Here is a 238283-nt window from a genome sequence, read left to right on the forward strand (position 1 = left end):
CAACTGAACAATAAAAAGAAAAATAACCTGATTTTTAAAAGGGCAAAGGATTTGAATAGACATTTTTCCTAGAAGATATACAAATAGCCAATAAACACACGAAAAGATGCTCCGCATCATTAGCTCTTAGGGAAATGTAAATCAAAACCTCAATGAGATACCACTTCACACTAATTAAGAAAAAAAAAGAGGCAATAAGTGTTGACAAGGATGTGAGAAATCGGAGCCTTTGTATGTTGCTGACAGGAGTGTAAGGTGGGACACGGTCATTTTGGAAAATAGACTGACAGTTCCTCAAAATGTTAAACACAGAGTTAACATATGATCCAGAAATTCCACTCCCAGATTCCAAGAGACTTGAAACAGGTGTTAAAACAAAAATTTGAACATGATATTCATAGCAGCACTTTTCATGACAGTCAGAAAGTGAAAACAGCCCAATATTCCTTATAAATGGATAAACATAATATGGTATATCCATATAATGGAATATTATTCAGCAATAATAAATTAAGTGTTGATACATGCTACAACTTGGATCTAGAAAACATTAAGCTAAGTCTAAGAGGTCAGTCACAAAACGCAATTCCATTTATTTGAAATGTTCAGAATAGACAAATCTAGAAAGACAGAGAGCAGATTAATGGCTGCCTAGGGCTGAGGAGGGGTAATGTGTGGTAGAGAAAATGAACAATGACTGCTAATGGGTTTCTCTATAGGGTCATGAAATGTTCTAGAATTATATTGCGATGATGGTTGTACAACCCAGTAAATATACTAAAAGACATTGAATTGTGCACTTGAAATGGGTGAATTGTACAGTATGTGAACCCCAATAAAGCTTTTAAAAGTGTTACCAGTATCTATTTCTGGATGATGGGCTTATGTTGATTTGATCTTTTTGTTCATCTGTATCTTCTACAATGAACAAGTGTTTCTGGTTGTAGGAAAAGAGAAACAAAGTTATTGGCTACAGGGTTTATCTCAATAAGATGACTTCTTAGAATTAAGTATAGAGGTTCATGGGTTTAAGGCCATTCATTCTTTTTTTTTTTTTTTTAACGTTTATTTATTACGGAGAGATAGAGACAGAGCATGAGCATGGGAGGAGCAGAGAGAGAGGGAGACATAGAATCGAAAGCAGGCTCCAGGCTCTGAGCTGTCTGCACAGAGCCCAACACGGGGCTAGAACTCAGGAACCGCGAGATCATAAGCCGAAGTTGGACGCTTAACCGACTGAGCCACCCACGCGCCCCAAGGCCATTCATTCTTAAGTTAAATAATTGTCCTTGGAAGAAGGACATTCTCCCCCATCCATTTCCCTCATCTCTTTACTGTTCTCTACTGTAAAATAGAGGAAGTTTTTTTTCCCCCTTCAAATAATGGAATCTGTGGGTGTTCCTATTTTTCTCACTTTGTGTGGTGATTCATTTCAGGCTGGATGCCTTTCCATTTTTGACTTTTCATTGTTTGCTGCATTGCAAGAAACTTCTGTACTTTAAAATCTTAATTTGGATGGTAATACATTCAATGTGATTTTGCAAATCGAGTTTAATACTTTAAGCCACTTTAGCAGATTGCATTCTTGTTCTTCCCCTACCCCATGACCAGTTATCATTTGGTTTTTTAATCCCTTAACAGTGATAAATACAAATAACAATGAATATTGCACATTTAAAACAAATTTCAATTTGATAGTATAATGATATACTGTGGGAATTAACAGATGTGTTTAAACAGATTATAAATAGTCTGAGGGATTATATAAAAGTATTTTAAACAATTGGGGATTTTCTCTTTATTACATATAGCATATGTTAATAGGTTGATTAATCACTTGGCTGCAAGTGGGTGGATCAAGCAGTACCTGATGATAACTGGGCTTAAGGAAAATAACTGTCAATTCACACTTGCTAAGAAGAGATCTACTCAGTTGAAGGGCGATACTCCTTTAAGCAGAAAAATCCATGAATATGTTATAATTTCAAATTCTTCTCTGACGTAGACCATGAAATTAGAAATGACTACATTAAAATTGGAGGGGACACAGACCACAGAATCTGAGATAATTCATAGAAAAGCCCTTCCAAAAGTGAAAAGCATTATAAAATATAAGATATTATTATTAGTACTATTATTATTACACGAAGCAAGAAGATACATGCTCTTGAAAAGCATGAAAAGAAGCCCTCACAAAAATGTTCAAGTTTTAAGTCTTTGTTTATATTTTGGTTGTGTTGAATTCAATGTTCTAAAAATTAGCAGGAGTTCTACAGAGGCATCTGGAAATTGGGAATGGGGGGGAACAGACTTCATTTTTATACCAAGTGTTGATTTCATTTAAACACAGGGTCTGGGGGTGCCTGGGTGGCTCAGTGAATTAAGCATCTGACTTTGGCTCAGGTCGTGATCTCCTGGTTCATGAGTTGGAGCCCAGCATTGGGCTCTGTGCTGATAGCTCAGAACCTGGAGCCTGGATTCTGTGTCTTCCTCTCTCTCTGCCCCTCCCCCATTCACGTTCTCTGTCTCTGTCTCTGTCTCTCTCTCAAAAATAAATAAATTTTAAACACACGGTCTGGAGCTAAAGAAAGAAAAATAAAAAGATATTTTCGGGATGCTAATGCTGGTTTCAGTGACCACTTACATAAATAATCTTTTCATAATTAATTGATCACTTGTGACTTCCCCTGAATTCCAAGGAGGATACATGAAAGGCCTTTCTATGGCAGGCAGGCCCAGAACTGTGCTAGAAACTGCTGTCAGAGCATTAGCTCTAGAAGGGCTTAAGTGTGTCAAGAGCCAAGGATGTCATTGTGTTTGCATCTCTCGGAGACTATGCTTAAGCAAAAGATTAGTGGGGTGAGTGTCAGGGAAATGCTAATATAGTCGAATACAAGATACACCTTTCACTCAGGGTTATTATGTAATAATTATTTTGGAGGGGGAAAAATCACACTCAGGTTCTATCAGAGCCCTTTACAGAGATTGCTTGCCTGTTTCCTAACTGCTTCACCACTTTCCTGTAATTCCTTGAGGGCAGAGACCCTGGATTTCTACTTTGGATTTCACCTTTGCAGTACTTGGCATATCAAAAATATGTATTTGAATGACTTACAAGGATTTAGGAGCATCTGGGTGGCTCAGTTGGTTAAGCATCTGACTTCTCAGGTCATGATCTCACAGTTCATGGGGTTGAGCCCCATGTTTGGCTCTGTGCTGACAGCTCAGAGCCCGGAAGCCGCTTCCGATTCTGTGTCTCCCTCTCTCTCTGCCCCTCCCCCACTCACACTCTGTCTCTCTCTCTCTCTCTCTGTCTCTCTCAAAAATAAATAAACATTAAAAAAATTTGAATGACTTACAAGCATTTAATAATCTAGCAAGTTATCAGTTTAAATGATTGAAAGTTATTTTCCAGCTCAAGGTAACTGTGGCTCTCAGAGGAGTGAAAGCTGTTAGCAAGTGCCATTTGCAGATTTTTTGGGGGGTAAAGAGAGTTTTTGGCCCCTGAAATTTTCCATCTTAATTAGTTTTGTCCCTACACCTAAAGTACTTTTTATAAGGTTGAGTCATACAAAACCTTGCACTGCCAGGCTGAAGAGCCTGTTTCTCTGGAAGGTAAAAAGATTTAGGTAAGTAGCCCATTTGAATTACTCCAAATAATAACACCTCAAAAAAGCATTACAAATATTTCTGGTTTAGGATTCACATTTGAGAAATGTGAAGAGGCTACATTTCCTGAGTCAAATAAAATTTTACTGTGAATATGGCTGCTTCATCATGACCTCTCTTGGCTTTCTATAAGTAGGCAAGTATCAATTTGTATGTCTCTAATTTCTTTTTTAATTTTTCTTAATGTCTATTTTTGAGGGGGGGAGGGGCAGAGAGAGGAAGACACAAAATCCGAAACAGACTCAGAGCCTGCTCAGAGCCTGACACGAGGCTTGAACCCACGAACCTTGAGATCATGACCTGAGCCGAAGTCGGATGCTTAACCGACTGAGCCACCCAGGCACCCCTGTCTATAATTTCTTAATTTTAATTTTTCACCTTGTTACTAAAAAAACCAGAACAGAACAAAACAAAACAAAAACAGTATTTAGTTTACTTTTCAATTACTTAACAAAACAAACAAACCTATATGCTATGACCTGAATGTCTGTATTCTCCTAAAATTCATGTGTTGAAAACCTAACGCTCAGTGTGATAATATTAGGAGGTGAGGCCTATGCAAGATCCTTGGGGCGTGAAGGTGGAGTCCTCATGAGTGGGATTAACATTCTTATAAAAGAGACCCTAGAGAAAACTCCCTGCCCCTTTCAGCATGTGAGGACACAGCGATAGGGCATGACCTATGAACCAGGAAGTAGATCCTCACCAGACACTGAATCAGTTTGCATGATGATCATCTTAGACTTCTAGTCTCCAAAACTGTGAGAATAAATTTCTGTTGTCGATAGTCTACTCAGGCTGTGGTATTTTGTTTTAGGAGCTGGTGTGGACTGAAACACCATAGGGGCTTAAATGTGTAATACAGTTGGATATGGAATTGATTTCCTTTCATGATGTAAAAATTGAAAAAAGAGTGTATTAGCAATAATTTTACCTAGCCTTACTTATGTTCTACTTATAGGTAGATAGTGATATGGAGAACAAAGGCAGAAGAAAAAAAATTAACTTCCTTACAACTTATAGTCCAGTGTGACCTTCCTCAAGGAGCTTAGCTGCCTTAAAGTTAATAGTTTGCTAGAGGCAAAAGGCAACCTTAGCTTGACATTAGCCCGATTTCCAGGATCCTGTAAAAATCTCTTTGGAAACATCCTATATCTCTACTCCCCCCGCCCCCTACCAAGGTATGTCTTAGCAATCATCCTCCAAGCAAATGGCCCACTGATATACATCTTAAGGTCCTCATGACTAAGGTTTTACTAGACAGTAGTAAATGACTATTGCATCCACACGACTCCTGAAACAGAATGCTACGGGCACCAGTGACAGTCACAACAAAGTTTATTACAATGAGAGGCAAGGCCGACCGATCGGGACCAACACTCTTGATAAGAGTGCGGCCCTGAACAGCCGGGGTACAGAGTTTTTATAACCGATCACATCGTTTTATCATCACCTGGGAACAGAACAAAGAAACAGGTTCCAGATGAGTTAGAAACAGTTGCCTAATGAGGTGTTTACTTTAGACTTTCTGCCTCTAAGTTGCAACCAGTGGATCTCCTTGACCCTGCCTCTGATGCTCTCTTCTTTGAACTTTTGTTTCCTTAATTGGTGAAGCCTAATTTACAAGGGTATGAGGCTAGTTTACCAGAGCAAAGCAAGGCTGTTTTCTCTTAACCTTCAGAGTCAACACAAAGCTGTTATTTTTCATGCTAAGCATTAGCCCTACACTACAATTTAACCCTTACATGACCTTATCCTGACAGCAGCTAGCTCCTCAAGGTCCTGAAAACCTTGCTTCCAAATTCCTTAGAGATTTTCACTATCCCGAACCCCCTCCCAACTTGAAGGGATATGATCAGTCAGCCCTCGCAACCCCAGTGCAGCTGTTTCTGCCCACAGGTCCTGTCCCTGTGCTTTAATAAAGTCACCCTTTCTGCACCAAAGACATCTCAAGAATTCTTTCTTGACCATTCACTCCTGAACCCCAACATTTCATATCAGATAGAAAAAACATTTCATGATGATAGAAAAAAAAAAAAAGAAAAAACAAAAATAGAAACCCCAATGAGTCATCTTTGGAAGATGCCAGAGAACTGTGACATAATAAGACATATGTACTGGGTCTGTGCACTGGGTTCCTGGCACAGAGCTCGAAATCCCTGGAAATTTCCTGAGTGATAGGAGAAAGAGAAGCATCTTTTGTTCTTTAAAACAAGCCCTTTTCAATGACACCTAAATTGATGTTAATGATGTGGCTTTGAAAAACCCTTACCTATGGGATTTCGGAGGACTGGTTGTCTGGGGAACCAACCACCTGATTAGAGGGTCAGACTTTTAGCACCACCTCTGGCCTAGGGGGATGAGAGAGAGGCTGGAGATGGGCTTAATTAGCAATGGTCATTTAATCAATTACACCCGCAGAATGAAACCATGATTAAAAATCTAAACAACAGGATTCAGAGAGCTTCTGGGTTGGTGAACACACCAAAATGCTGGGAAAGTGGTGTGCCCAGAGACGACATGGAAGGCCTACACTCCTTCTCCACACCCGTTCCATTTAGCTGATACTCAGTTGTATCCTTTATAATAAAACAGTGATAGTCAGTGCTTCCCCGAGGTCAGTGAGCCACTATAGCAAACTATCAGACCTGAGGGGAGGGTTGTGAAAACCCTTGATTTGTAGCCATTTGGTCAGAAGCACAGGAACTGTAGCCAAATAGCATGAGTTTCCTCCCTGGTGAGTCACAGATAGAAACTACACTAGGTGAGTTATCCCACAAAGGAAACTATTTGCAGCAAATAAGGAGATCACTAGGAATAACTTCCAAAACTGCTGTGTTTCCCCAAACAGGGGTAAAGGGCTTCTTTGTATTTAGGGTTACAATGAATATCTATCTATCTATCTATCTATCTATCTATCTATTTATGCATGCTTGAGAGAGAGAGACAGAGAGAGAACACAGAGGTAGAGGGAGAGAGAGAGACAATCCCAAGCAGGCTTCATGCCTAGCATGGAGCTGGACACAGAGCTCGATCCCACAATTCTGAGATCATGACCTGCACTAAATCAAGTGTCAGCTGTCCAACCAACTGACCCACCCAGGCACCCCTAGGATGAGTATTTAGATAAGGGAGCCTTGTCATCATATGTAGAGGTGGGCTTAAGGTTGCACACGAGCCTTAAGGAAGCATGTCTATTACATACATTGTATGTTACGTAAATGAGGCTTGCGCTCTCCCTTGGGCAGAGATTTTAGTATTATGAGGAGCTAAAGGGAATTGTGGGTCATTCCAGAGGTCACTGCTTGGCCCATCTGTGCAGACACAGGTTGGAGGCTTAGCTCAAACTAGTCTGGGAGGTCTGGGCCCCCAGAGCTCTTCCTTCGGGCAGTCATTATTGCTTGAGGGGAAGTTTCAGTTTCCATCATGGGACGTTGTGCCCATAGGGTCTTTTGCCTGAGTTAAGAGATAAGTGGGACAGAAGAGCTTAAGGAAAAATGTGTGACAAAGGCTGGTGGGTACATGCAGGTGAGCATAGATGTTGAGTCTTAGAGTCTAGCTGGTAACAGTACCTGAAATTTGCATTTAGTAGCTGAAGTTAGGGGCAATCTTGTGGGACTGAGCCCCTAACCACTGTGTGCTAACTCTGGGTAGTTAGCGACAGAGTTCCCCCCCTTCTCTCCCCACATGTAGCCTTGTTGAGAGTAGAAAGAGCAGTATTTTTCTTTTAGGAACCAACTTATAATTCTAAAACCTTATAAATAATAAGAAGAAAATCAAACAATTGCCTGTCTTTCTTATACAAACCATACATGAGGGCAACCATTCGTTGATGAAATGAAGTTTCGTTCTAATAAATGAAGCAGGCATAATCTAATTAGAATATCACGGTGTGGGGACCTCTAATGAAATAATGGACGTAAGAAAAGATCATCAACAGCTCCTAAAAGCATTAGGTGAAAACATCACAGAGAACGTGATAGTGCATGATTCACTGGCTTTGCCTGAATCTGCTGATCAATCTTAGCACCACAGAGAGAGACAATCAAATACTTTGTTCTTCCTGAAGAAAGTACACAAACCGCTCACGAAATGTTCATGCCAACAAATCGAACCTAAATCTGATGGAGTCGCGAAATGTGTTACTTTACAGAAAATGTAAGAGACAGGAGTTCTTTAAACAACATTGGTAGGATGCAATTAGCAAAATTCAGAACTTAGGGGGGAAAAAGGAAAAATGACAAGGAAAAGAAAGGGAGAACAAGAGACACAGAGGAGGAACCCAGTCTAAAAGAGATGGGTAAACTAAAAGGATCATGCAACCCTTATTTGGTTCTTGATTTAAACAAACTGATTGTAAGAAACAAAATTGCCAAAATGGCTGTCCCTACTAAAGACAAAAACAAGATCACAAGCCCACCTACTCACGTTGACTTTTGCTGGTGTAAATCCTATCATCAAAAAAGGTGTACCTCTTGGTTAACCCTTCTTGTCCAGGGTAGAACACTCCCAAAAGTCAGCACTCCCAAAAGTTCTTAGGCTTAACTGAGTTTGTGAGCTCATTTTCCAAGGGCAGACATCAGTAAAGGACCTAAGTCTTAAAGATGATGATCTTTTGCTTAAAGTGCCCAGAAAAGGGGGGTCATACAAAGAAAGGGAAAACTCCAAAATGAAATAGCACCAGTTTCACAAATTTACTGTCATCCTTGGGCTTTAGACATTTGATTTTTCATACAGTCAATTCCAGATAATAGGCTAGTAGAGGTGGACTGCAGCACAGCTTGGATTGAGATGGTGACATTTGGTTTTTTGTTTTATCCTTGGGTTTTTTTTTTCCCCCTGAGTGTTTTAATATGAATAACTGAGAGATTAGAAGACCAAATATTTCAAACCAAACAAGGAAGCCATTTTGTGCAGTTTTAACTCCAAAGCAACAAGAGAGCCTCCTGGCCTCCCAGCTAGCCCCAGGGTCACTTTTCAAGTGGATATGAATCTTAAAATCCAAATTAGAGGTGGAAAGGCATAAGCCCCTTCGACAGCACCTCTCATAAGTAATCATCCATTCTATTTAAACACCTCCCAAAATAGGAAATCTCAGCCATATTCCATTTTGGTGAGGTTTGTTATGAAGTTTTATTGTTGCACAAGAACAAGTCTGCCCATCTCCCGAAACGGCACTTTAATTCTTGAAGACAGCTTTCTCATCCCCCGCCAAGGCAGCAACTCTTAACCTGGAGCCTAGCAAATGTGGAAGCAGGATGAGGAGAATGCCCTCCTTTCGGACAATATCAGCAACTTAGAGCAGAAAAGGCTAGTAGTTTTGAAAAGTGTTAATTACTGTGATGCCTCGTTGAAGTTAAAAAGTTATTTCAGTGGTTAAAAAGAGAACATGCGTGCTAAAATCTTTTAAAAATGGTTGTAAAGCCATTATCTTAAGTCTTCCCCTGATTAAACATTTCTTGCTCTTTGAAATGTTGGCAACCTGTATTAATATATATATTATAATATTTAATAAAGTATATTATTTAAAAATATATAATAAATAACATATTTTATATTATTAGCATAACTATATATGTAATAAATATATATTGATATAAAAGAGTAAACTAATCCACTTTCCCTTTTAGGATTTGACATGGAAATTGCATACATCCCTTCTACTTGCATCTTATTGGTTAGAACTTTGTGACATGGCTACACATACCAGTAAGGGAACTGGGAAATGTAGTGTTATTCTGGGTAGCCATGGGCCTGGATAAAAATTCCCTTAAGAATTTGGAAGAAGAGGGGGCGCCTGGGTGGCTTAGTTGGCTAAGCATCTGGCTTTGGCTCCAGTCATGATCTCATGGTCCGTGAGTTCGAGCCCCCTGTCAGGCTCTGAGCTCTCAGCACAGAGCCTGGAATCTGTGTCTCCCTCTGTCTCTGCTCCTCCCCTACTTGCACTCTGTCTCTGTCTCTCTCCCTCAAAAATTAATAAAACATAAAAAATTAAAAAAAAAGAATTTGGAAGAAGAGGAGAATGCATAGTAGGGAACTATTGACGGTCTTTGCTCCAGTAACTCTAAATAAAAGCCATATATCACACCATATATCACAATGATCATGTGTCCTAAACTAAAAGTTTTAGTGAAATACCCAAATACAGGTAATATATATGTGATGGACATTTGTTCTTGGCTGCCTAACAGCACTCACTCTACTTCCAGTAACAATTCTGGTTTTTAGTTGGGAATCCATTCTTCCTTTCAGTCCATGTAGTTCTGTGGACATGCTTCCATTCTTGAATCCAGGGGTGTCTTGTGAATTAACTAGCCTAGCTAGTTAGAATATCACATTCCTTAGACAACAATGACTGATTCAGGAATGGGCACATGATTTCATTTCAGCCACTGGAAAAGCAGACTCTCCTTTAATTCTGCAGCCATCTTGCTACATGGAGTATGATGGTCAAAACCATTTTTTTTTTTTTTAAGTCTAGGATCCAGCCATGTTTGGAGTCTGTTGTACACTGGGACTTCTAAGCTACAAGATCTAGCAAATCGTCTTTTCCATTTTTTTTCTTTTATTTCTATCCTTACACTAGTTTGTAGTGGGTTTTCTATAACTTGCAATAAAAACAATCTTAACTGATGCAGGTGGGACAATTTCTAAATCTCCAAAATGTCAAATTATACAATAAAGAGTTAAAATAATTTTTATTTATTTAAAAAAATGGTTTAATGTTTATTTATTTTTGAGAGAGAGACAGAGAGAGAGACAGAGTGTGAGCAGGGGAAGGGCAGAGAGAGAGGGAGACACAGAATCCAAAGCAGGCTTCAGGGTCTGAGCTGTCAGCACAGAGCCCGACATGGGGCTTGAACTCATGGACTATGAGATCATGATCTGAGCTGAAATCGGATGTCTAACCAACTGAGCCGCCCAGGTGCCCCTAAAATAATTTTTAAAAATCAAGTAAGGGGCACCTGGGTGGCGCAGTCGGTTAAGCGTCCGACTTCAGCCAGGTCACGATCTCGCGGTCCGTGAGTTCGAGCCCCACGTCAGGCTCTGGGCTGATGGCTCAGAGCCTGGAGCCTGTTTCTGATTCTGTGTCTCCCTCTCTCTCTGCCCCTCCCCCGTTCATGCTCTGTCTCTCTCTGTCCCAAAAATAAATAAACGTTGAAAAAAAAATTAAAAAAAAAAAAAATCAAGTAAGATATCTGACCAGTTCATGTATTTCAATGAGTGAGCTATTATCACATAGCAAAGATGTCACAAAGCATTATTGTTCCACACCGTACTTGCAGAATTTGAAGCACTAGTTTGATTACAGGCTTCAAGAATTCTTTCTCATACGTTACCAACCAACTCATATTCCTGCAGATTCAAGAGCTTAAAAAATTTGGTGATTATCAAGAATCATCCTTAAATCCTTCTGGAATGAGGTGGGAGTATAAATAAGTTTTCAGAGGTATCAAGCAATTTCTTTCTCTTTCTAGTAGCTTCTTTTCTAGGCAACCAACTCTCTTTTTATACAGACTCCACAGTCTCATTCTGTGGTTCTTAAGAAGCACCAATAATACTTCATCTTACCACTTAAAGTGAATAAATAATTCAGAATAAGATAGTACCAAATGTAACATAGGACTAATCGCATTTCTTCCACATCCCTTGAGAAATGCCTTCAAAGGAAAATACTGAAGGACGATTTTATGTACTCCTGTATTGTTTCCAATAATGTCAAAATAATAAGAAGCACTCACACTTCTTTCTGTCTGTTTGGAGAAGTCCCATGTGATGAATGGGGTGGTGCTATAGTTCAGTAATGCGGTCTCAGCCTAGACGGCTCCTGCAGTGTGCCAGACCAAAGAATACAGGCTGAAAGGTCTTCTAGGACATCTCCTCTAAGGTCTGATTGCATCAGAATTACCCTAGAAATAAGGGATTTTTTTTTTCTCATTTTAAAGATTGGCAGAGAAAGGACTTTCATTCTTTTTCAGTAACCCATGTCAGTACATAACAAGCTTCACAAGAAATTAATCAACTATATTTTATCCAAATCCTTTGAGCTGAAATTCTTCTGTTCTGGAAATAAGAAGCTGCTGATGGCTGTCATCAGCGTGAGAGCCCTTCATATATTTGGACACTATAATTAAAAGCCCTCCTTTTAATTATTTTTTTTATTTTTAGAGAGACTGCATGAGCTGGGGAGAAGGGGAGAGGGGGAGAGAGAGAGAGAGAATCTCGAGACCCTGGGTTCATGACCCAAGCTGAAATCAAGAGTTGGACGCTCAACTGTCCGAGCCACCCAGGCACCCCTAAAAGCCCTTCTTTATGCTGACTATTTTAACTCCTTCAACCCAGTCATTCTCAACTGAGAGTGATTTTACCCCCAGGGGACATTTGGCAATGTCTGCAGATTTCTTTGGTTGTCACAACTGGAGGGAAAATGCTACTGGCATCTAATGGGTAGAGGCCAGGCATGCTGCTAAATATCCTGCAATGCACAGGAGGGTTCTACACACACGCGCATACACATGTACACACACACGCATACACACACACACGCACACACGCACGCACACTCAGAAATACACTACACCCCAAAGAATGATCGCAAAATGCTAACAGTATCAAGATTGATAAACTCTACCTTTTCTAACATAGTCTTCTTTTCCAGACCTTTATAATAATCATTAAAATTTTCTTTCAACCTCTGCTCAAACTTACATCATCCCACTTAGACTTGGAGCTGTTAATTACGTGTGACTATTACTGAAAAGTAAAAACAAATTCCTTCATAATTCCTTCAGTCTGTGATATATGTTGAGGAATAACCTGAAGTGACACGTCCTGTGTGACGATTATAAACACAGAACTTCGCTGGAGATGTAAAATGACCCGCCTCAAATGTCTGTAGACACTTTTATGGACTACAAGGGCCCATGAAAAGTTCTACTTAAATAAGATAATTGGAATATCTCAGCCTGATAGAAAAGGAAAGGAGCTGAGAGTGTGGGCAAGAAGAGGATGATCTTCCTGAGCTGTGGCCAAAGCAATAACGCAGAGTGATAGAAAATGGAAGAAGGAGGTCCGTGAGGCCTGCTCTTACAACTCTCAATGTAAGCAACCAAAGAGAGAGGCTAAGCAAGGCCTCCTAGCCACATATACGTTTTACTGTGACCTAGGGACATGTATTTAAGATATCTTTCGGTAAATTCTTAAACTTCTGTAACTTTACCAGTATCTGTTTATTTGTAATCCCCTGTTTCTCAATGTGTAGCAGTGAAAACCCTTAAAATGAAAAGACTAGTGTGTTTGCTTCAAAACTAGCTGGAGTACCCCCCTCTAACCTTGGCAAACCTTGGGAAAAAAAGATTTCTGGAAGAAAAACTAGACTGGTCATGGCTAAGAAGAGAAGCAATCTGGGGAAGTCCTGAGATCCACAAGAAGAAATTTGGGATGTATGCGGGACTAATGCTGGGGTTGGAAAAAGTTCTTCAGATTTTCAAAGATGGATGCTGAGTTCTGTTTTACATAGAGCCTCACTCACGTAATACATGGTTTTCTGATTTTGATTAGCATTTTGCTTCTAACTACTGCTCTTAAATTCAAATTATAGCTTTCCAGAGGATACGAAAAAGAAGAAGAGGAAGAAATGTGCTGAGGTTTGCACACAGATCAAATAACCATTCCATTCTAAAACCATAGATTCTGCCATTTGTCAAGATTTTCTGCCAGGTTTGACATTTCTCCTGCTTGATGTCTACATACAAATATTCACATTGGAAAGTCTAAACAAAAATCATTTGGTTGGCTTGAGTTCTCTGAGGGATATATAAAATGTTCCTTGAGGGGCGCCTGAGTGGCTCAGTTGGTTAAGCATCAAGCTCTTGGTTTCTGCTCAGGTCATGATCTCATGGTTCGTGAGTTCACTCACGGTTCATGAGTTCAAGCCCTGCATCAGGATTCACACTGAAAGTACAGAGCCTGCTTGGGATTCTCTCTGTTCCTCTCTCTCTCTGGCCCTCCTCTGCTCACTCGCCCTATATAAAAATAAATAAATAAACTTAAAAACTTTTTTTAATGTTCCTTGAAATTATAGTTCCAAGTATGTTTTTATGTTTAGATAACTCACAAAGACTTTCTTTCTTTCTTTCTTTCTTTCTTTCTTTTCACAAAGACTTTATTTTCACACTATCCGTTTAACATGAAAGATGATCTGGATGAGTATGAAAAGCTAATTAATTTCAAATTTATGCAAGGAAAAGATAAAGCCTAATGTCTCTGACCTTCCCTCTACTTCCAACTCTGCCTACATTCCAACTTCATCTGCCAGCCCACTTGGGAGGCCGGAGGGACCTGGGCAGTGGGAATCAGAGGCCTCAGGTGATGCTTTCTGGACTGTAGGCAGGAAAGAAGCTGGGGGGCAGAGTGGGGTAGTCCTGATGCAAAGACCTGAAGATAGTAGTCCAACTACCGAGGAGGGGTGGTTGGACTTCTTGATGGTGGTGTCATGATATAGCTGGCCTACCAGCAGGTTGATTTCTGCCCTGCTTAATTGTGCATGTTCTCCATGACCCCAAGCAGCTGGGGAGGAACCAAACTGAGGCCAGGAGAAGTTGAAGAGATCAGAGAGCAGGAGGGCTTCTTTCGTTCCTGAGGACATGTTTGCCACTATGCCATCATTCGATCATTGACCGCTTCCCTTCCACGTTCTCAGGGCCACTGATACTTTAGGTATTCTCAAGAAGCTAAATCCCAAAGAGAAAGCACAAATCACACAACCAAATTAAGTTCCCTTATGTTATAGAGAACTGCTGGAACAGACAGCAACTGCACAGCAAGAAAAAACTATTAAGAACCCTAAGGAGATCTAAGTGCAGCATAAAAGAGATGCTCGAAAGATAAATCAAACCATGATTGTCAGACTAAAAATTTAATAAAATGAAGGTCGTTGTTGATATTCAGTGGAAAATTCAGTGGAAGAAATATCTCAAATGACAGAGCAAAAGTACAAAGAGATGGAAGTCATAATAAATAAATAAACTAAAAAGATAAGAGGTTTGGAATATAGAGCCTAAAGGATTGCTTCCAGAAGGAGGAAAATAAGTAGTTGGGGGAGAGGTAATAATAGAAGAACACATTTTTGTGTTAAAGAAAGACCAGTGTCTGCAAATTCAAGAGGCTTACTAAGTTCCAGGCATGATCAATGAGAAAATATCCTGGCATATACTGGTAAAATTCTTGAACTTCAAGAGAAAGGGAAAATCTTGTATGTTTCCAGGGGAGAAAAAAGGTAAATTATAAAGAAGAATAATCATACAGGCGTGTGACTTATCTTCAACTTTGGAGGCTAAAAAACAGTGGAGTGAACTACAAAGTACAGAGAAAAATGTCCAGAAATTCAAGAGTTCTAGAGGCGCCTAACTGGCTTAGTCTGTTAACCGTCTGACTCCTGGTTTTGGCTCAGGTCACAATCTCCCAGTTATGGGGTGTGGAGCCTTCTTGGGATTCGCTCTCTCCCTCTCTCTGCCCCTCCCCCATATCAAAATAAATGAACTTACTTTTTTCACTGTTTATTTTTTTTTGAGAGAGAGAGAGTGTGTGTGCACGTACAAGCAGGGGAGGGACAGAGATGTCAACACAGAGACCGACCCAGGGTTTGAACTCACTAACTGAGAGATCATGACCTGAGCAGAAGTTGGCGCTTACCCGAGTGAGTCACACAGGTGCCCCTCGAAATAAATAAACTTAAAAAAAAAGGAATCCAAGAATTCTGGACCCAGGCAAGTTATCATTTACTTGTTAGTTTGGAAAGGTATTTGTAACTACACAAGCATTCAGAAAATGTATCATAGACATACCACCGGTTGAGGAAAAGACCTGAGAAAGCACACTAACAAATTAACCTGAGGAGAGCTTAGAAGCACAGTATTAGTTATCTATGACTGCATAACAGATTACCCCAAAACGTATGGCTTGAAACAACACTAAGCATTTATTATCTCTCACAGTTTTCATGGATCATGAGTGGCTTAGCTAGGGGGCTCTGGCTTAAAGTCCCTTAAACGTGAACTCATGATGTGGGCCAGGGATGCAGTCCTTTGAAGACTTAACTGGGGCTGCAGAATCTGCATGCAAACTGGGGGTCTCACATGGCCAGCAAATTGGTTGGCTATTGGTCGGATACCTCAGTTCCTATGCACATCAGTTCTTCTAGGACTGCTTGAGTAGCCTCATGATATTGACGCTGGCTTCCCCCAGAGCTACTTATCTTCGAGAGAGGCAGGTGGAGCCCCAGAAGTCACACAGCATTATTCTATTCATTAAAAACAAGTAACTAAATCCAGCCCACATTCAAAGATAGGGGACTTCGGAGAATCGAAAAATGCGTGAACCACCACATAGATAAAATAAAAGCTAATGGAAACACAAGGAAAACCTCATAAAAATTCAATTATGTTGAGATATTTTAACATATCCTTTTCAGAACGGAACAAAATAAACAAAAATAAGGAACTTAGAGGAAATGAATCAATATACTATATTTAAATTTTTTTTTAATGTTTATTTATTTTTGAGACAGAGAGAGACAGAGCATGAATGGGGGAGGGTCAGAGAGAGAGGGAGACACAGAATCGGAAGCAGGCTCCAGGCTCTGAGCCATCAGCCCAGAGCCTGACTCGGGGCTCGAACTCACAAACCGTGAGATCGTGACCTGAGCTGAGGTCGGACGCTCAACCGACTGAGCCACCCAGGCGCCCTCAATATACTATATTTAATATACATACATAGATCCTTACATTCCTCAAAAAAAAAAAAAAAGAGAGACATATATTTTTTTTTCCTAAATTTTTTTTTAACGTTTATTTACTTTTGAGACAGAGAGAGACAGAGCATGAATGGGGGAGGGTCAGAGAGAGAGGGAGACACAGAATCTGAAACAGGCTCCAGGCTCTGAGCTGTCAGCACAGAGCCCGACGTGGAGCTGGAACTCACGAACCGTGAGATCATGACCTGAGCCGGAGTCGGACGTTTAACCGACTGAGCCACCCAGGCGCCCCGAGACATATATCTTTAATGATGAAATAATTTTTTTAAAAAGTGACTCGGAGTAAAAATATCTAGCAATATATGTGCAGGCATTGTTTAAAAATTCATTATGTCGGGTACTGTTCCAAGTACTTCACATGTAATAATTCATTTCATTCTCATAATAATTAATGAAGTAGAATTATAAAACTACTTGGAAATGAACAAACACACCCCCACACCCCTAGATTATCTTTGGTCCGAAGAAGTAATAAAAACTGAAATTATAAATGGGAGTGGATATTCATTAATGTGCACTGATAACAGCTATATTGATGTTAATGGCTCGCATCCATCCTGATTGGTAAGTGCTCACAAATACTGGTTGTTCAATATTTTTAATATCACTCCCATCACAAACTACCTATTCTTTTTTTTTTTTTTTGAATATTTATTTATTTATGAGAGAGAGAGAGGGCAGAAAGAGAGGGAGACAGAGAATCCTAAGCAGGCTCCACTCTGCCAGTGCAGAGCCCGATGTGGGGCTCGAATCCATGAACCGTGACAGCCTGACCTGAGCTGCAATCACGAGTCAGATGCTTAACTGACTGAGCCACCCAGGTGCCCCGTATCACAAACTTATCTAAAACGCTTTGAAAAGAACACTTCAGAACAAAAGCTAAGAAATTCAGCAGAACCTGAACTCAGAGGCAAACTGAATGTCCTTACTATTAAAGAAGAGAAGCAAAACTGAAAGAACAAAATTAGAATTAAGAAATTCTAATTAATGAGTTAATTTAAAAATGAACTAAAAAATTAGAATAGCAATTGAATATACCAAAGTACAAAGATGGAGTTAATGTGAAGATATTATAACTATAAAAAATAATATAAAGCTGAACATAGTGATTGGAAAGAGGACCAAGCAGTTCATTCGGCATCAGTCAGACCAACACGTCAAAATTAGGTGCAACTGGAGGAAACCCAGAGGCACTGACAAGAGGGTGCACTGACAAGGGCCAGATCTTGAGGTCCAACATGGGTTATGGGAGCAGCAGGAAAACAAAGCACACGCTGTCCAGGGGCTTCTGCAAATCCCTAGCCCTCAACGTCAAGGAGCTTGAAGTGTTAGTAATGTGCAACAAATCTTACTGTGGAGATTGCTCACCACGTCTCTCTCCTCCAAGAACCGCAGAACCGTGGCGCAAAGACCAGCCACCCAGCCCATCAGAGTCAGTAATCCCAAAGCCAGGCTGTGCAGTGAAGAACATGAATAGACAGACAGCTTCAGTGCATGTCGTGTTTGTGTTAATAAAACCATAAAACTACAAAGAAAAAAACCCCCACAACTTCCTAGAACGCTTCAACAAAATCATAGGATGCACGATGACACTAAAACCAATCTTATTTCCACATGCTAGCAATGAACATGAAAATGAAATTTAGAACACAGTATCACTTGCAGTCTCTCCAAAGAAAATGAAATAGGTATGTATTTTATTTTATTTTATTTTTGAGAGAAAGAGAGAGGGAGCACAAGTGGGGGATGGGCAGAGACAGAGAGGGAGACAAGAATCTAAAGTAGGCTCCAGGATGCAAGCTGCCAGCACAGAACCTGTCGCGGGCTTTGAACCCACGAACCGTGAGATCATGACCTGAGCCAAAGCCGGACGCTTAACCAACTGCGCCACTCTGGCGCCCCATGAGGCATATGTTTTTTAAAAGTGTGAACAAGGGGCGCCTGGGTGGCGCAGTCGGTTAAGCGTCCGACTTCAGCCAGGCCACGATCTCGCGGTCCGTGAGTTCGAGCCCTGCGTCAGGCTCTGGGCTGAAGGCTCAGAGCCTGGAGCCTGTTTCCGATTCTGTGTCTCCTTCTCTCTCTGCCCCTCGCCCGTTCATGCTCTGTCTCTCTCTGTCCCAAAAATAAATAAACGTTGAAAAAAAAAAATTTTAAAGTGTGAACAAAAATAAATAAATAAATAAAAATAAAATTAAAAAAATAAAAAAATAAAAGTGTGAACATGATCTGTGTTCTGAAAATTATGAAAAGTGATAAAATTTTATAAATCAAAGAAGACCTAAATAAATGAAGTGGCATATGGTGTTCATGCACAGAGAGACTAAACACTGTAGAGATGTCGCTTCTCCCCAAATTGATCTATAACTTTAATGCAATGCCTATAAAAATCCCAGCAAGTTTTTTTGTTGATGTAGGCAGGCTTATTCTAATATTTCTATAGGAAGGAGCAGGTCCTGGAATTGCTAAAACAACCTCGACAAATTGTTTTGAATAAAATGGGAAGAATCACTCTACCTGATAGTAAGGCTTGCAAAATAGCTGTGGTAACTATGAGAGTGTGGTATGGATGGAGGGAAAGACACACAGTTTAGTGGTACAATATAAAGAACCGGAAATAGACACACAAATATGCGCAAGTGAGTTTTGACAAAGATGCAAAAGAAATTCACTGGACAAAGAATAGCCTTTTTTTTTTTTAATTTTTTTTTCAACTTTTATTTATTTTTGGGACAGAGAGATACAGAGCATGAACGGGGGAGGGTCAGAGAGAGAGGGAGACACAGAATCGGAAACAGGCTCCAGGCTCTGAGCCATCAGCCCAGAGCCTGACGCGGGGCTCGAACTCACGGACCGCGAGATCGTGACCTGGCTGAACTCGGACGCTTAACCGACTGCGCCACCCAGCCGCCCCTAGAATAGCCTTTTTAATAAATGGTGTTGGAACACACAGATCTGCAAAGGAAAAAAAAAATCTGGACTTAAATCTCGAAACATGAGACAAACGTTACTTCAAAATGGATTTCATGCTTGAATGTAAAAGGTAAAATTATAAAACTTTTTGAAAAAAAAAACAGGGAAAAATCTTTGGGACTTAGGGGTAGGTAGGGTTCTCCCAATTAACACCAAAAACATGAACCATAGAAGGAAAAATGAATGAAGTTGACCTCATCAAAATTTTAAAAAAATTTGCTCTCCCAAAGCCTGTGTGAAGAGGATGAAAAAGTCAACTACAGACTAGAGGGAAATGTTTCAAAACCACGTATCTAGTGAAGGATTCACATCTAGAATATATTAAGATCCCTTTGAACTCAGTAAGAAATCAAACAACCCAATTACAAAATGGGCAAAGATATGAATAAACATTTTACTAATGAGGCTCTATAAATATCAAATAAAGCACATGAAAAGATGTTCAACATCATTAAGCATCGGGAAAATAAAAATGAAATCTGCAATAAGGTTTCGCTACATGCATCTCAATATTGCAAAAGTAAAAATTACTGGGGCGCCTGGGTGGCGCAGTTGGTTAAGCGTCCGACTTCAGCCAGGTCACGATCTCGCGGTCCGGGAGTTCGAGCCCCGCATCAGGCTCTGGGCTAATGGCTCAGAGCCTGGAGCCTGTTTCCGATTCTGTGTCTCCCTCTCTCTCTGCCCCTCCCCCGTTCATGCTCTGTCTCTCTCTGTCCCAAAAATAAATAAACGTTGGAAAAAAAAAAAAATTTAAAAAAAAAAAAAAAAAGTAAAAATTACTGGTAACACCAAATGCTGACAAGGATGTGAAGAAACAGGAACCCTCATGCATTGCTGGTGGGAATGTAAAATGTTGCAGCCACTCTGGGAGACAGTTTGGTAGTTTCTTATGAAACTAAACATGCAATTCCCGTACAACCCAGCAACTGCACTCCTGGGCCTCTATCCCAGAGGAGTGAAGACTTATGTTCACACAAAAATTTGTATGTGAATGTTCAGAGCAGTTTTACTCCTGAGAGCCGAAACAACTGGAAGGAGCCCAGATGTCCTTCAGTAGGTGAACGGTTAAACACACTGTGGTACGTCTATACTATGGAATACTACTCAGCAATAAATAGGAATGAACTATTGGTCTGTGCAAAACCACTTGGGTGAAACTCCAGGGAATTATGCTGAGGGGGAAAAAAACCAGTTCCAAAAGATTACATATTATATAAGCCCATGTGTATTCCATTTTTGAAATGACAAAATTACAGAAATAGAGAACAGTTTAGTGGCTCCAGAGGCTAGGGAAAAGGAGGTAGCTGTGGTTATAGAAGAGGAATATGAAGGATCTTTGTGGTAATAGACTTATTCAGTAACTTTTTTTCCTTTTATTGAGTATCTTGACTATGATAGTGGCTGTAGGAACTCGCGTGTATAATAACATTGTATAGAACAAAATACACACACACACATAAATAAATAAAGGTAACACTGGGAAAATCTGAATACAATTGGTGGATTGTAGAATGTCAATACCCTGGTTTGAATACTGTGCTATATAGTTTTGTACTATGTTACCATGGGGGAAACTGGGTACAAGGCATGTAGGATGTCTCTGTATTATTACTTAATAATTATCTTAATTAAAATTTCAATATAAAATAACTTCAGATTTTATTCAGTATCTCAAAGGGCACAAAAAAATGAGAGAAATAAATGTGTAGTTTTTTTTTTCTCAAAACACAAAGGGTCTAAATGAAGAAAAGTAAAAATCTTACTGAAGGACTTAAAACAAGATCTGAACAAAAGGATAGATTTATCACATTCTTGGAATGGGAAGACATTTTTAAAATGGCAACTCTCTGAAAATTAAGATACAAATTCAGTGCAATTCCAATTAGAATTCTAACTGGATTTTTTTAAATGAGTGTGAGAGAATGTTGGGTCAAAATATCTTAGAGCTCATAATGAAGAATAAAGCTCTATACACACAAAGAATAGTGACAGAGAACTTGCCTCATGAAATGTCAGAATGCCATCAAATTTCTGTGGCATTGGTGTGGGACCAATCAGGTCAGTAGACCATCAGAATCCAGAAAAAGTCCCCCAGACATGGGTGAACTTAATACAAGACAAAGGTGGTATTTCTATTTGGAGGAAAAGAATAGTTTATTACCATATGGTGTTAGCATGACTGGTTATCCATCTGGAAAAAAATACAGACATATCCTGTGTCAGACCACATGAATTATAAAACAATAAAAATTATACAAAAATAGCCAGGCAACGACATATGAACTTAGAATAAAAGATCTTCTGAACTAGGATAGGAAATTCAGATTCCAGTTTTCTGGGTTTAAAAAAAATTTTTTTAATGTTTATTTTTGAGAGAGGGAGAGAGAGAGACAGAGACAGAGACAGAGCATGAGTGGGGGAGGGGCAGAGAGAGAGGGAGACACAGAATCAGAAGCAGGCTCCAGGCTCTGAGCTGTCAGCACAGAGCCTGACGTGAGGCTCGAACCCCCAAACCGTGAGATCATAACCTGAGCTGAAGTTGGATGCAGTGGCTCCAACTAAGCCACTCAGATGCCCCCAGATTCCTGTTTTCAAAGACATATTTGGAAATATAAAAATTAAAAACTTTTTGAACTAGAGCAAATACCAATTTAACAAATAAATGATGGAGTGGGCAAACATACATTGCTTATGACAAGAAAAGGGCCAATGTCTATAACGTACAAAGAACTATAACAAATTGATAAGGAAACCTTCCAACACACACACACACACACACACACACACACCTGCCCCAAGTGGGCAGACAATGTTCATAGAAAAGAAAATGCACAATGCCAAAAAAAACATATGCAAAGATTCTCAGACTCACTAAGGGTCAGGGAAATGCAAATGAAAATAGCCTAAATGCTCTCTTTATTAATTAGACTGTCAAAAGTTAAAAGGAGTGATAATACCTATTTTTGGCTGGGCCTGGGAGAAAGAATTACTCTCATACATTTATGGTGTGAATGTAAAGTCTTTTGGAAAGGAATCTGGCAATACTGATTAAAATTAAAACGACACACATCTTCAACCTGGCACTCCTTTTGGAAATCCATTTCTTAGAAATAAAAGTCCCCAGTCTATCTGCACAATGGGGTTTACTGTAGCATCATTCATAGTTAAAAATATTGAAACAAAGTGAGAGAGGAATGGATGGGTATATTACACGCATTCAGACTGTGAAATATTATGCAGCCACGAAGAAGAACACATTCACATTCTGCCAGGCCACATAAAGAGATTTTTTTAAAATGTTTATTTATTTTAGAGAGAGCGCACGCACTCAAGTCGGGTGGGGCAAAGAGAGACGGAGAGGGAACAGAGGATCCAAAGCATGTTCTGTGCTGTCAGCACAGCATGTGGGGCTCGAACTCACGAACCGAGAGATCATGACCTGAGCCAAAGTAAAACGCTTAAACGACTGAGCTACCCAGTTGCCCCAAGATAAAGAGATTTTGGTAAGGTTTTATTGCATGATAAAACTAAAGTAGGAAAGCAGAACATATAATATAATATCATTATTGCAAAGCAAAAAATGATTTTTAGATCTACATAACTATGTACAGTTATATGAGTCTGGAGAAAACATAGAAAAATATGCATCATATTGTTCATACAAGTTCCCTGCAGGAGAAAGTGGTGAGACAGAGGAAAGGGGAGTAGGGGAAGAGACAAGGAGAAAATGCAAATAAATAGATAAAATGGAAAGACTAAACAAAATTAACATACTTTAGTATATATGGAGTAAACTCTTCTATGTAAAATAATGTGTGTGTAGGAAGGAGAGGTTATGCATAAATCAGAAAATATTGTCATAGATATATATCTACTAACTTGCAGAGAAATCTACAGCTGTCAAATGAAAAAATAAGTTAGAACGCACAGACTGAGGGCACTTTAAAAAAATCAGGACACAGTGTTAAATCTTTGAAAATCTGGAACTGTATGGATTTTGTTTATATTTGTAAATCTATTTCTACATTTCTTTACAGGTAACGAAATCCCAGTGTATCTGGATATATATTTGTATATGTGTTAACAAAATATTAAAGTTGGTTACCCCAGGGGAGTGGCAGTGAATAAATGGTATTTGGGCAGAGGTGGAAACAGAGGGGATAATTAGCTTTACCTTTTTTTTTTTTTTTTAAGATTTTGTTTTTTTAAGTAATCTCTACACCCAACATGAGGCTCAAACTTACAACCCTGAGATCAAGGGTTGAATGGTCTACTGACTGAGCTAGCCAGTTCCCCAGCTTTATCTTTTATATATATGTTTGTTCCATGCTATTTCACTTGTTATTAGAACTATGGGCTACTACTGTATATTCAAAAAACCAAATAAAGCATTTAAAACAAAATGTAAACCCCAAGTTTTCCCACATGATACCTCAAACGTATGCAATGATCTGCTTGGAGAACACATAGCAGAAAGGAGTACACTAAATGTTCATTTTGGAGATAGTTGACAGGCATCATTGGCTTAAAATGGATTTACTTTAAGGAACATAAAACTCACAGGGTGAAAAGCCTTGCCAGAGGTGCCCTTGGAGTTGGAACAAGGAGAAAAGGCAGCAGTGAGAGCGTTCTGCTATTCTGGGGAAGGGGCATCCATTCTAGAGTAAGGATGTGCAATGTTTCCTATGGACCAAGTGGATACCATGCAAAGATATCCTTGAAAGAACTCCATCGAAGAGAACTGTCTGCCTGGGTTAGAAGAGGCTGTGGGTGACACACCAGAGGATGGAAATGATACAGGCCGGACAACAGTGCTGCGTCAGGACATCCAGTGGGAGTTCCAAAGACCTTACTAATGTGCTCTGTGCAAGAGCCAGCATTGGATGCCTGCCATGCATTAAGTAGCCAAAAAGAATTACAAACATCACCAGATGTGAGAAACAGCCTTTGCTTCTTTTCCTCTAATCCCTTCTGCACCACTGTCTCCAACCCTAAAGAAGTCAAGAGCGGTGGTGGGGAGGAGGTAGAACCAGAACAGACCAGACCTTCACCCGCTGGTGGTTCCCAAACTATGGGTCTGGCCTGAGCTGAGGGCAAGAGAGGAATTCTAAATTGAATGAGGGATTGGAATGTTTACTGAGATTTGGCAAAAGCCCTGAATTTGCCCTGAAAACTATGGACCCTGCTCAAAAAGTTACTTAAGGGGTGGAGAAGAGAAATCCTACTCTGAGTATGCTTTAAGGAAGTGCTGGTATGTAAAAATCGTTTCCTAATTGCACCCATCCAAGTTCAGCCCATTGGATAGCCGGGTTATGCCCGTGAAGTCCTATGTCCTTAGCCAGCATTCAAGACCCTCCATCACCTGTCCCTGACATATTTTCAAGTTTATATCTTAATTACTTATTCCCTCTATTCCAAACAACAATTACGTATAACTTCCCACATCCTTGTCATCTCTGCTTTTCTTGATATGCCTTCCTAACCTCCTTTCTGTTTGGTTATACTCCAGTGTTCTTTGAAAGCTTTCCCTTCAAGCCCCACTTCCTCCACAAAGTCTAACCAGCCCAGATTCTTAAGAGCCATTCCTTTCTCTGAGTTCCATATTGCTGATTGGCAATAAAATAAGTTCTTCTGCCCATAAGTACTCTTAGATCACACACCCCAGTTTTCTTTGGAAAATATGTTCACTGTACACCTAGCCTCACTGCTTTATATTGTCATTTATTTTCATGTTTAGGCCCCACCTCTCATTACAGTCTCCTCAAGGGCTGTGTTTCTGTCATGATTATTTGTTTGGTTTATTTTTGTCCCATTGCATCTCCAGACTTCGCAGGCGATAGATTCTTAGTGAGTGTTTGTTAGTGGTGTTTATGTTGCTGATGATTCAGTGGTTGCCCACCTCCTTTCTATGGTCCTTCCCCACTTCCTGGGGACCTCTCTCGAGTGTTTATTGCCCTTAAATATCTTCTGGACTTCCCAATACGAACCAGAAAACCGGATTAGTCACTTAACAACCACTTCCAAAATGCTAGAATGACTAGACCTTATATCCAATTAAAAAAAAAAAAAATTCCTAGGGGCGCCTGGGTGGCGCAGTCGGTTAAGCATCTGACTTCAGCCAGGTCACGATCTCGCGGTCTGTGAGTTCGAGCCCCGCGTCGGGCTCTGCGCTGATGGCTCAGAGCCTGGAGCCTGTTTCCGATTCTGTGTCTCCCTCTCTCTCTGCCCCTCCCCCGTTCATGCTCTGTCTCTCTCTGTCCCAAAAATAAATAAATGTTGAAAAAAAAATTAAAAAAAAAAAATTCCCAACTAAATGCAGCACAGAAAGAGAACCAGAAAATAGAAAACAAGGCATCAGGTCATTTCATGGGAAGCAGGGCAGAGATCTGTATAATTCAATGAACCATGAATCAAAACTGTGGACTCGTTTCCTATTTCACCAATGATCTATGGGCTAGGTTCCCAAAAGGGGCTTGTACCACTTTTTCCATTTTTGAAATGGGAACAACAATCTATTTTCCTCTACATAATCAATAAACATACTGAGGAGATGCCTGGTAGAGCACGCGACTCTTGACTTCAGGGTTGTAAGTTCAAGCCCCAGTTTGAGAACAGACATCACTTAAAAATAAAATCTTAAAAAAAAAAAATCAGTAAGCATACTAGTAGAACCAAATGAGATGATGCAACCTGCTTTGCCCTATATAGGTAATTATATATCATTAGCCCTTTGCAAGGTCATCTCTGGACAGATATAGAAATAATTGCTCTAAAAGCATACTGGTTTCTCAAAGGAAGACTTTTTATACTGTTGTCAATTTAGAAATCAAAATTTCAGTCTTTGAGGGAGCACCTGGGTGGCTCAGTCAGTAGAGCATGTGACTCTTGATCTTGGAGTTGAGAGTTGAAGCCCCACGTTGGGCATAGAGATTACTTAAAAATAAAATCTTAAGGGGTGCCTGGGCGGCTCCATTGGTTAAGCGTCAGACTTAGGCTCAGATCATGATCTCACAGTTCATGAGTTTGAGCCCGCTGTTGGGCTCTGTGCTGACAGCTCAGAGCCTGGAGCCTGCTTTGGATTCTATGCCTCTCTCTTTCTTTGCTCCTCCCTTGCTCACGCTCTGACTCTGTCTCTCTCAAAAAAATGAATAAAAAAATTTTTTAATGAAATAAAATAAAACAAAATCTTTAAAAAATTTCAGTTTTTCAGTAATAAAATAGCTGGACCATGAATCAATAATGATTCATTTCAAAGACTTAAACAATGTAAAGAAATCCTTAACTCAAGGTCTCCTTCAAACTTTAGGTTGAAAATCATATCCTAACTTCCATTTTCTGACTTTTTTTCTCCACAAAGAACCTTGTGTGCCCTACAACAGCAGAAGGCAGTTTAAGCACAAAATCAACATTTGCTTCCAAAAGAAGCAAGTGGCCATAGTTTATGTTGAGAAACTACTACTGTATGGAGAAAAAATGAAAGATGATGAGATCATCTAGATCATTCAAGAAGACAAGCCCAGAAACTGAATTGTCCGGATTATCTGTCATCATCTGAATCTGCATTGGCTTATTTCATGGATCAATCAGCCAACCCTTCATTTTTCCCCTTGGTTCTTTAAAACCAGTTTAGAGTGTCTAGAGCAATATATTTTTCACAGAAATAGAACACACAGTCTTAAAAATTTGTGGGGAACCCCAAAAGACTCTAACAAGACAAAGCAATCTTGAGAAAGAAGAACAAAGCCAGAGTCACCCTGCTCCCTGATTTCAAACTGTGGTAATCAAAACAGTATGGTATTGGCATAAAAGCAGACTCATTGATTAATGGAACAGAGTACGGAGCCCAGAAATAAACCTATGCATGTATGGTCAATTAATTTATGACAAAAGGGCCAAGAATTTACAATGGGGAAAGGCCAATCTCTCCAATAAATGGAGCTAGGAAAACTGGACAACCAGATCACCATTTATCTCACAATATTTAATCCCTTTAGATACTTTCCAGTCCTGATTTCACTTGAGCCCTTTGCAGTGCTGAATACCACTGACTGTGCTCGTTTAGAAATTTTCTCCTTGCTTAGCTTCTGGGGAGATAATACAGAGCTGTGGTTTAAAAGCACAGGCTCTGGAGCCAGACTACCTAATTGTGAATCTTGTCTACACCTTACCAGCTGTGCCACCTGTATCAAGATTATTGAAACGTTCTCTGCCTCCATTTCATTATCTTCACAATAGAGATAATAATAAGCGGCTCCCTCAAAGAGCCGCTGTGAGACGTCATGAGTAAATACGTGTAAAACACCTAAAATAACCCTGGCACATACTAAAGAGCGTGTGTTTGTTACGATTAGTCTATTCATATTTCTGGTTCATCTCTGAACCCCTCGTTGGGCCTCAGTTGTCCTTGAAGGTTCCGCCTTTTTCTCCCCAGTTCCCCAAGGTTTTTGTTTCCTATGATTCTCTGCTGTGCTTTTCCTCACTCTAGACACTCTCCCCAGGGCAATAGCATCCATGTCTCTAGATTAAGTGAGCATTTACATGGTGGAGGCTCCTTAGCTTCATTAACCATCCTGATCTCTCCTGGGAGCTCCAGAATTATATTTTGTAACTGATTACTGAACAGCTACATCTACGGGTACCACAGACACCTCAAACTCATGATATCGAAAAGTGAATTAATTCCCTTCTCGCCTCCAGCTTCCTAAGTCCTCACAAATTTCCATAGTCAATGGAGAAACCTAGCAATTAGGGTAAGCACTCTTCATTGTTAATAGCAAAGGGTATTGCAATGTTAACCCAGTCCGGAAAGAAGGGCCAGGTGCCATTTAAAGTGTTTCAGTGGTAGTCATCCCTCATAGACCATATGAAGGGTTTTGGAACAAAATGTGTGTGTCTTCAAGATAAATTTTGAGATACTTAGAGGAAAAGCATATGGCAGTCCAGGGCAGGGAAACTTCCTCTTTTGTCCTCCCACACTCATCTGAGCTAAGGCTCACTCCATCCCCTGTACCCAGCCGCAGAATACAGACAGAGGAGAGGAGGACTTGACCTGGAGTTTAGATCAAGGCTCTACAATTTAACAAACACATGAGAAGACTTGATTTTTTTAGGAAGAAGTGGCACATTCTAGAAAGTGGGAAGGAAGTAAAGACCATCAGGAGGGGAAAGAGACTAGAGGGGGCTGAGGTGGGGAGGGAGCAGGGTAACCTCAGAGAAAGTGGGAGTTCTCAACTGGGGACACTTCGAGGATCTGAACAGCAACGCCCCGTGCTCTTACTGCCTAAAAGGGGCTGAACAAAATGGGTCAGGGGCACAAAGCCTGTTTTTCAACCCACTCCAAACCCAATATGGTTTGGATTTATCACTAGTGGCTTTGTGTAAAGAACTATTTACAGGTTCTTCAGAGCTTAGTATTTGTTTATTTCAGGAAGCAATTTTCCAAAACAGAGTCTGGAATAACGGAAGGGACCACCTCCCTTTCGCCTGAGTCACCAGCAGCAGAGGTGTATTTACCATGAAGATAATGAAGCTTCAGCTGTGGGGACACCCTTGAGCCCTTTCCAAGGCCCTTGGAGAGGCAACATACGCACCTGGTCAAATGTTTTTGTAAAATTAAACAGGAACATATTTTTGTATTCTTTTTCCCCCTCCCAACTGCCTACTTCCTGTGTCTATAAAATTATAGAAGCTTCAAGCTTCAAGCAACGTAAAACCTGAGTTGTCTGACTCTCTCGCTGTCCAGCCCCCCCGCCCCCCTGCAACAGACTTTGAAAATGACTCCAATATGGACTATGGAACTGTAAGGAATTAACAACTCCCCTAGAGAAACAATAACATTAATCACTAAAAATATTTCCCTTCTGAGAGAATGACTTATAGACACATCTGTTTGGGGGAAAAATAAAAAGCAAAACACCTGTTTATCACATGGGCTTCACTGATATGGGTTAATGGCCCCACATTCCAACCAATCTCCCTTAAAGGCCCTCTTCCTCACCTCATATCTGTCCAATTGTTCGCTAGGTTTTATCCATGCTACCCTAGAAATTTGCTCCCCTCTCTCCACCTCCATCAGGCTAAGAACAGTCAGAACTAATATAAGAGCTCATCATTTTTCCCTATGCCACTACCTTGGTCTCCACATGTATCTTCTTGCTTTCAGAATCAATACCTTGATACTCCATTCTCTAATATCATCTCTATGTCTAATACAATCTTTCCAGAAGCAACACCTGATTATATGACTCACTTGCATAAATATATTCAGTGACTACCATTAACCACAGGTCAACCTCAATGGCCACTCTGCCAAACGGTGTTACGTTTCAGTGAATGCCAAGATTTCCCAAGTGCATGTAGAGGATGTTAGGTTATTTTAATTATTTATTACGTGGATGAATTATTTCATTTTAATAATCATTTTAATGTGTGCTAGGAAACTAAAACTAGCATATCAAAGCCATGATTTCGTGGATATCATTGCTTACAAGGGAGTTAAAGCAGTCATCGCAGTGGTAACCTGCCTGTTACAGAAATTATAGACCTGGCACTCAAGTGCCAAGGAATAAAGCTTTTACAGCAGAGGAAAATGAATGGATGTTCATTTTTTATATGTTTTATACTCATATATGTATTTACCAGAAGTCCCCCCACAAGATATGAGTGATGACCCAGGAGAAGTACATCGTGAAGCAGCTCAAGTTGCAACATTAGGATATAACGGCTGAGAACTTTCACTACCAAATAATGAAAGACATGAATCCTCAGATTTGGGCATCACAAGAAGTACTAAGAAGGTTAAATAAAAATGCATAGAAACACACAGCACACCCTACACATAGAAAAGATGTTCGGGGTGCCTGGGTGGTTCAGTTGGTTAAACATCCAGCTTCAGCTTAGGTCAGGATCTCACAGTCCGTGGGTTCAAGCCCCACGTTGGGCTCTGTGCTGACAGCTCAGAGCCTGCAGCCTGCGTCAAATTCTGTGTCTCCGTCTCTCTCTGCTGCTCCCCGCTCACGCTCTGTCTCTATCTCTCAAAAATAAACATGAAAAAAAGATATTTCAAAAAACATAAAGGAAGTGGAAGAATACATAGAAAAAGCAGAGTAAATAGGAGGCACAAAGTAAGATGGTAGAAATAAATCTAAACATAAATGGAGATAATCTGCTCAAATAGCAGACATCGATTGTCCAGTGAGACTTCAAAAATCAATTTGATACAGCGTATAAGTGTTGGGCAAAGTAACATGGACACAGGTGTTATAAACTGAATGCTGTGTCTCCCCCCCTCCCCCAACCCAAATCATACGTGGAAGTCCAACCTTTGGTGGAAAGAATAAGGTTAAATGAGGTCATAAAGGTGGGGCCCTGGTGTAATAGGATTAGTATCCTTAGAAGAAGAGATAGCAGAGAGCTTCCCATCTCTCTTTCCTTGTGTTTGTGTGTGTGGGCATGCACACACCAGGGAAAGGTTGTGTGAAGAGACAGCAAGAAAGCTGCTGGCTGCAAGCCAGGAACAGAGCGCTCACCAGAAACTGAGTCAGCAGGAGCCCTGATGATGGATTAAAAAAAAAAAAAAAACATAAAATAAAATAAAATAAAATAAAATAAATTTTTGTTGTTTAAGCCAGTCAGTCAAGTGTTTTGTTATGGCAGCCTGAGCAGACTAATTAGACCACTAGCTACACATGACGTAAAATTAAAGTATTGTTCATTGAGGAAACGTAGAGGCAGAGAGCAGCGGAGGGTACGTGATCTTCCTGTCTTTCATTATCCCGCAGAGACATGTGTGTAAGTGGGGGCATTGTAAATGTGTCGCTTAAAAAATCCAAAGACAGGGACTCCCTCTTTATCATTCATATCCTTTGTCCATTTTAGTTTTAAGTTGTCTTTATTCTACTTCGAATTTTCCTCTGTGGATTGTGTGTGAAGGGCATGGAATTTTATTTTATTTTTCACATGACTGATCAGTTTTCCACCACCAATCATTGAAAAGTTCATGCTGGGGTGCCTGGGTGGCTCAGTTGGTTGAGTGTCTGACTCTTGGTTTCAGGTCAGGTCATGATCTCATGGCTTTGTGGGTTTGAGCCTCACATCACTGCACTGGCAGCACAGAGCCTGCTTGGGATTCTCTCTCTCCCTCTCTCTCTCTCTCTGCTCCTCCCCGACTCTCACTGTCTCTGTCTCAAAATAAGCCTTAAAATTTTTTTTTAAAAATTAAAAAAAATCATTCTACATGTTTCCAGGGAAGCTGGAAGGAGAGACACGGAACATCTAGTTGACGATATAACAATGGGGGCTTTTTTTAATGAAAAAACACTTAAAAAAATTTTTTTTTAACATTTATTTATTTTTGAGACAGAGAGACAGAGAGAGAGCATGAACAGGGGAGGGTCAGAGAAAGAGGGAGACACAGAATCTGAAACAGGTTGCAGGCTCTGAGCTGTCAGCACAGAGCCCGACGCGGGGCTTGAACCCACGGACCGCGAGATCATGACCTGAGCCGAAGTCGGATGCTTAACCGACTGAGCCACCCAGGCGCCCCCCAAAAACACTTTTTTAAAAGTAATCTCTACACCCAATGTGGGGCTCAAACTCACAACCCCCAGATCAAGAGTCACAAGAGCCAGCCAGGTCCCCTGGGATCTTCTTCATTGGACAAATGAATAGATGAGGAAGAGAAGCTGGCATTACTGAGGAGCCGGCATCAGCCTGAGCTCTCACTGAGCTGTTTCGCTGAGCCGTCTTCACAGCAAGCTACCTCATGTAGGGAGGTAATGAGCCTCAAGGGTAGCCTCCTTGTCTCTTGTCAATAAGCAAGAAACTTAAAATATAAGGACACCAAGTTTGAAAAGGTAAGATGAGAAAAGATATGCCAGGTAAATGCTAACAAAAAGAAAGCTCCACAATCCAGCCAAAAAGCATTATTGGGCACAAGGAGGATAATTATCCAATGTTAAAAGGAAATAATTTTCCAGAAAGACATAATAACTCTAACCTTGTGTGCGCCTCACAACATAGTCTCAGATTATGCAAAGCAAAAAGTGGTCCAAACTACAGGGAGAAACTGAGAAGTCAACAAACACGGAGGAGAAATTTTAATATTCTTCGCTCAGTAATTGATATATAAAGCAGACAACAATTAGAAAAACTACAGATATTTGAAAAACCCACACAACAAACTTAATCAAATGGATATATGAAGAATTCGTCACCAGTTATTATGGGGCATCCCGACCGGGTGGAGGCCGGTGGCGTGGGTGGTGAAAGAATTCACTCGGGGCAGAACAAAAGAGAAGTTTATTGGATACAGTGGGGTGGGCAGGACAGCAGAGGAAAGACTGTCTGTGACAAGGTGGTGGTGAGGGGCCACAGTTATAGGGTGGCGTGAGGGAATATGGGAACATATAAATTTTCCCCTTTTTGGTAATCTTAGGAGCTGTGCCTGGTTGTACCTGGTCAGTTCAGGACTACAGTTATCTCCAGGTGGGTTGCTTAATGAGCCTGTTTGCATGCAGCTTGGTGGTCAGCTCAGGCCCTTCTGCCTCGATCAAGTTTCCATTGCTCAAGCCTGTTGCCTAAAAATGGCCTCTATGATAATTAGATAAATTTCATTCTTTCCAAGCATATGTGAAACGTATATAAAATACATCGCATAGGAGGCCACAAGAAAAATCTGAGCAAATATCAAACCATCAACATCATACATTGGATGTACTCTGAACACAAAGCAGTTAAGTACACATTGTTAATAAAACTAACAACACCACAAAAGTACAAATCTCATACATTTGGCAATTAATTAACGTTAAGATTTTATTCTTTTTTTAAGAAACTTTTTTAAGGTTTATTTTTGAGAGAGAGAGATAGAGTGCAGGACGGGGAGGGACAGAGAGAGAGGGAGACACAGAATCTCAAACAGGCTCCAGGCTCTGGGCTGTCAGTACAGAACCCGATGTGGGGCTTGAACTCAAGAACCGTGAGATCATGACCTGAGCCCTAGTCTGACGTGTAACCGACTAAGCCACCCAGGCGCCCTTTAAAGATTTTATTCTTAAGCAATCTCCACACCCAACATGGGGCTTGAACCTGCAACCCCGAGATCAAGAGTTACATGCTCCATGGACTGAGCCAGCCAGGCACCCTTACACTTGGAGATTTAAAAACACGTACCTATATGTTGGGCAAAATTTTGTCAGACTTTAGATGTCATTGTTCATTGTATGTTAAAAATGTTTCTTAATAAAAACACCCTTCTAAGTAATTCCAGGGTCAAAAAAGTAATAACATAAAAATACAATTCTCATAACTGAAAAATAATGAATATATTACACATTGGAATTTGTGGGCCAAAGACTAGGGAGTTCTTAGAAAAAAATTTATAACCTTAAATAGTCACATTAAAAAAGAAAAAAAATTAAAAGTGAATGAGTTGGATTCAATGAATAAAGAGAACAATAGTGTAAATCCAAAGAAAGTAGAAGGAAGGGAAAAAAAAAGAACAGAGATTAACAACACAGAAGACAAAGAGACAATAGATCAATAAAGACAGAAGTTGGTTCCTAAAAAGATTAATAAGATAGCTATGTTTCTGGCAAAATTGATTAGATAAATAAGAGAAAAAGCACAAAGAAGTGTTTTGGAAACAAGAAAAAAGACAAATACTGAGAAAGACTGAAATAATGAGAAAATGCTATGAGGAAGTCCATGCCAATAAATTTAGAAAACATACATGAAATGGAAAATTTTCCCAGAAAAACTTAACTGATCAAAACTGATTCCAGAGAAGTAGAAAGCCCGAGTAGACTTTCATCCTTTAAATAAATTGACTCGAAGGTTAAAATTCTTCCTGTAAAAACACTCAGTCATGGACAGTTTCACAGGAAAGTTTTACGAAATCTTCAACAAGAAGATAGTTCTATTTTACACAAACTATTTTGGTTACTAGGAAAAGACACATGCATATGAACACAATTTATAAAGCTGAGATCACCTTCATGTCACATTCAGACAAAGAAAGAACGAACATAAGGAAAATGTATATAATCTCAATCATGAATATAAATGCAAAAATATGTAAAAGTAGCCCTTATAAAAACTGAATGTTCAGTCATTCTTAATTAAAACAAATCTAAACTACAAGCTCTTGAAATAAAAAGGAACTTCCTTGATCCGATAAAGGTATCTAGCAAAATTCTATGCCAGCATGGTCCTTAGCTGTGCAGTTAGAAACATTACTTTTAAAGTCAAGAACAAACCAAAGATACGAGCTATTACAGCTTACAGTCACCATTGTACTAGAGGTTCAAACCACAGTAGTAAGGCATGAAGAAAGAGAAAGGTAAAAAATTTTTTAAAAAGAAACTAAACTATAAAAGACTGCACGTGATTAATTATCACAGTTATAGAAAGTTCAGAGCATCAGTAAGTTATGAGAACAAGAGAGTTTTAAAAAAGTGAACTTTATTTCTCTGTAACAACAAAAAAAAATAGTACCCAAATCCCTGAGATTCTTAGGAGTAAACCTTGCAAAACATGTTAGGGACCTTTTAAGAAAATAATCTGAAACTAATTGAAAGAAGTAAAAAAAGATATGTATAAATGTAGAGATATATTTTACTCATTAAAAGATTCAACATGGTAAAAAAAAAAAAGTGTTCATTCGTTTCCAATTAATCTCTGAACTCACTGTCATTCCAACCAAAATCTCTATTGTGTTTCGACAAGTAAATCCTAAAACTTACATGAAGAGATGTTTTGAGGCAAAAGAACAAAATAAAGTAAGTTTCCCTCCCATGTAAGAAAGTGTATTAAAAAGCTACGGTAAGAAAGATTGTGGCTATTAGAGTTAATGTTAGTTTAACGATAGGAAAATAGATAAATAGCAAGAAATAAAGACTTGCAAAATAGAACCATTCATAGATGAAAAAGGTATAGGGCATTACACATGAGTACATGAGTAAAGAAAGCACAAACTTTTTTTTAAAGTTTATTTATTTTGAGAAAGAGACAGTGCAAGTGGGGGGGGGGGCAGAGGGAGAAAGAGAGAGAGAGAGAGAGAGAGAGAGAGAGAGAGAGAAAATCTCAAACAGGCTCTGCGCTACCAATGCAGAGCCCGATGCTGGGCTCAAACCCATAAAACCGCAAGATGAAGACTTGAGCCGAAACCAAGAGTCCGATGCTCCACCCACTGAGACACCCAGGCGCTCCAGCGTGAACTTTTCAATAATTGGTGGAGGAAAAACTGATCAGTCATATAAAAAATAAAATAAAATCCCATGCCTGTCACACACAATCCACAGAGGAAAATTCCAAGTGGCATAAAGACAACTTAAAACTAAAATGGGCAAAGGATATGAATAGGGAAGTCAAAGGAGAAATTCAATTACGGTGAACCAAACACACAGAAAACTCACTTGTAATCAGAGAAATACAAATGGTACAAATGCAAATTATAACCAAGCTAGCATTTTCATGTATTAGGAAAAAAAAAAAAAAAAAAGTGAAACCCTGTGCTGGTATGGATGTGGAACAGGAGACACATACCCTGCCGGTGGGAGCCTGGATTCGCATACTTCTGAGAGCAATTTAGAAATGCATATTTAGGTTGAAGGGTGCACCTTCACAATCCTCAGCAACTCTCATACACATGCCTGAGAAAATAGGCAGAAGGATATTTATTCTAACACCTTTTGCAACAGTGAACAATTAGAAATCACCTAGATATCCACAAACAATAAAATGGATAAATAAATGGTGGTATATTCATACAAAAAAATGCCATACAACAATCAAAATGAATGAATGTGAGCTAAGCAAGTGAACATGGGCAACTCTCAGCATTGAAAGATGGCATGATATCATTTATATAAAATTAAAAAATGTATGTCAGTACTGTATTTTATTACATATTCATATGTAATAAAACTATAAAAAGACACAGAGGAAAAACAGTTGGTGTGTAACTGCATCCGTGGGAGGCAGAGGGTGAGGATGAAATGGGGATAGAATATATAGAAGGTTTTAACTGCATCTGTAACATTGTATTTTTAAAAAGTTGAATCATGACGTGACTGGCTGGCTCAGCCCAGGAAGCATGGGACTCTTGATCTCAGGATCCTGAGTTTGACCCCCATGTTGGGCATGGAGCCTACTTAAGAACAAAAGTTTTGGGGGGTGCCTGGGTGGCTCAGTCTATTAAGCGTTCAACTTCAGCTCAGGTCAGGATCTCACAGTTGGTGGGTTCAAGCCCCACATCGGGCTCTGTGCTGACAGCTTAGAGCCTGGAGCCTGCTTTGAGTTCTGTGTCTTCCTCTCTCTCTGCTCCGCCCCCACTTGTGCTCTCTGTCTCTCTGTCTCTGCCTCTCTGTCTCTCTCTCTGTCTGTCTCTCAGAAATAAACATTAAGAAAAAATTTTTTTAAAAATTTTAGGTTGAAGCAAATATGGCAACATATTCAAATTTGACAAACATCAGTGGTCAGCACTTTATGGTATTATTTTCTGTAACTTTCTGTTATATTCGCTGTAACATATTCCTTAAAATCCAGTAGAAAAATATTTGGAAATAAGGGATTTTTTTATATAGTAAAACCAATGTTGCCTGATTTATAACTTTGAATTGTTATGTTAGGTACTTAATATGATAACTACATATTGCATGATGTTAGAAATATTATTCTAACATTTTGAACTTGAGTAACGATGCCTCTTATACATTGATTTCATAAGTGTTTTCTACTTACAGCGAATGAAGAAATCCTTTAAAATCAAACAGTGCCTTCTGAAATTGCTTCACTAGGGTAAAAGAGTGAAGACAGCAGTATTTAATGAAAATGAGGGAATGATAAAGGAAATTCAAACAGGCTGGTGTAGAAAATGGGGTTAGAGAAAGAGGAATCTGCTAAGGAAACAGGAGAAGACACAAATAAGAGGAAAGAGGAAAAGAATTTAAAGACCAACAATAAAGGGAGTAAATTGAAAAGTAATGGAGTGGGTAATTCTTTATGTAATTATAGAAATTACTTGAACAGGCAGATTTAGATGCCAGATGTGATTTAATTTCACTGAGGCCACAGAATTTTACAGTTACTAATGTCTTTTTCAACACCCTTATTTCAAGATGGGGAGGGGTGCCTGGGTGGCTTAGTTGGTTAAGTTTCTGACTTCAGCTCAGGTCATGATCTTACGGTTTGTGGGTTCAAGCCCTGCGTTGGGCTCTGTGCTCACAGCTCAGAGCCTGGAGCCTGCTTCAGATTCTGTGTCTGCCTCTCTCTCTGTCCCTCCCACCCCCCACTCAAATATAAATAAAACATAAAAAAATAAAATAAAATGAGGCATGTTTCTTCTGCTTTAGGTATTTTAATAGATAAGTGACATGGGGAACATAAAAATGGAGAGCTGGGAACTATTGTATTAAACCATTCTTGTACTATTTCTATTTCTGCTTTTCCAGCAGAACATTCTCTGTAACACATTCCTTAAAATCAAGTAGAGAAAGTATCAGAGAAGAATCTTCTCTAATTAGGCCCTAAAATAAGCTTGCAACCCACAAAGGAGGAACTTGCCTACACACAGTTCCATTGCGATTACTGTGATTTTCTTTTTTTTTTTTTTTAATTTAAAGTGAATTATATCACAGTTAAACAGCAAACCGCGTCTTTTTTTTTTTTTTTTTTTTTAATGGTTGTCTAGTCAGGAGGTAGCTAAAGAAAACCAGCAAACAAAAGTCAGCTTGGTTGGGGGATACACTGAGCTTGAAGTTTCTTAGTTTTGCTGAACTGTAAATGCACATTATTACCTAACGAAATAAAAGTGCCGAAGTCATGTTGGAGTTTTCCAGATAAACTTCACTAACAGCTCCGGGAACCTTATGCTTAGCTGGTGACAGACTGGAACATTAAGTGGCTGACAAGACTCATGAATGCCTCTTTGTTTGCACAGAGTTGTGCCGTAGTGAGGACGCTGTCCTGCCCAACACTTGCCATTTAAACCTCCCTTTGCTGAGGTTTATAACTTGGCTGGAACGCTTTATTCATCATACAGCCTTCTGTCAAGGGATTAGGTTTTTTTCTTTAAATATTTTTAAACAAATTCTGAAAACAACACACACCAAGTAAAACAAACCACACATTTTATGTAGAAACTGATTTTCTTCCTTCACGAATTATGTTCTCACCTTTTATTCTAAGACTTTTGGGGAATGGATGCAATTGGAAAAGGAGATGCTTCAGGAAGATCTTTGATCAAAAACCAATCATACTCTTGGCAAGTATTTGTTACATAGTGTAGTTTTAGTTCTAGATTTGGAACCTAGGAAGAGCTAGGACATTCCCTTTGGGAAAAGTGTCGTGATTTGTTTCCTTTTAGAGAGTTTTCTCTAAGAAAAAGAATCTGGGATCCTAGAGAATCAGTTAAAAAAAAACACCTTGTAGTGAAAACTGCATAATGTTGTTCTGAAACTACAACTATTAATATATACGTTTTAAAAGATGATGACAAAGTAGTTTTTTAAAAGTTCCAGGAAATTGTGCATAATCACGGAAGTGTCACAGAACTCAAAGATTCGACAAGGCTTCTGAGGCCACTTGGCCCATCTTTCCTCCAGGCAGGACTGTTCCCTTCATTCTTTTACTCAGCACTTTCTCCAGTCCCTTTGGAATGTCTAAAGAAACAAAATACAGTCCTTTGAATTACCATTGTTATTTTAGCATTTCATCAACTGGGGCAGCTTTGAGTAGAAATGATTTTTCTAAATTGAATGTTGCTTCTAATCTTCATTAGATTTAAATTTAAAGCGGTGACACTCCTTTTAATGTTGGAATTCTGTCTGGGGATGCTTATTAGCCTGGAAGGCAATTTATAGACTAAGTATTAGTTCCAACATTTACTGTGATTAGTTACCATGTTTCAGAAGAGACAGTTCTGTAGAGTCATGCTATAATGAGGTAATCCTATTTTTGAGTTTTTATTGCTTTATCACATGCAATTATTCCACAAAATAATTTAATATCCACTTAGATGTTCAGCTGGAAGTGTCTGGTGAAAAAGAGTTTCTTTAAGGAAAGAAATCGAGGCACAAAACATGTTATAGCTGATGGATCCCCAAGAGTATTTGCCAAGAGAGCTATTTAAAAAAGTAAGAGGCACCATCACCTCAGATCAGCAGGCACTCAAACTGAGACTCTCCCTCTCAGATTCCAGCCCCTGTACTCAAATCTGTGCACAAAAGTGGGCATAATGATAACAGCAGAATGAAGCGACCCAAATGTCCATCAAGATGGTAACACTAACTCTGTGGAATATTATGCAGTGATAAAAGGAATGTGCGGGTCTGGGAACATTTCCAACAAGCATATAAAGAACAGTACATGCAGCATGATTCCAATTACTAAACGAAATGAACCTCCACCACCCCCCCCCAAAAGTAAGAGACAGTTAAAATGTTTTATTTGTGAGCAACAGGAGTAAATAAACAAACTGAAAATCTTATTATCACTTAAACTACAAACTACATCTTCTGTCTTTTATAACTATTGCTCTTGGAGAGAGAATCCTCCACGTGAATCCTGCTGCCATGTTGTGAGGACACTCAAGCAGCCTTGGAGAGGCCCACTTGGTGAACAACTGAGGCCAAGAGAGTTCTAAGTAGAATGGACAACCCTATAAGCAATTTTACCAAAATCTCAAAATGCAAACTTTCTGAAAAGTGGGACAAATAGGCTTTACTTCTGTGTTTTCAGCGATTCATCCTGTCTCTGTCAGCAAATTTTCTTCTTGGAAAAAGACATTTAGGGCTGTGGATCCATTCTTTTAGTTCTATTCATCAGTAAAAACCAAGTATCTAATTAGACTATCTAGAATCACTGTTTTTATATTGTAGTTGTTTTTATTATTGTTTTAATTAAAAAATTTTTTAGTGTTTATTTAGTTTTGAAAGAGAGAGAGAGAGAGAGAGAGAGAGAGAATGAGGGAGGGAGGGCTAGGAAGGAGGGAGACACAGAATCAGAAGCAGGCTCCAGGCTCTTAGCTGTCAGCACAGAGCCCGATGCTGGGCTTGAACTCACAAACCTTGAGATCATGACCTGAGCTGAAAAGTCAGACACTCAACCGACTGAGCCACCCAGGCGCCCCATATTGTAGTTGTTTTTAAATATTCCCTCAGCTATAAACAAAACAGACATTTCCTAAAGAGTTCATTTGAAATTCTGTGGTGCCCATCCACAATGGGCACAAAATGAATAAACATTCTAGGAGGATTGGGAGGAGGGAGGAGAAGGAGTATTGGTCTATCACATATAAATCTGTGTTTATATAAGTCATATAAACCATGGAAATGAATATTTCTTAGAGGGAGTAAAATGTAATCCTCAAAGCTTTTTTCTTCTTACCAAAGATCCAGAGTGGTTTATACAACCCTTCCTATTGCTATTTGATTGGGAAGATAAAAGGAGAGGGAGGGAGAGAATGTGGAGGGGAAGAAGGATAAGGATAGGAGGGTAGAGAGGTTGAAAGTATAAAGTGTGTAGAGGGGGTTGGAGAAGCAAAACAGAGAAGAACATTTGCTATAATGTCATTGGTGGAGAGCAAATCACTCCCCAGGTCCCATCTCCAGGAAGACTTTAGTGACCCCTCCCCCAATGCACTGTCATATCCTTTCACTATTGCTGCATAATTGATTAACCCAAAACTATCTCATACAGTTTCTCAGGGTCAGAAGTCTAAGGAAAGTCTAGGAGTCACTATGGCTCAGCCTCCCACAAGGCTGTTCACTTTCTCTGATGGCCTGCCAGGGACTGGTGGGTAAGCTTCTAAGATGGCTCACGCACATGACTGCTAGCAGGCAGCCTCAGCTGTTCAGCAAGTGGACCTCTTTATAAGCTGCTTGAGTATCCTTACAACATGGCAGCAGGATTTCCCCAGACCAAGAGATCCAAGAGAGAAGAAGCAGAAAGCTGCAATGCCTTTTATGACCTTGTCTCTCCAATGATTAGCTTATGGACACTGTCCTTTGTGCTTTTTTCTTATTCTTTAGAATTGAATCTCTTTTTTCCATCCCAAATTCAAGGGAAAGGGAATCAGGCTCTATCTTTTGAAGGGAAAGAATTTTGAACATATTTTAAGCCACCATGTCACTTACTCTCCTTGGGCTGGCAAAGGCGTTCTACTCTCTGTTCTCTTGTGTTGTATGGTAGGTATTACATTTACATCACTGTGACCCCATCATTCTTTTATTCAATTCATAATGAAAATTACTAGTAGAAATAATAACACACACACACACACACACACACATACACAGACTATGGCCTGGACTGCACACAGTCAAAGTTGTAATGGATAAAAAATTCCTTAGAGAATCACATCTTTTTAACAAAATTATAGGTATTAAAATGTGACTCAGGGAAATTGAACCTGTTAAAAATAATGGCCACAGAAGAAAACTTACAGTAGCAAGTTGCTGTTAGAATTTGATATAAACAAAAGAGTCATACAAAAAAAAATCTTGGTTGTAAATTTACATGGAAAAGAACTAATTCCGGTGAAAATAATCTCAGGAGAACATTAAAAAAAAATCAAAACAGGGGCGCCTGGGTGGTGCAGTCGGTTAAGCATCCGACTTTAGCCAGGTCACGATCTCGCGGTCCATGAGTTCGAGCCCCACGTCAGGCTCTGGGCTGATGGCTCAGAGCCTGGAGCCTGTTTCCGGTTCTGTGTCTCCCTCTCTCTCTGCCCCTCCCCCGTTCATGCTCTGTCTCTCTCTGTCCCAAAAATAAATAAACGTTGAAAAAAAAAATTTTTTTAAATAAAAAAAAAAATCAAAACAAAATTGGGAATGGTTTAACTACAGAGCAGAGACAGTTGACCAAAGAACGAAATTAGCCTAATGACACTCTCTCTGAAAACACTATCTTCACAATCAGCATTGTTGGTATAATTCTGATTAAAATGCTTGTGTTAGTACATAGAGTAAAAATGTTCTAGAGATCAAAACAGTGGAGGCTCAATATTTCTGCAGACCAAACACCTGTGACAGGGGAGCTTGGCCGGCTCAGTCAGTAGAACGTGCAACCCTTGATCTTGAGGTCGTGGATTTGAGCCCCACATTGGGTGTGCAAATTACTTGAAAACAACAAAATGCCTATGACAGTTTATCTACATTACATGTCCTTTCGGTGGGGTGGCAGTGGATGAATAGCTTTTTAAAGTTTAACATCTAAGGCAGAAACTGGAAATGAAAAGATTGACAGAATTCACTACAGAAAAACAAGTACATCCAAAAAAATGCAGTAATTAACATTGCATCAAAAGAGAAGTGATTACTTGGAAAGATGACTGTATTTGACAGAAAAAGAGTTAATATGTTTAATGTCTATCTCTCACAAATCAATATGAGAAGAAGACAAACACCCTAATAATAAATCTTTGGTACAATCTTTCTGAAGGGCAGTGTAGCATATATATCAAAAGACATACAAAAATGACTTGGCAATTCACATTTAAGAATTTATCCATACCTAAGAATAATCAGTGAAATAGGCAAAGGTATACTTTTGAGAGCATTCCTTGTGGCAGTATTCCTAAAGACAAAAAAATATAGAAATAACAAAAATATCCTATAATAGAGGCTTGGTTAAAACCTAAAAAGTAGAGGTGCCTGGATGGCTCAGTCCAAGTCATGATCTCATGCTTCCTGAGACTGAGTCTTGCATTGGGCTCTGCACTGACAGTGTGGAGCCTGCTTGGGATTCTCTCTCTCTCCTTCTCTCTCTGCCCCTCCCCCACGTGTCCTCATTCCCTCTCTCTCTCTCCCAAAACAAATAAAAAACCTAGAAAAAAATTTTTAAAAATTAAAAACAATACACCCATATGATGAAATTCTATTATGCATTAAGTTGATGTTTTAGATGAGTATTTATTAATATCCCTTGATATTAATATCAGGGTGCCTGGGTGGCTCAGTCAGACTCTTGATTTCAGTTCAGGTCATGATCTCGTGGTTCGTGAGTTCGAGCCGGCATCGTGCTCCAGGCTGGCAGTGGGGAACCTGCTTGGGATTCTCTGTCTCTCCCTCTCTCTCTCTCTCTGTCCCACCCTCCCCCTCTCTTTCTCTCTCTCTCTCTCTCTCTCAAAATAAATAAACTTCAAAAAATAATAATATTAACATCAAGGTCTATTAACTATAGTATTACATAAAAGAAACAAGTTATAAATGGGATGTACAATACAAGCTCGCTTTAGTAAAAAATGAATGAAAGGATAAACAAAGCCTGTCTCTGGGTGATGAAATTATAAGTGTTTATTTTTTCATTTGCTTTTTGTTTTCCTTTGTTTCGTTTCATGTTTTGAGAGAAAGAGTGCTCATGCACAGGAGAAAGAATATTAAGCCGGCTCCATACCCAATGCAGAGCGCACTGTAGGACTTGATCCCACGACTGTGAGCTGAGCTGAAATCAAGAGCCAGATGCTTAACCAACTGAGCTACCCAAATGCTCCAGCTTTTTTTGTACTTTTTGTATTGTTTTAATTAAATTTTTAAAAATGTTTATTCTCTGAGAGAGAGAGAGGAGAGAGAAAGAGAGAGAACACAAACAGGGGAGGGGCAGAGACACAGAATCTGAAGCAGGCTCCATCCAGGCTTTGAGCTGTCAGCACAGAGCCTGACGCAGGCTCGAACTCACAAACTCCAAAATCGTGACCTGAGCCTAAGTCGGACGCTTAACCAACTGAGCCACCCAGGCGCCCCCATATTTTTTTTTTTTTAAGAAATGACTGGATTCCTTTTATCATGAGAGAAAAACTGTGTTTTAGGCATAAAAAATGCACTCACTTGCAATTAGAAGGATGTTTTCTAATTTTTTTTTGTATTGAGCTAGTGTTCCTTAAGTTATTTATGGTATTTTCCTGCTTTTAATGAAAAGAAAAAAACATACTTAAAAAAAAAAAGTGCTGGCCAGGATTTGGGAACAGGCTGCGGTTACATCCACCTTCTTCTGATCCCGCCCCCACATTTCTGCTCCCATTTCCCACTCCCACCCCAACTCTAAAAAGTTAACCACACTAGCTAAAGTGGCCCATGGAAGATAAACAATAACATGTATTTCCAGTGAAATAAAAACTTAAATGGTGTAAGGGTATCCAACCCGCTTGAACCAACCGCTCTATGTGGATATTCACAAAAACATACAAGACTCAGTGGGGGAGATAATTGTTTCTGTTTGCGCACATCCAGGTGGTTCCTAGTACTTCCGATTCCAAACAAATAAAAATATTCCATTTTATTTACAAGTGGTCATTATTCTGAATTATGTCCACCAGTGTAATATAACAAACAATGTTTTAAAATACAGTAAGAAATAGGTTTAAGCAGATTTTAAGTGGATTAGCAAAAGCACGAGAGTATTGCTTCTATTTTTAAGGAAACCTCTTTTATTTTGGAATGGTGGACGACTTTCTCAGCACATTTGCTTTTCTTTCCTCTTCAATTCCAGCTTTCATTTTGAATCACCTAAAAGTGAAATGTTTAGGGCAAAAATAACGTTTTGACTTCTCTGGCTTCCATAAAGAATACCATTTTGCATGCCGCAAGCTTTTGCCTTTTCTAATTCCCAAGTCAAGCTGTAATTTTCCTCTTCTAGTTTTATCCAGAACCTTTAAATTAGCAACATAAGAAACTAAACAGGAAGTTACATTTCTCTGATCTGGAAAGTTAGGAGGAAGATGGGCAACAGATGAGAAAACTAAAGTAGGAGAAGGAAGCCACCATATCTTGTTCCCGTTAATCAAAATCATACATTCAGAATTCTCCTATTATCCTGACTGAAAAGACCGAACATCAGAAAGAAGTACAGTATATTTTTTCAGCTGTCTGTAGATCATCATGAAAGGAATGATCATTGCCTGTGTCTACCAATAGTTCTAAATCTATTTTGAAAGAGGTCCACAAAAGTTTAAGCATAGCTAACTAGTGCTTTAAAGGAAGATTTGATTTACATATTTAATGGCCAAAAAAACCCCCACAACAACTTAGCCTTTAGGCCATGACTTGTTCAAATACCAACATGTTTGAAAATACCAACATATTTGAAATTACAATAACTGTTTCCATAGCAAATATGATACACAAAAACAACAGATTTTGGCTTTGTTTTTCTGAATGCTGTTTGGAGCCAGTTTTATTTAAGAAGCTAATCTGGAAGTTCAGTTGACTAGAGCCGTGGCCTCCAGACTTTGGGGTTTCACAAAGCAGCCAAGTTTCCTAAATGAATGAATAAATAAATAAACTGGAGAGTAATGAACATAGGGTTATTAACCTTTTATTTTACCAATGAGGATACAATAAAACACCACCATAATCAGTGATCACCATTATTTCACAAGAGAAAGGACATTTTAACAGGAAAAAAAAAAGCAAGAAGGGACTAACCTCATAATGAAAAAAATAAAATCATCCTTAAGAGGAAAAAATTAGTTTTATGAAAAAATTATTACATTTTCTCAGTACATATTTTAATAAAACATAATAGACTAGTATTCAGGAACCCCTGAGAACCACTACAGTATTAAGGAGATCAACTTTCCGTTTTTTATTCCCATATAAGCTAGTTACGTTATATTGATCTGTTCCATGGGTCTAGAATGTGTCTTAATATGTATTTTTTTTTGTCTGTTAATTCACTGATTCTTTCAACTATTCAACAAATACTACGTGTGCTCTATTATATATTAGGCACTGAAGGAGATTATAAAGCAGAATAAGATTGTCTCTTCTCTTACGGTACACGGAAAAAGTTTTAATTCGAGCCCAAACATACCATAACAGAGCACAAATAGATCAGGGAAACCTAGGGACAGAGGGCAGGGAAAGCTACACGGCACAGGTGGCATTTAAGGTTTAATTGTAAGATGACATTTTGATGGCTTATGTTGGTCTGGTGGAGGGCATTACGGAGGAAGGTGAAAATTATCCAAACCAATAAGGCTTGGAAAGGATCAAATATGTTGAAGATCTTGAGAGTAATGTGGCTTGCTATGAATAGGAGAGTACTGGGGAAATACGGATAGGCTATTCTGCAGAGAATCTTTGAAGTCAAGGCAAAGGTTTAGACTACATCTAGTAAGCAAGGCATTGCCACCAAGCAGATGAATGGGGATGGAAAGACTACTGAACTTGAGATCAGGAGCTGTGTGACTTTCAGCGTTAGCTGTATTCTTCCCATGGAGGCTTGAGAAATTCTTTTAACTTCTCGGAGCCCCTATTTCCCATCTGTAAAATGAGATTAATCCCTATGTTACATGCTATTTTACATGCTAATGAAATTAAATATGATACAGTATTTGAAAGGTCTAGGACAGCACTGGACGTGCAGTCTGAAACCATTAAAGTGAATATTGTTGAATCATCAAAATTCAGGTTTAGGAAGATGATGGGTTTGAACGGGTGGGTTCAAAAAGAGAAACAACAGAACAAACTGATGGTTGCCAGAGGGGCGAGGGTGGGAGATGGGCAAAATGGGAGAAGGAGAGTGGGAGGTACAGGCCTCCAGTTATGGAATGAATAAGTCACAGGGATGAAAGTATAGCGTAGGGAATCTAGTCAAGGGTATTGTAGTAGTGACCAGTGGTGACATACGGTAGTTACACTTGTGGTGAGCACAGGGTAACATACAGACTTACTGAATCACTATGTGGTATACCTGACATAACGTAACATTGTGTGTCATCTATGCTTCCATAAAAACAGTAAAGAGAGAGAGAGACACTGAATGGGAGTGAAAGAGAGGGGATGAGAAATTTGGGGGAAGAGAAATGAGTAAATGGAAGTGAGAGCTATTTGGATGGCTTGCATGGATGGGATGCGAGAGGAGAGCTTCAGGATGATGACGTTGAAGCATGGAATGGTGCTCTTTGCAGAATTTGGGAGACTGTGGCCAGAAGCCCTGTGAGAGGGCAGTGTGGGGAGTTTGTTTTTGATTGTTCAATTTGAGGTCCTAGGGCTGTATCTGGGTGGAAATGGCCAGCAGGGTGAGGAAGTTAGGAGAGGAGTGAGAAGTTGAGACATAGATTAGGGAGTCACCTGCATAAGGATGAGTGAGAATTGAAGCCATAAAGACACCATTGCAATGGCAAGAGCGGAGTGTCGAGGAAAGTGGGGACCAAGGACTGAGTTTTGAGTAGCTCCTCTACTGGCTGGGTGAGCAAACAGAGAAGGTGCGAAAGGCAGCAGAGAGGCGAATAGGAAAGAAAGACCAGGGTGAGAAAGGCCAGGTGTTCCCAGGAAGGCCATGGGGCCCGAGGGAAGGTAGATTTAAGAACAAAGGAGCACTCATAAGTGCCACATGCCACAGAGGCCAAAGTCACAAGAGCAGAAGGATCAAAACAAGGAGCTCATCGAGGACTTTTGTGAGAGCAGTTCAGTAGTGTGGTAGGAGCAGAAGTTACACTGCAGGAACAAGTGAAGAAGTTAGCTAAAAATTTATGCTAATAATAATAATAAGTAATAATGCTTATGAATCAAAAGCTACCAAAGCATAAAAAGAGAAAACTAGGTCTCTTGACTACTCCTCAGTTTCTTGTCCATTCTTCTAGGAATATCCAGGGTAATTCCATGAATACATATGACTTTTATTTTTTTATTAAAATTTTTTTTAATTTTTTTTTTAATTTTTGAGAGAGAGAGAGAGAGAGAGAGAGAGAGAGAGAGAGAGAGGGAGAGAGAGAGATGTCTTGGAAATCTCTCCATTTGTTGCAATGGACCTTATGTGAAGGGTCGCTCCCTTCCTCTACTGATGGGCATTCAAATTTTTTCCATCAAGAAGTTGATAACCCAACCCCAAATCTTCCTGGTTGACTAGGTGATACTCTACAGCTCTAGATCTTGGTGACTTAAGTGGTAGGACTCCTGTATTTACTAACAAACAGCTACACCCATCCTCTTCTCTCATCCCAGTGTTGATTTGGTTCTTGCCTTCATGGAAGGATTCCATTTCCTGCTCTGTAACCCCTCCTAGCTTTTCCCAATAGTCTCATCATAAAGCTTTCTGGAAATAAAAAAGTCACCCCTGCTCAAAAGATTTCAATCCTGAATGCGAGGCATCTGATTGATTTAGCCTTTAGTTATGATCTCGTAAAGTATATCGATGCCAGCCTCCCACTGAAGACTGTTGGCCCGGGAAGTATCTTAGAAGTTGCCCAAACCCACCTCTTTGTTTTACAGCAGCGGGAACCAGAGAGCAGAGAAGTGACATATGTTCCCCCGAATCGTATGGCAGAACAGTAACGGAACCCAGGGTCTTTACTCCCAAACCAGCATTTGACCCTGAGCCAGACCTTGGTTTAAGTAGGGGATACATAAAGGAAAAATGTCTTTGGGATCTGGGAAAATATAATGCTGTGCCTGGGAACGTGAGAGCCAGCATTCACTTTCCAGTTTGGACTGATTCACAGTACTGATTTGGGGAAGTCATGAGTTTCAGTTGCTCAGTTACACATTTGGCCTCATACCACATGGGCCATGCAGAAACTGTTGTGAAGGTTGATGAGGTAATCCTTATAAAATTCTGTTAGCTATTCAGATGGAAGCCACAACTGTGTCCAGAAATGATAGAATGCTGGATATACAGCATAAACTTTTCAATCCCATATTGGTTTATCAGATGCTGCAAAACTTCAGCCAACCAAACATCTTATTGTCATCAGCTTAATCTTTTCTCCCCCTCTATTTGGTCATTCATATATATATGTTTATTTACTTATTTTGAGACAGAGATAGAGAAAGTGGGAGAGGGGCAGAGGGGCAGAGAGAGAGAGAGAGAGAGAGAGAGAGAGAGAGAGAGGGAGAACTCCAAGCAGGCTCTACACTGCCAGCTCAGAGCCCAATGCAGGGCTTGAACTCATGAACCATGAAATCATGACCTGAACCGAAGTCAGATGCTTAACCGACTGAGCCACCCAGGTGCCCCTCTTTGGTCATTAACCTGGTTGATTGCGCACCTGGGTGCTAAGAATGCAATATTGAATAAGACAGCCAAGGAAGCAAATTTTAAATGAGAAAATGTGGGGATCTCAGGGCCAAGCAGCCCAGCTCTCCTTCACTGTCCTGTCTCTATCTCTACAGGCTAGAAGCCCTGTTTCTTCACTTATAGAAATCTTCAGTGTGTCCCCTCAAAAACAAAGAAACAATGTACTACAAAGTTATTATTATTATTTTTTACTTATTCTAATTCCTTGAGTTTCAAAATCACACAAGGTCCTCACCATTTACTTAAATCCTCTGCACCTTGGTTTCTCCATTTGCCAAATGAAGATATGTAGATCGTGGTGAGGATTACACAAATGTAAAAGTGGGCCTGATACAAAGTACTCAGTAAGAGTTACCCTCTATCGCTGTAACCATTTGAAAGTGGGTGATAGTATATGTAAACATGCATTCAATTAAAAAATAACTTTGTACTGCTTAATGGTTTCTTTGTTTCTTTGTTTTTGAGGGGATACACTGAAGATTTCTTTTTCTTCAAAAAAATTTTTTTTACATTTATTTATTTTTGAGAGACCGAGAGACAGAGCACAAGTGGGGGAGGGGCAGAGGGAGAGGGAGAGAGAATCTGAAGCAGGTTCCAGGCTCTGAGCTGACAGCGCAGAGCCCAATACGGGGCTCGAACTCACAAACCGTGAGATCATGACCTGAGCCGAAGCCGGACGCTCAACCAACGGAGCCACCCAGGTGCCTCTGAAGGTTTCTGTAAGTGAAGAAACAAGGCTTCTAGCCTATAGAGATAGAGACAAGACAACGAAGGAGAGCTGGACTGCTTGGCCCTGAGATCCCCATGTTCTTTCATTAAAATTTTACTTCCTCGGCTGTCTTGTTCAACATTGCTTTCTCAGCACCCAGGTATGCAATCAATATTAGCTAATGAATGAATGAATACATTTATGAAATCTGTCCAAAGCCAGAGAAACGGAGGAGGCCACAAAGAAGAAAGTCTGGCTCACATCATAGATTTTTCCAGGAGAAAGGAAATAGAAAGAGAATTATCTATGTAGGAATAGCGTAGCTGTTGCCTAATGGATAAAGAGTCAATTCCTGGAGATAAAAAAAAAAATAAATAGCTGTGCAGTTGGACATGCTGGCCCAAAGAACCATTGGGTTTTGTTTTTGTTTTTAGTGAAGTCAGGTATCTTAAGAAGGTAGTGGAGAGCACTCTATTTTGACAGTGGTATTCTGCAGAGATTTCCAATTTTTAAAAGAGATCATTCTGCAGGTGTCACAAAGAACATCCTATTAGAGTGTCCGTCTCCCTGAAAATGAATCCTTCTTCTTTGTACTCAGGGTGTTTCTCTGTTAATAATAGCCTCCTACGATGACCCCAAGTTTCACAGCCTCCCTGAAAGTAAAAGCTGCTCTTTGTGTAGGTTGCCCCCCCCCCCCTTCCTAAACACACTCCTCCCCAATGGGGTCATGGTAATGCCATTGCTACTAAATGTATCACCACTGAATCAAAGGACAAGTCAGAGCAACTGTCTTTGTTTCCTTCTCTTCCTCATCATGTTTATTTAGGTTGAAATGGTTTTCAATAAAATTTGACAAGCATTTACCCAGCACCCATTGTGAACAAAGCACTGTGCTAGGTCACATATGCAACATAAAGTCAATTAGGCATGGTTTCTGGCCTTGAGAATCTTGTATTGACTTGCAGATTATTATGACTGGCAAAATGTTTCAGTATCTCTCTTCAACGTGTCCAGGCTATAGGTTTCTCTTAATTTGATTTGTTGCTCCAGAATTCAGTTGAAGGTGAATTTGAGTACATTGGATTTAACAGAAGTCTTGAAAAAAACCTTCTTGATCCCTCAGCTAGATGTTCTCTCTGCACTTTATAACTCTTATAGCACTTACCTCTTTTACATTGTATTATATTTATCTATGTACATGTCAGCCTTCATAATCTAGGGAGAGAACAGGAACCGGGAAAGGTGCCCAAGGAGTGGAGCCAGAAGACTGGTGCTTGTTTGGGAAGGCAGACCCAGATATGAATCAGCCATGAAATCTTAACCTCTGTGACCCTCATTCCTGCATCTAGAATTGCAAGATAATAATAATTCCTATTTCACAGAATGGATATGAAAATTAAGGTAGTTAATGGGAATGTGCTTTGTAAACTAGTATTCACATGTTAATTTTCTTATCCCCTATGGGACCTAGCAAAAGGCCTTGCCTAGGAGGAATATGTTTTTAATATTCATTAACTTATTACAAAATGACACCAACCACCTTACGGTGGATTCTCCTTTTTTTTTTTTTTTTTTTTAATCTTTTTTTTTTTTTTAATTTTTTTTTCAACGTTTATTTATTTTTGGGACAGAGAGAGACAGAGCATGAACGGGGAGGGGCAGAGAGAGAGGGAGACACAGAATCGGAAACAGGCTCCAGGCTCCGAGCCATCAGCCCAGAGCCTGACGCGGGGCTTGAACTCACAGGACCGTGAGATCGTGACCTGGCTGAAGTCAGACGCTTAACCGACTGCGCCACCCAGGCGCCCCATGGATTCTCCTTCTTACATGCATTTCCTAGCCCACATTATTAGCAAGACTTATCGGTAGTGCTCTAGTAGGTTTAGGGTGGGGTAATTGCAGGGATTAAATGGGATCAAAAGGGCCTGCTTGCTGGCAGAGCTACCCTTTTGGATTGTGGGGTCCAACGCCCTTCCCCTCATACTTAATATGTCTTGTTTCTATCTTAAGGGCAGGTAATGTCAGGGAGGCCCTAGTAGTTAAAACACGGGCTTTGCAGAAGGACAGTCCTGGGTTCAAATCTTGGATCTGCCGGTTTACTAGTTGTGCATTATTGGCTAATTTTTAAATTTTTCTGAGCTTTGGTTTTCTCACCTGAAAAATGAAGAACACAGGATTTTTCAGTAATTAAAATTAGATAATGTTTTAAATGCAAAATGAGGAGGAATTAGTGAGTCACATCACCTTAAGCGTTAACTGCAAAGACATCCATCCTTAGTCCCTACATGTTAATTGAGCAACTACTATGGGGGCTGAGCAATGTACAGGTGCTGGCGAAAACCCCTGTCACCAGTAGGAAAGACAGCCCATGACAACAGGGTGCTCTGGGAACAGTAGGGGAAACTATGTGACAGCCCTGACTGGGGGATGTGTCAGGAACTGTCTGGGAAGGCTTCTCGGAGGAAGTGATCACTGTGAAGAGGCTTGTCAAGTAGGAGTAAGCCAGGTGGACAGAGGGACCACAGCGAGGACGCGGAGACCTGAGAACACGTGCCCTTCTGGGAAAATGGAGAGCAGCTCTGACAAAATGAAGCCATACAGGTTTGTCGATGCCGGATCACGGTGGGTGGCAGTTTGCTGTGTGAAAGAATTTATGCTTTATTTGGAGGAAACAGAGAGGCATTGGCAGATGCGCTCCCTCACCTAGAGAGAACGCTTAAACGGAGAGCATGGAGTCAAGAAGACTATCCTGATGTAATGAAATTAACACAGGTGGGGAGCCTCGCAGGTTCTCAATCCCGGCGAAGCCCCGTCCGGGGGGGGGTGTGCCTGCATCAACGCAGCCAACGCCATTCATCTCTATAATTTCGTGGTCAACCAGCGAGGACACCTAACCCTGTAGGGTCACCTCGAGCTCTAAGCGGGCTTCACGCACCTCAGCTTCGCAGCAGGCTGTGTGACCCATAACAAGCATTTGAACAAACGTCAGCGCTCTTTGCCTCGCCACCGGGTCGCTAAAGCACGAGAGCTATTGCTAGGCCTTTCCCTCCCCTCCCTTCCTTCCCTTTCCTCTTTCAGCAGTGTAAGCAGCAGCCGCAGCAGCCAAACGCCAGGGACGAGGAGGATGTCCACTCAGGCGAGCGCTCCGACGCGATGATTAAAAAACAGCCGCACCGCAGCCGGGGCGCGGGCGGGAGCGAGGCTGGGCATGCTCAGAGGGCCGGGCTGGCGCGCGGCCGGGATCTCGGCGGCCGGAGGGAAGCGGGGCGGGGGCGCAGGCCGGAGCGGCGCCGGCGCGCATGCTCAGTGCCCGCATCTGCTCGCTCCAGCCAGTGCGGCAGCCGGAAAACCGCAGCGGCGGCGGCGGCGGCGGCTGACGGGGAGCGACCGAGCCGGGCGGCAGAAGGGGGGAAAAATACGAGGGGGCATAGCGGATAAGGCAGGACTGAGAGCCCGGGGTTCACGGCCTCTCGCGGGCCGCCGCCTTCGCCGTCCGCGGGGAGGAAGGCCCGGGAGGCGGCGGCGGCGGCAGAGACGGCGGCCGGAGAAGGAGGAGACGGCGACGGGAGGGGAGCGCGGAGGAGGGGCCGCGCCGCCGGCGGCCTGGGAGCCGCAGTGATTTTGACGTTTTCCTCCGCTCGGTCTCCGGCGGCCCCCGACCGGGCTGCGCTGCGGGGGGGGGGGGGGGTGGGGGGGCGCCCACCCCGTCCCGCGCGCCCGGCTCGTCCCTCCGCGCTCCGCGGGAAGGGAAGGGGGAGGCGGGGGCGTGCGGGCACCGCGATGGCGGGGACATTTTCCACAACGTGATTGTTAAAGCCTCCCCCCCCCTCCTTAAAATTCCGGGCCCTTCCAGCCTCCCCCCTCCCCCCCAGCCCGTGTGACTAGACGGAGACAAAGGGGAGGCGGCCTCGCTCACACGCGCGCTCGCGGGGCGGGTGGCTCGGCGGGGCGCCGGCGCGGGGCGGGCGGACGGACCGACGGACGGACGCTGCGCCGTCACATTCCTATGCCCGGGAGGAGCGGCGGCGGCTCCCGCGGGAGGCGGCAGGCTCGCGGCGCGGACAGCTGAGCTTCTCCTCCCCCGTCGCCGCCCGGGCGGGCCTCGCCCCGGCCCCGATGGTTTGAGCCCTTCCCTCGTCCGCTCCCGACCCCCGCGGCGGCGCGGCCACACCATGTGAAGGTCGGAGCCCGGACCTCCCGACGAGCCGCCGTGAAAGATGGGGGATGCTGCAGACCCCAGGGAGATGAGAAAGACGTTCATTGTTCCAGCCATCAAGCCCTTTGACCACTATGATTTCTCCAGGGCCAAAATCGCCTGCAATCTGGCCTGGCTGGTGGCCAAAGCCTTTGGGACAGGTAAGTGGCGTCTTCCCTCCCGCCTTTCTCCTTAGGATGTACACATCCCGGTTTTTTGGGTTTTTTTTTTTTTTGGTTTTTTGTTTCCGACCATCGGATGCCCCCTCGGTGCGTGTGTTCTCGCACAGGTTCAGGGAGATGATGGGGGACTGGGAAGACAAGAAAGAAAGGAGAAATCAGGCTGCTTTGGTCTTCAGCCAGGTGCTCCTGAATGGGCAGGTGGGATTTTACCCAGATTTCTTTTATTGGGTAGCAGAGGTGTTTTGTTGCGTTCAGTAAGCTGTTTTGTCTTGTTTTTACTTGGGGCGGTTTTGTGGTTATTTGCCTCGTCGTGCTGCGTCCATTTCCCCCTCGGTCATAATTGTGATCACACCGCCAAGAAATTTGAGCTGGTTTCTTTGATTATTGAAGGACGTGGACGGCACATAGTACTATATTGATTTTGACATTTGTAATGGTGGCTGCTGTTCAGGCTTCCTAGAATGTAAGGTGGCCTGTGTCGAAGTGCAGTGTTGATTTTTGTTGTCATTCTCGAAGCCTGTATCATCCTTCCCTACACATTCCAGGCTCTATTAAACCAGTTACTTAAAACCAATATTCAGCTTGCTGATTGTGGGATGCTATTTTCATTTCCTGTTATCAGTGAGATATATTCCTTTTACCAACGGTATCTTGGTTTCATAAATTAAGAGAAACAAACACTCCCTACTATGGGATTTTTTTTTTTTTTTTAATAGTCGAGTTTCTTTGAGGGCATGTGCTGTTGACACAGATTGTACAGTGGGGTAGCAATTAAACATTCTCTCCGTTACCCAGTCTTTGCAAAATAACAGGAAAAGGGCCTCCTGTTGTAATTCCTTAGCTGTTGCTTCAGGAGCCCATGTTGTAGAGCCCTGAAAAAATTAGAGAGCTTTTCACAGGAAGATGCTCGCGTAAGGAAATTTCCTCTGATAACTTCAGGAATCATTTTGTAAGGTTTCTCTGCCCTAGTTAATAAAGTTTGGATGTGTAAAATATTGGTTGGAAAGTTTCTCAGTTTTTGCAGATATTTCTCCAGATGTTAAGTAAATCTAAGTTTGGGTTTTTTTTTTTTTTTTTTAAATTTTTTGTGGGAGGAGAATGACTTATTTCCACTCTGAAGGCTGTGAAAATATGGGGGTTAATGCTTTCGTTCATTCTTCTTAAACATCATCATAGCTGGATGTTTTCAGAGCTGCACATTTTAGTTAACTAGCAAAGGAATCTCAGTGTTTGGGAAATTATTTTAATTCGTTTTGAAGGAAACTTTAATGTGATTTTATGTTTATGACAACTTTGTTTTATTTAAATTCTCATATTTTGATATTGAAGTAGAAAGATGTTAAGGTTTTAAAACTGGCATCAGGAGTAAATGTAATTGAAACTCATCTTGAAATAATTTACATTTTAAAGATTTATTTGGAACTAAATGTGTAGAGTAACACATAGGAAGGAAGAAGCACAAAGTGTCTGTGTATTTTTATTTTCTGGCACCATTGATATCAGCAATGAGAATAATAGATGTATTTTGGTTTTAACGTAAGCAGCATGCTGAAGCTGATATCCATTTGGAGGAGAAATGAAAGCTATTAAGTATTTTGGAAAGACAGAGGGAAATTTACGTGGCGACCTATGTGGAAAAGCAATGTGTATGAAATGGAAGGTAGGGGAATAACACGGATACTTTCTTTCCTTCTGAAACCGAGAGGATGCTTATAGTACAGATGTCAGAATGTTGCCCTCGATTCACAAAGACTACTAACCAGAAAATGGCCTACTTTCGGGATATATGTCAGGCAAGTTTGCCAGATTCTGGACCGCTTGAGGAACACATATTGAACACACTTAAAAAGAAGGGAAGTGAAAGGAATCTAATATCAATGGAATCTGTTGTGTGCCAGGCACTCTGCTAGATGCTTTGCATGAAATTATACATTAGGGATTCACAGCAAGTCTGGGATGTAGGAGTTTGTTCCCCATTTTTAAAAAATGAGGATGCCAGTGCACAGGGAGGTTAAACAACTTTCCTACTATCACACTTTTAGTAAGGGTGGAGATACGTTTTCATTTGACTGACTCCCAAGGGTATGGCATTGGTGGGGGCAGGGTATACCTGCTGTATGCCTAGTACTTTAAGTACATTGCTTCATTTACTCCTACAGCAACCCTCGAGGTAGATACTGTTCTCATTTTACAGATGAGGGAACAGGTTCAGAGCTTTTAATTTGTTTGAGATTAAACATCTGGCAGGTGGTGGATTTTGCATGCCAGCTCAGGTCTTTCTGACTCTGAAGTCTTTGCTCTTTATACCACTGTGCAGAGTGTGAAAAATGTGCACATAGTACATGTTAGAAGTCTTATTTATTTATTTTTTTTTATTTTCTTTAAAGAGCGGGCAACTCTTAACATACTCTCTGAAGGCTTAGATGAATATTATTGGTACTTGGTTACATTTGCCTTGGCAACAGTTGGAATGGATAAAAAGATCACACTCAAAATGGAATGAGAACCAAAGTTAGAAGACCTTAAGAGGGTGACTTAGTAACAGAATTTAATACGTTACTGAGAATGTTATGTTTGTACATTTTGTTTATTCTTTAATGAACAGACTTTCAAAGTGTACATTTATATGGAGTGAACAGAAGAAAAGTCACTTCATTTTTTTTATGTAATTTTTTTTCTTCATTTTCTGCAAACATTTAAGCGGCAAATGTTAACAGACAACGTATTTCAAAGGTATTACCTAAGGGTATTCAGTTAATCTTTCAAAAATATTAGCCCAACTTGAAGTTGTGATTTACCAAATTGCTTCTTTAACGATGATACAAGAATCTTCAGTTATTAATTTAGTTTTTTTCTATGAGAAACTTTCTAACTTTTGATATATTAAAAAGTAGTCAATTTTAGAATCATATGTGTTGGAAAAGTCATTTAAAATGATAGCTAGAAATCAATGATGGACATAGAATGAAGTTATTGAACCATACAAAATAAATAAAGCACTAGTATTGTAATACCTAGAAAGCAGTTGGAGTTTTTACTTCATTTGAAGTCTTATTTCTGAAGCTTTGAATTATATTCTTCTCATTACATTGAAAATAGTCCAAATAGCCCAAATCTTAATAGCTTATTTTGTAGAATAACACAGATACAGTTTTGATCAAATGAAGAATAAGTTTGTGTAGATGAATTTTATTAAACAGACGCTCATCACTTGAAGCAAATTCCAAAAGGGGAAGTTAGCTGTACTATCTCTGCTGTATTTGAACAGCTTAACCCATTTAAGCAATGATATTGCTGAGTTTGCTTTAAATGTTCTGCTCCTCTAAATCTTTTAGGGAAAATGGTGGGTACAAAACCTCTTTATGAAATTCTTGAATTTGAAATTCTTAACATGGAATTTAAGGCCCACTTCCTAGTGTTAATATATCATTTCAACTTTATCAACTATCATTCTCCCTTTTTAAAAAAATTTTTTTAATGTTTATTTGTTTTTGAGAGAGAGAGAGAGAGCGCGCGCGCGCGCGAGAGAGAGCACAAGCAGGGGAGGGGCAGAGAGAGAGGGAGACACAGAATCTGAAGCAGGCTGTAGGCTCTGAGCTGTCAGCACTGATCCGATGAGGGGCTTGAACTCAGGAACCGCGAGGTCATGACCTGAGCTGAAGTTGGACACTTAACCAACTGAGCCACCCAGGTGCCCCTTATTCTCTCTTTTTAAAAAAAATCATTCTCCTTTTCATACTGTTTAGTTTAATAGTATAAAATCATTTGTCCAAACACATCTTGCTGTCAAAATCCTATGTAAGCTCTAATTTATATACATGTGTAGGTTGTGATGACAACGGGTGGCATTGTGGTTAAGAAAGACTAATAGCAGAGAGGCCAGTTAGGGAAGTTATTGCAGGAGTTAAGGCAAGATATCAAGAAAGCTTATAGTAGAGTGGAAATGATAAAGCTGCTAATATTTATTAAGTACTTGCTGTGTATCAGGCACTTTGCATGTATTACATAATTTTAATTCTCATAACAGCTTTTAAGAGATGGAAACTATTAATCATTCCAATTTTACTGATGAGGAGAATGATGCTCAGAGGTTTAGGGAACTCATCCAGAGCCATTCGGTTTATAGAGCTGGGGAGGGACACAGAGAGAGACTGAGACAGAGAATCTCAACCAGGTTCCAGGCTGTCAGTGCAGAGCCCAACTTGGGGCTTGATCCCACGAACCATGAGATCATGACCTGAGCTGAAATCAAGAGTCTGGACAGACTGACTGAGTCACCCAGGCAGCCCCATGTTGCCCAAATATCTTATCTGAGAAATCCAATAAAGTAGGTAGCTAATAATGTAGATATGGAGTATGATTGGTAAGTTGAGGATAGAAATAATAATTTCAGGGTCTTCTGTGCATAAAATGTAACTGAAATTGTAGTAGATGTGAGGGTGATGGAATGTAGGGTAGTGAACACTTTACTTTGAGAGGGGGTGCTGAAGAAAAGGAGGCAGAATTAAAGCAATCAGAGAGTTAGAAAGAGAATTAAGAAAGTATAATAATACTGAGGCCCTGGAAGGAAAAATTTCAAGGGGGTGGTCTTATTAACAGTGTCAAATGCTGTAGGTTTTTATTTTGTTTTTATTTTTTAAAGATTTTATTTTATTTTTATTTCTTTTTTCTTTTTTTTAAGTACGCTTCATGCCCAGTGTGGAGCCCAATGCGGGACTTGAACTCATGACCCTGAGATCAAGACCTGAGCTGAGATCGAGTCGGATGCTTAGCCGACTGAGCCCCCCAGGCACTCCTAAAGATTTTATTCTTTTAAGTAATCTCTACACCCAGTGTGGGGCTTGAACTCACAGGCCCAAGATCAAGAGTCACATGCTCTACTGACTGAGCCAGCCAGGCGCACCTGTAGGTTTTTAAACCATGCATGCCGTTCTGATAAGGGAGATGTGATACAGGTTGTGACTGTAGTAGAGTTCAGGAAATATATAAGGGCCATGTAACTGGAATGGTGACATTCAGAGGGAGGGAGAGGTAGGGAGGGGGAAAGGGTACCACCAGCGTCAGTGATCTGTGAAGGAAGGCCTCTGAAGTGGAGGTGGTAGTTAGACTTGATCCTGAGGTGAGTCAGGCTGAATGGAAAGTAGGCATTGTAGATGGAGGAGATAGTTTGTGCAGGCATGGAGTTCTGAAACCAACATAGACCAGTAGGATTGGGGAGGTTTATGTAATGAAGTGTAGTAGGAGATCCAGCTTGAAAGGTAGATTGGAACAGAATTGTTTGAAGAGCCAGGTTAAGGAATTTGGTATTTATTTTGTAGATAAATTATTCTAAGCATATTGGATTGAAAAAGTGCTATGACTAATTTGTTAAACACATACTTTGTGCTAAGTACAATTTTGAACATTTTAAATTTATTATTTCTTTTAATTCTGAGAATGACCCTATTAAGTGGAAACCATTTTATTTCTTCTATAACTCTAAAGCAAGGTTTCCCAACCACAGAACTATGGGCTGGGTAATTCTTTTTTGTGGAGGGCCGTCCTATGCATTGTAGGATTTTAGCAGCATCCTTGGCCTAGTTGACAGTAGTATTCTCCACCGTCATTTCCAGGTGTGACAACCAAAAATGTCTCCAGACTTTCTCAATGTCTCCTGGGAGGCCAAATGACCCCAGCTTGAGAACCATTGCCATAACGGTTTTAAGATATACATGCAATTTAAAAAGGGTTTTTGTACATTAAAGTCCAAATTAATTGTAAGACATCCTGATTTCAGAAGTATTCAAGTGGAACATAAGAATTTAGGAAATTGGATAGTTTGCCCTTTTTGTTAATGAGCAAACAGGTTTAGAGGGCTTAAATAACTTGCTTTTGATCAACTTGTAAGTGGTGGAACCAGAATTATAGTCTAAGCCTTTATGATACTAAAATTTGTATTTTAACCTCTATGTTATATATGCTTTCTGTAGTTCATCACAATTTTATTTTTTTAATGTTTATTTATTTTTGAGAGAGAGAGAGAGAGAGAGATTGAGTGCAAGCAGGGGAGGGGCAGAGAGAGAGGGAGACACAGAATGCGAAGCAGGCTCCAGGCTCTGAGCTGTCAACACAGAGCACGATGTGGGGCTCGAACCCATGAACCACGAGATCATGACCTGAGCCAAAGTCAGATGCTTAACTGACCAAGCCACCCAGGAACTCCAGTAGTTCATTACAATTGTATAGTATTGGAAGTGAAGGCATGAATGCATGAAAACCTTTCAAATATAAGTGTTAAATTTGTTTTGCAGAATTGAAAGTTTATTTAATCTGGGGCACCTTGGTGGCTCAGTCCCTGAAGCGTCCGACTTTGGCTCAGGTCATGATCTTGCGGTTTGTGGGTTTGAGCCCTGTGTTGAACTCTGTGCCGACAGCTCAGAGCCTGGAGCCTGTTTCGCATTCTGTGTCTCATTCTCTCTCTGCCCCTCCCCCACCGTGCTCTGTCTTTGTCTCTCAAAAATAAATAAATGTAAAAAAATTTTTAAAAGTTTATTTAATCTTCAACAAACCTGGTATTTGATAAATTAGTACAGAAATATAAAGTATATTTAGCATTGGTCTGTCATTTCAGAGTCTCCTCCCCCTCCCTAATTTAGTGCAGAGATGAATACTTATTTCGGTTAACGGAAATTCCATCTCTTTATCTAGTTTTCCATGTATACTAGTTTATGGACCTTTTCCATTGGTACATTACAAATAATAATACTTTATTTTTAATTTTATTTTTTTAATTTACATCCAAATTAGTTAGCGTATAGTGCAACAATGATTTCAGGAGTAGATTCCTTAATGCCCCTTACCCATTTAGCCCATCCTGCCTCCCACATTCCCTCCAGGAACCCTCTGTTTGTTCTCCATATTTATGAGTCTCTTATGCTTTGTCCCCCTCCCTGTTTGTATATTTTTGTTTCCCTTTCCTTATGTTCATCTGTTTTGTCTCTTAAAGACCTCATATGAGTGAAGTCATGTGATATTTGTCTTTCTCTGACTAATTTCACTTAGCATAATACCCTCCAGTTCCGTCCATGTAGTTGCAAATGGCAAGATTTCATTCTTTTTGATTGCCGAGTAATACTCCATTGTATATATATATACCACATCTTCTTTATTCATCGATGGGCAACAAATAATAATACTTAAATGTTACATATTTATTAGTAGTGACAAGCTTGGTGCTTTAGCTGAGATAAAAGTTGTTTTCATTTATGACATTGATCACTTTCCAATCCTGTGCCTTGCACAGTTTTTCCTTTCCTTCTTTACCATTGATTCTTCATCAACATGACATTTTAGATTAAAGGCCTGTACAGTAGTATCTTTGCAGTTCTCATACTACCACTTATTCCCTTGTTTTTCTGGGGCATTTTCCTGAAGTACTCTTTGTCTTGGTTTCCCTACTTGCTGCATAGTCATGGTAATAAGCATGTGTATGCTGCTTTGAGTCCACTAGAAGAAAAAATTGGGAAGTGTTAGTATTTATCAGTCTCACACTTAGGCTACCTTTACATATTCTGTGCGCAGTCTGGAATGGGATTATATTTCTTATAGTAACTTCAGAGAATTATTTTTATTGAAAGTATTTTTCACTACAAACTAGACAAACTAGAGGCTGGGCATATAGCAGTAGGGAGGCCACTGAGCTCGTTCTGTAATCCTTAGAGCTGTACTCCGCGGTATTATGCCTAGTAATGTTTGTGGAGTATTCTATTTTCTTAAGATAAAGAGATGGAATTTCCATTAACCGGAATAAGTGTTCATCTCTGCACTCCATATTTCATAAACATAGGTTCCTGGGAGTGTGTGTGTATGATCTTAAAAAGGTATTTTGGAAGTGCCATATTCACCAATTCCCAGCTCTCTCCTTCACACCATTTTTCTTTTTTCTTTTTTAAAATGTTTATTTCTTTTTGAGAGAGAGAGAGAAAGAAAGAGCGAGTGAGCAGGAGAGGGGCAGAGAGAGAGGGGAACAGAGGATCTGAAGCAGGCTCTGTGCTGACAGCAGCAAGCCTGATGCAGGGCTTGAACTCATGTGACCTGAGCTGAAGTTGGACGCCTAACTGACTGAGCCACCCAGGTGCCCCTTCTTTTTTCTTTTTCTTTCTTTTTCTTTTTCCTTTTCTTTCTTTCTTTCTTTTTTAAATTTTAGAGAGAGTGGAAGCAGGGGAGAGGGGCAGAGGGAGGGAAGGAGAGAGAAAGAGAATTTTAAGCAGGCTTCATTCACCCTCTTGTGTGGAGCCCAGTGTGGGACTCCTTCCCACAAGCTGGGATCATGACCTGAGCCACCCAGGTGCCCCCACACCATTTTCTCTCTCTAAAATGGGAATTGTCTCTCTCATTCTCTCTCTGCCTTTCCCCTGCTCTCTCTCTCTCTCTCTCAACATAAACAAATAAAAAAAGTAAACATTAAAAAACACCCAAATATCTTTTCAAATGGGAATTGCATGCAGATTCTGAGTACTTTAGGCTCTTGGATAAAAGACATTTGATGAAACATTTGAAATATTTTAAAAGATGTTTGTCATCAACCACGGTAAGTTTCAAAGTACAGTTGACCCTTGAACAACATGGATTAGAGCTGCGTGGATCCACGTATATATAGATTATTCTCAATAAACATATAGGAAAACTTTTTGGAGATTTGTGACAGTTTGAAAAAACTTGTAGATGAACTGCATAGTCTAGAAATACTGAAAAAAAATTAAGAAAAGTTAGGTATTATGAGAATACAGTATATAATACAACATGTAAAATGTGTTATTAACTTTATATTACTGGTGTGGCTTCTGGTTGGCGGTAGGCTCTTAGTAATTAGTTTTTTGGGGAGTCAAAAGTGATATGCAGATTTTTGACTACATGGCGGGGGGGGGGTCGAGTTGGTACCCTTAACCCCCTGGGTTGTTCGAAGGTCAAATGTAGATGGTTTCATTTTTTTCTGCTGGCATTTTCTACTGCTCTCCAGATTCTCTTTTTCAGCTGTCTTCTTGTTTTCCCTTCTGTTTTTTGATGACATTCGAATAAAGGGGTTGCTGACCTTGTTAATTTTTCTCTAATTCATAGTTTTGTAGAACTTTGTAATGTAACAGATTTTGAAATAGCAGAAATTTGTCTTTTTTTCCAGCCACCTCCATTTTTTAAAAATACATACTAAAGATTGTGATGATATCTTGAAAATTTACTTTTTTGACCCCAAAATATTTTTTGAACAGATGAGACAGGCACAGATTGAAAATTCAAAAGGTATGTCAGGGTAGTTCTAGTGAAAAGTCTCCTTTCCATCTGGACCCAGAGTCACTGCCATTTATTTAAAGCTAGGTGCCATCATCAGAAGTCTGCTTTTTTTTTTTTTTTTTTTTCAATGTTTATTTATTTTTGGGACAGAGAGAGACAGAGCATGAACGGGGGAGGGTCAGAGAGAGAGGGAGACACCGAATCGGAAACAGGCTCCAGGCTCTGAGCCATCAGCCCAGAGCCTGACGCGGGGCTCGAACTCACGGACCGCGAGATCGTGACCTGGCTGAAGTCGGATGCTTAACCGACTGCGCCACCCAGGTGCCCCAGAAGTCTGCTTTTTAAAAGATCTCTTAAAGTACACTTAAAATGATTAAAATGATAAATTTTATGTTATGTGTAGTTTACCACATTAAAAAAAAGATCTCTTAAAAACAGTAGAAAATGTATTGAAAAGAGACTAAGATTTGCAAAGGGGAAATAAGTAGGAAGTCATAGTCCAAGTGAGAGATGATGACAACTTGAATTTGGATTGCAGCAGTGGATATGGAAAGAAGTGGGTGAATGTAAAAGATAAGACTTGATGATTGGGCATGTGGGAACAAAGATGAGATTGTGGGGAGTGTTAAGATTGCTTCTGTTTACTGAGAAAGGGAATAATGGAAGAGAGCCAGGTTGTGTGTATGTGCAAAGAACAGCATGGAGTTTGAGGAATATCTAAAATGGTGGTGTGTGCATTAGGCCTTAAAAATTCATATGTGGAATTTAGAAGATCTTTGGGATGAGACACATACATGGTTATAAAAAGAGTAACTGCCAGTCACTTTGAAGGAAAGTACAGAGGAGAGACAAGGGGACCTAACACAGGAGAGCCAGCAAAGGAGCCAGACGTAGAGTAACCAGAGAAGAGGAAAACAAGGCAGGGAAGTATGGAATCTCAAGCATAGGGAAGAGAACACTGAAGATGAGGGAGGTATAAGGTACTGCTGAGACAGATTAAGCAAGAAGTCTCATAAAATTCCATTGAGTTAACACCGATGACGTTTTTGATGACTTGGCTGAGGACATGTTGAGGGCAATGTAGAAGCAAAACTGTGACCGTAGTAGGTTGAAAGTTAATGAGAGTATCTTCACTTGTGGTAACAGAAAATCCAACTCAAATCGGCTTACAATACAGAGGATTTATTGGCTCATATAACCAAAATTCTGAGATAAGTTGGATTTTGATCAGGTCCCATTTCCATTTCTTTGTGATTCCCCTAGCTGTGCCCTTCTTTATTTGTGAGTTTCGTTCTCCAGCTGTCTTCTCTCATGGTAGCAAATGGCTGTAGTAGTTCCAGGCCTCACATCCATCCACGTCCATATATCACACTACTCAGAGCTCTTTCTTAATCATTGAAAGTTGTGTACTCTTCTTTTTTTTCTTTCTCTTGAAATAAACAAAGCCATTTGATTTTAGAAAATATCAAATATGTCCAGTAACAGTAAACTGCCGTGTACTTTTCACCCACCCTCCATGATCATCAACTCATAGCCAATGTTGATTTATCATTTACATTGATTTTTCTGGCCACACTGATTATTTGAAGCAAGTCCCAGACATTGTATCATTTCATCTATAAATATATTAGTGTGTATCTCTAGTCAGGAATACTCTTTTTAAATATAACCATGGTACTGGCATCATCACAGCACTGTCTGTCATACCACTCCGTATCCTTAGTATTAAGATTTCTCTGATTGTCTCATAAATCGTCTTTATTTTTTTGTTTTGCACTTCATTTGTTCCAATCTATATCCAAATAAGGGTCATATTTTGCAATTGGTTGGTATGTCTCTTTAAGGTTTTTTTTTTTTGAAGGTTTTTTTTGAAAATTTTTTAATATATGGGCTCTTCCTCTGTGTCATTTTGTCTTGCTTCCATTTATTTACTGGAGGAACCAGAGTGTTTGCCCTTTAAAATTTCCCAATTCTGGGGGCGCCTGGGTGGCTCAGTTGGTTAAGTGTCTGACTTTGGCTCAGGTCATAATCCGACAGCTCGTGAGTTCAAGCCCCGTGTCAGGCTCTGTGCTAACGGCTCAGGCCTGGAGCCTGCTTCCAATTGTGTGTCTTCCTTTCTGCCCCTTCCCCGTGTTTGCACTCGTGCGCACGCACGCTCTCTCTCTCTTTCAAAAATAAAATAAACATTCAAAAAAATTTTTTTTTAATTTCCCAAGTCTGGATCTCCATGGTATTGTTTAATAGGTTTCCATAAATTGGCAGTTAGATCTAAAGAATTCTGTAGATTCAAGTTTATTTTTTGGCATACTTCACAGGTGGTGTGTATTTTTACCAGGAGGTGCTTAATGTCTAGTTGTCTCTTTTTCTATCATGATTTCATATATTAGTGAGAAAGGTCTTTTAAATAGAAACTTCTCTTGGGGCGCCTGAGTGGCTCAGTCGGTGAAACGTCTGACTCTTGATCTCAGGGTCGTGAATTCCAGCTCCACATTGTGGTCTGTGTGGGGCATTAAGATTACTTAAAAATTAATAAATAAATAAAAATAAAAAGAAACTTTTAGTATATGGTTACCCTTTGTGGGAAATTACCTTCATAAATGATAGCCTCCAAGTAAATTACCAGGCAAACTACTCCAGAGGTCACAGAAAAGAAGAGCTCACAGACCTAATTAAAATGGTTAAATCCTATGGTTTGTTAAATCAATTTACAATGAGAAGCAAGGAGAAAGAGATCAGGTAAGTTAACACATTTAAGATAGAGTGCAAGCAGGGAGAAAGAACCATACTCTGAATCCTGCAATATACAGTGTTTGTATGTCCATCTCTTTCTGCTACATTAGCCTTCCCTAATGATGATGGTATGGTCACAGGACCAGAGTTGAAGTTTCAACAAGGAGGCCCACAGTGACACATAGGCCAGTGATACACACTTGCTCTATCAGACAGACACAGGGAACAAGCATGCCAACAAGCATGCCGGGCACAGCTGTGGGTTACCAATAAGCCTGATGAATAGCCTTGGACTTTGTGTTACTTGGTCAGAGGACAAGTAGGCCAGAATGGGTGTTACCAGTAGGTGGCCAAATTAAGGACTCGTGGATATTAAGTATTCATGTATATTTAGTGTTCATCGTCTCTTGTTCGTTTGTCTCATGCATATTCAATATAGCATGAGTATTTAGGGCTTTACATATATGTTTAGTATATCATGAATATTTAGTGTCTAGATACCTCATGAATATTTGGTATCTTTTGGGGTTTTTTCATTCTTTTTTTCTTTTTAAACATACATGATACAATCCGCTTACCTTTATTTAACATATTTGAATTCTATGTTTAACAAACTTTTTGCTTACTAGTGCTTATCTATACTTAAAAGCTTTCACCTATATTTTACAAACTACAAACATATTCTTTTGTAGAATTGAAGAGTCTAGAAAGTGAAAGTACATTACACTGAGGTACAGAGAAGGCAGAATAAATGCTACTTCCTTCCCTTAACTGGGGGGAATTTGCGCCAAACTGTGTGGGTCACTGGCCCCCAAGAATCTGAAAGGGTAAAGAATAGGGAGAAAGAACATTCTAAATAGTGACCAGAATATGCAAAGGCAAAGGCTCTGAAGTGTAAGAAAGTGTGATTGTTGGGAACTGAATGTGGCTAGCAGTGATGCATAATACAAGGTGGTGGGTGGAGACAGGGATCTTCCTTCTAAGGTCGGAGGGAGGATTTTAATCCTTAAAGAAGTTGGAAATCATTGAAAACCCTAGAATTCGTGGTGGCGTGTACGACATGATCAAATTTGCTTATTGCCTATAAGCAATGGGTGGAGAATGCTTTGACAAGAGTAGGGACAAGAGTAGATGTGTGAAGACAATTAGGAGTAAATGAAGTAATTCACATGAGAAGCACTGATTGCCTGGGCCCAAGAGATGTGAGTTGAGACTGTGAGAAGGGGATGGATTTTATTTGGGAGTTGAAGGAGAAGGAGGCATTAATGATGACTCCTAGGTTTCTGGCTTAGGCAACTAGATGGATTGTGGTATAGTTTTTCGATGTGGGGAATGCTGGAAGATGAAGAAATGTGGAGGAAAAGACTGATTTGGGACATTTTGAGGTTTCATAGTGTTTTCAGCATAATTTCAAACATGTAAGAATAGTACAAGGAACTCCTGAGTACCCTTTAGCCAGATTTATCAGTTGTGAACATTTTGTCCCATTTATCATTCTCTTTCTCCCTCCCACACAAACATGTGTGTATATATATACACATAATATTTTCTGAACTGTTTGAGAATGCATGAGAGACATTGTGTCCCCTACCCCCAAATACTTTATCCCCTAAAATGAAGGATGTTTCTTATATATAATCTCAGTAAAATTATAACAATAAGGAAACTTAACTTTGATACAATATTATCTAATCCACAGTCCAAATTCTAATTTGCCAATTATCTTAATGTCATTATTGCAATTTTTTTTCCCATTCCAAGATCCAGTCCAGAATCATGCATTGCAGTTAGTTGACTTGTCTCTTTGGTCTCCTTTAACCTGAAATAGTTCTTCAGTCTGTCTTCGTCTTTCATGATGTTGACACTTTTATAGACTGAGCACCCTGAGCTGCATGCTGAGCTGGGGCTCAAGCCCCTTCCTTGGGCACTGTCTTAGCTCTTGCCAAACCTCCTTTGTTTGGCCTGTGGTACAGGCAGCCAGTTCTCTGCAAGGGCCACCTGGGCTGCCTCCCCTCTTTAGGTTCTTATACCCTCCTTTCGAGTGTGGGCCCCTATTTAGCAGATATCCCCTCTGCCTTTGGTCTGAATGACTGGGATGATGGCTGCTGGTGCTGGCAGTGTCCCAAGAATACCCAGACAGTATGAAGAAAAACAAAGTGCACGGAGACGTACCTTCTCCCAGGCAAAAACTGATGGAGATCCAGGAACTAGAGACCATTTCTCAATCCATTCCTCCTCCTGCCATCTTCTTTGGCTTTCTTTTTTCTTGTCCTTTTCTCTTCTCTCCCTTGGCTGACCCACCCTTGTACCCCCTCTCATCACTGCTGCCACCGCCACCTGTCTTTCCACCAACAGATGTACCCTCTTGCCCCCTTGCATGGGACCATCTCTGCACTGCCCATAGGATTTGGGCAAGAGTGCCCGGGAGGCACCCAGAAACCAGTTGGGATCTAGGTAGCCCCCAAGGACAGATGTTTAGCCAGAGGGACATTTCCTTAACCAAGATATAGGTGCTAGGCTGATTGCTACTGGAGTTTAGCAGACAGAGCTAGGAAACACACATATGCATACATAGCATAAAGTAAATATATTTCTTTTTCTGTATATAGATGGATACATAACACCATGTGTTCATACTGACACTTGGCATTTTAGTCCCAACACCACAGAGTTTGTTCTAGTCTTTCTAGTTCATTTCTAGTCCCTTCCTATATTTGTAGCTCCCCTTGTCAGTGAGAAACTTGGCACCCATTTTGAATTTGGGGTTTCTTTGTGACATCCAAGTGAAGAGTTGGGTAGGGTAGTTGGCTTATAAGGATCTGGGGCTTGGAAGAGGTGCTTTAGTCTCACAGGGTAGTGGGAGGAGTGGAGGAGGTAATTTAAGCTCAGGAATGCTGAACAGCACTTAACACTTAACACGTCATTTGGTAAGTGGAAGGGTAGAGGGAGTTCACTTTTAACTGGCATCTCATTTGAAGGCAAAGCTCAGTGTTTAGGTACTTGTCATTCTTTTAGTAAACATTTGAGTGCCTGCTGTGTTCCAGGCACTATTATTCTAGGCACTAGTGACACAGGACAAAGAAGTATCCTGCTCTCCTTGAGGTTATGTTGTAGTGGAAAGAGGCAGAAATAAACAAACATATATTATAGGATAGTAATAGCTGTTATATGGAGAATTAAAATAGGATGACTGATTGGGTGGTCAGGGAGGGTATATCTGAGGAAGTGACATTTAGCTGTCATCTGAATAGAATGAGCTATCTATGTGAAGGTTAGATTGAGGAATGTTAGAAGCAGAGGGAATAGCGAGCACATAGACCAAAAGGCGTGAACTTGGCATGCTGTAGCAACAGAAAGACTTGGGTGTCTGGAGCATAGTGGGTTGGGGGAGGGAGAGGAAGTTGAAGCCGGAGGAGGAGGAGCTGGTATGTGTGCAAAATATGGAGAAACGAACTCAGAGAAGTTAATTAGTGCACTCAAAATCCCCTAGCAAGTAACTGCTAAAATTCCGACTCACCTTTTAAACTCCATTGCCCATACTTTTCCCAAAGCCCCAATTTTCCCCACTATATCATGCTGCCCCACCCCACCCCCCTTTTTTTTTAAATTTCAAAGAGCAGGGGAAAAGAGCAAGGGGAGGAGAGAGAGAGAAAGAAAGAAAGAATCTTAAGCAGGCTCCATGCTCAGTGTGGAGCCCCAGATGGAGCCCTCGACATGGGGCTCAATCCCCACCCAGCACTGGGATCATGACCTGAGCCGAAATTAAGAGTTGGTTGCTCAACCGACTGAGCGATCCAGGTACCCCATATCGTGCTGCCTCCTAATGATAGTGAATGTAGGTTAACTGAAAACAGGTTTGGTTTTGAGCGTTTTACTTCTTTGCAGAAGTAAAGCGTGGCCTAGGAGATAACTAAAGTTTTCCAAGCAGGTGCAAGGAATGAATTATGATTATTAGCACAGAATCTGGGAGTTGAGGGGAGTTTTGAAATATTAGAGTTGTTTTAGGACAAGACTAATGACTAATATTTTTTAAAGAATAACATTTTCATTCATTTGTCAGGTATGTATTGAGTGCTTACCATGTACCAGGCATTAAGTTAGGTGCTGGGGATTTATATCCTGGTGAATAAGATAGACCTGGTCCTTGCCTTCTGGTCTTGTATAAGGGTACTCATTTTAGCACATCTTTGTCAATAGTGGGTTTTAAAAATAATTTTCCATTTTTGTAGGTAAAAAATGATTCACTGTAACTTTCTCTGATTACTGGTAGTGTCGGGTTTTGTTTTTTTTTTCCCATGTTATTGATCATTTTTAGGTCTTGGTTAATTTCAAGTTCAAGGTCTATGGATTATTTTCAGTTGGAGTTTTTGAAACTCACTAGTTCTCTCTCAGTAATTGTTTTAGAAATAACTTTTTAGGTTTGGAAAATAAGGCAATATTCACATGACCGAGCATTATGATAATTTCTGAAATGCATTCCCCTCTTACCTCTCTACTCTTCATTGTTTTAAAGAAATCTGTATCATTTGCTGGCATATGTATGCAACTAGTAACTAGCCCATCTTCATAGAAAATTGCCTTGAGTAAATTACTGTCTACTCCCTTTACTTGTACTTCAAGCATTTCAGGTGATTGTTAATTTCAAAACTTAGATCTAGTTAGGATTTATGATACGATTAAGGTAAGTTCTGCTTAAGTCCTGGCACACAAGAAAAACTTGTCTCTTATCCTTTGCAATTCTAGGAGTGGTGATTCGCTCATCCATTCCTTAAGCATTAATTTCTTACCTTTTGTGTTCTGGAGGTGAGGGAGAGGGTGAAACCTTTTATCTTTGATTTTGTCTGTTTCCTAAAATGCTGTTTCAGTTCATTTGTTTCACAATGTGCTACAGTTCCAAACTTAAAAAAATTAGTTTTGTATAGTTAGCAAAATGATAGATATTTTTGAAGTCGTCTTTTAAGCATGTTTAGTTCTTTAAGACTTGTTTTTGAAAGTGACCTATTTTATATACTCAGTATGCAGTTTTGCATTCTTTTGGGGGGGTGGGAAAATCTGTTTTTGTCATATTTTTGAAATATTCTTTGGCTTGCTGTGGATCTTTTCCCTTTTTCTTGTGTCGGGATCTTTTTAAACTCTTTTTTTTTTAAACTTTATTATTGATTTTAAGAGAGAGAGAGAGTGAGCACACATGTGCATGAGTGGGGGAGGGCAGAGAGCGAGGGGGAGAGGGAATTCCAAGCAGGCTCTGCAACATCAGTGCAGAGCTTGTTGTGGGGCTTGAGCTCATGAATTGTGAGATCATGACCTGAGCCGAAGTTGGATGCTTAACCAACTGAGCCACCCAGGCACCCTGCCTTGGGATCTTTTTAAAACTTACACCTTCATAACTTGGGTTTGTGGGTATGCCATAATAAAATGGAAGTAGCCCCTAGCTGCACGTCTTCTACCTTCTAGCCTTGTGATGTTGGCCAACCATTGTTATTTAAAAGAAAAAAAAAATATATATATATATATATATTTTGTGAGAGAGAGCTAGTGGCGGAGGGGCAGAGAGACAGAGGGAGACAGAGGATCTTAAAGCGGGCTCTTGATGGACAGCAGAGAGCCCATTGTGGGGCTTGAATTCATGAACCTCGAGTTCTTGACCTGAGCTAAAGTCTGACCCTTAACTGATTGAGCCACCCAGGTGCCCAACCATTGTTACTTTTTAAGCTATTTAGCTAGATGGCTTAGAGCTAGGACTGAATTTATCAGCTGTGTGCCCTTGGCAAGATAACCTTTCTTGGGTTCCTTATCTACAAAATAGGGGTAAGAGAATTGTTAATATTGAATGACAGAAGGCATGTTTAGGACAGTGTCTTGACACACAAAGGTCCTTAGTGTTACTATATTCTAAATATATATCTGCATATTGTCTGATTTGCCGCTTTCACCGAGTTGTTAGAAAGATTAGTAAAAGCAATAGATGAATGTTAGGTAGATGTACAGGTATGGTAGAGAAATTTGTAATCCTGATGATGTTAGTAGTCACTTTTCTTTGCACACCTAATGTTTAGATACCAAGTCACCTATATAAGTCGTTTTCTTTATTGTTACAGTAAATAAAAATCTACTAGGCCTACATTTTATAATAATTACCTTAAATAAATTCTCTTTTAGAGTTGTACTACTAAATAGCTTCTTTTTAGTTCCTATGATACTAAATTTAATTTACCAGTACTGTATTCTGTAGTTTATACTGGGCTTATGTATCATGCTGAGGCAGCTATTAAGGCTGGCTCACTACTGGTTAATGTGGCTGTGAAGGAAGAAGTGTTTTCAATTATTAAATGAGGATGATATTTTTAGATGTCACCAAAATCCCAAATTGATACATCTACTCTTGACCTCTTTCCAGAGTCCTATATCCCCAGCTGCTTTTTGGATATTTTTGCTGTCGTTTCTAATCAGCATGTCTAAAACCGAGTTTATGATCTTGCTTCCAGAATTAGTGCTTCCTGATTTTCTTTTTTCTATTAATGATACCACTGTTTCCCAGGTAACCCAGGCCTAATGGTTTTTGCCATCTTCACCCTCTCCCTTTGCTTTATTCCTGAGTCCTTTTTGGGTTTGTTTTATAAGCAGTTTAAAAAAAAAATTTTTTTTTTAACATTTATTTATTTTTGAGAGAGAGTGAGAAAGAGCCGAGAAGGAGCAGAGAGAGAGGGAGACACGGAATCTGAAGCAGGCTCCAGGCTCTGAGCTGTCAGCACAGAGCCTGATGTGGTGCTCGAACCCAAGAACCATGAGCTGAGATCATGATGTGAGCCGAAGTCTGGTGCTCAACTGACTGAGCCACCCAGGCGCACCCCTAAGCAGTCTTTCTTTTATTCTTGTCTTCTTTTCCTTATTTATGTCTGATATTTACCTCCATCAGTATTGAAGACCAGATTATTTGTCCCCAAACGTCATATCACTCTTCTTTAAAACTAAAAGTAATTCCTTGTTAGCTATTAAATAAATGTTTGGCTATTATATATGTGTTTAAAAGAGATACTACTTTTGTCTTATCTGAACCTCCCATCACAGCTTTCCTGCTTACTCCTATCCTACATGAATGCCTTTCTCCACCCAAATTGTTCAGTTTGGTATCTCTTCACTTCCTTCCTTCCTTCCTTCCTTCCTTCCTTCCTTCCTTCCTTCCTTCCACTCTCTCCTTGCTTTTCCCTTTGTTTAGATAGACTTTTGTTTTTTGACTAAGCAAATTCTGCCTATTTTTCCTATCCTATTTCTTTAAGATGAAGTCAAGTCAGCCCAGTATGATGCTTCCTGCTTTGAACTTTAAGCACTTAATTGTTCATTTAGAACAATTGTTCATTTAGCACTTAGTTTCTTTCAGTTGGTGCTCAATCATTCATTGTTACTGAATTGCTTAACTTTATTTGTCTGTCTAGTCTTTTTGTACATTATTGGCTTCTTGAAGGTACGGATTATTTCTAATTCCTTGGATTTCCTCAGAACCATGCTGGTATATAAAATGAACATGCAATCATTACTATAATATTTGATGAAAATATTTTTCTTCTTCTTTTCTTTATTTTAGAGAGAGAGAGAGTATGAGCAGGGTAGAGGGGCAGAGGGGAAGGGAGGGAGAGAGGGAGGGAGGGAGGGAGGGAGAATCTCAAGCAGGCTCCATGCTCAGTGTGGAGCCCAATGAGGGGCTCAATCCCATGACCCTGGTATTATGACCTGAGTTGAAACCAAGAGTCATATGCTCTACTGATTGAGCCACTCAGGCACCCTATGATGAAAATATTTTTCTTAATAATAGGAACTCTTCAAAAACTTTAGGATGAAAATTGCTAAGAAGTATACTAATACTTTGTGAATACATTTAAAAAATGTTCACTTTGATTAGTACAATGGCTTATTTTGAGCTTATATTAAAGCTGCCTATTCAGAAGACTCCTAAAATCAGTGATGGGGGATGGTTGGCCTCAAAACCTCACTTTTCAAAGAGAAGGCAGGCAAGGAAATGGCTAAGTGTCATGCCAGACTAGCCAGAGCTATCAGGTTCTATGATTGTAGCTCCATGTTAACTTTTAACTTAGATGCCTGCCTTTACTTTTGGAAGACAAACCTCATTCTTGTGTTGGCTTTGATTAAGAGCACAGCTCACAGGTAAGGAGTGGGAAGAGGAAGGCAAGATACCTTGTTAAACAGTAAGAAGTGCTTTGTTTGTCTTGCTTTTTTAGTGATCTGGCTGCCATCAGATGCAAAAGCAGCTCCTGAGGTTGATTTAGAAGTAGATGTTGGGAGAGTGGGACTTGACAGTCTTCAAGGGAAATGGCTAGCAGAAAAGAAACTCAGACGAATTTGGTTTCCTTCTCATGTCCCATTTGTAGACTCTCCTTTCTGTGTCTCTACTGAATGTGTTAGTTGGGTGTCTAGGAGGGATTTTTGGGGTAAGGCGGAGAGAGCAGTGATTTACTAAGTTAAGGGATTTAAAAAAAAAAAGTTTGTTTATTTTTGAGAGTCGGGCAGGGGGGTGGGGGAAGGGCAAAGAGAAGGGAGAGAGAATCCCAAGCAGACTCCACACTGCCTGCCAGTGCAGAAGCTGTCGTGGGGCTCGAATTTGTGAACTGTGAGATCATGACCTGAGCTGAAGTCCAGAGTTGGACACTTAACTGACTGAGTCACCTAGGTGCCTCTAGGTTAAGGGATTTAAAAAAAAGTTTTTTTTTTTAACGTTTAAAAATTTATTTTTGAGAGAGAAGGAGACAGCATGAGCCAGGGATGGGCAGAGAGAGGGAGACACAGAATCTGAAGCAGCTACAGTCTCTGAGCTGTTAGCACAGAGCCCAATGCAGGGCTCAAACCCACAAGCTATGAGATCATGACCTGAGTCGAAGTTGGACGCTTGACCAACTGAGCCACTCAGGCACCCTTAGTTTAAGGTATTTTTGAGAGTAGTTCTCCCTTAAACTATAGCTGTAACTGCCCCTCAATAGATTCATCAGGCTAAGCAAGAAGGGTGAGAGACCAGAGAGCCTGAGATAGAGGGAGAGAATAAGTTAGGCAGCTTCTGCTTTGCAAGTGATTAGCTATACAACTTCAGTTAAGTGATTTTATGCTGTCAGTTGGCAAGGCCTAGCTTCCCCTGTAATAGCCGTTAGAGTGCCTTTTCTGGTTGACTGCTTGTATGTGAGAGTATTCGCTGAAATTAGTTTTTAGGAATCTTTTATCATGGATTTGAGTGTGCATGTGGGAATACTTTCCCCAGAGTCATTAGACTTAGAAAACTTTTTCTTTGCTTTGTAATCTTGTTTTAGAGTATACTCGGAACAATATTTTCTGTAAAGCAAATTTCTCTTTTTCATTCCAGATTAGCTGCCAAGCTCTAATAAATTACCTTTTCAGTTAAAGGGTATTGTTATTTTTGGAAGGAATCTTCTGTGACATAATAATTATTAAATTGTGTTTCTTTATAAACATATTGTAAGAATTTCCCCCCCTCCCCTTAATCTTTATAGAAAATGTGCCAGAGGAACTTCGAGAACCATTTTACACAGATCAGTATGACCAGGAACACATCAAACCACCCGTGGTTAATTTACTTCTTTCGGCTGAACTATACTGTCGTGCTGGGAGTCTCATTCTCAAGAGTGATGCTGCGAAACCCCTTCTGGGCCATGATGCTGTAATCCAGGCTTTAGCGCAGAAAGGTCTTTATGTAACTGACCAAGAAAAACTGGTAACTGAACGAGATCTGCACAAGAAACCCATTCAGATGGTGAGTCTTTGTATACCCAAGGTTACTTAGTTTGAAGTGTATACTTTTGAGTGTGAATTGTATTGTAAAATGGAGGAAATTATATTTTGAGATTGGATTGTCCTCTCTGCCTAGAGTTTAAAAACTTAACATTTTCTTATAAACCTCGTTTCCAAACGAAGGAAGATTTTAATAAACTATTTTGGAATGTTTGGTGCCATTCTGATACCCAGGAGAAACAATTAAATTCTTTCCAGCTACTTTAAAGTGATTTTTATGTAATTTAAAAATTTAATTTTCCCATCATAGAGACTATTTAGAGGAGATAGAAAATGTATCCTTGATTTTATTCTTGTTAGGAAAGAGATGAGATTTGTGAGTGTTCATTTGCATGCTTGAATGACCTCTTGGTGAATTTCTGCATATCATATATATTTTAGTTTATTTAATGACTAGTAATACATTCTTGTGGACAACATACAGAAAGACGCTCTCTAAGCTGGCCTGGGACAAGCATGCAGGAGCTTTGTCATGAGTCTCTGGAGACAAATTCAAAGTTTAGGTTCATTGTATGTTGCTTCAGTTTGGTGTGCTACTTTCGCCTAAGTTCACAAAATGCTGAGCACCATCAAGCAGGGTATTAGAAGGAAAAACACATTTGATTAAATCATGCTCTTATATGAGACTAATAGAAAGGGAGGGATATATGTAGAAGAACATATTTAGAAATATATGAAATTATGAAGTTGAAGAAGGATGAACAAAAATTAGTTTACCAAATCTAGTACTAAATGAGGTGGTGACCTACTTTCTGCCTATTTTCCTTCTTTAAAAAAAAAAACAAAACTGTTTTGTTACTTAAGAGGAATAGCGAATAATGTCCTAAGAAAAATTTAGTTAATAAATTTATGGATTCATAATAGAATTCTTAAGGATAACTAAGAATGTTTATTAGCTGATATGAGATTTTCAACTTGCATTGATGACTCTACGTTCACCTCGTGGGTTACCCTCTGATTTTTATATTGTGCTTTGTGTCCATATCACATATGTGAATGGTTTGCCAGCACTAGGGGTGAGCAGAATTCCACTTAGTGTCCTCGCAGTACCTCACGTTTGACCTCTCCAGAATCACTGCACGGATTGGATGCTCCTGCTATGATTGTTTCCGCTTCCATTATTTCAAGGCCAAGTAGATCATTTTAAAGCACATCAATGACTTTGTGAATCTGTGTTTGCTTAGTAGCTGCCCTTTCAGACACCATTTGATCTATCAGGTAACTTAGTTGTCCTTAGGATAGATTCTGTATTTTAGGTCCTCTTTAATGAGAAAGAAACAAACTTAACATTTTCTACATTATTTTCTTAGTGCAGTTTGTGCATGTGAAGATAAAATATGAAGGTATTTGTACAATCTATTAAAAAATGAGGGGTTTGGAAGACTGCCAGTTGCATTACCATCAGGTTTATTTCACACTATATTGATCCTGGTGATAGCTATGAACACATTTAACTTTGATTGCAGGAAATAGGGTTTAAGGAATGTGACTTAAGTGATACAGAATTGCTGTTTGTCTGCTTTTAACTTCTCTCCGTGGGTTTTTAGGACACTTCATATTTGATGACATCATCTTGACTCTTTACAGTGTCACCTTTATTGACCTGTGTTTTAGGTGTATACTTTCAGCTTTTCTCACAATTTGATTTAAAGCTTCTCCGGTGCTGTGAAATTTTGATTGATGACAGTGTAATAGTATATTACCATTTTTCTAAAATGTATGTGAGAAAACGTCTCTGAGTACTGTTAAAGACTGTTCTTTAAGAAACTGTTTTGTTTTGTTTTAGAGTGATGAGAGCAGTAAGTTTCAGTTTTCCTTCTTTGTCCTGCCTTTTGGGAAGTATAATGAAAAATGGTGTGTTTAATTGCACTGGGTGTATTGACTGCCAGTTCTGCCCCCCACTTTCATCTCCAAATTATCTTAGTGCTTTTGGGGTCTTTTTATCGCTGTATGTTGCTTTGCAGACTTTTGTGAAAAGAGTTGCGTGGTGGTGGCAAAAGTATCAACGTAACTAGAAGGCAAGTTTGACTAAGCAGTTTTTATTAATTTTGGGTAGGTGAAGATTGAGAAAAATGCCTTTTTTTTTTTTGAAAAATGAGAACACGTTGGAGAACATGTTTTATTTTTTTTCTTTATCACAGTGCTTTTATAGACCTGTTTTGAGAGTATAACCTTTAAAGTGTTTTCTTCCATATTTACATCAATGGGAAAGTATTTCAGAACTGCTTTAAAGCCAGTTAATAATTATAATGTATTAAAATTCATTCAGCACATAATCATCATCTGTAGGATTGTTAGAAGGGATTGTAGTTATGATTTGCCTGTTGAATGTTATAAATATTGTAAGACACAAATGAAAAGAATATACACAGTGTTAGAATGCATACTGTTCTGAGAACTGACCTTAATGTGTGTTTGAATCAGCATTAAGTGTATGACTGAATAGTTACCAGAGGAGGAGTTGTAGACACTAAAATCATAGGGGAATATCCTTCAACCAAAAGTATTGTAGCCCAAATCATGTTATCTGTCAAATTATTTGCCAAAATAAATACTGGTATTTAGGATAATGTGAAAATTGAGGGATTATAACAAATGGAGCCAAATGCTGAAAAAGACAACTTAAGAGTACAGAGAAGATTTTGAACTTTCTTCCATAGCAAAATGAATTTGCATGTGAATTGCATTCAGTCAGGTTGGGCTGGGGGATTTGATCAGTGTCATAAAATCTTAAATTCACAGAATTTTATAGCCAGAAAGAATGTTAGAAATCAGAAACCAGTATATGTATAAAACTTCCCAATGATGAGGAACATGAGTACCTGGGAACTTTGACTAAGTTCTCCAGTCCTCTTGTCAGAACTGCGAAATTAGGACGTTTAGAAGAGGATTTGGGATATGTATTTTTAAACAGGTGTTGTGGGTGATTTTTATGATCAAGAATGTATGTGAAATTTTATCTAACCCAGGGTCATTTTGTATATGTGATACTTAGAATTTAGAAAGGTTAAGTAATTTGCCTAAGGTAGAACTGTTATGTAGTAGCAAAACTAAGAATCTGCATGAACTAGAATTGTGACTTTCTAATTTACAGTGCTGTAATCTGAAGTAAGTTTGTGCAATTAAGTATCTGAAGTCATGTTTACCTAGCTGTCTAGCCTGGTTACAAATCAAACTCTTGATTGTGAATCAGTTTTCCAACCATTTTTGCACATGTGGGAAATAAGAGTTGATATTTGCAAAAGTCAATTAAATCTGTATATAGTATGTGTGGTATGAAATAATGAGATTGATTTTCGTATGACTTGCAAAATAACAGTCAAATCTTGTTTTGAAACAATCATTATATAAACAAAATTTATTTTGAACTGCTTTCTTTAAAATTTTTTTTAATGTTTATTTATTTTTGAGACAGAGACAGAGCATGAATGGGGGAGGGGCAGAGAGAGGGGGAGACACAGAATCCGAAGCAGGCTCCAGGCTCTGAGCCTGACTCGGGGCTTGAACCCACGAACCGTGAGATCATGACCTGAGCCGAAGTTGGACACTCAACCGACTGAGCCACCCAGGCGCCCCTGAACTGCTTTCTTTTAATGATTACCGAAGAAAAGATTGAATATTTTATTTGCCTAATGGAGATTAGAGTGGGCTGTTAGGCCACTTGATAAGTAAAGCATAAAATGTTCTCTCATGAAGTGTCAGTATTGTTATAATGGATATTTTTGGATATTTAGAAAATATAAGCTAAAAAGTTGTACATTTGTGCTACTAGCCATTAAACTGCTTTATTGTAATGGGAAGGGCAGTGAAGCTGTGGTTAAAACATAGAAAGATGATAGAAATATTTTTTTACCCTAAAGAAGGATATTCCTGTATGTTAAGAGGTGTTATTCCATTTTATCACATTTTGTGGTCTGTATTCAGCTGACCATTAATGTCTCCCTTGAATGACACTGAGAAAGAAGCCTGCAGGAAAACTTCATTAGCATGAAGTAGGTGCTCTAAATGTAAGTTTAAGCAACAGGGAACTGAGAGGTGGATGTGATGACTTCTGCTAGGGAGGATCTGGGAGGGCATCTTGGGACAGAATGACTAATAGGGTTTCAGTGGGTAGGAAAAGGGATGGGGTAAGAATGGTAACTGGGTTGAAGGAGTTGTTTGACTCAAGTTTGAAGTGTGAAATTAGGTTCTGTATTGCAAGTTACAGTGTTGACTGCATGGAGACATAAAAGTGAGATGAGGCTAAAAAATAGGTTGGGGTTAGATCATGAAGAGGCTATGAGCTGAAGTTAAGGATTTTTAAATTTTCTTTTTGGTTACAAATCAGGATGTAAGTTTTCATATTTTTTCTTTGGTTTTTGTTGATGGTGGTGGTGATGGTAGTGGTGCTTTGTTGATTTGTTTTTTCTCTGCCTATAGTAAATAAATAAAACATTGCAAAACACTGTGGAATACTTTGTGAGCTCTTATAGTGTCAACTTAGTGTAAAATGCAGTTTATTAATTCTCAGATCTTTCTGATTTGTTTACACCTGTCTGTATACTTGTTCACTTCTCAGACTTTCTGGTGGTTCTTCTTATTTAGTTTATTGTGTCAGGCAGTGTGATTACACTTTATATACTGATCTCACATAATTTAATTCTTAGGATAACCCTTACAGGAAAATATATTGTCTCTGTTCTACTGATGAAGAAACTGAGGCTTTGAGAACCTAAGTAAGGTCACAGAGCAATCATAGTAACCAGTGAAGGCAGTCTTCAGACCATCTCTGTTTTAACTATAAATCCTAGTTCTTAAGTACTACGTGTGTTGTGTGTGTGTGTCTGTGTGTGTGTGTGTGTATGTATGTATTTTATTGGTTGATTGTCTTTGCCTGGGTAATGGGGAGGTAATTAGAATACGATAGTAGGAATAGGAAATAGAAAAGTAGAAAGTGGAGAGGAAGAAGGAAGTAGAAATGGTGTGCTACCAGGAAATCTGACTGGTGGTTTAAATCTTGGTTATTTGTCCATGCTTCTTTTCAAAGTAACTTACCCATTCTGTTCCTGTCTTGAAGGTTATATTAATTTCCTCTGGTAGGGAGTAACTGTAGCCTTTGACTTGTTTGACTGTTAATAGATGATGAGGCAGAGTTACGACAGAGCCTGTCTGGGTGGATATGAGTGTCTTGATTTTAAGAATGTGGAAGTTACCTAGTTACCATTATTTTTGCTGGACATACGAAAGATGTTGAGAACAGAAAAGCTGATCTCAAGAACATTGTGTTGTTCCTTTTTTCTTTGTCTTCCTTTCTGCCTTTCTCCCTTCCAACATATTGAACCTGTTTGGGAGCTATTCTTATGGATTTCCATGGTGGCATCATTTGTTGGAACCCAGTGTAATTTACTCACGTAGAGGCTTAAAAAAAAATTCCTCCTATTTAAGAAGATTAAAAATTGTGCTTTAGAGGAAGAGGATTATATAAATGTAACATTACAATAGTAGTTGAGATATTAATTTCTAGTCACCCTTGTATAATGCTTTGCAAAGTTACGAGCAGAACTTGTCTGTGAAAAATTATTTTAAATGCTCCTAGTTGTTGGTGAAGAGGGTTTTTAAAATTCACCTGTGGTGCTGGATCTCAGTTTTCTCTTTCCCAAAAATCATGTACCTAATTTGGATTCCATTATTTCTAGGTAACATATTATATACACCTTAGTTACCAATTCATGTTATCTTTTGATATTTTATAACCATGTTTATTATGTTTGAATTAGTGTTTATTTGTAGTAATTTATTTAGAACTCCAGGTTTACTTTCTTGTAGGAATAACTTGATGACTGGTGTTTATTTTGCCAGATGATCTCACAAAAACCTTTTATATTCATAATAAAACTAAAGTCATTCAGGCCTTTCATTAACTTATTTAGTTTATTTATGGAGCTTCTGCTATGTACTGTGTATTATCTACTGTGATTAAAAAGAGTTTCTGTCCTCTAGGGTCTTACTTTCTACTGGGAATTATAGAAAAATAATCAAATTATAATACATATATTTTAGGAGTATAGAGGCAGCAAACTTGGTCCTACTCTTAATGCTGAGTTTTGAAGGAATTTACTAGGTAGGCACATGAAGGGCATGTTATAAGGTGGTATATATGAAAATATAACAGGATGTTAAAAGGAAATGTGAGAGCATCATGATATGCTTAGGGAAAAGCAAGGGGTTTGTTTGATTGTAGCTTTAGAAATTGGGTACGTATTAGAGAATGATGAGAAATGAGACCAGAGAGTTAGATGGGGACAGGGCATGAATGACCTTTTATGTCATGCCAAGTGTGTACTTTATCCTGGAAATGATAGGGAGCTACCAGTATAAGGTTTTAAACCAGAAGGGATACCATCAGATTTGTGTTACAGAATTTCACTCTGGTGGTATTGTGAAAGAGATAGCACTTATGAGGCTGTTAAAATAACCAGAGACCTGAACTAAAGCAGAGGCATTTGAGATGCAGAAGACAGTTTGATTGGGAGAAGCATTTTTAAGGTAGAGACGATTTTTGACTCATCAGAGCTGGGAAATGAAGGAAAAGAGAAGCTAGAATAGGACCAGCAGAAAGATTTTATCCTTTGTATCAACTCTAATTAATTGATGATTAACTACTAGAAGCTGAGAAAAAATAGCTTCTTGGTTTCACTCTCTTCTGGGAGGCTAAGGGTCTAGATGTTAGTTAGCTTCTCCATCCTCTGTTGCTCCTGGTGCTTTTGAACCCTGATATTTTCATATAATGATGGTAAAAACAAACAAACAAGTAAAGGGACAGCTTTGTAGTTTAGAAATCTTAAATCTCTTATTTTTGATGAGAAAGATAGAGGTGACTCTGTTTTGTCCTGTTTCTTTTTTCTTCTTAGTGACCATTGGGGGAAAAAAAAAGGTTGTACATAAATGAAAGTGAGTCTTTGTATATACAGAAAATGAAATAAGATTGATATGCATTTTGTTAGAATATCTTGCTGTTTTTTTAGTTTGTTATATATTTACCATGAGGACAGATAGGAATTCATTTATTTAACAGATATTTAGTTCCTACTGTGTATACTAGGTTAGACACTGGTGAAGAAGTTGGATGATCTCTGCCCTAGGGGTTATGTGGGATTGAAAGAGCTGCGGTGTGGAACTGGGATGGGGCCGAAGGTGCAGATTTGTGAGGATGGCATGAGGGATTAGCAGAACTGAGCATATTTGACAAATGTCAGTTGTTAATGCAACATGTGAGAGAAGTGGCTACAAGTTGTCTAGGTGAGGACACTAACACCCTTAAGGTGCATTAACTTGCCCAAGGCCAAATAGGTGATAAAGCATGATGGTAGGATTTAAACCTTGTGTCTGCTGCCTCCAAAGCCATGTTTATAACATTTATACCACATGGCCTTTCAAAAAGCCCAGCCAGGCTAACAAGTAGGAAAACAAGTGAGATTGTATATAGAATCTAAAAAAATGAAAAGCAAAACAGAGAAGCTCATAGATACAGAGGACAGATTGGTGGTTACCAGAGGTGGCAGGTAGGGTGTAGGCAAAAGGGGCAAAGGGGATCAAAAGGTACAAATTTAGAGTTATAAAATAAGTAAGACATGGGGAAGTAATGCACAGCATGGTGTCTACAGTTAATAATACTATATTATGTATTTGAAAGTTGCTGAGTTAGTAAATCTTAAAAGTTCTCACAAGAAAAAAAAATTCCACATAACTATGTATGGTGACAGTTGTTAACTGAACTTACTGTGATCATTTCACAATATACACAAATACTGAGTCAGTATGTTGTACACCTCACCTGAAACTAATATACTATTATATGTCACTTAGACCTCAGGTAAAAAAGCTACTGTTTCTATGGTGCTTAATAGTTTATAATGCATTTACATTTTTGTTTTTTCTGTAACGGAAAAGATAGGGCAGTTACTATCATTTCCTTTTGACAAGTGAGGAAACTATGGATGGATTTGTTTAATAGATCTTTTTTAAAAAAATTTTTGTAATGTTTATTTTTGAGAGACAGAGACAGCATGAGCAGGGGAAGGGCAGAGAAAGAGGGAGACACAGAATCCAAAGCAGGCTCCAGGTTCTGAGCTTTCAGCACAGAGCCTGATGCGGGGCTTGAATTCACGAACCACGAGATCATGACCTGAGCTGAAGCCGGACACTTAACTGACTGAGCAACGCAGGCACCCCTAATCGATTCTTATTTAGTTCCTTCTGAAAGAGGTATAGAAAGAGGAAGTGAACAGATCATGATCAAATAGCTAGTTAGTGACAGAGCAGAGGTAGTTCCCAGGTCTTCCTGACTCCTAACCCAATACTTGTTCTACAGATAAATTGTGCTGCCATACTTTTCCTTGTCCTTGTTGATTATAATGTGCACTGATTCTGGGGAGGTCTGCAGAGAATGTCAGCATGAAGTACAATGTCATAACAGTGAGAGACTGTGCAGCAATGAAGGGGAATCCCAAGAATAGGAGTAGTAGGGGGGAAAGGAGATTGTTTTGGTCACTAAGGGGACTGTCTTAGTCTGTTCAGGCTGCTGTAACAAAAATACCACAGATTGAGTAATTTAAGAACAAACTAATTTTTCTCAGTTCTGGAGGCTCTAGAGTCCAAGATCAAGGATCAGCAGGTTGGGTTCTGGTGAAGGCCTCCTGGGTTGTAGACTGCCAATTTCTCATTGTGTCCTCACGTGGTGGAAAGGGCAGGGATTTCTCTGGGGCCTCTTTTATATGGGTATTAATCCCATTCATGAAGGCTCTGCCCTCATGACCTAATCACCTGCCAGAGGCCTTATCGCTTAATACCATTCCCGTGGGCATTAGGATCCAACTTAAGAATTTGGGGAGAATACAAACATCTAGACCATAGCAGGTACTCTTTTCTTATATAAGTGATGTATCTCATTTAGTGACCATTGGCATAAAAAGTTACATATTTTAAGAAATAGAGTGATTCACTTTGCAAAATACTGTTTTTATTTTAAAAATATTTTAGGATTCGTTTTCATAATGCTGGTTTAGAAAAATAGGAGTTACAATATCTAAGTTTTTAAAAACACGTGAAATGAAAAATATTGTAACGTTCAGTATATTTTCATTATATTTCAAGTTTTGTTCTTATATCAAATCCATTTTCTTCTTTATATATTGAAACATATTTTGTAGTTCCCCTTTTTTAATCTAGCTTTATTGACAAAAACTGCATATATTTAAGGTGCACAACTTAATGTTTTAGTATACATATTGTATTTATTTATCATATTGACCCAAGTATTGTGTCAGGTTCATAAGGGCTCAATAAAGCTCAATAAAGGGCTAATTTCTGGCCACAAAGAACAGATGTTTTAGACGAATGGGATGGTGGACAACTTCTTAATTCTCCAGAGACCATGTATATACTTCTGACCCTGCTCCTGGCCATTGCTGATTTATCTAAGGGTGAAGATACCTGGTGTATGGTGGGATGATTGGATTGTTTACTGAGAATCTCTAAAACCCTAAATGGAGAGCACATCACAGCACAGTGATAGTAGGTGGTTGGAACTACCCCGTCATACCAAGGCAATGCCCTAGGCAGAGAAGTCTGTGAGCCCCGCTGCTGAGTTCCTTGGAACTGCTCAGTGTCTGTCGTTCTGAGCTTAGTGGTTCAGCTCTTCTGTAGGTTCTATGAACTATTCTAGTGTCCTCTCAGTAAGTCCCAATTTTTGTTTGAATTAGCATAGTTAATTCAACATTTATATTTGGTTGCTTGCTATTAGAACTGTAGCTATACGTTAAGTAAAGAAAAAGCCATTCACTGATTTTTTTCCCCAGTTGAAGACTGACTTTAGCTATAGGGGTAAAATTGAATTTTTTTTTTTTTTTAAATGTTTATTTTGAGAGAGAAGGAGAGACAGAGCGTAAGCAGGGCAGGGGCAGAGAAAGAGGGAGACACAGAATATGAAGCAGGCTCCAAGCTCTGAGCTATTAGCACAGAGCCTGACGCGGGGCTCGAATTCATGAACAGTGAGATCATGACCTGAGCTGAAGTCAGATACTTAACCAACTGAGCCACCCAGTTGCCCCTAAAATTTTAGAGCCGAAAGACCCTAGCAATCATTTGGTCTGGAGTTTTGAAATTGTTTTGGCTGTGACTCACAGAAGTACATTTTACTGCAAATGTATTTACCATAGTCTAGTTAGTTATATGTATACTACAGAAACAAAAGTATTTATACTTGTGACTTGATTTTTGTTCAGTTTAGTTGGAAAAAATATTAGTTGTGACTAACTGAATTGACTTTATGTTATGACCCATGAATGGATTATAAACCCACGTTAAAAAGCCAATTTAGGGGCGCCTGGGTGGCGCAGTCGGTTAAGCGTCCGACTTCAGCCAGGTCACGATCTCGCGGTCCGGGAGTTCGAGCCCCGCGTCAGGCTCTGGGCTGATGGCTCGGAGCCTGGAGCCTGTTTCCGATTCTGTGTCTCCCTCTCTCTCTGCCCCTCACCCGTTCATGCTCTGTCTCTCTCTGTCCCAAAAATAAATTAAAAATGTTGAAAAAAAATTAAAAAAAAAAAAAAGCCAATTTAGGGGCACCTGGGTGGCTCAGTAGGTTGGGCGGCTGATTTCAGCTCAGGTCATGATCTCACCATTTTTGAGTTCTAGCCCCACATGGGGCTCTGTGCTGACAGCTCAGAGCCTGGATCCTGCTTCAGATTCTGTGTCTCCCTTTCTCTTTGCCCCTCCCCTGCTTGCCATCTGTCTGTCTCTCTCTCAAAAACAAACATTAAAAAATTTTTTTTAAAAATTAAAAAAAACCAACTCAGTAATTCCTTTATTATTCTAGAGAAGAGCAATAAATGACAGTCTTGGTATTGAAAACTAAATAACATTCCCATGTTTTTCTTAAAAATGTATTTTGGGGCTCTTGGATGGCTCAGTTGGTTGAGCATCTGACTTCGGTGCATGTCGTGATCTCACTGTTTGTGGGTTTGAGCCCCTTGTCGGGCTCTGTGCTGACAGCTTGCTCAGAGCCTGAAGCCTGCTTTTGATTGTGTCTCCCTCTGTCTCTGTCCCACCCCACTCATGCTCTGTCTCTCTCTCTCAAAAATAAATAAATGTAAACAAAATTTTTTAATTGTATTTTAATATGCCGTTGTCAATGGCTTCTGTTTTAATGAGAGAAAATATGGGAATAGAGTTTGTATGTAGACTTGCCTTCTTAAGATTTATTTTATCTAATCTCTATGGTATACTGCTGCCAGATTAATTTTCGTGAAATGACACTTGATATCTATCTTATTTCTCAATTCAAAAACTAATCATTCCTTTTTTTTTTTTTTAATATGTTTGCCTTTTCATAGTTAGCCTCTAAAGATGATGGAAAACTTTTTAAAATATTTTTTTGTTTTTTTATTGAATTATTTATTACATAATTGATATGTAATATTATATTAGTTTCAGTTGTGCAGCGTAATGGTTTGATATTTGTATGTATTGTGAGACAACCACAGTAAGTCTAGTTAACAGGCATTATCATACATTCTTACAAAATTTTCTTTTCCTTGTGATGAGGACTTTTAAGATTTACTCTCTTAGCGGGGCGCCTGGGTGGCTCCGTCGGTTGAGCACCTGGCTTTGGCTCAGGTCATGATCTATCTCATGGTCTGTGGGTTCAAGGCCCACATCGGAATCTGTGCTGACAGCTCAGAGTCTGGAGCCTGTTTCGGATTCTGTGTCTCCCTCTCTTTCTGCCCCTCCCCAGCTCACACTCTGTCTCTCAAAAATAAATAAACAAACAAAAAAAGATTTACTCTCAGCAACTTTTAAATACACAATACAGTATTATTAACTGTAGATACCATGTTATACATTATATCCTCATAACTTAAGTCATGTAAGTTTGTACATACGTTTTGACCCCCTTCACCCATTTTGCCCACTCCCCACCCTCCACCTCTGGTAACCACCAGTCTGTTATCTATATCTGTGAGCTTGTTTTTTTGTTGTTGTTTTTTAGGTGTCACATACAAGTAAGATCATATGATATTTGTTCTCTGATTGACTGATTTCACTTAGCGTATGCCCTCTAAATCCATCCATGTTCTCACAGTTGGCAAGATTTCATTCTTTTTTATGGTTAAATAATGTGTGTGTGTGTGTGTGTGTGTGTGTGTGTGTGTGTGTGTGTTCACATTTCACATTTTCTTTATCCATTGATGGACATGTAGGTTGTTTCTGTATCTTGGTATTTACAATATTAATTCTGTAATAAACATGGGAGTACATATATCTTTTCCAGTTAATGTTTTGATAATTCACTCTGCAATAATGAAAGTTTTATATTCTTTTTGTTTGTAATTAATGCCATCTTCGTAACTCATTTGAAATAGCAAAAGCTAAGATACTTAGGACGTTGTCTGATATTACAGACCTGCCAGCAATAATTTTTAATGTTTATTGAAGATTAATTAAACATATATTACCTAGGACTTTTCATCTTTTGAAACAAGAAGAAAGATAAGTATATATTCGCTGTTGGTTACTAAGCTTCAATAGATGGTACAGTAGAAGATAGTTTATATATGATACATAATTACTACTATGTAATTATACATACACATATATAATTGGAGCACAGAGATTGAGATGTTTCAGCAGGTTTGATATAGAAATGTAGATTTTTCTAATTTGCACAATTATAGTCCATTGCTATAGAGCAGTGGGTGTTCATAGCAGTTGTCTGTAGGTGTCCCTCTCCCCCCTCCCCCGTGTGTTGAACAGAGGGATCTCCCACCTCAACCCTGTGATACCAATCCATTTTTGCAGCTTGGTGGATTATAGCAGTTTAACAAATTGTTTTTAATTCATGTCAGTGATGTGGATTTAAAAAGAATAGATGATCATTAAAAAAAAAAAACTTTAACAACTGTGCCATTTGGATGCTTGCTTGTGTTCAGACACCTGGATAAATGAGCTTCTGTAATAAAAAAACAATCTTTATAATACTCAGATTCCTTCCGAGTCTGTACTGTTTTGTGGCTGAAGAGGGTTACAGTGAACTATGTTACAAAGTGAGATATGTTACAAAGCTGTCCCAGAGATCTTTCTTTTCAGGAAGTTCTTCTGATAAACTTGCAGGAATGTAAGAATGCTGATTATTTTTTGCCTGAATCTGTACATTTTACTTTATGGTTAAGCTGTCAAACAAGTAAACAAAACAAGGTAACTTTAGAGAATGGTAAGGGCTATGAAGAAAGTAAAAACAGGATAATGTGATCTGAGGGAATTGTATGCTATTCTCTTTAATTAGAATAGTTAGGGGCACCCTTAAATGGAATGTATTCAAGCAGAGGTCTAGCTGAGGATCCGGTTAGGCAAAAATAAGGGGAAAGAGCATTGCTGACAGAAGGAACAAATTCAAAGGCCCTGAATTGATAGGTTGTCCAAAAAATAAATAAACTTCATGTCTGGGTGATAAGATTCCTAACTGAGAATTTCCTGGAGGAAACATTTTCAGGAATTGAAGTTTTAGGGTTGCATTTATTTACCATAAGCTTATATAATTTGTATAATATGAAGTACATGTTTCAGTAAGCATTTGTTGAAAATTTCTCGGCGTGGGCAATGGGATGTAGTAATGAGAAGACAGACTAAGCCCTTGCTTTCACAGAGCTGATATTTTAGTAGCAAAGACAAGCAGTAAAAAGCTAAACAAATCGCAACAATTTCAGATAGTTAAAATGCTGTGAAGAAAATAAATCCAGAAGAAGGGGCTAGAAGAAGCGGAACACGATATTTTCATAGGAGGTAGTTAGGGAAGTCCTGTCTGGAAAGTTGACATTTGAACTGAGACCTGAATACCAGAGGGAATGGGCATGTGACAGTCTGGGAAAAGAACATTCCAGGCAAAAAGGAATAGAGTAAGGTTAATGGCCTTGATGTAGGAGTGAGTTTGGTATGTTTTAGGAACAGAAGGCCAGTGAGGTTAGTCATGAGCAAGATTGATAGGGAGAGTGGTATGAGACCTGGTTAAAGATTGTAGCCAAAGCAGGTAGAGCCCTGTAGACCACGATAAGAAGTTTGAATTTTATTCTGAGTGTACATGGAAATCTTTGGAGGATTTTAAGTAGGACGATGAGTTTGATCTTGTTTAATTTTTAAAAAGTGCTTTCAGGTTGCTTTGTAGACAGTAGGTGCAGAAGGTGAGGTTGGGGGCAGCGAGAAGGCTGGGGTGAAGCGTGGGGTGAAGCGTCTGGAGAATCAGGAATTGTATTTTAGACATGTTAAGTTCTCAGTGCCTTTTGGCTGTCAGTACTTGAATATGTGAGTCTGAAGTTCAGAAGTCCTGGGTGGAGATTTAAATTTGAGAGTCATGAGCATTAGAAGTCCATGGGACTGAATGAAAGCACTTAGGAAAAGAAGGTGAATAGAGAATCATTAAAAGCCATTATAGTAATTATAGCAGAGAAGCTTCCTTTCTCAGGATTGTCAGTATTTTAATATAGTAACATTATAGTAAGACAAAATAATTTGAGAAAAGACTGGAAAGAAAAGACACGTGTGTGAGAACTTTAGTAAGTACATAGTACTATGTGCTAATATAAAATCACTATTTCTTATGTGATGAACCAGTGAGTTAACAGGTAAGAACATTCAAAAGCTTCTTCCTCCTATCATAAAGTTCTCCCAAGCATATTCTTTTGAAAAAATTAGTCTTAAGTGTTGAAAATGCAAGGAGTTGGGTGCTGTTATCTTAGTATTTGGTCAGGGAGCTGAGGAACATTCATGTTGTCCTTTGAGTAAGACTTCAGATTGCTTTATAGAGAAATACTTGAAAGAAAAGGCAGAAAAAGCAAAGCAAGGCAGAGAAAACATTTAAAATGTGTTAGCTCAGGTTTGGCTCTGGCCCCCAGTACACAATTCTGGTGCTACACTGGCCCAAGTGAAAGGGCTCTTGTCCTTAGTTATGTTGGCCTAGAACCAAGTAGTAATAAGATGTCCTTTATTTTCCCGTACAACCAAACGTTGGACTGATTACTCCAGTAGGGCAGTGGCTATCCTGCCTGTTTCAGAGGAAAAAGAACCTGAGAATAAGAGAGAGAAGCCTGGGCAAGGGTGCAGGGAGGGCAGGAAAAAGTAGAGAACTGTTCAGTGGTGGAAGGAGTGGGAGAACTTGAGTGAGAAGCAGAAGGAGGGACAGGCAGTGAGGACTGAAGGTGGGGAAAGGAGCTGGAGTGGGGAGAAGATAGCATCCAGGCAGGTGCTGCCTCTAGCTCTCTTGGAAAATCTCTCTAAAGAAGAGGGAAAGAACTTGGTTTTTCTCACAGATCTTCTTCATATCTTACTGGTCATAGAGAAGAGAGAACAAGAGAAGGACGACTGGCCTTTCCTTTACAGGGAGCAGGTCCTGAGCTCATGAGCACTGCTGACACATGGGCAGCCGACAGAGAAGAGGCAGTGCATGACCTAGTGGTGACATTGATATTTAAATACACCATCCCTGCAAAATGTGGGGGCCTAGTCAGTGTTTTGGAGTGTATTTCTTACCAGTATTTCTCTTTCTTGGGTATGGAGTAAAGGAAAGGATGGGGTTGCTCAGAAGAGAAAGAATATTTACTTCTCCTTAAGTCAACTTTATGATTAAAAGGATTCAGATTTTAAATTTTTTGTCTATATGATAAAGCTACTTCAAAAAAACACTTAAAATTAGTTGGAGGAGACATGGTGAAACATCTTGTGTAGTAATCTGAAAGGATATAGAATATTGCATTTATCTCCGCTTTTTCTTTTAGTGTCTTGTTTTTATTGAGATGTAATTGATATATACCACTGTATTAGTTTTAGGTATACAACATAATTTGATATATGTATATAAGCAAAACCTTGGATTGCGAGTAATTTGTTCTGTGAGTGTTCTGCAAGACAAGCAAACATTTCTAATAAATTTTAACTTGACAAATGAGCGATGTCTTGCAACATGAGTAGTACATGATGGCGAATGTCACATGATCACAACTGAGCCAGTGGTTATTCTCTCTCTCCTTCTCTCTGAGGGATTGTGGGTGATCCTTTCCCATGCTCGGATGCTTGGTCTCAGACTGCAGCGTTTGGCAGAAATCAGTGATTTTTCAGAGCATTGGAAGGTGCCCACAACTGGCAATAGTGTATTTTTTGTCACTTCAAAGTACCTATGGACAGTTATTTGTTTCACCATGCAAGAGTAAGCTTCATTCTAGGTCATTCTGGCTACCTGCAGACAGAGACCCTTTCCTCTGCTGCCTTATTGCCAGTTACATTAAATACAGTATATGACAAGAGTTTATTAATACTGTACTGTAGTCAACATCTGTGCAAGTGTATACAATGGCCCCCATGCAGAAAAAGATTTCCATTGAACCAATAGATATCAGTGATTCTGTTAGTGATAGTAAAAGTTGTCCTACACAATAACCTCCTTCTCTCCTGTCTCTCTTACACCAGCCACGAAGGTTTACAAAGGTAAGTGCAGGTTAATTTGTTTATTTTTCTTTATATTTTGTATTTTCTTTATTATTTTGTGTTACATTACAGTACTGTAATCATTTTATATGAATATTTTTGGGTTGTGGAATGAATTATCTGAATTCCCATTATTTCCTGTGGGAAAATTTGCCTTGATATACAAGTGCTTTGGATTACAAGCATGTTCCCAGAATGAATTATGCTTGCAAACCGAGGTTTTACTATATTGTGAAATGATTACCACATTTGTTATTTCTCCATTATTGAGACTTTTGTTTCTGTGATAAATGAAGAAAGATGGTACTGATACACTATAAGTACTAAAAAAACTCTATCTGTTAAAGCCTGTTTTTGTAAACTTCTAGAAGTCATTTTTAGGAAAGGTGTATTACAGATTTCAGTTTATTTATATGTGTTCGAGCCAAGGTGCAGTTCCTCAAATCAAGTTCTTAATAGGGAAAAATGTTTACTACTTTACAGTTGTTCCACCCAAGCAAGGCTAATAGAAAGTATGCTTTTTATACAGAATCAGCTTCACAAAGACAGGGCCATGTTGATCATTTTTTCCTATTTCCAGTACCTGGGCCATAGAAGATAACTGAATCAGTGAAGGAAAAAGAGATGTTAGTGAACATTTAAATGAAGAGTTAAGTATGTTTTGAAAGAGAAGTCATTTAGAATTACCACTAAGAGAGCAGTGGAGATTTGGTTTTGGTTTTCCTACAGATTTGAATAGAGCGAACTGTAATTATTTCTAAAGTGAGTATTTATTGAGTTTCCAGCACTAGGTGTTCTGGGGGAGGCTCCTGAACTCAGGGAGTTTATAATAGAATTTGATTAAGTGATTAGATTGTTAGCTTTCTACTTTATCGTTTTAACATAATAAGTGTGTATCCACTTTCAGATAATCATCGGTAAAAGAGTATAGACTTTTGGTTTCAGTAGCCCCTCTCTACCTTTGCTTTTTGTGTTCAGCTGTGTTGTTAGAATATAACAATTAATATGGGTGTATCAAATCACCACAATGTACACTTTAAGTTTCTTACACTTTTATATGTCAGTTATTCTTCAATGAAGGTGAAATTAAAAAAAAAAATTAGCAATTCTGTTTCATATGTAACACCTGTATTTTTACCAATTTGTTTTCATGAAGTGAAGCATGCATGAGATATAATTAGGTCTATTAATACTAAGGATGTATTTTAGGGACTAAATCCAGTTACAATATAGTTTAAATTTTTGCTCATATTCTTTCATTATGTAGTTGCATTGTATTGATCTAGAAATATTTTAATTATAAAAGCTGATACAGGGTTTTATTTTTTTGGCCAGAGCCATTTTTTGTAAGCATAGATAAAATGTAAAGAGTAGTAAGTGACCTGTGGCTTCTGCTCAGTTGCCCTGCATAAGATGATGAGTGCAGCGATCAGATTCTTTACCTCAGAAATCTGAACAAATCATGGGAGGAATTTATTTGTTAGCAAATTAGGAAATTAAGCAGAGTCCTGAGGTAGAGTTAGGGCTGGAGGAGGCATGGCAAACCATGTTGTTAGGGATAGGGAGAGTGCCTAGAAAGGCTTCATAACCATCTTTCCATATTGGTGAATATAGATTCATACACTCATTTTTGAAGGCTTCCCAATACTCTGTGGCATGAAAATACCATAATTTAGTTGCCTAATCCTTTGTTGATGATGTTTTGGACTTCTTCACACCAAAAGGTTTTTAAGCAAAACAATGACATGATCAGAGTTCAATTTTTAAAAGATAGAAATAATGAGGCTATGTTACCTAGCTAAGCAGGCTGAATATATATTGTAGTGACCTTTATTGAAATAGGGAAAAGAGGAGAGGAAGGAATTGAAATGGGGGAGATAGCTATGGTAGACTGAGTAATTGATCATGGATTTAGTTTTGGACAGATTTAAGTTTAAAATGCCTTCAGGACTTCCACTAAGAAGACATGCCCTATGAGGTGTGGGCTGAAGACAGAGATTTGGGAACCACCTGAGTAGTAATGGTTAGTTGAAGCCATGGGGTTAAAATTCCCAGGGAGGGGATATTTCAGAATGAAAAGAAGGCCATGGATAGAAGCACAAATATTTAAGTAATGCATAGAATAGAAGATACTGTGGAGAAGAGTCAAAAGTATAGGATAAAAATTGAACAACCCTGAGTTGTATCAGAGTCTTCTTGATCTATATGATACCTACTTCTGATTTTTTCCCCCAGTTTGCTAATCATTTTTTGGTCTTTTTATCTCAGATAGGGAAAATATTTTAGCAACCTGTTTAATAAATACAGAACATCAGGATATATGTATAGTAATCTTACAGATTTTTCTGAAGTAGTTCTGAAATAAAAACTAACAGTACTGGTTTTTTTTTAATTAAAAATTTTTGCGGCACATAAGTTCAGAAATTTGGGGGATATTTTGACATTTTATCACCTGCAATACTGTCTTGGTACCACTTGTGTATAATAAGCTTTTCCTTCTCATCTTTAACAAAGTTTATGTCATACCACTAGCTTCCCTATAGTTATAAGAAGAAGGCCTTGGAGAAGGCCTGAAAATGCAAGGAAAACTAATTTTTAATCTTTTATTAAATAACATTATTAAATAATAGCATCATTTGTTGAATTTTAATGATCTAAATTAGAATTTAAGTTTAATAATGTCAATATTTAATGATTCATTACAAATTAATGTTTTAATGGATTTGTATATATCTTGGTCTACCCAAATTATGAAGGTGACATTTTATATGGGCAGTACTTGTCCACTTTTTGAAGCCGTGCTAGTCATGTGTTGCCATCCAAGAGGGTAAAACAAAACTTGAGACTTTTGCTCTCTTTGCATTTTTCTTCACCTTAGAGTTCACAGAGTAAAGATTTGACAGTTCTGTTGTAGGTAGGAGCATTTCTTGAGAATTATGTCATCAGGTTATTGGGGGGGGGGCAAGGAAAATAGCTTTGTAGCTGACTAGCATCCATTTTAAGCACACTGGTTCATGTATTTGAACTTCTTTCAAGTGAGCATCCCTGCAACTTAGCTGGTGAGGTACCTCCCAGATCTGTAGCTCTTTGCTTTTTCTGACAGCTGTTGCTCTGTGGGCTCTGGTCAGTGTCTGTGTGTAGAGGCCATGAGACTGGCTTAGGTAAAATGTAATCATTTAGTCCCACCACTATACCATGTTAGTCTGGGCACTGCTTGCCAATGGGCATTCATCTAGAGGGAAGTGGGTGACCTCTAGATACTTGGTAGGTTGGAGGAAAGGTATTTGTGCTTTTACTATGCTGTTTGAGTTTCTGCCAGAGCTATGTTCAAATGTGGTGAAACTTCCCCTGTTGTTTCTCTGTCTTAAATTGTCTTTGCATTTTCTTAAACCTAGGATTGGTAGTTACCAAGGAAGACATCGTGACCTTCCTTTTTGTCTTTCTCATAGGTAGTGTTGGGAAATGAAGCCTGACTGGGTGGTAGGGCCAAATTAGAGACAGCTATGATTGTGTTGTGTTTCTTTTTTTTCTGGTAAAGTGAGTACTGTCGGGAGCATTTTTCATACGCTCCCAGCTGAAAGAAATCTGCTGACAGACTTCCTTTCAGGCAGTTTTTTCAGGGTTAAGTGGAGCTTTTATTGATGCTTATTTTCATATGATAAAGCATATTTCAGTGTATTTTATGTAGCTTGTTTTAGATTTGAGATTTGAAGCAGTTTTTGACTCAGCATCACATATGCCTGGGAAACTTTCAAATCTGGAAAGCTGTAAAGCACAAACATACTTTGAAGTACACCACATGTGACTGGTTAAAATATACTAGGAATGTCATCTTGGTTAGCAAATGAAAGAACATAGCTGTCATTTTACATTGTTGGCATAAGGTGGCAGTAATTATGTTGAGTGGTGGTGGACAGGCCTGAGCTGCCATGTATAAACTATCATAAAAATAAATCTTGCCCAGGTCACTATGGTTAGGACATTTGGAAAATACATATATTCTGTACTTAAATCTGTATCTGTTGGATATAATAATCTATTCTAGTGTTTTTTTCATAAAGGCAGGGTTTTATTATCTTGGTGCTGGTTGTTTCTTTCCTGCTTACATGTCTTTCTTTGATGGCTCATTGGCAACTCCTTTATTAATGGACTAGGCACGTGAAGGTGATGTTACAGAAATCTCCTAATTTAATTCCTTAAACTATTAATGGATAATACTGTTTGTTTGGGAAAACATAAAAATAAATGATTACAAAGAAGTTAGAAGATTATCTTTAAATAATAGACTATTCTGTAGGTTAATTCCGTAGTCATATACTGACTATACCTTAAGTAATAAAAACACTGTAAATCTTTATATCACTTAGAACTTTTTTGACTACTTTGGTACACATCTCAAGTGATGTTGTGAGGGGATAAATCAGGTATTATCCACATTTAACAGAGGAAGGTGAAACTCCATGAGGTCTAAATGACTTCCTAAGGTCAGATCTTTCCTTTTAAAAACAAACCTTGTTGAAGCATAGTTTAAATAAAATAAAATATACCTGTTTGAAGTAAATAGTTTTGAGCTTTGACAAATGTATGCATTCCTGTAACTACTATTCCAGTTAAGATATAAAATGTTTTCATCATCCTCCAAATTCCTTTGTGTCTCTGCCTTCGGACCATCACCCTACTCCAGGATCCCATTAATCTCCTTTCTGTCACTGTAGGTTATTTTTGCCTGTTCTAGAATATTATACAGATGAAAGCATAATGTATGAATTCTTTTAAAATTGGATTCTTTTGCTCATATTTTTGAAATTCATCCATGTTATGTGTAGATTGTTCCTTTTATTGCTTAGTATTATTCCATTGTGTGAATATCACAATTTGTTTATTCACCTGTTGTTGTTGGACATTGATGTTTCCAGGTTTTTCACCTATTATAAGTAGGTGAGCGAACACTTGTGTTTCTCTTAGGTAAATACCTGGGAGTTGAATTGGTGGGCCATATTTATGTAAGTGTATATTTAACTTTTAAGTAGCTGCTGAGCAGTTTTCCGAAGTGGTTATGCTTTTTATATTGCCACTAGCAGTGTATGAAAGTTCCATTTGCTCCAGATCCCTGCCAACAGTTTTGGTATCATCATTTTGCTTTTAGCCAGTCTGGTGTGAATTAGTGTCTTCTTGTGAATTAATTTGCATTTCCCTGTTAACTAATGTAATTTAGTGTTTTTTTCATGTGCTTATTGGGTCATTCATAAATCTCCTTTGTGAAGTGTCTGTTTAAATCTTTTTCTGATTTTCTTATTGGGCTTTTTATTTTCTTATTACTCTGAGAGTTCTTTATATATTCTGACTACAAGTCTTCTGTCAAATACTGTACATCTATTGCAAATATTTTCTCCTAATCTGTGATTTCCCTTTTCATTTTCTTAAAAAAAAATTTTTTTTTAAATGTTTATTTATTTTTGAGAGAGAGAAAGAGAGACATGAGTGTGAGCAGGGTAGGGGCAGAGAGAGAGGGAGACACAGAATCTGAAGCAGGCTCCAGGCTCTGAGCTAAAACTCACAGACTGTGAGATCAAGACCTGAGCCGAAGTTGGATGCTCAACCAACTGAGCCACCCAGGCACCCCTACCTTTTCATTTTCTTAATGGTGTCTTCTTGCAGGGAATTTTAAATTTTGATGGAGGCCAATTAGTTTTTTCTTTTTTCTTTTTGTTGAGAGCGTATGTTCACATGCACATGTGTGGTGGGAGAGGCAGAGAGGAAGGGGGGAGAGAGAGAGTTCCCACAAGGTGCAGAGAGCAGTGGGGGTGTGGGGGGGAAGCAGGGCTCACCCAAAGCGGGGTTTGTGCTCACCCAATACAGGGGCTCGAACTCACAAATCATGAGATCATGACCTGAGCTGAAGTCAGATGCTTTAACTGACTGTGCCATCCAGGAACCCCTCTGTTTTGTCCTTTGTATGAGATTTGTACAGGTTTTATAAACCTTAGAATTTTTTTCTTTTTTGGCAAGAGTTTTAAAAAACTAGAGAAGCAAAATCTTTCATATTTGTGTGTATATAAACTTTTTTGGTGCCTTCATTTCTTTGATTAGATTTTAGTTTCCATCTGGTATTATTTTCCTTCAGCTTGAAGAACTTCCTTTAACATTTTTTGTAGTGCATATCTGCTGATGTCATCTTTTCTCAGTGTTTCCTTATCTAAAGATGTCTTTATTCTTCCTCCATTTTTGAAGGATATTTTTGCTAGTTATAGAATTTTAGATTGGCAACTTTTTCTTTTAGAACAATAAAGATGGCATTCTACTTCCTGGCTTGCCTTGTTTCTGAGAGAAGTCAGATGTTATTCTTATCACCATTCTTCTGTATGTATGTGCCATTTTCTTTAGCTACTTTTAGATTTCTTTCTTTATTATTATACAGTTTGGTTATGATATGCCTTAATGAGATTTTCTGTTTGGGATTTTTTTTTTTTAACTACTTGAATCTGTGAGTTTGTAGTTTTCACCAAAATTGGAAGAATTTCAACCATTATTTCTTTGAATATATCTGTCTCCCCCCCCCCCTTTTTTTTTTCAACGTTTATTTATTTTTGGGACAGAGAGAGACAGAGCATGAACGGGGGAGGGGCAGAGAGAGAGGGAGACACCGAATCGGAAACAGGCTCCAGGCTCCGAGCCATCAGCCCAGAGCCTGACGCGGGGCTCGAACTCACGGACCGCGAGATCGTGACCTGGCTGAAGTCGGACGCTTAACCGACTGGACCACCCAGGCGCCCCATCCCCCCCCCCCCCCCTTTTTTGTACTACATTTACATAGCTGTTGTCCCCTGGGTCACTAAGGCTCTGTTCTTTTTTGTTATTTCATGCTTTTTTTTTTTTTTTTCTTTTGGTGCTTTATTTGGGATAATTTCTCTTGATGTGTCTTCAAGTTTACTTCAGTGCTTCCTCTGCTGTTAAGCTCATCCAGGAATCTTTCATTTTTTGTACATTTTTTACACCTTCTTAAAGGTTTGTTTATTCTGAGAGAGAGAACAAGCGAGCAGGGGAGGGACAGAGAAGGAGGGGAGAATCCCAAGCAGGCTCTGCACTGTCAGTGCAGAGTCCAACATGGGGCTCGATCCCACAACTGTGAGACCATGACCTGAGACAAAATCGAGTTGGACACTTAACTGACTGAGCCACCCAGGTGCCCCTCCTCTAAAGTTCTTAACATTCCAGTCTACATGGTAAGTGAATGTTAGACTGAAAAATGACTTGGTTCTAGAGGATTTAGGTAGAGTGGTGTTTACTCTTTTTATAATAGTAATTATTTTTCAAGCATAGCATTATATCTTAAGGTGTCTGATTTAAAAATAATTAATAATAGTCTCCAGCAAGGGGTGCCTGGGTGGTTCAGTCAGTTAAGCATCTGACTCTTGATTTGGTTCAGGTCATGATTTCGCAGTTGTGAGATCAAGCCCCATATTGGGCTCTGTGCTGGGCATGGAGTGTGCTTGGCATATTCTCTCTCTCTCTCTCTCTCTCTCTCCCTCTCTCCCTCTCTCCCTCTCTCCCTCCCTCCCTCCCTCCCTCCCTCTCCCCCTCCCTCCCTCTCCCCCTCTCCCCCGTCTCTCACTCTCTCTCTGCCCCTCCCCCACTTGTGCTCACTTTCTCTCAAAAAAAAAAATATATATATATATGTATGTGTAAAATAATTGCCTTTGTCAAAATGGGTACAATGGAGAAGCACATTGTATTCAATGTCATGGAAGAACTAGTTTCTAAGTCTTCTAGTCATTACTATAATATGTGTTTCATGCATATTCATTCAGCAAATGTGATCACTAATGTGTGTTAAATGTGGAGCTTCATCATGGGAACACATTCCTTGCTTTTAGGACACTTAGAATCTGGAAGGGGAAGCAGACAAGAAACTAGGCAGTTACTTTATGGAAACTGCTACTGTTAAGTGCTGTGAAACCTATCAGAGGGCACCTAATCCTAATCTAGTCAGAGGTAGGGATTAGTGGTGAGAGGGAACTTTCTGGATACTGTGATATTTTGTCTAAAAACTAAAGAAATGCATAGAAATTAGCTTAAAATTTTCTCATGGGTAAAAGGAATAGTTGACTGATGATTCCATTTAAAAGCACAGAAAAGAAGATGTGTATTTTATTCATTGCCACATAAGTACTTGTGAAATTTTTAAAAACATTTTTAGACTTTTATGGTTTGTCAGTTCTGTGTGTGTGTGTGTACATGCATGCATATGTATTTGTGCTTATATGAGTATCTCTGAGTATTCTGCCTCATATTACTACTTCTTTGATAATTTGAAATATTACTGCAAGTTGAAAACAAGAAAGGCTTATATTTCTGGTCTTATTCCTGTGTTCTCCTTCAAAGGTATATTCTGCGGCAGCTGCCTCCTGTGATTATTTCCTTTCCTGAAAGACCCTCACAGGCGTTTACTTTGTGTATGAACTAGTTAGGTTAAAAATTAAATTAATACTGACCAAAAATAAACTATTTTAAGTAGGATCCACACCTGATGTGGGGTTCGAACTCATGACCCTGCGATCAAGAGTCGCACGCTCCATGGATTGAACCAGCCAGGTGCCCCACTATTTTTTTAATTTTAACTGTGCCTATAACTTGGGGCTCTTCTTTTTGAGAGTGAAAACTTTAATTCAGTTAAAACTTTAAACAAGAAAGGTAAATTGGGAAAATTGAGCTACCCATTATATTAAATAATTTAGTACTTCAGTTTACTATATTTAGCAGTCTTCTAAAGGTATAAGTGAGATAGTTTGTGTTGCATGTTAATATATAGTTCAAGCTGATGTGTTCACATTTATAAAAGTATTGATTATTGTAATTTCAAATCAGTGTTTTAAGAGGCTTATTGGAATACTACTCAGCAGTAAAAAAGGAATGAAACTATGGATATATACAATAGCTTACATGAATCTCCATAGAATTATGCTGTTTTAAAAAGACACCCCAGAAATTTCATAGTGGATAATTCCATTTATGTAACATTCTTTAAATGACAAAACTGTAGAAGTGAAGAACAGATTAATGGTTGTTAGGGTTTAAGGAGAGGGAAGGGCAGGAGGGAAGTACATATGGCTAGCAAAGGGCAGCAGGGAGAGATCCTGGTGATGGAAGGTTCTGTAGTTTCATTGTATCATTGTCAGTATCTTGATTGTGATACTGTACTATGGACTTGGAAGTTGTTACCATTGAGGAAGCTGGGTAAAGGGTCCATGGAATCTCTGTGTTGTTTCTTACAATTGCATGTTTTCTCAAAATAAAAAGTTAATCACAAAAATGTTTTTGAAGAATAGATGTTTAAGATTAAAAAGAAATGCCACAGTTTGGAGCAGAAATAATTTCAGTGACTTTTGGCAAATGCTTCACTGCCAGCGAGGCTGAATTGTAGTGATTGAGTATTTTGTTTCTACAGTAGGACAGACTAGGGTTTGCACAATTAGCTGTTTGACTTTGGACTAGTTCTAAAACTGGAGCTATGGTTTTTTTTTATTGGTATTGAAGAATGAAAATATTGTCTACATTCTGTGACTGTGAAGATTAAATAGAATAGTGCTTGTGAAGCATCTAATGTACTTGACCTATAATAAGAGATCAGTAAACTTTAGTAATTATGATGGGTTTTTATTGCCCGACTTCTATTCCTAGGGTTTTTAAAAAGTTGAATTTATTTCTATACAAATTAATTCAAAATAACATAGCTTTGTATTGTTTTTAAGGTTATTTATTTTGAGAGAGAGAAAAAACGAGAGAGAGCATGTGCGTGAGTGGGGGAGGAGCAGAAAGCAAGAGAGAGAATTGCAAACAGGCTCCACAGAGCCTGTGGTGGGGCTCGATCCCATGAACCATGAGATCATGACCTGAGCTGAGATTAAGAGTCAGACACTTAACAGACTGAACCACCTAGGCACCCCTCTATGTATTGATATAAGAAATGGTTACTTAAACAAAAGTCCAGGGGCGCCTGGGTGGCGCAGTCGGTTAAGCGTCCGACTTCAGCCAGGTCACGATCTCGCGGTTCGTGAGTTCGAGCCCCGCGTCAGGCTCTGGGCTGATGGCTCAGAGCCTGGAGCCTGTTTCCGATTCTGTGTGTCTCTCTCTCTCTGCCCATCCCCCGTTCATGCTCTGTCTCTCTCTGTCCCAAACATAAATAAACGTTGAAAAAAAAAAATTAAAAAAACAAACAAACAAAAAAACAAAAAACAAAAGTCCAGGGTGAGATGGCTTTATAAGTGAATTCTATTGAACATTTAAAGAAGAGTTAATAGCTATCCTTCTCAAACTGTTCCAAAAAAAAAAAAAAAAAAAGAAGTGGAAGAATTGCTTCTACATTCATTCAGTGAAGCCAGCATTACTCTGATACCAAAACCAAAGACACTACCAAAAAAAAAAAAATACAGACCCATATCCTTGATGAACATAGATGTTAAAATCCTCAACTAAATATCAGCAAACTGAATTAAAAAATACATTAAAAGGATCATTCACCATGATCAAGTGGTATTTATTCTCAGGAAGCAAGGATGGCTCAATATATGGAAATCAATCAATGTGATATATTACATTAACAAAATGGATAAAAATCATATAATTATCTCAATACATGCAAAAAAAGCATTTGAAAAAATTAAACATCCATTCATGATAAAAACTCTGAACAGAGTGGGCATAGAAGGAACATATCTCAGCATAGTGAAGGCCATATATGACAAACCCATAGCTAACATTATACTAATTTAATGTTTTATGTCAATTATACTTTTAAAAAATATTGTGTTTTATATTTGAAAGTTGCTGAGAGTAATTCTGTCTTCTCACAAAAAATGATTACTTGTATATGATGAAACAAAATAATAGCTAAAAGGAATACAATTTATTTTCACTTCAGATCTAAAATTGCGCAAGAATAAAATTGGTCTTGGAAGGATTCCTGGAAAGAAACCTGATTCATTTGGTGTTACTGATGCCAGGACAGTGTTGTGACCTAAAAACATTTGTGTCTTGCTTTCCATATTTATGGTATCAGTAAAGTGGCTTGAATTTTTTTTTTTTTAAGTTTTATGTTGAGATATATAGAGAGAGGTGAGTGGGAGAGAGGATCCCAAGCAGGCTCTGCATTGCCAGCGTGGAGCCCGATGTGGAGCTTGAACTCACAAACCGTGATTTCAAGACCTGAGCCGAAGTCAGATGCTTAATTCAGGTGCTGCAGTAAAGTGGCTTCTATTTGTTTTGAAACCCCAATTGAAGGCATTTCATTCTTAAAGCTGTTTTTCTTGATTTTTTAATCTTTTTTTTCTTTTTTTTTTTGGCTTATTGAAACTTTCTCTGATGGTAGCAACAAGACTGACACGTATTGCTTAATTGGAACTACATTAAGGTTTTGTATTTTCCTGTACCCATCTAATCACTTCGTTTTTGAACAAATAAACATTTGAAATACATTCCTTATGAGGTATAGTTTGGGAAGAAAGTCACCAATAACCTAGGAATTAAAGAAGTAAACAGAAACACTTATTCTGTGGATGTATTAGCTCCAGTTTTAGCCAGATATCACTCAGACAGAGCTTGCTCTATAAACATAATGTTTTGGGATAAGAATATCAGTACAAGATCTGTAAATTCATCTTTAGACCTTACCTGACTTAGGTATAGCATATATAAGGATGTATGTATAAAATGTACTTAACTGATTTCTGTGAAAAATGAATATGAGTTTTATGTTTAGCAAAACTTTGTTTTGCTAAAAAGTTAAAAAATAGTTGACACCAACATTCTGCCATATTTGCTTTTATCTTCTCTCCTCTTTCCTTCCCTTCCTCTCTCTAGAGTCTCTGCTAGACACACACACAATCATTCCAGAATCTTCTGAAAACAAGAACATTTTTCTGCATAATCACAGGGCCGTAATTACACCAAGAAATTAAATGTTACAATAATATTATCTAACACATAGTCCATATTTTTATTTATGCAATTATCATGCCTAAGATGTTCTTTATAGCTTTTTCTTTTCCTTTTTCAAGCCAGGGACCAATCAAAGATCATCTATTACTTTTTGCTGTCATGTTTTTGTTCTCTTTAAGTCTAGAACAGTTGTCTCCCCCCACCTTGTTTTATTATTTCATGACATTCATATTCCATAGAATGGAAGCAAGTTAGTTTGTAGACTATACCCTAATCCTGACTTGTCTGATTGTTTCCTCCTAATTAGATTCAGATTGAAACTTTTTGGCATGAATGCTACATAGGTAATGTTGTATACTTTCAGTTGAATCTCATCAGGAGGCATATCATGTCAATTGGTCCCATTATTGGTGATACTACGTTTGACCATATTTTCTTTTGTAATTGGGAAGCATTATGTGGAGTTGATTGCATATTGTTCCCAGTAATGCTCCACCTAGTGGTTTCATAGTCTGTTGATGATCTGTGCCAAATTAATTACAGCATTGGTGGTTGCAATATGGGGATTTTTAAAATACTGTCATTCCTTTTACATTTCTTACTTGGCATTATTCTGTAAAGAAGAGCTTTGTCTTTCTTTCTCCCTAAATGATTATCATCATGAACTCATGGATGCTTTTTGTTTTTAATTCCTTGTATTATAATTCATTATTGTCATTTATCTTTTATTTTAAATATTTATTTTTATTTTTATTTTTTTAAATTTTTTTTCAACGTTTATTTATTTTTGGACAGAGAGAGACAGAGCATGAACGGGGGAGGGGCAGAGAGAGAGGGAGACACAGAATCAGAAACAGGCTCCAGGCTCTGAGCCATCAGCCCAGAGCCTGACGCGGGGCTCGAACTCGCAGACCGCGAGATCGTGACCTGGCTGAAGTCGGACGCTTAACCGACTGCGCCACCCAGGCGCCCCTAAATATTTATTTTTGAGAGAGAGAGAGAGAGAGCGAGCGAGCATGTGCCGGGTAGGGGCAGGGGGTGGGGGGAGACAGAGGATCCAAAGCGGGCTCTGCGCTGACAGCACAAAGCCCAATGTGGGGCTCCAACCCATGAACTGTGAGATCATGACCTGGCCGAAGTCCGATGCTCAACTGACTGAGCCACCCAGGTGCCCTTGTCATGAATCTTTTTTATACCCATGTGGGCCCATATTTGGCCAGTGGGAGCCCCATGCAAGATGGCTTGTATAATCTTTTGACATCTCCCCATCAGTCTTTGAATATTTTTTTCTCTTTGACACGCCTGTATATTCCAAGCTCACTTTGTATTTTTTTTTTCTTTTTTTATTTTTTTTTTGCCTCTGACTTGGAATCAGCCATTTTCTAAAGAGCTTTAGTTTTATTTTAATGGGGAACTGTTATTTAGATACCAAGATCTTGGCACAAACGTATTTATTGCTACTTTAGTAGTTATTGCTTCTAGGCCCTTTATTCAAGTTAAGGCTAGGAAAAATAGATGTATATAATCATGAGTTCTTTATTGGTTATAATTCAAAACTGAAACCATAGGGTTCTTCCATATTTGAATCTTAAAATAACTACCTGCCCTCAGGACTCCTTCCCAGAGAGGTGCATCCCCAGCCTGATGCAGCTCTTGCCTGGGGACAGTTGCATTGCCACCTGTGCCCACCTTAATACAGCTTTACCAGCTGAGATCTACCTCCATCAGCACTATCTCACCGACCACCAGCCATGCTCTAGTTAGAGTGCAGGAAGCATTTCTACAGTTGTTTTTGTGCATTTTTCAATGTATACTGCAGCTACTTCCAGCCAGGATGAGCTGTCTGCTTGGACAATCCAGGGTACCTCCTGGTTACAAAATGGCATGGCTTTTGAGTAGTCCACCCCAACCCTATTCTTAACATAAAACCATGTTCTTTTTAGAGCATGAAATGCCTTGTACTATTGTTATCCCATTTTCCAGATGAGGATAATTGAAGCACAGAGAAATTGAGGACTTTGCCCCAAACCATATGGTAGGTGGCAGAGTCCAGGTTGAACCCAGACACTCTACTTAAATAGCTCTTGCTCTTCTTAATTTATGCTATTAGACCATAGGGTTTAAATAAGATGTAGTAGAAGATGAGACCTGACGAGTGGTTATTTTAAGATCATGAAGAACTTCATTAATCAAATAATTTTGGACGTTTCTGGTAGGCTCTAGGAAGTCATGGAAGGCTTTTGCTTATAGAATGTTGTGATTAGAGATGCGCTGTAGAAGGTTAATTTCTTGTGGCTGTGGAGACTGTTGGAGGCAAGATTCCAGTTAAGATGTTGTTCTGGGGCCTCTTTGGGGATCTGAAGAATCACCATCTCTAAGGTTTGGGCTAGGGAATTTGTAATTTTTTGATGATAAGCCAGATTTGGAACCACTGCTGTAAACTATTTCCTTTGTTTACCATATTTATTTGACTACTGGTATGCTGTTCCTTTATATGTCCACCCAGCAGAACCTCATTTAAAGTACACTTGCTGTTAGATGTTAAACATATTCCAGATGAAGTTGATGGAACTCCTCAGGACACATAGTATCTTTCATTGGTCAGGGGCTTTTTTTTTTTTTTTTTTAATTTTTTTTTTTCCAACGTTTATTTATTTTGGGGACAGAGAGAGACAGAGCATGAACGGGGGAGGGGCAGAGAGAGAGGGAGACACAGAATCGGAAGCAGGCTCCAGGCTCCGAGCCATCAGCCCAGAGCCCGACGCGGGGCTCGAACTCACGGACCGCGAGATCGTGACCTGGCTGAAGTCGGACGCTTAACCGACTGCGCCACCCAGGCGCCCCGTGGTCAGGGGCTTTTAATAGATATTTGAGCCGTACTGTTTTTTTTTGTATATATTCTTTTTCAGTAAAGATTAGTATCAGTTTGCTTCAAGTGATCTTGAAAATAGTTCACCATTGGGTACTGTGATTGTCAAATTCACCAAATGTAAATGACAGAATATAAACCAGATGCTCATACTACCCTTATAGAAACAGATTAAAGAGAACTCTCAGCTGTTTTGCCGTGTGCTCTATTTGTTAAATTTGGGCAGAGCTAATGTTGAATCTCATGAGAGGGGTATTTTGAATCCCATGGACGTCGTCTCCTTTGGCATAGCTGCCGTTTTCACCATTCCATCTGGTGATAGCAGAGCAACAGTGGCACTTTTGGTCCTGACCATGTTTAATACAGCTTGGGTACAACATCAGTGTGTCAGGAACAACAGTGCCCTAACTCTCCCGTAGGTAACAACTAAAATCTTTGTTGGTCAACGTATATTCCTGACTTTGTGTTTAAAGCTAGTGCTTTTTGCTCTTTGGATCAACTCACTTTTGATAGGCTGGATTTTTGATATGTGAAGATTTCCTTATACCAGAGGACATACCTTATGATTTAGAAGCATAAATTTTTGGGCGCCTCAGTCAGTTAAGCATCTGACTTCCGCTCAGGTCATGATCTCCAACAATTAGTGAGTGAGTTCAGGCTCCACATTGGGCTCTGTGCTGACAGCTCAGAGCCTGGAGCCTGTTTCAGATTCTGTGTCTCTCTTTCTCTCTCTGCCCCTCCCGCACTCATACTCTGTCTCTGTCTCTGTCTCAAAACTAAACATTAAAACAATTAAAAGGCATAAATTTTTTTCTTGAAAATTTCAATTTTCATATCAACTATAGACATCTGTCTCTAAGATTCTGGCTACTTCAAGGTTGAAGGGTGATTTATTTTTCTAAACAATGAGTTATTTTAGATATTATTAAAAATAACATTTGCTTATTTCCATAAGTTTGCATTCTGCATATCTTTAAGCAGGAAATATCTATATATTGATGATAAAAAGAAAAATAAATAAATATGCTAAATTCTATTTTCCCTTTGCAGTTTTTTATTTTCTATTTCTTATGGCTCCAACTAATCTAGATAAAATATATATAGTTTATTTTTAAAGATCTTTTATGATCTTTCTTAGACATTCCTTAAAATACTAAAATACTTCACTACCTAGAAAAATAAATCACCTTTCACCTTGAAATATTTATAAAGATACTTTGCAAACATATGGAATGGATTACTTAAAGCCATAAATGGTGATTTATGGGGTATTTATACTGAAAGCGTGGGAGGAGAGCATCAGAAATTAATCTGATTTTTTATTTTGGCAATAGCTTGTGTTATATAATTGACGTACCATATAATTCACTCATTTGAAGTGTATAGTGCAGTGGGTTTTAGTATATTCAGATGTGTGCAGGCATTTCCACAATTTAAAAAAATTTGTATCACCCTGAAAAGAGACCCAAGCATCTACTTAACACCCTTTACTGTCACCCATCCTATCTCCCCACCCACCCACCCCCCCCAACCCTAAGTAAGCATCTACTTAACTACTTTCTATCTCTATATATTTGTCTATTCTGGACGTTTCATATAAATGGAATAATATGATATGTATTTTTGTGTGTATGTGATTGGCATCTTTTACTTAGCATATTATTTTCAGGTTTCATCTGTGTTCTATATATCACTATTGCTGAATTATATTCCATTGTATAGAATGTATATATTTTGTATATCCATTCATCAGTTGATGGACATTTGGGTTGTTTCTACCTTTTTGGCTATTGTGATATTTGTGAACAGTTTTTGTGTGGACACATAGTTTCATTTCTCTTGGATATATAGGCCTTAAAGAATAACAGGATCAAATGGTAATCTTTTGAAGAACGCCAAACTTTGCACAGGGGCTACATCATTTACATTTTCACTAGCAGTGTATAGGAGTTCTGATTTCTCCACATTCTTGCCAACAATTGTTATTATCTGATTTTTAAATTATAGCCTTCCTAATGGATATGTAGTGGTATCTCAGTAGGGTTATAAGTGCTGTTTTACTTTTATCTCCATGTTAATTAAAGATAAATGAAGCTTACAGTAAACTTGTTTTATAAATAAATGATAAAGTATAATTTTCTGAATTGGAATTAACTCTGACAAACCCCAGTCTGATATGTATATGCTGTGCATATCACTTTAGCAGAACGATTCAAATACTTCATGTTCATGATTGATTTGTTAAGTCTTGGCTCCTTCTTATACCCTTCTAGGACTACTTGGACATGGGCACTTAGAGCTGCTATACCACAGTAGGCCAAGACCTGGATTCTTCTTAGGAATCTTTTTTAAGGTCCATGTCTAAATCTGATATAAGAATAATAAAAGACATGCAATACTAGGACTTACATCTTACTAATTTTTGAGACTAATAAATTTCTCACCTATAACACTTAAATGCTTCTCCTTATTTAATAGCTATTTTTATATTAAAAAAACTGTTTCTGTCTCTCAAAAAGTAAATAAACGTTAAAAGAAATATATTTTTAAAAAAAAACCTTTATTTTTGAGAGAGAGAGAGCAGGGAAGGAGCAGAGAGAGAGGGAGAGAGAGAATCCCAAGCAGGCACTGTGCCGTCAGCACAGAGTCTGAGGCAGGGCTCAATCTCCCCAAAATATGAAATCACAACCTGAGCTGCTGGCAAGAGTTGGGTGCTTAACCGACTGAACCACCCAGGTGCCCCTTTAATTTTTTTTTAATTGTTTTTTTTTTTTTTTTTTTTTTTTTTTTTGAGAGAGTGAGAGAGCATGTGATGAGTAGGGAAGAGGGGCAGAGGGAGAGAGAATTCCCAAGCAGGCTCCACACGGGGCTCCGTCTCATGACCTGGGACCATGACTGGAAGTGGAAATCAAGAGGTGGATGTTCAACCAAGTGAACCACCCAGATGCCTCTGTGTAATAGCATTAACTTTAATTTCTAATACATAAATGTAACTTGTTTTGTGTAGAGTCCACTGATTGGAGGTAACAAAAATACAATTTTTGTAACACAGATACAGAACCTAATACTGGCCTTTGTATGATACTTTAAGCTCTATTCAATACATTCAGTGGAATTCTGTAGCCTTTCCTTTTTCATTGGAACTGCTTTTTATTCCGTAAGCAGTCTTTATACTGCTGATCCTAGCATATTCTGCTCTGCCCCCCGGTGGCCTCAGTGCACAACTGTTGCTTCTGCCACGGCTGTTGGAACTGCAAGATTCTGTCTTGCCTCCTGCTGCAGTATGCAGCCTCATAGAGTGGGGCACTGGGAGGAGTCTGCAGTGTGGATGTGAGATGGTTATGGGCTCTAGAGCCAGACCTCTGGGTTTGAATCCCTACATCACTACCTCCTTGCTGAGTAACCCTGAACAGGTTACATAATTTTCTCATCCAGAAAACAGGTGTAATAATAGTCCCTCTCACAGGGTTGTTGTATTAAATGAGTTTAATACAAGTGCTGAAAACATTGCATGCTGAAAATATTACATGGCACATAGTATCTGTGTTAGCTGTAGTTGTTATTCTGATCTTAACTCTTTAGGTAAGAAATTAAATATGTGTGCTTTATCTAGAGATATAAATTACTGTATATTGATTGTGACCTAGAGCTTATTATTTTTTTCTTACTACTGATCTTTTCTAGATTCATTATATACTTTCTGTTTTATATAGTTTTTAATTTATCTGTACCTCATATTGTAAAATTAAAGGGTAAAAAAAGTCATATTAAAATTTGAAAGTTTAGTTTAAAGAAGTGGGTGATTATCATATAGACATAAGTATAAGGACAATATGAGAAAATGTTTTTATTTTGAAAATGTATTACTAATTATACTTAGTGTTTACCATCCTAATTTGTGAAGTAAACTATAGATTTTATATGTATGTTTTGCATACTATAACAAGGTAATTTCTAAGTAAGTTTTTTCTTTGCACTTTTTCCTTTCCTCTTTTTATATATATTATATGTATATATCCATACCTGTATGTATATACATATATGTATGTGTATGTATAAGGGTGTGTGTGTGTATCTTGAACATTATTATGGTACGGTGTTTTTTTCCACTCAGTATTGTATTGTCCATATCCCTATTGTTAAATAGTTCAGGATACCATAAATAGCTCATTATGGTTGTAACATTATTTCCTTCCTTTTTGTTATATATAATACTGTAATGGTCACTTTCATTCACATAGCTGTTTTTTCCTCTCAAATTATGTCTGTAGAATAAATTGCCAAGAGAAAAAATCTTGGTAAAGAGTACATGAATAGTTTTGTGGCTCTTGAAATGTTTTCCCACCTTTTTGTTCAAATTATGCTTTTTAATGCTATCAAATACTGATTTCTGAGAACTTTCTTCCTTAAATCATTGTGCTAGGAACAAAGATGAGAAAGACAGTCTGCTCACAAGGGCCAGAAGAGTTGAATGGAGAGGACACATACAAATAAATGACTTGAGTGAAAGGAGGTGCTAGAAGTGATAACAGTGTGCCGCTTCGACTCTGAAGGAATAACTGGGCTACCTGGGCAGTAGCAGTCTGGAAAAGACTTACTGGATAGAGTAGAACATGAAAATATCTGAATTTGAAACAATTATTTATGTTTATTTTTCTTTCGTGCATATATTTAGAATTTCCAAAACATATTTCTTGCCTAACTAAATAACTTAATTTCTGCCAACTGCATGATACAATAGAAAGAGCCCATTAGATTTGGACAAACTATTTAATTGTCTGAACTTCAGCTTCCTCACATATAAAATGTGTAAGTGATATTTCCTTTAGAGAGTTGTGAGGGTTGTAGAAAGTATATTATCTCCGGCTTTATTTCAGAAGAGATTTGACATGAAAGAACTAATATATTAATGACATACTTAGCACAGTATCTGGTACATAAGTTAGACTTAATAAGTAGGAGTCACCATTGGTTGTATGATTGTTGTTATTAAGATAAAGTATCTGCCTTTCTATAAGTAGTGCTAAATTTTTGATAGGCTAGTCTACTACCTCCTAGTCAAAACCACTTTCTTAAGCTCCAGTGTAAAGCTAGCTCCCCATTCCTTATGGTGACCCCCCAGACTAGCTTCTTCCCTTCCAACTTTCTTCAGTTCTTGCTAGTTGCCAGGTACCATGTTAGGTGTAGGAAGTATGAATATAACTAAGATAATGTCCTTGCCTTCAAGAGTCTTACTGTCTAACTAGGGAAACAGGGTTGTATACAGGTAACTATACTATGATGAGAGAAGTCAGTGATTCTCAGCCCTGGCTTCTGGGGAACTTTTTAAAAATACCAGTGCTCATGCTCTACTTGAGATAAGTCAGAATTTAATGCAGGTATAAACACTCTTTTGTAGGAACCTGTACTCATTCTATAGGAAAAATGAGTCATTTTGATTGGAAAGTGAATCGGAAAAAGCCTTTAGAATGAAGATAACAATCAGGCCAATGTCAGGACTTAGTCTAGATTATAAGGAGGACAGCAACAGCAAGGGCATGGAAACTTGAAAATTGGTGACAGATTTGGGGAATGGCAGTCTTCTCTGGCTATTTTGAAAGGAGTGTGATTTGGGGGAAGGAAATGGTAAGTTAAAAGGCTGGAGTAATAGGTAGGGACCAGCTGTTAAAGTACTTTACCTCTGTTTGAGGAGTATAGACTTTAATATAAAGTAAATGAGGTAGACTTCGTGAGAGAATGTGATATGATGAAATCTCTGATTTGGAAAAATAACTAGTCCCTAGTTTATAATATCTTCAAAAGCAAATTCTAGATAGATTTAAAGCAATAGAAAAAAATAGAGGAAAATATTTCTGTATTTGTGGGGTGGGGAAACCTTTTGCAAACGTGAGATAAGTTCTGCGTCATAAAGGAGAATAGCAAGATTGACAGATTTTACCAAGTATCTATTTAGAACTTCTCTGTAGCTAACTATACTCCAAATAAAGTTGAAAATCCAAAGGCACACTAGGAAGATGTATTTGCTATCTGAATGACACAGAGCTAATATACCTAATATGTAAAGAGCTCTTACAAATCAAGAAATAAAAACAGATGAGCATCTCAAAGAGAAAAATAGGCAAAAGATATGAACAGGCAGTTTTCCAAGGGACAAAATACAAGTTGGTTGCTTAACATGTAAAAAGATGCTCATTATTATTCAGCGTAACGCAAAGTTAAATGAGGGTGTGTGTGTTTCTTTTTTTTAACTTTTCAGACTGACACATATGATAAAAAGTGAATGGTACCAAATGTTGACAAAGAAAAAAATGTGGGGAAACAGGCACAGTGATAACATTCTTGGTGGGAGATAAAGGTTGCTTCAGACTTTCTAGGGAGCAGATTAATGGTTATTTATGAAAACTTAAAATGTGATTGCTCTTGGGTCCAGTAGCCCCACAGTGAAGAATTATCCCTGGGGAAATACAGTGTTGTAGAATTGTTTATAATGCCAGCAAAATAGGAAACGGTGTAAATGTTTATCTATTTGGTGTGCATTAAACTTTTTTTGTAAGAATACTTACCCAAATGTTCACATTGCTAGGGGAGGAGGACCGGGAGGGGTAGTTTCTACTTTATGTATTTTGTAATGTTTGGAACTTTTAAGCGTCAGGGTGTAACAACACTTTTGTATTTAAAAACAAGCAAACATGCACAACACAAAGAGGCAAAGGAAAGACTGGAGGTCCTGGGTTGCTGGATGAATAGGATAAGGAAAAAGCTGGAGCCAGGAGAATCAGAGAGTCCTTTGCCTTGTTCAAGTGTGAGAAATGTTGATGGTCTGCGCGGGAACTGTGGCAGTCAGAAAGAGGAAGACGGCAGATTTGAGAGACATTTTAGAAGCAGGATCTATAAACTTTTTCTACTATGTGGTTATGAAGCTTGAGGAAAGAGCATAGTCAAAGATGCTCTGAAGTTTGTAAATTGTATTATGGGTAAATGATTACAACATTATCAAAAATAGGAAAAACAGGAAAAGGAACATTCCCTGAATAGAAGAGAATGAGTGTCTTAAAGATCCTCACTAATTATTTCAGTGATAAGTTTGTTTGGTTCAGTTAGCTTATCTCTCATTTGTGCTTTCTTGTTAAGGCTTATCTTCTGTAGTCTTTAGTTCTGTTACTTTTTGTTAGGAATTGTTACTAATATTGTAAAATGTATAAATAGCAGTTTCTAAGTGTAATTTTTAAATTCTGTTCTTGTTTTATATTTTCAGAGTGCTCATTTGGCCATGATAGATACCCTAATGATGGCTTATACCGTAGAAATGGTCAGTATAGAGAAAGTAATTGCCTGTGCTCAACAGTACTCAGCTTTTTTTCAAGCCACGGATTTGCCCTATGATATTGAGGATGCTGTCATGTACTGGATAAACAAGGTAGGAATATGCTCACTTGAGTAAAAATAAGTCTCCTAACCAGAAAAAGTACAATCTTTAATCATATATTGCCACTCTGCTATAGATTGCAGGTTTTGTCTGCTCCAAATTCTTATTCTCAAATATATTTTTTAATGTTTATTCATTTTTGAGAGAGAGAATGTGAGCGGGGGAGGGATGGGAAGGGGGGACAGAGGGTCTGAAGTGGGCTCTGCACTGACAGCTCCAAGCGTGATATGCGGCTCGAACTCATGAACCATGAGATCATGACCTGAGCTGAAGTTGGATGCTCAACTGACTGAGCCACCGAGACACCCCTCTTATGTTGAAATCAACCCCTGATGTGATGGTGTTAGGAAGTGGGGTTCTGGGAGGTGATTAGGTCATAGCCCTCATTAATGGGATTAATGCCCACATGAAAGAGGCCCCAGCAAGCTCCCTTGCTCCTTCTGCCATGTGAGGTCACAGCAAGAAGATGGCTGGGAAGCAGGCCCTCCCCAAACACCAGACCTGCTCATCCCTTGATCTTGGAATTGCCTGCATCTAGAACTATGAGAAATACCTTTCTGTTTATAAGCCACCTATTCTGTGATTATTGCTGTTACAGCCGTCTGAACACACTAAGGCACACTCCATTGTTGTTTTTGTTTTAAATCAAAATGAAGGGGCGCCTGGGTGGCGCAGTCGGTTAAGCGTCCGACTTCAGCCAGGTCACGATCTCGCGGTCCGTGAGTTCGAGCCCCGCGTCGGGCTCTGGGCTGATGGCTCGGAGCCTGGAGCCTGTTTCCGATTCTGTGTCTCCCTCTCTCTCTGCCCCTCCCCCGTTCATGCTCTGTCTCTCTCTGTCCCAAAAATAAATAAAAAACGTTGAGAAAAAAAAAAATTTTAAATCAAAATGAAAGCTAAAGTTGTTTAAGTTACTTAAAATTTCCCATTACCTTTTGATTAAAAAAAATCTGTTAAAATGATGAAAATAGATTTCTGTATATTCTACAATATCTGTAATTACATTTAATAATGATTTAGTTCATATCAGATTATTAGAAAATTTCCAGCACTCAGAGTAGGGTGTTATATACACTGTGGGTGTTCAGTGAGTATTTTTTGAATCTAATAATGAAGTAATTCCTATTTCCTATTCTCTGATTCTTAGGTTTGCTTGACTGAGTTACATAAGACTGTATTGATTGTAGATTTCTCTTGGAAATTTTTATGGAACTGTGATTAGTTATTTATGCTCTGAAGGTGCTTAAATTGTCAGCTTATTACTCCCTTTGCCAAATTGAGTAGTTAATTCTTCCTGATTTGCATTTGTTTGTAACTATCACTCCAGAAAAAAATGAAACCTTACCCATGAGCAAGACCTGAGCAGATCTAAAAGAAATTGTACCTTCAGGTATCCTTCCTTGAATGCTTGCATAACGAGAAGCTAAATGTAAAAAACTTCATTTATCATCGTTATCAGTATCAAGGTAGAAAGCCCATTTAATACTCTGCTCCTGGAGTTCCTTGATTTCTTCCTCCTTAGCTCTGGACACTCATCAGGATGTAACCTTCACATCTTATTGCAAACATCTCATTCTTTTTTTTTTTTTTTTTAATTATTGTTATTATTTTTTTTTAAATTTTAGAGACAGTGTGAGCAGGGGAGGGGGGCAGAGAGAGAGAATCTTAAGCAGGCTCTGCACTGAGCATGGAGGGGCTTGATCTAATGGCCGTGAGATCAAGACCTGAGCTGAAATTAAGAGTTGAACACTCAACTGACTGAGCCACCCAGGCATCCCACAAACATCTCATTCTTAAATAATTCCTTCACTTAGTCAAATATGCCTACTGTTAACAGTGTTCAGCTTCATCATGAGTTCCAAACCATTGCGGCTGTTAATTCTTACAGTCTCAGTTAAGATTTCTTTTTTGAACTAGATTCTTGCAAGTACTGTCAGTTACTTTGCCTCCTTTTCTCTCCCTGTGATTTATGTGACACAACCCTGGTTGAGCTCAGTTACCTGCTTTCTCTCTAGGGTGCAGCTATGGATATAAAGGAGAAATTTACACAAGGAAGCTAGTTTCGCTTTAAATTTATAAACACAGACTTCAAATAAACACTCAGTGCTTACTGCCAGGCCAACAAGTGTGTCCCTAAGAAGTTCACTTTCCCACACTTGAAAATTATTTCATCCTTGAAAATTATGTCATCCTTTCTTCTCTAATCCTCAGACCTTCCATAGCCCATGCCTTGTTAACTGTCAGTTGAGGACCTTGCCTCATCCTTTTTTTGAGACCAGAGATGGGAAGTCATCAGGTGGGAATTTTCTTTTTGCTACCAAATCTGTAAACCTTTCCACATCAGTATTCATTGTCTTTCTTTCTTTCCTGCTTTTAAAGTGGAGAAAGTGACCCCTCCCCCTTCCTGTCAAAGACCAGTTTCTCATTACTTATTACTCTAGAACTCTGCTTTCTTCCCTTGTCTTTGTCATTGGTCCTCTGTTCAGTTCTTGCCATGCTTCCATGTGCGTTAGAGTCCCCAGGGAACTTGTTAAAGTGCAGGGTCTGACTTTATGGGGTTGGGGTTGGGGTTGGGGTTGGGGTTGGGGTTGGGGTTGGGGTGGAGAGTCTGCATTTCTAAGAAGCTCCAGTGATGCTAATGCTACTGGTCTGTGGACCACACTGTGATTCCCTCACTCTCCTGCATCATCCAGTTCTCCCTCTCTATTGGACCATTCTTACAAGAATACAGACTTACACTAGTGTTTCCCATTCTGATAAAACTTCCCCAACCCAATTCCTCCATACACAGAACTTCTCCAAAGAGTTATTTCCTCATTCACTGGCCTTCTCTGCATTCTCTCCCATCCCCACCCCTATACTGAGTTGGTTTGGGAGTTGGCTTTCATCTTGACAAATCGAGTGAATACTTCTCTGTACTCCTCTTAAATTCAGCCTTTACTTCTAAATCATGTGTGACCCTTCTAAAGTTTTGGTGGAGAACCCAAGGTGTTTACCTTGGTGTGGGACTCGAGTGCCACACCAGCTCCCCCGTAGCAGGCAGCTTCTTCAGCCTCTCAGCAGTTGTTCCCCCCCCACCTCCTCCCCCCTCCCCCACCACCCCCTTGACTCTTTTGAGTCTTTCCTACACGTGCATAGTTCAGGGCTCAGCCAAGGATTTGAGGGCAGTTTAGATGTGCAACTGGGGTGTCCCTCCACCATGATTCCTTCTTTTCCAGGATCTTCCTCAATATCCAGCCATTCTGACAGTCTCCCATTTCTCCCTCAGTTCTTCAATCCAGCACAACTAGTTTTCCGCTTGGTTCTATCCACTGTGCATTGTGTGAATTGAGGAGAAAGCCCTTGAAAAACATAGATTTCACTCAGCATATTGCCTCCTTTCAAAGGTCACATCCTTTCCCATTTCTGTCTGCTTTTGATTGCTCTCCAATACCTTCAGCAGTTGCTTTTTTTGTACTTTGTCCAGTTTACATCTGCTGTTCTGGGGAGCTTAGTGTGATGCATGCTATTCCACTGTTATCAGAACAAAATCTCAGAATATCTTTTTAACAGTGTAACTTGAATCATGTCATTCCTTTATTAAAACTTTTAGGGGCTTCATTTTACGCTTAAAATGCAGAATGCACCATGGCCTACATCCTGTGCATTTCTCCATTCTCAGCTTGGGGCCACTGTTCTCCTCTCACGCTTCACTCACTTCATTCTAGCTGTCTGCCTCCCCACAGGGCCTTTGATCATGATGTGTCCCGTTCCTGGGCAGCTCATCTCCTGGTTTTTGCACGGCTTCCATTCCATTGTTTCTTTCTTTGTTGATAAATATTTTTTTTTATCTATTTTGAGAGAGAGAGAGAGAGAGTGCAGGGGAGGGGTAGAGAGAGAAGGAGAGAGAATCCCAAGTAGGCTCCACACTGTCAACACAGAGCCCAGTGTGGGGCTCAAACTCACAAACTGTAAGATCATGACCTGAGCCAAAATCAGGAGTCAGACACTTAACTGACTGAGCTACCCAGCTGCCCCATCTCAGTGTATTTATGTTTTTAGTGTTTATTTATTTTGAGAGAGAGAGAGAGAGAGAGAGAGAGAAAGCAGGGGAGGGGCAGAGAGAGAGGGAGAGAGAGGATCCCAAGCATGCTGCATGCTCTCCATGCAGAGCCCAATGTGGGGCTTGGTCTCTCAAACCTTGAGATCATAACCTGAGCCAAAATCAGGAGTCAGACACTTAACTAACTGAGCCACTCAGGCACCCCATGTCATTTCTCAATTTAGACAGCACTTTTTCCTCACAACCTTGTCTGAAGTGGGCACCTGTCAAGTCTTATTTTCTGCTGCAACACGTCTTCTTTGCATCATAGCACTTCCAAGAGTTTGTAATTATTTTGCTTAATTGCTTAAACAAACTAGGATGATCTTGGGGCACCTGGGTGGCTCAGTTGGTTAAGTGTCCGACTTCAGCTCAGGTCATGATCTCACGTTCATAGGTTCAGGCCCCACTTCGGGCTCTGTGCTGACAGCTTGGAGCCTGGAGCTTACTTCAGATTCTGTGTCTCCCTCACTGTCTGCCCCTCCCCTGCTTGTGCGCGCACAATGTCTCTGTCACTCTCTCTCTCCCCAGAATGAATAAATACACATTTAAAAAAGAGAACACTAAAAAGAAATCTAAGAAGAGTAATCTTTGTGAGGATAGGTACAATGCCCATCTTTCTTTTTTTAGTCTTGGTGCCTAGACTAGTGCAGTGTTTGGCAGAGAGATGATGTGTAATAAATAAAAGAGGTAGGTAAAGCTACAGAATTAAGCTAGGCCTTTTAGAACTTTGGGAATTTATAGAAGGATAAAGAAATCACTTAATTAAGAATGTTCAGCACCTTTATGCGGCCATATCCATCCTATTCAGTTTTTAGATAGAGGTTGAAAACATTTGATTCAACCTGAACCTCCTAGTGTACTTTTTCTTGCTCCAATCTACGAACACCAGCTTTGTTACTTATTTTCTCATCATGACTTCACTCTGGCCTCTCAGATTTAGTATGTCCTTGTTCCTTTTGGCTCTTATTTTGGGTTACCCTAACCCAGTTGCCATTTTTTCTGGATAATACACCCATAGGTATAAAAAACCTACCATAGAAAAGTGAGAATAACATGGCTAAAATAGCATGATTGGCAGAAAATGAATTTGAATTTAAAAATAAGCAAAATCACAGAAGACAAGATTGTACTAAATGACTGACTCATGCAGGGGTACCCACAAGTTATGAATACATGAACCTTAACATTATTTGGTTCTACCTCTCTTTCCGGTTTCATCTTGTAACCCCTCCTTTCCTCGCCATGTTTCAGCCATACTGTTTTTTCAGTTCCTCAAACATACCAGATTTTCCCCACCACAACGCCTTTGCTTATATTGTTTATTCTTTGTCTGGAATACTCTTTTTTCTATTTTTATCATGGCCAGCTTCTCATTTTTAGGTCTCAGCTTAAGTTACCTCTCATGGAGGCCTTCTCCGACACACACAGCCTTCCTAAAATAGGTCCTCCCTCTCACCCCCATTATTTTCTTCTTATCTCTCTATTTACAGCTCTCCTAATAAATTGCCTTTTTCGCGGGGTGGAGTTGGGGGTCTCTTGCCCCATTTTTTTTTTTTTTTTTTTTTTTGGTCCTATGAGGATAGGGACCATTCTGGGTTTATATATATCACTGTATCCCTAGCCTCTTAATACAATGTCTGTTACATAACTAGCATTCAATAAATAGCTGTTGAATGTGTGAATAAATGAATGAATAATGGTTTAAAGTATCAATATATGACCGATTTGCTTTTCGAACAGAATTTAGATAAAAACTTTTTAAAAAATCATGAAGACGTTTCCAAACTGATAGATCAGTTGTGACTACATAGCAGTGAATTAGAAAGTATTTCTTTTTTAACCTAAAAAAAAAAGAAGACACACACACACCACCCCCCAAAAACAACAGAATAACTTATAAACTTTCCCAGGTTTTAGTTCCATCACCTCTTTCTGCCTAACTCTCCGCACCACACAATTGGTAAATTGATCAAAATATGTCAAGATGCATGTAAATTATAAAGCTGCTTTGTAGCACATAAATTACCAAGACAGAAAATGTTAGTGATTTTGGCAACATGTTGGATTAAGACTACAACCTCCTGCTTATAAACACCTAGACATATGTTTGATAAACTGTAATTAGAAAAGTTTATATTACAGAGGTGAGCTTTAAAGAAGGAAAAGGAAGTCCTCAGGTGCCAGGAAAAGTGGGGCCTGGAAGTTTTGGTGGCTCTCCCACTGGGCTGTCAAGCATATGCTAGAGTTTTAGAGTCATTTGGACACAAGGAAAGGCCTTGGTTTTGCCTGCTGTGGGAAGTAGGAACTGCAACCTCTGTTTAGACCCACAAAAGATGCACAGGAAGCTGGACCCTCCGTGAAAGGGAGCACATCAGCCATGCTTTTAACTGCCAGAAGATCCAAATACAAGTAGCTTAAAGGATTTATCATCTCACATAGCAACATATCTGAAGGTGGGACATATGCAGGGTTAGTTAATTTAGGGACTCAACAGCAGCAACAAGAATATAGGGGCTTTCCTTCATTTCTATTCTGTTATTCTTTTTTTTAATCGTTTTTATTTTGTTTTTTGAGAGACAGAGACAGAGTGCTAGTTGGGGAGGGGCAGAGAGAGAGGGGGACACAGAATCCGAAGCAGGCTCCAGGCTCTGAGCTGTCAGCACAGAGCCTGATGCGGGGCTCGAACCCACAGACTGCGAGATCATGACCTGAGCTGAAGTCGGACGCTTAACCGACTGAGCCACCCAGGCGCCCCTCTATTCTGTTATTCTTAATTCTATACAGTGTTTCCATTTGTGGTTGTATAATGGCACCAGTGATTCCAGGGATCATACCCAGTCACAATAATGTCTAGCAAAGATGAGAGGGTCTTCTGGACTCTTCGGTTTACAAAGAAAACTTGCCCTCAGATTGTCCTCCCACCAGGAGGTCCTGTTGTCTAAGATAGATTCTTTTGCCTGTACCTAAACCATCTTTTAGTAAGAAGAATGAGGCTATCATGATTTTCTTAGGCTGATTATGAGTTTCCCTCTAGGCCTGGGAAAGAGACCTCTTTAACTGAACGTGCAGGGAGATGAGCACTCAGCTGATGATCAAGGAAAATGGGAGAAGGCAACAAATTAACAAAATACTAGTACTAGGCCAGTAATAATCTTTCTGGCACCTGTCAGAGAAGCAAATTTAAAAATACTCTGAAAGTTCACTTCCACACCCAAAGGCAGCGGGGGAGGGAGAGTCTTTGCTGCAAATTCAAAAGTACTGACAATCAAAAATTATGAAACACATGGAGAAGTGAGGGTTACATTGCAAGAACCGCAGAGAGTAAGGACAGTCTGAAAAAGACTATAAAAATAAATGTGTGGGTTTTTTTTTTTTACATTTTATTTATTTATGTTTGAGAGAGGAGAGAGAGCGAGTGAGCACAAGTGGGGGAGAGGCAGAGAAAGTGGGAGACACAGAATCCGAAGCAAGCTCCAGGCTCTGAGCTGTCAGCACAGAGCCTGACGCGGGGCTTGAACTCACAAACTGTGAGATCATGACCTGAGCCGAAGTTGGCCTCTTAACTGACTGAGCCACCCAGGGGCCCCAAAAATAAATGGTTAAATGACTGGAAATAAAACATGGAATAAAAACTATAGGAAAGAATAAGGCCCCATGGGGACATAACGGAAAAATAACCAAAATGACTTCAGAAATCAAAAATGTTGTTCATTAAAAATCAAAGTTTAAAATAGAAGATTAGATGTAAAGAGGGAATTACTTGCCGAAAGGAAGTTACCCAGAATGAAGCCCAGAGAGATGAGATGGAATATATGAAATCAAGATTAATGGAATTCCTAATTGGAATTCCAAAAAGAGATTACCAGAGAGAAGCGGGGAAGAGAGAATATATTTGAAGAAATACAAAATTTTCTACAACCATTGAAAGATACAAACTTTCAAATTCAGGAATCACAATGAGTTCCAACCAGGATAAATTAATACAGATCCATACCGATACATATCCTAAATCTGCAGAACTCCACAAAAATACAAGACAGAGCCTCTGAAAAGAATGGCAGTTAGACTGTAGTAGCCTTCTCAGTAGTAATATTTGCGCACAGAAGACAATGTAGCAAAGTCTTCAAAGTGCTGAAGAAAAATTATAATGAACTTAGGGTTCTAGACCTTTTATTCAAGATTAAAGGTGATACTAAGATTTGTTCAAACAAAGAAAGGCAGTTCATTACTCACCTTTGCAGAACTACTAAAAGATTGTACTTCAGTAAGAAAGAAATTGAACCTAGAAAAAAGAGGTGGGATGTAGGAAGCGATGATAAAAAGCAGAATTGTTACACATTTGTGTAAATCTAAATAAGTATTATGAAAAATCATAATATCTCATTTTGAGGCCCATAAGAAGCAAACTATAATTCTGAATGAAAAAGCATGGAGATGAAAGGGTATGATTTGATTTAAAGGCTTTCTGAGGTTTTTGTATTGTTCACGAGGAAGGTAAAATACTGAATAACTTTAGACTTATACTAAGGCAAGGATACACATTACTATTTGTATTTTAAAAAAAAAATGTTTAAAGTAATCTATACACCCATCGTGGGGGTGGATCTCACAACGCCCAGATCAAGAGTCACATGCTGTATAGATTGAGTCAGTCAGGCTTCCCGACAGAACAAACTGAGGGTTGCTGGAGGGGAGATGGGTGGGGGATGGGTTAAATGGGTGATGGGCATTAAAGAGGGCACTTTTTGGGATGAGCACTGGGTGTCATATGTAAGAGATGAATCACTGGGTTCTACCTCTGAAGCCAAGACTACACTGTATATTAACTCACTTGAAATAAAATTAAAAATAAATAAATAAATAAATAAATAAATAAAATGAAAAAAATTAAAAGCTAATGTATATTTTTAAATTAATAGGTATTTTAAATCTAATATATCATTTTAACAAATTTATTTTTACCTAATTCATACTACTAAAGCCAAATATTGTTTTTTGTTCTCTAGTTCACTAGTCCTCAGCACTTGTTCAGATGGTGACCTCCCTCTGAGTCATGATGAGCTCTCTAATACATCACATCCCTTTAATTTTTTTTCCTTGAGATGTACAAAAAAATATCATGATTCAACTTCAGTAGTAGAACTTTCTAACCAGCATTTGGGAACTAATTATTAATAATTATTAATAAGCTGATTATTATATTCATAAAGCTAATTATTATAATAATAAGCTAATTATTTTACTTCACTGTTTTGGGTACCCAAGTAGGTTAAGTAGCATGTCATGTCTTGTTATGTCTGCAACATGTCTTGTAGTTTTCTTTTATTCTATTATGAAAGTTAATGAATTATCAACATGTAAAATCTTCTTATAATCATGATTTTGGTATTTAGGATGACTTATACCATTACATCACCTTAAAGTATTTTATTAAGGTTTGTTAAAGCCCTTATAGAGATTTAACTATCTGGTATAACTTTGAGGATATATTGTTTATAAGAATCTATGGAACATGTGCTATGTATCATGTACTTGGTATATTTTATATATTATTTCTGTTGTCCTCTGTGTTTTCTCAGTTGCTTATTTATTTAATTACCTATTTATTCTAATTATTTCAGTATTATCAATTTCTATGGGTCACAGATCCAGGCCCTGCTTCCTTGCATCCTCTCTGAGTCCGGCCAGGTTGCAGTCAAGGCATTGGCCAGACCTGTAGTGTTATCTCAACGTATGACTACAGAATGATCCACTTCCAAGTTCATGTGGTTGTTGGCAGTGTCCATTGCAGGCAGTTGGACCGAGGGCCCCAGTTTCTTACTGTCTCTGGGCTGAAGGCAAGGTTGGCAGGTTCTTGCCATGTGGGCCTCTCCACAGGGCAGCTAACAGTTTGGCAGCGTGCTTCATCAAAGCCAGCCAGAGTTGGCTAGCAAGATGGAAATTAGAATGTTATGTAACTTGATCTCTGAAGTGATATCCCATCACCTTAGTTGTGTCCTGTTGGTTAGAAATATAGGTCCAGCCCACACTCCAGGGGATCAGTGGGGACCATTTTAGAGCCATAATATCCCGACTGCTTTATGAAATAGCTTTTATTAAAAAGTATCTAAGGCTCAGAAGTATCAAGAAATTATTGAGGTCACAGCTTGTAAGTACAGGTTTTGAATCTAACCTTGGTCTTTTCTAATTCTGCTGTCTCTTCTATTTTGTTTAACCAAACCGATGATCTAAGTAAGAGAGCAACTAGGAAATCTTAGAACGCTGCAGATTCACGTACCAAAATAAATTTGTTGATTAAATTCCTTACAACCCCTTAGAAATATCATGAGTATAGAAGACTCTTAGTGACTATTGTTCATTAAATTTATCATAAATTAAAATTCTCTATTTCTTTTTAGCCACTGAACTGAATTTTAGGCAATAGAAGAGTTCAGAAAATTATTGATTTGGTTTAGAGTTATAGTGGTTGATAATGGCATAATGTTTTCCAGAGTGCCAGAATTAATAAATTTGAACTTTATTATTATTAGAGTGACCTTAAAATTATTAGCTCAAAATCCAGAATTGTTTAAACTATTCTTAAGAAATATTTTATGCAGTACATAGACTGTTTCTTAACCTTTTTGGATTATGGACTGTTTGAATAATCTTTGGGAGATAAATTAAACCTTCTCCCAGAAAAGTTCTCATACAGAAATTTTTTTCATCTAATTTAGCTGTGGCATTATGACCGCACTAAAACCCACTCATGGTTCAAGGACATATCTATGAAATTACAGATTAAGAACTTGATTCAAAGGGTTTTCTATTTATATATATATTATATATATATATATATATATATATACACACACAATAAAATATTATTCAGTCACTAAAAAAAGGAAATCTTGCCATTCGCAACAGCATGGATAGATCTAGAGAGTATAATGCTAAGTGAAATAAGTCGGAGAAAATACCATATGATTTCACTCACATGTGGAATTTAAGAAACAGAATAAACAAAGGAAAAAAGGAGACAAACCAAAAAACAGACTCTTAACTATAGAGAACAAACAGATTATTATCAGGGGGGAGAGGAGAATTGGTGAAATAAGTGAAGGGGATTAAGAATATACTTATCTTAGGGTGCCTGGGTGGCTCATTCAGTTAAATGACTCTTGATTTCGGCTCAGGTCATGATCTCATGGTTCTGAGCCTTGGCTTGGTGCTCACTGTGCAGACCCTGCTTGGGATTCTCCCTCCCTCCCCCGCCCCCCCCTCTCAAAAAAAAAAAAAAGTTTGTCTTGATGAGCACAGAGTAATGTATAGAATTGGTGAATCACTGTATTGTACACCTGAAACTAGTGTAACTATAATGCTGTGTGTTAACTACACTGGAATTGAAAATAAAATAAAATAATGCTTTGTGCCATTTGAAAAAAAACCCTAAAGTGTTTTTTTTCTTTTCTTTTCTTTTTTTCTTTCTTAGTGCAAGCAGGGGAGAGGGGCAGAGGGAGAAAGAGAGGGGGCGGGGGGGAAAGAGAGGATCTTAAAGAGACTCCATGCTGTCCGTGCAGAGCCCAATACGGGACTTGATCCTGAGACCCTGGGATCATGACCTGAGCTGAAATCAAGAGTTGGACACTCAACTGACTGAGCCACCCAGGCGCCCCTCCTAAAGTGTTTTCTAACGATAAGAAAACATTAATTTTAGGGAAAGTAATTTTTTTTGCTAATCTCTTTTATAAGAGATTAGAAAAAATTTATTAAAAAAATAAAGTTTTATTGTTTCCTAAGCATTAAAATTAGAAGTTGTTGAGTACCCTTTTTTCTCTAGCACTCTAAGCAATTCTTGACATATAGTAGGTACTCAACAAATATTTAATAAATTAATGAATTAATTTCAGAATATCAAATGAAACACTTGTAAAATACTTTTTTCTGGTTGGGAAAATGAAACTTTCTCATTTGAATAGTACTGATATTTGACATCAGAGATCTGACCACAGGCCTTTCAAGGTGCATGTTATTTTATCATCATATTTGAATATAAATTCAAATTAGTGTTTTTATATTTTAAGGTAAATGAGCATTTGAAAGACATTATGGAACAAGAACAGAAATTGAAAGAACATCACACAGTTGAAGCTCCAGGAGGTCAAAAGGTATATATTTCAAAGAAAATAAGGTGTCTTTATGAGACTATGTATGTTCACATGTATGTGTTGTTTGGGAAATACATATATTAATTAATAGATATGTTCATTAAATTGTTTTTTGGTGGTGTTGTGTGCCCTAGAAAGCAGGTCATAAATACCAAGTGAGTAGAAGTGCAAAATGAAGGTTAATCGGGTGGAGGTATTTAGGAAAAATTGTTAATGATTAGAACTCAATTTGTGGAGTACTTGGCAGAAATAGTGACTTTGCCTTTGGCAAAACGTATGAAACAACAGAAAACATTTTCAGTGTACCAGCCTTACAATGACTTCTCTTAAGACCAACCTTTTAAATATATTCCAGTAATTGTAAGTTGTACATATGGTTATTCTGTGAAGAAAGAAGCAACATTAATATGGATTCATTCTTTAAAAATTCGTGTGGCTTTTAGAGTTTCCTTCTTTGAAAATTTGTGTTTTTGTTATAATGAGAGCTCTTTAATCATGTTGTGTAGCATTTGAATTGAGGTGTAAGAAATTATAATTATTCAGCGACCTTATTTTCCAATTTGGATTATTTAAAGTTTATTATTATACAGTTTTTCTATTCCTTTTGGGCTAATGCTCCTGGTCACTGATACCTCTGTAAGAAGAGAAAGAGAAAAAAGGAAGGAAAGGGAAAGCTGTTTTGTGTATTATCAACTTCAACAGAAAACTTTGTGGGAGACCACCTAAAATTTTGTCAGAACTTGATGTTTCCGCATCACAGTGAATTCCCTCATTTAGCTTACTGACTAGCTCCTGAAAATACTATCCATACTTGATTCTTCATCCTAACTTTGTTGATGTCCTTTCCCCCTAAAGGTACATGAGAATGGAAATCTTTTTTTTCATCACCCAGATCACATACTCCATTTCCCTGCCTTCTACCAGCTTCTGCCTCTCTCTTCCCTCCTGCTTCCTCACCCTCCCCCACCTCCCGCCATTGCCGTCCTTTCCTATTAGTTTCCCTCCTTTTCTCTTTCTCATCGCGTAGGAGTTGAAACCTCTGCCCCCAGTTTTGTGCCTGGAACTAATTGGGAGTAAGTTAGATGGCATCATCCTAAATTATAATACTAATTTCCATGATTATTTAAATGATTAAATCCTATAGTATTGCATACACATCATGAACTAAATAGGGATTTTATATGCTGGCATAGGACCCAATAAACATTATTTCTGTTGGGGGAAAAATGCCATTTGTATTCCGAACAGAGTAAGTAAGCCTTACTTTTCTTAAAAGCTATATGGAATCTGGACACTACTTGTATTATACCTCTTTGACTTTTTTAAAACTATTTTTTAAGTTTATTTATTTATTTTGAGAGAGAGAGAGAGAGCATGAGTAGGGGAGGGGCAGAGAGATGGAGAGACAGAGAGAGAGAGAGAGAGAGAGAGAGAGAGAGAGAGAGAGAGAGAATCCCAAGCAGGCTCTGCACTGTCAGCACAGAGCCTGACGAGGGGCTTGAACCCACGAACCATGAGATTGTGACCTGAGCCGAAACCAAGAGTTGGATGCTCAACCAACTGAGCCACCCGGACGCCACTACCACTTTGGTGTTATAATAGCACTTTCCCATGCAATTTCACATATTAACTTCACAACCAATATTTGTTAAGTGAATGACTGAGTAAATGAAGGAATGAATGTGATTCATTTTTAAATATGTGGATTAATACATATTTTTATCTTAGCACAACACGTTTTTATTTTCAAATGAATTTTCTTTTTTTTTCCCATTGATAGAATCTCTGTGAAATCTATGTGAAATTGACAATGTCAATTTTACATAGTCTTACTGCAAATTAGGTATCATCATCATGAAGAATCACTCTGTGACAGCATAAACTAGGGAAAGCAGTCTCTATTACCTAACAGTGAGATTTTTGGCATTTGAACTAGTTGATTTGGCTGGAAATATAATCATTTCATTCTTGATTTTTATTCCTACAAAAGCAACATTCTTGACCCTGCCCTCTTTTTAGGGATGAGAGAATGACTTGCTCTTCCTTATTGCTATGCGATTGGTAGGAAGTTGCCATGCCTTCCACCTACTTAAGCTAGCTTGCCTAGTGACCCAGATGCTAGCCATGTTTTCTATGATTTATCCAGCTATAGACAGAGCCCATGGTGTTGGATGATATTTCTTACTTTTTGTCCTTGCCCACCTATTCCCAACTTAGATGTTCAATAAAATTTATTTTATGAAACTTTTTTTTTACAACCATCTTCTTGGTAAAATACATACATACGTTGAGGGATACTTGCACTGTATATTGTTAATGCTGGATGAAAAGTAGAATTCCAAAGCTATTTCTTTAGATTGTTAAATCTGCTAATGGTGTATTTCTGACTGTTGGATTGGTTGGTGTCCTTAAAAGGAAGGCATTTTAAGTAGTGCCATGTTTTAGGAAAATGTTTTGTTTAAAAAGTTTACTAATGTTATTTTGTTTGTTTTTTTTTTTCAAGTTGCTCTTTTGCTTCTAATATTCATTTTTATTCTAAAGAGGATGCCTAGTTAAATGTGAATTTCAGATAAACACCAAAAATTTTTTGGTGTAGTTGCATGAACATCTCATATTTTTATTTGCTAAATCTGGCAACCCTACGTAAAAGATCTCTAAAGTTTATAGCCATGACATTAAGCCCAACATTCATTCTTTTAAGGGGTTTGTACAGAGTGCTATGGCAAAATGAGTATAGACAAAGTAGAATAGTTCTGCCACTGATTAAATTCATGACTTTTACCAAGGCACTTGACCTCTCTGGGCCTCATTTTCTTTATCTGCAAAAATTTTAAAGTTGAATTAAATGGCTTCTAAATTCTGTGACTAAAATGATTTTCAAATTTTTCCTTCTCAGTATATTAGTATAAGTAAGGAATTCAAAGCAAAAGGTTAGTGAAAATATTAAGCAGTTGGTTATCATAAAGTTTCATATATGTATATGTTACTTGTAGTTTTATGATAACTGTGGAATACCTAAGAAGGTTTTCTAGAAGATGTGGGACTTGAACATGGCCTTAGTAGTTTTTATGATATTTGCAAAGGAGGACACTAGGTCATAGGGAATAACATAAGTTACAAGTAAAATGTATATTTAGGAATTGGTAAGTAGACCATTTGGATATTCATGGGTTTATATTCCTAAATTTACAGTAGTAGCTCTATAGAGAGTAAAGTTTGTTTCTCACAGTATTAAAAGATACATGTCTACTCGGTGCAACATTCTTCACTTTTAAAACAGAAATACTGGTGAGATATTTTATAGAAGGGTGGGAATTGGATTAAGGAATTGCCTTTGGAGAAAAGAAATTAACTGAGTTCTAGTTGCTTTTCATTTAAAGGTATAGTCTCAAAATAGACCACACTTTCCCCAGTGAGACAGTAGGTGAATGCTTCTACATCTTTGCTTGATTACCTCAGCCTATGTGAATTTCCACTTTGACCCAAGTTCCTTAGCAATTAAAAACTATGACCAACTTTTAAAATTCTTTTTATTCAAACAGTACTTTAGATACTATTGGAAAGAAATTTTTTAAAATAACATCAACTTTTTATTTATTTTTTTTATTTATTTTATTTTTTTTTTTCAATGTTTATTTATTTTTGGGACAGAGAGAGACAGAGCATGAACGGGGGAGGGGCAGAGAGAGAGGGAGACACAGAGTCAGAAACAGGCTCCAGGCTCTGAGCCATCAGCCCAGAGCCTGACGCGGGGCTCGAACTCCCGGACCGCGAGATCGTGACCTGGCTGAAGTCGGACGCTTAACCGACTGTGCCACCCAGGCGCCCCAAAAATAACATCAACTTTTTAAAAGTTTTGTTAAATCCAGTTGTTTTTGTTGTTTGTTTTTTAAGTAAGCTCTAAAGCTCTGTGTCCAATGTGGGGCTTGAACTCACAACCCCAAGATCAAGCAAGAGTCACATGCTTTACTGACTGAGCCAGCCAGGCACCCCAGAAGAAAGAGTCTAAAGTCAAATACATTTGGGAAATGCTGCCTTGTCTGTGCCCCTTTAAAAATGTTACAACCCATTTTAGTACATTGAAGGCCTACATAAGAAGCCTGTTTCTCAAATATATTTAATCTTTGACCTCTTCTGTGAATGACTTCTACTAACATCCTGTGGAATTACTGTTATTTGCAGCATGCTTTGGGGAACATTGATTTGTAACCTATAATTTTGTAATTGATGAAGTTGTCTATTTCATATATAAATATATAAAACATTTAAAGTTCTAATATAGTACATCATTCTCAGATACATCATTTGATTTGATTCTTAGACTTATTTACCTGGTTTCTTTTCATACCATTATTTCAGTCAAATAATTTTGAAGACTTCACCTGCCTAAATTAGATCATTTTTAAGGAATTCTACCCCTAAGATTCTATTCTATAATCATAGTTTATTCTTGTGTGGACTTCTGTGGTCAATGCTGATTCTTTCTTTATACCTATTGCCAATGTACTATTTTTCTTTCATAGTCATTTACTTGTGGTTACTGGTAAAGCAACTTCCCAATCTAGAATATGCCTGTGTTGTATTATCAACCTATTTAGTATAGTTAAATGAGGAACTTAGCATTTTAAACATATTTAAAATTCAGAGATGGTACCGTGATATTTTTTCTCCAAGCAATATTTTACAAAGATGGCTTGCCCTAGAGAGATGTAAATATGAGTTAGGTATGCTAGCACTATGATTTTCATCTTTGCCTAAGAACATTGTAGAACAGATTTCTTTAACAGGTATATAGGTGTTGTTGGATATATTTGGATACAGACTCAACAAAGATTTGGACTGGTATAGACTTAATATAACATTTTTTTTCATGTTTATTTTTGAGAGAGAGAGAGAGACAGACAGACAGACAGACAGACACACGAGTGTAGGCAGAGGAGGGACAGAGAGAGAGAGGAGATACAGAATCCAAAGCAGACTTCAGGCTGTCTGCGCAGAGCTTGACATGGAGCTCAAACTCTCGAACCGTGAGATCATGACCTGAGCCGGTTAGGTGCTTAACTGACTGAGCCACCCGGGTGCCCCCTTAATGTAGCTTTTTAAGAACATTTATTTTGAAATATTTCAGACTTCTGAAAGGTTTCAAGATAGAAAAGAACCCTGTATACTCTTGACCCAGATTCATCAGTCTAACATTTTGCCGCATTAATTTTCTCTCTCTCTATATGTGTGTGTATGCAGGTATGTATGTGTGTATATACACACACACACACATATACATCATACACAAACACATATGTATGTAAATGTTTCTGAAACATTTGAAAGAGGGTTGCACACATCATATCCCATTACCCCTTCGTACTTCAAGGTGTATTTCTTAAGAACAAGGCTGTTTGTTTATATAATCAAAGTACAAGTGATTTAATGTCAGTATCATACTTTGATCAGACTTAGAGCCTATATTCCACTTTCGTCACTTGTCCCAGTTGCATTCAATTGTATATTATAATTTTTTTTCAGTACAAGATCATGTCATGTATTTAGTTGTCATATCTATAGTCTTTAAACAGGACTAGTTCTTTAGCTATTCTTTTTTGCTCGTGACCTTGACATTTTTAAAGAAATCCCTCCATTTGTTTTCTTCTGATATTTCCTCATAATTAAATTGAGGGGTTGTTTTTTTTAGACTGGAATGCTATACAAGTTGTGTCCTTCTCACAGTATTATATCAAGAGGCACATGATACCCATTTGCCCCTACTAGGTGATGTTGATTTTCATTAGTTGGTTAAGATATTGTCTGGTTTCTTAACTTCATGGTTATTATTTTTACTTTTACAGTAAGTAATTTGAGATGACATACTTTGATATTTACATTTGACCCTTGAAAAATGCAGGATCTTAGGGGTGCCAACCACCCATGCAGTCAGAAATCTGATTATAACTTTTGACTGCCCAGAAATTTGGCCACTAATAGCCTACTCTTTTTTTTTTTTTTTTAATTTTTTTTTTCAACGTTTATTTATTTTTGGGACAGAGAGAGACAGAGCATGAATAGGGGAGGGGCAGAGAGAGAGGGAGACACAGAATCGGAAACAGGGTCCAGGCTCTGAGCCATCAGCCCAGAGCCCGACGCGGGGCTCGAACTCCCGGACCGCGAGATCGTGACCTGGCTGAAGTCGGACGCTTAACCGACTGTGCCACCCAGGCGCCCCACTAATAGCCTACTCTTGACTGGAAGCCTTACTGATAACATGAACAGTTCATTAACACAATATTTTGTATGTTATATGTGTTTTATACTGAATACTTATGATAAAGTAAGCTAGAGAAAAAATGTTATTAAGAAAATCATAAGGAAGAGAAAATACATTTCCAAGATGGTACTGTATTTATTAGAAAAACCCATGTGGAAGTGACCTGTGCAGTTTCAAGCCTGTATTGTTCAAGGTCAACTGTACTAATTTTAATTTGCTCAATACTACAATGTGTATATAATAGTTTCAGACTCTCTATGTGTATACCAATGTGAAAAAGAAACCCGCTAAGGAGTTTAAGATTTGTTTGCAATTCTTTTTTCTTCTTCTTTTTTGGTTTGTTTTACCCTTATAATGCTTTTATATGTTTCCCAGTTTTATTGAAATATAATTGACATATGGCACTGCATATTGGTTAACATCCGTCATCTCATGTAGTACAATATAATTCTTCTTTCTTTAGATTGATAATACATGGTCAAAATACTGTGTTCTGAAGTTGCTTGGGTTATTCCTTTGAAATATATTTGGGTTTATTGGTTTCTGTTTTCATTTAGTTGTAGTGACTTTTTTGCACCATTCTTGTTGATTTAATGTTGTTTTTTTGAATATATAGAACATTATATGATTTCCAAATTATATTAATTCCAAAAGTCAAAACTCAACAAAAGTGATAATCAGAAAGGTATTACTCCCTCCCTTTATCTCTTCTACCTCTTTCCTACGCCTCACTCCCTGCTAACCCTTGTAGGTAACCAGTTGGTTTATCCTCATTTTTGTTTATTTATATATATGTGTGTATGTATGTGTGTGTATATATATATATATATATATCACAGTATTATATATTGTTTTATATATAGGTAACAGACATATAACAGATATATATACTGTTTTATATATATATATGTTTTTTCTCCTCTAACAAAATATATTTAATCTTTTGCAATTTGTGTTGTTCATTAACAGTATATCCTAGAAATTACTCCATACAGTCCCTAGATACCTTCCTCATCCTTTTTTTGCAGCAGCACAGTACTCTGTTGTGTGTATGTACCATAGTTTATTCTACCACTTTCCTATGGGCATTTAAGTGTTTTCTAGTATCTTGCAATTACAAATAATACTACAAAGAATAATGTCCTTCTGTATTCTTGGATTTTCAGGGTAAATACCCTAGGACTTGGATTGCTAGATTGGAAGGTAAATGCATTTGTAGTCTTGGTAGCTAGTGCCAAAGTCTCCAAGGGGTTTGTATCATTTTACACTCCTGTTGGCAGTGCAGCATAGCTCTCAGACCTACAAAAGAGAAGACATTTCGGTCTCACGAGTCGTGAGGTGACAGGTCACAGCTCTAACTCCTTAAAGAATTCCAACTTTGTGAGGTCTCCAGGAAAGGCCCGGTCAAACCAGCATCCTCCCAAAGTGGCTTGAGAACACCTAGAAGAAGTTCAGGAATTATCCCAAATCCCAGAGAGGTTATAGATACCCGGAGGATGACATAGAGCTATTTGGGGAGTATTAATGGCAAGTCCTAAAACAACTAACCGGAATTTACGATGAGTCATACATATGTGTGTTGAAGACCGTGCAAAGGAATGCTGGAAATGGGAACTATTCCAGAAAATCTGAACTGCCCAGGTTGGCCCCTGTCATCAGTAAGGACTTAATAAAAATAAGAAATTTTTCACTTGTTGTCTGTGGCCTTTTAAAATGTTTTGGTCTCATAATTACATCTTAAAACAGGATTTGAAGTTGCTGTTTGCCTGGTTCTCTGAAAAGTAAAAGGAGGGGAAGTTGCTATTCGCTTCAGAAATACAGTTGTCCTTCAGCAAGGAAATTTTGCTGTATATTTGAACTTATTGAAGTATGCGTTTATAACCATGAATAGCATAGATATTTATTTGTTCTTTTAGTATATTTACTTTTTTTTTAGTCATATTTCCTTCAAATAGCCAATCTATATGGTTTTCCTGTTCCCTTGAATACGATCGCTATCACTAAATTAGGTCAGTGGAGAGGTGGGAAGAAGGCCAGAGCAGTCTGAATTAGTGAAAAGTCACATTGAATATTTTACAAGATATATGGAGTAACTTGAACCTTTACACCTCTCCTGTTTTGAATAATTGGCAATAACTTGCTTTTTATCAGTTTCCGTGGATTTTTCTAGTCTCAAAAAGAAGAAAACCCGTTTTTGAAGTTTCTGTTATCCGTTGGAATCCTGACACATTCTCAGTGGCTTCCTTCTTTTTGCTTCTGCTCTTATACTTTTTATGGTTATCATAACTGCAGTTGCCAAAGACTTCTGGTTAAATGACAGATTAAAATATATGCAACAGAATTGTTAAGGTTATTCCTCCTGATGCAATAAGAAAAACTTACTGGACATGTTCTCTCTTTATGGAAAGTTGGAATTTTTCTGAGTCTTGAGATGACATTTTTTCTGATTCTTGAAGTTCTTGAAAATACTTTATTCATATTATTTTCCAAATAGTCTTATTTTTACAGTTAATTTTATGTAGGAAAAACTTTTTTTTAAATTTTATTTTTAAGTAATCTCTACATCTAGTGTGGGGCCTGAACTCACAATCCCGAGATCAAGAGTCACACGACTGAGCCAGCCAGGAGCCCCTGTAGGATAAACTTTCTACATAAAAGTTGAATATGAATTTTAATTCAGACCCCATTTAGTTTGGTTCATTCAACAAATGTTTATTCAGGGCTGTTAGAAATTGTGCTAGGAAATACAGAGTTAAACAATCACAAATTATTCATATTAACTGAAATTATGGGTTTATTGTATTTATCATTTTGAAGAAATAAAATTATATTCTTTGGGATACCTCCAGATAGTAAAATTAATAACATTTATATTCTCTTTATGTAAGTAGCTACTTGCCCTAGAGACTCTGTAAAAATCTTAGTAAGAATTGCCAACTAGTCTTCCGTCCATTAATTAAATGAAATTGTCATATAGTTGAAAGAAATTATGTTTTTCAAGTCTGCAATGGGGTTTGCTTTATTCGTATATTTACTGATACAGTCTTTCTTCTTTTCCCTTGGGAAAGAAACACTGCCTGATCAGACTTGCTTTACTAATGTTTAAGAATGATAATGATTGCAAATCTAGCTCTAGAATCTTTCTACTTCCCTTTTTGTGATACAGTTTTTTTTTTTTTATTTTTATTTTATTTTTAATGTTTATTTATTTACTGAGAGAGAGAGAGAGAAGAAGGAGGAGGAGGAGGAGGAGGAGAGAATCCCAAGCAGACTCTGCACTGTCAGTACAGAGCCCGATGCAGGGCTCAAACTCATGAACTGTGAGATCATGACCTAAGCCAAAATCAGAAGTCAGATGCTTAACTGACTGAGCCACCCACGTGCCCCTGGATTTATTTTTTAATATGATGTGTGATTCTAGAACTCAGAAATAAAATTCTTTGCTGCCAAAGTATACAGAATATCCTGAATATCTGAAAAATGAATTTTTGTATTGGGAGAGGAGATGAGGGGAGGAGAAGGTGGAGGTCTTTATTAGTAGGAACCTGTATATTTAAAGTATTAATTAACATTTAAAAAATACTATGAGAACTATAACTTGGAACTCCACTTTCAGAAACTTTACTGTCACTTGTTAATTAAAAACCATTCTGATGAATTTTCCCTTTACCTTTTGCTTTCCCTTTTTTCCCTGCTGCTTCCTCTGAAGTCTCCTTCCAAATGGTTTTGGAAACTGGTTCCAGTAAGTTTGCCCAACTACTTCAACTTGCTCTCCAGAAGTGTAATTACAGAATGGTATTGTTTATGTCTTGCTGGTATAATCATTTCCTGTAATTCTGTTAGTTGATGCATAGAGATTGGATTTTATGGTATTTGATCATAATGTAAAATAAAGAGATAAAAAAATCTGGCCAAAATTTGGATTAGAAGCTTTAAAAATAGTTTAAGGTAACCATTATTTTGCTAGTCCTACTGATATTTACAGACTGTCGGTAAATAGGTATAAAAAAAATGTATGGATAGAGATTCTCATTAGTTTTAATAACTTTAGGAGAAAAGTGAGTATGAATTGTATATGTAAATTTTTTGTATTTTAAAATATTTTTGAAGGAATCATTTCCTTTCAGCCTGAGTTGTAGGGTACATTTTTTGTTTGGTAAAAAGTGACATATTCCCTGTGGTCCTACCAGTATTGGACCTAAACTGTATTCAGTTCTGATTTGACCTGAAGGGTGATTCTTTCAGGATTAAATCTGGGTGGATAGACCACGTAAGAAGTATTTTATGCCCTCAGAAATGAAAATATAACTTAGAAATACAATATAATGTTGAAAGAGAAAATATGATGCCCTTTTAAATGCTAAATTTCTCAGTTTGTAGAACGAATACAGAATGTCTCCATGCAGTAACTTTATAAAGCCATATAGTAAGATAAAGTGCAAAAGACTCTATAATTCTCATGAACTGCAAATGGGAGTTGTACAGGACTTGAGGATTAAGTTGATTTACCTGATACATCTTCTAGGATATAAGCTTCAGGAAAATGTTTTAGCATACCACTCATAAATCCCTGATAGTCTGTTCTAAACCATTGGCATTTAGTGCTAAAGCCTCACAAGGCTTTGTGTGTGTGCCTTGTACAGAAGTGCTACTTGGCAGCAAGCAGTAGGACAAGTTACACAATTCAGTTCTTTGTTTCATGACCCTGAGCGCTCACTCAGTCCAGTTCAGACCGTAGGCTGAAAACGAGCTACTCCTAGAGATCTGGGAAGTTTGGGAATGAGCCCAGCCAGTTTGGAGGATTTCTGAGAGGGAGACTATTTTGTTTCTAGCTGGCCAGAGAAAGGGGTGTAAGGATCTGGAACTGTGGCTTACTTACCAAATGTGAGAAGGGTAGCTTAAGGCTAGAAGATGCTACTGGTTGATTTCTTCTTTCTTTCTCTCCTCTCCCTTCACCTCCTCTCTCCTCTTTTTTCATGGTTGAATTTTAAACTGTCTACTAGCAGCAAAGTAAGGGAGTTTTCTAAGGATATTAAAATCAATAATCCATTGAAGAATTTATATAATGCATGTATGTAAATTTTTTCTGAATATAGGTACTCTGAGTTTGGAACATACCATTCAGTGTGGATGCCTGGTGTGCACTGATTAAAAAGAACAAGCTCTCTGAAAATCTTCAAAAGGAAAAAATGTTCCATGAATCTTGGGTAGACAGAAATAGGAATAAATAATTCTTCATTAATGCATATACTTTGCTGAGGGATATCACTTCACCACCTAATAGTAAATATTCTTTTTCAGTAAATTATTTTTCTGTTCTTATTCTCACAAAAGTATTTTATTTCATAATTATATTTGAATTATAAAATGTAGAGATGACCAGTTCAGATGGAGTTAGAAGAAAAGTTAGTTTTGGTTACTTTTTAAAAAACTTAAAATGTCAGTAACCAATATAATCATACATTTTCCTAATAAAGCACTTCGGTATGCATCTTCCTTAAGTCATCAGCATTATTCTCTTGGCTTTAGGAGAGCTAATAGCTAGTAGCAGGCCAGCCTTTCGTGATTGCTGGCTATGTGCCCAGCAGTGTGCATGGCACTTTACGGGCATCACCGTACTTCCTCCTTCAGTGATCCTGTGAAATAGGTACTATTATTATCCCCATTTGACCTATGGGGAAACTGAGAAACGAGAGTTTAAATGATTTGTCCAAGATCACAGAGCCAGTAAATGTCAGAAACAGGATTTGAACCTAGGTCATCTGACTCAAGGGCTTGTTCTTGTCACCACTGAGTTCTACAGCACATCTCGGTTTTTAGAAAACTCTTGTAAAGTTGTATCTGGTCACACCAGGCAGTCTTTGGAAAACAAAGATTTCTTCTGTTTTTCTGAGGGGGAACAGAAATCCTTACATTTGCTCTGTCATTGAAGAAAACCTCACTTGGGAGGGTTTTTTCAGTTACACAGTTACTACACTTCATTTATGTTATCTTAACATTCAGATACCAAGCCAGAATATCTTGGTGATATTCCAGTTCCTCAAAGTGATATTTCTTATTGCCAAATTTCCTGTAGGAATAGTATCATATTCTTAGACCTGCTCCCCAATTTTGAAAATTCTTACAATTCTGCTCAAGTGGCACTCTTGCTCTTCCCATAAAATAACTTGTGGTCTAAATTCTAGCATTAAAATAAATGCATTTTATTATCTGCAAAAGGACAGAACTGACAATTTGGATACAAAGTGTTCAGAATCTATTTTGTGATGCTTTTATATTTAAATGTTTAGGCTAAATGTCATTTCATATAATTTGGCAATATCATGTTATATTAAGTACTTTGGAACTATAATGCTGTTGCTCTGCATTTTACTTTGGTAATATTTGGTATTATTTAGAAAAGAAGGATGTTGGTGAGTAGTTTTTATTTCTCTTGATTTGTATTACTGATATAATCTACAATACTGGTTTTTTTTTCCTGTATGTTGGCTGCTAGTTACTGATTTTCATCTCTCTCTCTCTCTCTTTTTTTTTTTTTTTTTTTTTTTTTTTATTGTAGGCTCGTTATAGGAAGGAGCAAACATTGCTCAAGCAATTGCCTTGCATTCCATTGGTAGAAAATTTGTTGAAAGATGGTACAGATGGCTGTGCTTTAGCTGCTCTTATTCATTTTTATTGTCCCGGTGTGGTCAGATTAGAGGGTAAGTGTTCCAGTGAAATCTTGCTGGACTACAGAAAGATGGTAACAGATATTAAGGCAACAGTAACAGTATTTAGTAAGTAATGAAGGCTCTTTAAAGAACCTTCTTACGTATCACCCTGAGGAAGATAGTTGAGTAGGTGTGGTAGTGCTAAGTCTTTTTGTGGAGTGGCCACTATGTTTGTATGAGTGTGTAAACCAGATTCCACATAATTGTGTGTTTGTTCTAAGCCACTAGTTACAAAATGAATATGAAATGTATATTATCAAATTAGCCCCAAGTCATCACCTTGCTCTTTTCCTATTTGAAGATATTTGTTTGAAAGAAACCATGTCTTTGGCCGATAGCCTGTATAATCTGCAGCTGATTCAAGAATTTTGCCAAGAATATTTGAACCAGTGTTGCCATTTTACCCTGGAAGACATGCTGTATGCTGCTTCATCCATAAAGGTAATTTGTTCTTGGGTTTTTTGGGTGTTTTGCTTTAAGTTTTTGGAAAAAATATAACTAGATATATAAATGGCATAGGTTAGAAATTAACTGTAATATTAGTCAAAAGAGCTTTTGAAAAAAGTTTTATTTTTCTGTTTATTTTATGTCTGTGTGTGTGTGTGTGTGTGTGTGTGTGTGTGTGTGTTTAAATACACTGTTAGCTATAGGTTTCTTTTACAATATAAAGCTAAACTTAAAGTTATAGTACAAAATTGATCTATTGCCCTAATGTTAGCACAATGGAGGATAAGCCACTACATGTTTCTGAGTCTTAGGTAGATGCCAGTACAGCATAAAGGAGGGAGCATAAAGGAGGTTCTGGTCACTTTCACCGCTCAACAGGACCATGGAATATGTCCAGAAGAAGGAATCGTTCAGGTCCCAGGACTTGAGACAAAACCTAGGGAAAGAAAGAAGGGAAGGAAATGTGAAAATAGTCTGGAAATGAACCTTTTTAAAAGGACTTCAATTTCATGAGTGTGTGCTTTGCTTCAGAATATCATACACACACTGCCTGTGAGTCTTAGGCCACTGCTTACGGCCATTCTTTCAAGAACTATTTAGTGAGCACCTAGTAGTATTCTGGGTGCTTGGGATAATTAAGTGGACAAAACAAAGATCCCTGTTCCGGTGGAACTTGCTTTGTAGTAGTGAAGAGAGATGTGTGTCAGGCATAACTGCTTCTGAGTGAGTTAAAAAGCAGCCACTTGTCCCAGAATTTCCTGAGTGAGTTAAAAAGCAGCCACTTGTCCCAGAATTTCATGATGTGACACAATACCTCATTATTCCCAGCAGCCCATAGCTACAAGGTTCTTTTATGTCTTTTATAGACCTAAATTGACCACTTCTGTTTCAGGATTTTAGGAATAAATCATCTGATAATAGATTTTTTTAAGTCTGGCTGAGAGGAACAGCTTTTTTATCATTCCAATCATAGTGTCAGCCTTAACAGAAACTGCTAATGGACCCCTCTTACCATAAGATTAGTGCCTTGGGGTTATTTAAATTCTTATTCTCTGATACCTATTTTTTCTTTCACTCATTTCTGGATCACCACAGGTAGAAGATAGAGCCAATGGTAAAGGCATTTCCAAAATAAGCCACTATTTCTATTGACCAAAAATAGTGCCCACTCCCCACTATCTGATGCATCAGAATAGAAACGTTAATTTATTTTGATCAAAATGGAAGTTGGGGAATAACTGTTTCCATATATATTTTGTTAATGCCTTTTCTTAAACTTGTCTGTTAAAAAATTTAAATACTACCCCTGTAATCACAAAGAAAAGAAATCATCTCATTAAATACATGGTGACATAAGATCAAGAACATTTGTTTAAGTTGTTTACCTTGGACTGCCAACAAATAACATGTAGCCCTGACGTTTAAATCAACTTGGGCATGATCCAGATATAAAGACATTTTCTTACATCAGGCATAATTTAAAATATATAACTGACAGATACACCTGGCTAGAATCAAAAAGACAAGAAATAAGTGTTGGAGAGAATGTGGAGGAAATGGAACCCTTGTGCACTGTTGGTGGGAATGCAAATTGCAGCCACAGTGGAAAACAGTATAGAGGTTCCTCAAACAATAGATCTACCATACGATTCCGTAATTCCACTACTGGGTATTTACCCAAAGAAAATGAAAACACTCTGGGGCGCCTGGATGGCTCAGTCGGTTGAGCATCCGACTTCGGCTCAGGTCGTTATCTCACGGTTCATGGGTTTGAGCCCCACATCAGGCTCTGTGCTGACAGCCCAGAGCCTGGAGTCTGCTTCGGATTCTGTGTCTCCCCCTCTCTCTGCCCCTCCCCAGCTCATGTTCTGTCTCTCTGTGTCTCTCGAAAATAAACATTAAAAAAAAATTGTTAAGGGGCACCTGGGTGGCTCAGTCGGTTGAGCGTCCAACTTCAGCTCAGGTCATGATCTCACAGTTCGTGAGTTCGAGCCCCGTGTCGGGCTCTGTGCTGACAGCTCTGAGCCTGGAGCCTGCTTCGGATTCTGTGTCTCCCTCCCTCTCTGCCCCATCCCCACTCACGCTCTGTCTCTCTCTGTCTTAAAAAAAATTGTTAAAAAAGAAAATGAAAACCCTAATCCAAAAAGAAATATGCACCTTATATTTATTGCAGCATTATTTACAATAGCCAAGATTTGGAAGCGGCCCAAATGTCTGTCGATAGATGACTGGATAAAGATGAGGTGTGTACACACACACACACAAACACACACACACACACACACACACACACACGTTACTCAGCCATAAAAATTAATGAGATCTTGCCATTTGCAACAACATGGATAGACCCAGAGGGTACAGTCCTAAATGAAATAAAAAAGAGAAAGACAAGTACCGTATGGCCTCACTCATATGTGGAAGTTAAGAAACGAAACAAATGAACAAAGAAAAAAAGAGACAAAAAACCCCCAGATACAGAGAAAAAACTAGTGGTTGCCAGAGGGAAGGTAGGTGGAAGGATGGGTAAAATAAAGGGGCTTAAAAAAAAAAAAAAAAAGTAACCGCAGAGAAGGCTTTGGTCACTTTCCGTATTCTTTGGTAAATTATTAGAATCACACCTTTGACTTCCATTGAATATTTGAAGACTTCAAACCTTTAAGGGATTGCTTGGTCTATGATACTGGGCACCTTGTTACTTGGTTAACTTTAATAACAAGTGTTTATGAGAATAAAGGGAGTAGTGAGCACTCTCTTCCCCTCTTGGTGGATGTATAAACTGGTATGGTCCTTTTCGACACCAGTGTGCCATTGTCTAATCAAATTTGAAATGCACAGAAGTCATGTATGAGGATTGTTTATGGTGAATAGTTAGAAACAATTCATCTTAGGAAGGACATAATTAAAATATTTTGTCATATAGCTGAGCTGGTTGAAAGGAAGGAGGTGTAGGTATTTTTTATTGATTCAGAAAGCCCTCCAAGATGTTATTAAAGTACCAAACATAGTATGATGTAATTTATATATTAAAAACAATTTTTTTTGTATTTGTATGCAAATCAATGCATGGAAAAAGGTCAATTAGAAAGATAAACACAAAACTGTTAACAGTGATTTCTTCTGAGTGTGATTAGAATTTAGGGGAGAGTAGTTAAAGCATAATTTAAATTCTGTGTTTTTTGTATCTTAATTTTTTAGCATTGTTTACATTGTTTAAGAATGTTAATATACAGTTGTCTGTCTTTTTTTTTTAATTTTTTTTTTAACGTTTATTTTATTTTTGAGACAGAGAGAGACAGAGCATGAACGGGAGAGGGTCAGGGAGAGGGAGACACAGAATCTGAAACAGGCTCCAGGCTCTGAGCTGTCAGCACAGAGCCCGACGCGGGGCTCGGATTCACGGACCGTGAGATCATGACCCGAGCCGAAGTTGGCCGCTTAACCGATTGAGCCACCCAGGCGCCCCTACAGTTGTCTGTCTTAACTAAAAGGAAAGAAAAGCTTTTAAGTGAAATTAATTTGGTATCATGCCTGGAATATGGTAACAGATTTGTTGCTGTTTAATTATCATAAATCCAGAAAGAAATTATTTTTTCTAAGCTTTAGTTACTGGGAAAACTGTCTCTTACTATGCTGACATCTTGTGGTCAAACATGGTATCTTCCAAAAAAAATACCAAAGTATTTTTTCCCCTGAGCTTTATTGAATATAATTGACATGCAATATTGTATAAGTTTAAAGTGTGCAAAATGATTACCGCTGAGGATTTGTTAACACCTCCACCACATAACATAATTACCATTTCTTTTTTGTGGTGATCTACTCTTTCAGCAACTTTTGAGTATACAATATAGTATCATTAACTATAATCATTAGATTCCCAGTTATTCACTTAGAGTTGGAAGTTTTTACCCTTTGACCAAAATTTCCCCATTTCCCCAACCGCCCAGTCCCTGGTAAATACCACTCTACTCTCTGTTTCTGAGTTCAGGTTTTTTAGATTCTACAGATAAGTGAAATCATACAGAATTTGTCTTTCTTTGTCTGACTTATTTACTTAGCATAATGCCCTCACGGTACATCAGTGTTGTTGCAAATGGCAGGATTTCCTTCTTTCTCATGGCTGAATAATATCCCGCTGTATGTATGCATCACATTCTCTCTACCCATTGATCTGATATTGACAGACATTTAGGCTGTTTCCATATATATATATGTATATATATATATAGATATATATGTATATATATATGTGTATATATATATATCTATATATATATATCTTGGCTATTGTGAATAATGCTGCAATGAACACAGGAATACAGATTTTCTCTTCAAGATCCTGGTTTCCGTTTCTTCAGATAAATACTCAAAAGTAGAATTGCTAGACCCATATGGTAGTTCTATTTTTAATTTTTTGAGGAATTGCCGCACTGCATCCCATAGTGGCTGTACCAGTTTACATTCCCACCAACAATGTATAAGGGTTCCCTTTCCTCCACATCCTTGCCAACACATCCTTGCCAAGATAAGATTATTCTTATCTTTTTGATGATAGCCATTCTAACAAGTGTGAGGTAGTTATCTCCTTGTGGCTTTGATTTGCATTTCTTCCATGTTTAGTGATACTGAACACCAGAGTCCTTCAAATATTAATTTCTTATCAATTGACAATTTAGTTGAACACTTAGTGTTTTTCCAAAAGATCTAGACAGCTTTCAGTTAACTGTACACTAGTAGAGTGCAACCTAGGACCAATACTTTAAATATAATTTTGTACTTTGGCTTTAGAAAATACCCTGTGGAGATAAGTGTAAAGAAAAACTGTAAATCATGGTGATCTTATTCCCAGAGATATTGCCTGTCAACAGTTTGGTATTTTGCCAGGTGACCTTTTGTTATATATTTATTCATTCAATAAATATTTATTGGCCATCTATTATGTACCAGGCACTGGTTTTGTTTGTTGGTTGGTTTTTATTGTTTTGTTTTGTTTTGGGGAGAGAGAGCACATGATCAGGGGAAGGGCATGGAGAGAATCCCGAGCAGGCTTCATGTTCAGAGTGAAGCCTGATGTGGGGCTCCATCTCACAACCATGAGATCATGACCTGAGCCAAAATCAAGAGTCCTAAGCCTAACTAGCTGAGCCCCCAGGCGCCCCCCAGGCACTGTTTTAAAAGCTGAAGATGTAATGATGAACATGAGCTTTGTCCTTCTAGACTTTATAGTCTGATAGTCTGAGGAACCCTGGAAAATACGGTATTAGATGAAGCTGGAGAAATTAAAAAGGGACCCAATCAAGTACCTTCTTAAAGCCCATAACCAGTTTCCCAAGAGCAGTGGAAGTAGAGGAAGGGGTGTTATACTTTGAAACGTTTGTTTGGCTTAATAGTCAGAAAGCTAGTGTGTTCTAAACAAGAGGTGGAAACAGTTTGAATCAGAGTAATTATGAATATGGAGAGGAGTAGGTGGATTCCAAAAATATTTAGGATATGCAAAATTTGCAGGCTTTGGTGATGAATTGGATATGTGGAGGGAGAAAGAAGGAGGCATCAAGGAGGACTCCTAGATTTCTGGCTTGCATACTGGGATAGTGATGCCATTCAGTGAGATAAGACTGGAATAAGGTCAGATTTGTGGGGAAGATCACTAGTTCAGTTCTGGACATTTGAGGTGCCTTTGGAATATCCAAGAGAATGCTCTGTAGACCACTGCATATGTAAGTACAGATGGGAGTTATTTGGTAGCTGACAGGCGTGGATGGCAGTTTACAAAGAGGGGAGACATCAGGAATATCAGATGCTGCTGAGAGGTCAAGTAAGATGAAGACTGAAAAATCTGTTTGATTTAGCAACATATGTAAATCATTGGTGACTTCAGCAAATGCTGTTTTGGAGGAATGATGCACCTGAAGGCCAGACTGGAGTGGATTAGGGAGCAGGAAGGATGAAAGGAGATCGTTAGCACAGGCCTACCATAGAGAAGTGTGTGAAGAGGTAAGAAGGTGGGAGTAAGGAAAAACCGGAGAATGGGGAGTTACTGAGTGAAGGTTTTCTTTTGTTTTTCATGTGGGAGATTTGAGCATGTTTAAAAGCCAAGTAGGAAGGATTCAGTTGAGGGGAAGGATAAATATATAGGAGAAAGAAATATAATTAAGAATGTAAAGTTTCTGAGGAGGTAAGCAGGGATGGGATCCAACACATAGCCTTAGGGATTATGAGCATTCTCATTTCCTTTCTAAAAATATCAAATTTTAATGACTGCTTAAAATAGTATATATTGTATATGTTTGAATATTCTGGGAATTTATAGTTCAAAGCAAATGCTGAAAGTAGGAAACTTACCAAATTCTCTTCACCAATCATGCCTGATATTGTATAACACTCCAAACTCCTGCATTCAACCACCTACCTGACAAGTCCACTTAAATGTCTAATGAACATCTAAGAGTATTAACTCAGAATTCCTTCCACTACCTATTTATCCCAATCTTTCCCATTTCATTAAATGGGAAACTATAAGTTACTGAAGACAAAAACCTAAGTCACCCTTGACTCTTCTCTTTCTCTCGCTTCCTACACACATAGTAGCCTTCTGGAACTGTCAGGTAAGAGACAAATATTTGAAAGTCACCAGCTTAAATATGAGAAAACAGAGAATGGATGAACTCTAAATGACAGTATATAGAACTCTGAGGATTATTCATAATTAACAGGAGGAGGGCAAGGCATTGGAAAACACCGATATTTCCAATGATAATTTTGAAAACTGAAATTTAATATGAAATAAGATCTCATCAAATATTAATCAGTAGTAACAATAAGATGCCAAATACCCACAATTTAAAGGCATACTATTTTAAGTATTATAAAAACAGATTTTGTATAGTGCTATATTTTAAACTTGCCAGATGCCTACAATTAAAATAACTTTTCATGGTTTATAGCTTTCAGGATATATACATCTTAAAATATAAGCTTGTAGTAGAAATGTGCTTTTGAGGACCCTCTTAGTCTTTTCTTGTATTTCTTACAATTTTAAGCTATTTTAAAGGTTATTCACGTTTTCAAATATAAATCATAAGAGGCAAATGACCTTGTTAACTTACTATTACCTTTTCAAAGTTAGGTAGATATATTATATAAATAATGTATTTCAAAATTAATAATTTTAACAATCTAGAATCTTTTTGTTATTTAGTACCTGAATTACTGTTGAGTTTAGCATCATCAAGCCAATAGATAGCTGATTAAGGTTTGGAGAAATTTCTAGGGATCTGGAAAGAGCTTAATTTTTTTTTTTTTTTTAAATGATAGACACTCTTTGCTGTCAAAGGCTGTTTTTCTTTTTACCAACTTTGGATGAAGAGTATCTTACATATTAAAAGTTCTACACAGAGGTATCAATGCCTGCCACATAAATTGGACTGCAATCCTGGAAATGTAGAGAAAAGCAGCAAAGAGGTTTTGAATAGCTGTTATAAATTTTACCTAAAAGTGTTAATACTCTGTCCCAGATTTAATAACCTAGAGTAAATATAGTCCAATGATGAATGAGATTTAAACCTGTGTTTTAATAAGTAAAACAATAAAATTATATTTATCGTTACTTTCTTGGTCAAGTTTTACTTATTTTTTTTTTTCTGATTTTCTTAACTCTCTTATGTAGAGTAATTATTTGGTGTTCATGGCAGAACTCTTCTGGTGGTTTGAAGTTGTGAAGCCATCATTTGTTCAGCCTCGTGTTGTTCGTCCACAAGGAGGTAGTAAGTGTTCCTGTAAACAAACAAAGTTTATATAACCTCACCTGGTTATTCTATTTGAGAGAATCCTATTATTGTTATAAAACAGGTAAATTTTCTGAGATACAGGTGATGTAGGAGAGAACGGCTCTGAATTTGAAGCCTTGTGTGGTGGAACTTTTAGCTTCAGCTGTTTGCCTACTTCTTGTTGTATCTTTTATCCCCATCTCTAGCTTTTATTCCCCGTTAGATTCTGAATTTTTAATATTGTTCCCTAGAATCCACTTAAGTGATGGCTTGGCTTTAATCTAGAATTTGAATTTACCATTAAACCATAAAAAGATTTATATATATATTATATATAAAGCCTGGTATGTTTTATGATTATTACAGTATCATGCTGTATTGATTGCACATAAGGAAACTAATACGGAATAAGAGGGTCACCGTAAAGATCCCTAGAAATAAAGAACAAAAAAAATCATTTTTCTAAACAAACAGATTTTCCATTGGCTTCCATTATGAAACCAGAGGTTTATTTCTATTGGGAAAAAGGAATCCTAAATTATAAGTTTAGTTCCACTAAAGAATTTTCTTCCAGGGATGCCTGGGTGGTGTCTGACTTCAGTTCAGGTCATGATCTTCCAATTCTTGAATTCGAGCCCCCCGTCAGGCTCTGTGCTCACAGCTCAGAGCCTAGAGCCTGCTTCACATTCTGTCTCCCTCTCTCTCTCTCTGCCCTTCCCCCCTGCTTGTGCTCATCTCTCTGTCTCTCAAAAATACATAAACAAAAAACAAATAAACAAAAAGAACTTTCTTCCAGCATAACTATGGGATCAGTTCTTTCTGCTGCCAGTGGGTGTCCTGCCAAACACAAAACATGATTACTGTGCATCCCAGCTACCTAGCTGCTTTCCTTGGCTCCAGATTTTGGTATTTTTCTCGCCATTACCTTGTTTTCTTCCCTGTATCCTCCCTTCTAAGAAAATTAAAAGAAGGAGATCAAGAAGAAGGAAAAAAGATGTAGTGAAAGGAGAGGCATGTAACTCTAGTGAGTAGAATGAGCTTGCTTCCAGCTTTCCATCTCAGGCAAAATTCTGTGAAATACGCAATAAAAAGAGTATTTCATCTGTTCCATCTCTAAGCTGCTTAAGGCAGACTCTGAATATTAAGCCATCCTGTATCAAAGAATACCTACAGATAAACTGAGATCTTCCCTAAGGCCATTAAGTGAAGTCAGGTGTCTTTAGTAATTATCATAACCAATATTTCCACAACTTTTCACAATTAATATAGAATTTTCACATACACTGCTTTTTTGTGATTTTTTTTTTTAAATGTTTTATTTATTTTTGAGAGAGCACACACAAGCAGGGGAGGGTCAGAGAGAGAGAGGGAGACACAGAATCCAAAGCTGGCTCCAGGCTTTAGGCAGTTGGTGCAGAGCCCAATGTGGGGCTCGAACTCATGAAATGTGAGATCATGACATTAAAGTGAACCGAAGTCAGATACTCAACCAACTGAGCCACCCAGGCCTGCGCCCCTGCTTTCTGTGATTTTTATCTGTGAAGCCCACTATTCAAAATACTCAACAGCCATTACATTAGGTTTCAAAGGCAAAAAGTAAATGGAGTCTTCCCCCGAGTTATTTACAAAAATGTAAACTCTACCAATGGGTTTAATTATTGACCAGTGAAATTCTGTCTCCTGATTACCAAAATACCAGCTATTTCATAAAGGGACAAAAATGACTGTATGTAACAGATTCTATAAGAGCTTCAGCAAAATTAGACATTCAGATTTATTTTTTAAATATCTGTATTTATTTTATGTTAGGCCTCTTCCCTGCCCTACCCCCATCAGTTAGCCTTAATCAAGTGAATTTTTTTTAAGCCAGAACAGTTTAGGAAGAGTTTTAAAATTTACCTTTGAAAATTATTTAAGAAGAAAATTTTAAATAAAGAAAAATTGGGATTAATTCATGAAATAATGTTGGAACATACTAAGTACATAATTTTGAGGCTTTTATCTTTCGTTGTAGCTGAACCTATGAACGATATGCCTTCAGTTCCTGTCTTGAATGCTGCCAAAACAAACATTGTGGATGGTTCGTGTAGTTCTGACTTCACTTCAAGGTAGATTCCAGAGTGACTTTATTTTCACTATTTCCATTCTACTTGCTAATGAAATAAAAACAAAATTTTGTTACTTTTTAAAATTTCAGTTGCACTTTGAAATAAGTTTTAATTAACTTACGGAATTATAGCCTGTTTTAACTTAAATGTAATTGAAATTTACGCAGAAATGAGTGTTTCTTAAATAGATTTTTATGAATCACACTGAAAAGTGGGAGAATACATTCTGAGTTCAGATAACCAGCTTAAAACCATACTTTCGCTGTAGAACTTGTTTATAATTGAGAACTGCTTAAATGTAGGCAACTTTTAGGCCTCGGGGAAATGTTAAAATTCTGTTTGTATTTAAAACTTTTTAATGATTTTTTAAAATCTTTGACATTAATTTTCTCTCTTGTTTTCTTTGCTGGTTACTATAGCTAATCAAAGATCACAATAAAATGTTTACTGTAATACTGAATCTTTATATGCAATGTTTTAGTTTTTAATATCAGGAACTGAATTCAAAGCAAAGTAAAAATTTACTATCAGGATAATCCTGATTTCTGACCCAAACATGTGGTAAAGACATTAGTTTGTTTAAAAATGTTTTTCAGCAGATCCTATAAGTAGCTTTTTATGTGTATTTATCAGAACCTAACATTTATATTGACACTGGACTCCCTAATTTATCTGATTTTTTAAAGTTTTAAATCGATGTATTTTGTGGTGTTTTAGAAATTCAAGCAAATCCATTAAAATACATTTTAAAAATGATGAGTAAGACATTGAAAATACTTTATGAATTCTTGGCTTAATGTAAAAATATGAGCTTGTACTGAGCTGTCACCCACTGCTCACACACTCTCTCAAGTGGGTGTAAATAAATGAGTGTGAAACTGGGACCTTGACAGAACCCTCAGAACACCCTCATCCCTTTGTGAGGGCTTCTTACCTCTGAACTGGCTGATGTCTGTGAAGTACTTCCTACGAATTAAGAAAGCATTTTCCTTCCCTTACCCTCTGATTTACTACCATGAATTGTCTTACTACTTCCATTAAGTTTTCTATTCTGTAACTATGCCTGAGATTTTCCAGGAAGAGGTTAAGATATTGCTGATCTAGGAGCTTCTCTATGTTTTTTCCCATGGGAAACATTTTTCTAAGTGTTAATTTCCTCATTGTTTTCCTGGGTTGGTTACATAGTGACATTTCCTTTCTTTGAAAATTTAGAAGGCGTTCAGTATTCTAGGTTCTAACTCTTGTACTATTAAATCTTTAAAATCTTTATGGAGTGCCTGGGTGGCTCAGTCAGTTGAGCATCTGACTTCGGCTTAGGTCATGATCTCACGGTTTGTGAGTTTGAGCCCCGTGTCAGGCTTCATGCTGACGGCACCAAAGCCTGCTTGGGATTCATTCACTCATTTTCTCTCTCTCTCTCTCTCTCTCTCTCTCTCTCTCTCTCTCTTCCTCTCTCCCTGCCCCTTTCCTACTCTCTCTCTCTCAAAAAATAAAAATAAACATTAAAAAAATAAAATCTCTAAAACTTTCCACTTCGAGACTCGATTACCCCATAATTATTATTTCTAGGAATCTGAGTTGGACACTTTTCACATTTCTGACCCTGGAAAATGTCTTAAGACCCTCTGGAAAACTCTTTTTTCTGTTTCTCGGATAAGCTGAGTGGCTACCCTTACTTATTTTCCCTACAGATGGATGTCTAAATTCTTTTCCTTGAAGAGGTACTGTGTAGCTGTCAGTCTAGGATCCTAGTAATCCTCTCATTTCCGAAAGTCTCCATGTGGTTCACTGGAGTTCTCCCATTGTAGAATTTTTCAGGAAGGAGGGACACCTTGGTGGCTCAGTTGGTTGTGTTTGACTCTTGATTTCAGCTCAGGTCATGATCCCAGAGTCATGGCATAGAACCCCATGTTGCTTAAGATTCTCTCTCTCTCTCTCTCTCTCTCTCTCTCTCTCTCTCATTCACTCACTCACTCACTCAGCCCCTCTCCCCTGCCTGTACGCTCGCTCACTGTCTCTCTAAAAAAAATAAAAATAAACCGCTTTTCAGGAAGGAGTCAAGTTTCGACACTTTCTGATAATAATGCAGTCACATGTACAAACACGATTGCCTCTAAATAATGAAGTTATGAGGGGAAAAAAAAAAAACAAAGGAAGCCGGAAAAAGCAAAAGACATTTGTAGCAGCTACTCCACACACTTGGCTACTAAGTTGCTCAGCAGTTACACCAGATCAAAAGTCTCTATGCAGATGTGGAAGTGAAACAATTAATAGGAATTTAAAACGCTTTAGCCATTATTTGGAGAAGAAGAGAGTGAATATATTTTAATTACCAACTTGTATATTCAGGATTAGCCTCCCGTCATAGATGTAAGGGAGAGTAGAAACTGGGTGATTTTAGAGGCAGGGTTAACAAACAAACATGACGGGGCAATTGAGTATTCCCTGATAGTCCCTAACAAACGATCACAGACAAAACTGAGAGAAAATATGGTCTGCAGTTCAGGGAGGAAAGGCACAGGGAAGCAGATAAACATCTGCTTTGGAGAGAACAAAGGCATGCAAGTTCATCAAGTGTTGTTGCCTTTAGTGAGCTTTTGCTCACTGATTGAGCATTCATTGTTGTTTACTTTTGAACTTTTTGGTTGACTAGTGCATCTTCTTAGTTTACAATAGCCAAAAGATAATGTGATTTGAGGGATCTACAGAGTCACTACATACAACCTGTTCCCCCAATTTATTCTCAACTCATTGGGGGTGGGGATGCTTAACTTGTGCACTTGACTACATGGTAGGCTACGACACACTTGAAACTTGGAGAAAAATGTAGGCCAAATGTCATTATTAATTGGAGAACTAGACTACCTAATCCCCTGCGTTAGTTTGAATAGGGTGGAATTAAATAGGAAGAAATAACAGGAAAGCTTCATATCTTTATAGGAATTGAAGTCTTCAAGGTGCAGCTCGTGATATTGATTTTGATGTAATTGTTAGAGATGTACAGACAGAGGTATGTGAGCAGGGAGGCTTCCAGGATCTTTTGCAAGGGTTTTTATTACACTTGTATTTTCAAGAGATTTAAATTTGACCAAGATATTTCCAACTGATGGATGACTTTCATTTAACTTCTTCATTTCTTGGTTTTTCTATTTGTAAAATGAAAATAATATGCCATATTTCACCTCACAAGGACACTGAGGTGTGTATGAAAATATTTCAGGTTCTTTGACTAAAAGACATAAAATATAGATACATATATGCACTGCTACTTTGGTTTAAACAATATATTGTTTTCTTAATTTTTTTTATTTAGGATAAAGAATCAGAGGTGATAATGTTTCTAATTTCAGCCATTTTATGCAAAGTTTATATAAAAGAACTAAAACATGTTAAAACATTTTTAATTTATTTTACATTGCAGTGGGGAAGGAGCTGCATTTACACACTCTCATCATCATTTGCCTTCTAGACATTCACACCCCCAAGCTCATTCTTCAGCCTCAGGTAATATTTTTGAAAAAGCCTTGGTTAACTGGGAAATGATTGAGAATAAATGTAAATAAAAATATCCAGTCTTTTTTTTTTTTTGAAGTGTTACATACTCACAAATAGGTTGATCTGTTTCTCTGTACTTGCTTTCTTTTTTTTTATTTTTTTTTAATTTACATCCAAATTACTTAGCATATACTGTAACAATGATTTCAGGAGTATATTCCTTAGTGCCCCTTACCCATTTAGCCCATCCCCCCTCCCACACCCCCTCCAGTAACCCTCAGTTTGTTCTCCATATTTACGAGTCTCTTATGCTTTGTCCCCCTCCCTGTTTTTATATTATTTTTGTTTCCCTTTCCTTATGTTCATCTGTTTTGTCTCTTAAAGTCCTCATATGAGTGAAGTCATATGATATTTGTCTTTCTCTGACTAATTTCACTTAGCATAATACCATCCAGTTCCATCCACGTAGTTGCAAATGGCAAGATTTCATTATTTTTGATTGCCAAGTAATACTCCATTGTGTATATATGTGTGTGTGTGTGTGTGTGTGTGTATACACACGTACCACATCTTCTTTATCCATTCATCCATCGATGGACATTTGGGCTCTTTCCATACTTGGGGTATTGTTGATAGTGCTGTTATAAACATGGGGGTGCATGTGTCCCTTCAAAACAGCACACCTGTATCCCTTGGATGTACTTGCTTTTCTTAATAAAATGATATCTGCTTCTCCATATATAACTACTTACTTTTTAGTGCTATTAATCTGCAAATATTTGAAATCTGTTAAGTTGCTGTAAGTTAAAATTTTTTACATACTTTCAATGACTTTTTCTTTTTTGCATTTGAAGGAGGAATTAGAAGGTCTTCATCTATGTCCTATGTTGATGGTTTCATAGGGACGTGGCCCAAAGAGAAAAGGTAAACAGAGGGAATTATTTTTAGTATATTCACATTATCAACAAGTGCAGTTTTTTGAATTGCTGTATTGTATACCTGCAACTAATGTAACATTGTCAACTATACTTCAGTAATTAAAAAAAGAGAGAAAGAAATGCTAATTCTGTTGATAGCCAAGTTGCAGTAGACTTTTAATTAGTACCTAATTTTGAAAAGGGCAATACAGGCAAATGGGGCTAAATTTGTTAAAGGTCGCCTGGTAGCCCTATGCTTACCTTGAGGACAATAGGATTATGAGAAATGGGAAAAGAAAGGAAGTATCACTTCAAATAATTATTAAAGGATTACCAAATCATTTCTGGGAGTGTTTAAGGATTTTCTCTTTCAATGTTTTTTTTAGATCATCAGTGCATGGAGTTTCGTTTGATATTTCTTTTGATAAAGAAAATACTGTACACAGATCCACTCCAAACCGAGGAATCACTCGTTCTATTAGTAATGAAGGACTTACTCTGAACAATAATCGTGTATCTAAAAATATTAGGAAAAATTTGTCCTTCAAGCCAGTAAATGGAGAAGAGGAAGCAGAAAGCATTGAAGAAGAACTTAATACAGACTGTCACAGTGACCTCAAATCTTACATGCCCCTTAATACAAATGAACTAAATTCTAATGAGAATATTCATTATAAGCTTCCAAATGGAGCTTTACAAAACAGAGTACTTCTGGATGAGTTTGGCAATCAGATTGAGACACCAAGCATTGAAGAAGCATTACAAATAATTCATGATACTGAAAAATCTCCCCATACATCTCAGCCAGATCAGATTGCCAATGGCTTCTTTCTTCATAACCAGGAAATGAGTATCCTAAATTCAAACATCAAGCTAAATCAGTCTAGTCCTGATAACATAACTGATACAAAAGGTGCCTTGAGTCCCATAACTGACAATACTGAAGTAGACACTGGAATTCATGTTCCTTCTGAAGACATCCCTGAAACTATGGATGAAGATTCTTCTTTGAGAGATTATACTGTAAGCTTAGACTCTGACATGGACGATGCCTCTAAATTTCTTCAGGATTATGATATTCGAACCTGCAATCCCAGAGAAGCTTTGAGTCCTTGTCCAAGTACTGTAAGTACCAAGTCTCAGCCAGGTAGCAGTGCTTCTTCTAGTTCTGGAGTTAAAATGACCAGCTTTGCAGAACAGAAATTCAGGAAACTGAACCATACTGATGGGAAAAGCAGCGGAAGCAGTTCTCAGAAAACTACACCAGAGGGCTCTGAACTTAATATCCCTCACGTGGTTGCTTGGGGACAAATTCCAGAAGAAACAGGCCTTCCACAAGGACGGGACACTACCCAGCTGTTGGCCTCTGAAATGGTGCATCTCAGGATGAAACTTGAAGAAAAGAGACGTGCTATAGAAGCCCAGAAGAAGAAGATGGAAGCCGCTTTTACTAAACAGAGGCAGAAAATGGGAAGGACAGCATTTCTTACTGTTGTGAAAAAGAAAGGGGAAGGGATTTCCCCTCTTCGAGAGGAAGCAGCCGGTGCAGAAGATGAGAAAGTATATACTGATCGAGCAAAAGAAAAGGATTTGCAAAAGGCTAATGGACAGAGGAGTAAGTCTCTGGCAGATATCAAAGAAAGCATGGAGAATCCTCAAGCCAAATGGCTAAAGTCTCCAACCACACCCGTTGATCCAGAGAAGCAGTGGAACCTGGCAAGCCCCTCAGAGGAAACTTTAAACGAAGGCGAGATCTTAGAATATACAAAGTCCATTGAAAAGTTAAATTCATCTCTGCATTTCCTACAACAAGAAATGCAGCGCTTGTCCCTTCAGCAGGAGATGTTAATGCAGATGAGGGAGCAACAGTCCTGGGTGATTTCACCTCCTCAACCCTCTCCACAAAAACAGATTCGAGATTTTAAACCCTCCAGGCAGGCGGGCCTGTCGTCAACCATCGCACCCTTTTCGTCAGACTCCCCCCGTCCTACTCACCCATCTCCACAGTCTTCCAACAGGAAGAGCACATCTTTTTCTGTTAAGAATCAAAGGACTCCTAGGCCAAATGAATTAAAAATAACACCTTTGAATCGAACACTGACGCCCCCTCGGTCTGTGGATAGTCTTCCTCGGTTACGGAGGTTTTCACCAAGTCAAGTTCCTATTCAGACTAGGTCGTTTGTGTGTTTTGGGGATGATGGAGAACCTCAGTTAAAGGAATCCAAACCTAAGGAAGAAGTTAAAAAGGAGGAATTGGAACCCAGAGGGACTTTGGGAGAGCATGTACATAACCCAGAAGAAAAGGAGATCAAGCCTCTTGAGTCCACAGTTTCTGAAGTCCTGTCGCAGCCTATCACAGAGACAGTACGTCTGACACCAAATGAGGACCAGCTGAACCAACCCTCAGAGCCTCCTCCTAAACCTGTTTTCCCACCTGCTGCTCCGAAAAATGTTAATCTGATTGAAGTTTCCCTCTCAGATCTGAAACCTCCTGAAAAGACTGATGTATCCGTTGAAAAATATGATGGAGAAAGTGATAAGGAACAATTTGATGATGACCAGAAAGTATGCTGTGGGTTCTTTTTTAAGGTAATACTAATCTTCCCAGTTTTAGGCATTATCATTAGATGGGTGTAGCTTTTCTCGTTGTAGCCCCTTTTGTTATAAGCTGCCATTAACCCTGAAATACACTTTGGTGCTCCCCTTGGTGGACCATAGTAACATTAAAGCACAGCGAACAGGCCTCCTTTCACCACAGCCACCAGACGTGTGTAGATACACTGTTCTTGCTCCACTGCCTCTCTTGCTCACTTTCACAAAAGCTTTTTAAAAAATGTTCAGCTATTTGGATTTCTTCAAAGATTGCCAGTTTGTGAAAAGCACATAAGTTGGCATTGTATGTAAGCGTATTTTAGGTTTTGTTTTTTTGTTAATTTTCAACATCTTTCCTTATGTTTGTTTCTTAAAAATCTAAAAAAAAAAAAAAAAAAGATTTTAAATTGAAACAGCAAATCCTACTGGAATAAGAACCCAAGAATATTGAAGTGATTACAACTGCTAATTCTACTTTTGGTTATTTAATATTGGAAATTTGTAACTTATTTTAAAGTTGATCTCAGGGTGATTGCCCTTTTTGCCTCCTTTAATGTTTAGAAATTTGAACATGAGTCATATTTTGTCTCTTAACCATGTAAAATGACTTTTTTAGTAGAATACGACTATAGACATGATTGGATACAGTTTACTACTTTTGGAGACCCTTGTTACCTCTGTTCCTTGCAGAGAAAGGAACACAGAGGGGAGGAAATGCTTTAGTGTCCAACAGGCAAACACATCTACACCTTCATTTCCATTCCATCATTTATGTGATAGAACTGTGTAGGTAATTTTTTGGTGCTTTTACTTGAGTTTTCTTTGTTGAGTATATATTTTAAGCAAAATTTTAATGCAGTTTTTTTTTTTTAAAGATTTTTAAGTAATCACGCCCAACGTGGGACTGCTCAAACTCACTACCCTGAGATCAAGAGTCACATGCCCTTCTGACTGAGCCAGCCAGGCGCCCCAATTTTAATGCAATTTTAAAAACTGAGGGGAAACTCCCTACTTTTAAGTTATTTATTAGGGTCCGAAAAAATCTTGTCTTTATTTCCTTTTTATGATTGTTCTTTGTGAACTTAATAGGTTTTGAAAACATGTAATTAAGTAAGTTTAATTCATTTCTTCCTCCATAATTTCTACAATGTGTCCATGTACGGTGGGGTTGGAATAGGATAGTTAGTTCATATTTTCAGTTATAAATGTGACCACAATTGAAAATAAGAATACAGGTGCCTACAACATTTCATGTTTTTCAACGAATTCCTACTTAGGATGATCAAAAAGCAGAAAATGATATGGCAATGAAACGGGCAGCTTTGTTGGAGAAGCGACTACGGAGGGAGAAGGAGACTCAGCTTCGGAAGCAGCAGCTGGAAGCGGAAATGGAGCATAAGAAAGAAGAGACAAGGTAATAGACAACTGAATTAATGCTGATTTCTGGTGCTTTCTTTTCCCAGAGTATTGGTTGCTTGTACATTTTATCCTCAGTTTGAGGCATTTCAAAGTAAAGTTCTCCAGAAACGTTGGTTTTAGATAACTTCACTGGTTTTTACACACATATTTTTTTTAAAGCAGTCATTTACTAATGGTAGGTTTATGTATATTTTAACATTCTAAATTATCTCAAGCATATTTTAACCAAACCATTTTTTCCCAAGGTGCTGAAATATAATAATTCTCCCTTCTCACACCACATACTCTCCAGTGTCTGGTTTCTTTAGTATGCAGAATAAGAAATTTAACCATTTGGTTTCTTAGGCGTAAAACTGAGGAAGAGCGCCAGAAGAAGGAAGACGAGAGAGCACGCAGGGAATTTATCAGACAAGAATATATGAGGCGAAAACAACTGAAGCTGATGGAAGACATGGATACAGTAATTAAACCCCGTCCTCAAATAGCAAAACAAAAAAAACAGCGTCCCAAATCTATTCACAGAGACCATATCGAATCTCCCAAAACACCAATAAAAGGTCCTCCAGGTAACACAGCTTACCATGAAGAGTCTGTTCATAAAAAAAACACCAGCCTGCTCTGTCATACTAACTCAACTGTGCCTTGGTATGCTAAATTGGATCCGTTATTTGAGATGATGCATGCTCCTTATTTGGAAAACCAAAATGAGCAAAGCAAATGAGCACATTAATGACTTGATGTGTTATGTGTGCATGCATATATTCAATAGAACACATGTGAATGCTGAAACATGCAATTTAAATACTAACCTAGTAGGGAACTCTGCCCTCAGATATAATCTCTCTGAATTATTAACTGCCCTCTCTATACTCGTACATTTAAGGATAAACATTGTGTGCATGGAAATGTGTAGAAACACACTGGTATAATAAGGAATATAAAAACAAGAGTTCATGAGTCCCTCCTTTAAGACAGAAATGGTCAAACGTCCAAATCTATAATTTTTGGAACTTAGAGAATGTGTCTTTTCTTAAAATTTAACATGCATAGACATTTAAAAAAATTTGCATTAAAACTAAACACTGTGGAGAATTTTAGAGTATTCCCATAGTGATTCTAAAACTGAGGGAAAATAACATAACATTGACTGTTTAAAGAGACCTCTTTTGTTAACTTTTTTCTTATGATTAAAGTATCAATGTACATTACCACTTTCCTTGTGGAATAAATCCTAATAACAGTTAGTTTTACTGTTATTTCTTAAAAGCTAATTTTATTTATTGCTAATTGTATTTATTTTTTAATGTTTATTTATTTATTTTGAGAGAGAGTGCATGTGCACATAAGCAGGAGGGTTGGGCAGAGAGAGAATCCCAGGCAGGCTCCACATGGTCAGCTCAGAGCCCAAGGCAGGGCTCCATCTCACAAACCGTGAGATCACGACCTGAGCTGAAATCAAGAGTCAGATGCTTAACTGACTGAGCTACCCAGGCGCCCCAGTTCATTGCTAATTTTAATTGTGTGTGTGCTAATTTAATATAAATTGTGTATATATGCATGCAAGCATATTATGTGTTTAGATTAAAAGAAAAAAAAACTATAGAAGCTCAATTTTCATATGCTGGTGTTCTCTAATGAACAGACTCTTTTCTAGCTGCTCCTTTTAAATTTCTAATTTTGTTTTTATTCAGGATCACGAATTTATCGTGTTTTTTCAGTCTCTAGCCTTTCTTTGGCATCACTGAACACAGGTGATAACGAGAGTGTGCATTCAGGCAAGAGGACACCAAGGTAAATCCATAATGTGAACATTTTTCATAGAAAGAATATGTTCCCCACAGTTATGTTATATTTTATAATGAATGAATCATAGCACAAATTTTTATAGTTTTGCTGACTGGGGCTATTTGTGTTTCCGTTAAAAGAAATTTACATATAAAGAGGTCTATTCATATTTGACTGTTTTTTATCTTTTAGAATTTTAGTTCCTGACATTGATAAGGTACTTTTTATAAACTGTAAAACATTGACAGTAATTGCTGATATGGTTGTGATAAAATCAGTGTGCAGAAATAGTACATGTTTTATGTCAGTGCCAGCCTCTCTAGTTTATTTCCCATGCAATATAGTTTTTTCCCCTTAGAATATTTCCGAAGTAGGTTGCCTGACTTAGGAAAGATCTCTTTCGTATTACTGTCTCTGTCAGATATAGATTAGAAACTAAAGTCATATCTTACTACGTTATACTATAATACCCATATATAAAGAGAGTGTTTGTAGTGACAGGCATCACCGTTGAGTTTTAATCTCTGCATTACCATCCTAAGCCAGTAACTGCCAATTTTCATATGGAAAACACTCATCCTTTCCGTCAGCAAGGACTTATGGAGTGCCTGCTGTGTCCAGACACTTGGATGTATAGCTATGAGTAAGACAGTTACAGCATCTTTTGACTTGTAAGCTTCCAGGGTGATTTGGGTTGGCACTGTCATATATACCCTTCTGGCCCCCAAATGTTCTTCTTTTGTTTGAGACATAAAAAATATTTTATTTACCATTTAGGTCCGAGTCTGTAGAAGGCTTCTTGTCTCCAAGTCGTTGTGGCAGTCGAAATGGGGAAAAGGACTGGGAAAATGCATCAACAACTTCTTCAGTGGCTTCTGGAACAGAATACACGGGTTAGTGTCTATCCATTTTTAGAGAGACATTTTAACACAGTCATGAGAATAAATACAGGCTATACTACCGTTTCATGGGCTCATCTCTTGGTCTAGACATGGGAAAGTATGATCAAGAACACTGAGTGCAGATGGTCCCTTACAGGGAGTTCAGTTTCAATGATACAGTTGCACTTAGGGAGGTAGTGACTTGTCCCAGATGAATTGAGATCAATTTCTAAACAAAATTAGCAATAACATTTACACCTCATCCGTCTACTTCTTTAAAATGCTGGCCATTTCTGTGTTGTGGTTTGGGTCTGAAGAAGTTTGAGAGAGGTTCTATTCAGCAATACATAGGTCCTAAGTACCAAGAAAAGGCTAGAATCCACAAAGGCCTCTCTAACATCGGGATTTCAGGTATCTAGAGTTGTGCATCTTTAAAACATGTTAAGGGGGTGTGGGGCACCTGGCTGGCTCAGTTGGTAGAGCATGTGACTCTTGAACTAGGGGTTGTGAGTTTGAGCCCCAAGTTGGGCCTAGAGCCTACTAAAAACAAAAAGTATTAAGGGGCTCTAAAAGATAAGAAGAATGCATTGGATCCAGGAGATCATCCAGCCTCACATATCTGTGTCAGGTCCTCTTCCAGCCTTTGTTTGGGTAGGCGTTATTGAAGCAAAATCAAGTTGAAGAACAGAATGTAGGTAAGATGCTTTTAAAGAAGTGCAGCAGGAGGGAAAACAAGAAGAAATGTGAACAGCCGTTGAGATCTGAAGTGTTAAAGGCACAGAAGGACATGCAGGGGTGGAGCAGGGGGCAGTGGAGAGTGCCTCCATCTGCTGGTGACCCACTGGAAATGGAAGCCCCATGAAGGTCTAAGGAGGCTAGAACTTGCCAACTTTCCATGTGTACTTCACTCTGTTACTTTCCCCCTCCCTATTCAGTGGCTTTTAATAGCCTCCTCCCGTGGCCTTTAATGCTTGGAATTGGACAGTATTTCCGTGGTTTTCCCCTCTGCTTCTATGTTAGGTTCACTTAACAATCATGTTTACCAGGTTTGCTGTTCCAAACTTAGAGCTACAGAGTAGCAGCGATGTGCCCGACCAGCTCCTGCTATAGGGCTAAACTGTTAAATTTTCAGGAATTATGCAAGCTGTAAAACCATTGGCAGCTTGATATTAGCCATGGTAGGAGTAATTTATATCCCAGAAATAGGTAAATGCTAATTCCCCCCCCCCCCCCCCCCCCAAAAAAACTGGTTTCTCAGCTCACTACTGAGCGTAAGGCACAGTCCCTGCCTTCCAGGATAGAGTTTAGTTAGTATGAAGCGAGGAGACTTCATAGTAGAAAGTTCCCTTCATAGTAGGAATGTTCCAGGAAAATGGCAAAAAGTGCTTCTGTGCTTTCCAGACCAAGGAGTATCATTGGTTAAAGAAAGCAAATGCTTAAAAAACTAATATATGTAGAAGAAGAAAAAGATGCAGCTTTTTCTTGTCTTTTTAAAAGGTATATTTGTTCATGGATCCATTCTGCTTGAAGTTCACCAGTAACCTTATCAGATCTGAGAAAGGTGACGCAGACAGTGTGACAATCCTAGCGATGCCTAATTTGCAGCACTACTCTCCCAGAGCAGCTTTGGGAATATCCTCAAGATATATCCCTGTGTGGATAAGACTTTTCTAATGGAGTATACAGCCGGGCAGGAGAGGCTTTCAAACACAGAATTTGACTTCTTGTTATAGTGTTTCCTCAGTATAGAAACAATTATATCATTTAAACATCATAGTATTTCTCACTTAGGAATGGTATTTTTATTTTGCTTCTAAATTCTTACTACAGGACCAAAGCTCTACAAAGAACCCAGTGCAAAATCCAATAAGCACATAATACAAAATGCTTTAGCTCATTGCTGTTTGGCTGGAAAAGTAAATGAAGGTCAGAAGAAAAAAATACTGGAGGTAAGCATGTTTGCATAAAAATTAAATTGGCAACAACTGTAAAATTGTAATTAAGAATCTTTCCTATCAATCCAAGAGAAAATGCTCTTCATCCCCTGCTGGGATTTCTACAGCATATAAAAGATCTGTAACTACGTTTTAATTTTAGATTGAATTAGTTCACTTTTCTAGAAGACTGCAGGCTTCATTAAGATTGGGATGGACTTGGATGATAATGTAAAATTATAAATTCTTTTTTTTGTCCAGTCACTCATTCATTTTTGTAAGTGTAAATAACATAATTTTCCTTTTTTAAAATGAGGCTGTATTGCAAAGGAGATCATCAGTGCCTGGTTTGTTAATGCTTGTTTGACTAAGATCAAGATTTGGCAGCTATTTCTACACCAGGGGTACCTGGGTGGCTGTCGGTTAAGCATCTGACTCTTGATATCAGCTCAGGTCACGAGCTCATGGGTCATAAGTTCAAGCCCCGCATCAGACTCCGCACAGACAGTGCAGAGCCTGCTCAGGATTCTCGCTTGCTCTGCCTCAAAATAAACAAACAAACAAAAAGTTTCCTACATGATAATATTCACAGAAAGCCAACCGAACCTCAATAGTAATGTGTTCACATACATTTTTAATTAGAATGTAGTTTGCTCTTATAATATATATTTTATCTTGCCTATTCAGAATTAGTTATATAAATTTTATACAGCAAAATGTTTAAGAGTTTTTATTGTTGTTTTGTTTTGTTTCATTCTAAAGGAAATGGAGAAGTCAGATGCCAACAACTTTCTAATCTTGTTCCGGGATTCAGGCTGCCAATTCAGGTCTTTGTATACTTACTGCCCAGAAACTGAAGAAATTAATAAACTGACTGGGATAGGCCCTAAATCCATCACTAAAAAAATGATTGAGGGACTTTACAAATATAATTCTGACAGGAAACAGTTTAGCCACATACCTGCTAAAACTTTATCTGCCAGTGTCGATGCCATTACCATTCATAGTCATCTATGGCAGACCAAGAGACCAGTAACACCCAAAAAACTCCTACCCACTAAAGCATAGGACTTGGGAAATACCTGCTTCAGAACATTTACGGTAAATTTGCACTTCATCTTTCCTGCCTATAGAGAATCTTTCTAATTGCCAACAAGACTTTTATTAATTGAAACTGAACACTAAGCTCTGTTGTCATGAACAACTGGAATGTAAACCACAGTATTTTGGAGCGCAGAAGGTGCTGACGTAGGTGGTAAGTCCAAGTCCAGGTGATGAAGGACACGTTTTGAGTCACAAATGGAGATTTGTGTCATCGGGTTTACCTGCTTGATATTAGACACACTGAAGCACTGAATTCTCACGGACACTAGTTGGACTTAGGGTTGAGATGTGGCTAAGATTACAAACTGTATGTTTTATTTGTTCCTTTTTTTTTTTTAACCTTTTAATGTACATGCTTGTCTTCAGATAGTTGATTTTGCTTTTTTTTCTCTCCTGGAGGTTTATTCTAAGACACCGTTGTATTTTGTTTCATGTGGAGACCATGAGCGTAGGAAATGCACCTTCAGAGGTAACTTGCACCTTTCTTACGATGCTAAGAGAAACACTAGTGTTTAGTTTCACAGTAACCCTCATGTTTTAATGGTGTTAGAGCATTTGCAAGAATTATTCTAAGTATTTACAATTCTGTATTTATTATTCACTCAAGTATTAACATTTCTCTGTTAAATAAGAGGAGGTTTTGTCAAGAGCTGCTAGTAGGTTCGCTTTAAACCACATGAGCTTAACCAAGAATGTGTATAAGAAATTGCTGATTAAATCAGTGCTGTTTTTACACCACTTCTGGCCAACTCAGAATAATTTAGATCGTTCTTTTAACAAAAAAGGCTTTCTATCTCTTTTAAAGTAAGTCACTTTATAAGCTGGCAGAAATGACACTTTGAGAGTAGTCTTTCAATCTGAAGATGGAGGGCCTCTGTCACAAGTTCTCGAGAGGTCTTTCCCTTATATTTATAACTGACATAAAAATTATATTTAGGATTTTTAAACATGTACAAAGGGCTACATTTTAATTTTAAAATAGCTTCACATTATTTTACTTATATTGAGTTTTTCTTTTTTTATTCTCTTCAAGTGGAACAGCCTAAAGTACACACTTGAAATCTTCTCTTCATGATCTTTGTTCCTTTAACAATGTATATCAGAGGGTTAGTTGGGGAAAAACTTCATTCTCAGGAAAAGACTTGAATGATCATGTGACCCTGTTATGTTTCAGTGTTGTGATAACTGTGTAAACGTAGAGGGGAGAGACAGTATTGTATCATAAATGAGATGCGGGGTTTGTTTTCTTTTGTGGGAAGTAGAGACTAAAATATATACATTTCTCTAATCGAGGTGTTTAGAGAAATAACTAATATCTCATATGATGTATTTACTTATTTTAAAAGAGAATAGGAATGAGATGTCCCTGAACTGTACTTTTCTATTATTATAAGGCCTTTAGGCATCAGTGCATCTGGGTTATCAACATTTTCTCAAACGCTGTCAATATTTTACTGTAATTTATGTTCTTATATTTATGTATATTTGTTAAAACTGTAAAGAAAATTTCAGATTTTTTTCCAATACCTGTGCAAGATATATGTGTAGCTCAAAACTATTTGTGATCTACTGTTTGCATGTAAGAGACCAGGATATGTAACTCTTATATTTTAAGTGTATACATATTGTGTATATAATATATGAATATTAAGAATGGGGAATTGCACATTTTACCTTTCAGACAACAGTTTCTATCACAGAAGGAAATGATTGTCAGATACATGTTTAGATTAAGACTAGTTTAAAAAATAGTAAATCTAATCAAAATATGGTAAATAATAGTCAAAAGGAGAATAAGCACTTTACATTACTAAATTTGTTCTTTTCAATCAGATTTCCCTTATCAAATCCATCTTCTTTGTGATATTACCTGGCCATTAAATTTTTAAAAATTGGATGCAAGACAGTGGAGGGACTGTTTAAAACTAAGTAGGATCACTCTTTCTTAAATTTATGTGTGTTCAACAATGAATGTCCATAATGTCTAAAGGTAGAATGTGAACATTGCTACAAAAGTTCATTGCTCTCAGTATAATATTTTACTTTATTAATACAGAAGGAATATGGATATATTTCTTTAAGTCTGCAGATTTTTTTTTATTATGGTGCAGCTTTTTAAAAAAATTATGTTTTAAAAACTATACAAAGGAAAATTATGCCATTTCATAAAGTCTGGAGATTTCCATCAACCTTGTTGAAACACACTGGTGCTTTCATCATTAGAGGTCAAATTACTATGACGATTATTCAGTTAGGTTTTGCCAAACACTTGTCATGGTTTCCAGTGCAGCCTGTCAAATTCTGCTATTTGACACAGCTTTGGAAAGCTTTTCATTCCTCTTGACTTTTCAGTTTTGTTTTAGAATGACTGTTACAGTTTTTATTTGGCTGTTTAAAGCCAAATTCAGCTTTTTAATTATGGTTTCATGGACACTGTTGGGCAATGTACGGCGTATGGTGTGCTTACCTGTCCACTCTAGAGCATTGCTTACAGGTTTTTTTAAGATGCTGTGCTGTAAGATACTGTCCTATTTGCTATTTCCTGGTACAGTGTAGTTTTTCCCCTTTCATTTGAATAAAAAGCATGGCACCAAATGACTCCTTTTCTGTTTCCTGAATAAACTGTTTTTTTTTCCCCTAATGTTTGAACTTGGGTGAACTCATCGTATGGTTTATCTCTTAACCTATGTTTAAACGTAACAGTTTGAAGAGGCAACTTTTAATGATATTAGGCATTATCTGAATACTGACTTAGGCAGTGTTAAAAAGTCTATAACTTTCTGTGCTAGTGGTGTATAAATGCTTCTGTTCATCTTACGTTAATTCTGTCCATGTGAAATCACTTTCCTTTGGTGAATCATTAAATTGTACCACAGTTAACACTGTACCTTTGAAATTGAATGGCTGATGAACTCACCGTAGCCAAAACAGTTCCTGATTTACTCTGTAAGTTTCACTTTGATTTTGAGGATTCTGTTCATTCAGACCGGAGCAATTAAAAAAAAAAAAGACCTGATAACAAAACGACAAAATCTTCATTAATAATTATATACCTGAAGAAATATCTGCCATTGCTACACAGAAGCATGGCTCTCTACCTTTGATCCTTTGACAGGGTACTCAAAGCTCAGAACAGAGCTGTGCTTCCACAATACTTTCTAATGTAATTTTCAGAAATAAAAATACTTAACCATAAGACTCAGGCAGTATTGGAGGACACAGAAACCAAGGTGCCTTAGAACCCACACATAATTTAAGAGGGTGCTCCACGATCTAGCTACTCGATAGTTCCTAACTAGGCAGAGGAAAATGTTCTGCAGTGCAGAGGAGCGTTTTTATTTTGTAACCTGTCCACACAGAGGTAATAAAGAATAACATCCAGTGAAAGAAACGTAGTTGTGATACTCTGACCTAAGAGTCAGGCATTGAAAAGCACACGTATAAAATGAGTGTGAAGTTCTGTCATCCCTCGGAAGTGTATAAATGCTTAAAATACAAATCTGTATCTCGTTAAAGGACAGTTTTGCTTTCAAAAGAAGCAAATGAAAACTTCCGAGTCCTTTTGGGGAGGGAGCGGTGTGTGTGTCTGGGCTGGGGCATCCCAGCTGCTCTCCCCGTGAGGCCATCTAGCCTCTAGCTTCGGTCGTGTGCTTCTGGCCTGTGTGGTGTGCGGGCCCGCGAGCACCTCGGGATTCCAAGTCCAGACGCTCAGACAGCAAGAATTAGTCTGTGCTTCTGTCCCATGTCACTGTGGTGTTTGCAACTAAACTCCTCTGTCCACAGTGGCTTATATTTATGTCAGAAAAAGGAAAAAAAAATGACTTCTTTCACTTTCCATTGAAGAAGATACAAGCAAACAAGTTGACAAAAAAATGTTTTAAGACCCACTAAGGCTTTTTTTTTTTTTTTTTAACCATGTTAAGCAAAGTCACCACGGTACTTAAAAGCACTGGTGTATTTTTTTCTGTTTAACCTCAATCCGTTATTTTAGGTGGCTGTTCCTTTCTTCAGTAGCCTCTGTTGGCATCAGAAGCATCACAGGGCTCAACGACACACAGGATGGCATGTGTCGTTTGCTGTGCCACAGTTTACGATTATATTCAGCTGCAGTGATTCCTGACTCCACCCAGTTATTCATACTTTACGGTTTGCATGTTTACATGAGAAAGGAAGTGCGGCTCTCAAGCCTGAAGTAAATCGAAACTCTTCACGTTAATACTGCTTTAGGATTTAAAGTTTCTTATTATTTACTTACTTCTTTTGCTTTCTGTGAAGAGCCATTAACATCTCTATTTCACAGATGAGGTTGATGAGGCTTAAAAGGTCAGGAACTAGCAGGGACCCAGAGCTAGGAGGTGGCAGCATCACAGCTGGAGCCTAAATTCGATTTCACGTCCCCTTCACTGTGCCACACACTGCACGTTTTCCACTGCTGTAATAAAACTACTTAGAAGTCTGGGGGCGCCTGGGTGGCTCCGTGGGTGGCTCCGTCGGTTAAGCGTCCGACTTCGGCTCAGGTCATGATCTCGCGGTTCGTGGGTTTGAGCCCCGCGTCGGGCTCTGTGCTGACACTCAGAGCCTGGAGCCTGTTTCGGATTCTGTGTCTCCCTCTCTCTCTCTGCCCCTCCCCCCGCTCGTGCTCACTCGCTCACTCTCTCAAAAATAAGTAAACGTTAAAAAATTTCTAAGAAAAAAATACTTAAAAGCGTGACAGTTGGACTGGTCACTAACGTATTTACCATTGAAGGAAAACTGAGAACTCGCCTAATAACTGTAACCAGCATCCACACAACAGCAGCCAATACCAGACTAGTGTTCCTGTGCTCTCAAACATCTCTTCTAAGGACAGAAGAATGGAGAAATTACAGGTGTGGTGGAAATAAATGAATGCTGCCAGCAGGCTGATCAGATGTATCCAGAAAACCGTAATTAGGTGCAAGAGACCGGGTCCCAAAGACACGGGGGCTCCTCCATCAAGGAGCCCGCTGTCTGGGGGCGGATGCGGTTAGACCTTTACAAACATCTGATAAACTCTATGCGCTAATAGAGTGTGGACCCAAAGTAAAGGGCAGGTAAGCCAGTAAGATGCCACATCCTAGTGTTCTTTTGACTTGAGTTTTGAATTGCAGAGACCTCGGTTCTGGCAGCTGAGCCTTAGAGGCCTACTTTATGATCATCATCGCTTGACAAAACTAGCTGATTGTCAACTGCGTCCTCTTTACTTCCTTAGCCAGAGGCACCTGTGTTGCACTGTTTTCGCTCCTCTGTTGTCCCCTCCCACCGGACACAGAAAGGCTGGCTGTGCAGTCCCCTCAGAGGGCTGACCTTGAACACTTGAGAGAACCACGGACACATCTGCACGTGAGGCAGTTCATGCTTAGCTTCTTCATCCTTACAGTCGGTGCCTAAACACAACAGGTGTTCCGAAGTTATTTGTCAAATGAATAAATGAAAGAAGGCTGCCTCGTACTGTCTGGGTCAACTTCAAAATTACGCCCAAAATTTAGTTTGATTTCTGCTAGGCCCCCACGAATTTCCTGCTATAGATACTCCTGCCCTAAAAATGGAAATTTGACGTTGACTTCCCTGCTCTGACTCCCTGTGGTTCACACATACCATTTCAGGGGACCCAAGTGCAGCTTGAAAATTCAAACCACTGGTGGCTGTGACAGCGACGTTCCGATTCCCACTTTCTCTCTTAGCTCCTCGTACTCTGCCCCTGCCCGAGTTATGGCTCAGTTCTCCTCCGTGCCCTGCTCGTCCTCCTAGTCTCCGTCCAAGAAGGCCGCCAGTACCAGCTCCACTGACCCCTCGGCCCGCAATCTGCATTTCCAGCCCCGAAAGCGGCCTGTGGCCCCACTCGTGCATCCAACTTCCATCTTGGCCTTTCACCTGGAAATGCCGTGGTCTTCAACCTCAAAAAACTGGAATCAACCTCCTAGTAAAACCGACTCCTTCCTGGCGCACATGTAGCCACCATGGCCGGAACCTTTCATGTTTTCTCTTACTCCTTCCTCTTTCCCACAGGGAAGGCGCCTTATGCCCGGACAACCACCAAATCCCATCAGTCTTCACACTTTTAAACTGTTCCTCATTTTCACTGCCACTGTCTTGCGTCCAGGCACTTCAACTTTGCAAGAGCGTCCAAGTAGTCCTTCCCTAGTTCTGTTGCCACCCGCCCCAAACAGTCCCGCCAACCAGTACTCAATTTTCCTCAAACACTGCTTTCACTCTGTCATCCCCACCGGTCAACAACTCCCACAGGGCCTTATGATCACAGTATAGAACTCAGACTCCTGAGAGCAGCATTTAAAGCCCTCACAGGCTTGCCCCAACTTGGCTTTTCAGCGACATCAGAACATCTCACAGACACCCCAAGAGGCACACTAAAACTCAGAAAAAATTGACGTTTCAAGGTAACTCATCAAAGTAATCACGAGAAGTATCATGATGGGGGTGAGAGAGGAGGGGGCTGGGGTGTTGTGAACTGTAACCCTTTGGCACTTGGGACTACTAACGGTCTCACTCGCCATGTTGTAAGTGCTTCTTCCTATACACACACCTCTTCTTCAGAGAGGCTGACCTGCTCTGACCTTGATAGAAGGCAGGATATCACAGTCAGCCTCACGTCAAAGATATGTATAGTTCATTTTCTCGGGTAGTGTGTGAGCTGCTTGAGAGGAAGCACCATGTCAAAATCTTGGTATCCATAATGCTGCCTGAGAGACAGACAGTCCTTGGGGCGCCTGGGTGGCTCAGTTGATGAAGCGGCCGACTCTTATTTCGGCTCAGGTCATGGTCTGGCAGTTGCTGGGTTGGAGCCCTGCATTGGGCTCTGTGCTGCCACTGTGGAGCCTGCTTGGGATTCTCTCTCTCTCTCGCTCTCTCTCTCTCTCGCTCTCTCTCTCTCTCTCTCTCGCTCTCTCTCGCTCTCTCTCTCTCTCTCTCATTTCTCACAAATAAATTTTAAAAAATTAAAAAAAAGAAAGAAGGTGCTTGCCCGGTGGTAGGAAGGGGCTGTTTACAGTCAGTCTGAATTGAAGGTGACCTTAGAAACTGGTTTCCCTGGTCAGTGGTGGAATCACAGCACTGGGGTGGGGCATCCCTATCCACGCCCAGGGAACACTGCTGAATTCCTGCTTCGAATGACTGGAAATGCACACTAACTTTCCCACTCCAACTTTCTGTGAAGTCACTGAAAAGTTAATGGCAAGTCCCAGTTTAGAAGCTTCTGTGGGCAGAATCATTGCAAAGAGAAAATGTTACTTCCTTTCCAAACAAATTCTGGGTCCATTTTTATATTGAGGGACTTCCCTGCTGCTGGTCTTTTAAGTTTCTGATGGGTTGGTTTTTTTGCCTTGAACCTTTGAGCTGTGGAAACCTGCGAGGGAGGGCAGATAGATGGGAGCCTTACTTTCCTTGAAAGCCACACTCATCCCCTCACCCTCCACTTCCACCCTAACTCCTCCCCCAGGCCTCCTAAGGACCAACAATGAAGTCTGGGGGATATCAGGCCGGGGGACCATTACACAGCTGTGGGCCACAAGGCTTTCACACTGAGTCACCCCTCAGCAGCGTGGGCTGGAACCCAAACACTCATGTCTAACTCAGACGCTGTCCTTTCCCGGCCACCCCAGATTTAGTATCTGAAAGTTTCGGAAAGAAACATCTGAAACATTCTGTGTGGCCTCCGGCATCCAGGGTGGGGTCCCTTCCCTGGTGTGTGCCCGCCATCCCTCAGGTGGTTAGGCTGCAGGGCAGGGGCAAGGACTGTCCTTGCCTTTTTTAATCTACTACCCCCGCCTGACGGACGCGCACGCGCGCGCGCGCGCGCGCACACACACACACACACACACACACACACACACACACACACTTCTGTGGGGCTCAAGGGGATGTGGTCTATGGGAAACCTCATCTTGGCAACCAGTCAGGAACAGTGAGTAAAACAGAGGACTCCCCATTCCCAATTCAATAACTCAGCAAGAGAGGGCGTGGACGCCAAGGAAACATGGCTTTCAAGGTCGCCCTCCCACTCAGCACGCGGAGTCGTCAGCGTTAACCTCCCTGTCGGCCACAGCTGCGCTGGCGTAATGCCATCTGTCTGCGCTTTGGTCCTGTTAGCAGTTTGTCTGCAGCATTCTGTCACTGTGAAATTCACCATCGGTGATGCCAGGCCCAGGGAGCTCTGGTTGTCTAAGGCTTGAAGACCCCCCCCCCCCCCCCCCGCCATGGGGATTATCTCCTGGATTCCCAGCGCAATCCCAAAATTATTTGCTGATCACCCACTGTGTGCAAAGAAAACATCATGTCCTGGAGGGAAGGAGAAGCGGCGTGAGGAGGCGAGTCTGGCATCAAGACAGGTGAACACAAGGGCGGTCTTCCGTGACGCGGCGCAGGCTGGAACACAGTGTGCTGGGGGTGCAGGTGCAGAGCCCATAGGGAGGGGAGGGCCTCTACCGGATCCCCCACTCGGGAACAGGGCCTTCATTCCGCTGGGGCTAGTATGACCTTCACGACACCCAGTCAGGTACACAGAATCCCACCCATTTGAAGATGTAGAAACTGGAGCCCAAGATCGCCCCGCTGTCACGTTATGAAGTGATGCAGAAGCCAGACTCATGCCGCTAATAATCTGACCTGTTCTGTTTGCTCACTGACCACAAGCAGACACAATGACACATAAGATACGTATTTAATAAGTTTGACATCACAACACAGCAGGGTTTAAAACTATTTTTAATTCAACAGTGTTGGGAAAATTGGACAGAAATCTAAAAAAAAATAATTACACTTTAGGTAGATTAAAAAAGATGCTAGAGGATTATTTTTAACAAGAATACAGGGGCGCCTGGGTGGCGCAGTCGGTTAAGCGTCCGACTTCAGCCAGGTCACGATGTCGCGGTCCGTGAGTTCGAGCCCCGCATCAGGCTCTGGGCTGATGGCTCGGAGCCTGGAGCCTGTTTCCGATTCTGTGTCTCCCTCTCTCTCTGCTCCTCCCCCGTTCATGCTCTGTCTCTCTCTGTCCCAAAAATAAATAAAAACATTGCAAAAAAAATTTTTTTTAAAAAAAGAATACAATTGAATGTTTTCAGATCAAAGAAAAAGTAACATTCTAAATTCTGAAGTTGCTAAGAGCAACACATTTGACCTTATGAAAATGTAAAACCAAAAAAAAAAGAAAAACAGCTAAGAAAAAAGTCTGGAAAAATATTGGAATTAAATGGGATAATGCTTGGGGCGCCTGGGTGGCTCAGTCGGTTAAGTGTCCGACATCAGCTCAGGTCATGATCTCACAGTCTGTGAGTTTGAGCCCCATGTCGGGCTCTGTGCTGTCAGCTCAGAGCCTGGAGCCTGCTTCAGATTCTGTGTCACCCTCTCTCTCTGCCCCTCCCTCACTTGTGCTCTCTCTCTCTCTCAAAAATAAATAAACATTATTGAGAACACAAGCTGGTGCAGCCACTCTGGCAAACAGTATGGAGGTTTCTCAAAAAACTAAAAATAGAACTACCCTACGACCCAGCAATTGCACTACTAGGTATTTATCCAAGGGATACAGGTATGTTGTTCCAAAGGGACACATGCACCCCCATGTTTATAGCAGCACTATCAACAATAGCCAAAGTGTGGAAAGAGCCCAAATGCCCATTGATGGATGAATGGGCAAAGAAGATGTGGTATATATATACAATGGAGTATTACTCAGCAATCAAAAAGAATGAAATCTTGCCATTTACAACTACATGGATGGAATTATGCTAAGTGAAATTAGAGAAAGACAAATATCATATGACTCCACTCATAGGAGGACTTTAAGAGACAAAACAGATGAACGTAAGGGAAGGGAAACAAAAATAATATAAAAAACAGGGAGGGGGCCAAAACAGAAGAGACTCATAAATATGGAGAACAAACTGAGGGTTACTGGAGAGGTTGTGGGCAGGGGGATGGGCTAAATGGGTAAGGGGTATTAAGGAAACTACTCCTGAAACGTCATACCATATGCTAACTAATTTGGATGTAAATTTTAAAAAATTAAAATTAAAAACAACAGGGGGCGCCTGGGTGGCTCAGTCGATTAAGCATCTGACAGCTCCGGTCATGATCTCACAGTTTGTGAATTCGAGCCCCGCATCGGGCTCTGTGCTGACAGCTCAGAGCCTGGAGCCTGCTTCGGATTCTGTGTCTCCCTCTCTCTGCCCACCCCCCACTTGTGCTCTGTCTCTCTCTGTCTCTCAAAAATGAATAAATGTAAAAAAAATTTTTTAAATAAAAAATAATAAAAATAAATAAATAAATAAAATGAATAAACATTAAAAAATAAATGGGATAATGCTTAATCCTAAATAGTTCATATACATAAAAAATATATGATTATAGTAGATAAATGTATGAAGGACATGATTAGACAGTTCATATAAGAGGAATTAAGTACAGAAAGACTTTGAATCTTATTTATATTCAAGGGAATGTAAATTAAAATGAGGAACCACTTTTACCTCATTACTTATTAAAGTGGAAAAAGTATATTTTGCTGATGAATATTTCTGACACGACTATGTTGAACCTGTTACCCTTGTACAATGCCATACAATTACTGTCACTATAAGCATCTATATCAAGCCATTTTCAGACTTTTACCTTATATCATGAGAATGATGTGAAAGAAAAAGTACATAAGTGCAACTATTTGTTACAAATTTCTAGAATAGGAAAAAAAAACACTAGAAAAATCCAAAATATTCAAAATCAAAGTATTAGAAGCAGCCTAGAAAAATGTGGATTTATATGGCATTAATCAAAAAAGCAGCCTATAAAAGTATGTACATTCTAATTACAAATGACTCTGAAGTAGCTGTGTAAAGAAATATGTGGAGAACCTCTGAAATGGAATGTGAAAAAAAAATCTAAGAATATGGGATTACAAATAAATTCTCTCCTTCTCTGGCCGGAAAGAAATTCACCAAAGTGCAGTACCAGGCCTGAGTGGACTTGGCTTGTTTTATATTCTGCAATCTAGTTACATGGCTTTTATCATGAAAAAGGCAAATATAACGTTCAAAAATTTCCCTAAAGGTTAAAATTCTGTGTATGGAAAAATTAAAATTGGCGGGGGAGAAGATGTAACCGCTTACACATATAGCTCATAAAAGGACAGAAATTAAAGGAACCTACTCTTTTTTTTTTTTTAATTTTTTTTTCAACGTTTATTTATTTTTGGGACAGAGAGAGACAGAGCATGAACGGGCGAGGGGCAGAGAGAGAGGGAGACACAGAAACGGAAACAGGCTCCAGGCTCTGAGCCATCAGCCCAGAGCCTGACGCGGGGCTCGAACTCCCGGACCGCGAGATCGTGACCTGGCTGAAGTCGGACGCTTAACCGACTACGCTACCCAGGCGCCCCAAAGGAACCTACTCTTGAAAGTAACCTAGTTCAAAGCAATGGGTATTTTGTTACGTAGCTTGTTCGCAGGCTCCTACCAATCATGGTGATGGACAGAGAGAAGCTCTATGCGCAAGGCGAGGCTGGCCCACGTAACAAAGTCGGTCCAGAGAGAGGAAGGCCCATAAGGTACGGAGGCCAGAGAAGGCTCCTGAGGGCAAGATGGAGAACAAGGGAAGACCACTTCTGCTTTGCTTTGTTGACACCTGTCAGAGACTGGCCAAGATTCTCAGCTAAGCAGGAAGAATATTCTATTCATTGGCTTGTTTCTAATCCTGTGGGAAGTCCCCCTGAGGAGGAGAAGAGAGAGAGTATCGTGGAGTTAGTTAGCCTTGGTCACTGCAAGTTGGATAGAAATCTATCCAGTCTTTGATGCCTCCTCCCCTCCAGACAGGTCCACAAAGGCCCACAGGACTTGGCCATGGCACAGAGAATCCACCACGTGCCCTAGGCCACAGACTTCCCTCGGGTATGAGACCACAGCCCCAGGAAGCCAGAATCTGTGTTTTTGCTAAACAACCTACTTCTCCTTCCCCCTCAATCCCCTGCCTAGGCCTCACTCTCAGTCACCTGCCCCATTCTTCTTTCTCACCTGGTGATTTCCTGGCCCATTCATCTCTAGCTTTCACGGTCACTCATGCCTTCTCAGCCCCAGACTGACTGTGCCTGAGGGGAGGTGAAGTCCAGCAGCACCGGGCCCGTCCCCGATTGTCCCCAGGCTCTGGCAAGCAAGCGCTGTCCTTGCCAGCCTTGTAGGGAAGGAGGCTGAGGCCCCCTAGGCCACCCAGCCTCAGTGCCACTCACCAGCAACCATGTGACCAGACATTAGAAAAACTGCTCTGAGTCTCCAGCAGCCCACAGGTTCTCACCCTGTCTGGGTGGTCTTCAGAGGAAACTCAAGCCTGAGGTTTGGGATGCCCATGGAGGGACGGGCCAGAAACCAACGACTCCCTGGCCTCTTCTCCTGCGTGCCTGTCCCCCTCTTGTAATTGGTCGGGCAGAAACAGTCTTGACAAGAACAGCCTAGACATAGACATGCCCAACTCTCCGTAATTTTTCCCACTCCCTGGGTATTCCCATGGGCCACAGGGACCTCAAGCTAGGGTGACCGTAGGTCCCGGTTTGCCCAGAACAGTCCTGGTTTGTGGCCTGAGTTAATTACCATAGATCCTTTTTCACTCTCAGAAGTGCTCCGGTTTGATCATACATGATTTCATCACCCGACCTCAAATCAACAAGAAACAGAATCCATACACACACAAGCCTCTCTGTATTCCCGGGCCCGATGAACAGCATTCATACAGTTCCCAAACACAGCCACCCAGACCCATCTTTTGACTCCTCTCTGCTGAGATCCACAATGTTACAATGATCTCTTGAACAGATCCTCGTTTTTCTGTCCCCACTGCCAGTAATCTATTTCATATGCTCCCTATCCCCACACAAATAATCACAATAGTCCACTCTGGGGCCTGGGCCTCCACCCTGTCCAATCCATAGTTCTGCCAGTGATCCTTTCAAAACAGACGGATGTCATGCCCTACTCTCAAAGGTCCAGTGGCTCTCCACTACCTACAGAATGAAATCAAGATCACCCTGTGATCTGCTCCCTGCTTCCTCTCCTGCCACCCTCCTCCCACCTTGGGCTCTGGTCACACTGGGCCCATGTACTGCTGCTCTGTTCACCCTTCAGCTCCTTCCTGGACTGAAACTCAAGGGCCGTCTCCTGGAAGACCTTTTCTGATACCCCCTCCCATCAGAAGTAACTGTTCTTTCCCCTAAGCTCCAAGAGAACTTTGCTTTTCACATTTACCAGTTTGACTTCTGGCAGGTTGGCCCCTGCACATACTGTATATGTATCTATCTCCCCTGCCTAAACAACGAACTTCCAAGGTCAAGGTGGCATCTCTCTCTCAATGCCTGAAAACAGTGCCTGCCACATGAAGGAGCTCACTGTTAAGTGAACTGAATCAAATAAAATTGATAATCCACCCAATGGGTCAGTCACTCGCTCCTGGTGACAGTGTGGTGGGGTCTGGGAGAGCACACATATTGAAACATGGGTTCCAGCACAGCATCTCATGGGAGGGATGTCTGCTAGGAAGAATTCGGACCCAGAACAAAAGCAAAGATAAACAAGCAGGACCACACCAAAATAAAGAGCTTTTGCGCAGCAAAGGAAGCCATCAACAAAATGAAAAGGCAACCTACCGAATGGGAGCAGGTATTTGCAACTGATGTATCTGATATGGAGTTAATACCCAATATACACAAAGAACTTACAGCTCAACACCAGAAAACACAAATAATCCAATTAAAAAAATTTTTTAACATTTATTTATGAGAAACAGAGCATGAGCTGGGGGGTGGGGGGAGAGATACGGCATCTGAAGCAGGCTCCAGGCTCTGAGCTGTTTGTTAGCACAGAACCTGGGGCGGGGCTCGAACTCATGAACCATGAGACCATGACCTGAAGTCAGACACTCAACCGACTGAGCCACCCAGGCGCTCCAAATAATCCAATCTAAAAAATGGGCAGAGGACCTGAGCAAACATTTTTCTAAAGAAGACATACAGATGGCTAACAGACACATAAAAAGATACTCAACATCACTAATCGTCAAGGAATTGCAAATCAAAAACACCACGAGAGATCACCTCACACCAAAGCGGCTAATACCAAAAAGGCAAGAAATAACAAGTGTTGGCAAGGATGTGGAGGAAAGAGAACCTCCATGCACTGCCGGTGGGAATGCGAACAGGTGCAACCACTTCGGAAAACAGTATGAAGGTTCCTCAATAAAAACAGAAATATCACACATTTGGGAATCTAACCAGAAAAAATGAAAACACTAATTTAAAAAGATACTTACACTCCTATGCTCATTACAGCATTATTTACAAAAGTCCAGATATGGAAGCAACTTGTGTCTATTGGTAGACAAATCAACAAAGGAAATGTGGTATGTATGTGTATATATACATACACACACACACACATATATATATGTATGTATATATACACATGCACTGTCTATTCTATGTATACTCTAATTCTATGTAATGAAATATTAATCAGCCATAAAAAAAGACCAAGATCCTGCCAAGTAAAATATTCAGAGAAAAGCAAATGCCATTTGATTTCACTTATATGTGGAATCCAAAACAAAACAAACCCCACAAATGAACAACAGAAATAGACTCAAATACAGAGAACTCGTGGTTGCCAGAGCAGAGGAAGGTTGGAGGGTGGGCAAATTAGGTAGGGGATTAAGAAGTACAAACTTCCAGTTATAAAACAAATAAGTCACAGGCATGCAAAGTACCGCATAGGGAATATAGTCAGTAATATTGTAATCATGTTGCATGGTGATGTGATAACTACACTCGTGGTAAGCACTATGCAATTGTCAAATCACTATGTTGTGCACCCAAAATTAATCTAATATTGTATGTCAACTATACTTTAAACACAAAACACAAATAACCCAATTAAAAATAATTTTTAAAATTATAAAAACTTTTTGAAAAGATAAAAAAGGATCCCGACCTAACTGGAGTTGCCCCAAATCCCTGATGTAGAAAGGGCACACCATAATAGAAGGCTTCTGCACAACCAAGGAAATCATCAACAAAACAAAATGGGGAGAAGAAAGGGCACCTTCTGGAGTAAGGGTGAGCTTTCTCTCACCCATCCTCTCCTGGGGCCACCATTCCTTTCAAAGTCAGGCATCATTCCTACCCTTTCATGAATCTTCCCCTGACTCCCTCAGTAGGTAAGGGATTTCATTCTCCTCTAAACTCCTGACTCCTAATTAAAGACAACTAATGTGCTGCGAAATTGGGTACCATCTTGAGTCATCTTTTGTACTGAGCTTACTTACTTCTGTGTTTGCCTTAATAGGGACGTTTGGCCAGATGAGGGCAGATAGAGAAGAGCTGGGATTAAAATCCCAGGCTCTGATCCTTTCTAGCTGGGTAGCTCTCCCTCTCTAGCTGAAAACCTTCCCACGTGGCTCCATGAAGACTTGATTTGGTCAGAAAAGCCACTGTTTGAGTTAAGACATTGAACCTACAACAGCTGAAGAGCTCTGATGGCCGATGCCTGCTTAGGAGGCAGGCCTCGAAGCCACAGGCTCCGCAGTATACCCCGACCCCGTTGCACACCAGATAGCAGAACCCCTCTTTCCTAGAGGACGGGGGACCCGCAGCAGGCTGAGGCACCAGCCTTACAAAACCCTCAGCTGGGGTTCTAGGCCCTCGCCCCTAATAAAACTAGAGAAAGCAGCAGCGCGGAGCATGGGAAGGAGCGAAGTGGGGGATGAGAAGGGAGGAAGGCTCTCGGGCACCCGCCACCTGTTGCAACCTGACATCAGACTCCCCCTGGGGGGCAGAGGGGGTCTCCCAGCCCCGAGGCCTTGTCCTCGGAGGATCCAGCTGTGAAGCCCCCTCCGCCAGGTCCCCGTCTTTCCCCTGGGGCCAACCCCAAATCCTCGGCCTCTACCCCCAGGAGCCTGCCCCTCCCACTCCACCCCCTCCTCCCCCACCTTCCTGCCCACGCATTTGCCTGGGTCGAGGGTGGCAGGAAGGGAGGTGCTGGGCACCGGCCGTGAAGAGCAACCCCCCACCTCTCCCTGGGAGAGCCCGCACCCAGGCTGCGTCCGGCACAGGCCCGACGGCCCCCGCCATGCACCCCACCGGGCCCAGGAGCCCCAGCCCCGAGACGGCGTCCTGGGACTACTCGGGGTCCGGCGCCCTGGAGGAGCTGGAGCCGTGCCTGGCCCCGGACCTGCCCTACGGCTACGCCTACATCCCCGCGCTCTACCTGGCGGCCTTCGTGGTAGGCCTGCTGGGCAACGCCTTCGTGGTGTGGCTGCTGGCCGCGCGGCCTGGCCCGCGGCGCCTCGTGGACACCTTCGTGCTGCACCTGGCCGCCGCCGACCTGGGCTTCGTGCTCACGCTGCCGCTGTGGGCGACGGCGGCGGCGAGCGGCGGCCGCTGGCCCTTCGGCGAGGGCCTCTGCAAGCTCAGCGGCTTCGCGCTGGCCGGCACGCGCTGCGCAGGCGCGCTGCTGCTGGCGGGCCTGAGCGTGGACCGCTACCTGGCGGTGGTGAAGCTGCTCGACGCGCGGCCCCTGCGCACCCCGCGCTGCGCGCTGGCCGTCTGCTGCGGCGTGTGGGCCGTGGCGCTCCTGGCCGGCCTGCCCTCCCTGGCCTACCGGGGGCTGCAGCCCCTCCCCGGCGGCGGGGGCAGCCAGTGCGGGGAGGAGCCCTCCGACGCCTTCCAGGGCCTGAGCCTGCTGGTGCTGCTGCTCACCTGCGTGCTGCCCCTGGGCGTCACCCTGGTCTGCTACTGCCGCATCTCCTGCCGCCTGCGCCGGCCGCCGCACCTGGGCCGGGCCCGGAGGAACTCGCTGCGCATCATCTTCGCCGTCGAGAGCGCGTTCGTGGGCTCCTGGCTGCCCTTCGGCGCCCTGCGGGCCGTCTTCCACCTGGCGCGCCTGGGGGCGGTGCCGCTGCCCTGCGGCCTGCTGCTGGCGCTGCGCTGGGGCCTCAGCATCGCCACCTGCCTGGCCTTCGTCAACAGCTGCGCCAACCCGCTCATCTACCTGCTGCTGGACCGTTCGTTCCGCGCCCGGGCCTGGCGCGGAGTCTGCTTGCGCGCCGACCGCCCGGCGCGCAGGGGCAGCTCCGTGTCCTCGCTCTGCAGGGACGACAGCTCAGTGTTCCGGAGTCCGGCCGGCAGCTGGGAGCGAGCCCGGCCGGCGAACGCTGGCTCGGCAGTGCCGTAGCCGCCCCGGCCCGGTGGAGGTGGCGGCCCCGGAGCCCGCGGGGGGACGAGACCCGCGGGAGTGCGTGGGGGGTGGGGGTGGTGCCGGCTTCCCCAGACATGCCTTCTCTGCTGGCTGCGGGCCGCCCCAGCCGGCGCTGCCTGGACTCCCAGGGTCTCCTTCATTAGCTTTCTCAGAACCTCAGCGCCTTTTGAACTCTCTCCCACCCCCGCCCCCAAACCAGTCTGCTGAGACCAGCTGTTCTCTCAGCCCAGTGCGCGTGGGGGCGGGGGGGCATAATTTTCTCCAGTCCAGTAAAGGTCCTATGAGACCGTGCAGACAGCGATCTGGACACCCACATACATGTTCTCCAAGTAGAAGAAGAAGTGGGTTTCCTCCTCTGCCCCATCGGGAATAACACTGGCCAGAATACCAAACCCAGACTCCCCCAAGAGTGACTGTTGTCTCCGGCTATGCTTTCTCTGAACCCCTACAAACAGCTACTACCTTCTGAGAAATACCTTCTCGAAGTCAGACTCTCTGGCCCTCTCATTCTCCAAAATTTCTATAGAATATGGGAATCGACAGCCCTTTCGTACTTAGTCATCTTTGTAGCTGTCTTTGCTGTATCATTAGTCACTATCAGTTCAGACTTTCATTTTCAAAGCTCGCCAAAGCCATGGGAACCAGCCCCAGCGTGAGCTGCCCAGTTTATCCCTCCGGACAATTTCCCTACATGTGCTTGGCCTGCCCTGGTTTTGTATCTTCTCCCCATTCCCACGAAGCTGAAGGACTCACCCTGGAAAGTATCTCGGCCCTTCCCTCTGGACAGAAGATTCTGAAATCGTTCACCAGAGTCTCTGTCACTTGGCCAGGGACACCAGAATCTCTTGCATCAGTTCACCTTTCTCAATAAACACTGTTGCTAGCCTGAATCTGACAACCGTGTCTTTTTTTACTTGAGCAATGGGAGTGAAATGAGAATCGGGAGGCAAATCCAATACTGCGCCAGACAAAATTCAAGCCAGTAGCTGAGGCTGCCCTCAGGATGATCAGAATTTGGTGTGAGGTCAAAGACCTGTGCCACCTGTGGGTGCAGTAATCCTACAGAAAGGCAGCAAATCATTTACTGTTACTATTTCAATTTTTTTTTTAATGTTTGCATTTATTTATTTTTGAGAGACAGCACAAGAGGGGGAGGGGCAGAGAGAGACGGAGACACAGAATCCAAAGCAGGATCCAGGCTCCGAGCTGTCAGCACAGAGCCCGACGTGGGGCTCGAACTCACAAACTGGGAGATCATGACCTGAGCCGAAGTCAGACGCTCAGCGGGCTGAGCCACCCAGGTGCCCATTTACTCTTATTATTTTAAAGGACGTTTCACATTTTGAAGGTTACGGGGAGAATAAAAACAGATTTAAGAGCATCTGCCAGCCAGGTGTCACTTGAAAAAGGGTATTTGTCAATGTGATATTTTAAGTATGTATTGGGCATTTTTTCCTATCCTTTTTGGGCCTATCTATCCATTTTCTGACTATAACTTACCCCTTGAGGTTTCTGGAGGGTTTGGAAATTCGGTGTGTATACTTTTGATTTAAGGGGATTTGGCCTAAAGAAATGTTAGTCGGGGCAGGGAAAGGAATGTAATTCTTGAAAACCACCTCCCAGCCAGATCCCCACCAGGCCAATCATAAAGTTGTAGGCTCTGGGGGCAGTGTCCACTCAGATCGGCACGGCAATGTGAGGTTGGGTCTGTATCCTGGGCATTCCTTCTCAAGCTGCTTAACCCCCTACCTAATACCTGCATTTGCATTCAGCATTTGGGGCTGTTGGATTAGAGCGCATTGAATGTCACACTCCACCTTGACCCCACCTGTCAGCTGCCCCTAGCAGGTGAGGCTGTTAAGAAACGTTAACCACATTCCTCCCACATACCCAGAGAGTCACAAGCCTTGCAGCCTGTGGGGTTGCTGGTGCCAGTGGGACAAATTTCAGACACACTAAGGTTTAAGAACTCAAGTATATCATGGCTCTTCTCATCCTCACCGTTCCTCTCTGGGCAAGAAATTATTCTGTGTCATATGGTGGGGCTGCAGGATGGGGAAGCCGGCTCTCATCTGGGTCTGCATGTGGCAAAACGTCCAACGACGAGGCTGTTCTGAGTGAGTCCCCACCTCCACTCCTGCCGATTTACTTCTCCTGATTTACCAGTTGAGCTCCCTGAAGGCAGGCAGGAAGAAGGCTTCTCCATGCCTGAGTGAGTTTTCATAGCCCCTCCTCCAGGAATTATTGAAACTCAATGTTTCTCTCCCACTGCAGAACTATGGCTGACGGGGAGAGAAAGTTCTCTCCCATCATTTGGGTAGGTCACCGAATTAGTCTGCCATGTGTCCCTTGGCAATTTTCTTTTATACTCAGTCAGGAATGAAAGGGGACCAGTAAGCTTCCAGTTGCTACTGAGGCAGATGAGGCACAGGTTCAGGAAAGAACGGGTTAAATAAGTACTCCCACACAGATTGCTGGGAGGTGTGTAAGTGGCAGATTCTTTTAGAAAGTAATTTGTCAGTTGGGGGGCCTGGATGGCTCAGTCAGTTAAGACTCTGATTCTTAATTTTGGCTCAGATCACGAACTCTGGGTTCTTGAGATCGAGCCCCCGGATGGGCTCCACGCTAAGCATGGAACCTGCTTGGGATTCTCTCTCTCTCCTCTCTCTCCACTCCTCCCACACTTAGGTGCACGGACACACTCTCTCAAAAAAAAAAAAAAAATTAAGGGCAGTCCTACTTAAAAAAAGAAGTAAGCAATTTGTCAATCAATATCCCCAGCTTTAAAAATATTCATATCCCATCCCCCCAAAATGTTCATTCCTTTTACCCTGTGCTTTCTTGTCTGCCACTCTCTTCTAAGCCAGTACTCCTGAATAAAACAAGTTTGGTGCACTGAGTTCTAAGACATTCTGAAAGACTTACGCCGGAAAGAAACAACCTGAATGTTCAACAGTGGTGTAATGCCCTCGTTAGTATATGGGACTGTTGTTATGCAAATTTTAAGATGTTGCTTTAATGTCAGATTGGAAAATGTTGACAGTAAATGAAAAGAAGGTAACAGGTACCTGGGTGGCTCAGTCAGTTGAACGTCCAGTCTCGTCATCATCATATGGTTCTCGGGGGTTTGAGCCCCGCATCAGACTCACTGCTGTCAGCGCAGAGCCCTCTTCAGATCCTCTGTCCCCATCTCTCTGCCCCTCCGCCTACCCCCCTCTCAAAAATAAATAAACATTAAAAAAAAAAAAAAGAAATTTAGGGGCACCTGGGTGGCTTAGTCACTTAAGCATCCAACTTGAGTTCAGGTCATGATCTCGTGGTCCATGAGTTTAAGCCCCGCGTCGGGCTCTGTGCTGACAGCTCAGAACCTGGAGCCTGCTTCAGATTCTGTGTCTCCCTCTCTCTCTGCCCCTCCCCTGCTCGCGCTCTGTCTCTCCTCGAAAATAAATAAAAAACATTAAAAAAAATTTTTAAAAAGGTGACAAAATTACTTGCGTTAAATACCCCCACACTTCAAGCTAAATAATTGTTAGCATTGGTTTTGTTGAAGCAAGACATTATGTGCCACAAAGTCCTTTGGATAAAAACTATCTTTTGCTCTTTTCTTTCTTTAGCACAAGTTTTTTTTTTTTAATTTTTTTTTTCAACGTTTATTTATTTTTGGGACAGAGAGAGACAGAGCATGAACGGGGGAGGGGCAGAGAGAGAGGGAGACACAGAATCGGAAACAGGCTCCAGGCTCCGAGCCATCAGCCCAGAGCCCGACGCGGGGCTCGAACTCACGGAGCACGAGATCGTGACCTGGCTGAAGTCGGACGCTTAACCGACTGCGCCACCCAGGCGCCCCTCTTTAGCACAAGTTTTAAGCATCATAGGTATGTTTCTTTCCTCTTGGTGCTAAGGTAAGAAATGTCATCTATTTTAATTTTTTGTTCATTGTTTGTCTCTCCCATCAGAATATGGGCTCCATAGTGAAAGGAGTTTGTCTGCTTTATTTAGTGCTGTATCCCCAGTGCCTGGAACACTGCCGGGCATGCGGTAGACGCTCATGAACTGCCTGTCGAAGGAATGCTCATCAGAACCACATCGCAGTATAAAATAATATGATGCACTGTGAAGAGGAAGAGGAAGGTTATTGCATTTTATGTATGTTTGAGAAAAGGGTACACAAGAAAGCGTAGAGAATTCAATAAATGTTAGCAGTGATTGTGTCAAAGTAAGGGAATTACAGATTCTTTCTCTCCTCCCTCTCTTCATTCTTGAAATTTTCTATAACCTTTTTTTTAAGGGCAGTTGTCAAAGGGCTGTGAAACCGCTGATGCGCTGGGGCTAAAATCAGCCTGGGTCCGGTCTCCCACTGTCCCAGCTGGCCGCCCATCCTGAGGTATCTCTCCACCTCAGGAGCCTCACTTTCTTCATCTGAAGGATGGAGATGATCATGTCTGCTTGGGCTGCCTGGTAGATCAAAGGAAATCAAGTTCTTGAAAGTACTTTGCAAGCTGTGGTGTTTTAGACAAACAAACCACAGGAGCCCCGCCCTTGGGATTGTCTTGTTCCAGGCCCGGCTGCCCCCTTCCCGTCCCCGTCACCACCACCCCCACCCAGGCCCTCGCCCTCGCCCTCTCTGTGGAGACAAGAAGGGTGGAGCTGCTCTGGGTTTTTAAAAGGTCAGCATCAACTATACTCAAATGAAAAAAAATATATTAAAAAAAAAAAAGGTCAGCACCTGGTCAAAGCCTGGGCACATGGGCTGTGTGTGATTCTGATTTCATTCTTGTGACTAATTCTGGGCTTTTTTTTTTTTTTTTTTTTTTGGTACCTCCTTTGACCCCAGGGTTCTTTCTCAGGGCACAGTGTGGGAACCCAGGGCCTCCCGGGGTGATGAGTGATCTGGGGAGTTCAGAAGAATGGCAGAGTTGGCAAAGCTGTACTTGGTGATATGACTCACCCCCATGTCACCCCCCCCCCATGTCACTCTGGGGCTAAAGAGAGGGCTCTGGACACTTGTGAGGACATCTCAGGTGGCAGAGTTTATCAGATCTAAATCCCTCCCTTACCCAGACTGAGTGGCCGGCAGGAAGCTCCCTACCACCCCTGCTGGGCATCGAGCCCTCCAGCCTCAGTCCAGTGGGGAGAATGACAGAAAGACCCACAGCCAAAGGAGCAGGGAATGTTTGGTAAGTGAGAGGAAAAGAGGAAGCAAAGATGTGAAATCACTCTTCCTCGTCATTATCATCAAAGTCAAAAAGTGTTTATTGGGTGTGTAATTAATCACATCTTCCACGAGAGTGGACTCTGCCTGAGATTCACATTTACTCCATCGCAGTAACTTAGAGCTAGAGACCCATTTTCTCCGTTCTAAGAAGACACTGAGGATCAGAGGTGGAAGTCACTTGCTTAAGGTAATAATAACACCACTTAGGTCTCTGTAACACATCACAAATTTTTAAAAAGCACATACACATGATTTCATCAATTATCGTGACGCCGAAGCAAGCGGGAACGATTAGCTCCATTGTATCGATGATGAAACTGACAAGTAAAGAGGCTTGGTCAAGGTCACAGAGAAGCAAACATCGCAGCTCAAACCTTTGTTTAACTCTCCTGCCCTCTCTTCCCCTGCCATCCCGCCCATGTGAGACCCAAAGAGATGATCTCTCCATTCTGAACCCAGTCATACTCAGTGACTCCCTGACCCAGGCTCTCTCTTAAAAATTTTAAGAGTTTCCAAGACAAACACCATTTGATTTCACTTAGATGGGGGATCGAAAAAATAAGGCAAATGAATAAGCAAACAAAAAGCAGACTCACGCCTAGAAATACACAGAACAAAATGGTGATTGCTCGAGGGACGGGGGGGGGGGGGTGCACAAAACAGGTGAAGGGGAGTGCGAGATACAGGCTTCCAGTTACAGAATGAATAAGTCACGAGAATAAAAAGTACAGTATAGGAAATATAGTCAATGATATTGTAATAGTGTTGTATGGTGACAGACAGTAGCTATACTCTTGGTGAGCACAGCATAACCTATAGAGTTTTTGAATCACTGTTGTGCACCCGAAATTAATGTAACATTGTGCATCAGCTATACTCAAATTTTTTTTTAATTTTTAAGAGTTTTCCTCTAATCGTCAAGTTTTCCCCTAATTTCCCTTGATTATTAACCACAGGTTCTTTATTAATAAAAATGGATATTATGGAAAACATAAAGGAAAAAATGAAAAACACCCATTATTACACCATGAAGAGACACCTTAGAATATTTTTCTGTGTAGATGATAATACAGATGTGCCCTTTGTTGTTGTTTTTTTTTTTCAGCTAAATTGGGGACAATCTACATGAGACCAAAGACTAATGTGTTCCCAAGTGTATAATCAGTGCCTGGCACAAAATTGGGACTCAGTAACTATATGTGGAATGTATATTATATACATTATTTTGGTGTCAAAATAATGTATATGATATACATCTTTTTATTTATAATATAAAATTTATAATATAATTTTTTTAATTGAGTAGGTTCTACACCCAATGTGGGGCTTAAACTTACGACCCTGAGATTAAGAGTCACAAGCTCTACCAACTGAGCCAGCCAAGCACCAATGTATACATTATTTTGTAGCCTGCTTTCTTCACTTAGCAATATGCTATATTTTATATCATTAGATATTTTTCTAAAACATGTTTTTAAGGTAACATTACATCAATATATGAAATAAAACCTCATTCATGTAACCAAGGCCCTAATCTTTTTTATTACGTTTATTTATTTTTTTAGTAGTCTCTATACCCAACATGGGGTTTGAACTCACGACCCCAAGATCAAGAATCACATGCTCTTCTTACTGAGTCAGCCGGGAGTCCCTAAGCCCCTAATCTTGTTTCAAGTTTTCACCCTTATAAATAATTCTATGATGAACATCCTTGTACAAAGATTTTTATAACAAACTTTTATTCATTTCTTAGGACAAATTCCTAGAAGTGAAAGTATTCATCAAAGATTATAAACAACTTGAGACTTTTGGTACGTTGTGCCAAATTGTTGAAAAATGTATATTCTCTTTAGAGGTGTCGGCATTATTATTTTAACAAATATTTTGTCAGTTTGGTTTCCACCAAACTTTGAAAGAATATGCCATCTTATTGTATTAGTCCAAAGACTTTTTATACATAATGTGTGATCACAACATCCCTCTGAAGGAGATGTTAAAATAACAGCTAATATTTACTGAGCACATACTATATGAGAGGCATCGAGCTAAAGGTTATATATATTGTCTTATTTATCCTCACAACAACTTTATGGGGTATAGAATTTATTGTCCCTGTTCTACAGACTAAAGAGTTGAGTCTCGTTGAGTTTATGTAACTTGCGCAAGTATCTTCTCTAAAGAGCTTGTACTATTATCCCCATTTTACAGATGGAGGAACTAAAGTCCCAAGAGGTTTGATGACTTGCCGGGGTCACACACACACAGCAGAACACAAATCCCATGCATCCTGGACCACAGCTCAAGTCGGTTTCCATCTTCCACTACTCCTCCAGCACCTGCCTTGCCCTGTTTATCACTAATCAGTACTAAACCAAGGGCACACTGAGGTCAAGGCCACCATTACTGGCCCTGCAGAGAAATCACCCTGCTTCTGTTATCAAAAGATCAGTGGTTAATTGATGGTTAATTTAATGTGTCAACTTGACTGGGCCACGAGGTGCCCAGACATTTGGTCAAATATTATTCTGAGTGTGTCCCTAGGTGTGTATGAGATTAATATTTGAATCAACAGACTCGGTACAGCGGGTTGCCCTCCCCGAGGTGGGGTGGGGGGGCCTCACCCAATCCATCGAAGGCCTGAAGAGAACAAAAAGACTGAGTAAGAGGGAATTTATTCTCTGACGTCTGAGCTGCGACATCAGTCTTCTTTCTGCGGACTCAGACTGGGTTTGAACTTACATTATCGACTCTCTCGGGTCTCCAGCTTGCCAGCTGCAGATCTTGGGACTTCTCAGCCTCCACAGGGGTGTGGGCCAATTTCTTATAATAAATGTCTTTAGAGATAGATGGATAGATAGATGGGAGGATTTAGAGACAGATCTATAAATAGACATAGAACTATATCTCTTCTGTTGGTTCTGTCTCTTTGGAGAATCCAGACTAATATAATCAGGGTCCTCTCACTAAGGAGAACTTGGGCATCTGACTGAGAGGGTGAATGGGGCTCTTCACAGATGTGCTGAGGTAAGGGGTCCAAAATGGGAGAAACAGTGCGAAAACCCACCACGTTGCCTGCATAGTCCTAACTGGCAAGCGAAAGTGGAGGGGCTTGGCCTTGGTGGGCAGCAAAGCCTGAAGTGCAGACCCGAGACAACGGCTGCCAGCGTCTGGTAGAGGCTGTGGTTTGCCCCAGGGAGATGTGCTAGACACAGGGTGATTAATCTCACTCACCCTGCTCTGAAAATGACTGTCTTCATGATGTGCATGCTCACATCCCCTCTCTAATCCAATATGTCTCTTCACTGCAGCCCCCGAACCCCCCAAAGCGAGAAGGTCATGCCTTATACTAGCCCCATACTGGGCCCTATGCACACAAAGACACAACATACTATGTAGGTCACAAGGCTTGCTGAATTTCTATCTTTTTAAACAAAATCTTGGGTTGTTGTTTTTTTTTTATAACCTATAGCTCCAAATCTTCTCAGGTTTCATTTTTTAAGTTCTTATTACCATAAAGAGAGAAAATGTCATATTAAGAGTAAAATAACTCCAGACCCTCCACCCTAATTTTAGTAATTTTCTTGTTTGCGCATTCTCTTCCCGAACCCTTCTCTATCATGGTCACATTTTACACTGCTGTTACTCATGAGGCATTCTGGTGTTTGGGGGTTGTTGTCACTGTTGGGTGTTTTTTGTGTTTTGTTTTGTTTTTGCAGAATATACTGTAAACGTTTTTCTCTGCCCCAATGTAGATTTCATAATGGTCGTTTTTGAAGGTTTCCCTCTGTGGGTAAACCACCATGTAACACAACAATCCTCCATATTAGACATTCAACTTGCTCAAGAGCTTTCGCTTTGATAAATACATTGCAGTGAGCAGCTTTCCCATCTAGCTCAGGACTGGTTTTGAACGTCTGTTCCAAACCGAACGAAACTCCCTGACACCTGCTCCCCCTCCTTTAGCCTCTCTCCTTCGCTGCCTTCGTGGGATTCTGTCACCTCTTCTGGTCTGTGAGGAGCAGAAACAGGGAAACCCCCTCACCTCAAGAACAGCGGCCGTGGACTCATGAACAATGCATTTTGGAAGCACTTTGAAAAGTAGCACAACACATTAGTGGAATGAAGGGCATGTCAGTAGTTGTTTATTATTATTTTAGACCCTAATGAACCAACGGTGAAAGACAATATAACGTAGGGCTTTAGTCCGTAAACCAGTGTCATTGCCCGCGTTCAAGTTCCAGCTCTGCTTCTCACTTTCTTTGTTACCTGGGTAAGTTATTCAAACCTTTCCACTTCAAAATCCTCATCTGTAAAATGGGAACAATGCTTCTTATGTCATTGGGCATGTGAAGGCGTTAAATGTGTTCAAATAGGAAGCGCTTAGAACTATGTGACACGTATTAAGCATCGTATGTTTGCTACAATTATTGGGAGTAAAACAAACAATACAAACTATTGTTGACCGGAACTGCACTATACCATGACTTTGGATTTCTCTTCTCAAATTCATGGATTCAACACATTTTTATTTTGCATTTATGATGCGCCAGTTAGTAAGCGAGGCCATGGGGCTACAGAAATTAAAGACTTCCAGTCCCTCTACAGAACAACCACCAAAGCTCGAGTCTCTATCCCACACACACAAATAAGACGGGAAATGTGGGCTTACTGGCGTAAAAGAAGGAAATAAAAGCCATGTGGACCGTTAATTGGGGGCAAAATGTTATCTTTCTTCTTTCCTTTTTCTTGAAACTAAAAAGTACACAAAGACTTCTGTCCTATGAATAAGTCACTTTTGTAGATCATTGATTTCCAGAGAATTGGTTGATCACAGTGTCTCTTGAGTGAAAACCTGTGTATAGACCCAGGTTATTCTGTCTTTCAGGGCTGGGAATTTCCTGCTGAGCCCAAAGCATTCCCTGAAATGAGTGGGACTCAGAGACTTATACACAGCAACAGCCTTGCTGAACAACTGTGTCCAGCGGTGGACAGTCAGCCCTGGATGGGGGTAGGATGAGGGGACCTCTCTGGTCCCTGTCAGACCAAAGATTCCATAGTCCCATGAATACAGGTCCAATCTGTTTTCCAGAGATATATCGAATTTATTACTTTCAAAAATATTTTAAATATTTTATAAAATGCACTCATCAGAAGGCTGGAAACACATATCCATCATTTAAAAATTAAACAATCAGGGTGCCTGGGTGGATCAGTCGGTTAAGTGTCCGACTCAGGCTCAGGTCATGATCTCATGGTTTGTGGATTCAAGCCCCATGTTAGCTGTGTTAACAGCTGGGAGCCTGGAGCCTGCTTCAGATTCTGTGTCTCCTTCTCTCTCTGCCCCTTCCCTACTCGTGCTCTGTCTCTCTGCCTCTCTCTCTTAAAAATAAATAAACATTAAAAAAAATTTTTTAATTAAACAATCAAAGCAAAACAATCCACACACACACACACACACACACACACACACACACACAAAGGCAACAACTCAACCATGCCATCCATTACCACAACCAATCCCATCAAAAGGAGATCAAGGCAAGACAAACAACTTACATTAGGTCTGAATGTAAAATTCACTTATCAGCCCACTTAATAAACGCTTTTTGACACTTGAAAACCTGTTTCTCTGTGGTCCTACACCAAGAGAAATCCATGCATACATACTCTGGGTACTCTCAGAGGTTCAAGACCTGAAAGACTCCTGACCAGAGCCTGCCAGGGGCTCCCCAGCAGACTGCATGAATAGGGAAGTTATTTTAAAATATAATATAATAAATCAATACAGGCGTCTTTTGGGGGTTTTCTTATATCACAATCTGAATTTGGAAGGTAGGTCAATAAGAAGGTGATTGCTCACATCATAATGCAGTCTATTGCTTTTTAAGAAAAAAAATTATTTTATTTATTTCTTTTATTTTGTGTATTAAAAAATTTTTTAACGTTTTTATTTATTTTTTTTTTTAAGTTTTTTTTTAACGTTTATTTATTATTTTTGAGACAGAGACAGAGCATGAACAGGGGAGGGGCAGAGAGAGAGGGAGACACAGAATCTGAAACAGGCTCCAGGCTCTGAGCTGTCAGCACAGAGCCCGATGCGGGGCTCGAACTCACGGACCGCGAGATCATGACCTGAGCCGAAGTCGTACGCTTAACCGACCGAGCCACCCAGGCGCCCCACGTTTTTATTTATTTTTGAGAGAAAGAGAGAGAGAGAGAGAGAACGAGTAGGGGAGGGCCAGAGAGAGGGAGACACAGAATCTGAAACAGGCTCCAGGCTCTAAGCTGTCAGCACAGAGCCCGATGCAGGGCTCGAACCCATGAGCTGCGAGACTGTGACCTGGGCCAAAGTCGTATGTTCAACCTACTGAGCCACCCAGGTGCCCCAGAAAAAAATTATTTTAAATAGAAACAGAAATCACCTTGTGCAACCTCTAAGAAAATGGTTCAGGCAACAATCATTGGTGGGTGCTAAAACCACAAGGCGAGAGCTGGACTGTTACAAGATGCTGACGTGGCACCTCAGGGATTAGTTCTCAGTGATAAGAGAGACAACACGATGTGACAACCGAGGATGGTGAGGGTGAGGGTGGAGGATGATGAGGCGGATGGGATGCCCAGCACCACTCGTGAGGTGTTCTTGCCACAAATGATGAGCCGAAATCTATTTAAGCCTTTGCCGCTAATGTCCAGGTTACAGGAAATACGGGGGTCAGGAGTAAGTTAAATGACAATGCGAGGAGGCAAGCAGATAAAACACAGAATGTGGGGCATGAGACAACTGACCTGATTTCAACAAGGCACTGACATGATAAGAAAAAAATCGGGTGGGGGAAGGGAACCTACACAGGATTAAAAGAGCCAAATGCAAAGTGTAGACCTTACTTGGACCCACATACAAACGGACCAACTTGAAAAGACCGTGTTGGGACAACTGGGGAGCTTTGAATGTGACTTGGTGTCAGGTGATATTAAGGAGTTATTGTGGTAACAGTCATGTGATTATGTAAGAAAAGTGTCCAATTTTTTTCATAGATGTGTTCTGAAACATCTACAAGTGATATGTCACCATGATTAGGATTTTCTTTAAAATATTTTGCTAAAGGGGCACCTGGGTGGCTCGGTCGGTTAAGCATCGGACTTCGGCTCAGGTCATGGGTTTGAGCCCCACATCGGCCTCTGTGCTGACAGCTCAGAGCCTGAAGCCTGCTTCAGATTCCGTGTCTCCCTCTCTCTCTGCCCCTCCCTTGCTCATGCTCTGTGTGTGTGTCTCTCTCTCAAAAATAAATAAACATTAAATTAAAAAAAAATAAAACAAAATATTTTGCTAAAGAAAAGGTAAACTGAGGAAATATAGGGAAATGTTGATATCAGTAAGTCTAGGTGATAAATGAGAGTTCATTATACTAGACTCTCACTTACGTTGGAAGGTATTCATAATAAAAAGTTTTAAACTATTAATTTTAACTACAGAAATTACACATGAATAAAGAATACATTTTCACAGCAAAAAGTCCACACAGAAATGATAAGTAAAGCTCAACTCCTCTTTGCCCCCCAGTCCCTAGGCCAGACTCCACCCCAGCATTTGGGTGTATAGAGACTATTTTTCAATTTCTTAGCTGCTCCTGCTAGAATCCCAGCTCTCAGCAGTGGGCAAGGATATAAAATAGACATCACCTACTTTCCAGCATCCAAGGCATTTTTGAAGCTTCTTGGACAAACTAACTGGTTTCTCCTCCCTGGTTTCAGCTTTAGGGGGCTTTTTGTCCATCATGAGCACCTAGCTAACCCTGGCTTCAGGATCCTCCATCAGACCCAGCATGGCGTCTTTCAACCATTCCATAGGACCAGCTCAGCCCTCTCTCTCCACCAACCTCCCACAGAGCTGTCAAAGCACTGAGAACACATCAGTGCATGTGTTTATGAACAAATAGATGGAAATGCACTGACCAGGTGCAGAGGGGTTGGGACAAGAGCTTTGGGGTGGGAGGTGGGAAGAGGTCACACATCACCGGGTTTATGGACCATTTCAATTGATTTCAACAGCATCGTACCTCAAATTAAACCATCCTCCCTTTAAAACACACTCTTTTCTCTTCCTTTCTCATCATGTGGAGTATTTTAAGAGGAGACAGAGGCGTGAGGTACTAATTTGTTTCTAGTTAATCCATGCCAAGGCCCCAGGCCCGGGCCTGGTCACAGGAGGAAGGTGCCCTTTGAAGCCTCGAGCTGCAAAACCACAGGAAGTGAAACTTGGTCACCAGTAAACAGGTTTGGACCACTGAAGATGTAATTATCATGCAGAAGTTTCTTGCTTTCTTTTTTTTCCCTGAGAGTTGGGTGTGAGGACGAGGAACTTATTTTTAAGACGAAGAATGTGGAAAAAAAATGTCTCTTAAAAAAATCACTACCTTTCCTTAGGTGCCTACTATGGGCAAAGCATAATGCTAAAAAGCATCTTTAAAAAAATGTTTATTACTTAAAAAAAATGTTTAATGAGCCCCAGAGAGAGAAAGAGAGAGAGAGAGGGTGAGGGGCAGAGAGAGGGAGACAGAGGGTCCGAAGAAGGCTCCACGCTGTCAGGGCAAAGCTCGATGTGGGGCTCAAACCCACGATCTGTGAGATCATGACCTGAGCTGAAGTCAGACGTTCAACCAACTGAGCCACCCAAGCACTCTAAAAGGCATCTGATCTACACCCCCATTTTATATATGAAGAAACTGAGGCTGTCTGGCTCCAAAACATACTTTTTATGTCTCTCCTAAACTAGGTACCTGAGCTGGTTAATAACCACCTACCAGGCAAAGTGAGGAAAAGGCCCCATGTAGGTCAAGTGCTATTTTGGAGGGCACCTCTATCTCTAGGCCTGTGAGAAAAGCAACCGGTTATTAGAATTCTGATAATAATCCAGCCCCAATGAGAGCCGCAGGCACCGCCACCCCACCCTCCACCTTTCCCGCCACGTCTCCTGTCAGCTGCCCAGTCTTCAGCCTTCCGGAGGTGCAGCTCAGACAGGGGCTGGGCGGCCAGGGGGTCTGCTCCCAGGGGCCTGGGAATTCTCTACCACACACAACCCTGCCAGGGAAGAAATGCAGGGGGGACCAGGCTGACAAAGTGTCTTTAGGACGTGCCATCTGACTACAAGCAAATATGAGCTTTCTTTGTGGGAACTGGAAGGGGGGCCGGTGTGGAGAGCTTGGAGCAGAGGCGCCCTCGGGACCCAGGTGTCCTGTCTATCTGGATGCTGCCACATTTGAAAGCCCCCAAAAGTCATTGCTCTCTCAGCTATGGTATTTAGCTTTGTATCTTTGTAGTGGTGCTGTTTTTAACATAACTCACTATCTTTTCTTAGTTTCACGTTCTCTGTGGGTCTCTAGAAACAGAAGAGGGAATGGCTAGAGCCCAGGGCCTTCGGGCCTGCTGGGCAGTGGTCCCAGAAGGAAGGGAAAGTAGGCTGCGGACTTGGGGCTTGCAGCGAAGGAGGCGCCAGTCCTGCTCTCCGGAGAGGAAGGGTCCACGTCCTGCACCAGCTGGGCCATAAGAAGCATGGAAAAGTCTCAGGCCAGATTAGAGCCTACAGGCAACTCCACTCTGCCCTCCATCACTTTTGCTCTCAGGATTTTTTTTCTCCAGGGCGCAGGGAAGAAAGACCAGAACGTAGTTGGTCCAGACCCAAGAGCGCTCAACTCTCGCCCCCTGGTGGTCCCACCGGGGAGAGCAAGTTACAACAGGGGCTTGCAGAGTAAGGGACGGGGGAGGAAGGCGGCTCAGAGGCCAGTGCTCTGTACAGGTGCTCAGACATAATCCTGCGGTCCCTGGAATCCTGTGGAAGCCCTCGTGGCTAGGATGGAGAAGCTGGAGAGGAAGGGGTAGAAGGAACGAGAGAAGGCGGAGGAAAGATGAAAGAGAAGAGAGAGAGGAGGTGGGGAGGGTAAGGGGCAGGACCCTGAACACCGTGGAGAGGACCGGGCCGCGTTCAGAAACCAGCTGAGAATTGCTGGCCTGGAGGATGCTGGTGTGGCTTGGGGAAGTGGGTCCTTTCCCATCTCATGCAACTTGGGAGTCTGAGTCCCAGTGATAGGTCTGCCCTGCACTCCAAGCAGCTCCCTAGACTCCGTGTCCCCCAGCCCCAGTTTCTTAAGGAGGTGCTCTTCCCTTGAGGCAGTTAAGTACAGCCGCCTGGCTTGACCCCCGAAGTTGGTCATATGCATTTCCCATAGCTACTCACCTGCCTGCAGCCAGCCTGCGCCCCGTCGAGCAGGTTGTGGCCCACAGAGACAGAGGCAGACGGGCACTGCCCCTCCTGCACCTGCCCCCTGCTGCGAGCTGCAGGATGCGGTCAGGAGAGGAAACAGGGCCTCCGGCTCCGAGTCATTCTGGGGTTTCCAAAGAGCTCCTTGCTGAGGGCATCGACGGGGCACTGTCTGGGCCGCTGAGAATCGACTCATTCTCCTCATCCAGTCCATAGAGGAAGGAGAGGGGGAGGGGAGGATGGACAAGGTGAGCCTCATCCTCTGCTGGGCCTGCGGCCCCGAGGCTGCCTGAGTCAGCAGCACCCGTGGGCAGGGAGAGGTCTGGGGCGAGTCCCCATCCCAGTGTGTGTGGGAGGGCTGTGTGCAGTGCAGAAAGGCAGCCGCCCAGCCCCCGGGAGGCTTTTAGAAGCTACTCCACGGAGATCCCAGCTTGTTCCTCTCTCTCCTCTCCAGCAAGAGCTCAGAGAGCTTTTCCCAAGACCCCTCCTCTACCATTTCTCAGGAATAACCACCTGACAGAGATGAGCGGTTGCCCCTTCAGCCAAAGTGAGGAGAGGAATGTACTGGGGACTTGATAACCTCTCCCAACTTGCACCCCTTCCCTTCCTTCCATAGGGTGAACCAGTCCGTTCCCAGTGAAGGCTCTGGTTTCTGCTTCCAGGACACTTGCTTCCCAAGCTCCGGCTTCAGCAGACCCCGTTCAGATCAGCCCCAGGCCCTGTGCTCAGAGCTGTGCAGCAGCAACTCAAACTTCAGCCCAAGGAGGGCAGACACATTTTTCTGGACTCCTTCTGAATAAAAAAATTTTTTAAACGTTTATTTATACGTGAGAGAGACATAGAGACAGAGCAGGAGCAGGGGAGGGGGCGGTAGTGAGAGAGGGAGGCACAGAATGCGAAGCAGGCTCCGGGTTCCAAGCTGTCAGCACAGAGCCCGACGCGGGGCTCGAACCCACATACTGGGAGATCATGACCTGAGCCGAAGTTGGACGCTTAACCGACTGAGCCACCCAGACGCTCCTTGACTCCTTTTGATTTTTTAATAAAAAAGTCAAATGTGTACAAATCAGATTTCGCATAAACATTTGGATTTCCAGCATTTGTTTTTAAAATAGAAGCCCTTTGCTTGTGACATTTGCAGTGACAACCACCTTTGAGACAGAACCTCAGTGTTGGAATGTGCCATAGTCTCTACCACGCCTTTCCATGCTCCCCTCCAGCCACAACACATGCCAAGGCCAAGGTACAAGTTGTAGTGGGACAAACTAAATACGGCCATGTTGGAATGCCAGAATTCTTCTACCTGACATACTTCATTCCTTCACTTTATCTGATAGGCCCTTTAGGTGTTTGATGTTTTCCAACCACTGGTTTAGGGCTATGGAATTAGAAAGATCTGTCTTCCAATCCTGCATCAGTCATTTACTGGTTGTGTGACTTCGGGGTGTGTGGGTGGCTCAGTCAGTAAGGCGTCTGACTTCTGCTCAGGTCATGATCTCACGGTTCACGGGTTCGGGCCCTGTGTCGGGCTCTGTGCTGACAGCTTGGAGCCTGGAGCCTTCTTCAGGTTCTGTGTCTTCCTCTCTCTCTCTTCCTCCCCTGCTCATGCTCTGTCTTTCTCTCTCTCAAAAATAAAATAAAAATTAAAAAAAATTTTTTTTTCAACGTTTATTTATTTTTGGGACAGAGAGAGACAGAGCATGAATGGGTGAGGGGCAGAGAGAGAGGGAGACACAGAATCGGAAACAGGTTCCAGGCTCTGAGCCATCAGCCCAGAGCCTGACGCGGGGCTCGAACTCACCGACCGCGAGATCGTGACCTGGCTGAAGTCGGACACTTAACCGACTGCGCCACCCAGGCGCCCCTAAAAATTTTAAATGTAAGACAGGAAGCCATCAAAATCCTAGAGGAGGAAGCAGGCAAAAACCTCTTAGACCTCAGCCACGGCAACTTCTTACTCAACATGTCTCCAGAGGCAAGGGAAACAAAAGCCAAAATGAACTACTGGGACCTCATCAAAATAAAAATCTTCTGCACAGCAAAGGAACAATCAGCAAAATTGAAAGGCAACCGACAGAATGGGAGAAGATACTTGCAAGTGACGTGTCGGATAAAGAGTTAGTACCCAAAATCTATAAAGAACTTATCAAACTAAACACCCAAAAAACCAAATAATCCAGTGAAGAAATGGGCAAAAAACATGGACACTTCTCCAAAGAAGACATCCAGATGGCCAACCAACACATGAAAAAATGCTCAACATCACTCATCATCAGGGAAATACAAATCAAAACCACAATGAGATACCACCTCGTACCTGTCAGAATGGCCAACATTAACAATTCAGGCAACAACAGATGCTGGCGAGGATGTGGAGAGAGAGGATCTCTTTCGCAATGCTGGTGGGAATTCAAACTGGTGCAACCACTATGGAAAACAGTATGGAGGTTCCTCAAAAAACTAAAAATAGAACTACCCTATGACCCAGCAATTGCACTACTAGGCATTTATCCAAGGGATAGAGGTGTGCTGTTTCAAAGGGGCACATGCACCCCCATGTTTATAGCAACACTATCAACAATAGCCAAAGTATGCAAAGAGCCCAAAGGTCCATCGATGGATGAATGGATAATGAAGACGTGGCATATTTATACAACGGAGTATTACTTGGCAATCAAAAAGAATGAAATCTTGCCATTTGCAACTACGGGGATAGAACTCGAGGGCATTATGCTAAGTGAAATTGGTCAGAGAATGACAAATACCATATGACTTCACTCATATGTGGAATTTAAGAGACAAAACAGATGAACATAAGGGAAGGGAAGCAAAAATAATATAAAAGGGAAGGGGACAAAACATAAGAGACATATATAGAGAACAAACAGAGGGTTGCTGGAGGGGTTGTGGGTGGGGGGATGGGCTGAATGGGCAAGGGGCATTAAGGAGGACACTTGTCGGGATGAGCACTGGGTGTTATATGTACGAGAGGAATCAGTGGATTCTATTCCTGAAATCATTATTGCAGTATAGGCTAACTAACTTGGGTGTAAATTAAAAAATAATAATAATAAACAAATTAATTAATTAAATTTAATTTAAATTAAAAAAGAGAGAGAGAGAGACTTAACTGGTTGTGTGGCTTTAACGCAATTACTTAGCTTCTCTAGGCCTCAGTTCCCTCATCTCTAAATGAAGATAATAGTACTGCTACAAATCCCCAGCTACAAACTCAGGTTTGCAAGGCACACAGGTCGTTTCTTTTCTTTTAAATCAATTTGATTCTGTTCCGGGCCTGCTGGGATGGCAAAAACCGGCTACTTTCTCCAGCAGAATCCTGAAGGTTTAGGGGGATGCCAGAAAGCAGGGTAAGGGCGGACATCTAGATGCTGTAGCCCCCAGGGACCTCTTGTAGCCTGGGCTCCTGCTTCCTGGATGTGTTTGGTGCAAGAGTCTGTCGAGGCTAGAAACTTGGGGCCCAGCATCCCACCTCCCAGCCCCGCTGAGGTCTTGCCGCCTCTGAAGGGCATTGCATGAAGGTCCTTGCTGCTCAGGACACACACCATTTTCTTTCGTGCTCCCAGGCCATCGCACCTCTTTTTCCTGGCTCTCAAAAGCCACCTCGCTGCCCTTGTCCCTGGGGACCCCTGGCACTGTCTCAGCAGGCTTAGGGCTAAGGCCTTTGGGAAGCTTCCACTTTCCACTCAGACAAAAGAGAGGGGTGAATGGGAAGGGAAAAGGAATGCAAATCAATATTTCAGCAAATTGTCCCATTGCATGAGTAATAATAATAATAATGTTTACCTTCATTTTTTTTAATGTTTATTTATTTTTGACAGAGACAGAGACAGAATGTGAGTGGGTTAGGGTGAGAGAGTGAGGGAGACACAGAACCAGAAGCAGGCTCCAGGCTCCGAGCTGTCAGCACAGAGTCCGACGCGGGGCTTGAACTCACAAGCTGTGAGATCATGACCTGAGCCGAAGTCGGACGCCAACTGAGCCACCCAGGTGCCCCAATAATGTTTACCTTCAAAGGCACTTTCCCCTCTGTCTACCCCTTAAACGTTCCCAGGACCCCACCCCCTTCCCTGGCCTGTTCTCATTGTCCACACCCTTCCTGGGTGATTTTACCTACTCCCAGAGCTGCAGCTCTGTAGTGGCTCTCAAGCCCCCTTCTCCAAACTTCCTGGGGCTTTAGAACCCCCAGCCAGGCTGCTCACTGGACATTACCTTCAATGTCCTCAGGTGAACACATCTTACGCTGAACCCTCAAGCTAAAAACCTGGGAACCCCTAGACTCTTCCCTCTTTTTCCCTGCCACGTCTGTAGCCGGTCAACTGTGAAGTCAGGCCAGGTCTACCTCCTAAAAAGCTGTTTCTGAATGCTCCCCGCTCCATTCGCTCATTCATCAAAGTGATCTAAAACGGAGTCTGCCTAGGTTCCGGATCGACAGTTTTCAGTAGTGTGATGGATCATTTTAGGTGTCAACTTGGCTAGGCCCGTGGTACCCAGATATCCGGTCAACCATTATTCTAGATGTTTCTGTGAAGGTATATTTATTTTTCTATTTTTTAAAAGATTTTATTTTTAGGTAATCTCTACACCCAATGTGGGGCTTGAATTTACAAGCCCGAGATCAAGAGTTGCACACTCATCTATCAAATGAGCCAGCTAGGTGCCCCTCTGTGAAAGTATTTTTAGTTTTAGTTTTTTTAATGTATTTATTTTAAGAGAGAGATAGAGAGAGAGGCAGAGAGAGCTAGCACAAGTGGGGGAGGGGCAGAGAGAAGGAGAGACAGAATCCCAAGCCGACTCTACACCATCAGTGCAGAGCTGGATGCGGGGCTCCACTCGACTCTTGAACCGAGAGATCACGACCCGAGCCAAGATCAAAAGTCTGATGCTTAACCGACTGCGCGCCACCCAGGTGCCCCTGTGAGGGTACTTTTAAATGAGATTAATATTTAAACCAACAGTAGACTGAGTAAAACAGATTATCCTCCATAATGTAGGTGGGCCTCATCCAATCAGTTGAAGGTCTTAACAGAAAAAAGACTGACCTCTGATGAAGAAGGAATTTTGCAAGCAGACTGCCTCTGGACTCGAACTGCTATCTTCTCTGGGTCTCCAGCATGTCAGGCCACCCTGTAGATTTTGGACTCGACGGCATTTCCAACGGAATGAAACAATTCCTTAAAATAAATCTTTCTCCATTTCTCTCTCTCTCTCTCATATGTATTATATACATATATCCTATTGATTCTGTGTCTCTAGAGAACCTTGACTAATACAATTAGCTTCTCTTCAGTTTCAGGATAAAAACCTTAAATCCTTACTTAGCCCACGAGGCTCTTCAGTCAATTTAGCTCATATAGTGCCTTTGTACAAATGAGAAAAAGTCACCACCTCTAGGCAGGGCACACAGCTTGGTGGGTGGAACACGGGTGCGCCCTCCCTCTTAGTATGGTGGAAACGTGGACGACCAGACAGAGCTGCCCTTCTTCCTAATGAACCTCTGCCTGCCACTTTAGCCTTGTCTTTGTTTTCATTCTTTCCCTTCCTCCTCATCCGACACCCTAAGGTCCGCGCAGCTCCTAGGTCCCCGTGCTTCTTTGCCACCATGCGTTTGTATATCCCGTCATAGCTGCCTCAAGATCCTTCTTGCATTCTCCCGCCAGTTCCCCGGGCGCATGCCTTCTCCCGCCAGACTTTGCGACCCTCAGCCTGGCCCAGCCGCGCGCACGGCCTCTCTCTCTCTCTCTCTCTGCTCTGAGTTTCAGCCCTTGCTTCATTGATGCTATTGCCACTTGATGACTCGCCTAGGTTGGGGACTCATCCAGGGAAGAATTTGAACTTTGATCCACCGTGCTGGGCACTCGTAGGTGCTCCATAAACTTCTCGCACAAATGAAAACAGGGACGTGTGAGTGAGAGAGAGAGTGAGTGAACGGATCGAGGGAGGGAGGGCACCAGGCTAGCGGTAACAGCAGGAGGCGCTCACCGGGAGTGGGCTCCTTTCCTTGCGCGGCGGAGCCCGGCCAGCCGGCGCCCAGGAGGAGGACTGGGCTCGGGCCGGAGGAGGGGGAGGCGGTTGCGGCTGCGCCAGCGCGCGGTGGCTCGGCAGCACCGCGGTGCCCAGCGAGGGGGAAGCGGACTCGCGGGGAGGGGGGACGGGGCCTGCGGGGGAGGGGCGCGGCGCCCTCTTGCCGGCTCCGCTCATTCTTTCACCCCGGGGTCTCCAGGAATGGAAACGGCCCCCGGCCAGGCTGGAGCGCGCGGATGAAAGGCGGCCCTCGGACGGAGAGAGGAGCCTCCTCCCGCCTGGGCGGAGGAAACTGGTAGTGCCGGGGGTGTCCCGCCACGCCGGCGTCCCAAAGCGGGAGAAGGGGGCAGTCTCGCCCCCCCGGGCCGGGGTCCCCAAAGGGTACCCATTCTCGCTGGCATCTTACCACCCCGGCATGGGGTCCCGCCCCGACTCTTGGATCGAAATCTCGAATCCCTTCTTGCGTCTTTCCCCTCTTTCCTCTGGGCCTTGGTATGCCCCAGGGGACAGATGTCTTGGGATCTTTAACATTTGGGATGCTGCAAATGCCGAAGTTAAATGAAATACCTCCCGGGAGGGAAGGCCGGGAGGAGGGTCGGGGAGAGAGAAGATGGCCTGGACAAACAGGTCCTGAAGCTTCGAGGCAGGAACGGGGGGCGCGGGGACAGGCGGGCGGCGCCAGAGCTCCATGGGACAGGTAAGGGGGAAAACTTAGGGGGACGCAGCGCGGGTGAACTGGGGGGCTCCAGCTCCTGAACCCGTGGTCCGTGGCCTGAACGGAGCTGGCCCTACCAGGAACGGAGTGATTTACAAAGGGGGTGGGAATTTCAAGTTCCTACCCAAAGCGCACATTTCCGACTCCTCAACCCTTCTCCTTCGACCTTCCCCACGCCTGTGGATCCCCTGGCCAGGTTCCGGGAAGCCAGAAAGCAGCCAAACAAAAGGAGCAAAGTCTCGGGCCGCCTGGATGCGGAGGGGCGCGGTGGGGGAGGGGAGCAGGGTGGACCGGACAAAGGGGCTTTTTAAGGAAAGCCGAGAGGTCTGATTTCAGGGCGCATTCCTGGCTAGAACCCACTCCACCATCGCCTGCTGGAGGCGAACACCTTTCCCAGTGGGGACGGAGAGGAGTGGAGAAAGAAACCAGTTAAGGGACCCTCTTCCACCCTCCTTCGCCTTGAGGGTCCCGGGCTATTCCCCTTCTTTCTGCAAGGCTGGCTCCGGCGGCTGACCATTGATCTGTTAATTCGTTAAGTGGGATCTTAGGAGTGCCTGAGACCGTTCTTTGCTGGGTGCTGGAGGCAATGCGAAGATGGTAGATGAGGCTCTTGCTTTCAAGAACTTCCAATCTCGTGCATCAGAAGAAACTCAAAGGGACTTTTTGAAACTGTGGGAGTGGATGGCCACAGTGTGGAAGTTTCCTGATGCAGCACTTCTCCTTGGGAAGTGAAAATCCTAAAGAGATGCAGTTTTTCTCCTTTGAACAATCAGATTCCAAGTACTCTGACTTTATTCAAGGACACTCCACGTCCTCACCAACTTGTGCTCTGGGTGTTGATGCTCTGGGGGTTGGGGCAGGGCACTGATCTGAGAACCCTGATCCCTTAGGCCAGCAGGCAGCAGGGCACTGAACCCCAGCCAGCTCCTGGGGGTACTACCCACCTCCCTTTTGGTATTTTGCGTTGAGTGGCCTGGCAGACAGTGAGATCCAACCCATTGGATCTAGGGTTCTTGGGAGAATTGGTTGGCTAGTCACATTCCAGACCTCACGTTCTGCTGGGTCAGGAAATGCTGCACGTGGGTTTGAGGGAGCAGGGGGTTTACAACAATTCCAGAGGATCAATGCGGTGAGTTGATTATCTGTATTTCTCTCCTCTGAACTCAGAGAGGGGGGATTACCTGATAGTGGGGTTCTTCACTGGGTCCCGGGCACCAAAGCATCTGTGGATAGAATTCAGAGGGTTTGTGAACTGAGATGGGAAGAAATATCTTTATTTCACACCAACCTTTAACAAAAATTTAACATTGCCTTCAAACACGAAGGCAAGAAACCATTGGCAGTAGCTGTGGCTTTGCCGTTGATAGAATTCACAGATAGTTTACGGTCACGGCGCAGTTGTTCTGTCTCGAAGCATCGTTTACATTCATCGCTTCTATGAAACTATCCACTGCCACGTCCCGTTTAACATTAATAAAGAAGCATTATATATTACTATGTGTTTGTTTTTAGAACTGTATTTTAATGTAATTCGTTCTCCTGGTGATTCTCTTCATTTCTTTTTTGTGCATTAAAAAACATGCCATGGGCTGGTTCCAGAGATTTCCAACACCCCCCACCTGGAGCTGGGGGATGGGCAAGGTGGAAGAGGGGACTAGTTCCACTCAGAGTCAATCTCTCTGTGTTTGTCTTCTTTGGAAGAATGTGACAAGCCAATAGGGGGAGGGGAGGGCTGCAGGCTCTTTGGGACACCCGAAGCTGGCTCCACATCACGGGAGGGGTCTGCCCCCGGTTGGGGGGGCCCCGTAGCCTCAGCCTGGGGAGAGGAAGAAGTGGTCAGCCTGGAGGACTCTGGGGCCAGCATTGTTTGGAAAGAGGGTGTGTATAGGATGTGAAGGTGAGCTGGGTATGCGTGTAGGGACTGTGGGGGATGCAGGTGAAGGGAAGGAGGCAGACAGGAACTCTGTCCGGTGACACAGCTCTGCTCTACAGGGGACACTTGGTGGAGCACACTTCTACCCGCCCAGCCATGGGGAAGGGGAGGGCGTTTGGAGATGGGGCTGGGAGAGGGGAGCGATCCAGAGAGATGCTGAGGTGCTGATACCCCAGCGTGAAGGGACACAGTGGGAACATCAGAGTGGGAGAAAGGGAGGTGGTGCGATGTAAGCCTTGAGGGGTGTAGTCCTTAATCTGTATCACGTCTGTGTGTTTTCCACGTGGAGCCACAGGTAGCCTTAGCCCTTGCTTCCCCCAATGAAGTGGGCTGAATTCTAAACAGTTTTGGGTTTGTCTGAGGATCAGTGGGGTGGGAGACCTGGAGGCTTGTTTTCTGTAGAAAACAAGTTCCGTTTCGGTCCCTGGTCCCTCATGTTTGGGGAGTGGATTTAGAGCCTGGGGTCCAGTGGCTCTCCTGTGGCGTAGGGGCTAGGACTGGGGTTCAGCTTAGTGCACCGTGGACCCTGTTGAGGGATGGATGTGAGAAATAAATAGGCCTTGATGATCCTGGGAGGAAATGAGTAGGATGAAAAGAGAGACCACTCTTGCTTTCTTGGGGACCCTAGAGCCTTCCCATACGGACTTCCATAGTTACTGCCTTGCCTGAAATTTCCTTAAACCTGATGTGGGAGAGACAAAACCCAGGCCTTGCTTTCCATGACTGTGTATGGAAAGAGTCATGACCTATTCTTGTCATTCTGTCAACTTCTTGTTGGTATTCCCCATGGACAGTGGCCTTTCACCCTGCTTCTGGGGGTCTCGAATGCCTTGACCTCTCTCCTTGCTAGGGAGACTAAGGGTTAGGAGAACAATTGTGTGCCCTAACCATTCACCACTTTTGCATTGGAGTCCCCTGAGGCCATGAAGACATGACCCCCCGTTGCCTTCTTCTGGGGTTCCTCCACGGGGAGCCCCTCTCTCCCTCCTCACCCCACCCCCGGAAGCGTAGAGGCCCAGGAGCTGCCTGCTGGCAACAGCCACGGCAGGATTAGTTCAGGGAAGGACTTGCTCACCTGCTCCTCCCCTCTGACTCAAGTCGTAACAAGTAACCTGGTTCCCCTGGCCCGGCAGGCAGCCTCGGAGGAAAGGCAGCCTACAAGGAAAGGCAGGCAGGCCAGCAGGCGGGACCAGAGGGAGGGGCGGCCATCGGCAGCGGCAAGTAGAGAGCTGGAGCCAGGTCAGAGGAGAGCACAAGGGAGACTGGCCTGTGGCCTGGGACACCCTGAGGCGACATGCGACACCCCTCGGCCCCCTGACCTGGGAACGGGGGTGTTTCCCGGAATCCTGGACTAAACCCCAGAAGCAGGTGAGAGCAGGGCAGGGTGGAACAGGTCTTTGGGGCTGGGGGGAGCCCCTGTAGTAGCCCCCGTCACCACCTCCTCCTCCGCCTTGTGTCTGGGGCGTGGGATGATAGGGGGGTGCTGGTGGGCCCAGATGAGGAGCCCCTTGCTGTAGGTTTGCTACAGTTTTGCTGTAGTCCCCAGGCCTCAGTCTCCACAGGAAGACGCGAGAGGCCCAGGACCTGGTTTTGGGGGCACACGGGTGATCGAGGAGGGTCCTCAGTGGCTCAGCCTGAGGGACGCTGCACTGGTGTTTCCCTTCCTTCCTCTATGCCTCTTCTTTCCTGTCTGCCTTTTCCTGGGGACATTGTTCAGTCAGGTGGACTGCTTCTTAGGACCCAGCCCTGGGGCTTCCCGCTTAGAGCTGAGGGTCTGGAGGGCAGGGAGAGATTCCTGCGTTGGGAAGGGGTTGGGCATGTTCCCTGAACTGCCTTTATCTGAAAGCAATGCCTTAAATATCTAAGGCTCAAGGGACTCCTGTGGTGCTGGTGGAGGCGGGAGCTGAGCTGATCCCTTGGGCTCCCGGGGCAGGGTCCCCACGGCCAGGAGGGCTGCCTTGGCAGGGCACATGAGGGCGACTCCTACATGGCTGTTTGGGGTTCCTGCTCAGCCCGGCATTGTCCAAGAGGTCCAGATTCTGAGCGGGGAGCTGGAAAGGGCCTTCCCTGGACACTGTCTAGTCTTTGCGTCCACGAGGGAAGGAGGCTGGCCGAGCCAGGTAACTTTCTCAGGACAACACAGGCAGTAGCCGAACTACAACTTGAAGCTCTCAACTTTGGGTCCTGTGCTCTTTGCTTCGCTTGGAGCCGTGAGTTAGCCCAGAGTGTGCCCAGCATCAGACCCTGGCAGCGTGTGCCCTTGACCCTGGCGGTGAACACTGGAGGAGAGGGGGTGTGCCAAGGGGGCTCTCCTCTCATACCCACCCCTCTGTCCGCGTAACCCTACACACCGCACCAGTCAAGGAGGAAAGCAGGGGCTGAGTTATCGTAACTTGCCAAGGCAACTCCTTCGTGGTTAATAATTAATTAGCAAGTGTGACTAATTCATGGCTTCTCTCCCACATTACCTCCTCCCTTGTGCAAAGCAGAACGCTCACCGTGCTAGCTGAGACACCCTTGCTTCCTAGTTCTGGCTGGGCCCGGCCCCTGGCTTCTGGGGAAGGTCAGAGGCTGCCCGCGGTGGGTGGGAGGTGGGTGAGCCGCCTGCCCCTCTGTCCTGCTCTCATCTCCAGGGGGCATGAAGGTTTGGGAGGGATGGGCCATGCAGAGGTAACTCTCACACTAATTACCCTGTTCTGGGTTTCTAGAACACGGGCTAGTCTCTCTCTTTGGCATGTTTACAAAGGCCCTACGTAAACATTTCTTTTTTCTCTTTCTTTCTTTCTTTCTTTCTTTCTTTCTTTCTTTCTTTCATCCTATCATCCATTCTCTGGACTTTCTGGGAAAAATGCAATTTCACAGTGCAGGTACATGTCGTTATCAAGGCTACCTTTTTATTGCTATTGCCCACGGTACTTCGCTGGCCTGTGCCATTTATGGAGGTCTATAAAAGCGCTCCATCGGTCCTGCTCTTCCAGTCTCGAGAGGCAGAGGTCCTACTGGGGACCTGCTGTACGAAGTCCCTTCTCCCTCTCCTGGCCTTGCGTTGTGCTCGGCTTTCCCAGGGCTGACTTGCCTCTGCTGTTGGCTGGTGGTAGAGGGGTGGAGCCCACCTCCTCCACCCCGTGGCCCTGTGCCGTGGGGAGGCAGGATAAGCTCCAGACAGAAACTCAGGAGGACTTTTGGACTGTTGCTCAATGGGCTGACTCAGTGAGGAGGTGGCTGGGCTCTCCTTCCAGACCGCCTGCCTGGGCTCCTCCCGCCCCTCCCTACCCCTGCTCCAGCCAACAGCTACCAGGCCGCGGCCAGCTGAGACCCTGACCCAGGGATGTGGGCTCGGTGAGGAGCAGGTGTTGTTTTGGAGACTGGTACCCCTAGCTGGGCCGACACACGCTGAGACTGTAGCTGTGCCACCCAAGTGCTCCAGGGAGATAGAGGAGTGGGTGGACTTCTTGTCCTCGGGCGGCTTCCACTCTAGTCACACAGCTCCTCCCCCTCCCCCGTGACCCTGACACACACACACACACACACACACACACACACACGCCGGGTCTCCTCTGGCTGTGGGGGATAGGGGATCTCAGCTGACTCCTCCTTGAGGGGTCTCCTAGACATAGTGGCTTGGGAATTATTTCAGAACTTTGGGACAGCTCTCTGGCACCTGCCTTTGGATGCATACCCTGGTCCAGAGGGCAGGGCAGCCTGGGCTTTGAGGACCCGAGAGCACAGGCTTGGGTGGGTACCCAGTGCCCAGCCAGTTTTGAAGTGTTGTCACCCACTGGGGCAGCGGGATGGGTCTCATGCCTCCTGGGTTCTCGGGCTGAGGACAGTCAGCCCATGGTGATTGACGGCTGTGCCCCAAGAAGACATCTTCCCCTTCCTGCTTTCCTTTCCTCCTTGCTTTGTTCTCCCACCCGCTTTTTCTTATCTTTTTCCTTTTCATTCTCTTTCTTTTTTCCTTGTCCTTGTCCCCAGTCTCAGTGGTCCCTGTGGCCACCGCTGCTGTTGACTCTCTTGGGCTGAGAGGCCCCTCTCAGAAGGAGGAGGCAGGAGGCTAGGGTGGGCCCAGAGAGCCCCCGAGAGCGGCTTTGCTGGTGAGGCCCACAGAGCCTTCTCGGTAGCACCCCCAGAGCTAAGAACCCCCCAGGCCAGACTGTTCCAGAAATATGGCCCTCACTTCCACTCCCCGTGCCCTCAGATATCTGATCCTTAGGCTCTGTTTGGAACTAAGGGGTTTCACATCTATCTTTTTGTTGTTGTTCTCTTAAAAGCTGGGGAAACTGCAGGCCACTGACACATCCTGGCTCAGCTTGGGAACGGTGTCACCCCTCCCTACTCTGTGCCCCCTCCTCCCAGAAATCCACCATGGAGAGTAAGGATGAGGTCAGCGACACTGACAGTGGCATCATCCTGCAGTCTGGTGAGTGGTTTGGGGAATCCCGCCACGTGGGCCCCCTAGCCCTTCCTCTCTGAGGCCCCAGGCCCTAGGCCCCAGGCCCCAGGGCCGGCCAGGCTGAGAAGCTTGAAGACTGGAGTAGGGGGAGGGCAGGAGGGGTGGGAGAGGCCTCTGCTGGAGGCTAAATATGAGAGGGACTGCAGTTTTCCTGGATGGTCTGGCCTGGAGGTGTGATCCTATCTGGAACAGGTCTCTGCAACTCTGGCCCTAGTGATTACTAAGAAGTAGAAAAATCTTATCTGGCTGATGGAAAGGTCCTGTCTCTTTGGTTGGCCTGAGTCTGTGGGCCTGGTCTGGTCCTGACAGAAGAGAAGAAAGAAGCATGTGTGTGAATGAGAGAGAGAAAAAGAGAGAGGGAGAGGGAGAAAGGAAGAGGAGGAGGCAGCAGTGAATTGTGTGGGTGGAGGGTGGGAAGGGTGAGAACGGAGCCCTGACCAGGTAGCCCTCCCACCACCTGCAGATGGCCTGTTGAGGCGGCCCTTCCTCTTGAGCTGTCATGTTGCCACCTCGGACAGCCAGGAGATGTGGCGTTTGTGGTTATGACACAGGCCGCAGCACCTGAGATCTGCGATCAGCGGTCAGGCACGAGGCTGTGTGTGTGTGTGTATGTGTGTGTGTGTACACGTGTGGGCCTGGGATAGTTAACGAGTGTCTGAGAGGGGCTTACCCACCTCGGCTTCCCTGAGCCAGTGCCCTGTGGCCCCCCCCCCCTAGGCCCTGACAGCCCGGTGTCCCCGGTGAAGGAGCTGACCCACGCGGTGCGCAAGCAGCAGAGGGCCCTGGAAGAGCGGCTGGAGGCACACCTGGAGGAGCTGAAGAGACTCTGCCTCAGGGAGGCGGTGAGAGCCTCGGCCGGCCCCTGGTTCCTCCCAATAACTTGGGGTTAAGCGGAGGAGCCCTAGAGCCACATTTGGGGATGTTTGGGCTGAGGGAAGGGAACCCCGTTTGTGAGAGAGTTCTGGAAATCAGATGGGGTGTGGTGCCTGGAGTCCCTGACCTGGGCCCTGAGCGGCCCTGAGCGAAGGAAGTAGCCAAGGTGGGGCCCCCAGACACGGGAGGGAAAGACAGAGGGGCTACAGAGGGAGTTGGCAGAGTGCCTGTGGGAATGTAACCAGGGCCAGAGTAGATCTCTGGCGGGGGTGAGCAGAAGGTAGAAGGGAAAGAGGAGGGAATGCGGAGGGTGCCCTGAAGAGGCCAGTGAGACAGGCCTGGGGGACAGGATGGGGTGGGGAGTGGGCAGGGGCCTCTGGGGAAGGATGGGCACAGGCAAAGGGGGTACCGGCTATGCTTGGTTGGCCAAGGGCTGGGCAGTTGGAGCGGGGCCTGGCTCCGCCTGACGTTGCTTCCACTGCAGGAGCTGACGGGTGTCTTGCCAGCCGAGTATCCCCTCAAACCAGGGGAAAAGGCCCCCAAGGTCCGCCGCAGGATTGGAGCAGCTTATAAACTGGACGAGCGGGCCTTGCACAGAGAGGTGAGAACCTCAGGGGGCGGTCTCTCAACCTACCCCCCCAAATGTTGATCCCTGAGCCAAGGCCTCATCATCTGGAGGGGCAGCTTCTGAGGCACAGGGCCCTCTCCTGGTTTTTGGCAATCTCCACCACCCCGTGCCCCCCGCCATCACACCCAGTCAGGGTGCTCGGCTCCGTGTCGATGAGGGGCACCCACTCCCATGTAGCCCAGTGGCCATGGGGAAGGTGTGCAAGAGCTGGGGACTCACGAGAGGACCCTGGGTTTGTCTGGGCCAGTAGGCAGAAGATCAGTTAAGAGCTCAACCACCAGCCCAGGGAGGCAATGGCCCATTTAAACAGGTTATTCTGGCCCCTAGGGCTGTCCTCTTTCTCAGCGGGGGAAGGCAGGTGGTGAGGGGGCGGCTCGGGCCCCGGGATCCCTTCCCCATGGTGCGAAAGGTGGCAAGTGTCCCCTGGGCTCGCCTGCCCGGCCCTTGGGGTCAGGAGGGAGAGTGGCCCACGTTGGTGACCGCTCTGCCCGGCTCAGTGGGCAGGTTGGCGGGTGGGTCCCTGTGCCGGCTTTTCGGGCCCACGGGTTTGCTCTCGGGCATCTCCCACCGCTCCACCTTCCGCCCCAGGGCCGCCCGTGCTGCCGTCTGCTTCCCGGGCTGGGGGTCCGTCGGGGCCCTTCCCTGGGTCCCCACGGCCACTGAGCCCCCTGCCTCTCCCACTCCTCAGGACCCCCTGAGCGGCCTGGAGCGGGAGCTAGCCCTGCAGCTGCAGATCGCCGAAGCGGCCCGCCGCCTGTGCCGGGAGGGGAACCTCAGCAGGCAGGCCCGCCGGCAGCGGAAGCATGCCATGCTGCAGGAGGAGAAGAAGCTGAGGGAGCTGGAGCGCTGCCTGGGCGAGCAGCGGCGCACCAGCGGGCCCCCTCCCGCCGCTGCCCTGCCCCTGGGCCGAGGTGAGCCGGTCTCCCTGAGAGTCCCGTCCCGGGCCACACGGGCCTCGTGTGAGCTTAGGTGGCATGGCCCCGGGGCCACTGCATTCGCCTTCATGCCCAGCACTGTGTTTAATAGTCCAGATTGGCTTTAGCTGGGAAACCTGCTTCCTTGGTCCACCTCTACCCCATCCTGACCCTCTGCAACCCCAACAAGCTGTGGCCCAGGGCTTCTCCATCCCGTGAGGCCCTCTCCCCCAATCTCCTTAGGAAGCGTCCCATTCCTTCCACGTCCGCCTCAAAACCCACTGCCCTCAAGAAGGACTTCTAGGCAGAAAGGTGCTCCCCAGGCTGACTTCGAGCTTCTTCCCAGGGTCTATGCAGCTGCGGTAGCCAGGTCCACCCTCCTGCCCTCCAGGCCCCAGGGGCTGGCTTATATGGTCAGGAAGCGTGAGGCTGACGTGAGCCTGAGGCTCTGAGCTGACGTACTGTCCCCCGGCCTGAGCGAGGCTGCTCAGGGACCCAGGGCTACTCGTGGGATGTTTAGGTTGAAATCCAGCACCACCGGTGCCACACCCCACCGTCCCTTAAGCATCTAGAACCACCCTGGTCAAGGCGAATCCCTCCACTTCTGCTCTTTGCTCTTACTGTGCCTCTAGTCTAGTCCCTGAGCCCCATGGCCCAGAGACCTGGGGCTATGGGGCACCTAGAAAGTCGTCCCTGCCCAGGACCTGCCATTATTGGACACCGGTGCACCCAGCCCGGGTTACCTTCCAACAAGTGGTTCTGAGCCCTCAGTTGTGTTGGCTTTGCCCTCTCCTGATGCAAACCCAGCTTGTCAAGTCCACTCGCAGCCCTACCTTCTACTTCTCACAGCATCATGCCCGTCGCTTGCCTCAACCCCTGGCCTCTCATGGGGCCCAGTTGTAGGGGAGGGACCTGGGGTGAAGAAGGGAGGGGTGGCCTGGGGCCATCCTTGGAACTGGAGACCAAGGCCGTGGTCTGGGCTTGGGGAATTGTTTACTTCTCCCACACCCTCCGGCTCCTACCCCTGCACCTTGGGTTGGCTTTTCACAGAGGCTGCTCTCCTCTTCTGGTTGGGGACACTCATATTTAGAACCCCCCGTGCCCCGTGGCCCATGCTGTGGGCAAGGGGATGCTCCTAGTACAGGTCTCCAGAGTCCCCGCTGCCGCACGTTGTCTCTGATGTAGGTGAGAAAGGGTGTGACCAGACACCTCCCAGGTCACCTCCAGCAGAAGCAGAGAATGAGGGAGGAGGTACCTCCGTGTGACAGTTGACCCAGTAAACCCAGGAGACCGTGCACCTGACCCAGGCTCAGATGGCCAGACTTCTCTGGGTCGACTGTCTCTGGCCTGGCTGCAAGATAATACTCGTGGTCTCCCAGGCTCAGATGGAAAAGAAGTTCTCCATCCTCCCTCCACTCCGACAGGATCCCCAGGACTTGAGCCCCCCCTTGAAAGGCAGCCACTGACTTGGCTTGTGGAAGTCCCTGAGGGGCTTACCTGCGCTGTGCTGGTAGGGAGCCGGCGGCTGAGTGAGAAGTGCCCCTGTCCCAGTTTGCCTCAGCCCCTCCTGTGTCTTCTCCAGCCCCGTACTGCTCAGCAGCCTGCAGATGTTGGGGTGGCAGAGGGTGTGGGGGGATATCACACTGCTGCTGCCATTGTGACCAGTGATGCTTCTCGTTGGGGGTATGAGCGGGTCAGGACATGCCTGGGGCTTTGGTTAACCTTCATGGGAGACAGGCGGTTCTGAAACCTCGGTGCACTCAGCTGTAGAGAAGAAACCTGGGGTAGCGGCCGCCTTTCACCCTCCAGATCAGAGAAAAAGACGCTGCACCCTCCACCTTCAAACCCTGTCTTGCCGGTGGGCCTGAGGTCCTGGGTTCTAATGTCCTGCCTTGGGAGCGCAGGAGGAAGCAGCTCTAGACAAGTAATTCCTTCTCTGGCTCCTCTGCCCAGCTGTGCTTTCCCCAGAAGGAGGAAGTAGAAAGGGATTAATAATTAGTTAGTAGCTGAGAGGTGTTTTGAATTAAAAAGGAAAAAAAAGCAAACAGAAAAAAAAAAGAAAAGGAAAGGAAAAGCCACCCTGCCCCCTTGGTCTCCACACAAGGCTTATTCAATTTAGGATAATTACTAATTATGCCAAGTGGGGGTAATTAGCTAGTACCTTGCAGGTGGCAGGGAGCAGTCAGGTGTTAAACTAATTCACCACAGTGAATTTGATGAGAAATCCCCCTACGCCCCCATGACACACACCTCTAATTTTAGTAGGTGCTCGGAATGCGTTTGTGGACTGACAATACCTTCCTTTAGCAATGCTATCTATTGGAATTTCTGCGGTGATGGAAATGTTCCATATCTGTGCTGTCTATAGTAGCCGCTAGAGCATATGAAATGTGCCTGGTTTGACCGAGGAACTGAATTTTTAATTTTATTTCATTTTAATTAACATAACCCCCATGCAGCTAGTGGCGACCCGTTGAACAGTGCGGCCTTTGAGAATGTGCAGAGTTGGTGGGTGTGACCTTTGTAGTTACCTCCTCACCTGGGGGGTCCAGCTGCCAGTGCTAGCCTGAGGGCAGGGTGAGGTTGATCGGGACTGGGTTGGGGCAGTGTGGCTGAGACAGTGAGCGGCCCTCGGGAACGGCTGTGTTTGGCTGGCAGATAGATGTGCTCCCTCCATGTCTTAACTCTACAAAAGCAGCGGGTCTCCAGATCACCCTCTTTGCATTGCATTTTTTGGCCAATGAGTCTCTGACATGCTTGTTTTTATGAAGATTAGGGATGATGGGAGATGATGTCTTTCTTCCCAGATCATATAGTCAAACCAAAACACATGACACTAACCCCAGCTGCATCACGGGACCATGATAGTAACAGTCCCACAAATTCTTCAACTTGACAGATCTGTAAAAAAGAACACTCTTTATTCTCCGAGATTTTGTAAAAGATCAGAGGCAAAGAACCAGAATTCAGTAAAAGGGTGTAGCCTCACTTGAACCCCAAAGCAAAGGCTAGTACGAGCCAAGCACAGCATGGCCTAGCTGGCTACTTGGGAGTCGCCCAGCTCCTTGGGCAGTATGCCCTACATGGTTTAAGAACTACTCTGGGTAGAGTTTTTTAATTCATTTAAGTTGTGGAGCAAAGGTTGACAAACTTCTATAGAGGCTCAGTAAATATTTTAGGCCTCATGGGCTATAAGGTCTCTGTCGCAACTACTCAACTCTGCCATTGTGGTGCAAAAGCAGCCAGACCTTATGTAAATAAATCCGTAGCTGTGTTTCGATAAAACTTTATTTATAAAAACAGTGAGTTAACTGTATTCGGCCCAAGGGCCCATAGTTTACCAGTCGTGGTACAAAGGATTTTAAGACGGCTGGAATTGTTTAACTTAGAACTTTCTAGATAATGACTTGTGCATTAGATGCTAGCTAACAGGAGAACCCATAAATGGTAGGTAGCAGTGACAAGCCAGACTCTGGTCAGACTGTCTGGGTATGAATTGTGACTCAATCACCTTTTGGTGGATTGGCCTAAGCCATGTTACTCAGTTCCTGCAAGCTTTGGTTTTCTTAGCTGTTACATGATGATAATAGTGTTTACCTTACACGGTGGTTATGATGACATAAATTAATATACATAAAGTACTTAGAAAACTACTGACTGGTACAACAGAAGTATTGGCTATTGTTCATTTCCCCTCATCATTGTTATCAAACATAGTTGAAAATACTTTGTGAATTCCATCCAGGTCAGTAGAGTATTCTCAGGGTCTAAATGTTTCAGTTTGTTCAAGGGCAATGGCAAATGTAAGTTCCCTCTGATTTCCTGGGTCACAGCTGCTGTTGTGCCATGCAGAAATGTCACACTCCCATTTCATGCAAGTGACTTGCCATATCACCAAGTGAAGAATCAGATCGCTGTGAATTGATCCCACAACTCCACAACTCAAACTGCCACTTTGCGCTGCCCTTGGTACTGGTAATGCAGGGCTTCTCAGATTTGGGGTCTTTGAGTTGAGTTGTATTCATGATCTCAGAAGACTATAGAAACGTTAGGCAAATTTTTTTTTTTTCTTTTTAATTTTTTTTTTCAACATTTATTTATTTTTGGGACAGAGAGAGACAGAGCATGAACAGGGGAGGGGCAGAGAGAGAGGGAGACACAGAATCGGAAACAGGCTCCAGGCTCCGAGCCATCAGCCCAGAGCCTGACGCGGGGCTCGAACTCACGGACCGCGAGATCGCGACCCGGCTGAAGTTGGACGCTTAACCGACTGCGCCACCCAGGCGCCCCACGTTAGGCAAATTATTCCCATCCCAAAGGCCTTCCAGAACGACACTTCACCTTTCCCTTCCACTGCTGAGAAACCCTGTCAGAAAAAGCCCTGGCTTTTTTTTTTTTTTTCTTACAGACAGGGAAACTGAGGCCTAGAGCATTGAAATGGCTTATTCAAGGTTGTGTAGCTAATAGAAGAGCTAGGATTGAAATCAGGCTTCCCATTTCCTCCTAGCTTCTGATTTTTTTTTCCCACTTCCGAGTAATAAATTCATATCTAACATAGTATTTAGTACACAGCTGGTATTTCCTGATACGGGGTGCTATCAGGAAGGGGGTGGGGTCAATACTGCCGGATAAGCCAGATCTAGGAGTTGATTTCCTCACCCCTTTCTCTCCTCTTTGACTTTTCCAGAGCTCAGCGCCTCAGATGACAGCTCTCTATCAGATGGGCTGCTCCTGGAGGAAGGTGAGAGGGGTAGTTTAGGGCCTATTGTCAGGATTGGGCTCATAACAGAAGACAGTGGGGCTTTGGCAGACTTCACTGCTAAGGACTTCAAATGGGGAGTGGAGATTTACTGAACTAGTGAAGGCAGGAGTGCCGGGCTGGGCTCCAGGTCTCTGCTCCTACTTGATGCTAATTTCTATGTGCCCTTGCACACGTTCATTTGAGGGTGGGGATGTGCTGACCCTTTGCCATTCTAGAAGTTCAATCATTTTGACAGGGAAGGAAAAGGTGAATTCTAGCAGAGCCTATGGGCTCTGGGGTCCCTGCCTTTGCCCTGGGACCCTAAGAGCCATCTGGCCACAATCCTTGCCCTCTTTGAATAGAGGATGGCACTGGGGAAGGAAACACTGTCCATCGATTAAGAACCCTGTTTATAAACCTTAAGGATGCTGGGGGTCAAGGTGGACCAAGAGGGTAGCGCAGTCCTATGTAGGGAAGTGTCCAGGTCAATAAGGAAATAGTGTACCTGGGCACAGCATGAACAAGAAAATTAGGTAAGCGGAAAGGTAGCTGCAGATATAATACTAGGAGCAAAGGTTAGAAGGTGGAATGGTGTGAACTAAAGGCAGTCAATCTGGGGAGGTTTCTTGAAGGAGGCAGGTGTAAAATAGAGCTATGGGTGAGGAAGTCCCAAAGGAGAACAAAACATTTTTGAGCATCTGGGCCTGGAGCCACAGCCTGGAACACCAGATAAGCAGCCGTGGGAGGGAGAGCAAGGCATGGGCCACGGAGGTTCTTGTTGGGCCAATTTTCTAGCCACTGCCTTCACCAGGTTTCTTTTCACTCCCCGCAGAGGAATCCCAAGTGCCAAAACCTCCCCCAGAGTCCCCAGCTCCACCTTCCCGGCCTCTCCCACCCCAGAGCCTGGAGGGGCTGAAGCCAGCAGGACCTGAGACTGGGGGCCTGGAGCGGGCCCCCATCCAGAACAGTCCCTGGAAGGAGACCAGCCTGGACCACCCCTACGAGAAGCCCAGAAAATCTTCTGAACCCAACAGCGAGTCCAGGTCAGGACGGGGAGGAAGGGGAGGGCTGGAAGTAGGTGGGAGCTGTGCTTGGCCAGGGGGGTACAGGCAGGGCAAGGCGTGGGAGACTGCCCCTCTCCTTAACTGTGTGATGGTGAGAGATGTGAGTTTTGGGGCCCCCTTCCACGGTGCCCCCTTCCTCTGCACAGCTTGAGGCCCTGAATGGAGGCATTCTTGCCACTGACCTGTCCCTAATTCTTTTGCAGCACCCCAGCCACCACGCCACAGGACGGGCCCGGTGCCTCCAGCCTATGGCTGCTGGAGCCTGCCTCCTACCATGTGGTTCCCATCCGCAGCGTTCCTGGCCAGCGGCAGGGCCGCACCAGTGCCCCAGCCACCCCTGAGATGCAGGGGAGGAGGGGCCAGGCGCAGTCTCTGAGGTAAGAGACAGGTCACCCCAGAGATGCAGGGGGAGGCGAGACCCACTATTGAGAGCTTACATTTGGAGGGTGGTGGCTTCCAGGATACAGGTGGGACTGGGTGACACATGGCTAGTGCTGTGGCTTCTCCATCCCTTCTTGGGGCACCTCTCAATAGAGGCTTTGCCACAATCAGCAAAACCAGAGGCAAGTCACTTGTGAAGCAAGCTGTTTTCTGCACAACCCAATTCAAGTTCCCCCCCCTCCCCAACCTATATTCTCCTATGGCACGAGAATACGTGCCTTGGTAGATACTTTTGCAACTGTTTAAGATTGTTGTATTACTGGTCGCTGACAGTGGATGATTCACTCTCTCAATTGATGTGCAGTCGATTCTCATTATTTGTGGGAGTCTGACGTCCTATAAAGTCACCGCAGACAGTAAAGTAGCAATACTGAACCATTGCTCCTAGGGAAAGCACAGGGTGAGGCTCTCGAGAGCTTTTGGTCACAACATTTTTGTCAATCGATCAGTCCATAACCTTGTTTTATGTGTGTTTCTGTTGAAAGACACCTTATTTAATATATGCTGTTGACCCATTAACATTGAACTGGCCAATGGCACTGTCACTCATGCCCGAATGAAACTCATCTCCTATGTATATTCTACTGAAGGCACCTTCATACATAGCCTTCCTGCCCTTAGGAATACCAGACAGCACTTCAGCACTATGCTTAGGGCCATTCTAAACAGTGAAGTCACCAAGAAAAAGTACAAGAATATGAAACGCGTGACACTAAATAGACTGGCAAGAATACTCGTTTATGGTACGAAAGCCGAAACAAGAAGTCAGAGCATTGCCTTGTTCGGTCTCGGCTGGGAATGTGCCTATTGGGCATGTCAAAGTCTTCACCATTCTGTGTGTGCGTCCACAAATGACCGCAAAAGTATTGTGGGTGTTGACTTTGAGGCTACAAATGCATTTTGACTATGGGAGGGGGGGGATTTGCAAATACAGAATCTGCAAATAATGAGAGTCAGTTGTATGTTATTTTCCAAGTGCTTTATCAGTATTCTTGGTGATAGTTTCAGTGACAGCATTATGAAAGGCACTGTTAGCTACACCCCACAGAAAGCCCTGGGCACCACTGCTGGGCTCTTCTGTCAGTTTAAATTCACTCATCAGGCAGCACTGGACTGGGTGCAGCCTGGGACAACTGCTCTCAAGTCAGGCCATGAATTTTATATTTTACATACTCCCAGGGCTATTTTACAAACAGTGCCTTTGTGCAAACTGGGAAAAGGGGCTGGGTTTCAGCCCCTGCGGGTCTTGGGCTGCCCCCTTGTGGAGGGTCGACCTGCGTGCAGTCCCCCTATGGTAGTTTGGTGGCGCCGCCAGAACAACATGCCACAGAGTGGGTGGCTTAATGACAGGGATTTATGGTCTCACCGTTCCGGAGGCTGGAAGTTCAAGATCAGGGTGGGGTTGGTTTCTTCTAAGGCTTCTCCTTGCCTTGTGCATGGCCATCTACTTCCTTCACACGGTCTCTACCACATGACAGCTTTACAGGTCCAGCTTAGATACCTGACCACGGATTCTGTGGGTGTCATGTGGCTGAACACAGGGTCCCTAAAGCAGCTGAAAATAGCCCACGTGGCCGTGGCACGCTTTGCACAAAGCACAGAAGTGTCAATGCAGCAGGAGGGATACGTTGAATGGCACACCAGGCCAGGAGGGTGTCTGGATGCTTTCTGGAGGGGGGTGGGGGAGGTTTGTAGAGCGTCTGCCTCACCTGTTTATCTTCACCCCTCCCCCCCAGGCCCAAAGGACTAGATTCGGCCTCCCCAACTCAGTGCGTCTCCCCTTCCCCCCTCAGGATGGATTCCTTCCGGGCGGGTCCCGAGGGCCGAGGCCGCAGCGCCTTCCCCCGCCGTCGCCCCACTCACTACACGGTGACGGTGCCTGACTCCTGCTTCCCCCCGACCAAGCCCCCGCTGCCCCACCCCGCCTACCACTCCTGCTCGGAGGACAGCGGCTCCGACGTCTCCAGCATCTCGCACCCCACGTCGCCGGGCAGCAGCAGCCCCGACATCTCCTTCCTGCGGCCCCTGTCCCCGCCCGAGCCGCCCCGTCCCCGCGGGGCCTGGGTCCCGGCCGGCGCGCACTACCCCAAGCTGCTGCCGCCGCCCGGGCGCTACGTGCTGGTAGCCGAGAGCCACCTGCCACCGCCCGGCGAGTGGGAGCTGGGCCGCGCCGCCCTGGGCCCCGCCTACGAGGAGGACGCGGCCGCGCTGCGCTGGCAGCGGCTGGTGGCCTCCCGCGGCCGCCTGGTGCGGACGCCCTCCCTGAAGGACAGCCCCGCGGGCCGCGCGCTCAGCAAGGCGGCCGTGTCCGAGGAGCTCAAGTCGTGGCACGAGCGCGCGCGCCTCCGGAGCGGCCGCCCGCACTCGCTGGACCGCCAGGGGGCTTTCCGCGTCCGGAGCCTGCCCCCCGGGAGAGAGGGCTTCGCGCGAGCCCCGGCTCCCCGGACACAGGTACGGGCGGCCCCGGGGTCACGGGGCCTTCCAGCTGGGGGCGGGCTGCGATTCTAGCGGGCCCCAGAGTAGAGAGGTTTGATGCCACTAGGCTGGTGGCCGCGCCGTCCCCAGCTGGGAAGGACAAGCCACAGAACCTTTCCTCTTGGCTTTGGAAGGCACTCGTGACACTCCCCCCTCCCCCCCCCCCCCCCCCCCCCCGCACCTCCCAATTTTGCCTCTAGCTCAAGAGCGCTCACCCACGTGCACTGGTGGAGGTAATCCTGGAAGAGAGCGGGGACTCTTTTCCTTACGGGCTCCACAGATGATCCGCAAAGCAGATAAGCCTGTATTCAGAAGCAGAAGTCCAATCCGAATTAACCCCCAAGTTTCCTGATGTGAAGGCCCAGGACAAAGGGAGAGTCTGGACACGTGTTTGCAGCAGCCAGGACCTGTGATTGCCTGTGGGTCCACGTCCCCTCCGGCAGCCCTCCTGGCTGCAGGGCTGAGAAGCAGGGTGGCTAATGGTTACGTGCACAGGCTTATCAGCCTCTCAAGCCAGGCTACAGGGGAGGTTTCAAATCTCAGCCCTGCTCCCTGGAAGGGATATTAATGATTGGACAACTATCTCAGAGGGCCATGAACTTTAAATGAGTTATTATGTGTAAAATGATCAGAACAGTGTAGAGTAAGTATAAGTAAGCGGTATTCTTATCTGCCAAGGACCAGATTGGTAAGGTAGACATGAGGTAAGGCTGCCCACTCTGGTTTCAGTGACCCAGTTTCTTCATTCTGGAAGTAGGGATAACACACATGCGTCTTGTCTTCTTTCTCCCTGGCATGGAGGGCTCTGCATCCTCCAGAAGTTACCAACAGGCTGCTTCTTTGAGACCCAAGATCCCTACCAGGCCCAGCTGCACATCCCTCCCCCACCCACCAGGTCTCTGGGCTGCAGCTGGCATCCTGGCCTGGCAGCGGCCTGGCTTGGGTCCCAGGCCGCACCCTCCAGCTGACGTGCTTTTGCTTTTCCCTTCCTGCCAGCTTGGACCTGTCCTCAGCCCAGGCCCAGCCTATCCCAACCTGCCAGACAGGGAGGGTGACAAGAAGTGAGCCCCGGAAATGTGGGGAGGAGGAGGGCAGGGCGCCTGGCACACCCCAAAGAAAGTGGAGTGGAAAATGGATAAAGGGTGATCACTGGGGGACATAGAACCTCCTGGAAAGGCAGGGGCTGAGTGCCTGGGCCCCTGTAGCTGCCAGTCAGTGTCCTTAAGGCAAAGGGATGGTGTACCTGTGTTTGCTGTTTGACATTTCTACCTGGTTTGCTTACAGATCTCTCCTTTCTTCCTGACCCCGGCAGGTGACCACAGTGTATGTGCCCCGGAGATCGCCCGAAGGGGCCCCTGTGCAAGTCTTTGTGCCTGAGAATGGCGAGATCATCAGCCAGGTGTAACCAAGGCCGGGTGTCACCGTGTGCCCTGAATGCCTCAACCTGGCTGCCGGAAAAGACTGTTCCACAGCAGGGCTGGAGCCGAGACCTCCCTGCCTCGAGTGCCTTCTTCGGCTCCTTTACCCCATCGCGGGTCGATGACCTGGAGCTGAGCCTTTTTTTTTTTTTTTTTTTTTAATGTCTTTTGTTCAGAAACCCTGGCCTTAGGATTTATATTGTGATTTGTCCTCAAGATCCCAATAATATGATGATGCTTTATTCCCCAGAGCTTGGTCTACTGGACTTGAGGCATTGCCTGTCTGACTGACAGCATTTGTCTCCTTCTGCAAGACAAGTGGCAGGGGACACGTGGAGCAGAGAGGGACACGTCGGGATTCCTCACAGACTATTCTCTGGCTCAGAGCACGTCCCCGGAGAACAGCTCCTGTCTCACTGCAGCTGGAGGCACACTAGTGCGCCTCACCACCCCCATTTCCCAGCTCTCTGGGTACTGTAGGGGTGCCTGACAGGGGGAGAATCTTCTTCCCCCTTTATAATGTGCTCTGTGATGCACACACGAAGTGGTAGGTTAAAGACCACACATCCTGGTGGAGTATTGTCTCCCCGGGCCCTATTTTCCTCACCCTATAACCCCATCTGGAGGGCCCCCAGTCACTCACCATATGCTCTCTGTGCCGTGTGGGCTCCCACATCTACCCAGACCTCTGAGCCTTACGTTTGAGGCTTCACCGGACTGTAGCATTAGGAGGCCCGGGCTGGGGGCTGGCCCGTGGTGGTGTTTGGTGGAGAGCAGCCCACGCTTTGACCACCGTCTCTGGGCATCGTGAGAGCTTGCAACCCCACCCATTTCTCTGTCATCTTTTCATTATCGTCCTAAAAACGAAAACCTTCCAGATATCTTTGGAGAGGCACTACTGTTGTGGCATGTTCTCCTAGGAGGGGGTAGGGGTCCCTGCCCTTTTTACCCCTCACCCAGTTGTGCTTCTGCTTTTGAGACTGGATTTCCTTGAAAGAGGGCAAGTCCTTATTTTTACAAATATGGGAATACTCACTCTTAAGGGCGTTCATTAATCATCCCATCTGCTAAGACTTGAGCAGGCCTGGACACTTCCTGTGCTAAGACCATCCGATAGTCTCTGGGTTCTCGTCCCAGGGCCTTTTTGCTGCCTGGTCACATACTCAGATCTCCTGCCTCAAGGAGAAAGCACAGAGTTGAAGCTTGGTGGTGTTAGGAAGAACGGAGTTCTGATTCTGCCCATGCAGACCCCTTTCCCCTCTGAGTGGCCTGGACTTGGACAGAAACTACAAATACAGCTTAAACCCCCAATCACTTTGATGCCTGACCCCAAAGAAACAGTTCTCCCCACTGGACAGAAGGCAGTGTAGCCAACTGCACAAGGGTGCCGAGGGAGGAACTTAGGTGGCCTGTCAGGAATCCGGGGGAGGAGAGGAGAGCCTGAGGGGAAGCACCCACATTTCTGTCACTGACCTCTTACCACATCCTGCAGCTCCCTCCTTTTTGGGTGGACTCTGGCCCCATTATGTTAGAATGTCCTAGTTCGGATGCTGTTCTCTTCCATTTTATCTCTGAGCGCCTGTCCCTGATGTAAAGCTATCTCCCCTCCCCGTGTCCTCCTGGGAGCCCAGAGCTCCTAGGGTGAGCCAGGAGACATCCCAGCACCGCCCCCCCCCCCGCCCCCCCCCCCCCCCCCCACATGAGGGTCCTTTATGTTAACTTATTGGTCCTGTGTAATGCCTGGTGCAGTTGCGAAGTGGCTGCATACTTGGCTGCGGGGCTGGAACTGTGTGGGTTTTAGTGCCAAATATGTCAATAAAGTCTGTTCTTTGTGATTGGCCTGAGCTGATGAAGGGTTCTTTTGTGCCAAGTTTTCTGAGCAGAGGTTTTGCCCAGCCCTCAAGATGCCTGCCCAGGGAGGCAGAGTCGCCTGGTCTCCAGCGGGTCTGGCCTGGTCCCTGGGGAGCAGGGGGATGGCCGGGGTGGTAGAGGTTCTCTGCTCCCTGGCAGGATGGAATGAGGAACAGTCCCTGCCAGAGTTCCTTAGGTCCCCAGGGCCTGAGGAGATGGGCTCTGGGAGCCACTTTCTCAACGGCAGGGACTTCCGCTCCAGGAAGTCTGAAGGCTTCCCCCAGGCCAGGCTAGGCAGTGGATGGCGATGAGTGGGGCTGAGTCTCCTGTTCCTTGAAGCGGTTCTAGGAGCTCTGGCCTGCCCAGAGTGGAGGTTTCCATGAGAAACAGGAGCTTCTCCAAAGCTCTACAACGCAGGAGTTTCCTTGGGGTGGTGGGGGGAGGCGCTTTCCGCAAGGTCTCCTCCCCCATTTCTGGGCAGGGTGGCCCACAGCCCCTCCCACCTGGGGACCTGCGCGGGGAGGGGGAGGGGAGGGGGAGGAAAGCTCCAATTCAGCCCACTTCCCTGCCGGCCCTGCAGGGGCCGCTATAGGACCCGGGGCACAGCGCCCCCTGGAGCCACGATACCCGGGAGAAGCGCGTGCCCTGGATCTGAGGTGCCCGGTGTGTCAGGTAAAGGGGTCCCTGCCTGCCTGTCCCTCTCCACAGCACACACAGGGCCGATGGCTACGGGTAGGGGCGACTCCAGCCTGGCCCTGGGTGCTGAGCCCTGGGGGCCGGGGTAATCTGTGGGCTTCAGGGGCTTGGCTTTCTCAGGCTTGGGGGAGACTCCATTCTGGGTAGAGGTGCGTGGGTGGAGCAGGTCTCTAGGGGTCTCTGGAGGAGTGAGCGTCCTAATTGTGGACCTAAGGATCTTCAACTTAACGGAAGTGCTCATAACAGGGCGCTTGATTCTGTATTGTAGACAATTGGGATGAGTTAGGCCCAGGGAAAGCGACCAAGTGCTGGGGAGTTCCGAGGAGGCAACCAGAGGAGGAAGCTCCCCAGCCACAGGGCTGACAGAGACCAGCTAACACATGGGGACACAAAAGAAGGCAGGGGCAGGCCCTCTGTCAAGGCTTTTCTAAGAACAGCCCATAATGGGATACACAAGTTTGGGGACCCCAAGGGCAGGGCAGTGAGAGAACTGGCTCAGGCAGTGGTCTCCTGGTCCAGGAGAAGATTTTCCTGGGCAGTGTCTGGGGGCGGGGACAGATATTTAGGGGCTCTTAGCTCCCCTACCACAGGGCAGGATGGGATTGATGAATTGGGGAAGGGGGACAGAAGTCTCTGGTATAAGGGAGCTTTAGGATTTTATTCTATTTTTTTTTAAATGTTTATTTTTGAGAGAGAGCGAGAGGGGGAGGGGCAGAGAGAGGGGGAGACCGAAAACCCCGGGCAGGCTCTGCAAAGTCAGTGCAGAGCCCAAGGTGGGGCTCCAACTCACAAACTGAACCTGTGAGATCATGACCTGAGCTGAAAAACAGGAGTTGGACGCCTGACCCACTGAGCCACCCAGGCACCCTGGGAGCTTTAGGATTTTAGCAACATGACTCCCAGAGTCAATTTGACCCAGAGGCAGAGGGACGGACATCATTGGTGCCTCATTCTGTATTTTAGACAGTAGTGATGAGGCCCCCAGGAGACCACGTCTGCAGCTGAAATTTGCCCGTGCAGGTCACGCCCTGAATGGAAGACTCGTAGACAAGTCGGGATGAGTCAGGGCCCTTTCCGAGGGTCGCATATCTTCCCATGGGGGAGGGAAAGGGAGCTGACGGTGAGAAGCTGGCACTGGCATTGCTCAGCCAGTTCTTTTCTTGTAAATGTCCTGCCTCGCACAGCTTCACCCCTCCGTGGAGAAGCTGTATCCCTAGGAAGGAGCATCTAACGCCTGACCTGGCTACAGTCCTCACAGGCTGCAGGCTGCTACCCCAAGGATGCAGATGAATCCATATCCTCACAAGCACCAATTAGGCAGAGTCACCTTGTCGCGATCAACTCACCAAGTCTCTTGGAATCCTGACTTAACGGGTGAGCAGTTGGCCCCGGACCGGGCTGCGTTTCAACTCATTGTAGTTCCAGAGGTGAAGGTGATAGGCCCAGCCTTTGCTCGAGATGTCACCTGGTGGGCACGAGCCTACCCACTTCCGGCTGCCTCCTTCACAGCTCTGGGCTTGTGTCCGTCTTCAGAACTGCCTCTGTGAGGAGCCTGGAGCCAGGCGGGGAACAGGACGCTGGGGCTTTGAATTAAAGCTCACCCAGCTCACAGCTGTTCAGGGAGCCAACTCCCATGCCCCCCTGCCGTGTGCGTCTCTATGCCTGTCTCAGCTGAACAGCCAGACTGATCTTGTTAAACAAAAGTCAGACCATACCACTCTTTTACTCAAAGCCTATCCAGGGCTTCCATCCCATTCAGGGCCAAAGCCCGAGTCCTTACAGTAGCCCTTTCCATAGGCCTTGAAAGGCCCTTGTGACGTGTCCCATTACCACTCCGCTTCTGTCACCTACCATTCTCCTTGCTCCCTCCACTCCAGGCACACGGTCCTTGCTCTCCATGAGCATTCCAGGCATGATCCTGCCCCTGGGCCTTTGCATTTGCTGTTCCTTGGGCCTAGAATGCTCTTTCCCTAGATATCTGTATGGTTTGGTCCTCACGTAAAGGACCGGCCCTTCAAGACTGCTCAAATTGAGTCAGTGAGCTTTTCTCTGACCTCCATGTATGTATACAAACCTATATGAGCAAATACAAAAAAGAATACCTTTAAAACAATAGTAACCAGAGTTTCCGTGAAGGAGCCATTTGGCCTGTAAGCTCTACTTAGAAGAGGGCCTTTTCCCTAGAAGATGCTCAACAAACAGATGCCAAAGAATGAATTCATTGATTTCCCTGCTATGTGCCAGGGATTCTCCTAATATTTTACATGAATGAATGAATTCAGACCTCATCACAATAACACATACCGTGATTATCATCCCCATGTGAAGATGACAGAACTGAAGCTGGGGACATTCAATTTGCTCTTTACATGCATTCATCCATTTAAGCCTTACAATGGTAAGAGTTAACCATCATCTTTGCCATCGTATGGATGGGGACATACAAGTCGAGAGAGTTTGCTTTGTGGAAGCTCACGGAGCCAATAAAGTAGAAGAGCTGAGCTTTGAACTCAGGCAGTTTGGGGTTTGACTGCTGTGCTATGGCTTTAAGCCCCACCCTCAGTGCGCTCTGCTGGCCGGGCAATGTGACTTGGCCTGAACCCAGGTCTGGTTGCTTCTGTTGCTTCTCGCTCTAGAACTGCTACCATCTCCAGCCTCTTGATTCACCCCTCCTGACACCCTGGGGGTGCTCAGTCTGCATTCTTAGGGTTGCCCCCCCCTCCCCCCCAGCCTCTGGGGCCCTACTCGGGGAGGCTTTCCCAGAGGGCTCTACCAGCCCAATTGACAAGGGAGGTTCCAAGGCTCATTTGAGATTTCAAGTCCATTCACAGGATTTCAAAGCCTGTCTAGGAGAGCTCCAGTAATTCGTGGCCACTGGGGGTGACTTAAAAATCCCTCTCTTTATAATTACCCTTCTATATCTGGCCATTCGTGATGCAGACACCTGTCCATTGTCAGACCTGCCTCTGTGAGAAGACAGGAGTCTTACCTGATTCCCCACATGATTGCTTTTCCACTTAGTCTTCAGAGATCCACACCAGGCCCTAGATCTGGAGAAGCTGGTTCTTGGAGCTGAGATACCCCGCCCAGGCCCTGATGGTTTTGAACCTTCTTGGCAGAGGATAAGGGGATAGGATGGCCCTGCTTTCTTGTTCCATCTGAGATAACCAGCCAGCTTCCTCCCAACCACATCCCTTTGCAGGATTGCGCCAGTCAGAAAGAGAAGCTTGTGAGTTCATTCAGGAATTTCTAGAAGAAGGACAACCGGTAAGGAAATTGACTGGACCTTTTGAGAGCTGAGGAGAAAGTAGAAAAAAATGAGAACTCACGTTTCCTTGGGTTTTGGATACTAGCCCTTGTTTGAAAAGCACCTGAAATCCGGCCCATTTTTGCCTTCTGACCTGGACAATCTGACCTGAAAGAATCTTCCATGGGGACCCCTAGCTCCACTGTCCCCAGAGGGCTGTGAGGGGACCGGGACATTGATGAGTGTCAGTCTAGGGGATGGGGGAACTGTGTTGAGGAAATCAAGTGAGCTATCCATCCTGGTTGCTCTGAGGTCTGGGCTGGGTGTGTGGGGCAGGGTCTGGGGGTACAGGTTTTGGGTGCAGCCTGTAGGAGAAGTGAAGGGCTGAGGCCTGGTTCACAGGCAAGAAATTTCTGTGGTTTTTTTCCCTAGTCAGAGTCGGAAAAACTGAAGTTCCTGAGGGCTGTGGAAACCTTGAGTGCCACCGTTCAGGCCCAGGCAAATGGCAATATGAATGATTACTTTCCCAAAACCATTCTGGCCAAGAAAATTGAGGTGAGAGAGACCCAAGCTCTTCTGGGAGTTGGTCATCCAGGGATGAGGATGACCAAGTCCCAGAGCCAAGGGCTGGCATCTCTCTCTCAGAGAGATTCTTGTTTCTTCCTGGCCCTTCTAGGTATTAATCCTCGAGGAATCCACCGAGGTCTTGGTCAGCAGTGTGCATCAGCGAGCCATGCTCTGCATCGTGGCCCTGAGGTTCCTTCCTTGCTGTTACCTCTTCTGAGCCCCTGGGCCTTTGATGCTGTGAACATTGGGGTTGGGAGGAAGGGCAAGGTTTGGGGACTTGAGTTTTGCGCTGTGGGTGGCAGGGCCCCATGATTGCTGCCTCATCTACCAGCATCCTGGGGTGGTGGACGTACCCCCAGTTTCACTATCAGAAGCCTATTAGGACATCCAGTGTAGGGAAGGCTCCCCAAGAGGCCAGGACCTCTTTTCCTGGCAAGTAGGTCATTGGAAGGTGTTTGGGAGCCCAGGTCCTTACTGTTTGCTGTGCCTCAGAAGGGAGAGCAGAGAAGGTTCTGCCCCAGGGTCCTAGAAACATATCCCACCCTGCCACTGATATCCTCCAAAGCTCTCTTGTCATTCCTCCCCTCTCACCCCAGCCAGGTGAATCCACCATTCTACTTATCCCAGAAACTGGATCTGGTGAATGCTGGCCTCTCTAGCATATTCTCTCTGCCGCTCATCATGCCTAGTCTAGACAGAAAAGAGAGTGCTAGTCTCTACCTCCAGGTAATCCCCACCATCGCCTCCTGGTGGAGGTCTCCACAGGAGAGGATTTATCTTCAGAGGCTTCCTGGGTCCTCTTAGCTCCTAGACCCTCTTCCCCTCCTCTCTGACCTTCAGGAGCTCATAGCTCCATGGCGCTCGTGCTGCTCGAAGTAACCCCTCTGCCTCATCATCACCTGTCTCCCCGAGGACTGGCCCACGCTGCCACACTACCTGTGTCCTCTCTCGCTAAGTCTCCTATTTCTCTAGGAAGAGACAGTCTAATGATAAAACCCATAAATTTTATGGAATAACTTAACCGGCCAATGGACTGCCAAATCTTCTCAAGAGTTTTCAGTTTTAAAAATAGAACTTTCCTTAATCTACCAGAATGAATCTCTAATGGTGAGAATATCATGGGGGCTATATTTGTTGGGGAGAACTGCCCAATGCCTACATTTTACTACTTGGTTTACAATTTGGGCTGGCCTTGGCCCAGCCTTCAGTGAGGTCAAGAAAGGTCCGCACTTGGGAAGATGGGAGTGTGGCAGCAGGGCTAGCCCGGCCCCCACTTTCTTTCCTCCTGAGGTGGGATCTGAGGGACAGGGGGGAGTGCCCCAGGGAGCCAAGCTAGCACAGCGGCTGTCAGTCCACCTACGCTCCATGCTTCCTCACTTGTCAGACGGTCCAGGCCTTAGATGACATGTTACAAGCTCTTGTAATGGAAGATATGGACCCCGACATGTCCCTGCTGCAGAACTTCCTGGAGGTAAGTGGCTGGAGAAATCGGGGAAACGGAAGCCCTATTTTAAGTCTGATCTTTGGGAGGAAAGATAAGGAGTATGGGGATAGTCTGGGGGTCTTTTCAGCACAGAGGCCATCAGTTCTCAAGCCTCAGAGAGCAATCACAATGACTTGGAGACCACTTCCTGTCTCCTTCTCACTGTCTTTAGAGCCTTTCAAATATTCTTAGTTATGATACATTGTCATCTCTCGGGGTTGAATTTGAATTGGGGAAGTAGCCCAGAGTCACATGAAACCTACTTTCATCAACAAGATGGTAATTAATGAGGATAATATAATTTTGGATAAAACATTATGTGTGACTACAAATGCAGAGACAGGATTGCCTGGATATCTTTAAAAAACTTTTTTGTGGGTGCTTGGAGGGCTCAATCGGTTAAGTGTCTGACTTTGGCTTAGGCCATGATCTAACCTAATAATCTAACATAATCTAACTCACAGCTCATGAGTTCGAATCCCACGTCGGACTCTGTGCTGACAGCTCAGAACCTGGATGGAGCCTGCTTCGGATTCTGTGTCTCCCTCTCTCTCTGCCCCTCCACCTGCTCGTGCTCACTCTGTCTCTTGCTCTCTCTCAAGAATAAATAAACATTATAAGAAATAATAAAAACAACTTTGATGAGGGCTGTGTCTAGAGAGGAAACATATCCATATTGGGATTAGTGACGTGATTTTTTTGAAATGTATCCTTTCTGGTACGTTTGTTGAGATGCGTTTCTGTGCTTTGTGGGTACCTTCACTGTAAGCGAACTAGTAAATGCACTGTTATAATTTGAGTTTATGGGGAATGGAGATGCTGAACTTTGGTTCTCCATCAGGGTGGAGTCCTCAGGAAATCCATTACTGGGGTCCTCATTATCCAAAGATAAATGGTGCCCCCCCAAAGGCACTGCTTGATGTAGTTTCCAAAATTTCATTTATTGATTTATCTTGATAAATGAAATTTAAATGAGAAAAATAGATGTTATTATATGCAACAACATTTGGATTATATTTGCTACTTCGAGGTAATTCTGAAAACAAAAAAATCAAGTGTGGCTATTTTAGACATCATTTTTCCTACAAAATTATATGATTGCATGACACTTCACTTATTTCATGTTTGACTTTGCACAGCAGGATCAGAAAGAGTTTTAATTTTGAAAAAAAAAAATTTAAGGCCTATTTAGTTTTCCAAAGGGCTCCTCTCTCTTTTTGTCTTTGTTTTATTTTTCATATTTTTGTTAAGGTATAATTTACATATAGTATAACTCACCCTTCCTAGTGCATATAGTTCTACGGGTTTTGACAAACGCAGTCACGTAACCACAACGATAATCAAGCTACCGAGTAGATCTACCAACGCCAAAAATCCCCCCATGACTCTGTAGTCAACCCCTGTGCCCACCTGGCAATAGATGATCTGTTTTCTGTCCCTATTGTTTTGCCTTTTCCAAAATGTCATATAAACAGAATCATATAGCCTCTTATGTCTGTCTTCTTTCATATAGCACAGTGTATCTGAGACTCACCCATGTTGTTATATGTGTCACTAATCCATTCCTTTCTATTTTGTCATTGTCCCGATGGATCACAGCTGTGTACCCCTTCTCTAGTTGAGGAACATTTGGCTTGTTTCCAGTTTGGGGTGATTATGAATAAAGCTGCAATAAATATGTGCATTCAGGCTTTTGTACATACATAGATTTTTTTTTACTGTTCATATTTTAGAAGATTTTAATACATTTTTATTTATTTTATTTATTTTATTTTATTTTATTTTATTTTATTTTATTTTATTTTTATTTACATCCAAATTAGTTCACATATAGTGCAATGGTGATTTCAGGCGTAGATTCCTTAATGCCCCTTACCCATTTAACCCCTCTGTTTACCTCCCACAACCCTTCCAGTAAACCTCTGTTTGTTCTCCATATTTAAGAGTCTCTTATGTTTTGTCCCCCTCCCTGTTTTTATATTATTTTTGCTTTCCTTATGTTCATCTGTTCTGTGTCTTCAAGTCCTCATATGAGTGAAGTCATATGATATTTGTCTTTCTCTGACTAATTTCGCTTAGCATAATACCCTCCAGTTCCATCCACATAGTTGCAAATGGGTACATACATAGATTCTTTATTTCACCTGGGCAGATACCTAGGAGCGGGATTGCTGAATTGTATGTGCATATTTTACTGTTATAGGGAACTTGCAGAGTATTTGCCAGAGTAGCTGTATAATTTTGTGATCCCATCCACAATGTACCAGAACTGTAGCCAGCCTGCGTCCCTGCCAGCACGTGGTGTTGTTAGTGTGTTTTATTAAAGATGGTCATTCTTATGGGTGCGTAGTGGTATCTCCTTGTGGTTTTGTCGAGCACCTTGCATGGGTTTATTTTTTCTCTGTATATCTGCTTTGGTGAAGTGTCTATTCATATCTTTTGCCCACTTTTAAGAATTGGGGTATTATTGGGGCACCTGGGTGGCTCAGTTGGCTAAGCATCTGACTTGTGGCTTTGACTCAGGTCAGGTCATGATCTCACAGTTCATGGGTTTGAGCCCTGTGTCAGGCTTTGAGCTGACAGAGCAGAGCCTGCTTGGGATCTCTCTCTCCTTCTTTCTCTGCCCCTTCCCAGCTTGCTCTCTCTCTCTCTCAAAAATAAATAAACATTACAAAATAAAAAATTGGTTTATTATCTTATTTTTGATTTTGAGAGTTCTTTATTCTGGATATAAGGCTTTTGTCAGATATGTGAATTGCAGATGTTTTCTCCCATCTGTGGCTTGTCTTTTATTCTCTTAACAGGGTCTTTCGAAAAGTAGGTATGCATTTTGATGAAGCCGAAATATTAAGTTTTTCTCTTATGGTTATACTTTTATTGTCTTACCTAAGAATTGTTTGCTTAACCTAAGATCTCAAATATTTTCTCCTATTTTCCTCCTAGAAGTTTATAGTTGTAGGTTTTAGATTTATGCCTGTGATCAATTCTGAATTAATATTTGGATTGGGTGTCAGGTACGTATGGGTAGTGGTTCATTCATTTTTATTTTTATTTGTTTTTTGCCTCCGAATGTTCACGATAGGATTTAATGTTCTGGCAGAAAGGCCACCCTGAAGGGCATCTGTCCAGCTCCTATGCAAGCAGGACACACTTTTCTAAAGGTTTGTGCCAAACAGGACACAGGTCTCTCCCAGCTGATGGTGTCTCAACCTGTCTCATAGGGTTGTTGGGAGGATAAAGTGAATTATTATACACAGACAACTTATATGTTTGGTCACTAGGAGTATTACTACTAGTAATAGAAGTTAATGCTTCCAAATCTCATCTCTCGGAGACTATTTCCACCTTGGCCTGGGCTTAGCGGGGAAGAGTTTGTGCATTTATGATGTGAACAGAACCCCTGCTCTCCACGCCATCTCGTCCCTCCCAGCTCTTCTGCTTTGCAATTCCTCCTCCAAGTGCATCACTGTCTTTAACCGTTTCTATAGGAAGAGTCTCAGAAGGTAATAGGTGAAGGGCCAAAGACATCCTTGCTTTGCCAAGTTCATGGAGCTGTCACCTGCTGCAACTCCCTCCTGTTTGTCTTTTTGGTATATGCGCTGCCAGAGCGAGCAGCTGTTTGTCTTTTCGGCAGTTAGAGATGTAGACTCAAAACAAGGAGGGAGGGATGTTTCCCATTGAAGGCATTGTTGGTGTCTCTATGCTGCCTTTCCAGATCATCTTGCCTTGGCTAACACTGTCAGAGAAAGTGCATCAACAGGTCCGGGCCTTGGGCACCATTTCCCGGATGCTGAGATTTATTTGCAATTTCCCTAGACTGTCGGTGAGTGCCTGGGGTGGCAGGAAAGGCTGACCCGATGGGCCTTGCCTCTCTGGGGTGCCTGACTGAGCCTGAGGCTCTGCAAGGATTAACCAGAGCACCTTATTTATTTGTTTATTTAGCCTTCGTGCCTTTTCTGCTTCCATGGGATATTGCCCTCAGCCTAGTTAACTAACTGGCCAGACACATCTCAGTCTTGGTGGGGCAACTTGTCCTAGAGAGCTGGGATGGGTCCACAGCTTTGCATCGGCTAACGTATTTCAGGTGCCTGGCTGTCCCATTTCCCTGGGTGTCAGTTTGGAAGGTTCCCCACGCCAGGACAGAACATAGCGCTGGTGGGGTGAGAGGCCACACACAAGCAAATAATTTAGTGATGTGGGAAGAAAGGGAAGGCTGGAGGTGGATGATGGTCATGGTGGGGAGGAGCTCCTTTGGGGACAGTGAGGAGGTAATGGTTTCCTCTTCCCAGCAGCACATGATGGAGTTCTCGATGACTGGGAAGATGATGGGCATTTTAGGTCTCTCCTGCATGAACGCCAACCATGAGATCAGCGTAGAGGCATCGGAGGCATTGCATTACTTTTTCAAAATCCTTGTGCTTCATAGAAGTAAGTGATATGAGCCTGGACCATCATGTGGCTGCAGTTGGGGGACCCGCTGAGTAGCAGGAGCATACAAGCACCAGTCACTGAGTGCCTGCCTTGTGACAGGCACACCAAAGGGCAGTTCTCTCGTGCAGGGGTGCTGGAATAAATCTGCTTTATCTAAATGAGCTCCAAACCCATTGCTGATGAAATGTCCTGTTATAAAAGATTCTAGGAAATCCCTGGCAAAAAGGGAGACCTAGATTTGCAGCCGCTTATGAGAGCTTGCATCTCCAAAACTTCCCGCCGTCCCGTCGCTACTGCTTGGGTGTAGGACTGAGAAAATGAGCATTGTTTCTCAGGGAACAAACTTGGGAACCTTTGGTCTAGACCTTCTCTGTCCCAGAAAAACCAAAGATACAGACAGCCACACACACTTACAGAGGTGCTAGAGGAATTTGCAAATGTGCCCTAGAGGGAGTTTCAGAAACCTTAGCTTTTTATGATTCAGTAGGATGTACTTCCTGTTTTGCTAGCTGTGGGGGTGGGGAGTGGGAACAGTTCTCACTGTGGCATGGGTACGGGGACAGCAGGGGCCAGGGGACCAGACCACCTTGCCAACTACAATCTCCCTCCACCCATCAACCTGGCACTAGGGAACTCTCCCCATTCTGCTGGGCAAACATTACTCCACCTGTTGAACCTTGATCTTCTCTGAGGTTTGGAGGGGAAGTGAGGGAGGGTGTGTTCCTTTCTCCCAGTGAAGGCCCTGCCCCTTAATTGTTGTTTTTGGATCGGAGGTATGAAACAGAAGACAGAGATCATCCTGAAGGATTTGCAGAAGAATTTCCGCGGAGGATGGTTTGCCAACATACAGAATCTCGCAATGGTAACCCTCGCTCTCCATGGGTGTATGGGATGCCCAGATGGGGATCGTTCACAGGGGAGAAAGATGGCCGAGTAGAGATTACAGAGAGCCTGGCTGGGGTCACAGAGGAGTACTCCCCCACACAGGCAACTGCCCCCAAATCAAGGTCTCATGGACAGCATGCTGGAGGGGTAAGGCCCAGTCTCCTAGCTGCACTTGAGTTGATTGAAGTTTGAGGTTATTGAGAGAGTTTTAAAATAGGGGCATAGTCGACCCTATCCTCCACTCACTGATTGTGTTCATGTACCTTTATTTGTGGACTAGCTTTAACCCTATTCAATCAGCAAGGGTGTATTGCTTGTCTTAACAATGGTGTCCTCAAGCTTAATCTACTTCAGACACGCCAGCCAGAAATCCAAGAGTCGTCCTTCCCTCTTTTCCTCACTTTCCACATCCAATTTAATCCCATGTCTGTCCACCCTCGTCCTGAGTGGCTCTTGAATCCATCCACTCTGCTCTGGCCCCACCACAGCTATTCCACCATCAATCTCTTGCCTGGGTTATTGCAGCAGCCTCCTGTCGATTGCCTTGTTTCCAACCATGCTTCTTGTCACACCATTTTCTGTACTGTCATCAGAGAATTAGTTCTAAAATGCACATATCATCATATTATTCCTCTTTGGACTTTGCACTGACTCTCCATTATTCTTATCCTAAAGGCCAGACTTCATATAGCCAATGAGGTCCTGCACGATCTGGCTCCTGCCTGACTCCCTTGCCTCATCTTGTCTTGATTCCCCTTTCCCACCTGGCCCAGGTCCCTTGCAGGACACAGTGACCACACAAAACTCCTCCCTAGGCCTTTGCAGAGTCTGTTCCCTGCCTGGAACTCTTTCCCCCACTTTCACCAAGTATGGATTTCGGAGGTATTTCCTCCAGGAAGCCTTGTCTAATCTTGCAAGTCTAGCTTTGTCCACACTGTGTCCTTCACTGGCATTTCTCACATGGCACCACGACTGCCTATTTCCCTGCCCTGCCCTGACAGTAAGTTCCTTGAGGGCAAAGTCAGAGGGTGCCTTGTGTGTGGACTTCCCCAGCTCCCAGCATAGAACCAGGCACAGAGTTGAGACTCTCTTTCTTGTGTGAGTGCATGAGCTTCACTGAGGTGTGTACATTTAGAGACAGGAGGCACATCTGTTTTAGACCCTGGCAGTCACTGCTTGCTTTGGAATGCTGCAAATTCACTAAACATCAGAACTTATTTCCAAATGGAATCACCTAATTATGTTCCAAATTCAAAATAGAAATGCCTTATTGCATTTTTCTCAGTATCATGTTGTCTGGACCATTGTTGTTACCTGAGGACTTAAGAGCTAATGACACTCGGGAGCCTGGCCTCACACCATGGAACAGCCAGATAGTAGCCAGGGGCTGCCTCCACTGGACCCTGGTTGACTGGTCTCTTTGGAGTCCAGAGGCTTCGGACACTCCCAGAGTGGGATGCTGACATTGCAGAGACAACTGTTGTTCTCTCTTCAGTTCTTCAGGAAATACCTGACCCCCAAAGAGAGAGCAGATGTGATAATGGTGCCAATGGAGGCCATGACCAGTGCCAGCAGGCATGATGTCTGTGCAGCTTCCAAGATGTTAAAGATGATCCTGAAGCACCCTATGCCAGAGATTGGGAAGGTACCAGCTCTGAGGGACTTAATGGTTCAAGGTCAACTTAAGGATTCTTCCACTCTGTTTTGGATCTTGTTCTGTTTGATTTGCTACTGGTTGGGGTTCAAGGAATTGCAATCCTTTAGCCCAGAGGAGAAAAAGTTAAAGGAGGAGTTGTTTGCAATTGTGTGGAAGGCCATTCCATTGGAAAAGGTGACCTCCCAGTCTCCACTTCTACCAGAAAGGGAAGAATAAAGTTGTAGCAGGAGGCTACTTGTGGGGGCGTAGGACCAGAAGAGAACTCAGTTATCTCTCCTGCTTCCAGACAGTATG

The 238283-nt window shown here is 41.8% G+C and overlaps 3 protein-coding genes and 2 long non-coding RNA genes across 14 annotated transcripts; 3 read left to right on the forward strand and 2 right to left on the reverse strand.

The window, feature by feature from the left end:
- Window positions 1-54249: 54249 nt before the first annotated feature.
- Window positions 54250-167342, forward strand: CAMSAP2 (calmodulin regulated spectrin associated protein family member 2). 9 transcript variants are annotated; one of them, XM_043568173.1, is made up of 18 exons: window positions 54398-54536; window positions 76067-76326; window positions 114929-115090; window positions 127244-127327; window positions 137296-137328; window positions 140146-140287; window positions 140598-140737; window positions 148413-148509; window positions 150527-150620; window positions 154042-154124; window positions 154970-155039; window positions 155419-157621; window positions 158902-159038; window positions 159389-159609; window positions 160735-160834; window positions 161606-161721; window positions 163540-163658; window positions 164406-167342. In XM_043568173.1, exons 1-18 carry the CDS (start codon window positions 54398-54400, stop codon window positions 164709-164711), a joined length of 4506 nt encoding a protein of 1501 aa, XP_043424108.1. In that variant the 3' UTR covers window positions 164712-167342. The 9 variants fall into 9 exon arrangements, with proteins under 9 accessions (XP_043424117.1, XP_043424108.1, XP_043424110.1 ...); XM_043568175.1 differs by having other exon boundaries at window positions 160762-160834; XM_043568174.1 differs by having other exon boundaries at window positions 148413-148506.
- On the reverse strand, window positions 114390-129486 carry LOC122476017. The gene is made up of 3 exons (XR_006295363.1): window positions 129362-129486; window positions 115696-115701; window positions 114390-114400 (listed from the first exon to the last, which is right to left on the reverse strand). It is a non-coding gene; the product is annotated as an uncharacterized LOC122476017 (long non-coding RNA).
- A 13422-nt stretch (window positions 167343-180764) lies between the features above and the next one.
- Window positions 180765-182278, forward strand: GPR25 (G protein-coupled receptor 25). The gene has a single exon (XM_043568183.1). It carries the CDS (start codon window positions 180878-180880, stop codon window positions 181979-181981), a length of 1104 nt encoding a protein of 367 aa, XP_043424118.1. The 5' UTR covers window positions 180765-180877; the 3' UTR covers window positions 181982-182278.
- A 3854-nt stretch (window positions 182279-186132) lies between these two features.
- LOC122476020 lies at window positions 186133-203767 on the reverse strand. Its single transcript, XR_006295364.1, has 2 exons — window positions 202536-203767; window positions 186133-186460 (listed from the first exon to the last, which is right to left on the reverse strand). It is a non-coding gene; the product is annotated as an uncharacterized LOC122476020 (long non-coding RNA).
- Window positions 203768-203907: 140 nt separating this feature from the next.
- Window positions 203908-225016, forward strand: INAVA (innate immunity activator). 2 transcript variants are annotated; one of them, XM_043568185.1, is made up of 10 exons: window positions 203908-204214; window positions 210437-210585; window positions 211336-211460; window positions 211976-212092; window positions 212808-213030; window positions 217721-217774; window positions 218607-218817; window positions 219042-219215; window positions 221073-221730; window positions 223067-225016. In XM_043568185.1, the coding sequence occupies exons 1-10, from the start codon at window positions 204012-204014 to the stop codon at window positions 223157-223159; spliced, it is 2007 nt and encodes a 668-aa protein (XP_043424120.1). In that variant the 5' UTR covers window positions 203908-204011; the 3' UTR covers window positions 223160-225016. The 2 variants fall into 2 exon arrangements, with proteins under 2 accessions (XP_043424120.1, XP_043424119.1); XM_043568184.1 differs by lacking the exon at window positions 203908-204214 and adding an exon at window positions 207275-207533.
- Window positions 225017-238283: the final 13267 nt, after the last annotated feature.

The sequence above is a fragment of the Prionailurus bengalensis genome, chromosome E4 (assembly GCF_016509475.1).
Source record: "Prionailurus bengalensis isolate Pbe53 chromosome E4, Fcat_Pben_1.1_paternal_pri, whole genome shotgun sequence".
Lineage (NCBI taxonomy): Eukaryota > Metazoa > Chordata > Mammalia > Carnivora > Felidae > Prionailurus > Prionailurus bengalensis.

What these genes read in the sequence shown, in the direction of transcription:
- GPR25 (XM_043568183.1), top strand. Translation starts at nt 180,878, where the DNA reads ATGCACCCCACCGGGCCCAGGAGCCCCAGCCCCGAGACGGCGTCCTGG.
- CAMSAP2 (XM_043568173.1), top strand. Translation starts at nt 54,398, where the DNA reads ATGGGGGATGCTGCAGACCCCAGGGAGATGAGAAAGACGTTCATTGTT. An exon ending in TGTTCGTCCACAAGGAGGTA is followed by an intron (nt 148,510 to 150,526) that starts GTAAGTGTTCCT and finishes CTTTCGTTGTAG; the next exon opens with CTGAACCTATGAACGATATG. An exon ending in ACCAATAAAAGGTCCTCCAG is followed by an intron (nt 159,610 to 160,734) that starts GTAACACAGCTT and finishes GTTTTTATTCAG; the next exon opens with GATCACGAATTTATCGTGTT.
- INAVA (XM_043568185.1), top strand. Translation starts at nt 204,012, where the DNA reads ATGCCCCAGGGGACAGATGTCTTGGGATCTTTAACATTTGGGATGCTG. An exon ending in GCCAGAGCTCCATGGGACAG is followed by an intron (nt 204,215 to 210,436) that starts GTAAGGGGGAAA and finishes TTCTCTTAAAAG; the next exon opens with CTGGGGAAACTGCAGGCCAC. An exon ending in TGGCATCATCCTGCAGTCTG is followed by an intron (nt 210,586 to 211,335) that starts GTGAGTGGTTTG and finishes CCCCCCCCCTAG; the next exon opens with GCCCTGACAGCCCGGTGTCC.